We start from the raw sequence: 288,358 nt of genomic DNA, 5'->3' as shown, positions 1-288,358 counted from the left end.
CTTCAGGGAAAAGCTGGAAATCGATGACTGGTTTAGAGCCCTGACTGGTGGGGCTCCTGAGGGGTCATGGGGCCCCGTCCAGGATGATGAGGAAGAAGGCGAGCTCATCGCATCATACCCACCTGGAGACCTGGTAAGCGATCCCTAGGCACTGCGCAGCAGGGTAGCCCCTGAGCAAGGGGCTCCCCCCACCTGACTCAAGCCTGTGGGAGGATAGTGGGAGCGAAGGGGAGGATGGTGGTAGTGAGAGGGGAGTAGTAGTGGGGGAGGCTGCCTCATCTTGCAGCAGATCCAGTTCCCGGTATATTTTGGTCAACTTACGATCGGGACAAGGTCTGCGCGGATGAGGCAACCAGGAAGGGGAAAAAATGGCGTAGAAAGGTGAAGAAAACGAAAACAACAGGAGAGAAATTTGTCTACGTCGGCCTTCATGGGGCTCTCCAGCCCTGTTATGTGGTACCCACTGTCCAACCTGGCTCGGGCTCTGTTGCCAAAGGGGCAGACAGAGCATGAACTGTTTGGAGCAGGATGCCATCTCTGGTGGTGGTATCATGGTCACAGCAAATATGGTGGACAGGGACATGGAGTGTGGAGCGGAGAGTGCCCCGGCACCGGGCGGTTGTAGTGGTGGTGAAGGTGCTCGGGCTAAGTCCTCTGTGGCAGGGAGGACTGGCCCGGCACCTGGTGCACTCTCTGACATGCAGGGGATGGCAAAAATGGTGGACATGGACATGGAGTGTGGAGCAGCGAGTGGCCCGGCACCGGGCGGTTGTAGTGGTGGCGGAGGTGCGTGGCTGCCGTTGCCTCCTGCACTGCACTACCCATCGGACCGAACCCAAGTCATTTAAATACCACGCCAAAATGAGGTGACAGATTCACTTTAAAATAAGCCCAGTCCGACAGCAGGCTTATATCAGGTCAGAAACCAACTCGGGTAGCGTACAATATAACCAACTGAGCATGTCGACGTGGGGATTCGTGTATCGAGATAAAATAGCAGCCCAAGATTAATTTTATATTTAATCGCCGAAAAGGCACACTAGAAACATACAGGTGTGTATATATATATATATACACAGTAAAATATACAAGTATGTGGTCAAGAGTGTAGTACAAGTATAGAGTATACATAGGTTTCAGTTACCATGTTATGTAGCATGTGACCACAGGGAGGCGCTGATGGATCACAAGTCCAAATCTTAGTTATGTGGTTTTCCTGGCTGTGTCTGGTAATGGATCCTCTTGCCAAAATGAGGGGCTGCCTTATATCTCCTAGGCTGTTCCCTCCCACACTCTGTGCCCACCCCTGGGCTTGTGCAGCCTCTCTCCACCCATCTCTGAGAGTATGGTTTTCTGTCCAGAACCATGGAGGCTCATAACTTTCCACCGAAACTCTGAATGGAATGGCAGTGGTGCCACTGGATTCTGCTGGATTTTATCTGACAAAATTAGTCCAAAAATTTTTTATCTGGCACTTCCAAACAATGTCAAAACAAGACGTTTTCGGATCTATATCACAAGAAGGAACCGAAAAACATGAAGAGATCCAGTACTTAAATATAATATCAAATTTTTATTGAAATGTTATTAAAAGAATTTTAAAATAACAAAATGCCCAGTAGGAGGCGCTCAAAACACCAATTCATAATATAGTCACATAAGTAATGCAATAGCACATCTACAAATAAATCCTGACTCTAACAGATATATATCAATTATAATATAAGGAGTATATCATCTCCATAAATTTACATAATATCTATAGCAGGATGTAAAAAATTACAGGCAATCAAACAAAATATTTACAATTCAACAAATCGCCTAATGTCTCAGAATAAATGTGATTGTCTGAACCTAGTCTCTTGTAATGCTGTTGCAAAAACCAGCCAGACTAAAAATTTAGGACGGACTGTACCTGTGAGGAAAAGACGCTGCTGACTGTGCTGACTAGGAATGGCGCTGCCTCCTCCACTCCAAAGCACGTTTCGCTTTAGCTTCTTCCGGGGATGACCGTGTTGACTATCCGCTGAAAAGTGGCAGGGGCATTCTTCATGCCAAATGGCATCATGGTGGACTCGTACAGTCTAAATGGGGTGATAAAGGCAGACCACTCCCAGGCCTCGTGGGTCAGAGGGATCTGCCAATATCCCCATCTCAGATCCATGATGGTCAGGTACTTAGCCCCGGCCAATTGATCGAGCAGGTCATCAATGCGTGGCATGGGGAACTGTTGTGAGTTCATTCTCTGGTTCACCAGTTGTGAGTTCCCCTTCCAGACTCCCTCTGGTGGTGACAGGAGGTGGTGAGGCTGGTTTGATCGGTGGAGGTCTGCCACCTGAGAATGAGGATGACGATTGGACCTCAGGATTCTCAGATTGGATTTAAGACAGCTGACGCCCTATTCAGTTGCTGGTGATTCCTTCTGGCTTGTCAGCTCTTGGTTTTCAGCTCTGTTCCAGGCATCTAGAGCTAAGTTTTTCTGCTAATGTTCACACTTGATTTTGTTGGTCTATTGATTTTGTTGGTCTATTCAGTTTTTCGTGTGGTCAGCCAGCCCCGGCTGGGGGCTGTGCTGAATTTCCACTCTTATTTATCAGTATTTTGCCAATTGGCTTTTTGTCCCTTACTAGTTCAGTCTCTTTTTGCTCTGTCTCAGAATATTTCAGAGTGCTGATATAGTGGGAGAAGTCTAGTGACTTCAGGGTTAATTTTGCTATCAGAAGTGTTGGACATGATTTTTGTAGGGTTTTTTGCAGGTTGCAGACAGTGTCTTTCCTTTCCTTTCCTGTCTAGTTAGTTCGGGCCCCATCATTTGCTCAGCCTATTTTCCTGCCTGTGTTTGTGCCTTCATCTTGTTTCACCGTCAATACATGTGTGGGGGCTATCTATTCCTTTAGGGTCTGCTCTGGGGCAGTTAGTTTTCCCTTTTCTTGCTTTAGGCTTATTTAGTCCTCCGGCCGTGATGAGGCGTCTAGGAACATCGTAGGCACGCTCCACGGCTACTGCTAGTTGTGTGGTAAGATCAGGGATCTGCAATCTGCATAGTTACCAACCTCTCTGGTTTTCTGTGACTTAGCTTGTTTTGCTTTTTTCTCCTTGGTGACCCATTCATAACAGAATCACCAGCCATACCGCAGATTCTAGGGTACTCAAAAGCAGGAAGGAGTTGTTAAAAAAAAGAAAAAAAGTCAGAATTTTTTTTTTTATATATTCTTTCCTCTTTTTTCTCTGGGGCCGTAGGAGGATTTTTTTTTCCTATGAAATTAAGCAATTGTCTGATCATGTGGAGCAGCTGGCTGCTGAAGTGCAGGGAATTTCCACCTACCTCATTCAGTCACATGCTGCTGAACCTAAGATCCCTACTCCTGATTTGTTTTCTGGGGATCGGTCTAAATTTCTGAATTTTAAGAATAATTGTAAATTATTTCTGGCCTTGAAGGAGAGCTCAGTGCAGCAGGTTAAAATTGTCATCTCCTTGCTGCGCGGCGATCCCCAGGATTGGGCTTTTTCTCTGACACCTGAAAATCCTATTCTGACTAATGTGGATGCATTTTTTCAAGCCTTGGGGTTGTTGTATGATGAACCTAATGCTGTCTATCAAGCTGAGAAAACCCTGTTGGCATTAAACCAGGGTCAGGATTCTGCAGAGTTATACTGTCAAAAATTCCGAAAGTGGGCGGTCCTTGCTACATGGAATGATAGTGCATTGGCAGCTCTCTTTCGGAAGGGTTTATCAGAGACCGTAAAAGATGTTATGATGGGATTTCCTGTTCCCTCTGGTCTGGATGATTCTATGTCATTAGCCATTCAAGTTGATCGGCGTTTACGTGAACGTAAAACTACACGGGAGGCGCTGCCTTTTGAACAAATGTCTGAACCTATGCAATGTTATGGGGTTTTGTCTAGGGTGCAACGTCAGGAGTTTGGAAGGCGTAATAAGCTGTGTTTTTTCTGTGGAGATGCCTCTCATACTATTTCTGTCTGCCCAAAATGAGAGAAACGTTTTGCACACACATTTGCTGTGGGCAGTATACAACCTAAGTTTCTTTTGGCAATTACTCTGATCTGCTTCTTATCCACATTTTCCACGAAGGCTTTTGTGGATTCAGGAGCAGCGTTGAATCTGATGGATTTGGACTTTGCTAAACGTTGTGGCTTTTCCATGATGTCTCTGCAGACGCCTATTCCTTTGAGGGGTATTGATGCTACTCCTTTGGCGGAGAATAAACCTCAGTTTTGGACCCAGGTGACAATTCGAGTTGCCCCAGACCACCAAGAAAATTGTAAATTTTTGGTGCTGCATAATTTGCATGATACTATTGTTCTGGGTTTTCCTTGGTTGCAAACACATAATCTAGTTTTGGATTGGAAATCTGGGTCTGTGGTGAGTTGGGGTTGTCAGTGTGTTCTTATGGATGCTCCTGTTTTCTCCACCTCTCCTCAGTCTCATGATATTCCTGATTATCTAGCCGATTTTTCTGATGTATTTAGTGAGAGCAAGTCTGCGTCTTTGCCTCCTCATAGGAGTTATGACTGTGCAATTGAGTTGATGCCTGGGTGTAAATTTCCCAAGGGTCAGCTTTTCAACTTATCAGTACCCGAACGTGATGCTATACGATCCTATATTAAGGAGTCATTGGAGAAGGGTCATATTAGACCATCCTCGTCACCTTTAGGTGCTGGGTTTTTTTTGTGGCCAAGAAAGATGGTTCATTAAGACCGTGTATTGATTTTCGTTCCCTTAACAAGATGACGGTAAAATATCAGTACCCGTTACTTCTGATGTCTGATTTAGTCTCCAGAGTTAAGAGTGCCTGCTGGTCTACTAAGCTTGACCTCAGGGGGGTGCATAATCTTATTCGCATCAAGCACGGGGATGAATGGAAGACTGCGTTTAATACTCCGGAGGGACATTTTGAGTACCTGGTGATGCCTTTTGGGCTCACTAATGCCCCTTCTGTCTTCCAGTCCTTTATGAATGATATTTTCCGTGACTTTGTGGATAAGTTTTTGATCATCTATCTGGATGATATTTTGATCTTTTCTAGTGATTGGGATTCTCATGTGGAACACGTCCGGACTGTGTTCCGGATTTTGAGGGAGAATTCCCTGTTTGTTAAGGGATCGAAATGCCTCTTTGGTGTACAGAGGATTTCATTTTTGGGATTTATCTTATCTCCATTGACTATTGAAATGGACCCGGCCAAGGTACAGGCCATTTATGATTGAGTTCAGCCTACTTCTTTGAAGGCCATCCAGAAGTTTTTGAGTTTTGCTAATTTCTATCGTAAATTTATAGGTAATTTTTCTGGTATTGTCAAACCACTGACTGATCTGACCAAGAAGGGTGCTGATGTGCTGAATTGGTCTCCTGAGGCTATCTCAGCATTTCAGGAGCTTAAGCAGAGATTTACTTCAGCTCCAGTTTTACGGCAACATGATATCTCACTTCCATTTCAGGTGGAGGTAGATGCTTCTGAGATTGGTGCAGGAGCTGTTTTGTCCCAAAAAGACCCTGTGACTTCTAAGATGAATCCCTGTGCCTTCTTTTCTCGAAAATTCTCCCCATCTGAACGCAACTATGACGTGGGGAATCGGGAATTGTTGGCCATGAAGTGGGCATTTGAGGAGTGGAGACATTGGTTGGAGGGAGCTAGACATCAAGTTGTGGTCCTCACCGATCACAAGAATTTGATTTATCTGGAGTCGGCCAAACAGTTGAATCCTAGACAGGCTAGATGGGCCTTGCTTTTCACGCGTTTTAATTTTGTGGTCTCTTTTCTTCCGGGCACTAAGAATGTTAAGGCAGACGCCCTTTCTAGGAGTTTCTTTGCCGATTCTCTTAGTGTGACCGAGCCTACTACCATCCTAGGTGAGGGGGTAGTTCTTTCTGCAATTTCGCCCAATTTGAGACGCGCCCTGGAGGAATTTCAGGAGGATAAACCTGAGCGTTGCCCTATGGGAAAATTGTATGTTCCTGCACTACCCCTCCTGGTGACATCGGCAATGACCACTGTAACCCTGGGTAGTGCCTGCCTCCCCTCGGCTTCCACACAAGTCGTCGAGTCAGGTGGACCGACCTGGTCTCCTGGCATCCTGGGTGTGGGAACCTTCTGCCCCGGGGCCTTACCTTGAAGCTCCACCTCTCCTGTGACAGCCCCAACCCCATTGGCATGTTCCCCTTCCTGCAACTGTGCAGAACGCAGCAGTTTGGACTCATCTAGGACACCTACAATCCCTGCGGCAGCCCCTCCCACCAACTCTGGTTCTGGCCTTGCAGCTACCTGCCCCCTACCTCTCCCTCCAGAGCACACTGTCTCATCACTCCTGGGGGAATTCTCACACCTTCCTTTGTCTTCTGACTCCATCTTATCTGTGCGGACAGCATGTGTCCTATAAGTGCAGGAGTGACTCTCAGCTCCCACCTTCCCCCTTGACGCAGAAAGAACAGGCAACACACTAACAACATTACTAGCATTAGACAAATCAAAACACAGTGGGGAACCAGGACTTGGGGTCTCAGTTGCCACATGATGTGACACTAGCCGCCCCAGATCTGTCCCAAGTAAAACATTCGCGGGAATATTCGCCGACCTTCCCACATCCCTCATTCCCCTCCCATTGCCCCAGTCCAGCTGAACCCTGGCGACGGGCAGCGACAGTTTGATGCCTCCAATCCCGGAGACGGCAAGGGTTTTTCCTTGTACCAAGTCCTGGGGGGACACCATCTCAGGCTGCACGAAGGTCTTCACAGTGCCGGTGTCCCGCAGTCCCATAGCAGAAGTGTGGTTTACGGTGATGGGCTGGTAATTGTTACGGGTCCTCCCACCACCCCCACCCATGCACATGACAGGGGACAGTTTTGGGGATGAGGATGGGGCCTTGGGGCACTGCGGACACACGGCCCTGAAGTGTCTGGGTTGGTTGCAGAGGTGACACTCTCCTGGGTTCTACCCCTGGCTTGGAGAGGGAAGCAAAGGGGAGCGCTAGGGGCTGGGAAAACTGGGACAGTATGAGTCTTACCCTCTTTCCAGGTGCTGCGGGCAGCCCGCTTGGCTTCAGGGGCCTGGTTGTTGGCATAGCCATCTACCAGGTCGGCTGTAGCAGTGGCCCCTGTGGTTTCCGGTCATGGAGGTACTGCTAGAGGTCCTCTGGGCAGTTCCACAAGTACTGCTCCATGACAAATGCCTCCCTGATCTCCTTGCCAGTGTTGAGCTCCAGAACCTTGGTCCTGTGCTCTGCAGCTCTCATAAGGGCCCGTATGTGGTCGGCCCACATGTTCGTGGGGCCTTTTTGCAGGCACCAGAACTTCCTGCGGTAAGACTCCGGAGTGAGGTTGAACTGCTGGATCAGGGCCTGTTTGATGCTCTCATAATCCTGTTCCACCCTGCCAGGTAAGTCCCCCAAAACTTCCAGAGACTTACCTCTCAAACAGGGGGGTCAGGTACGTGGCCCACTGATCTGAGACCAGATGGTGCTGTCGGCTGGTCCATTCAAAGGCCCGCAGAAAGGAGTCCAGGTCTCCGTCCTTCTCCAGCAAGGGGAAGTCCTTGGCTTGGACCTTGGCTGTCTTGAGTTCCTGAGCTGCTGTGGTGGGTGGTAGGAGACCCTGTCGGGCCAACTACAGCTGATGCTGTCGCTCTGCAGCTTCACAGCTTTCCACTGCCTCGAGCTCCAGCTCTGCTTGTGCCGGCTCTCGCCCTGCCTGGCGTTCTGCCGCTTTCAGGAGGGCTACGGAGGCTTACTCGCTCCCCGTCTCGAGACTCGCCAGGGCAGATTGAAAGAGGGCCTCCGATCTGACCTGTCCGGGGAGAAGGGCAGTAGGAGGGCGTTCTCCCATGGTAGGGTAATGCAGTGGCGGCGAGATGCTTGAGGAGCCTAGGCCGGAACCCCCCAGTTCGCCCCTTCGTCGGAACCAGTACAGTCATTCTCCACATTACGTGCTAGTTCCGCGGCCATCATCCTTGTCCGGCTTCGAGTGCTTGCAGTCATTTTTTTCAACCCTCGGTCACGGACACAGCGGCAACCCGAGCACCCACACATCTACAGTATTCGCACTCAGACTGTCTAGTGCTGAGCTGACCTTAGGACCCCAGCAGCCAAAACAGGCCCGGATTGATAATGTGCCCAACCGGATATTTTCCCGCTGGGCTGCTGTCATGTGGGCCGCGGGCTGGCCTCTTGCCAACTGATGCGGCCCTGGCCTGGCTGTTCTTCATGCCGCCGGCCCTCTGTGGGCACGGCGGTTATAGCTCCCAACCCTTCTGGGATTTTTGCACTACAGGGAGATAAGCCGCCACGCACCCCATCCTCGCCCTCCAGAGACCTCCCCCCTCCGCAGCCATCCATAGCGTCACTTGGCTGCTCTCTTCTCTGCGAACAGGACCTGTGATGAGGTCAAAGGAGGGGAGGAGTCAGGGGGTCACATGATCAGGGTCCTCTGTCCAGAACCCTGCTCATGTGACCCCTGACTCCTCCCCTCCTGTGACCTCATCACAGGTCCTTTGCGCACATCCCTGCCTCTTGGTGTCTGCAGGAGTCTGCTGTGCTGTCATAGTGCTGGATGAGGGAAGTTTGTGTGGGGTCAGGAGGGGTTTACAGGGTGGATGTAGCAGAGCTGTGTGTGTGTATGAGGTGTACGTAGCGGAGCTGCATTTGTACGAGATGTACAGAGCGGAGCCGCGTGTGTACGAGGTGTAAGGAGCAGAGCCGCGTGTGTACGAGGTGTACGGAGTGGAGCCGCGTGTGTACGAGGTGTACGGAGTGGAGCCGCATGAGAACGAGGTAAAACAAAAGAGAGAAACCAGTGCATGAATATCCAAAATAGATAGAAACATCACAGATCTTTATTAGAAACACAGGTAAAAAATGGCTTAATGGCATAACAAGAGTGACACAAAAAAAGCACAAAGGTGAACAGTATCCCTGAAATATGTGCAAGTAGCTGTCTTGAGTTCCTGAGCTGCTGTGGTGGGTGGTAGGAGACCCTGTCGGGCCAACTACAGCTGATGCTGTCGCTCTGCAATAGGGACATCTGACAATAGGGAGATAATATTCAAATCAGTAAAAATCACCCATCCTAACATATATATAAGAATGAAATAGGGTGCCGGCCAGTCATTGCAACATAAGGGGAAAAGTCCCCAGACGATCAGCTACCCAATGAAGGGTTAAATGGTCAGTACTAGAGTTGAGCGAAACGGGTCGAAAAATTTCAAAAGTCGCCGACTTTTGGTAAAGTCGGGTTTCATGAAACGAAACCTGACCCTAGGGTGAGGTCGGCCACGAGCTCGGCGACTTTAGCGCCAAAGTCGCTTTTCAAAAGTTTGTTTTCCGCCCTTTTTCAGCCAATCAGGATCCACGGACACTGTGGGCAACGTGATGACATAGGCAGGGGTCAGGTCACCACCATCTTTGAGAAGGGCATGCAAGTGATTGGCTTGCATTGGGGGCCGTCACAGGGGGTATAAAAGGGCGTGCACACCGACCGCCATGTTACTCATGCTGATCTCAGAATAGGGAGAGCTGCTGCTGCTGCTGATTCTGTAGGGAGAGCGTTAGGCAGGTAAGAAGACACCAAAAACTGCTTCTGCTGCTAGCGATTTTGCCTGTACAACACACCAGTCACTGTGTGTGCAGTGCAAGTGGAGGCTATATTTTGCTGGATCAGCTGTGTTGGTTGTTAGGCTGCCTTATAAGGCTTCCTGATAGCTGCATTGCTGTTTTCCCACTGCTCTGCAAACTGCTTTTTTAAAAGCAATCCAAATTTTTTTTTTGTCCTAGTGAGGTACTGAGCGTGCATTTTTACACACCATACAGCGGTGTACGAGCCTCACACAGTACCGTGTAACGGCTGTTATCACGGCCACAGTGAAGCTATCTGTGTGTGACTCTGTAAGAATAAGTCGAGGACATGTTCCGTTCTTACAGACCTCCACCTTCTAGTTTTGTCTGTTTTTCAAACAGTTAAGTATATTTGCTGTTTGATCACATTCAAAACTATAGAGAGACAGCGTGTGTCAGTCCGTATACTTAAAAAACATGGAGCTTGACAATTTTACGGACACCGGACAGCGGTGTACGTGCACGCTCCTCTCTCAGTACCGTGTAACGGCTATTATCACGGCCACAGTGAAGCTATCTGTGTGTGACTCTGTAAGAATAAGTCGAGGACATGTTCCGTTCTTACAGACCTCCACCTTCTAGTTTTGTCTGCTTTTCAAACAGTTAAGTATATTTGCTGTTTGATCACATTCAAAACTATAGAGAGACAGCGTGTGTCAGTCCGTATACTTAAAAAACACGGAGCTTGACAATTTTACGGACACCGGACAGCCGTGTACGTGCACGCTCCTCTCAGTACCGTGTAACGGCTGTTATCACGGCCACAGTGAAGCTATCTGTGTGTGACTCTGTAAGAATAAGTCGAGGACATGTTCCGTTCTTACAGACCTCCACCTTCTAGTTTTGTCTGCTTTTCAAATAGTTAAGTATATTTGCTGTTTGATCACATTCAAAACTATAGAGAGACAGCGTGTGTCAGTCCGTATACTTAAAAAACACGGAGCTTGACAATTTTACGGACACCGGACAGCGGTGTACGTGCACGCTCCTCTCTCAGTACCGTGTAACGGCTGTTATCACGGCCACAGCGAAGCTATCTGTGTGTCACTCTGTAATAATAAGTCGAGGACATGTTCCGTTCTTACAGACCTACACTCTAGGGAGATTCCTATTCTGCCCAATTCTATATACACCTTGTAGTTTGTCATACACTAGCCAATTTCTGCCTGTGACATAGCGGTGTGATATTCACTGGGCCTCACACAATCTAACAGTGTCCACAAGTGTGTTCAGAAATTCTACATCTCCCCTGTCCTATAGTGACATTTTTCACACCTGCGACATTGAGCCTGTGACATAGCGGTGTGATATTAACTGGGCCTCACACAACAGTGTCCACAAGTGTGTTCAGAAATTCTACATCTCCCCTGTCCTATAGTGACATTTTTCACACCTGCGACATTGAGCCTGTGACATAGCGGTGTGATATTAACTGGGCCTCACACAATCCAACAGTGTCCACAAGTGTGTTCAGAAATTTGATGTCTCCCCTGTCCTATATACACCTTGTACCTTGTTTTACATTACTATATAGTTTGTGGGATTTTGTGTACATTTTTACCAAAAATGAGGAAGGCTGGTGGAAGAGGCCGTGGAATTGGGCGGGGGTTGCCAGCTGGTAATGATGGTGTTGGTGGTGGATCTGATGGTAGTGGCAAAAGCAAAATAGGACCGAATGCAGGAGGTGTTGAGCCTGCGTCATCGTCTGGCTCCACAAGGCCTCGAAGGCTTAGTTTTCTAGGAGTTGGCAAACCGCTTTTAAAGCCAGAGCATCAGGAAAAAGTTTTGGCTTACATTGCTGACTCAGCCTACAGCTCTATCGCCTCCTCTTCTGAAGTTGTAAAAAATAAAAGCACTGAGTCGTCATTGGAGGGTCATGTTCATGAACCACACCTTTCCTTGAGTCCTTCACCCCAACCAAGATTGAAGGATGACGCAGGCCATACAACTGATTACTCCATGGAGCTGTTTTCACATACCATGCCTGGGTTATCAAGTGAAATGGTGAATTATCCAGGCCAAGATGAATCTGACATGGAGTGCACTGATGCACAACCACTGATAGATGATTCTGCTGGTAAATTCAGTCAGAGCACTACATTGTCCTCGCAGTATAATGAGCCAGATTCTGACCCTGATGAGACTCAGGTGCCCCTTCCCGCATACTATACCACCATACACGGTGACACAGAGGAAGGTGCACATGACATTGAAGAGGAGGTGATGGATGACCCAGTTGTTGACCCAGATTGGCATCCATTGGGGGAAGAGGGTGCTGCTTCCAATAGCTCAGATGAGGAGGAGGAGCATCCACAGCAGACATCGACATCGCAACAGCTGTTATCTGGCAGGCCCGGAGCACTCCAAAGACAGGTTCCAAAAATCAAAAGCGTTGCTGGACAGCTTGTCCAGACGGTCAAAATAGCACAGCGTGCTAGGCCGCAAAATGTCTTCCAAAGTAGGAAGAGTGCAGTGTGGCACTTTTTTGAACAAAATCCTCATGATCAGGCCAAGGTTATCTGTAAGAAGTGCGCAAAGACCTTTAGCCGAGGGAAAAATCTGAAAAATTTGAATACCAGTTGCATGCTTAGACATTTAACCAGCATGCACTTGCAAGCGTGGACACAACACCAAACCTCAAGTACCACATGTGCAACTGATCACAAAGAAGGTAGTCAGCAACGCTACAGTGTTTCCCCCACTGTAAGCCCACCGGTTAGCACAGCAGCAAATGTTGAGGTGTCGTTGCAAGGCCAAAGCAGTCAGGGAATCCCACTGTTATATCAATGAAAGACTGAATCTAGGCCATCAGAAAGAACACCAACTCCATCACCATCATCAACCCTCTCTCAGTCCGCCCTGTCCACCGCTAGTTCCACCATATGCAGTTCTCAAGTCCAGCTCACCCTCCCAGAGACTATGAGTAGGTCAAGAAAGTACTCAGTCTCTCATCCGCGTACACTGGGTTTGAACGCCCACATTGCCAAACTAATCTCGTTAGAGATGATGCCCTATCGGTTGGTGGAAAGCGCAGCTTTCCGCGAACTCATGGCCTATGCAGTACCACGCTATGACCTACCCAGTCGCCACTTCTTCTCTCGCAAAGCCATCCCAGCCCTCCACCATCATGTGAAAGACCGCATTGTCCATGCACTCAAGCAGTCAATGAGTGGAAAGGTGCACCTCACAACAGATGCATGGTCCAGTCGACGTGTCCATCACTGCGCACTGGGTTAATGTGGTGGATGCAGGGTCCACAGGGGACAGCGGTGGTGGGACAGTGCTGCCTAGCCCACGGTATAGGAAACAGTTGGCTGTAGGCGTTCGACCCTCCTCCTCCTCCTCCAGAAACGAAAGCTCGTCCACAGAGCGCAGTCGTACGAGCACTCCATCTGCAGCTGCCACTGTTGCACACGAGGTGTCCCCCTATCGAGCAGCTAGTGGAAAGAGTCAGCAGGCTGTGTTGCAGATTATGTGTTTGGGCGACAGACACACCGCGGAGGTGCTGGCCGAGTACTTTCAGCGACAAACTGAGTCATGGCTGGGCAGTATACATCTTGAGGCAGGCAAGGTAGTTAGTGATAACGGCCGTAATTTTGTGGCAGCCATAGCATTTGTGGTAGGATACACGGCCAGGCACTTTGAGAGCAGACATGGAGTTGACAGGTGTGCAGTGGTCGAAGCTGAAAGACCTCTGTAAAGTCCTTCAGTGTTTTGAGGAATGCACATGGCTGGTAAGCGCAGACGACGCCATCCTAAGCATGAGCATCCCACTTATGCGTCTGCTCATGCAAACTTTGACGCACCTTAAGGAGCAGGCGTCTGCAGCCAATGTTGATGAGGAGGAAGAGGAGGAGGGAATCCTTGATGACATTCAGCCATTGTCTGCTCAGGGACCTCTCCTGGACGAGGTGGAGGAAGAATAGGAGGAGGAGGAGGATGATGGGGATGATTACTTAGGGGAGGAGGATGCATCTCGTGGGGCAAGTGAAAATGTTGGCGTGGCAAGGTCTGGTACAGGGTTTGTGCGTGACTGGAGGGATGTGGATTTGCCAGAAAGTGCTCCTCCAACCAGCACTCGCAGTGCATCATTGACACCGGGAACATTGGCCCACATGTCAGATTATGCCTTGCAGATCCTAAAAAGGGACCCCCGCATTGCCAAAATGATGAACGATGACGACTACTGGTTGGCCAGCATCCTGGATTCACGCTATAAAGGCAAATTACAAAACATCATGCCACACGAGAACCTTGACCTAATATTGGCTAATAAACAAGCAACTCTGGTAAACCGGTTGGTTGAGGCATTCCCAGCACACAGCAGCGGTGATGGTTCTCACACGAGCCGTACGGGCCGGGGGCAGCTTGGCAGAGGTGTTCGTGGTGCACACAGCAGAAGTGGCGTTGGAGACAGAGGTTTCATGACAATGTTGTGGACTGATTTTTCAAGTACCGCTCACACAAGTGGTAATACTGCATCGATGGAAAGTGACAGGAGACAGCAGTTGTCAACTATGGTTACAAACTACTTTTCCTCCCATATCGATGTTCTCCCGCACAGGTCATTCCCCTTTGACTATTGGGCCGCTAAACTGGACACCTGGCCTGAATTGGCACAATATGCCTTACTGGAGCTCGCTTGCCCAGCTGCAAGTGTGCTATCGGAAAGAGTCTTCAGTGCAGCTGGATCAAATCTGACAGAAAAAAGGACCCGTCTGTCAACCCAAAATGTGGATGATCTAACCTTCATTAAAATGAACCATGCATGGGTTTCCAAGGATTTTGTCCCACCTTCCCCTGATGACATATAGGATGACAGAAAAATGGCTTGCTTTGGTCCTCCTCTTCCTGGGACTTGAACAATTTCACCTTTTGCATCAGCTGAATGTCCAACATCAACATATGCCACTTTCTAAAACTCCCTAACTGTGCTGCCTCCCCCCCCATAGCTGGGGTCACCACCTAGCACACAAAAACGTGCGAGTGCCGTTGCCCTGGACAGGTGGGTAGGCCGACTCTTCGGCGCGGGCACTGGCACAGGGTCCCTCATAGTGCAATCAAGTGTCTCTGACGGTGGTGGTGCACACCCGCCGTCAGACACACCGCCGTACTATGAGGGGCCCAGTGCCAGTACCGACGCCCACGAGTGGGCCCCCCTTGCTTGGGCAGGGCCCCAGCATTTGCAATCTTTACCTCTCCCTGCTCCTCCGCTGTGTAGTCTGGGCCGTCAAATCCATACTGGGCCTGACACCGTCTGAGCCTGCCTCCTGATCTATAGACATATATTTTGAATGTGTACACTATGCTATCCATACATGTTATCCGGGGATACGGTACCCTTTCTCACCTTTGTGCAATCACGTGTAATCCATACTAGGCCTGACACCGTTTGAGCCTGCCTCCTGATCTATAGACATGACTGTTGTGACTCAGGGCTAAAACCCCCCATAGCATTTCCTCTACCCCACTTAACCATTAATAAATCAAACTCGGAAAACAAATGATGGGTGAAGGTCGGTCACAGCTTTATTGAATGTATTTCAAACAACCATTTTAGAGGCACTTAGCTTCTCTTAACACGCGCTCGCCGCAAATGCCCTGCTCTGTATTCGCAGGCAAGTCAGCCAGCGAGCCGTAGCTTTGTGCCATTCCTTCTTACACCGCTGTGACTTGAAACTACAAAAAAACAGAACAGAATGAACATTAGTAAACAATCATAACAAAAGGGAGGGAGGGTGGGACAAGCACTTCCAGGATCAGCTGCCATGAGAAAGAGGGGGGGCGGCCTGGTGACTGGTGCTATATAACTACAGGAAGGGGCTGTACTAACCCCTTCCTGATCCCCATTGGCCCTACAACACTAAACCTGCCCCAAAACAATGTGGGTGGGCCAGCTCAATTAACCCTAAGGGGAGGGGAGGAAAGGCACCCCAGTCAGGGGCACTTTCCTTAAGCAGCACAGTGCCCTCCAGACTGTTGTGACTCAGGGCTAAAACCCCCCATAGCATTTCCTCTACCACACTTAACCATTAATAAATCAAACTCGGAAAACAAATGATGGGTGAAGGTCGGTCACAGCTTTATTGAATGTATTTCAAACAACCATTTTAGAGGCACTTAGCTTCTCTTAACACGCGCTCGCCGCAAATGCCCTGCTCTGTATTCGCAGGCAAGTCAGCCAGCGAGCCGTAGCTTTGTGCCATTCCTTCTTACACCGCCACGGAGGATCCTGTTTTCTAAACAGGACTCCGACCCCCACCCATCAATAGCAAAGCTTGCTCTACCCCATCCTGCAAACCGGATAAGAAGATATCGAGCCCGATGTCGTTCAAATGCACCCCGTCAGGCCTTAGCAGGGCACTGTTATTTCCTTCCAGTTGTCTATGACGAACAACCACACCGAACCTCTCACGCACAAACTTAGAGATACGGGCATTGATAGACCTCCTCGAGTGTTCAACTGCCATACCATCTCGAGCCCCTTGCCACACCGCCCTCGGGACGATTTCTGACCAAACTAGCACCAGTTCCTGGAAAAAACTATGAAAGCGTTCCATATCAGCCCGCATCATAGTCAGGAGCTCCGCCACCTTGTACGAGCAAAGATCGTTACCCCCCGCATGTAGCACCAGGATGCTCGGCCCCCGAGCTCCCCTCGCAATCGAGACCACCTCCGGTAAAACTTGCGGCCACTGCAGGCCCCTAATGCCTCTCCACATGAACACTACGTCCCGAAATCCAAGGTGCCGTCCACCTGGGCGACACTCTGCTCGTTGCGCCGCCCAGAAGATGTAGGAATGTCCCAGCAACCATACAGTCGGTCTGACGGAATCTGCGGGAAAAGAAATTGTTAATATAACAAATCCGGACGAATGTAACGAGCAAAGCATGCTGACTTCCACCTCCCTATCCTTTGAACTTCGGCATCAGGAAGACCCTCCTTTGCCGCCTCCGTAGCCGCCCCAATGCGAAAAGAATGAGTGCCATACTCACCAGCTGGAACTCCTAACCTCTTCAAGCATCTATTAAACACGGCCTGAAATTGATACCTCGTTAAAGGTACACCATCTGCATGCGCAAAGAAAAATTTACCTCTGGTCCTCACAGCTACATACGACCGAAGTAAAGCAACCGGGCATAACGAGAATCTGGAAGCACGCAGCAAAACCCAGGAACCCCTACCCAAAGGATCAGTCTTCGATTTACGTATTCTCACTCGCACGGACTCTTCCAAGAAAACCACATCCTCCAACCGCAACCCACACCCCGAATCAAACTTTGAATGTGGAACCAACTCCCCTACCCTTAAGGCCCCAAAGAATGCCAATCCAAAAGCGGCGGACACCAGGGCCGCTTCGAACGCCGAACTGCACACTTTACCTGCAATACCTATGAGTTGACCAAGGAGGGCAAGGGACACCGGGCGCCTACACTCGTTGCTAGGCTGAACCCTCCTGCAACCCTTCATAGCCTGCCGGACTATGAAACATTTCGTAACATCAGACCAACCCAATAACTGAAAATGAAAAGCAATGCTGGACAAGCGTTGCTGTGCCGACGTACCCGATAAACCCTTACTATGCAACTGACACAAGTACTCAACCGTGACGTGTAATCTCAAAGTCTCACACGACTGAACAGGTCTGCAACCAGCCAACTGACACCATTCCGTCCATGCCTTACCATATGCTCTCCACGTCGACTGGGACACAGAGGAACGGACGAGGGACATCAACTGTTCCCGACCGCATCCCACAGAATCCGCGGGCAGCTGAAAACTGCCAGAAGGGCATTGAGACCAGGGTCCGCGGAAACCTGCAAGTCAGAAGAATCGGAAAAGTTAAGCGACAAAACATCGGGGCCTTGTACCAATTGAGCCCAAAGCCAAATATTGAATTTCAAACAGAGCAATGCCAATCTACGAAGAAGGCCCAAGACCGGAGGAGACCTAGACGACATATGATTGAGACAGCGAGACACCCCTGGAGTAATTGTCTTCCATTGAATCTCCTGATTGCACAGCAAATAGCCCCACAACTCAATCAATACAACAAATGAAAAAATCTCGCACAGGGTCCTGTCATGACCAAAACCCGACCTGGTCCAAAACTCCGGCCAAGTCTCCCGACACCGACGGTTACCAAAGCCTGACGTGAAACCAGCGACACCATCCACTGACGTAAACAAAAGCAAATCCTGTGCCGTCCGGCACGGTAACATAAAGCAAGTATGCCCGTTGAATGTTTGCAAAAAGGAGAGCCACACCTCCAAATCCGCCTTCATGGCCCTCGTCACCCGCACCCTGTGGTGCGGGCTAGAGGCCCCTTTCGTAGCCAACGACAGCCGACGTGAAAATGCCCTACCTACCGGCATGACTCTGCTCGCAAAGACCAACAACCCCAACAGTGATTGCATCTGCAACAGTGTAACCTTCCGAACAGACATGAAACCCTCAATCAACGAGACCAACTTCTGGATCTTGTCGCCTGGCAATCGATACACCATTGCCACCATATCAATTTCAATGCCTAAAAATGACAAGGTTTGAACCGGACCGATGGTCTTCTCTGGTGACAAAGGTACACCAAACGTCCGCGCAATAGACGTGAATGTTGAAAGCAAAGTGCTGCACACCTCCGAGTCCTCGGGGCCGACAAAAAGGAAATCATCCAAGTAATGAGTGACAGACCTCATTCCAGACTCCCACCTCACTACCCACTCCAAAAATGAACTAAAAAGTTCAAAATAATAGCACGAAATAGAGCATCCAATGGGAAGACACATATCAAAATAAAACTCTCCTTCTACCTGACACCCTAACAAATGAAAGCAGTCCGGGTGCACCGGCAGCAAACGAAACGCCGAATCGATATCAGACTTCGCCAACCAGGCTCCTTTACCCGCGTCCCTTACCAAAGCCACAGCCCTGTCAAAAGATGCATACGATACTGATGCATCCTCAGGGGAAATACCATCATTCACCGAGGACCCCTTCGGGTGAGACAAGTGGTGAATCAAACGAAAGGAACCCGGGTCTTTTTTTGGCACCACTCCCAACGGTGATACTCTAAAATCCTGAAAAGGCGGGGATACAAATGGACCAGCCATTCTACCCAACGCTACCTCCTTCTGCACTTTCGCCACCAGAACCTCCGGGTGTTCCCAAGCAGACTTCAAATTTGACGCAAAACCAGGGGACCTATGCAATTTAAAAGGGATGAAAAAACCTTCTGAAAAACCAAAACGCAGCATACCTGCAGCCTCCTTATTATGATAACGATCTAACCATGGCTCCATCGCGACCACGTTCACCGTCGTCTTTCATTTCAGTTTGCTGCAGCTTGACTGGCAGCTTTCCCGCAGGGCGGGAACACCTGGACGCCGGATGGGATCCTCCACAAGCCGAACATTCATGTCGGAATTTGCAGAGGCCATAAAACCGACAATGTCCCTCATTGAACAACCAACAGGTACCCGGTTTCCGCACGACCACTGAACCGGAACCTGTTGATCCTTGTCCAGCAGCCGCTGACGGAAAGGGATACTGCTTCTGCGTCATCATAAGGCGCAGCCACACCTCAGTCGCCTTCACCCCCCAGCCAATTTCCGGGTGAAGGGCTAAACGTCTCCTGAATTCCTCATCATTCTTCCACCAAGCAGAACCCCCATGTGCCTTATATGAATTGTAAATCATATCCTGATAAATAAACAGCTCAGAGCAGCGGCTCGGGTGCTTCAGCCCCATAATGCAACCCAGTACGGCGAAAGCTTGCACCACTTTGGGACGCACTCTCTCTGAAAACCTCTCAACCGGCCTCCTTCCTTTATCCACGGTGTGCTGATCCACCGAGACAGCGACCAAATATCAATATAGTCATTACTCCAAATCTTCTTTTTGGTATCATCATCAATGTGCGACCCTAGCGCACTAACCCCACAGAACATGGTATCCTTATACACCCCCGCTAACGGGAAATCCACCTTTTGACACTCCGTTGCTGTGCCAGCCGTAGGGGGCAATTGCCCTAACAACGTTCGCAAAACAGATATCATAGCTGCATTATCCACACTTGAAGATCCCCACAGGGAAAACTCACCCGGATTCACCGTAGGAGGAGGGACTCCCATAGATGGAGGAACTCCGGCTCCCGGATGACCCGCCAGAACGTTGATGCCGTGAATTGTAGCCTTGGGAGTCACGCCCGTCTCGACCAGGCTGAAAGTCCTTGATCGAGCCCTCGACTCCCGACGCTCGGGAGGAGGGCCACGGATCTGCTCGGGACTCACAGACGCGCTGGACACCTCTGACATTGAAGATGGAGAGCCACGTCTCGAGGACCGGGGACGATGACGACCACGAGAGGACGCTCTGCGGCCAGAGTGCCTAGGTTTCTTATGGCGACGCTGCGATGCGTTGTGCCCATGCCGACGCGGCTGCGGGGATGATGAGTAAGTGGAAGAGGAGGAGGAGGATCCCCGGCATCTACGCCTGCCTCGCCTCCCTTTCGGGGGGTAGTCAGCCATCGGAGCAGCCACGGAAGTCTCCCTGCTATCACCAGCTACGGCAGTAGCCGAAGCCTGGCCCAAACCAACATCCCCTTGAACACCACCCCCCTGCGGCGCAGGAGCAAGCACTGTAGTGCTCGGCACACACAAACCTACAAGAGGAGAGGATGCCTGAACCCCCGCCACAGTAATCTGGGAAACGCTGACCCTCCTCCGTTCCTCTACCCTGTGCGCAATGGGCTGCTCATTAACCTGGTCCTCAGGTGACCCAGAGGAGGACGCACTATGCCTCCCTCTCATTATCGTTCCCACGTCCCCCACTAAATTACTCCCCCGTGCCGACTGGCCCTGATCCCTCCCAATCACCGCCGATATGCCGCTCACGTGCCCGGGACCCTCAGCCTCCCTAACCCTGGACCCGCGCCTCTTTGCCCCACGTGCAGGCGCCGCTGCACAATCCGTGTCCCGGGACCGGAAGTCCGGGGGCGGCGACTTCCGCCTAGCCGCGCCGCCGGGAAACCCCAGCCAGCGCCGGCGAGGCATCGCGCAACCTTAACGGAGGGCGGGATCGACGCTCGGACCGCCTGCCTCCACTCACCCCCACCGCCGCCGGCTGATCCTCCTGTATCACCGTGGCGGCAGCGGGACCCGACCGCGGTGAAGCCGCACCAGGACCAGGCGCCCCCAGAGAAGCCGCAGCCCGTGGGGATGCTAGGTGAGTGTCAATCCCCGCCAGGAAACTCTGCAGCCAGGACTCTCCCTCTTGTAGCACACGCAATCGCAGGGCCTCCATAAGAGGGTCTGCCATAATACCGCCAGACAGTGCTCGACAAGCACTTCCAGGATCAGCTGCCATGAGAAAGAGGGGGGGCGGCCTGGTGACTGGTGCTATATAACTACAGGAAGGGGCTGCACTAACCCCTTCCTGATCCCCATTGGCCCTACAACACTAAACCTGCCCCAAAACAACGTGGGTGGGCCAGCTCAATTAACCCTAAGGGGAGGGGAGGAAAGGCACCCCAGTCAGGGGCACTTTCCTTAAGCAGTACAGTGCCCTCCAATATTTTGAATGTGTACACTATGCTATCCATACATGTTATCCGGGGATACGGTACCCTTTCTCACCTTTGTGCAATCACGTGTAATCCATACTGGGCCTGACACCGTCTGAGCCTGCCTCCTGATCTATAGACATATATTTTGAATGTGTACACTATGCTATCCATACATGTTATCCGGGGATATGGTACCCTTTCTCACCTTTGTGCAATCACGTGTAATCCATACTGGGCCTGAGAACGGCTGGCGAGCTGTTAAGCAAGCTACAGCACCTGTGGTTTGCACACGTAAGTTTTTCAATTTTTCAGGAATGACGGTTAGGCCTAATTCCGGAACTGCGGTTGACCTGCACTTACTGGGAAATCATCATTCGCGGGTAATAATTGTAATCCCAGATCCCCATCACTAACGTTGTTCAGCGGGTTATCTGCACTTGTAAGCGACAAACGCTGGCCTTTTCAGTGTAGCGCACATGCAGCCACGGACATGTAAGGGCATGACACACCAGTTATTGGCCAATCTCACGTGCCAGAGCCTCGCGTGTCCCTCTAGTAAGCCGGACTCAGACCGCGGGGCATGACGGAGTCTCGTTCGTTAACGGAATTAAGCTTGCATTGTGTGCATCTTTTTTGTTGCTGGATGGTTGAGGTTGCCCATGTTGAGTCAAATTACGCCGTAGGCTCCACTCCTGGTGGTGCCCTTCTGGACATTCCTTTAAGGTTCAGCTTTGCAACCATACTGCCCACGTAAAACAAACACTTTGCCTTCATGAAAGCTGTTTGGAGGGTTGTGACTCATGGGAATAACGCCGCCCAATCAGTTAACCTGCTAGAGAGATCCTTCGTTGCTCCCAAGCATGACATCACACTCCCTAGGAGGAAGGTAATGCCACTGTGGTGACTGTACTCCTGGGGGCGACACAAGTGCACTGATGCCCAGCCACTGCTCGATGAATCTGCTGGTACATTGACCCAGACCACTACATTCCCCTCGCACGCTACACGGCCTGAATCTGACCCTGATGAAACTCAGGTTACCCTTCCCATATACAGTTCTATCTTACATGGTGACAAAGAGGAAGCTGCAGATGAAAGTGCAGGTTCGGCCCACCCGCCGTCAGACACACCACCGTACTATAAGGGGCCCTGTGCCAGTGCCGTCGCCAACGAGTGGGCCCCCCTGCTTGCTCAGGATCACAGCACTTGCAAGGTTGAAATACTGTGCAGTGAGATGGAAGATGGGGACGACGAGAAGTAGAGACTAGTACAGGGGTTCCCTAGCGAGGAGACTTATTTCATTGTTTTCAATGATGGGACAGCAATTTTTGGGGAGCACTATACTCTGGAGAATGATAGATGGGGCCCACCATACACTGGAACATCCCAAAGGTGGACATCAGACACTGGAGCAGCATTTACAGGGCCCATTATACACTAGAGCATTAGAAATGGGGCCCATTATGTTTGGAGCATTATTTGGGCCCATAAGACAGTGGAGCTTCATCCATGGGGACCAACATATACTGTAGCATTATGTGGAGCTCATCATATACTGTTTCAAACATTATATGGGACCAATGATTCTGTATGGAGAAATAGATGGGCCTCGTCATGAGATGTAAAAAGTGAAGTATTTTTCATTGTACTATACCGCTATTTCTCTGCCGTATCTGAGCATCATGAGTTGTGGTATGTGTTAAAGGGGCGCTCTTTTGCCCAGGGCACATGAAAACCTGGAGCCAGCCCTACCCCCCCACAGCTTTAGCCAAATAACCCCCATTTTTCAGTGCGTAACTAGTATTATGAAGTTAATTAAGGTTGACAAGCTTAAGTAAGAAGAATTGATGCTTTTGGCATTCAAATGGGCACTGTAGGTGTGTTTCCTGTCCTCCTCTCACTGCCGACTTTAATTCCCCATTGACTTACATTGGGTTTCGTGTTTCGGTCGGACCCCCGACGTTTCCCTATAGTCGGCCGATTTTGCTCGACCCGACTTTTGGAAAAGTCGGGTTTCATGAAATGAAACTCGACCCTAAAAAAGCAAAAGTCGCTCAACTCTAGTCAGGATTCAAGTATAATGCACATACCAAAGGAGAGGACACTGGACACCTAGTGCTGTAAAAGTCCCACTTTTACAGCACTAGGTGTCCAGTGTCCTCTCCTTTGGTATGTGCATTATACTTGAATCCTGACCATTTAACCCTTCATTGGGTGGCTGATCGTCTGGGGACTTTTCCCCTTATGTTGCAATGACTGGCTGGCACCCTATTTCATTCTTATATATATGTTAGGATGGGTGATTTTTACTGATTTGAATATTATCTCCCTATTGTCAGATGTCCCTATTGCAGAGCGACAGCATCAGCTGTAGTTGGCCCGACAGCGTCTCCTACCACCCACCACAGCAGCTCAGGAACTCAAGACAGCTACTTGCACATATTTCAGGGATACTGTTCACCTGTAATTGTCTTCCATTGAATCTCCTGATTGCACAGCAAATAGCCCCACAACTCAATCAATACAACAATTGAAAAAATCTCGCACAGGGTCCTGTCATGACCAAAACACGACCTGGTCCAAAACTCCGGCCAAGTCTCCCGACACCGACGGTTACCAAAGCCTGACGTGAAACCAGCGACACTATCCACTGACGTAAACAAAAGCAAATCCTGTGCCGTCCGGCACGGTAACATAAAGCAAGTATGCCCGTTGAATGTTTGCAAAAAGGAGAGCCACACCTCCAAATCCGCCTTCATGGCCCTCGTCACCCGCACCCTGTGGTGCGGGCTAGAGGCCCCTTTCGTAGCCAACGACAGCCGACGTGAAAATGCCCTACCTACCGGCATGACTCTGCTCGCAAAGACCAACAACCCCAACAATGATTGCATCTGCAACAGTGTAACCTTCCGAACAGACATGAAACCCTCAATCAACGAGACCAACTTCTGGATCTTGTCGCCTGGCAATCGATACACCATTGCCACCATATCAATTTCAATGCCTAAAAATGACAAGGTTTGAACCAGACCGATGGTCTTCTCTGGTGACAAAGGTGCACCAAACGTCCGCGCAATAGACGTGAATGTTGAAAGCAAAGTGCTGCACACCTCCGAGTCCTCGGGGCCGACAAAAAGGAAATCATCCAAGTAATGAGTGACAGACCTCATTCCAGACTCCCACCTCACTACCCACTCCAAAAATGAACTAAAAAGTTCAAAATAATAGCACGAAATAGAACATCCCATGGGAAGACACATATCAAAATAAAACTCTCCTTCTACCTGACACCCTAACAAATGAAAGCAGTCCGGGTGCACCGGCAGCAAACGAAACGCCGAATCGATATCAGACTTCGCCAACCAGGCTCCTTTACCCGCGTCCCTTACCAAAGCCACAGCCCTGTCAAAAGATGCATACGATACTGATGCATCCTCAGGGGAAATACCATCATTCACCGAGGACCCCTTCGGGTGAGACAAGTGGTGAATCAAACGAAAGGAACCCGGGTCTTTTTTTGGCACCACTCCCAATGGTGATACTCTAAAATCCTGAAAAGGCGGGGATACAAATGGACCAGCCATTCTACCCAACGCTACCTCCTTCTGCACTTTCGCCACCAGAACCTCCGGGTGTTCCCAAGCAGACTTCAAATTTGACGCAAAACCGGGGGACCTATGCAATTTAAAAGGGATGAAAAAACCTTCTGAAAAACCAAAACGCAGCATACCTGCAGCCTCCTTATTATGATAACGGTCTAACCATGGCTCCATCGCGACCACGTTCACCGGCGTCTTTCCTTTCAGTTTTCTGCAGCTTGACTGGCAGCTTTCCCGCAGGGCGGGAACACCTGGACGCCGGATGGGATCCTCCACAAGCCGAACATTCATGTCGGAATTTGCAGAGGCCGTAAAACCGACAATGTCCCTCATTGTACAACCAACAGGTACCCGGTTTCCGCACGACCACTGAACCGGAACCTGTTGATCCTTGTCCAGCAGCCGCTGACGGAAAGGGATACTGCTTCTGCGTCATCATAAGGCGCAGCCACACCTCAGTCGCCTTCACCCCCCAGCCAATTTCCGGGTGAAGGGCTAAACGTCTCCTGAATTCCTCATCATTCTTCCACCAAGCAGAACCCCCATGTGCCTTATATGAATTGTAAATCATATCCTGATAAATAAACAGCTCAGAGCAGCGGCTCGGGTGCTTCAGCCCCATAATGCAACCCAGTACGGCGAAAGCTTGCACCACTTTGGGACGCACTCTCTCTGAAAACCTCTCAACCGGCCTCCTTTCTTTATCCACGGTGTGCTGATCCACCGAGACCAGCGACCAAATATCAATATAGTCATTACTCCAAATCTTTTTTTTGGTATCATCATCAATGTGCGACCCTAGCGCACTAACCCCACAGAACATGGTATCCTTATACACCCCCGCTAACGGGGAATCCACCTTTTGACACTCCGTTGCTGTGCCAGCCGTAGGGGGCAATTGCCCTAACAACGTTCGCAAAACAGATATCATAGCTGCATTATCCACACTTGAAGATCCCCACAGGGAAAACTCACCCGGATTCACCGTAGGAGGAGGGACTCCCATAGATGGAGGAACTCCGGCTCCCGGATGACCCGCCAGAACGTTGATGCCGTGAATTGTAGCCTTGGGAGTCACGCCCGTCTCGACCAGGCTGAAAGTCCTTGATCGAGCCCTCGACTCCCGACGCTCGGGAGGAGGGCCACGGATCTGCTCGGGACTCACAGACGCGCTGGACACCTCTGACATTGAAGATGGAGAGCCACGTCTCGAGGACCGGGGACGATGACGACCACGAGAGGACGCTCTGCGGCCAGAGTGCCTAGGTTTCTTATGGCGACGCTGCGATGCGTTGTGCCCATGCCGACGCGGCTGCGGGGATGATGAGTAAGTGGAAGAGGAGGAGGAGGATCCCCGGCATCTACGCCTGCCTCGCCTCCCTTTCGGGGGGTAGTCAGCCATCGGAGCAGCCACGGAAGTCTCCCTGCTATCACCAGCTACGGCAGTAGCCGAAGCCTGGCCCAAACCAACATCCCCTTGAACACCACCCCCCTGCGGCGCAGGAGCAAGCACTGTAGTGCTCGGCACACACAAACCTACAAGAGGAGAGGATGCCTGAACCCCCGCCACAGTAATCTGGGAAACGCTGACCCTCCTCCGTTCCTCTACCCTGTGCGCAATGGGCTGCTCATTAACCTGGTCCTCAGGTGACCCAGAGGAGGACGCACTATGCCTCCCTCTCATTATCGTTCCCACGTCCCCCACTAAATTACTCCCCCGTGCCGACTGGCCCTGATCCCTCCCAATCACCGCCGATATGCCGCTCACGTGCCCGGGACCCTCAGCCTCCCTAACCCTGGACCCGCGCCTCTTTGCCCCACGTGCAGGCGCCGCTGCACAATCCGTGTCCCGGGACCGGAAGTCAGGGGGCGGCGACTTCCGCCTAGCCGCGCGCCGCCGGGAAACCCCAGCCAGCGCCGGCGAGGCATCGCGCAACCTTAACGGAGGGCGGGATCGACGCTCGGACCGCCTGCCTCCACTCACCCCCACCGCCGCCGGCTGATCCTCCTGTATCACCGTGGTGGCAGCGGGACCCGACCGCGGTGAAGCCGCACCAGGACCAGGCGCCCCCAGAGAAGCCGCAGCCCGTGGGGATGCTAGGTGAGTGTCAATCCCCGCCAGGAAACTCTGCAGCCAGGACTCTCCCTCTTGTAGCACACGCAATCGCAGGGCCTCCATAAGAGGGTCTGCCATAATACCGCCAGACAGTGCTCGACAAGCACTTCCAGGATCAGCTGCCATGAGAAAGAGGGGGGGCGGCCTGGTGACTGGTGCTATATAACTACAGGAAGGGGCTGCACTAACCCCTTCCTGATCCCCATTGGCCCTACAACACTAAACCTGCCCCAAAACAACGTGGGTGGGCCAGCTCAATTAACCCTAAGGGGAGGGGAGGAAAGGCACCCCAGTCAGGGGCACTTTCCTTAAGCAGTACAGTGCCCTCCAATATTTTGAATGTGTACACTGTGCTATCCATACATGTTATCCGGGGATACGGTACCCTTTCTCACCTTTGTGCAATCACGTGTAATCCATACTGGGCCTGACACCGTCTGAGCCTGCCTCCTGATCTATAGACATATATTTTGAATGTGTACACTATGCTATCCATACATGTTATCCGGGGATATGGTACCCTTTCTCACCTTTGTGCAATCATGTGTAATCCATACTGGGCCTGACACCGTTTGAGCCTGCCTCCTGATCTATAGACATATATTTTGAATGTGTACACTATGCTATCCATACATGTTATCCGGGGATACGGTACCCTTTCTCACCTTTGTGCAATCACGTGTAATCCATACTGGGCCTGAGAACGGCTGGCGAGCTGTTAAGCAAGCTACAGCACCTGTGGTTTGCACACGTAAGTTTTTCAATTTTTCAGGAATGACGGTTAGGCCTAATTCCGGAACTGCGGTTGACCTGCACTTACTGGGAAATCATCGTTCGCGGGTAATAATTGTAATCCCAGATCCCCATCACCTAACGTTGTTCAGCGGGTTATCTGCACTTGTAAGGGACAAACGCTGGCCTTTTCAGTGTAGCGCACATGCAGCCACGGACATGTAAGGGCATGACACACCAGTTATTGGCCAATCTCACGTGCCAGAGCCTCGCGTGTCCCTCTAGTAAGCCGTGCATCTTTTTTGTTGCTGGATGGTTGAGGTTGCCCATGTTGAGTCAAATTACGCCGTAGGCTCCACTCCTGGTGGTGCCCTTCTGGACATTCCTTTAAGGTTCAGCTTTGCAACCATACTGCCCACGTAAAACAAACACTTTGCCTTCATGAACGCTGTTTGGAGGGTTGTGACTCATGGGAATAACGCCGCCCAATCAGTTAACCTGCTAGAGAGATCCTTCGTTGCTCCCAAGCATGACATCACACTCCCTAGGAGGAAGGTAATGCCACTGTGGTGACTGTACTCCTGGGGGCGACACAAGTGCACTGATGCCCAGCCACTGCTCGATGAATCTGCTGGTACATTGACCCAGACCACTACATTCCCCTCGCACGCTACACGGCCTGAATCTGACCCTGATGAAACTCAGGTTACCCTTCCCATATACAGTTCCATCTTACATGGTGACAAAGAGGAAGCTGCAGATGAAAGTGCAGGTTCGGCCCACCCGCCGTCAGACACACCACCGTACTATAAGGGGCCCTGTGCCAGTGCCGTCGCCAACGAGTGGGCCCCCCTGCTTGCTCAGGATCACAGCACTTGCAAGGTTGAAATACTGTGCAGTGAGATGGAAGATGGGGACGACGAGAAGTCCAGACTAGTACAGGGGTTCCCTAGCGAGGAGACTTATTTCATTGTTTTCAATGATGGGACAGCAATTTTTGGGGAGCACTATACTCTGGAGAATGATAGATGGGGCCCACCATACACTGGAACATTCCAAAGGTGGACATCAGACACTGGAGCAGCATTTACAGGGCCCATTATACACTAGAGCATTAGAAATGGGGCCCATTATGTTTGGAGCATTATTTGGGCCCATAAGACAGTGGAGCTTCATCCATGGGGACCAACATATACTGTAGCATTATGTGGAGCTCATCATATACTGTTTCAAACATTATATGGGACCAATGATCCTGTATGGAGAAATAGATGGGCCTCGTCATGAGATGGAAAAAGTGAAGTATTTTTCATTGTACTATACCGCTATTTCTCTGCCGTATCGGAGCATCATGAGTTGTGGTATGTGTTAAAGGGGCGCTCTTTTGCCCAGGGCACATGAAAACCTGGAGCCAGCCCTACCCCCCCACAGCTTTAGCCAAATAACCCCCATTTTTCAGTGCGTAACTAGTATTATGAAGTTAATTAAGGTTGACAAGCTTAAGTAAGAAGAATTGATGCTTTTGGCATTCAAATGGGCACTGTAGGTGTGTTTCCTGTCCTCCTCTCACTGCCGACTTTAATTCCCCATTGACTTACATTGGGTTTCGTGTTTCGGTCGGACCCCCGACGTTTCCCTATAGTCGGCCGATTTTGCTCGACCCGACTTTTGGAAAAGTCGGGTTTCATGAAATGAAACTCGACCCTAAAAAAGCAAAAGTCGCTCAACTCTAGTCAGGATTCAAGTATAATGCACATACCAAAGGAGAGGACACTGGACACCTAGTGCTGTAAAAGTCCCACTTTTACAGCACTAGGTGTCCAGTGTCCTCTCCTTTGGTATGTGCATTATACTTGAATCCTGACCATTTAACCCTTCATTGGGTGGCTGATCGTCTGGGGACTTTTCCCCTTATGTTGCAATGACTGGCCGGCACCCTATTTCATTCTTATATATATGTTAGGATGGGTGATTTTTACTGATTTGAATATTATCTCCCTATTGTCAGATGTCCCTATTGCAGAGCGACAGCATCAGCTGTAGTTGGCCCGACAGCGTCTCCTACCACCCACCACAGCAGCTCAGGAACTCAAGACAGCTACTTGCACATATTTCAGGGATACTGTTCATCTTTGTACTTTTTTTGTGTCACTCTTGTTATGCCATTATGCCATTTTTTACCTGTGTTTCTAATAAAGATCTGTGATGTTTCTATCTATTTTGGATATTCATGCACTGGTTTCTCTCTTTTGTTTTACCTCGTTCTCATGCGGCTCCACTCCGTACACCTCGTACACATGCGGCTCCACTCCGTACACCTCGTACACACGCGGCTCTGCTCCTTACACCTCGTACACACGCGGCTCCGCTCTGTACATCTTGTACAAACGCAGCTCCGCTACGTACACCTCATACACACACAGCTCTGCTACATCCACCCTGTAAACCCCTCCTGACCCCACACAAACGTCCCTCATCCAGCACTATGACAGCACAGCAGACTCCTGCAGAAACCAAGAGGCAGGGATGTGCGCAAAGGACCTGTGATGAGGTCACAGGAGGGGAGGAGTCAGGGGTCACATGAGCAGGGTTCTGGACAGAGGACCCTGATCATGTGACCCCCTGACTCCTCCCCTCCTGTGACCTCATCACAGGTCCTGTTCGCAGAGAAGAGAGCAGCCAAGTGACGCTATGGATGGCTGCAGAGGGGGGAGGTCTCTGGAGGGCGAGGATGGGGTGCGTGGCGGCTTATCTCCCTGTAGTGCAAAAATCCCAGAAGGGTTGGGAGCTATAACTGCCGTGCCCACAGAGGGCCGGCGGCATGAAGAACAGCCAGGCCAGGGCCGCATCAGTTGGCAAGAGGCCAGCCCGTGGCCCACATGACAGCAGCCCAGCGGGAAAATATCCGGTTGGGCACATTATCAAGCCGGGCCTGTTTTGGCTGCTGGGGTCCTAAGGTCAGCTCAGCACTAGACAGTCTGAGTGCGAATACTGTTGATGTGTGGGTGCTCGGGTTGCCGCTGTGTCCGTGACCGAGGGCTGAAAAAAATGACTGCAAGCACTCGAAGCTGGACAAGGATGATGGCCGCGGAACTAGCACGTAATGTGGAGAATGACTGTACTGGTTCTGACGAAGGGGCGAACTGGGGGGTTCCGGCCTAGGCTCCTCAAGCATCTCACCGCCACTGCATTACCCTACCATGGGAGAACTCCCTCCTACTGCCCTTCTCCCCGGACAGGTCAGATCGGAGGCCCTCTTTCAATCTGCCCTGGCGAGTCTCGAGACGGGGAGCGAGTAAGCCTCCGTAGCCCTCCTGAAAGCGGCAGAACGCCAGGCAGGGTGAGAGCCGGCACAAGCAGAGCTGGAGCTCGAGGCAGTGGAAAGCTGTGAAGCTGCAGAGCGACAGCATCAGCTGTAGTTGGCCCGACAGGGTCTCCTACCACCCACCACAGCAGCTCAGGAACTCAAGACAGCCAAGGTCCAAGCCAAGGACTTCCCCTTGCTGGAGAAGGACGGAGACCTGGACTCCTTTCTGCGGGCCTTTGAATGGACCAGCCGACAGCACCATCTGGTCTCAGATCAGTGGGCCACGTACCTGACCCCCCTGTTTGAGGGGTAAGTCTCTGGAAGTTTTGGGGGACTTACCTGGCAGGGTGGAACAGGATTATGAGAGCATCAAACAGGCCCTGATCCAGCAGTTCAACCTCACTCCGGAGTCTTACCGCAGGAAGTTCTGGTGCCTGCAAAAAGGCCCCACGAACATGTGGGCCGACCACATACGGGCCCTTATGAGAGCTGCAGAGCACAGGACCAAGGTTCTGGAGCTCAACACTGGCAAGGAGATCAGGGAGGCATTTGTCATGGAGCAGTACTTGTGGAACTGCCCAGAGGACCTCTAGCAGTACCTCCATGACCGGAAACCACAGGGGCCACTGCTACAGCCGACCTGGTAGATGGCTATGCCAACAACCAGGCCCCTGAAGCCAAGTGGGCTGCCCGCAGCACCTGGAAAGAGGGTAAGAAGAATTTATGCTTTTGGCATTCAAATGGGCACTGTAGGTGTGTTTCCTGTCCTCCTCTCACTGCCGACTTTAATTACCCATTGACTTACATTGGGTTTCGAGTTTCGGTCGGACCCCCGACTTTTCCCTATAGTCGGCCGATTTTGCTCGACCCGACTTTTGGAAAAGTCGGGTTTCATGAAACGAAACTCGACCCTAAAAAAGCAAAAGTCGCTCAACTCTAGTCAGGATTCAAGTATAAGCACTAGGTGTCCAGTGTCCTCTCCTTTGGTATGTGCATTATACTTGAATCCTGACCATTTAACCCTTCATTGGGTAGCTGATCGTCTGGGGACTTTTCTCCTTATGTTGCAATGACTGGCCGGCACCCTATTTCATTCTTATATATATGTTAGGATGGGTGATTTTTACTGATTTGAATATTATCTCCCTATTGTCAGATGTTATGTTGTACTACTTGCACATATTTCAGGGATACTGTTCACCTTTGTGCTTTTTTTGTGTCACTCTTGTTATGCCATTATGCCATTTTTTACCTGTGTTTCTAATAAAGATCTGTGATGTTTCTATCTATTTTGGATATTCATGCACTGGTTTCTCTCTTTTGTTTTTCTATGTATACATATTCAGTGTGTCCTAAACTGATAAGTGTTTGGGCTTATTACTCTTTATATTTTTTAAAAAATTTTTTTGGTTTAAATATTTTTAAACCTATTATACAAATCTATTCTAGCCCTATGCACTGTCATTTCTGTTGTTTATGTGAACGAGGTGTACGGAGCGGAGCCGTGTGTACGAGTTGTATGGAGCGGAGCCATGTGTGTATGAGATGTACAGAGCGGAGCCGTGTGTGTATGAGGTGTACGGAGCAGAGCCTATATGAGGTGGACGGAGCGGAGCCGTGTGTGTAAGAAGTGTACGTAGTGGAGCCATGTGTGTACGAGGTGTACGGAGCGGAGTCGTGTGTGTATGAGGTGTACGGAGCAGAGCCTATACGAGGTGGATGGAGCGGAGCCGTGTGTGTAAGAAGTGTACGTAGTGGAGCCATGTATGTACGAGGTGTACGGAGCGGAGTCGTGTGTGTACGAGGTATATGGAGCAGAGCCGTGTGTGTACCACATGTACGGAGTGGAGCAGAGCCGGGTGTGTACGGGGTGTGCGGAGCGGAGCCGTGTGTGTAAGAGGTGTACGGAGCGGTGCCGGAGGTGCACGAGGTGTACGGAGTGGAGCAGAACTGGGTGTGTACGGAGCAGAGCCGCGTGTGTACGAGATGTACGGAGCGGAGCCGGAGGTGTACGAGGTGTGCGGAGCGGAGGTGTACGAGGTGTATGGAGTGGAGGTGTGTACAAGGTCTATGGAGCAGAGCCGTGTGTGTACAAAGTGTACGGAGCGGAGCCGTGTGTGTATGAGGACTATGTGGTGCCCATAATACTCTATGGAGGACTATATGGTGCCCATAATACTGTATGGAGGTCTATGAGGTGCCTATAATACTATATGGAGGACTATGTGGAGCCCATAATACTGTATGGAGGACTATATGGTGCCTATACTACTGTATAGAGGACTATATGGTACCCATAATACTGTAAAGAGGACTATGTGGTACCAATAACAATGTATGGAGGACTAAGTGGTGCACATATTACTGTATGGAGGACTATGTGGTGCAAATAGAATCATAGAATCGTAGAGTTGGAAGGGACCTCCTGGGCCATCTGGTCCAACCCCCTGCTCAAAGCATGATTCGCTAAATCATCCCAGTCAGATGTCTGTTCAGCCTCTGTTTGAAGACTTCCATTGAAGGAGAACTCACCACTTCTCGTGGCAGCTTGTTCCACTCATTGATCACTCTAACTGTCAAAAAGTTTTTTCTAATATCTAATCTGTGTCTTCTTCCATTCAGTTTCATCCCATTGCTTCTAGTCTTTCCTTGTGCAAATGAGAATAAAGTTGATCCTTCTACAATGTGACAGCCCTTTAGATATTTGTAGACAGCTATTAAGTCTCCTCTCAGTCTTCTCTTTTGCAAACTAAACTGTTATGAGTTCATTTTCCCCTTCACCATTGAGGTCTGATGAACTCCCTCTTCTGGTGAAGGAAGGTAGTGAGGCTGATTACCAAGCATCTGAGCTGGGAGAGGATGACTGGGCGACGGGGATCTCTGACTGGATATAAGGCAGCCGACGCCCTTCTGCCTCGCTGGTGATTTCTCTGTGGAATTCTAGGAAACCAGTCTGATTCCTGCTCCTCAAAAGCTAATTTTTCTGCTTTGCCTTTTTGCATTTGTGTTTTGGTTTTAGTTTGCCTTGCTTTTCTGGATTCTGCCATTCCCTGCTGGGGTGAGCTGAATTTCTTTTTTGTCGGTTTGCTCTGTCTTCAGAAAATACCTGAGTACTGACATAGTCTTTTTGAAGCCTAGCGTCTTCAGGGCCTTTTTCCCTGTCAGTCTGTTGGCTCTTATGTTGATAGGGTTTTTCGCGGATTGCAGACAGCAGCCTTCCTATCCTGTCCTATCTAGTTAGCTTGGGCCCCATCATTTGCTCAGTCTATCTTTCTATCTGTGTTAGTGTTTTTTCTTCTTGCTTCACCGTCATTATATGTTGGGGGCTGCCTATTGCTTTGGGGTCTGCTCTGGGGCAGTTTAGATTTCCCTTTCTGTCTTTAGGCTAGGCAGTTCTCCGGCTGTGATCGAGGGGTCTAGGGCATCGTAGGAACCCCCCACGGCTACTGCTAGTTGTTGCTGATAGGTTCAGTGGTCTGCAATCCGATAGCTGCCAACTTCTCTGGTTTTCTGGACTCAGCTAGCATTTCTGTTTTTGCCTCCTATGGTGACTCATTCATAACACTAAATATTCCCAAATCCTGCAACCTTTCCTCATAAGACAGGGTTTACAGACCGGTCACCATTCTGGTCGCTCTTTTCTGAACTTGCTCCAGTTTGTTGATGTCTTTTTTAAAATGTGGTGCCCAAAACTGGACACAGTATTCCAGATGAGGTCTGACCAAAGAAGAGTAGAGAGAAATAATGACTTCACGTGATCTAGACTGTATGCTTCTGTTAATACATCCTAGAATTGCATTTGCCTTTTTTGCTGCTGCATCACACTGTTGACTCATATTCAGTCTGTGATCTATTAGTATACCCAAGTCTTTTTCACATGTGCTGTTGCTTAGCCCTATTCCTCCCATTCTGTATATGCTTTTTTCATTTTTATTGCCCAGATGTACTACTTTGCATTTTTCCCTGTTAAAAACCATTCTGTTAGTTGCTGCCCACTTCTCCAGTTTATTTATATTTTTTTGAATCTCCTCTCTCTCTTCTCTAGTATTAGCTATCCCTCCTAGCTTTGTGTCATCAGCAAATTTAATCAGTTTACCCTCAATTCCTTCATCTAAATCTTTGATAAAGATGTTGAACAATACAGGGCCCAGGACAGAGCCCTGTGGTACCCCACTTGAGACATTCTTCCAACTGAATGTGCAGCCATATACGACCACTCTTTGGGTCCTATCACTAAGCCAGTTATGAATCCACCTAACAGTTGCCTTGTCCATTCCACACTTAGTCATTTTTTCAATAAGGATTGTATGAGATACTTTGTCAAATGCTTTGCTGAAGTCAAGATATACTATATCTACAGCATTTCCTTGATCCACCCAATCAGTGATTCCGTCATAGAAGGAAATTAAGTTAGTCTGACATGACTTATTAGTTACAAACCCATGCTGACTCTGTTTAATCACTTCATTCTTATCCAGGTATTGACATACATGTTGTTTAATAATTTGTTCAAAGATCTTTCCTGGTATAGAAGTCAGACTCACCGGCCTATAGTTGCCTGGGTCCACCTTCCTCCCCTTTTTGAAGATAGGAACAACATTTGCTCTTCTCCAGTCTTCTGGGACTTCTCCTGTTCTCCAAGAATTTTCAAAGATTATGGCGAGGGGTTCAAAAATTTGTTCTGCTGTCTCCTTCAGTACTCTGGGGTGTAATTTATCCGGACCTGGAGACTTGAATTCATTTAGGTTAGCTAAGTGTTTCCTCACTATCTTTCTGTTTATAGATATCCTGGATTCTTCTATTCCCTTAATAGGACAGTGAAGAACAGTTGATGTTACATTTCCTTTCTGAGGGAAAACAGATGCAAAATAGGAATTTAAAAGTTCCGACTTCTCAACATCCTGTCTTACCATTACATCATTTTCATCCTGTAAAAATCCTATAGCATCTTTGACTTTTCTTTTACTTTTGACATATCCCCAAAATCCTTTATTATTGCTTTTGACATCTCTTGCAAGCCTCAATTCATTGTCAGCTTTAGTAATCTGATTTGTGCCCTGCAGGTTCTGCAGACAGCATTATATTCTTCTTTAGATATGCCTCCCTCTTTCCATTTTATAAACATTTTTTCTTCCTTTTTAGCATGTGCTTAAGTTCTGTGTTCATCCATCCTGGTTTCCTTAAATGCTTCCTATTCTTCCCTCTTTTCGGAATTGTTAACAATTGTGCTTTGAGAATTTCATTTTTTCAAGATTTCCCATCCTTCCTGGACATTTTTGTCTTTAAGGAAATCCAGCCATTGGATCCCTCCAATTCTCTTTCTGAATCCCTTAAAATCTGCCTTTCTCAAATCTAACCTTGACGTCTGAGTCTTCACAGATGTCAATACTACTACTACTACTACTAATAATAATACTACTAATACTAATAATACTAATAATAATACTGTATGGAGGACTATGTGGTGCCCATAATACTGTATGGAGGGTTATCCAAATTCGGATATTCTCCCCTATCTTTTGGATAGGGGATGACTTTCTGTTTGTTGTGGATCTGACCGCTGGGACCCCCATGATCCTCGGAAACGTAGCTTTGAAGAGCACCATGTAAATGGAGCTGTAGTCCAATCATACGCACTGTGACGCCATTAACATGTGGCTCTTTAAATAACTCCTGAAAAAATTCACTGATCAGGGTGAGGAGTCTTATAGTTAGTGGGCAGGTGGGGTTTGTGTGGCAGGGCTGCTTTTTTGTCCAAGTCCAGCCCTGAGCCAAAAGCTACTGCTGTTAGTCCTTAGTGTCTGAGAGTAGGGATCCCACGCACACTATTATCTCGATCTCACTGCTCTGCCACCAATCTGTGACGGATCACACAGGGGAAGGGGGTGTCACCTTGGGGGGAGGGGACAGAAGGACCCAGCAGGGATCGGCTCTCTGGCGCCACCACTTGCCCCAGGTCAGTCAGGGAACTGCACCGAGGACAAATAGTTGCCAGAAAGGCTTCCCTTATAGGTATGAGTTAATAAGGCGCTCCAAGTGAGGGGGGATATATATCACCAATCCAGGCTGTGTTTTCACATGGCCTAGATTCATGCACATGTGCTGCTGTATTCTTTTTGTCTATATTGTGCAGTTTTTGCAGTTTGCACTTGATCACATTAGAAGGTGCTGGTCATTTTTTTTTCTCTCTCTCTCTCTCTATATATAAACCTCTCGCCCGTCACTGCCAGAGGTTCTCACTAAAGCAGTACGGTATGCTGTTACCAGTTCCTCATTGGAAATAAGCCCAGTCCGACGACAGGCTTATATCAGTTAAGAAACCAACCCGGGTAGCGTATAATATAACCAACCGAGAGTGCGGACGTGGGGATTCGTGCAACGAGATAAAAGAGCAGGCCAAGATTAATTTTATATTTAATCGCCAAAAGGCGCACTAGAAATATACAGGTGTGTATATAAATATATATATATATATGTATATATATATATACACACACACAGAACAATATACAAGTATGCAGTCAAGAGTGTAGTACAAGGATAAGGTATAGATAGGTTGCAATTACCGTGTTATGTAGCATGTGACCACAGTGAGTTGCTGATGGATCACAGGTCCAAATCTTAGTTACGTAGTTTTCCTGGCTGCGTCTGGTAATGGATCCTCCTGCCAGTAGAAAAAACTAAGTCCAAAATGAGGGGCTGCCTTATATCTCCTAGGCGGTTCCCTCCCACACTCTGTGCCCACCCCTGGGCTTGTGCAGCCTCTCTCCTCCCATCTCTGAGAGCATGATTTACTGTCCAGAACAGTGGAGGCTCACAACTTTCTGCCCGAAACTCTGAATGGATGGCATTGGTGCCACTGGATTCTGCTGGATTTTATCTGTGCATAGAGACTAAATATGCCTACCGTATGTAATTCCTGGTAGCTATGCTTCATAACTCAATAACGTAGAGTGCTACAGGTGGCTGCTGGGCACGGGCGCGTGGGGGAAGGAATGCCAATTTCGATTATGTGCTCGGCTAGTCTCAGAGATATTGCATTTTGTTATTATAGGTCATTTTCCAGAATCAATACCTCAGAACATTGCTGTGTCCTGTTGTGCTCCTATGTTTCCATGTGCTTGAGTCAGACAAAAGAATCTAGTTTGGCTGCAACTGCACTAGAACTCACACCCTTGTGCTAATTGCTAGTCACCCGAGCTTCAAAGAGCTTGTTCCTTGAGTTTTACTTAAAGAAAAACATTGTATTGCTTTTTATGGCCTTGGGGATTGCATGCCAAGGGAGGGGGGCTGAGTGGTCTGAAGCACGTATTTTTGGGCCAAACTTTATCTTGATGGGGAATTCCATCAGAAATCAAAATTATATCATTTTCCTATATCTCACAGTTCCCTCTTGGAAACTAGGTCCCAGGTTCATCGGTCCTTATAAGATTGTGGTCGTCGTCAATCCTGTAGCATTTCGCTTGTTTTTCCATCCACCTTTAGGATCTATAATGTGTTTCAGCGATTTCTTCTCAAAAAACATGTTTACATCCTCTGTACCATCACCGCTACTGCCATCTCCAGTCATTGTGGAGGGAAATTCATAATTTCAGATAGCAAAGATTGTTGATTGTCACTTAGTTAGTCGGTCGCTTCAGTATCTGGTACACTGGAAGGGATACGGTCCTGAAGAGAGCATGTGGGTACCAGCATCTGAAATCCATGATGCCAGGCTCATCCAGTCATTTCACGTGGCACACCCTGATAAATCTGGTTCTGAGGTTCCGGAGGACCCTCTCAGAAGTGGGGGTACTGTCATGGAGTTACCGCGACAGAGAGGAGCCTGAAGACCGCGGCATATGTTTTCTCCTACTCCTGCACTGAATAGGACTTCATCTTCTTATTAAATTATGTTAATTTCTTTGGGCAGTGCAGGGGTTAATCTGCTCTGTTGAGAGCTCCTGAACTAAGGTAAGGCTCACAGCTGTGCACTGTTAGCCAATCCCATCCCCTATATAATCTGGGCCCTGGCTAGCACTCATTGTCAGAACAAGCTTATGCTGCATGGCTTGGAGGGTCCCGAGACACCTGGCAACAGAGTTGTGACACTTACAGTTCCAGGATAAAAACCATATGAAAAGCCCCACTTGGTGAGCTTTGCAGTCGGCGTGAGATATGCACTTCCTCCATTATATTCTCCAGGCAGAATATAGATATCTTTTCTGAGGCCCTCAGCCCTGCTCCACATTGCTCCATCTTATTATTTCTCAACACTTACAAGTATATAAATATGACCCATCATTAACCCTTTTTAGAGAAGCTTGCTGAGGGAAGGATTGAGAAATACGGCTCTAATTGACTCCAGTTGTCCTGTCTGCTGTGTGCAGGGATGTGCTGATATAACACAAAGGATGGAACCGCTGGAGTGTTTCTGATTGACACTTGACCCCTCATTTTCTCACATTGGCTCGCAGATTATATTATTTTTGTTTAAAACTTTACTGATTTAAATGAGAAAAAAATGACTTTACAGCATAAGAATCAGCTCGCACACGCTCCCAATGATGAGCTCGAACACATGAGGATGAGCTTGTACATGCCCTCTGAATAATGAGTTTGCACACACTCTCAATATCAAGCTCACACACAATATGTCCTCAGAAATAAGAATACAGAAAATAAAAGGGAAATGATTAAGATCATCCTAAATAGGCACTGTAAGCGGTTTATACCTTGTGGGCATAAAAGGGCAAGATATAGGAAAAATCCAATGTGGCTAAACAAAGAAGTAAGAGGGGCAATAAACAGGAAGCATTTAAACTACTAAAGCAGGATGGCACCATTGAAGCGCTAAAAAAGATATAGGGAGAAAAATTCTTTATCTAAAAAACTAATTCAAGCTGCCAAAAAGGAAACAGAGAAGTGACGCGCCCCAGAGGCCGTGGGATACTCGGTACCGAGCTCGTTAACTTCAATGGGAAATGTCACAGTGGCAGTGACCCGGTCCGTGACCTCAGGCGGTCATGTAAAAGGGGAGTATTGATTAGGGATAAAGTTTATGTATTGATTTGTGATGCCAGTTGGAGTGTTCGACTGTAGTATAGCCGGCACTCAGGGGCGGGCTGGGCCGGGTGGCAGAGAGGCAAATGCCCTCCAGGCCGCTCCCCCAGCCCCTGTACAGGGCCGGCTGCATAGCAAATTGTGCGCGGCCGTGCCCTCTGTACTGTGACATGGCCGTCAGCACCTTGCCGCCCGCGTCACAGTCTATCACGTCGGGGCCGGGTGCTGTGCACGGCGGTCACCTTGACGGCTGCACAGCTCACGAGTCCCACTCCCTCCGGCTGTACTTCCAGGTCAGGTGTCGGGCGTGCGCGATGACATCATCGCGCACGCGCCGATATGTCCCGGCCGATGCTGAAAGCAGAGGCGCTGCTGGGGAGCGGCTGTGAGGTAAGTATGGGAAACCTTTTTTTTCTTTATAAAATGAATTCAATGGGTGAGGGGGTGCGGGGGCTGTACAGGATGAAGGGGGGGCTACACATGATGAAGGCAGGGTGAGTGGGGGCTACACATGATGAAGGGGGGGTGTAGGGGCTGTACATGATGAAGGCAGTGTGAGAGGGGGCTGTACATGATGAAGGGGGGTGAGTGGGGGCTGTACATGATGAAGGGGGGTGAGTGGGGGCTACACATGATGAAGGCAGGGTGAGTGGGGGGCTGTACATGATGAAGTGGGGTGAGTGGGGGCTGTACATGATGAAGTGGGGGTGAGTGGGGGCTGTACAGGATGAAAGGGGGGCGAGTGGGGGCTACACATGATGAAGGCAGGGCGAGTGGGGGCTACACATGATGAAGGGGGGGTGTGGGGGCTGTACATGATGAAGGCAGGGTGAGTGGGGGCTGTACATGATAAGGGGGTGAGTGGGGGCTGTACATGATGAAGGGGGGTGAGTGGGGGCTGTACATGATGAAGGGGGGTGAGTGGGGGCTGTACATGATGAAGGGGGTGAATAGGGGCTGTACAGGATGAAGGGGGGTCGAGTGGGGGCTACACATGATGAAGGCAGGGCGAGTGGGGGCTACACATGATGACGGCAGGGTGAGTGGGGGCTGTACATGATGAAGGGGGTGAGTGGGGGCGATACAGGATGAAGGGGGGCAAGTGGGGGCTACACATGATGAAGGCAGGGTGAGTGGGGGCTGTACATGATGAAGGGGGTGAGTGGGGGCTGTACATGATGAAGGGGGTGAGTGGGGGCTACACATGATGAAGGGGGGTGAGTGGGGGCTGTACATGATGAAGGGGGGTGAGTGGGGGCTGTACATGATTAAGGGGGTTGAGTGGGGGCTGTACAGGATGATGAGGGGTGAGTGGGGGCTACACATGATGAAGGCAGGGTGAGTGGGGGCTGTACATGATGAAGAGGGGTGAGTGGGGGCTGTACATGATGAAGGGGGTGAGTGGGGGCTGTACAGGATGAAGGGGGGGCGAGTGGGGGCTACACATGACGAAGGCAGGGCGAGTGGGGGCTACACATGATGAAGGGGGGTGAGTGGGGGCTACACATGATGAAGGCAGGGTGAGTGGGGGCTGTACATGATGAAGGGGGGTGTGTGGGGGCTGTACATGATGAAGGGGGTGAGTGGGGGCTACACATGATGAAGGCAGGGTGAGTGGGGGCTGTACATGATAAGGGGGGTGAGTGGGGGCTGTACATGATGAAGGGGGGTGAGTGGGGGCTGTACATGATGAAGGGGGGTGAGTGGGGGCTGTACAGGATGAAGGGGGGTGAATGGGGGCTGTACAGGATGAAGGGGGGTCGAGTGGGAGCTATACATGATGAAGGCAGGGCGAGTGGGGGCTACACATGATGAAGGGGGGGTGAGTGGGGGCTACAAATGATGAAGGGGGGTGAGTGGGGGCTGTACATGATGAAGGGGGGTGAATGGGGGCTGTACAGGATGAAGGGGGGTCAAGTGGGGGCTACACATGATGAAGGCAGGGCGAGTGGGGGCTACACATGATGACTAGAGTTGAGCGACTTTTGGTTTTTTAGGGTCGAGTTTCGTTTCGTGAAACCCGACTTTTCCAAAAGTCGGGTCGAGCAAGATCGGCCGATTATAGGGAAAAGTCGGGGTCGTCCCGAAACACGAAACCCAATGTAAGTCAATGGGGAATAAAAGTTGGCAGTGAGAGGAGGACAGGAAACACACCTACAGTGCCCATTTGAATGCCAAAAGCATCAATTCTTCTTACTTAAGCTTGTCAACCTTAATTAACTTCATAATACAAGTTACGCACTGAAAAATGGGGGTTATTTGGCTAAAGTTGTGGGGGGGTAGGGCTGGCTCCAGGTTTTCATGTGCACTGGGCGAAAGAGCACCCCTTTAACACATACCACAACTCATCATGCTCCGATACGGCAGAGAAATAGCGGTATAGTACAATGAAAAATACTTCACTTTTTACATCTCATGACGAGGCCCATCTATTTCTCCATACAGAATCATTGGTCCCATATAATGTTTGAAACAGTATATGATGAGCTCCACATAATGCTACAGTATATGTTGGTCCCCATGGATGAAGCTCCACTGTCTTATGGGCCCAAATAATGCTCCAAACATAATGGGCCCCATTTCTAATGCTCTAGTGTATAATGGGCCCTGTAAATGCTGCTCCAGTGTCTGATGTCCACCTTTGGAATGTTCCAGTGTATGGTGGGCCCCATCTATCATTCTCCAGAGTATAGTGCTCCCCAAAAATTGCTGTCCCAACATTGAAAACAATCAAATAAGTCTCCTCGCTAGGGAATCCCTGTACTAGTCTGGACTCCTCGTCGTCCCCATCTTCCATCTCACTGCACAGTATTTCAACCTTGCAAGTGCTGTGATCCTGAGCAAGCAAGGGGGGCCCACTCGTTGGCGACGGCACTGGCACAGGGCCCCTGATAGTACGGTGGTGTGTCTGATGGCGGGTGGGCCGAACCTGCACTTTCATCTGCAGCTTCCTCTTTGTCACCGTGTAAGATGGAACTGTATATGGGAAAGGTAACCTGAGTTTCATCAGGGTCAGATTCAGGCCGTGTAGCGTGCGAGGGGAATGTAGTGGTCTGGGTCAATGTACCAGCAGATTCATCGAGCAGTGGCTGGGCATCAGTGCACTTGTGTCGCCCCCAGGAGTACGGTCGCCACAGTGGCATTACCTTCCTCCTAGGGAGTGTGATGTCATGCTTGGGAGCAACGAAGGATCTCTCTAGCAGGTTAACTGATTGGGCGGCGTTATTCCCACGAGTCATGACCCTCCAAACAGCGTTCATGAAGGCAAAGTGTTTGTTTTACGTGGGCAGTATGGTTGCAAAGCTGAACCTTAAAGGAATGTCCAGAAGGGCACCACCAGGAGTGGAGCCTACAGTTAAATTCGACTCCACCTGGGAAACCTCAACCATGCCAGCTACAGAAAAGATGCACACATTTCAAGCTTAATTCCGTTAACGAACGAGACTCCGTCATGCTCCGCGGTCCGAGTCCGGCTTACTAGAGGGACACATGAGGCTCTGGCACATGAGATTGGCCAATAACTGGTGTGTCATGCCCTTACATGTCCGTGGCTGCATGTGCGCTACACTGAAAAGGCCAGCGTTTGTCGCTTACAGGTGCAGATAACCCGCTGAACAACGTTAGTGATGGGGATCACTGATTACAATTATTACGCGCGAACGATGATTTCCCAGTAAGTGCAGGTCAACCGCAGTTCCAGAATTAGGCCTAACCGTCATTCCTGAAAAAATGAAAAACTTACGTGTGCAAACCACAGGTGCTGTAGTTTGCTTAACGGCTCGCCAGCCATTCTCACGCCCAGTATGGATTACTGAGAAAGGGTACCGTATCCCCGGATAACATGTATGGATAGCGTACACATTCAAAATATATGTCAATACATCAGGAGGCAGGCTCAGACGGTGTCAGGCACAGTATGGATTTGAAGGCCCAGACTACACAGCGGAGGAGCAGGGAGAGGTAAAGATTGCAAATGCTGGGGCCCTACCCAAGCAAGGGGGGCCCACTCGTGGGCATCGGTACTGGCACTGGGCCCCTCATAGTACGGCGGTGTGTCTGACGGCGGGTGTGCACCACCACCGTCAGAGACACTTGACTGCACTATGAGGGACCCTGTGCCAGTGCCCGCGCCCAAGAGTCGGCCTACCCACCTGTCCAGGGCAACGGCACTCGCACGGTGTCGTGCGCTAGGTGGTGACCCCGGCCATGGGGGGGGGAGGCAGCACAGTTAGGGAGTTTTAGAAAGTGGCATATGTTGATGTTGGACATTCAGCTGATGCAAAAGGCGAAATAGGTCAAGTCCCAGGAAGAGGTGGACCAAAGCAAGCCATTTTTCTGTCACCCTATGTGTCATCAGGTAAAGGTGGGACTAAATCATTGGAAACCCATGCATGGTTCATTTTAATGAAGGTTAGATCATCCACTTTTGGGTTGACAGACGGTCCTTTTTTCTGTCAGGATTGATCCAGCTGCACTGAAGACTCTTTCCGATAGCACACTTGCAGCTGGGCAAGCGAGCTCCTGTAAGGCATATTGTGCCAATTCAGGCCAATATGGTGTCCAGTTTAGCGGCCCAATAGTCAAAGGGGAATGACCTGTGTGGGAGAACATCGATATGGGAGGAAAAGTAGTTTGTAACCATAGTTGACAACTGCTGTCTCCTGTCATTTTCCATCGATGCAGTATTACCAGTTGTGTGAGCGGTACTTGAAAAATCAGTCCACAACATTGTCATGAAACCCCTGTCTCCAACGCCACTTCTGCTGTGTGCACCATGAACACCTCTGCCAAGCTGCCCCCGGCCCGTACGGCTCGTGTGAGAACCATCACCGCTGCTGTGTGCTGGGAATGCCTCAAGCAACCGATTTACCAGAGTTGCTTGTTTATTAGCCAATATTAGGTCAAGGTTCTCTTGTGGCATGATGTTTTGTAATTTGCCTTTATAGCGTGGATCCAGGATGCTGGCCAACCAGTAGTCGTCATCGTTCATCATTTTAGCAATGCGGGGGTCCCTTTTTAGGATCTGCAAGGCATAATCTGACATGTGGGCCAATGTTCCCGGTGTCAATGATGCACTGCGAGTGCTGGTTGGAGGAGCACTTTCTGGCAAATCCACATCCCTCCAGTCACGCACAAACCCTGTACCAGACCTTGCCACGCCAACATTTTCACTTGCCCCACGAGATGCATCCTCCTCCCCTAAGTAATCATCCCCATCATCATCCTCCTCCTCCTCTTCTTCCTCCACCTCGTCCAGGAGAGGTCCCTGAGCAGACAATGGCTGAATGTCATCAAGGATTCCCTCCTCCTCTTCCTCCTTATCAACATTGGCTGCAGACGCCTGCTCCTTAAGGTGCGTCAAAGTTTGCATGAGCAGACGCATAAGTGGGATGCTCATGCTTAGGATGGCGTCGTCTGCGCTTACCAGCCGTGTGCATTCCTCAAAACACTGAAGGACCTTACAGAGGTCTTTCAGCTTCGACCACTGCACACCTGTCAACTCCATGTCTGCTCTCAAAGTGCCTGGCCGTGTATCCTCCCACAAATGCATTATGGCCTGCCTCTGCTCGCACAGCCGCTCCACCATGTGCAGGGTGGAGTTCTACCTTGTTGCAATGTCGATAATGAGGCGGTGGTTGGGAAGGTGGAGCAATCGCTGCAGCTTCTGCATACGAACGGAGTGTACAGGCGACCGGCGGATGTGGGCGCACAGTCTTCGCACCTTCCGGAGCAGGGCTGTTAACTCCGGATAATTTTTGAGGAAGCACTGCACCACCAGGTTCAAGGTGTGAGCCAAGCAAGGTATGTGGCTGAGTTTTGAAAGGGCTATGGCTGCCACAAAATTACGGCCGTTATCACTAACTACCTTGCCTCCCTCAAGATGTACACTGCCCAGCCATGACTCAGTTTGTCGCTTCAAGTACTCGGCCAGCACCTCGGCGGTGTGTCTGTCGCACAAACACATCATCTGCAACACAGCCTGCTGACGCTTTCCACTAGCTGCTCTATAGGGGGACACCTCGTGTGCAACAGTGGCAGCTGCAGATGGAGTGCTCGTACGACTGCGCTCTGTGGACGAGCTTTCGCTTCTGGAGTAGGAGGAGGGTCGAACGCCTACAGCCAACTGTTTCCTATACATTGGGCTAGGCAGCACTGTCCCACTACCGCTGTCCCCTGTGGACCCTGCATCCACCACATTAACCCAGTGCGCAGTGATGGACACGTAACGGCCCTGGCCATGCCGACTGGACCATGCATCAGTTGTGAGGTGCACCTTTCCACTCACTGACTGCTTGAGTGCATGGACAATGCGGTCTTTTACATGATGGTGGAGGGCTGGGATGGCTTTGCGAGAGAAGAAGTGGCGACTGGGTAGGTCATAGCGTGGTACTGCATAGGCCATGAGTTCGCGGAAAGCTGCGCTTTCCACCAACCGATAGGGCATCATCTCAAACGAGATTAGTTTGGCAATGTGGGCGTTCAAACCCAGTGTACGCGAATGAGAGACTGAGTACTTTCTTGACCTACTCATAGTGTCTGGGAGGGTGAGCTGGACTTGAGAGCTGCATATGGTGGAAGTAGCGGTGGACAGGGCGGACTGAGAGAGGGTTGATGATGGTGATGGAGTTGGTGTTCTTTCTGATGGCCTAGATTCAGTATTTCGTTGATATAACAGTGGGATTCCCTGACTGCTGTGGCCTTGCAACGACACCTCAACATTTGCTGCTGTGCTAACCGGTGGGCTTACAGTGGGGGAAACAATGTAGCGTTGCTGACTACCTTCTTTGTGATCAGTTGCACATGTGGCACTTGAGGTTTGGTGTTGTGTCCACGCTTGCAAGTGCATGGTGGTTAAATGTCTAAGCATGCAACTGGTATTCAAATTTTTCAGATTTTTCCCTCGGCTAAAGGTCTTTGCGCACTTCTTACAGATAACCTTGGCCTGATCATGAGGATTTTGTTCAAAAAAGTGCCACACTGCACTCTTCCTACTTTGGCAGACATTTTGCGGCCTAGCACGCTGTGATCTTTTGACCCTCTGGACAAGCTGTCCAGCAACTCTTTTGATTTTTGGAACCTGTCTTTGGAGTGCTCCGGGCCTGCCAGATAACAGCTGTTGCGATGTCGATGTCTGCTGTGGATGCTCCTCATCTGAGCTATTGGAAGCAGCACCCTCTTCCCCCAATTGATGCCAATCTGGGTCAACAACTGGGTCATCCATCACCTCCTCTTCAATGTCATGTGCACCTTCCTCTGTGTCACCGTGTATGGTGGTATAGTGTGCGGGAAGGGGCACCTGAGTCTCATCAGGGTCAGAATCTGGCTCTGTACACTGCGAGGACAATGTAGTGCTCTGAGTGAATGTACCAGCAGAATCATCTATCAGCGGCTGTGCATCAGTGCACTCCATGTCAGATTCATCTTGGCCTGGGTAATTCACCATTTCACTTGATAATCCAGGCATGGTATGTGAAAACAGCTCCATGGAGTAATCAGTAGTATGGCCTGCGTCATCCTTCAATCTTGGTTGGGGTGAAGGACACAAGAAAAGGTGTGGTTCATGAACATGAGCCTCCAATGACGACTCAGTGCTTTTACTTTTTACAACTTCAGAAGAGGAGGCGATAGAGCTGGAGGCTGAGTCAGCAATGTAAGACAAAACTTTTTCCTGATGCTCTGGCTTTAAAAGCGGTTTGCCAACTCCTAGAAAACTAAGCCTTCGAAGCCTTATGGAGCCAGACGATGACGCAGGCTCAACACCTCCTGCATTCGGTCCTATTTTGCTCTTGCCACTACCATCAGATCCACCACCAACACCATCATAACCAGCTGCCAACCCCCGCCCAATTCCACGGCCTCTTCCACCAGCCTTCCTCATTTTTTGTAGAAATGTAGACAAAATCCAACAAACTATATAGTAATGTAAAACAAGGTACAAGGTGTCTATAGGACAGGGGAGATTTTGAATTTCTGCACACACTTGTGGACACTGGACACTTATGGATTGTGTGAGGCCCACTGAATATCACAGCGCTATGTCACAGGCTCGATGGCACAGGTGTGAAAAAAGTGACTACAGGATAAGGGAGATTTTGAATTTCTGCACACACTAGTGGACACTGGACACTTTTGGATTGTGTGAGGCCCACTGAATATCAGAGCGCTATATCACAGGCTCGATGGCACAGGTGTGAAAAAAGTGACTACAGGATAAGGCTGGTTTCACATTAGCGCTTTTTAAGCGCACGCACGGCCGGGGGTAGCTCCGCCCCCGAGCTGGCTCTCTGCCCGGCGTGCCCGCCCCTTGCTTGTAGCGCCGCCTCCTAGCGCACAGCGGCGCCTGCGATCGGCGCACCCTATCTTTAGCATAGGGTGCGCAGATCGTGCGCAGGCCGTGCGCTAGTTGCGCTTTGACCTGCGCTGCGCACTTTTGACGGTGCGCTGTGCGCGCCAAAATCAAACTTTTCGGATTTCGGCGTGCTCGGCGCACCGTCAAAAGTGCGCAGCGCAGGTCAAAGCGCAACTAGCGCACGGCCTGCGCACGATCTGCGCACCCTATGCTAAAGATAGGGTGCGCCGATCGCAGGTGCCGCTGTGCGCTAGGAGGCGGCGCTACAAGCAAGGGGCGGGCACGCCGGGCAGAGAGCCGGCTCGGGGGCGGAGATACCCCCGGCCGTGCGTGCGCTTAAAAAGCGCTAATGTGAAACCAGCCTAAGGGAGATTTTGAATTTCTGCACACACTAGTGGACACTGGACACTTATGGATTGTGTGAGGCCACTGAATATCAGAGCGCTATGTCACAGGCTCGATGGCACAGGTTTGAAAAAAGTGACTACAGGATCACAGAGATTTTGAATTTCTGCACACACTAGTGGACACTGGACACTTTTGGATTGTGTGAGGCCCACTGAATATCAGAGAGCTATGTCACAGGCTCGATGGCACAGGTGTGAAAAAAGTGACTACAGGATCACAGAGATTTTGAATTTCTGCACACACTTGTGGACACTGGACACTTTTGGATTGTGTGAGGCCCACTGAATATCAGAGCGCTATGTCACAGGCTCGATGGCACAGGTGTGAAAAAAGTGACTACAGGATCACAGAGATTTTGAATTTCTGCACACACTAGTGGACACTGGACACTTTTGGATTGTGTGAGGCCCACTGAATATCAGAGCGCTATGTCACAGGCTCGATGGCACAGGTGTGAAAAAAGTGACTACAGGATCACAGAGATTTTGAATTTCTGCACACACTAGTGGACACTGGACACTTTTGGATTGTGTGAGGCCCACTGAATATCAGAGAGCTATGTCACAGGCTCGATGGCACAGGTGTGAAAAAAGTGACTACAGGATCACAGAGATTTTGAATTTCTGCACACACTTGGGGACACTGGACTCTTTTGGATTGTGTGAGGCCCACTGAATATCAGAGCGCTATGTCACAGGCTCGATGGCACAGGTGTGAAAAAAGTGACTACAGGATAAGGGAGATTTTGAATTTCTGCACACACTAGTGGACACTGGACACTTTTGGATTGTGTGAGGCCCACTGAATATCAGAGCGCTATGTCACAGGCTCGATGGCACAGGTGTGAAAAAAGTGACTACAGGATCACAGAGATTTTGAATTTCTGCACACACTTGTGGACACTGGACACTTATGGATTGTGTGAGGCCCACTGAATATCACAGCGCTATGTCACAGGCTCGATGGCACAGGTGTGAAAAAAGTGACTACAGGATAAGGGAGATTTTGAATTTCTGCACACACTTGTGGACACTGGACACTTTTGGATTGTGTGAGGCCCACTGAATATCAGAGCGCTATGTCACAGGCAGTAATTGGCTAGTGTATCACAAACTACAAGGTGTATGTAGAATTGGGCAGAATAGGAATCTCCCTAGAGTGTAGGTCTGTAAGAACGGAACAAGTCCTCCATTTATCCTTCCACAGTGACACACAGATAGCTTCACTGTGGCCGTGATAACAGCCGTTACACGGTACTGAGAGGAGCGTGCACGTACACGGCTGTCCGGTGTACGTAAAATTGTCAAGCTCTGTGTTTTTTAAGTATACGGACTGACACACGCTGTCTCTCTATAGTTTTGAATGTGATCAAACAGCAAATATATTTAACTGTTTGAAAGCTAGACAAAACTAGTAGGTGCAGGTCTGTAAGAACGGAACATGTCCTCGACTTATTCTCACAGAGTGACACACAGATAGCTTCACTGTGGCCGTGATAACAGCCGTTACACGGTACTGAGAGGAGCGTGCACGTACACAGCTGTCCGGTGTACGTAAAATTGTCAAGCTCCGTGTTTTTTAAGTATACGGACTGACACACGCTGTCTCTCTATAGTTTTGAATGTGATCAAACAGCAAATATATTTAACTGTTTGAAAGCTAGCCAAACTAGTAGGTGCAGGTCTGTAAGAACGGAACATGTCCTCGACTTATTCTCACAGAGTGACACACAGATAGCTTCACTGTGGCTGTGATAACAGCCGTTACACGGTACTGTGTGAGGAGCGTACACCGCTGTATGGTGTGAAAAAATGCACGCTCAGTACATCAGCAGGACAAAAAAAAAAATTGGGATTGCTTTTAAAAAAGCAGTTTGCAGAGCAGTGGGTAAACAGCAATGCAGCTGTCAGGAAGCCTTAGAAGGCAGCCTAACAACCAACACCGCTGATCCACCACAATATAGCCTCCCCTTGCACTGCACACACAGTGACTGGTGTGTTGTACAGGCAAAATCGCTAGCAGCAGAAGCAGTTTTTTTTTCTTCTTCCCTGCCTAACGCTCTCCCTACAGACTCAGCAGCAGCAACCTCTCCCTATGCTAAGATCGGCAGAAGTAAGATGGCGGTTGGCGTGCACGCCCTTTTATAACCCCTGTGACGCCCACCAAAGCAAGCCAATCACTTGCATGCCCTTCTGAAAGATGGTGGTGACCCCTGCCTATGTCATCACGTTGCCCACAGTGTCCGTGGATCCTGATTGGCTGAAAAAGAGCGCAAAACAAACTTTTGAAACGCGACTTTGGCGCCTAAGTCGCCGACCTCGTGGCCGACCTCATCCTAGGGTCGGGTTTCGTTTCATGAAACCCGACTTTGCCAAAAGTCGGCGACTTTTGAAATTTTTCGACCCATTTTGCTCAACTCTAATGATGACGGCAGGGTGAGTGGGGGCTGTACATGATGAAGGGGGGTGAGTGGGGGCGATACAGGATGAAGGGGGGGTGAGTGGGGGCTACACATGATGAAGGCAGGGTGAGTGGGGGCTACACACGATGAAGGGGGGGTGTGGGGGCTGTACATGATGAAGGCAGGGTGAGTGGGGGCTGTACATGATGAAGGGGGTGAGTGGGGGCTGTACATGATAAAGGGGGGTGAGTGGGGGCTACACATGATAAAGGTAGGGTGAGTGGGGGCTGTACATGATGAAGGGGGGGTGAGTGGGGGCTGTACATGATTAAGGGGGTTGAGTGGGGGCTGTTCAGGATGATGAGGGGCGAGTGGGGGCTACACATGATGAAGGCAGGGTGAGTGGGGGCTGTACATGATGAAGGGGGGTGAGTGGGGGCTGTACAGGATGAAGGGGGGGCAAGTGGGGGCTACACATGACGAAGGCATGGCGAGTGGGGGCTACACATGATGAAGGGGGGTGAGTGGGGGCTACACATGATGAAGGCAGGGTGAGTGGGGGCTGTACATGATGAAGGGGGGTGTGTGGGGGCTGTACATGATGAAGGGGGGTGAGTGGGGGCTGTACAGGATGAAGGGGGGGCGAGTGGGGGCTACACATGATGAAGGCAGGGCGAGTGGGGGCTACACATGATGAAGGGGGAGTGTGGGGGCTACACATGATGAAGGCAGGGTGAGTGGGGACTGTACAAGATGAAGGGGGGTGAGTGGGGGCTACACAGGATGAAGGGGGAGCGAGTGGGGGCTACACATGATGAAGGCAGGGCGAGTGGGGGCTACACATGATGAAGGGGGGTGTGGGGGCTGTACATGATGAAGGCAGGGTGAGTGGGGGCTGTACATGATGAAGGGGGTGAGTGGGGGCTGTACATGATTAAGGGGGTGAGTGGGGGCTGTGCAGGATGATGGGGGGCGAGTGGGGGCTACACATGATGAAGGCAGGGCAAGTGGGGGCTACACATGATGAAGGGGGAGTGTGGGGGCTACACATGATGAAGGCAGGGTGAGTGGGATCTGTACATGATGAAGGGGGGTGAGTGGGGGCTATACAGGATGAAGGGGGGGCGAGTGGGGGCTACACATGATGAAGGCAGGGTGAGTGGGGGCTACACATGATGAAGGGGGGGTGTGGGGGCTGTAAATGATGAAGGCAGGGTGAGTGGGGGCTGTACATGATGAAGGGGGGTGAGTGGGGGCTGTACATGATGATGGGGGGTGAGTGGGGTCTACACATGATGAAGGCAGGGTGAGTGGGGGCTGTACATGATGAAGGGGGGGTGAGTGGGGGCTGTACATGATGAAGGGGGTGAGTGGGGGCTGTACAGGATGATGGGGGGCGAGTGGGGGCTACACATAATGAAGGCAGGGCGAGTGGGGACTACACATGATGAAGGGGGAGTGTGGGGGCTGTGCATGATGAAGGCAGGGTGAGGGTGAGTGGGGGCTGTACATGATGAAGGGGGGGTGAGTGGGGGCTGTACATGATGAAGGGGGGGTGAGTGGGGGTTACACATGATGAAGGCAGGGTGAGTGGGAACTGTACATGATGAAGGGGGGGCGACTGGGGTCTACACATGATGAAGGCAGGGCGAGTGGGGGCTACACATGATGAAGGGGGGTGTGGGGGCTGTACATGATGAAGGCAGGGTGAGAGGGGGCTGTACATGATGAAGGGGGGTGAGTGTGGGCTGTACATGATGAAGGGGGGTGAGTGGGGGCTACACATGATGAAGGCAGGGTGAGTGGGGGCTGTACATGATGAAGAGGGGTGAGTGGGGGCTGTACATGATGAAGCGGGGTGAGTGGGGGCTGTACAGGATGATGGGGGGCGAGTGGGGGCTACACATGATGAAGGCAGGGCGAGTGGGGGCTACACATGATGAAGTGGGAGTGTGGGGGCTGTGCATGATGAAGGCAGCGTGAGGGTGAGTGGGGGCTGTACATGATGAAGGTGGGGTGAGTGGGGGCTGTACATGATGAAGGGGGGTGAGTGGGGGTTACACATGATGAAGGCAGGGTGAGGGAACTGTACATGATGAAGGGGGGGTGAGTGGGGGCTACACAGGATGAAGGGGGGCGAGTGGGGGCTACACATGATGAAGGCAGGGCGAGTGGGAGCTACACATGATGAAGGGGTGTGTGGGGGCTGTACATGATGAAGGCAGGGTGAGTGGGGGCTGTACATGATGAAGGGGGGTGAGTGTGGGCTGTACATGATGAAGGGGGTGAGTGGGGGCTACACATGATGAAGGCAGGGTGAGTGGGGGCTGTACATGATGAAAGGGGGTGAGTGGGGGCTGTACATGATGAAGGGGGGTGAGTGGGGGCTGTACAGGATGATGGGGGGCAAGTGGGGGCTACACATGATGAAGGGGGAGTGTGGGGGCTGTGCATGATGAAGGCAGGGTGAGGGTGAGTGGGGGCTGTACATGATGAAGGGGGGGTGAGTGGGGGCTGTACATGATGAAGGGGGGGTGAGTGGGGGTTACACATGATGAAGGCAGGGTGAGTGGAAACTGTACATGATGAAGGGGGGGCGACTGGGGTCTACACATGATGAAGGCAGGGCGAGTGGGGGCTACACATGATGAAGGGGGGTGTGGGGGCGGTACATGATGAAGGCAGGGTGAGAGGGGGCTGTACATGATGAAGGGGGGTGAGTGTGGGCTGTACATGATGAAGGGGGGTGAGTGGGGGCTACACATGATGAAGGCAGGGTGAGTGGGGGCTGTACATGATGAAGAGGGGTGAGTGGGGGCTGTACATGATGAAGGGGGGTGAGTGGGGGCTGTACAGGATGATGGGGGGCGAGTGGGGGCTACACATGATGAAGGCAGGGCGAGTGGGGGCTACACATGATGAAGTGGGAGTGTGGGGGCTGTGCATGATGAAGGCAGCGTGAGGGTGAGTGGGGGCTGTACATGATGAAGGTGGGGTGAGTGGGGGCTGTACATGATGAAGGGGGGTGAGTGGGGGTTACACATGATGAAGGCAGGGTGAGTGGGAACTGTACATGATGAAGGGGGGGTGAGTGGGGGCTACACAGGATGAAGGGGGGCGAGTGGGGGCTACACATGATGAAGGCAGGGCGAGTGGGAGCTACACATGATGAAGGGGTGTGTGGGGGCTGTACATGATGAAGGCAGGGTGAGTGGGGGCTGTACATGATGAAGGGGGGTGAGTGTGGGCTGTACATGATGAAGGGGGTGAGTGGGGGCTACACATGATGAAGGCAGGGTGAGTGGGGGCTGTACATGATGAAAGGGGGTGAGTGGGGGCTGTACATGATGAAGGGGGGTGAGTGGGGGCTGTACAGGATGATGGGGGGCAAGTGGGGGCTACACATGATGAAGGGGGAGTGTGGGGGCTGTGCATGATGAAGGCAGAGTGAGGGTGAGTGGGGGCTGTATATGATGAAGGGGGGTGAGTGGGGGCTGTACATGATGAAGGGGGGGTGAGTGGGGGTTACACATGATGAAGGCAGGGTGAGTGAGGGCTGTACATGATGAAGGGGGTGAGTGGGGGCTGTACATGATGAAGGGGGGTGAGTGGGAGCTGTACATGATGAAGGGGGGTGAGTGGGGGCTACACATGATGAAGGCAGGGTGAGTGGGGGCTGTGCATGATGAAGGGGGGTGAGTGGGGGCTATATATGATGAAGGGGGGTGAGTGGGGATGTACATGATGGAGTGGGGTGAGTGGGGCTGTACATGATGAAGAGGGGGGATAAGGTGGATTGCACATGATGAATTGATGGTAAGGGGGACTGCACATGATGAATTAGTGGGTAAGGGGGACTGCACATGAAGTGGAGGTAAGGGGGACTGCACATGATGATGGGGGGCTGCACATGAAGTGGGGGTAAGAGGGACTGCACATGATGAAGTTGGGGGTAAGGGGGACTGCACATGATGAAAGGGCACTGCAGATGAAGTGAGGGGGGTGATAGGGGACTGCAATGGATGAAGTAAGGGGACTTCAAATTAAAGTGGGGGGACTGCAAATGATGAAGTGGAGGAGAGGATGGGGGCTGCAAATGATGACTTCAGTGTGAGTGATGGGGCACAGCAATTTAATTGAAAGTGGGGGGTGAGGAGAGCAAATTGTGAATTGAAGGTGGGGCTGGGGAGAGCAAATGATCTATGGGGAGAACAAATAATGAATTTTGAGAGTGGGGGAGTAAATGATGTATTGATTGTGGGGTACAGCAGTTGATAATGAATAGAAGGTGGGAGATAAAGACATGACAATTAGAGTTGAGCGAAACGGGTCGAAAAATTTCAAAAGTCGCCGACTGTGCGCGCACATCCGCCGGTCGCCTGTACACTCCGTTCGTATGCAGAAGCTGCAGCGATTGCTCCACCTTCCCAACCACCGCCTCATTATCGACATTGCAACAAGGCGGAACTCCACCCTGCACATGGTGGAGCGGCTGTGCGAGCAGAGGCAGGCCATAATGCATTTGTGGGAGGATACACGGCCAGGCACTTTGAGAGCAGACATGGAGTTGACAGGTGTGCAGTGGTCGAAGCTGAAAGACCTCTGTAAAGTCCTTCAGTGTTTTGAGGAATGCACATGGCTGGTAAGCGCAGACGACGCCATCCTAAGCATGAGCATCCCACTTATGCGTCTGCTCATGCAAACTTTGACGCACCTTAAGGAGCAGGCGTCTGCAGCCAATGTTGATGAGGAGGAAGAGGAGGAGGGAATCCTTGATGACATTCAGCCATCGTCTTATTTCGTCTTATTTCGTCTTATTTTGCTTTAATTATTGTATTGTTAGCGTTGTTACTTATGACTTGTGTTTTGAAACTGTTAAACTGTAAAGCGCTGCGGAATATGTTGGCGCTATATAAATAAAGATTATTATTATTATTATTATTGTCTGCTCAGGGACCTCTCCTGGACGAGGTGGAGGAAGAATAGGAGGAGGAGGAGGATGATGGGGATGATTACTTAGGGGAGGAGGATGCATCTCGTGGGGCAAGTGAAAATGTTGGCGTGGCAAGGTCTGGTACAGGGTTTGTGCGTGACTGGAGGGATGTGGATTTGCCAGAAAGTGCTCCTCCAACCAGCACTCGCAGTGCATCATTGACACCGGGAACATTGGCCCACATGTCAGATTATGCCTTGCAGATCCTAAAATGGGACCCACGCATTGCCAAAATGATGAACGATGACGACTACTGGTTGGCCAGCATCCTGGATCCACGCTATAAAGGCAAATTACAATACATCATGCCACAGGAGAACCTTGACTTAATATTGGCTAATAAACAAGCAACTCTGGTAAATCGGTTGCTTGAGGCATTCCCAGCACACAGCAGCGGTGATGGTTCTCACACGAGCCGTACGGGCCGGGGGCAGCTTGGCAGAGGTGTTCGTGGTGCACACAGCAGAAGTGATGTTGGAGACAGGGGTTTCATGCCAATGTTGTGGACTGATTTTTCAAATACCGCTCACACAACTGGTAATACTGCATCGATGGAAAGTGACAGGAGACAGCAGTTGTCAACTATGGTTACAAACTACTTTTCCTCCCATATCGATGTTCTCCCACACAGGTCATTCCCCTTTGACTATTGGGCCGCTAAACTGGACACCTGGCCTGAATTGGCCCAATATGCCTTACAGGAGCTCGCTTGCCCAGCTGCAAGTGTGCTATCGGAAAGAGTCTTCAGTGCAGCTGGATCAATCCTGACAGAAAAAAGGACCCGTCTGTCAACCCAAAATGTGGATGATCTAACCTTCATTAAAATGAACCATGCATGGGTTTCCAAGTATTTTGTCCCACCTTCCCCTGATGACACATAGGGTGACAGAAAAATGGCTTGCTTTGGTCCACCTCTTCCTGGGACTTCACCTATTTCGCCTTTTGCATCAGCTGAATGTCCAACATCAACATATGCCACTTTCTAAAACTCCCTAACTGTGCTGCCTCCCCCCCCCATGGCCGGGGTCACCACCTAGCGCACGACACCGTGCGAGTGCCGTTGCCCTGGACAGGTGGGTAGGCCGACTCTTGGGTGCGGGCACTGGCACAGGGTCCCTCATAGTGCAATCAAGTGTCTCTGACGGTGGTGGTGCACACCCGCCGTCAGACACACCGCTGTACTATGAGGGGCCCAGTGCCAGTACCGACGCCCACGAGTGGGCCCCCCAGCATTTGCAATCTTTACCTCTCCCTGCTCCTCCGCTGTGTAATCTGGGCCGTCAAATCCATACTGTGCCTGACACCGTCTGAGCCTGCCTCCTGATGTACAGACATATATTTTGAATGTGTACGCTATCCATACATGTTATCCGGGGATACGGTACCCTTTCTAACATTTGTGCAATCACGTGCAATCCATACTGTGCCTGACACTGTCTGAGCCTGCCTCCTGATGTACAGACATATATTTTGAATGTGTACGCTATCCATACATGTTATCCGGGGATACGGTACCCTTTCTAACCTTTGTGCAATCACGTGCAATCCATACTGGGCGTGAGAACGGCTGGCGAGCTGTTAAGCAAGCTACAGCACCTGTGGTTTGCACACGTAAGTTTTTCATTTTTTCAGGAATGACGGTTAGGCCTAAATCCGGAACTGCGGTTGACCTGCACTTACTGGGAAATCATTGTTCGCGGGTAATAATTGTCATCAGTGATCCCCATCACTAACGTTGTTCAGCGGGTTATCTGCACCTGTAAGCGACAAACGCTGGCCTTTTCAGTGTAGCGCACATGCAGCCACGGACATGTAATGGCATGACACACCAGTTATTGGCCAATCTCATGTGCCAGAGCCTCACGTGTCCCTCTAGTAAGCCGGACTCGGACCGCGGGGCATGACGGAGTCTCGTTCGTTAACGGAATTAAGCTTGCAATGTGTGAATCTGTTCTGTAGCTGGCATGGTTGAGGTTTCCCAGGTGGAGTCGAATTTAACCGTAGGCTCCACTCCTGGTGGTGCCCTTCTGGACATTCCTTTAAGGTTCAGCTTTGCAACCATACTGCCCACGTAAAACAAACACTTTGCCTTCATGAACGCTGTTTGGAGGGTCATGACTCGTGGGAATAACGCCGCCCAATCAGTTAACCTGCTAGAGAGATCGTTCGTTGCTCCCAAGCATGACATCACACTCCCTAGGAAGAAGGTAATGCCACTGTGGCGACCGTACTCCTGGGGGCGACACAAGTGCACTGATGCCCAGCCACTGCTCGATGAATCTGCTGGTACATTGACCCAGACCACTACATTCCCCTCGCACGCTACACGGCCTGAATCTGACCCTGATGAAACTCAGGTTACCCTTCCCATATACAGTTCCATCTTACACGGTGATAAAGAGGAAGCTGCAGATGAAAGTGCAGGTTCGGCCCACCCGCCATTAGACACACCACCGTACTATCAGGGGCCCTGTGCCAGTGCCGTCGCCAATGAGTGGGCCCCCCCCTGCTTGCTCAGGATCACAGCACTTGCAAAGTTGAAATACTGTGCAGTGAGATGGAAGATGGGGACGACGAGGAGTCCAGACAAGTACAGGGATTCCCTAGCGAGGAGACTTATTTGATTGTTTTCAATGTTGGGACAGCAATTTTTGGGGAGCACTATACTCTGGAGAATGATAGATGGTGCCCACCATACACTGGAACATTCCAAAGGTGGACATCAGACACTGGAGCAGCATTTACAGGGCCCATTATACACTAGAGCATTAGAAATGGGGCCCATTATGTTTGGAGCATAATTTGGGCCCATAAGACAGTGGAGCTTCATCCATGGGGACCAACATATACTGTAGCATTATGTGGAGCTCATCATATACTGTTTCAAACATTATATGGGAGCAATGATTCTGTATGGAGAAATAGATGGGCCTCGTCATGAGATGTAAAAAGTGAAGTATTTTTCATTGTACTATACCGCTATTTCTCTGCCGTATCGGAGCATGATGAGTTGTGGTATGTGTTAAAGGGGCCATCTTTCGCCCAGGGCACATGAAAACCTGGAGCCAGCCCTACCCCCCCACAACTTTAGCCAAATAACCCCCATTTTTCAGTGCGTAACTTGTATTATGAAGTTAATTAAGGTTGACAAGCTTAAGTAAGAAGAATTGATGCTTTTGGCATTCAAATGGGCACTGTAGGTGTGTTTCCTGTCCTCCTCTCACTGCCGACTTTTATTCCCCATTGACTTACATTGGGTTTCGTGTTTCGGGACGACCCCGACTTTTCCCTATAATCGGCCGATCTTGCTCGACCCGACTTTTGGAAAAGTCGGGTTTCACGAAACGAAACTCGACCCTAAAAAACCAAAAGTCGCTCAACTCTAATGACAATGAATTGAGGCGGAAGGGGCATGTAAATGTAATGAATCGGGATTAGGGTTAGAGCGGGAGGTACATAGTGACGGGTGTTGAGGATGAAGTGTCTGGTAATGAATTGGGGAAAAAAGTACAGGTGCTAACTAATTTATATTATTATAATATTACTGTATATTTTGTATTCAGATGTGTAGTATAGAAGAAAGGGAAAAAGTGGGGAAAGTGCTCTGGAAGACGTGCTCCAGGTAACTGTGTTATTTTATGGCTGGAAGAAGCGATGGCGTTCTGTGCGGGATGAAAAAGAAAAGCAAAAATGAAGGACTTCAGCTAGAGACGTCACTGGTGAGTCATTGTGTTACCTGTGCACTGACACTATACACTGTATACTATATACAGAGCTCCTGTGGGTAATGTCACTGGTGATCCCTGTATTACCTGTACACTGACACTATATACAGAGCTCCTGTGTACAATGGCACTTAGTATTGTGTTTTTTAATTAATGATCAGTATTGTAGTACTTAGTCACTATGGTGGTAATATGTGGTCTGGTCATGATGTGGCGTTATTTGTTCCTTGTATGTGGTATTATTCAGTCACTATGTGGTGGTGATATGTTGTCTGGCCAAGGTGTGGCGGTATTTGTTCCTTGTATGTGGTATTATTTGGTCACTATGTGGTGGTAATATGTGGTCTGGTCATGGTGTGGCGGTATTATTCTGGTGATAATATGTGGTCTGGCCATGGTGTGGCGTTATTTGTTCCTTGTATGTGGTATTATTCAGTCATTATGTGGTTGTAATATGTGGTCTGGTCATGGTGTGACGATATTTGTCCCTTGTATGTGATATTAATGGTTGTTTAAAAAAATGTAAATGTAAATGTATGTGACTCATTCCCTTAAAGAAAAATACATAAAAATATATTTATTTTTAATAGTTTAGAGTAGAGAAGGGCCCGGCCGAAAGAGTCTCCCGTGTGGTGGTATCAGCTTAAAAATTATTTTGGCCAGAACAAAAGCTGCTGGTTATGAATGTGATCTGGGGTTTGATGGGAACTGTTAATATCTGATCGGTGAGGATGTGGTGGTGAGTTTTTCCAAGAGTGGGCGGTGGAGCGGTGGAGGCAGAGCTGGTGTGGAACCTGGGCGGAGTCTCAAGGGAACCCGAAAATTTTGCCAGTATGTGGTCCCGAAATACCTAGTGGAAGCCCTGGTCTCTCTCATGAGCTGCAGACCGCAGCTTCCAGAGACTTCAATGTGCTCACGCAGGCGGCGTGATGACATTATTGTCTCATGTCGCTCTGCGAACCGGAAGAGAAAATGGAGGCTGCAGTGCCGGGAATCAGGATAAGGTGAGTAATAACTTCATTATTTTTAATATGGAGAATTGGAGCCATCCTACTATATATATGGTAGAACTGGGGCTCTTATACTATATATATGGGGATAACTGGGGTCGTCACACTATATATATGGGGAGAACTGGGGCCGTAATAATATATATATGGGGAGAACTGGGGCCATCATACTATATATATGTGAGGAGAACTGGGGCCATCATACTATATGTGATGAGAAATGGGGCCATCAAAATAGATATGTGGGGAGAACTGGGGCCATCATACTATATATATGGGCAACTGGGGCCATCGCACTATATTTATGGTGGGAACTGGGGCCATCGCACTATATATACTATATATATCCCATATCTCTATAGTAAGCTCGGTTCTGCTCCCATATCTCTGGAGTAAGCTCTGTTCAGCTCCCTTATCTCAGGAGTAAGCTCGGTTCAGCTCCCATATCTCTGGAGCAAGCTCTGTTCTGCTTCCATATCTCTGCAGAAAGCTCGGTTCTGCTCCCATATCTCTGCAGTAAGCTCTGTTATGCTCCCATATCCCTGGAGTAAGCTCTGTTCTGCTTCCATATCTTTGAAGTAAGGTCGTTTCTGCTCCCATAGTTCAGGAGTAAGCTCGGTTCTGTTCCCATATCTCTGGAGTAAGCTCTGTTCTGCTCCCATATCTCTGGAGTAAGCTCCGTTCTGCTCCCATATCTCTGGAGCAAGCTTGGTTCTGCTCCCATATCTCTGGAGTAAGCTCTGTTCTGCTCCCATATCTCTGGAGTAAGCTCGGTTCTGCTCTCATGTCTCTGGAGTAAGCTTGGTTCTGCTCCCATATTTCTGGAGTAAGCTCAGTTTTGCTCCCATATCTCTGCATTAAGCTCAGTTCTGCTCCCATATCTCTGGGGAAAGCTCTGTTCTGCTCCCATATCGCTGGAGTAAGCTCTGTTCTGATCCCATAGCTCTGTAGTAAGCTTGGTTCTGCTCCCATTTCTCTGTAGTAAGCTCGTTTCTGCTCCCATATTTCTGGAGTAAGCTTGGTTCTGCTCCCATAGCTCTGTAGTAAGCTCGGTTCTGCTCCGATATCTCTGGAGTAAGCTCGGTTCTGCTCCCATATCGATGCAGCAAGCTCCTTACTGTTCCCATATCTACGTACCAGCCTATTTGTAAAGCCTGTTATCTCTGCTGCTTTAATGCAATGGCCAGAGATAAGCAGGGAAAGGGAGGGCCACCGCAACACGAGGGCCACTGCCTTGTGATTGCCCCCCAGGCTGAAAAGTGCCAGCCAGCCCCTGCCGGCACTGCAGATGATCCCTGGGGGAATAGATGGTGATGGCAGTGCAGATGTTAAACCCTCTCCAACCAGGGCCGACCCCCAGAGATTGTGATGGAAGTAGAAGGCACGGAGTAATAAGGCAGGAGACAAGAAAAGTCACTTTATCATTTACTGTAGTTCAGATGCAGTTCAGAGGAGCTATTACAACTCTCACCAGGTTACTATCTGTCTGCTCTAGAGAATGGGAGTTATCCTTCCTCTGCCATGACTCAGTGTAAGCTTCCTGCTATTCTAATCCCTTCAGGGACCAAGGCTTCCCAGAGTTTGGAACTAGAGTTGAGCGAAACGGGTCGGTCATATTCAAAAGTCGCCGACTTTCACTGAAGTTGGGTTTCATGAAACGAAACCCGACCATAGCGTGAGGTCGGCCACGAGGTCGGCGACCAGAGCGTCAAAGTCGCGTTTCAAAAGATGCTTCCAGCGCCCTTTTTCAGCCAATGATGGAGGACGCACACTGTGGGCAACGTGATGACATAGGCATCGGTCAGCACCATCTTTGAGAAGGCCATGCAAGTGATTGGCTGGCTTTGTGTGGCGTCACAGGGGCTATAAAAGGTTGTAAACGCCGACCGCCATCTTACTTATGCCGATCTTAGCATAGGGAGAGCTGCTGCTGCTGCTGATTCTGTAGGGAGAGCGTTAGGCAAGGAAGAAGAACCAAAAAACTGCTTCTGCTGTTAGCAATTTCCACTTACAACACAACACTTTGTGTGCAGTGACAGGGGAGGCTCTATTTTTGTGCATCAGCTCTGTTGGTTATTAGGCTGCCTTATAAGGCTCCCTGATAGCTGCATTGCTGTTTGCACACTGCTGTGCAAACTGCTTTTTTAAAAGCAAAAATACTTTTCATCCTCTTTTCTGCACAGTTACCAAGCGTTCATTTTTCCACCCTTTTGTGCGTGCACTGTGCAGCAGTCCTGCTTATTAGGCTGCGTGCGTCCATACTTGGACTGAGAGCATCGTTGTCAGCGTCCTCAAATCTCTAGTGAGATCCAAAATCTCACCAATCCTATAGACACCCTCCACCTTGTTATACACCATCCAATTTCAGCCTGTTACATTGAGGTGTAATCTCTCCTGGGCCAGAGACAATAGTTCTGCGTCCTCAAATCTATAGTGAGATTCAAAATCTCACCAATCCTATAGACACCCTCCACCTTGTCATTCACCATCCACTTTAAGCCTGTTACATTGAGGTGTAATCTCTACTGGGCCAGAGACAATAGTTCTGCATCCTCAAATCTATAGTGAGATTCAAAATCTCACCAATTCTATAGACACCCTACACCTTGTCAATCACCATCCAATTTCAGCCTGTTACATTGAGGTGTAATCTCTACTGGGCCAGAGACAATAGTTCTGCATCCTCAAATCTATAGTGAGATTCAAAATCTCACCAATCCTATAGACACCCTCCACCTTGTCATTCACCATCCAATTTCAGCCTGTTACATTGAGGTGTAATCTCTACTGGACCAGAGACAATAGTTCTGCGTCCTCAAATCTATAGTGAGATTCAATATCTCACCAATCCTATAGACACCCTACACCTTGTCATTCACCATCCAATTTCAGCCTGTTAAATTGAGGTGTAATCTCTACTGGGCCAGAGACAATAGTTCTGCGTCCTCAAATTTATAGTGAGATTCAAAATCTCACCAATTCTATAGACACCCTCCACCTTGTCATTCACCATCCAATTTCAGCCTGTCACATTGAGGTGTAATCTCTACTGGGCCAGAGACAATAGTTCTGCGTCCTCAAATCTATAGTGAGATTCAAATTCTCACCAATCCTATAGACACCGTCCACCTTGTCATACACCATCCAATTTCAGCCTGTTACATTGAGGTGTAATCTCTACTGGGCCTGAGACAATAGTTCAGCGTCCTCAAATCTCTAGTGAGATTCAAATACACCTTCTACCTTGTTTTACAGTACCATATAGCTGGTGGTATTTTGGGTACATTTTCACAAAAATGAGCAAGTATGGTGGAAGACGCCATGGAAGTGGGCGGGGGTTGCCAGTTGGTCCCGATGGTGGTGGTGGTGGTGTTGCATCTGTTGGTAGTGGCAAAAGCACAATAGCACCTAAAGCAGGAGGTGTTGAGCCTGCGTCATCATCTGGATCTACAAGGCCTCGAAGGCTCTCTTTTCTGGGAGTTGGTAAACCACTTTTAAAGCCGGAGCTTCAGGAACAAGTTTTGGATTACATTGCTGACACAGCCTCCAGCTCTCTCTCCTCCTCTTCTGAAGTTTCAAAATATAAAAGCACTGAGTCGTCATTGGAAGCTCCTGGTCAGGAACAACACCTTTCCTTGTGTCCTTCACCCTACCAAAAGTGAAGGATGTGGCAGGCCACACTACCGATTACTCCATGGAGCTCTTTTCACATACCATGCCTGGATTAGCAAGTCAAATCGTGAATTCCCCAGTCCAAGATGAATCTGACATGGAGTGCACTGATGCACAGCCACTGCTAGAGTTTTCTGCTGGTACATTCACTCAGAGCACTACATTGTCCTCACAGTGTACTGAGGCAGAATCAGACCCTGATGAAACTCAGGTGCCCCTTCCCGCATACTATACCATCTTACACGGTGACACATAGGAAGGTGCACATGAATTTGAAGAGGAGGTGATGGATGACCCAGTTGTTGACCCAGATTGGCATCCATTGGGGGAAAAGGGTGCCGCTGCCAATAGCTCAGAAGAGGAGGAGGATCCGCAGCAGGCAACGACATCGCAACAGCTGTTATCTGGCAGGACCGTAGCAGTCCAAAAACGTGTTACAAAAACCAAAAGAGTTGGAGGACAGCTTGGCCAGACAGTCAAATTAGCACAGCGTGCAAGGTCTCAAAATGTCTTCCATAGTAGGAAGAGTGCAGTGTGGCACTTTTATGAACAAAATCCTAATGATCAGGCAAAAGTTATCTGTAAGAAGTGCGCAAAGACCTTTAGCCGAGGGAAAAATCTGAGAAATTTGAATACCAGTTGCATGCTTAGACATTTAACCACCATGCACTTGCAAGCGTGGACGGACTACCAAATCTCACGTACCACATGTGCACCTGCTCCGAATGATGGTAGTCAGCAACGCTACATCGCTTCCCCCACTGTAAGCCCACCGGTTAGCACACCACTAGCAGCAAATGTCGAGGTGTCGTTGCAAGGGCAAAGCAGTCATGGAATCACAATGTTATTGCTACGAAAGACTGAATTTAGGCCATCAGCAACACCACCATCACCATCACCAACCCTCTCTCAGTCCGCCATGTCCACCGCTAGTTCCACCATATGCAGCTCTCAAGTCCAGCTCACCCTACCAGAGACTCTGAGTAGGACAAGAAAGTACTCATCCTCTCATTCGCGTACACTGGCTTTGAATGCCCACATTGCCAAACTAATCTCGTTAGAGATGATGCCCTACCGGTTGGTTGAAAGCAAAGTTTTCCGTGAGCTCATGGCACTTCTCTTCGCGAAAAGCCATCCCAGCCCTCCACATGCATGTGAAAGACGGCATTGTCCATGCACTCAAGCAATTAGTGTGTGGAAATGTGCACCTCACAACAGATGCATGGTCCAGTAGGCATGGCCAGGGCCGTTACGTGTCCATCACTGCGCACTGGGTTAATGTGGTGGATGCAGGGTCCACAGGGGACAGCGGTGGTGGGACAGTGCTGCCTAGCCCACGGTTTAGGAAACAGTTGGCTGTAGGCATTCGACTCTCCTCCTCCGCCAGAAGCGAAAGCTCGTCCACAGAGCGCAGTCGCACGAGCACTCCATCCGCAGCTGCAAGTGTTGCACACGAGGTGTCCCACTATCGAACAGCTAGTGGTAAGCGTCAGCAGGCTGTGTTGAAGATGATGTGTTTGGGAGACAACCGACACACCGCGGAGGTACTGGCCGACTACTTTCAGCGACAAACTGAGTCATGGCTGGGCAGTCTACATCTTGAGGCAGGCAAGGTAGTTAGTGATAACGGCCGGAATTTTGTGGCAGCCATAGCCCTTTCAAAACTCAGACACATACCTTGCCTGGTTCACACCTTGAACCTGGTGGTGCAGTGCTTCCTCAATAATTATCCGGAGTTAACACCCCTGCTCCATAAGGTGCGAAGACTGTGCTCGCACATCCGCCGGTCGCCCGTACACTCCAGTCGTATGCAGACGCTGCAGTGATTGCTCCACCTTCCCAAGCACTGCCTAATTTTCGACTTTGCAACAAGGTGGAACTCCACCCTGCACATGGTTCAGAGGCTGTGCGAACAGAGGCAGGCTGTAATGCATTTGTGGGAGGATACACGGGCAGGTAGTTTGCAGGCAGACATGGAGTTGTCTGGTGTGCAGTGGTCGAAGCTGAAAGACCTCTGTAAAGTCCTTCAGTGTTTTGAGGAATGCACATGGCTGTTAAACGCAGACGACGCCATCATAAGCATGAGCATCCCACTTATGCGTCTGCTCATGCAAACTTTGATGCACATTAAGGAGCAGGCGTCTGCAGCCGAGGAGGAAGAGGAGGAGGGAAGCCTTGATGACAGTCAGCCATTGTCTGGTCAGGGAAGTCTCGTGGACGAGGTGGAAGAAGAAGAGGAAGAGGAGGAGGATGATGGGGATGATTATTTTGGGGAGGAGGATGCTTCTCAGGGGGCAAGAAAAAATGTTGGAGTGGCAAGGTCAGGTACAGGGTTTGTACGTGACTGGAGGGATGTGGATTTGCCAGAAAGTGCTCCTCCACCCAGCACTCGCAGTGCATCATTGACACCTGGAACATTGGCCCACAAGTCTGATTATGCCTTGCAGATCCTAAAAAGGGACCCCCGCATTGCCAAAATGATGAACAATGACGACTACTGGTAGGCCAGCATCCTGGATCCACGCTATAAAGGCAAATTCCAAAACATCATGCCACAGGAGAACCTAGAGCTAATATTGGCTAACAAACTAGCAACTCTGGTAAACCGTTTGTTTGAGGCATTCCCAGCACACAGCGGCGGTGATGTTTTTCCAACAAGCCGTAAGGGGCAACATGGAAGAGGTGTTCGTGGTGCACACAGCAGAAGTGGCGTTGGACACAGGGGTTTCATGACCATGTTGTGGACTGATTTTTCAAGTACCGCTCACACGACTGGTAATACTGCATCGATCGAAAGTGACAGGAGACAGCAGTTGTCAACTATGGTAACAAACTACTTCTCCTCCCATATCGATGTTCTCCCTCACCGGTCATTCCACTTTGACTATTGGGCCAGTAAACTTGACACCTGGCCTGAATTGGCACAATATACTTTACAGGAGCTCGCTTGAACTGCTGCTAGTGTGTTATCTGAACGAGTCTTCAGTGCTGCTGGATCAATCCTGACAGAAAAAAAGACCCGTCTGTCGACCCAAAATGTTGATGATCTAACCTTCATTAAAATGAACCATGCATGAGTTTCAAAGGATTTTGTCCCACCCTCCCCTGCTGACACGTAGGTTGCCAGAAAAATGGCTTGCTGTTGTCCTCCTCTTCCGCGGACTTCTCCAATTAATCCATTTGCAGCTGCTGAATGTCCAACATCAACATATGCCAATTTTTCCACCTCCCTAACTGCGCTGCCTCCCCCCCACAGGGCCGGGGTCACCAACTGGCGCACGCACCTGTGCGATTGCCGTTGCCCTGGACAGGTGGGTGGGCATACTGTTTGGCAACGGCACTGGCACAAGGTCCCTCATAGTAGAATCAAGTGTCTCTGACGGTGGGAGTGCACACCCGCCGTCAGACACACCGGCGTACTATGAGGGGCCCTGTGCCAGTGCCGTCGCCAATGAGTGGGCCCCCCTGCTTGCTCAGGATCACAGCACTTGCAAAGTTGAAATACTTACCTCTCCCTCCTCCACCGCCGTGACGTCTTCCGCGTTTCCTGACAGTGACATTCTAGTCAGAGAGCGCGATGACATCACATCTGTACACCCTCTGCCTAAACAGTCCAAGTGCAGTGAGATGGAAGATGGGGATGAGGAGTCCAGACTAGTACAGAGATTCCCTAGCGAGGAGACTTATTTAATTGTTTTCAATGTTGAGACAGCTATTTTTGGGGAGCACTATACTCTGGAGAATGATATATATGAGGCCCACCATACACTGGAGCATTCCAAAGGTGGACATCAGACACTGGAGCAGCATTTACAGGGCCCATTATGCACTGGAGCATTAGAAATGGGGCCCATTATATATGGAGCATTATTTGGGCCCATAACACAGTGGAGCTTTATCCATGGGGACCAACATATACTGTAGCATTATGTGGAGCTCATCATATACTGTTTCAAACATTATATGGGACCAATGATTCTGTATGGAGAAATATATGGGCCTCATTACTCTGTATAGCGCACTATGCGGTGGCCATAATACTGTATGGAGTAATATACTGTCCGTTTTTGGAGCTTTTGGAGAATTTAAAATGGATATCAGTCATGAGATGTAAGAAGTGAAGTATTTTTCATTGTACTATACCGCTATTTCTCTGCCGTATCAGAGGATCATGAATTGTAGCATGTGTTAAAGGAGCCCATTGACACTCTTTGGCCCTGGGCCCACGAAAATCTGGAGCCAGCCCTACCCCCCCACAACTTTAGCCAAATAACCCCCAGTTTTCAATGCATAACTTTTATTATAAAGTAAATTAAGGTTGACAAGCTTAAGTAATAAGAATTGATGTTTTTGGCATTAAAATGGGCACTGTAAGTGTGTTTCCTATCCTCTACTCACTGCCGACTTTTCTTCCCCATTGACTTGCATTGGGTTTCGTGTTTCAGTCGGCCATCGACTTTTCACGATAATTGGCTGATTTCATGAAACCCGACTCGAACCGAAAAAAGACAAAGTCGCTCATCTCTATTTGGAACTTCTAGTATAGCTGCTACTCACTGTATATTTCTCCGCTGGCAGCTTGCAGCTTGGATCCTTTGTGAAGCTCACGTTCCGTCTTGTACAATCCTCACTGATCCTAGTTTGCTGCTGTAATCCTAGGGAAAACACTGCGCTGTTGGTTGTATATGCAGGTCACATGCAGTGGAGCTGACCGGAGGAGATGCGGCCATGGGCGGAGCTTCACTGCGGCCGTGCGCATCCCTCCGCAGCTCCAGGAAACACTAGTGTGAAACTAGCCTAAGGAGAGTAAAACTAAACCCAAACTTTCTACAACTATATCAATTTAAAAGAGTCAAAAGTGAAAGGGTAGACCCCTTAAAAAAATTGTGAGGAAAGAATGGTTGTAGATTACAAGAAAAAAGCTAATACAGTATATTAAACACCTTCTTCTCGACGGTATTTACAATGGAAAATGAAATGCTAGGTGAAATGCCGAGAGACAAAGAAAATCCTATATTTAGTGTCACCAGTCTAACCCAAGAAGAGGTGCAAAAACGGCTAAAAAAGATTAAAATAGATAAATCTCTGGGTCCAGATGTCATACACCCATGACTAAGAGAACTAAGTAATGTAATAGACAAACCATTATTTTTTATATTTAGGGACTCTATTGCGACGGAGCCTGTTCCACAGGAATGGGGCATAGCAAATGTGGTACCAATATTCAAAAAGGACTCTAAAAGTAAACCTGGAAATTATAGGCCAGTAAGTCTAACCTCTATTGTTGGTAAAATATTTGAAGGGTTTCTGAGGGATGTTACTCTGGATTATCTCAATGAGAATAACTGTTTAACTCCATATCAGCATGGGTTTATGAGGAATCGCTCCTGTCAAACCAATCTAATCAGTTTTTATGAAGAGGTAAGCTATAGACTGGACCAAGGTGAGTCATTGGACGTGGTATATCTTGATTTTTCCAAAGCTCTTGATATCGTGCCAGACAAGGGGTTGGTGCACAAAATGGAAATGCTGGGTCTGGGGGAAAATGTGTATAAATGGGTAAGTAACTGGCTTAGTGATAGAAAGCAGAGGGTGGTTATAAACGGTATATTCTCTGTCTGGGTCGTTGTGACCAGTGGGGTTCTGCAGGGGTCAGTGTTGGGACCTATTCTCTTCAACATATTTATTAACAATCTGGTAGAAGGTTTACACAGTAAAATATCGATATTTGCAGATGATACAAAACTAAGCAAAGCAGTCAATACAAGAGAAGATAGTATTCTTGTCACGGGGTGGATCTATAGAACCACCACCCAGGTTGCAGGGACACAGACAAAGCGTATATGGAGGACTCTAAGGCCTCTTTCACACATCAGTTTTTTGCCTTCAGGCGCAATCCGGCTTTTTTTTGTAAAACCGGATCCGGCAAAATGCAATGCCGGATCCAGTTTTTCCCCATTGACTTGCATTAGCGCCGGATCGTGCCGGATGGCATTGCGTTTCATCCGTTTTTTGCCGGATCCGGCAACTTGTCTCATTCCGGCGTCTGGAAAAAACGGCTACTGTAACGTTTTTTGTCTCCGGCGAAAAAGCCGGAAGCGCCGGATCCGGCGCTTCCAGCTTTTTGCTACAATGAAAGTCTATGGGCGCCGGAATGCGCCGGATCCAGAAAAAGACGGATCCAGCCACCGGATCCGTTTTTTTTAAGTCTGCGCATGCTCAGATCCAATTGGCCAGCCCCCAGGAACAGATATAACCTGCTAGACGGATCCAGCAAAAAAACTGATCCGTTTTTACTGTTCTCCAAAATTTATGCCGGATCCGTTTTTTCTAAAAATAGCCGGATCCTGCCTGACGGCAAAAAACTGATGTGTGAAAGTAGCCTTAGGCTACTTTCACACATCAGGTTTTCGGCGTCAGGCGCAATCCGGCGTCGTGCCGGAACGCCGGATCCGGCAAATGTTTTGTAAAACCTGATGTGCCGGATCCGTTTTTCTGCCGGATCCGTCTTGTTCTTGACAGAAAAAACCGGATCCGTCTCATCCGGTTCATCCGTTTTTCTATCCGTTTTTCGACGGATTACGCCGGATCCGGTTTTTAAAATTGACCCTTGTGGCCTTCCGAACGGGATTGGCTACTGGAAAACTATATATAGCGTGTTCTTACAGCCCTTCTTTGACAGGTTGGAGAGGAGAAAGTGCAGGTTGGAGAGAAGAGCAAGTTACTGGCGAAGATGGATGTTGTGATTGGAAATATTTTGAAGAATTTGGCGGATTTTATAGCGGAGGCGAATCGTTTGAGGGTGATTGTTCTGGAGAAGGAGAGAGCGAGACAGCAGCGCATCAGGCATCGTAGACGACGTTTGTGGATCCACCCCATCACAGCCAAGAGAATGACGCGTGGGGTCTATTCTACACTCTGCATGGACCTTCGACGAAACCCAGATAAATTTTTTGGATATGTTCGGATGAAAATGGAGAATTTTGATTACTTGGTGGAGCGCATTGCACACCTCATAAGAAAAGCGGACACCTATTGCCGCTTCTCTGTTTCACCCGCAGAGCGTCTGATGGTGACTTTAAGGTAAGCCACATTTATTGGATATGCTCGCATCAGAGCACATTTTCACTGCAATCTTGTTGGTGGTAGTTTGTATCTCCAAGTGTTATAGCTGAGTTTTGGTATGTAATGCTGTGATTTAAAACTAATTTATTGTTTTTTAATTCCCCACAGATTTCTTGCAACTGGAGAATCCCTTTCGTCACTGCATTTCCAGTACAGACTCGGGATTTCCACCATATCTGGAATAGTGAAGTAAACATGCCGTGCACTGTGGGACTCCTTAGCTGAAGAGTTTTTACCAGAGCCCACAACAGAGAGGTGGATTGAAATTGCTGACAAGTTTCAACAGATATGTCAGTTTCCCAACTGCTTGGGCGCTGTGGACGGGAAACATATCCGCATTGTAAAGCCAGCCGGATCGGGATCGGAATATTTCAATTACAAGAAATATTTTTCAATTGTCCTCATGGCCATCGCTGACGCGGAATACAAATTTATTGCTGTTGATATTGGGGCCTATGGCCGCTCCAATGACTCTCAAGTTTTCAAACTGTCTGCCATGGGGCGTAAACTGCATGGAAACACCTTCCAGTTCCCACCCCCTAGACCGCTGCCGCAAACATCTGGTCCACCTATGCCATTTGTCTGTGTAGGGGATGAAGCCTTCCAGCTGTCAGAACACCTTTTGAAACCGTACTCTAGCAGAGGATTGACAAGACCAAAACGCATTTTTAATTACCGCCTCACAAGAGCAAGAAGAATGGTTGAATGTACCTTTGGTATTCTGACAGCCAAATGGCGGGTCCTATTGACTGCGATCAACCTCAAGACAGAAACTGTGGACGAGGTGATCAAAGCGTGCGTGGTACTCCACAATTTTGTTATCTGCAAGGAACCCATTTCCATTGAGGACACCTCTGAAGAAACCACCTTGCAAGATTACCATGACATTACCACTAGAAGTTCTGTGTCAGTTTCAGTAATGAGGGACAATTTTGCACTATACTTTATGTCACCTCAAGGCAGAGTACACTGGCAGGTTGACAGAGTGTGAAAGATTTGTGCCCTTAACCAAACTTGTGTACCTTCTGTACCAACAGTATATACCTTTGCCAACCAAAGTTGGCTATCTTGTCATGGTCTCTATTTTTAGCTTTAGGCCACAGGTGTGTACCTGGTTGTGTTTTATGCAAAGTATTTCACCTTTTAACAAAAGTTGTGTATATTGTTAGGAAATCACCAACAATAAACACAACTTTTTAGGTGAAATATTTTGCTTCAAACACAACCAGGAACACAACTGTGGCAAAAAGCTAAAATTTACCCACAGTTATATACCTGGTTTTGAATACCTTTTTACCTTTTAAATACCCTGTATTTAACCTTTTTTTTTAAACATATTTCGCCGCAGAAAGAAATGACAGACAACCAGTGTAAACAATAATTTAACTTTTATTTAAAATATTTTTTTTTTGTAAACTGTTTTTAAAGTTAAAAAAAACTTTTTTAACCCCTTCACCCCCAAGGGTGGTTTGCACGTTCATGACCGGGCCAATTTTTACAATTCTGACCACTGTACCTTTATGAGGTCATAACTCTGGAACGCTTCCATGGATCCCGGTGATTCTGACATTGTTTTCTCGTGACATATTGTACTTCATGTTAGTGGTAAAATTTCATTCAAATAACTTGCGTTTATTTGTGAGAAAAACGGAAATTTGGCGAAAATTTTGAAAATTTCGCAATTTTCCAACTTTGAATTTTTATGCCCTTAAATCACAGAGATACGGCACACAAAAAACTTGATAACTAACATTTCCCACATGTTTACTTTACATCAGCACAATTTTGGAACCAAAATTTTTTTTTGTTAGGAAGTTATAAGGGTTAAAAGTTGACCAGCGATTTCTCATTTTTACAACACCATTTTATTTTTACGGACCACATCACATTTGAAGCCACTTTGAGGGGTCTATATGATAGAAAATACCCAAAAGTGACACCATTCTAAAAACTGCACCCCTTAAGGTGCTCAAAACCACATTCAAGAAGTTTATTAACCCTTTAGGTGCGTCACAGGAATTTTTTTGAATATTTAAAAAAAAATGAACATCTAACTTTTTTTCATAAAAAAAATACTTCAGGTTCAAATTTTTTTATTTTACCAAGGGTAACAGGAGAAATTGAACTGCAAAAGTTATTGTGCAATTTGTCCTGAGTACGCAGATACCTGATATGTGGGGGGGAACCACTGTTTCGGCGCATGGCAGAGCTCAGAATGGAAGGAGCGCCGTTTGACTTTTTCAATGCAAAATTGGCTGGAATTCAGATTGGACGCCATGTCACGTTTGGAGAGTCCCTGATGTACCTAAACAGTGGAAACCCCCTACAAGTGACCCCATTTTGGAAACTAGACCCCCCAAGGAACTTATCTAGATATGTGGTGAGAACTTTGAACCCACAAGGGCTTTACAGAAGTTTATAACATACAGCGGTACAATTAAAAAATCATATTTTTTCAACAAAAATGATCTTTTCACCCCAATTTTTACTTTCCCAAGGGTAACAGGACCCTAAAAGTTATTGTGCAATTTGTCCTGAGTACGCTGATACCCCACATGTGGGGGTAAACCACTATTTGGGCGCATGGCAGAGCTCGGAAGGGAAGCAGCGCCATTTGACGTTTTTGGCTGGAATTGAGATCGGACACGATGTCGCGTTTGGAAAACCCCTGATGTACCAAAACAGTGGAAACCCCCCACAATTGACACCATTTTGGAAACTAGACCCCCTAAGGAACTTATCTAGATGTGTGGTGAGAACTTTGAACCCCCATGGGCTTCACAGAAGTTTATAACATAAAGCAATTCAATTAAAAAATCATATTTTTTCCACAAAAATGATCTTTTCACCCTCAATTCTTATTTTTCCAAGGGTAACAGGACCCTAAAAGTTATTGTGCAATTTGTCCTGAGTACGCTGATCTCCCACATGTGGGGGTAAACCACTATTTGGGCGCATGGCAGAGCTCGGAAGGGAAGCAGCGCCATTTGACTATTTGGCTGGAATTGAGATCGGACACCATGTCGCGTTTGGAAAACTCCTGATGTACCAAAACAGTGGAACCCCCCCACAAATGACACCATTTTGGAAACTAGACCCCCTAAGGAACTTATATAGATGTGTGGTGAGAACTTTGAACCCCCATGGGCTTCACAGAAGTTTATAACATAAAGCCATACAATTAAAAAATCATATTTTTTCCACTAAAATGATCTTTTCACCCTCAATTCTTATTTTTCCAAGGGTAACAGGACCCTAAAAGTTATTGTGCAATTTGTCCTGAGTACGCTGATACCCCACATGTGGGGGTAAACCACTATTTGGGCGCATGGCAGAGCTCGGAAGGGAAGCAGCGCCATTTGACGTTTTTGGCTGGAATTGAGATCGGACACCATGTCGCGTTTGGAAAACCCCTGATGTACCAAAACAGTGGAAACCCCCCACAAATGACACCATTTTGGAAACTAGACCCCCTAAGGAACTTATCTAGATGTGTGGTGAGCACTTTGACCCCCCCAGTGCTTCACAGAAGTTTATAACACCCGGGCGTGAAAATAAAAAATTCGTATTTTTTCCACAAACATGATCTTTTAGTCACCATTTTTTTATTTCCCAAGGGTACCAGGAGAAATTGGACCCCAAAAGTTGTTGTCCAATTTGTCCTGAGTATGCTGATACCCGATATGTGGGAGAAAACTACTGTATGGACACACGTCAGGGCTCGGAAGGGAAGTAGTGATGTTTTGGAATGCAGACTTTGATGGAATGGTCTGCGGGTGTCATGTTGCCTTTGGAGAGCCCCTAATGTACCTAAACAGTGGAAACCCCCACAAGTGACCCCATTTTGGAAACGAGAGCCCCTAAGGGACTTATCTAGATGTGTGGTGAGCGCTTTGAACCCCCAAGGGCTTCACAGAAGTTTATAATGCCCGGGCATGAAAATAAAAAAATCGTATTTTTTCCAGAAACATGATCAATTAGTCCCCAATTTTTTCATTTTCCCAAGGGTAACAGGAGAAATTGGACCCCAAAAGTTGTTGTCCAATTTGTCCTGAGTACGCTGACACCCCATATGTGGGAGAAAACTACTGTATGGACACATGTCGGGGCTCGGAAGGGAAGCAGTGACGTTTTGGAATGCAGACTTTGATGGAATGGTCTGCGGGTGTCATGTGCGTTTGGAGAGCCCCTGATGTACCTAAACTATTATAACTCCCCACAAGTGACCCCATTTTGGACACTAGACCCCCCACGGAACTTATCTAGATGTGTGGTGAGCACTTTGAACCCCCAAGTGCTTCACAGTAGTTTATAACACTCGGACGTGAAAATAAAAAAATCATTTTTTTCCACAAAATGATATTTTTGCCCCCAATTTTTTATTTTCCTAAGGGTAACAGGAGAAATTGGACCCCAAAAATTGTTTTGCAATTTGTCCTGAGTAGGCTGATACCCTACATGTGGGGGTAAAACACTGTTTGGGCGCATAGCAGAGCTTGGAAGGGAAGGAGCACCATTTGACTTTTTCAACTCAGAATTGGCTGAGATCAGACGCCATGTTGCATTTGGAGAGCCCCTGATGTGCCCAAACAGTGGAAACCCCCAATTCTAACTCCAACCCGAACCCCAACACGCCCCTAACCCTAGCCCTAACCCTAACCCTAGCCCTAACCCTAACCCTAGCCCTAGCCCTAACCCTAACCCTAGCCCTAGCCCTAACCCTAACCTAACCCTAGCCCTAACCCTACCCCAACACACCCCTAGCCCTAACCCTAGCCCTAACCCTAATGGAAAAATGGAAATAAATACATTTTTTTTATTTTATTATTTTTCCCTAACTAAGGGGGTGATAACGGGGGGTTTGATTTACTATTTATGGCGGTTTTTATGTTTGGCGGCTGTCGCACGCTAAAAGACGCTTTTTATTGTAAAAATAGTTTTTGCATCACCACATATTGAGAGCTATAATTTTTCCGTATTTTGACCCACCGAGTCATGTGAGGTCTTATTTTTTGCGGGACGAGTTGACGTTTTTATTGGTACCATTTTCGGGCACGTGAAATTTTTTGATCGCTTTTTATTCCGATTTTTGGGACGCAGAATGAACAAAAACCAGCGTTTCATGAATTTCTTTTGGGGGGGGGTGCGTTTACACCGTTCCGCGTGCGGTAAAATTGATAAAGCGGTTTTATTCTTCGGGTCAGTACGGTTACAGCGATACCTCATTTAGGTCGTTTTTTATGTTTTTGTCGGTTTTATGCAATGAAAACTATTTTATATAAAAAATAATTATTTTTGCATCGCTTTATTCAGCGAGCTATAACTTTTTTATTTTTTCGCTGATGATGCTGTGTGGTGGCTCGTTTTTTGCGGGACAAGATGACGTTTTCAGCGGTACCATGGATATTTATATGCGTCTTTTTGATCGCTCGTTATTACACTTTTTGTTTGGCGGTATGATAATAAATCATTATTTTTTGCTTCGTTTTTTATTTTTATTTTTTAAGGGGTTCGCTAAAGGGGTTAACTAATGGGACAGTTTTATAGGGCGGGTCGTTACGGACGCGGCGATACCTAATATGTGTACTTTTATTGTTTTTTTATTATTATTTCAAAAAAATGGATTTATTGGGGGAATATTTTTTTTTTTTTCTAATTTATTTGGCGATTTTTTTTTTAATTATTTTTACACTTTTTTTTATTTTTTATTTTTACTTTATTAAATAGTCCCAGGTGGGACATCACTGTCCTGTGACAGATCGCTGATCTGTCACATCACAGATCACTGTGACAGATCAGCAATCTGTCACAGGCAGTGCACAAGGCTTCCTCATGCCTGCGCTTTGCAGGCACTGAGGAAGCCAGCTTCCGCAGGCCCCCGAAGGCCCCCGTCGCCATCTTGGATTCGGGGGCCTGGAGGAAGGGAGTCCCCCGCAGCAGCGCTGCACATTGCGCTGCCGTGGGGGGCTCAGGGAAGCACGGAGGGAGCCCCCTCCCTGCCGATGCTTCCCTTTAACCCCCGGTACACCGCGATCGTGTTTGATCGCGGTGTGCAAGGGGTTAACGTGTCGGGGGCGGTCCGTGACCGCCCCTGACACATTGTGCCGGGTGTCAGCTATGATAATTAGCTGACACTCGGCCGCGATCAGCGGCGCTCACCACGTGGGCGCCGCTGATCGCGCCGACGTACTATCCCGTCCCCGGTCATACGGGCCCGGGTACTGTGGACGGGATAGTACGTCGGATGGCAGAAAGGGGTTAATAAAGGTTTGAAAAAAAACTGGGCATTTTTATTACAAAACACACATTACAAATCTGTGTAGTGTGGGGTGGAAATACTGCTGGAGGGGCTGCGGGACACTTCGACACTGGGAGTGTGGAGAGAGGACTGGGATCGTGGTGGGGAAGGAACAGTTAGAGGTGATGGTGTGGAAAAAGCTACAGAATGGGTGGACATGTGGGAGGCAGAAGAGGTGGTGGGCGGTGGAGTGGAGGGTTGGGCAGGGACTGTAGGAGCAGATGATGTTGATGGAAAGTTGTATGGGGAAGGAGTTTGGTACGGGGAAGGAGTTTGGTACGGGGAAGGAGTTTGGTACGGGGCAGGTTGCTGGAAGTGGGGAGATGTCTGGTACTGGGGAGGTTGCTGGTACTGGGGAGGTTGCTGGTACTGGGGAGGTTGCTGGTATGTAATAGGAGGGGGAGGATGGAAAGTGGCTGGAGGGGGTGCAGATGTAATAGGAGGGGGAGGATGGAAAGTGGCTGGAGGGGGTGCAGATGTAATAGGAGGGGGAGGATGGAAAGTGACTGGAGGGGGTGCAGGTGGAGGAACTACAGTGGTGGGAGGTGGAGGTTGGGAGGTAACCTGCTGTAGAGCACCGTGGCACGAATGCATTACATGCATCTGCTGGGTAGGAGATAGTGTTACCATGCGCTCCACAACAGACCTGAAAAAGGTGTGGTTTGGCGAAGATCTTGCTTCTGAATGCATGGTTTGCAGAAGTGTCTTCACCTCCAGAATGATGGAGTTGATCTGCTGAAAGCCTGCGGAGATTTGCTCTGACAAGACTTTTAGACAGTTCTGGAAAGATGCATTCAGATGCAAGAACTCTGGCGCATAAGTCTTTTCCTGACCCCTCTGCCGCTGCCACCCAGTACCCGCAGGTGTACTAGAGGTGGCAGGGGCAGAAGGGTGGGGTAAAGGGAAAGCGATCTCCTCACCAGCAGCTTCATGTAATGTAGGCGGCCACGATGCTCCTGTGCTGGTGGATGGGACAGATGGGTCGAATGTGTGGGAAGGCTGGGAAGGTGCAGATGTACCGGGGCGGTCGAAGTGTCCCTCGGTGACGGTCTCCTCAGGGATCGCCTCAGAAGGGTCCAATCGTGCAGGCTCCCGAGTGCTGCTCACCGTGCTGTGGAATAAAGAGAAAAAAACCCAATTAAAATAGTGACATGGTATGGCCCTGGCTGAAAAAAAAAAAGTTACATCTAAACATTTTTTTGTCACATGTGGTGTGTAATATTTACCTTCTGGTGAGCATTGTCTCCCGGAGGAACGACAGGGCTCGTGCGTACTTGTACTTGCTCCTGCGTCCTCCAGATCCACTCGGGGCCCGCATCTCTTTATTGAACTCCTTCTTGAAACGATCCCTCACAGACCGCCACCGCTTCACAATTCTCTCCCCTGAAACGAGAAAGGACAAAGTGGTTAGTATACAACATCAGTGTTTCCCAAACTCCAGTCCTCATGGTCCCCAGGGGTCATGTTTTCAGGATTTCCAAAGTAAATAGAAATCCTGAACACATGATCCGTGGGGACCACGAGGACTGGAGTTCGGGAAACACTGGTTTAAATCAAGCAACCAGTACTGTATATACTTACGCTCTTTAATCTGGGCCCGAGCTTCGAGGTCCTCCCAGCGGTCCACAAGGAGCGAACAGATTTCCTCCCAGAGTCGTCGGGTAACGATAAGGTCAGCGTGGCGGCGGTCAGCCATATTCCAGAGCGGCTCCCTTTCTCTGACGAGATCGATGAGGCGGTCCACATCAATCCCTCCATCCTCACCGTCAGAGTCGGGAGCACGCTGTGAAGGCTGTTAAAGAAAAAGACAAAAATAACATAATTAGCCTCCACAAAAGAAATGAAATAAAAAGTGCAAAAAAAACAAAGCAAAAATATTTATACTTACACGCTGGTGACCGCCGCGTTGCTGTCGCCGACGACCCCGGGAGGCACTGCGAGGACCTCTTGGCCGAGCACCAGATTGGGAAGACTAGAGAAGAAAACAAAAAATGTTATGTCTTTGGATGTAGGCATTTGTTTGCTGTGTGTGGTCTGCAGAACATTGTTTTCTATGTGTTGTGTGTAGTGTGATGTTGTGTTTCTGCGTTTGATGCAAAAAACTTACCAATTGTGAGCCCACTCCAAGTGTCTGTCCACCCCTTCCTTCTTCTTCTGGGAGCTCCTCTTCATCTTGTGATTCCTGTTTTGAAATAAAAGGCAATGAATAGACATATATTCCAGAGATGATGGATTTTGGAAATAAAAACTTACCGTCAAACGCTGACGATGCGAGGGAGGGCTCCCAGAAGAAGATGTGCTGTCTTCCTCATGGCCAGACTCCATGGCTGTGGGTGGTGTTCCTGCTGCTGCCATTGCTGCTGCTGCTGCTGCATTTATTGGGCGGCTGTTGAATAAAGAGAAACAAAGGGCCAATGAATATTTTGATATTCCATAGCCCTAGTTTGGAGGAATGGGGGATTTGATAATTACCGTCTCTCATCTGCTGCTGGACTCCCCTCCCGTTGTTCAGCATGCTGCTCCATTTGGGGTGGTGCTGATGGTGCTGCTGCTGCAGATGTCTGCTGCCTTCTCCTGCTCCTGGTTCTTGGCTTGGGTGGCATGTTGGGTGTGGCTGAGGGTCACACTGTCTTGCTTTTATATATGTCTTGTGGGCAGAGCTACTGAGCATGCTCAGACCAAAAAAACCTGATCCGGCCACCGGATCCGGCTGTCGCCGGATCAGGCGCATTGCGGCGCTCATAGGCTTTCATTGTATGAAAAAGCCGGACACGCCGGATCCGGCGTCCGGCTTTTTCGCCGGAGACAAAAAACGTTACAGTAGCCGTTTTTTCCAGACGCCGGATCGCGTCACATTGCCGGATCCGGCGAAAATCGGATGAAACGCATGGCCATCCAGCTCGATCCGGCTCTAATGCAAGTCAATGGGGGGGAAACCGGATCCGGCATTGCATTTCGCCGGATCCGGTTTTTGTCAAAAGCGCCGGATCGCGCCTGACGGCGAAAACCTGATGTGTGAAAGAGGCCTTACCCGCAGCTGCGAGGGTCCAGTGTATAACGTGGGTATGAGCAGACAAACTCCAGGACCTGCGGGAGGCGGTGCAGTTGTGAAGCGCTTGGTACTCACAGGACCTATGGGCATGTGACCGCATGTCAGGGGAGCGGGGCGGGGTTACAACAGAGCCCCTCCGGGGGCCGACAGCAATACTTGCAAAACAGCTGTGCAGAGGAGAAAACCGTAGCCAGGTCAGACAAGCAATGGAGTCATACACAGGGCGGGCGGCGAGGTACAGGCGGGATGATCAAAGGGAGGTCAGAAAGTAGCCAAAGGTGATACACAGAGCGGGCAGCGAAGTACAGAGTCAGTAGACAAGAGACGTTAACCGTGACAGGATCGGATCAAGCACCAAGCAGACATACAACAATAGGTATGAAGCGCAGACAGAACATGGTCAGGCACCCTCAGCTAAGAGTATAAACGACAGGGAACGGCTCCACCATGAGGCTATAAGAACTCTCCCCAAATCCATAGAGAGGCTTTCTGTCATGCCCCCTGCCTGCCATACCTACCAGCGTGGTCCCGCTGCTCTTCTGCGCACCTCCCGGCGCCTCCGGTAGCTTCTCTGCTCCGTGTCCTCCTGCCTTGCCCGGTGTCTCTGCCTTGTCCTTTGTGCCTCTCTGGTTCGTTACCCTCTGCTATCTGTCCGGCCGCTCTGTGTGTTGTCCGTACCATGCTCACCTTCCTCTCTCGCCCGCAGTCACCAGCCTCCATCTGCCTCTAGTGCCCCCGGTCCTGCTTGCCTCTATTTTCCTTAGTTCCTACAGTCCCTCCGTACATCTGGGCTCTGTATCTCCTCGCCACTTACTCTCTTATTCCTAGCCCTGGTCGTCCCTTTGGCTCCGGCTGTTACGGATCCATCCCTCGTGGGCCTGCTCCTAATGCTCCCTGTATAGGGGGTGGTTCCACCTGGTCAGCTCACCCCCCGGGGGCTCTGGAGCCGTGACCCAGAGGGTCCACTTCCAGGTTCCTCCATTTTTTCCCACACCGTAACACTTTCCATATTAACTCTTACACCACCTAGCCTGAAACTTTAGTAAACCATGACAATTCTGCTACATGACAATTCTGCTACAGATGGTTCTGGATAAGTTGGAAACTTGGGCCGAAAGGTGGCAGATGCAGTTTAACCATGATAAATGTAAGGTTATACACATGGGAAGAAGGAATCAATATCACTATTACACACTGAATGGGAAACCACTGGGTAAATCTGACATGGAGATGGACTTGGGGATCCTAGTTGATGATAAACTTACCTGGAGCAGCCAGTACCAGGCAGCGGCTGCCAAGGCAAACAGGATCAAGGGGTGCATTAAAAGAGGTCTGCATACACATGAGAGCATTATACTGCCTCTGTACAAATCCCTGGTTTGACCGCACATGGAGTACTGTGTACAGTTTTGGGCACCGGTGCTCAGGAAGGATATAATGGAACTAGAGTGAGTACAAAGGAGGTCAACCAAATTAATCAATGGGACGGGGGAACTACAATACCCAGAGAGATTAGCAAAATTTCAGGATTGCTTAGTCTAGAAAAAAGACGACTGAGGGGCGACCTATAAGACCCACACAAGTACTGAGACCTCTCTATTTGATTTCATCCTGATTTTGTCTAGAAGGATCTATGATTATGTTTTAACATTTGTATTTAATATTGTCTGTTCACATACGGTATTTTTAATGTATTTAAAATAAAGATAATGTTTTAAGGGGAATTTATGTTAACTACTTTTGATGTCCTCTTATTGAATCAACACTGTAAGAACAATAATGAGCTCACTCACATGAGGATGAGCTCTCATAAACTCTCAACAATGAGCTTGCTCACTTGATGAGCTCACATGCATACGTTTAAGGCTGTGTGCACATGCTGCGGATTTTGCTGCGGTTCCGCAGCAGTTTTGGCCGCTGCGGACCCGCAGCAGTTTTTGCTGCGGTGTACAGTACCATGATTCCCTATGGGAATCAAAAACCGCAATGCAGATGGTGCGGAATTTTCCACGCGGATTATCTGCGGTTTTCAATCCGCAGAAAGAATTGACGTGTCAATTCTTTCTGCGGATTCTGCTGCGGTTTGCCATCTCCTCCATTGAGGAGATGAAAAACCGCAGGGCAAAACCGCAGAGCAATCCGCAGGTATTTTGACCTGCGGTTTCACCTGCGGATTTTACAAAATCCGCGAGGATGAATCCGCACCTAATCCACAGCGTGTGCACACAGCCTAATAATGAGCTGGCTCACATGTTGAGCTTGAACACCCTCTCAATAATGAGCTCACATGAGGATGAGCTTGCAAACACACTCCTCTCGATGAGCTGTCTCACTTGAAGATGAACTAATGGGTCAGCTCGCACACATGCTCTCAATAATGAGCTCACTCACATGAGGATGACCTCTCACACTCTCAATAACGAGCTTGCTCACTTGAGAATGAGGTCACATACACACATTCAATAATGAGCTGGCTCACATGATGAGTTTGCACACCATCTCAGTAAAGAGCTCACTCACACACACTCTGAATGAGCTTGCTCACATGAGAATGAGCTTGTACACACCCTCTGAACAATGAGCTTGCTCACACAAGGATGAGCTCCCACACACCCTCTTAATAATGAGCTTGCTCACTTGACGATGAGCACACTTTTAATAATGTGGTCGCTCACATGAGGAAGAGCTCATACACATTAATAATCTTTATTTTTATATAGCGCTAACATATTCCGCAGCGCTTTACAGTTTGCCCGCATTATCATCGCTGTCCCCAATGGGGCTCACAATCTAGATTCCCTATCAGTATATCTTTGGAGTGTGGGAGGAAACCGGAGAACCCGGAGGAAACCCACACAAACACGGGGAGAACATACAAACTCCTTGCAGATGTTGTCCTTGGTGGGATTTGAACCCAGGTCCCCAGGGCTACAGTGCTAACCACTGAGCCACCGTGCTCCCCGTACACATTAGGATCAGCTGGCACACACCCTCTCAATAATGAGCTTGCTCACATGAGGATGAGCTCGAACACAAATCCTCAATAAAGAGCTTGCTCACACAAGGATGTGCTCACACAAACACTCAATAATGAGCTCACTCACTTGAGGATGAGCTCACATACACACTTTCAGAAATGAGCTCTCATACACACTCAATAATGAGATTGCTCACATGAGGATGAGCTCACATACATTATGATCAGCTCACGTGAGGATGAGCTCACACACATAAGGATGCGCTCATACACAATAATTAGTTTGCTTACTTGATGACGAGCTCACTTAGATACTTTCAGTAATGAGCTAACTGACTTGAGGATGAGCTCACATACACACTTTCAATAATGAGATCACTCACGAGGATGAGCTCACACACATTAGGATCAGCTCGCGCACCCTCTCAATAATGAGCAGCTCACATGAGGATGAGCTCACACACATAAGGATGGGCTCATAAACAAACTCTACTATGAGCTTGCTCACACAAGAATGAGCTCACACACTCTCAATAATGAGCTCACAAACATCCTCTCAGTAATTAGCTCGCTCACTTGAGGATGATCTCACATACACACTTTTAGTAATGAGCTTACTGACTTGAGGATGAGCTCACACACACACTCTCAATAATGAAATCGCTCACGAGGATGAGCTCACACACATTAGGATCAGCTCACACACACCCTCTCAATAATGAGCTAGTTCATATGAGGATGAGCTCACATACACACTTTTAAGAAAGAGATCAGTCACATGAGGATGAGCTCAGACACATGAGGATGAGCTTGTACACAAAATCTCAATAATGAGCTTGCTCACACAAGGATGAGCTTACAGAAACACTAAATGATGATCTCACAAACATCCTCTCAATATTTTAGCTCGCTCACGTGAGGATAAGCTCACATACATACTTTCAATAATGAGGTCGCTCAACTGAGGATGAGTTCACACACGAGGATGAGCTCGTACACAAACTCTCAATAATGAGCTTGCTCACACAAGGATGAACTCACACAAACACTCTCAATAATGAGCTCACAAACACCCTCTCAATAATTAGATTGCTCACTTGAGGATGAGCTCACATACATACATTCAGTAATGAGCTCACATAAACACTTTCAATAATGAGATCACTCAAATAAGGATGAGGTCACACACATTAGGATCAGCTTGCACACACCCTCTCAATGAGCTTGCTCACATGAAGAGCTCACATACACGTGTGAGAGAGGGTCCCCATCGAGTGTCTGGGTCGGAACCAAGGGGACCGTCACCTGGGTTCCGGGGGAAACTGTTTCCGGGGGACAGAGTTCAGGGACGGACCGTGGAAACTGAGAGGTGGACTGGGGGAGGAGCCAATATAAAAGGGGCGGGGAACGCTAGTCACAGTGAGTCAGCAGAACGAGACAGAAGGAGCAGGAGATCGTGGGAGCGACTGAGAGCCAGAGCGACTCACCTGAGCCAGGAAGGAGGCCAGAGACAGAGATACTTCCCCTGGATATCAGTGGGATGGCGTCAAGATGACCATCCGAGAACCGCTGCCCCGCGACGACCAGCGGCTGCCGCCGCCTTCCTACTGCCCGCGGCTGCAGCCTGCCCGCGGTCACCAGCGGCCGTTGCCACCTCGCTCCAGCCCGCGGCTGCGGCCTGTCTCCCACCGCCCACAGCCGCTCTGCCCTCACCCGTTGTTGCGGCAAGTCCAGTGCCGTCGGCGGCCACCACTGTCCCGCTCCGGTCAGCGGCAGGGGCCGAGCCTCTGCTTGCCATGGATTCCCCGTCGCAGCTGTTAGCTGCGCAGGTGGCCTGCCCCTCACCACCCCACATCGCTGCCGCTTGCCCCAGTCCGGGGGCTGCGGCCCATCCGTCCAAGGACTCCACCAGGGCCTGTGGTGCTCCAGTGTCATCAGAGCGCCGGAGCACTCGAAGACTTTGTCAACACTTCAGCAACTGGGCCCAGCGACTGCTACGCTGAAAGACCACCATCCCGAATGGCGAGGGACGTCTGGAAGGCTAAGTTGACTATATAATTAAGGACCCATAGTCGGCCATACCGCGACCCTATAGTGACCGGCTATTGACGGACATAGTCGTGTTCTACCCCATTTGTGTTTGCTTGTATAGAGCCCCTGCGAGGACAACCCTTGTTACCCCTTTTTGCTGGTCAGGCTGTGACTGAGGATAGTTACCTCTAGGCCTATAAACGTTATTATAAAAAGCACCAAACCGTCTCACGACTCGTCACTGCATCCTGCGTACCTGCAAGTACCACACACACTTATAATAATGTGATCGCTCACATGAGGATGAGCTTACAAATGAAGATGCGCTCGTGCACAAACTCTAAATAATGAGCTTGCTCACCAAAGGATGAGCTCACACACTCTTAAGAATGAGCTCACAAACACCCTTCTCAATAATTAGCTCCCTCACTTGAGGATGAGCTCACATACACACTTTCAATAATGAGATCGCTCACACGAGGATCAGTTTACACACGAGAATCAGCTAGCACATACCCTCTCAATAATGAGCTCAGTCACACGAGGATGAGCTCACACAAATGATTACTTTGCAATTATATCGATGATGAACCCTGAGCTGAAGATTGTGGGCAAAACAAGACAAATCATTTTTCTCAGTTAAGTTTTGTACACAGCGTTAGGTTCATAATGCTTGTGGATCAAGCTAAAAGCCCTGACATATTTGAGAAAATTGTTGTAACTCTTTGAGCTTCAGGTTCTTCTCAAACCAGCTGTCATGATGGGCCCTGACGCACATCAACATCATGAAATTGTAATCAGCAAGCAGATATAGCCAAATCCCCTGTGCTGCAGAGCTCATTAGTATCACGTGGCCCACATATATGTGTGATCTCAACTTTGTGTCATCAACAAGCAAATGGTGGAGGAGCAGGTTGTCAAGATCTTTTTATGTGGCCTCTTTCAGATTTGGACACCATCCATGTTGAGTGCATGCTCCCATTCTCTTTCCTTACAAGGGCTGGCTAAAGCATAAGGAATATACATATAAAGGGAGTAAGAATGGCAAGTTTCCCCGTAGCAGAAGGTTATGAAACTGCACCCCTGATGTATGACTGTGCAGTATCACACACTATGACACATAACTCTATTATGTCATAGTCATAAATCCTGGATCTGCTATTATTTTAGTACTACAGCCCCCCAACATGACAGGACCAGACAGAATCCATATGTGCTACCAGCAGGGAGTGTTATTCTCTAACCTATCAGCATCTTCACAATAATTCAGTCCCTTTGTATTTAAACCTTGCTTCTGGGTCGCCCCTCACACTCAGGGCAGCGGGGTACTCGGTACCGGGCCGGTGTCAGGGGGATGTGTCACAGCAGCGGCGACCCGGTCCATGGCCCTGGGCGCCCAATATCCATGGCAGTGATGTCAATGGTGTTAAAGTTTATTTGAATAGTTCGTGACGCCACCCGTGGTGTTTGGCAAGTGAGATGTTGAGCCAACGCTGCATGCAGATCCACTGGGACTGATGGTGTGGTGCAGCAAAGATGGTGTAGCTCCCCACAGGTGGAGCTGTAGTCCCAGGGCAGTGTGGGTGCAATGGATGAGGACAGGCGCAGAATGGTATAGATGCTGGTACCCAGATGTAGCGGTGCTGAAGGTGTTAGCGACGAATGAATGGAGGACACCAGGGCTTGTAGTTTCAAAGCTTTACTCACAGTTCGTGGTACCCACTGGTGCCCGCCTCCATGCCATGTCCTCCGGGGTAGAGACTCAATCAACCTCCCGGGCAAGTCAGGGTTCTCTCCAACACTCCGCCAACATGTGCCTTTCCTGAACGACTCCTCTATTGCGCCTTTTAATGTGAAGAGCTCCAGTACCGTAGTTCTCTGGAATTCCTCCTGTCAGATGTTCCTAGAACCTTACTTGTATGACATCTGTAGCCTCTATCGGGGACTCCTCTCAGAGTCCTGGCTCGCAAATCGGTTGCTGTTGTGTCCCAAGTCTTGGATGGGAGTAGTGCATTTACAGCCAACTACTCCACCGGTGTCTGCTGCAGAACCATAGGTGTTATGAGCTCATTTTCTCCTTTTGATGTCCGATGAACTCCCTCTGCTGGTGAAAGGAGGTAGTGAAATTGATTTGGATGGGAAAAACCTGTCATCTGAACAGGTGGAGTGTGATTGGACATCCGGAATCTCTGAGTGGATATAAGGCCGCCGACGCCCTGCTGGGTTGCTGGTGATCCTCTCTGCTCTGAGCTCTGGCCTCCAGTTTAGTCCTGTCTATTAAAGCTAAGTTTTTGCTCTGCTATTGTTCCATGAGATTTTGTCTGGTTCCATTTTTGTCTCTGATCAGTTGATCTCTTTGCTCTGTTTTCAGAATATACCTGAGTGCTGATATAGTGATTTTGAAGTCTAGTGACTTCAGGGCCTTTTCTATCAGACATGTTGGACATTATTTTTGGCAGGGTTTTTGCGTGATTGCAGACAGTTGCTTTTCTTTCCAGTCCTATCTAGTTAGTGAGGGCCCCATCGCTTGCTCAGCCTGTCTTTCTGTCTGTGTTTGTGTTTTCATCTGTTTTCACCGTCAATACATGTTGGGGGCTGTCTATTGCTTTGGGGCCTGCTCTGGGGCAGTTTAGATGTCCCCTTTCTTTCTTTAGGTTTATTTAGTTCTCCGGCTGTGAACGAGGAGTCTAGGACCACCGTAGGAACACCCCACGGCTACTGTTAGTTGTTGTGAATAGGATCACGGGTCTGCAATCCGCTAGCTACCAACCTCTCTGGTTTTCTGGACTTAGCTTGTATTTTTGTTTTTTCCTCCTCCGGTGACTCATTCATAACAGAATCACCAGCCATACCGCAGATTCTAGGGTACTCAATAGCAGGAAAGAATTGTAAAAAAAAATTTTTTTTTTTATGTATATTTTTTCCTCTTTTTCTCTGGGGCCGTAGCAGGAATTTTCTTAATGGAGATTAAGCAATTGTCTGATTGTGTGGAGCAGCTGGCTGCTGAAGTGCGGGGACTTTCTGCCTATCTTGCTCATTCACATGCTGCGGAACCAAAGATTCCTACTCCTGATGTGTTTTTTGGTGATCGGTCTAAATTTTTGAATTTTAAGAATAATTGCAAATTATTTCTTGCCTTGAAGCCTAACTCATCGGGGAGCTCTGCGCAGCAGGTTAAAATTGTCATCTCTTTGCTGCACAGCGATCCCCAGAATTGGGCGTTTTCTTTGACACCTGATGATCCTATTCTAACTAATGTGGACGCATTTTTTCAAGCCTTGGGGTTGTTGTATGATGAACCTAAAGCTATTGATCAAGCTGAGAAAGCCCTATTGGCATTGAGCCAGGGTCAGGATTCTGCAGAGTTATACTGTCAAAAATTCTGAAAGTGGGCGGTCCTTACAACCTGGAATGATGGTGCCTTGGCAGCTCTCTTTCGGAAGGGTTTGTCAGAAACCGTAAAAGATACTATGGTGGGATTTCCTGTTCCCTCTGGTCTTGACGATTCTATGTCATTAGCCATTCAGGTTGATCGGCGTTTACGTGAACGTAAAAGTACACGAGAAATGTTGCCACCTGTTGAACAAATGTCTGAACCTATGCAATGTGATAGAGTTTTGTCTAGGGCGCAACGTCAGGAGTTCAGAAGGCATAATAAGCTGTGTTTTTTCTGTGGAGATGCCTCTCATATGATTTCTGTCTGCCCTAAACGAGAGAATCGATTTGCACACACATTTGCTGTGAGTGGTGTTCAACCTAAGTTTCTTCTGGCAATTACTCTGATCTGCTCCCTGTCCACATTTTCCGCTAAGGCTTTTGTGGATTCGGGAGCGGCTCTGAACCTGATGGACTTGGATTTTGCTAAACGTTGTGGGTTTCCTATGACACCTCTGCAGACACCTATCCCTATGAGGGGTATTGATGCTATTCCTTTGGCGAAGAATAAACCTCAGTTTTGGACCCAGGTGGTAATGCGGGTCGCCCCACCATCAAGAAAATTGCAGGTTTTTGGTGTTGCATAATTTGCATGATACCATTGTTCTGGGATTTCCCTGATTGCAAATCCATAATCCAGTTTTGGATTGGAAATCTGTGTCTGTGGTGAGTTGGGGTTGTCGGTGTGCTCTTGGTGACGCTCCTGTTTTCTCCACCTCTCCCCAGTCGCATGATGTTCCTGACTATTTGGCTGATTTTTATGATGTATTTAGTGAGAATAAGTCTGCGTCTTTGCCTCCTCATAGGAGTTATGACTGTGCAATTGAGTTGAGCCCTGGGTGTAAATTTCCCAAGGGTCGACTTTTCAATTTATCTGTACGCGAGCACGAGGCTATGTGATCTTATATTAAGGAGTCATTGGAGAAGGGTCATATTAGACCATCCTCTTCACCCTTGGGTGCTGGTTTTTTTTTCGTGGCCAAGAAAGATGGTTCATTAAGGCCTTGTATTGACTATCGTTCCCTCAACAAAATTACTGTTAAATATCCTTATCCATTACCCCTGATTTCTGATCTATTCTCCAGAGTTAAAGATGCTTGCTGGTGTACCAAGCTTGACCTCAGGGGGGCGTATAATCTTATTCGCATTAAGCATGGGGATGAATGGAAGACGGCGTTTAATACTCCGGAGGGACATTTTGAGTACCTGGTGATGCCTTTTGGGCTCACTAATGCCCCTTCTGTCTTCCAGTGCTTCATGAATGATATTTTCCGGGACTTTGTGGATACATTTTTGATCATCTATCTGGATGATATTTTGATCTTTTCCAGGGATTGGGACTCTCATGTGGAACATGTTCGGACTGTGTTCCGGATTTTGAGGGAGAATTCCCTGTATGTTAAGGGATCGAAATGCCTTTTTGGTGTACAGAGGATTTCATTTTTGGGATTTATTTTTCCTCCGTCAACTATTGAAATGGACCCGGCCAAGGTACAGGCCATTTATGATTGGGTTCAGCCCACTTCTTTGAAGGCCCTCCAGAAGTTTTTGGGTTTTGCTAATTTTTATCGTAAATTTATAGCTAATTTTTCTGGTATTGCCAAACCATTGACTGATTTGACTAAGAAGGATGCTGATGTGCTGAATTGGTCTCCAGAGGCTGTTTATTCCTTTCAGGAGCTGAAGCGGAGGTTCACTTCTGCTCCGGTTTTGAGGCAGCCTGATGTCTCACTCCCGTTTCAGGTAGAGGTGGACGCTTCTGAGATTGGTGCAGGAGCTGTTTTGTCCCAAAAAGATCTGGTAACATCTAAAATGAATCCCTGTGCTTTCTTTTCCCAAAAGTTCTCCCCATCCGAACGCAACTATGATGTGGGGACTTGGGAACTGTTAGCCATGAAATGGGCATTTGAGGAGTGGAGACATTGGTTGGAGGGAGCTAAACATCAAGTCGTGGTCCTTACTGACCACAAGAATTTGATTTACCTTGAGTCGGCCAAACACGTTTTGATTTTGTGGTCTCTTTTCTTCCGGGCACTAAGAATGTCAAGGCAGACGCCCTCTCTAGGAGTTTCTTTGCTGATTCTCCTATTGTGACCAAGCCTGCTACCATCTTAGGTGAGGGGGTAGTTCTTTCTGCCATCTCGCCCGATTTGAGACGTGCTCTGGAAGAGTTTCAGGAGGACATACCTGAGCGTTGTCCCATTGGAAAATTGTATGTTCCTGACCAGTGGAGGAAGAGAGTAATGTCTGAAGTTCATTGCTCCACATTGGCTGGTCATCCAGGTATTTTTGGTACTAGAGATTTGGTGAGTCGCTCTTTTTGGTGGCCCGCCTTGTCTCGTGATGTCAGGAATTTTGTGCAGTCCTGTGGGACTTGCTCCCGGTCTAAACCTTGTTCTCGCTCTAGTGGGTTGTTGATGCCTTTGCCGGTGCCCAGGAGGCCATGGACCCATATTTTAATGGATTTTATTTCTGATATGCCTGTCTCTCAGAGAATGACTGTTATTTGGGTGATTTGTGATAGATTCTCTAAGATGGTCCATCTTGTACCACTCCCTGTTGTGAGTTCATTTTCCCCTTCACTACTGAGGCCCGAGGAACTCCCTCTTCTGGTGAAGAAAGGTAGTGAGCCTGATTGTCAAACACCTGGGGCTGATGATGATGACTGGCTGAGTGGAGTTAATGACTGGATATAAGGCTGCCGACGCCCTTCTGGCCTGGGGGTGATTTCTCTGTGGACTTCTAGGAAACCAGTCTGATTCCTGCTCATCTAAAGCTAAGATTCCTGCTTTGCCTTTTTGCATTAGTGTTTTGTTTTCCTTGCTTTTCTGGATTCTGCCATTCCCTGCTGGGGTGAGCTGAATCTCCTTTTGCCTGTTGCTCTGTCTTCAGAATATTCCTGAGTACTGACATAGCTTTTTTGAAGCCTAGCGTCTTCAGGGCCTTTTTTACTGTCAGTTTGTTGGCTCTTCTTTTCATAGGGTTTTTCACGGATTGCAGACAGCAGCCTTCCTGTCCTTTCCTATCTAAGCTAGCGTGGGCCCCATCTTTGCTCAGTCTATCTTTCTTTCTGTGTTTTGTTCTTTCTTCTTGCTTCACCGTCATTATATGTGGTGGGCTGCCTTTTGCTTTGGGGTCTGCTCTGGGGCAGTTTAGATTTCCCTTTCTGTCTTTAGGCTATGTAGTCCTCCGGCTGTGATCGAGGGGCCTAGGGCATCGTAGGAACCCCCCACGGCTACTGCTAGTTGTGTTGATAGGTTCAGGGTCTGCAATCCGATAGCTGCCAACTTCTCTGGTTTTCTGGACTTAGCTTGCATTTCTATTTTTGCCTCCTACGGTGACTCAATCATAACAGAATCACCCGCCATACCGCAGATTCTAGGGTACTCAATAGCAGGAAAGAATTGTATAAAAAAAAAAAAAAAGTGTGTATATTTTTTCCTCTATATCTCTGAGGCCGTAGGAGGAATTTTTTTTCTCTCAATGGAGATAAAGCAATTGTCTGATCGTGTGGAGCAGCTCGCTGTGGAAGTGCGGGGAATTTCCGCCTACCTTGCTCATTCACATGCTGCTGAACCAAAGATTCCTACACCTGATGTATTTTTTTTTTTTTTGGGGATCGGTCTAAATTTTTGAATTTCAAAAATAATTGTAAATTATTTTTTGCCTTGAAGCCTAACTCGTCAGGGAGCTCCACGCAGCAGGTTAAAATTGTCATCTCTTTGCTGCGTGGCGATCCCCAGGATTGGGCGTTTTCTTTGAAACCAGATGATCCTATTCTGACTAATGTGAATGCATTTTTTCGGGCCTTGGGGTTGTTGTATGACGAACCTAATGCCATTGATCAGGCTGAAAAGACCCTGCTGGCATTGAACCAGGGTCGTGATTCTGCAGAATTGTACTGTCAAAAATTCCGAAAGTGGGCAGTACTTACTACCTGGAATGATAATGCCTTGGCTGCTCTCTTTCGGAAGGGGTTGTCAGAAGCCATAAAAGATACTATGGTGGGATTTCCTGTTCCCTCTGGTCTTGACGATTCTATGTCTTTAGCCATTCAGGTTGATCGGCGTTTACGCGAACGCAGAGCTGCACGAGAGGTGTTGCCACCTGTTGAACAGATGCCTGAACCTATGCAATGTGATAGAGTTTTTTCCAGAGAGCAGCGTCAGGAGTTCAGAAGGCGTAATAAGTTGTGTTTTTTCTGTGGAGATGCCTCGCATATTATTTCTGTCTGTCCTAAACGCGAGAAATGCTTTGCACTCACGTTTTCTGTTGGTGGTGTTCAACCTAAGTTTCTTCTGGCTATTACTCTGATCTGCTCCCTGTCCACATTTTCCGCCAAGGCTTTTGTGGATTCGGGAGCAGCTCTAAACCTAATGGACTTGGATTTTGCTAAACGTTGTGGGTTTCCGATGACACCTCTGCAGACGCCTATCCCTTTGAGGGGGATTGATGCTACTCCTTTGGCTAAAAATAAACCTCAGTTTTGGACCCAGGTGGTAATGCGGGTCGCCCCAGACCATCAAGAAAATTGCAGGTTTTTGGTGTTACATAATCTGCATGATACTATTGTTCTGGGGTTTCCCTGGTTACAAATTCATAATCCAGTTTTGGATTGGAAATCTGTGTCTGTGGTGAGTTGGGGTTGTTGTTGTGCCTTTAGTGAGGCTCCGGTGTTTTCCACCTCTCCTCAGTCGCATGATGTTCCTGATTATTTGGCGGACTTTTATGATGTATTTAGTGAGAATGAGTCTGCGTCTCTGCCTCCTCATAGGAGTTATGACTGTGCTATTGAACTGAGCCCGGGGTGTAAATTTCCCAAGGGTCGTCTCTTCAATTTATCTGTACCCGAGCACGAGGCTATGTGATCCTATATTAAGGAGGCGTTGGAGAAGGGTCATATTAGACCATCCTCGTCACCCTTAGGTGCCGGTTTTTTTTTTGTAGCCAAAAAGGATGGATCATTAAGACCTTGTATTGATTATCGTGCTCTCAACAAAATTACTGTTAAATATCAGTATCCGTTACCCCTGATTTCTGATCTATTCTCCAGAGTTAAAGGTGCTTGCTGGTTTACCAAGCTTGACCTTAGGGGGCGTATAATCTTATTCGCATTAAGCATGGGGATGAATGGAAGACGACGTTTAATACTCCGGAGGGACATTTTGAGTACCTGGTGATGCCTTTTGGGCTCACTAATGCCCCTTCTGTCTTCCAGTGCTTCATGAACGATATTTTCCAAGATTTTGTCGATAAATTTTTGATTATCTATCTGGATGATATTTTGATCTTCTCCAAGGATTGGGATTCTCATGTGGAACATATTCGGACTGTGTTCCGGATCTTGAGGGAGAATTCCCTGTATGTCAAAGGATCTAAATGCCTTTTTGGAGTACAGAGGATTTCTTTTTTGTGATTTATTTTGTCCCCGTCAACTATTGAAATGGACCCGGCCAAGGTACAGGCCATTTACGATTGGGTTCAGCCCACTTCTTTGAAGGCCCTCCAGAAGTTTTTGGGTTTTGCTAATTTTTATCGGAAATTTATAGCAAAATTTTCTAGTATTGCCAAACCATTGACTGATTTGACTAAGAAGGGTGCTGATGTGATAAATTGGTCTCCGGAGGCTGTTTCTTCCTTTCAGGAGCTGAAGCGAAGATTCACCTCCGCCCCGGTTTTGCGGCAACCTGATGTCTCACTTCTGTTCCAGGTAGAGGTGGATGCTTCTGAGATTGTGCAGGAGCTGTTTTGTCCCAAAAGGATCCTGTAACATCTAAAATGAATCCCTGTGCTTTCTTTTCCCGAAAGTTCTCTCCATCTGAACGTAACTATGATGTGGGGAATCGGGAACTGTTAGCCATTAAATGGGCATTTGAGGAGTGGAGACATTGGTTGGAGGGAGCTAAGCATCAAGTCGTGGTCCTCACTGACCACAAGAATTTGATTTACCTAGAGTCGGCTAAGCGCTTGAACCCTAGACAGGCTAGGTGGGCCTTGTTTTTTATACGTTTTGATTTTGTGGTTTCTTTTCTTCCTGGAACTAAGAATGTCAAGGCTGACGCCCTCTCTAGGAGCTTCTTTGCTGATTCTCCTGTGGTGACCAAGCCTGCTACCATCTTAGGCGAAGGGGTAGTTCTTTCTGCCATCTCGCCCGATTTGAGACGTGCTCTGGAAGAGTTCCAGGAGGACAAACCTGAGCGTTGTCCCAGTGGAAAGTTGTATGTTCCTGACCAGTGGAAGAAGAGAGTGATGTCTGAAGTTCATTGCTCTGCTTTGGCTGGTCATCCAGGTATTTTTGGTACTAGAGATCTGGTGAGTCGGTCTTTTTGGTGGCCCTCCTTGTCTCGTGATGTCAGGAATTTTGTGCAGTCCTGTGGGACGTGCTCCCGGTCTAAATCGTGTTTTCGCTCTAGTGGGTTGTTGATGCCTTTGCCTGTCCCCAAGAGGCCATGGACCCATATTTCAATGGATTTCATCTCTGATATGCCTGTCTCTCAAAGGATGACTGTTATTTGGGTGATTTGTGATAGGTTCTCTAAGATGGTTCATCTTGTACCACTCCCTAAGTTGCTGTCTTCCTCTGAATTGGTGCCCCTGTTTTTACAACAGGTGGTTCGCTTGCACGGGATTCCTGAGAACATTGTATCTGACAGAGGAGTCCAGTTTGTGTCTAGATTTTGGAGAACTTTCTGTTCCAAGCTGGGAATTCAGTTGTCCTTCTCCTCTGCTTTTCACCCTCAGACCAATGGGCAGACAGAGAGAACAAACCAGACCTTGGAGTCATATTTGAGATGTTTTATTTCTGCTCATCAGGATGATTGGGTTTCATTTTTGCCCTTGGCCGAATTTGCTTTAAATAATAGAGCTAGTTCTGCCACTTTGATGTCACCTTTTTTTTGTAACTTTGGGTTTCATCCTCGATTTTCTTCAGGGCAGGTGGAGTCTTCTGCCTGCCCAGGGGTTGACACTGTGGTGGAGAGAATGCACCTGATCTGGGACCAAGTGGTGGATAAGTTATCTCTCTCCCAGGAAAAGGCCCAGCGGTTTTCCAACCGACATAGGACCATTGGTCCCTGGTTTAAGGTGGGTGATATGGTTTGGTTGTCATCAAAGAATATCTCTATGAAGGTGGCTTCTCCAAAGTTTAATCCTAGATTTATTGGACCTTACAAGATTTTGGAGATTCTTAATCCGGTCTCTTTTCGATTGGCTCTTCCTGTTACATTCAAGATCCATAACGTGTTTCATAAGTCTCTGTTAAAGAGGTTTGTTGAGCCAGTAGTTCCTGTGGTGGCACCTCCTGACCCTGTATTGGTTGAAGGTAATGTGGAATATGAGGTTGAGAAGATACTGGATTCTCGTCTGGCTAGACGGAGACTCCAGGATTTGGTTTAGTGGAAGGGTTATGGCCAGGAGGATAATTCTTGGGTCTCTGCATCCGATATTCATGCCGAAAGATTGGTTCGTGCTTTTCATCGGGCCCATCCTGATCACCCTGGTGGCGTGGATGAGGGTTCGGTGACCCCTCCTCAAGGGGGAGGTACTGTTATGAGCTCATTTTCTCCTTCACCTTTGATGTCCGATGAACTCCCTCTACTGGTGAAAGGAGGTAGTGAAATTGATTTGGATGGGAAAAACCTGTCATCTGAATAGGTGGAGTGTGATTGGACATCCGGAATCTCTGAGTGGATATAAGGCCGCCGACGCCCTGCTGGGTTGCTGGTGATACTCTCTGCTCTGAGCTCTGGCCTCCAGTTTAGTCCTGTCTACTAAAGCTAAGTTTTTGCTCTGCTATTGTTCCATGAGATTTTGTCTGGTTTACTTAGTGTTTGTGTTCAGCCAGCCCTGGTTGGGACTGGCAGAACTCCATTTTTGTCTCTGATCAGTTGATCTCTTTGCTCTGTTTTCAGAATATACCTGAGTGCTGATATAGTGATTTTGAAGTCTAGTGACTTCAGGGCCTTTTCTATCAGACGTGTTGGCCATTATTTTTGGCAGGGTTTTTGCGTGATTGCAGACAGTTGCTTTCCTTTCCTGTCCTATCTAGTTAGTGAGGGCCCAATCGCTTGCTCAGCCTTTCTGTCTGTGTTTGTGTTTTCATCTGTTTTCATCATCAATACATGTTGGGGGCTGTATATGGCTTTGGGGTCTGGTCTGGGGCAGTTTAGATTTCCCCTTTCTTTCTTTAGGTTTATTTAGTTCTCCGGCTGTGAGCGAGGTGTCTAGGACCACCGTAGGAACACCCCACGGCTACTGTTAGTTGTTGTGAATAGGATCACGGGGCTGCAATCCGCTAGCTACCAACCTCTCCAGTTTTCTGGACTTAGCTTGTATTTTTGTTTTTTCCTCCTCCGGTGACTCATTCATAACACATAGGTGTCCATACAACCTCGGGGACCGGGCCCTGGCCTTGCGCTGAGAACCTATAGGCAGGGTTCCTCTTCCAACCCACAACTCCTCTCTGTTCTCCTACTCCTTCGTTCCGCGCTGTTCCTTCTCTCTCTTATGGAAGCTTAGGTTGCAGTTCTACGTCTTTCTCCTTCTCTTCTCTTTCCCGTGCCAGCTGGCTCAGATCACAGAGACAGCTGCAGCACTCCTTCCTCTCTTCCTCTCCTAGGGAGCGCGTTCCACTAAGACCAGACCTCAGCCTCTCCTGACTGACTGCCTTCCGCCGCCTTGAGCTCCTCTCAGGCTGACCTGCTGTCAGCCTGCTCTCCCTCCCAGACCCTCATCTGACTGACCTCCTATCCTCAACTTTCCCTCTCTTTTATACTAACTCCACCCACCTCCCAGCACATCTCGTGTTACGAAGCAGGGTTCCACTAATGGTGCTCTGCTACCCCCAGCCTGAAGCTGCTAGGCGGACCTACTGAACTTTCCTGTGTGTGGGATGCAGGTGTTGGAGTGTGGAAAGGAGTTCCCAACTTACCTAGTTGGTGGGGCACTACACCTTAGGAGAAGGTGCAGTACCTCTGTGGTGACTGAGCCTCAGGGGCACCACACTTCATTTATCACACACATTTATAGTATAGACAGGAGCTCGGATGTGACCTGGCCACAGGCGCCCAGGATGGCAGCAGAGACGGTGAGATTGTGGGGCGTTTCATGTCCATCTGTGGCCCAGACTGAAGAGTGACAACAGCTTCCCTCTCTAATCATTTATCAGCAAATGGAAGGAGCTGCTTCTACTGGAGATGTAGAAAAGAGAGTTGCCAAACACGACTAATTCAGAAAATGATTCCGGCAAGAAGCTGACCTTCATTAAGGATGTTTTCTCTATAAAGTAAGCCAGGTAATTACGGCTGGGATCACACATGCAGGACTTCTCCTTGATGCTTCTGGCTTAAAAACTACAAGTAAAACTTCTTCAAAAACTATATTGTGAGATGAATTGTTGTAACTTATGATTGAACAGGAAGAATGTCATACGGATCCCCCCCATACCGAGGACAACACTATTTTTCCCAAAACTATAAATCCACAACTGCCCCCCATGGGCTATCCTTCTGCAGGTTTATCCAGGTAGATACTTCACTCTAGTGGAGAGACAGAGATTATCCTGGGTGGCTGTATTTTGTAATGTAGACATCCAGCTGGACAATACCATGATGTACCTATGGGACGGCTTCACAGGGACCTCCCTATGGCCAGGTCTTGGTGGGGGCAGGGGGACCCAGGACACATTCAAACTATCTAGCATTAAATCCCATCTCTATCTTAACTAACCCCAAGTCCACCTCAGGATTGTATCATAGCCCACCCTAATTTTTCTATTTACCCTATTATGAGATCATGCTCAGATTGTCCTCAGTACATTGCTGCTCATCTTCTACAGGCTCTTTTGTTCATGCCAACTTCGCTATCCCCTGTAGACTTCTTTATTCCTCTTGACTCCGCTATCCCCTGCAATCTGCTCTGCCGCCTCCAGACTCCTTTACCTCCTGCAGACTCTTCCTTCTAAAAGTCCATCTCTTCCCGACTCCTGTGTCCTCCTGACTCTTCTGTATCCTCAACACTCCTCTGTCTCCTGCAGACTCTACTGCTCAAGATTGCTACTTGAAATATGTTATAATTTGTTTCCCCTGAAATCTGCCGTTTGAAGAGAGTCGAGAGGCCTCAATAAATATTAGCTGATGGGCCAAACCTACAGAAATTGCCAATTTAGCCAACATTAATCTAATGTCAAGGGCGAAAATACCATTAAGAGGACAGTGACAATCGCCTAGCTTGTAAGATACACGCAGAGGTAGCCCCAGGTTACAGGTCTCATCATGCTTTAATGCTCCAGTGTCCAGCTGTTCTGCCTTGACCAGATCTCCTGACAATTATTCCCACGCTTGGCAGCCTGTTTTGGAAATTTGCACACAAATCCCCACATGTTTACCAGCTGTTGAAAAGCAGAACCTCCCCACTTCCCTTTAATCAGAGGATAACTTATTTCAAATTAACCTTTTATTATCCACAAACTCTATGACCCTGAAATTGTTGCCTTGATACTACATGTAAGACTGGCATCCCTGGAGCTGCTGCCTTTGTACTGAGCATTAGGTTGGCATCCCTGGAGCTGCTGCCTTTGTACTGAGCATTAGGTTGTCATCCCTGGAGCTGCTGCCTTGGAATACAGCATAAGGTCAGAAGAAATCACATTGCAGCTCTGCACCAAATCTGCCCTATCTAACTGAGTCATGGACTGAGAATGCGCAGCTCTGTGTTATGGTGATGATGGATTGCAGCAATTCAGGAGTCACTGTAACTGTAACACATACTTGGCAGCCACAGAACACAATTCTTGCACAACAAATCAAGAGCTGCTGCTTTAGTAGTGAGCATTAGGTTGGCATCCCTGGAGCTGCTACCTTAGTAGTGAGCATTAGGATGGCAGCCCTGTGAAGCTGCTGCCTTTGTACTGAGCATTAGTTGACATCCCTGAAGTTGCTGCCATGGTACTGAGTAGAGTTGAGCGACTTTTGTTTTTTTAGGGTCGAGTTTCGTTTCATGAAACCCGACTTTTCCAAAAGTCGGGTCGAGAAAAATCGGCCGACTATAGGGAAAAGTCGGGGGTCCGACCGAAACACGAAACCCAATGTAAGTCAATGGGGAATTAAAGTCGGCAGTGAGAGGAGGACAGGAAACACACCTACAGTGCCCATTTGAATGCCAAAAGCATCAATTCTTATTACTTAAGCTTGTCAACCTTAATTTACTTCATAATACTAGTTACGTACTGAAAAATGGGGGTTATTTGGCTACAGTTGTGGGGGGGTAGGGCTGGCTCCAGGTTTTCGTGGGCCCAGGGCCAAAGAGCGCCCCTTTAACACATACCACAACTCATGATGCTCCGATACGGCAGAGAAATAGCAGTATAGTACAATGAAAAATACTTCACTTCTTACATCTCATGACTGATATCCATTTTAAATTCTCCAATACCTCCAAAAACGGACAGTATATAACTCCATACAGTATTATAGCCAGCGCTTAGTGCGCTATACAGAGTAATGAGGCCCATATATTTCTCCATATGGAATCATTGATCCCATATAATGTTTCAAACCGTATATGATGAGCTCCACATAATGCTATAGTTTATGTTGGTCCCAATGGATGAAGCTCCACTGTCTTAAGGGCCCAAATAATGCTCCATATATAATGGGCCCCATTTCTACTGCTCTAGTGTATAATGGGCCCTGTAAATGCTGCTCCAGTGTCTGATGTCCACCTTTGGAATGCTCCAGTGTATGGTGGGCCCCATATATCATTCACCAGAGTATAGTGCTCCCCAAAAATTGCTGTCCCAACATTGAAAACAATTACATAAGTCTCCTTGCTAGGGAATCCCTGCACTACTCTGAACTCCTTGTCGTCCCCATCTTCCATCTCACTGCCTGTTTAGGCCCTCCCACTTCCATCTCCCTGGCTGTTTAGGCCCTCCCACTGGCAGAGACACTTTTGCATACTATGCGGTGCCCTGTGCCAGTGCCATCGCCCATGAGTATGCCACCCCCACCTGCTCAAGGAACCTGCATTTCATCTGCACCTTCCTCTTTGTCACCGTGTAAGGTGGTATACTGTGTGGCAAGGGGAACCTGAGTTTCCTCTGGGTCAGATTCTGACAGTGTAGAGTGCGAGGGGAATGTAGTGGTCTGGGTCAATGTAGCAGCAGCATCATCCAGCAGTGGCTGGGCCTCAGTGCACTTGTGGCATCCCAAAGAGTACGGTCGCCACTGTGGCATTACCTTCCTCCTAGGGAGTGTGTTGTCATGCATGAGAGCAACGAAGGATCTCTCTAGCAGTGAAACCAACACAAAACACATTTCCCACTCCAGGCTAGCAGGGAGACCTCTGAACCTGACTGCTGAGGAGCTGCTCTCTGTGGTCGGGAGGAGGTAAGTTAGGGCACTCTGTGCAGGGAAGGGGAAGTGTGTGGACATGAGAAGGGGAGCTGGAGGATGAGCAGAGTTAAGGCTCACTCCTAGCTGGAGCGCATGGTCCCGATTCCGGTCTCCGAGTTTGTAGGGACACTGACGTTCCTGCAGCAGAAACCAGGGGAAGTAGCAGCTATAAATGCTCTGTAACCAACTAAGGCTCGGAGGCCCCAGCATCGACGTGTGGGAGCCAGAAGGAAAAGGCTACAGCTGTCTGCCATACAAGTAAAGTCTGAGGAACATCTGTTAGACAGGAGGCGCTTCAGTGAACCACGGTCCTGTGAGTGCTTCCCTCACAAGCACTAGAAAGGAGACGTTCAGGAAGGTACATGTTGGCGGAGTGTTGGAAGGGAGCTTTCCATTTTGGTCCCGGAGGTTGGCTGAGGTCCTGACCCGGAGGACACTGCACGGAGGCAGGCATCTGTGTAACCTGCAGACTGTGAGTAAAGCTTTGGAACTGCACGCTCTGGTGTCCTACAGTTATTCCAGCACAGCTTCATCTGGGTACCAGCACCTACACCGCCTGTGCCTTTCCCCCATCACTACATCTACACTTCCCTGGGACTCCAGCTCCACCTGTGGGGAGCTTCACCATCTTTGCTGCACAACACCATCAGTGCCAGAGGATCTGCATGCAGCGTCGTCCTAACATCTATGTTGCCGAACCCCACAGGTGGCGTCAAACTATCTATATAAACTCTTTACCATTATACCACTCCATTTCCATGGGCGCCCAGGGCCACCGTCCGGGTCACCGCTGCTGTGACACATCCCACTGACACCGGCCCGGTACCGAGTACCCCACAGCCCTGGGAGGGCGACCCATATGCCGACTGCTGATCGGGCGGCGTTATTCCCACGAACCTCCAAACAGCGTCCATGAAGGCAAAGTTTTTGGTTTCCGGGGGCAGTATGATTGCAAAGCTGAACCTTAAAGGAATGTCCAAAAGGGCACCACCAGGAGTGGAGCCTGTGGCTTAATTGGACTCCACCCGGGAAACTACAACCATGCCACCTAAAGAAAAGATGCACACTTTGAAAGCTTTGTCGATTCTGTGTGTGGTGTGGTATGTGTGTTTGTAGTTGTGCTAGCGATTTCTCAGCTTTATTCCGTTATCAACCCAGACTCCGGCATGCCCCCGCAGTACGCGTCAAGCTTACTAGAGGGATAAGCAAGGCTCTGGCACGTGAGATCGAGTAATAACAGTAAGTTCAGGTCAACCGCAATTCCGGAGTTAGGCCTAACCGTCATTCCTGAAAAAATTACGTGTCCAAACCACAGGTGCTGTAGCTTGCTTAACAGCTCGGCAGCCGTTCTCAGGCCCAGTATGGATTCAACAACATTGTAGAAAGTTGATAAAGGGTACAGTTTCACCGGATAACACGTATATATGTAGCCTAGTTTACACATTAAAAATATATGTCTATAGATCAGGAGGCAGACTCAGATGTTCTCAGGCCCAGTATGGATTTGACCAGATTGTACAAAGTTGAGAAAGGGTACTTTATCACTGGATAGCAGGTATATATAGCATAGTTTAAACATGTAATATCTCCGTGTTCTCAGTATGGATTACACAGCAATCTAAAAAGTGGAAAAAAGGAAATGCATTTGAGGTGTACACAACAATATACTTTTGGTGTTATTTTTAAATCTTCATATATATTTCTGTCTCAGTAATACAGTCCAGCCTCTCCGCAATAGGAAATGAGATGCATACAATTACTGACATAAAGGCTAGTGATTGCAGAAATCTAGGAATTACAATTCACGGGAAAAACTTCTGTCACAATTCTCATAGGCGATGCTGACCCTCAATTAATTTGTGTGTTGAGACAGTGAAAACATTTTTTTGTGAATAAAGTCTTGCTGTATTGCACTTCCATTGATTCCATCACTGTTACTCATCTCAATCAAATTTTTATCACAGGGAGCGATGTAAACATGGTGCTCACTGGCTATCATGATCTGTCACGTAACTTTGGAGTGCAAAAGACAGAAGCCACAGGCCGTAGGCGATTCTATTTGATTGGCATGAGAGGGCACATTTTAAAATGTGCGCCGGAATGTCACAGGTTTGTGAGTAGGAAAACTGTGAAAGCTGATGATAAACCACCACTGCATGTCATTGTGAGTTGACGTCCATAAGAAATGGAAGCCATGGATCATCTGGAGCTAGAGCCCGGCCAGCAGGACAGGGCATAGCTATATCTTAACCATCATCTTTCAGTTCAATCAATTTGTAGTGGCACTCCCAGTGAAGGATTTGACAGCCCAGACTACACAGCGGAGGAGCAGGGAGAGGTAAACATTGCAAATGCTGGGGCCCTGCCCAAGCAAGGGGGGCACACTTGTGGGCGTCGGTACTGGCACTGGGCCCCTCATAGTACGGCGGTGTGTCTGACGGCGGGTGTGCACCACCACCGTCAGAGACACTTGATTGCACTATGAGGAACCCTGTGCCAGTGCCCGCGCCCAAGTGTCGGCCTACCCACCTGTCCAGGGCAACGGAACTCGCATGGTTTCGTGCACTAGGTGGTGACCCCGGCCATGGGGGGGGGCAGCCCAGTTAGGGCAGTTTACAAAGTGGCATATGTTGATGTGGGACATTCAGCTGCTGCAAAAGGCAAAATAGGTCAAGTTCGCGGAATAGGAGGAGGACCAAAGCAAGCCATTTTTCTGGCAACCTATGTGTCATCAAGGGAAGGTGGGACAAAATCCTTGGAAACCCATGCATGGTTCATTTTAATGAAGGTTAGATCATCCACATTTTGGGTTGACAGACGGGTCCTTTTTTCTGTCAGGATTGATCCAGCTGCACTGAAGACTCTTTCCGATAGCACACTTGCAGCTGGGCAAGCGAGCTCCTGTAAGGCATATTGTGCCAATTCAGGCCAGGTGTCCAGTTTAGCGGCCCAATAGTCAAAGGGGAATGACCTGTGCGGGAGAACATCGATATGGGAGGAAAAGTAGTTTGTAACCATAGTTGACAACTACTGTCTCCTGTCACTTTCCATCGATGCAGTATTACCAGTTGTGTGAGCGGTACTTGAAAAATCAGTCCACAACATTGTCATGAAACCCCTGTCTCCAACGCCACTTCTGCTGTGTGCACCACGAACACCTCTGCCAAGCTGCCCCCGGCCCGTACGGCTCGTGTGAGAACCATCACCGGCACCGCTGCTGTGTGCTGGGAATGCCTCAAGCAACCGATTTACCAGAGTTGCTTGTTTATTAGCCAATATTAGGTCAAGGTTCTCGTGTGGCATGATGTTATGTAATTTGCCTTTATAGCGTGGATCCAGGATGCTGGCCAACCAGTAGTCGTCATCATTCATCATCATTTAGCGAATCCTGCTTTGCGCAGGGGGTTGGACCAGATGGCCCAGGAGGTCCCTTCCAACTCTACGATTCTATGATTCTATGATTCTATGATTTTGGCAATGCGGGGGGTCCCTTTTTAGGATCTGCAAGGCATAATCTGACGTGTGGGCCAATGTTCCCGGTGTCAATGATGCACTGCGAGTGCTGGTTGGAGGAGCACTTTCTGGCAAATCCACATCCCTCCAGTCACGCACAAACCCTGTACCAGACCTTGCCACGCCAACATTTTCACTTGCCCCACGAGATGCATCTCCTCCCCTAAGTAATCATCCCCATCATCAGCCTCCTCCTCCTCTTCTTCCTCCACCTCGTCCAGGAGAGGTCCCTGAGCAGACAATGGCTGAATGTCATCAAGGATTCCCTCCTCCTCTTTCTCCTCGTCAACATTGGCTGCAGACGCCTGCTCCTTAAGGTGCATCAAAGTTTGCATGAGCAGATGCATAAGTGGGATGCTCATGCTTAGGATGGCATCGTCTGCGCTTACCAGCCATGTGCATTCCTCAAAACACTGAAGGACTTTACAGAGGTCTTTCAGCTTCGACCACTGCACACCTGTCAACTCCATGTCTGCTCTCAAAGTGCCTGGCCGTGTATCCTCCCACAAATGCATTATGGCCTGCCTCTGTTCGCACAGCTGCTCAACCATGTGCAGGGTGGAGTTCCACCTTGTTGCAATGTCGATAATGAGGCGGTGGTTGGGAAGGTGGAGCAATCGCTGCAGCTTCTGCATACGTATGGAGTGTACAGGCGACCGGCGGATGTGCGCGCACAGTCTTCGCACCTTCTGGAGCAGGGCTGTTAACTCCGGATAATTGTTGAGGAAGCACTGCACCACCAGGTTCAAGGTGTGAGCCAAGCAAGGTATGTGGCTGAGTTTTGAAAGGGCTATGGCTGCCACAAAATTACGGCCTTTATCACTAACTACCTTGCCTGCCTCAAGATGTATACTGCCCAGCCATGGCTCAGTTTGTCGCTGAAAGTACTCGGCCAGCACCTCCGCGGTGTGTCTGTCGCCCAAACACATCATCTGCAACACAGCCTGCTGACGCTTTCCACTAGCTGCTCGATAGGGGGACACCTCATGTGCAACAGTGGCAGCTGCAGATGGAGTGTTCGTACGACTGCGCTCTGTGGACGAGCTTTCGCTTCTGGAGGAGGAGGAGGAGTAGGGTCGAACGCCTACAGCCAACTGTTTCCTATACCGTGGGCTAGGCAGCACTGTCCCACCACCGCTGTCCCCTGTGGACCCTGCATCCACCACATTAACCCAGTGCACAGTGATGGACACGTAACGGCCCTGGCCATGCCGACTGGACCATGCATCTGTTGTGAGGTGCACCTTTCCACTCACTGACTGCTTGAGTGCATGGACAATGCGGTCTTTCACATGATGGTGGAGGGCTGGGATGGCTTTGCGAGAGAAGAAGTGGCGACTGGGTAGGTCATAGCGTGGTACTGCATAGGCCATGAGTTCGCGGAAAGCTGCGCTTTCCACCAACCGATAGGGCATCATCTCTAACGAGATTAGTTTGGCAATGTGGGCGTTCAAACCCAGTGTACGCGGATGAGAGACTGAGTACTTTCTTGACCTACTCATAGTCTCTGGGAGGGTGAGCTGGACTTGAGAGCTGCATATGGTGGAACTAGCGGTGGACAGGGCGGACAGAGAGAGGGTTGATGATGGTGATGGAGTTGGTGTTCTTTCTGATGGCCTAGATTCAGTCTTTCGTTGATATAACAGTGGGATTCCCTGACTGCTTTCGCCTTGCAATGACACCTCAACATTTGCTGCTGTGCTAACCGGTGGGCTTACAGTGGGGGAAACAATGTAGCGTTGCTGACTACCTTCTTTGTGATCAGTTGCACATGTGGTACTTGAGGTTTGGTGTTGTGTCCACGCTTGCAAGTGCATGCTGGTTAAATGTCTAAGCATGCAACTGGTATTCAAATTTTTCAGATTTTTCCCTCGGCTAAAGGTCTTTGCGCACTTCTTACAGATAACCTTGGCCTGATCATGAGGATTTTGCTCAAAAAAGTGCCACACTGCACTCTTCCTACTTTGGAAGACATTTTGCAGCCTAGCACGCTGTGCTATTTTGACCGTCTGGACAAGCTGTCCAGCAACTCTTTTGATTTTTGGAACCTGTCTTTGGAGTGCTCCGGGCCTGCCAGATAACAGCTGTTGCGATGTCGATGTCTGCTGTGGATGCTCCTCCTCCTCATCTGAGCTATTGGAAGCAGCGCCCTCTTCCCCCAATGGATGCCAATCTGGGTCAACAACTTGGTCATCCATCACCTCCTCTTCAATGTCATGTGCACCTTCCTCTGTGTCACCGTGTATGGTGGTATAGTATGCGGGAAGGGGCACCTGAGTCTCATCAGGGTCAGAATCTGGCTCATTACACTGTGAGGACAATGTAGTGCTCTGACTGAATGTACCAGCAGAATCATCTATCAGTGGCTGTGCATCAGTGCACTCCATGTCAGATTCATCTTGGCCTGGGTAATTCACCATTTCACTTGATAACCCAGGCATGGTATGTGAAAACAGCTCCATGGAGTAATCAGTTGTATGGCCTGCGTCATCCTTCAATCTTGGTTGGGGTGAAGAACACAAGGAAAGGTGTGGTTCATGAACATGACCCTCCAATGACGACTCAGTGCTTTTATTTTTTACAACTTCAGAAGAGGAGGCGATAGAGCTGTAGGCTGAGTCAGCAATGTAAGCCAAAACTTTTTCCTGATGCTCTGGCTTTAAAAGCGGTTTGCCAACTCCTAGAAAACTAAGCCTTCGAGGCCTTGTGTAGCCAGACGATGACGCAGGCTCAACACCTCCTGCATTCGGTCCTATTTTGCTTTTGCCACTACCATGAGATCCACCACCAACACCATCATTACCAGCTGGCAACCCCCGCCCAATTCCATGGCCTCTTCCACCAGCCTTCCTCATTTTTGGTAAAAATGTACACAAAATCCCACAAACTATATAGCAATGTAAAACAAGGTACAAGGTGTATATAGGACAGGGGAGATGTAGAATTTCTGGAGACACTTGTGGACACTGTTGGATTGTGTGAGGCCCAGTGAATATCACGCCGCTATGTCACAGGCTCAATGTCGCAGATGTGAAAAATGTCACTATAGGACAGGGGAGATGTAGAATTTCTGAATACACTTGTGGACACTGTTGGATTGTGTGAGGCCCAGTGAATATCACACCGCTATGTCACAGTCTCAATGTCGCAGGTGTGAAAAATGTCACTATAGGACTGGGGAGATGTAGAATTTCTGAACACACTTGTGGACACTGTTGGATTGTGTGAGGCCCAGTGAATATCACACCGCTATGTCACAGTCTCAATGTCGCAGGTGTGAAAAATGTCACTATAGGACAGGGGAGATGTAGAATTTCTGAACACACTTGTGGACACTGTTGGATTGTGTGAGGCCCAGTGAATATCACACCGCTATGTCACAGGCTCAATGTCGCAGGTGTGAAAAATGTCACTATAGGACAGGGGAGATGTAGAATTTCTGAACACACTTGTGGACACTGTTGGATTGTGTGAGGCCCAGTGAATATCACACCGCTATGTCACAGGCTCAATGTCGCAGGTGTGAAAAATGTCACTATAGGACAGGGGAGATGTAGAATTTCTGAACACACTTGTGGACACTGTTGGATTGTGTGAGGCCCAGTGAATATCACACCGCTATGTCACAGGCTCAATGTCGCAGGTGTGAAAAATGTCACTATAGGACTGGGGAGATGTAGAATTTCTGAACACACTTGTGGACACTGTTGGATTGTGTGAGGCCCAGTGAATATCACACCGCTATGTCACAGTCTCAATGTCGCAGGTGTGAAAAATGTCACTATAGGACAGGGGAGATGTAGAATTTCTGAACACACTTGTGGACACTGTTGGATTGTGTGAGGCCCAGTGAATATCACACCGCTATGTCACAGGCAGAAATTGGCTAGTGTATGACAAACTACAAGGTGTATATAGAATTGGGCAGAATAGGAATCTCCCTAGAGTGTACGTCTGTAAGAACGGAACATGTCCTCGACTTATTCTTACAGAGTCACACACAGATAGCTTCACTGTGGCCGTGATAACAGCCGTTACACGGTACTGAGAGAGGAGCGTGCACGTACACCGCTGTCCGATGTCCGTAAAATTGTCAAGCTCTGTGTTTTTTAAGTATACGGACTGACACACGCTGTCTCTCTATAGTTTTGAATGTGATCAAACAGTAAATATACTTAACTGTTTGAAAAACAGACAAAACTAGAACGTGGAGGTCTGTAAGAACGGAACATGTCCTCGACTTATTCTTACAGAGTCACACACAGATAGCTTCACTGTGGCCGTGATAACAGCCGTTACATGGTACTGAGGGAGGAGCGTGCACGTACACCGCTGTCCGGTGTCCGTAAATTTGTCAAGCTCCGTGTTTTTTAAGTATACGGACTGACACACGCTGTCTCTCTATAGTTTTGAATGTGATCAAACAGCAAATATACTTAACTGTTTGAAAAACAGACAAAACTAGAAGGTGGAGGTCTGTAAGAACGGAACATGTCCTCGACTTATTCTTACAGAGTCACACACAGATAGCTTCACTGTGGCCGTGATAACAGCCGTTACACGGTACTGTGTGAGGAGCGTACACCGCTGTATGGTGTGAAAAAATGCACGCTCAGTACCTCACCAGGACAAGAAAAAAAAATTTGGATTGCTTTTAAAAAAGCAGTTTGCAGAGCAGTGGGAAAACAGCAATGCAGCTATCAGGAAGCATTATAAGGCAGCCTAACAACCAACACAGCTGATCCAGCAAAATATAGCCTCCACTTGCACTGCACACACAGTGACTGGTGTGTTGTACAGGCAAAATCGCTAGCAGCAGAAGCAGTTGTTGGTGTCTTCTTCCCTGCCTAACGCTCTCCCTACAGAATCAGCAGCAGCAGCTCTCCCTATTCTGAGATCAGCATGAGTAACATGGCGATCGGCGTGCACGCCCTTTTATACCCCATGTGACGCCCCCCAAAGCAAGCCAATCACTTGCATGCCCTTCTCAAAGATGGTGGTGACCCCTGCCTATGTCATCACGTTGCCCAGTGTCCGTGGATCCTGATTGGCTGAAAAAGGGCGGAAAACAAACTTTTGAAACGCGACTTTGGCACTAAAGTCGCCGAGCTCGTGGCCGACCTCACCCTAGGGTGGGTTTCGTTTCATGAAACCCGACTTTACCAAAAGTCGGCGACTTTTGAAATTTTTCGACCCGTTTCGCTCAACTCTAGTACTAAGCATTAGGTTCACATCCAGGGAGCTGCTGTCTTGATACTGACTTTTATATTAGCAGTCCTGGAGCTGTTGCCTTAGTACTGAGTATTAGGCTGGCATCGGTGGAGCTGCTGCCTTGGTACTGAGCACTGGTTGGCATCGGTGGAGCTGCTGCCTTCATACTGAGCATTAGGTTGGCATCCATGGAACTGCTGCCTTGATACTGATCCTTAGGTTGGCATCCCTGGAGCTGTTGGCTTGGTAATGAGGCTTAGGTTGGCAGTCCTGGAGCTGCTGCCTTTGTACTGAGCATTAGGTTGGTATATCTGGAACTGCTGCCTTGGTACTGAGCATTTGATTGGCATCCCTGCAGCTGCTGCCTTGGAACACAGCATAAGGTCTGCAGAAACCACATTGCAGATCTGCACCAAATCTGCCCTATCTAACTGAGTCCTAGACAAGGAATCCGCAGCTCTGTGTTATAGTGATGGTGGAGGGCAGCAATGCAAGAGGCACTGTAACTGTAACACATACTTGGCAACCGCAGATCACAATTCTTGCACAACAAATCTATTTTTGTGTTCTCAGTAAATTTGCAACAGCAGCGCCTGGAAGTGAGGTACCGGGAGGGAGAGCATGGCCAGCTGCCGCAAATCAAGATGTCTCCTCTCCTGGATACGGTAAACACATTATTAGACTTTAGAAGTTTCCAGTAAGTACAAAACTTAAAGGAAAGTCCTCTGCCAGTCTCCTCTACTGTAACTCTGCAAGAAAAGACCATCTACTGCTCCATGTTACCAGTCATTCCAGGAAGAGGCTGATTGTAGGTGCAGAATGCTGCCCATGATACCTGCTTTATAGCAGATATTTCCAGAACCTTCTATATGTGACTGATATCAGCCTCTCCTCTTATAATGCTACAGTACTATATATATATATGTATACATGATGTATGTACTGTATATATGGACAGTGGCTCTCCTTTTTGAGTGAATGGCATGAGTGAATCCAGTACAAACTTATTACCCTCACCCACAAAGCACTCCATGGCTCAGCCCCACCCTACATCTCCTCCCTCATCTCAGTCTACCACCCTACCCGTGCTCTCTGTTCTGCTAATTACCTGAGGTTAACATCCTCAATAATCAGAACCTCCCACTCCCATCTCCAAGACTTTTCACGTGCTGCGCCAATTCTTTGGAATGCACTACCCAGGTTAATACGATTAATCCCCAATCCCCACAGTTTTAAGTGTGCCCTAAAAACGCATTTGTTCAGACTGGCCTACTGCCTCAACGCACTGTTACATACTTAGGCCGATAACTGGTTCATACAGCATTACATGAACACCCGATTCTTACACTATGGCTGGTCCAAAAACGGAAGCAATTGTTACCATCCACCTTTCGTGTCTCCCCTTTTTCCTCATATATTGTAAGCTTGCGAGCAGGGCCCTCATTCCTCTTGGTATCTGTTTTGATCTGTATTTGCTATGTTTGTAATGTCTATTGTCTGTACAAGTCCTCTCTATAATGTAAAGTGCTGCGGAATATGTTGGTGCTACAGAAATAAAATTATTATTATTATTACCTGAAACACCAGATACGGCCGGCCGCCTGTTTGGATGAGCTGGTGGACCTGTATATGTGGCGCCCCTGAGGCTCAGTCACCACAGAGGTACTGCACCTCCTCCTGAGGTGTGGTATCCCACCATCCAGGTAAGGTGGAGACTCCTGACCACACTCCAACACCCGCAACCCACACCACAAAGTAGTGTAGCAAAGCACCTTCGGCAGCTCCCTGCTTGGAGTGTAGCATAGCACCCCTTGGTGGCTCCCTGCTTGGAACACGAAACGTGCTGGGAGGTGGGTGGAGTTTAGTTTACTCTAAAAGAGAGGGAAGAGTTGAGCAGAGAGGTCAGTTGTGGAGGAAGTGAGTGGTTGAGGGAAGAGGGAGAAGAAGATCCCCGGAGAGAGGGATAGATGGATGGAAGTGCTGCAGCAGATCCCAGTGACCTGGGTCTGCTGGCACGGGAAAGGAAGAGAGAGCAACATAGACTGAAAGCCTGATTTTCCATAGAAAGAAAGATTAGTACGGAACGTGGAGTAAAAGGGAACACAGGACGTGGGTTAGAAGAGAACCCTTCCTAGAAGTTCCAAGCGCAAGGCCGGGGCCCGGTCCCCGAGGTTGTATGGATACTGATGGCCCTGCAGCAGACACCGGAGGAATAGAAGTAGAGACCGCTTCATTCCCACACAAGACTTGGGGGCACAACAGCAACTGGATAGTGAGCCGGGACTTAGTAGCAAGGAGTCCCCGAAGCAGGCTACAGCTGTCTGCCGTACAAGTAGAGTTCATAAGAACATCGGACGGGAGGAACTCCAGTGTAACTCAGTACTAGGAGTACTTCATTTAAAGGCGCTATAAGAGGAGACGTTCAGAAAGGCACATGTTGGCGGAGTGCTGGGAAGAAGTATTCCATCTGGCCTGGAGGTTGACTGAGTCCCTGACCCGGAGGACACGGCACGGAGGCAGGCACCTGTTTGTACAACAGACTGTGAGTAAAGCTTTGGAACTACATGCCCTGGTGTCCTCCACTTATTCCCTGCGCCAGCCTGCCCAGCACTGCTACCCCCTCCACGCCTGACACTACACCATCTACGTGTCACTTCACCTACACTGCCCTGGGACTACAGCCCTGCCTGTGGAGGGATATAACATCATTGCTGCACCACACCATCTGTCCCAGAGGATCTGTCTCAGCGTCGGCTCACATCTCCATTGCCAAACACCACAGGTGGCGTCACGAATCACTTATAAACTTTCACAACCACAAGCACACTGAAACAACTCCCCTTTACAATGGGCTCCCAGGGCCACGGGCCGGGTCCCAGCTGCTGTGACATCTCCCATTGAAGCTCATCGGGCCCAGTACCGAGTACCCCACAGCCCTGGGAGGGCGACCCATATACACTAGAGTGTGGTGGCTCTTTCACTGCTGAATGACAGGGGTCATGGCCTATCCTAAGGTTCTCAGTGGTACAGGGACAGTGGCTTTATCATTGTACAGTACTAGCTGAAGAGCCCGGCATTGCCTGGGCATAGTAACAAACTGTGGCTAGTTATAACAAATTATAGTGATTATATTGCACATAAAAACCGTGCATCTAATCCTATCCTGTGTGATACTGACTGCTGAGCCGTGTATCTAATCCTATTCTGTGTGATACTGTCTGCAGAGCCGTGTATCTAATACTATTCTGTGTGATACTGTGTGCTGAGCTGCGTATCTATTCCTATCCTGTGTGTTACTGACTGCTGAGCTGTGTATCTAATCCTATCCTGTGTGATACTGCCTTCTGAGCCATGTGTCTAATCCTATCCTGTGTGATACTGACTGCTGAGCCGTGTATCTAATCCTATCCTGTGTGATACTGACTTCTGAGCCATGTATCTAATCCTATCCTGTGTGATACTGACTGCTGAGCTGCGTATCTATTCCTATTCTGTGTGATACTGACTGCTGAGCCGTGTATCTAATACTATCCTGTGTGATACTGACTGCTGAGCGGTGTATCTAATCCTATCCTGTCTGATACTGACTGCTGAGCCGTGTATCTAATCCTATCCTGTGTGATACTGACTGCTGAGCCGTGTATCTAATCCTATCCTGTGTGATACTGACTGCTGAGCCGTGTATCTAATCCTATCCTGTGTGATACTGTGCTCCCCCTGCAGTCTGTGTCAGAGGGTGGTCTGTGTTGGCACGGTAATAAATTGTGTTATTTCCAGCTTTACAGAAGGATGATAACACCATAGAAATGATAAGAATAATAGGCCTCAGTTACCACAACTGTCTGCAAAGAAAACTGTTGCTGATAGCAACCAATCACAGCTCATTTTTCATCTTTTACACAGCTCTGGGACAGCGTGGCGAGTTTTGAGTGGCGACTTTTATGTGGCGCGGTTGGTGTATGTGTGGTGAAATGTGTGCTGAGGGTGGTATACGTGGTGAAGCACGTGGTAGTATGTGGTGCATTTTGTGTGTGTGTTCATATCCCCGTGTGTGGTGAGTATCCCATGTCAGGGCCCCACCTTAGCAACTGTACGGTATATACTCTTTGGCTCCATCGCTCTCATTCTTTAAGTCCCCCTTGTTCACATCTGGCAGCTGTCATTTTGCCTCCAACACTTTTCCTTTCACTTTTTCCCCATTATGTAGATAGGAGCAAAATTGTTTGGTGAATTGTAACGCGCGGGGTTAAAATTTTGCCTCACAACATAGCCTATGACGCTCTCTGGGTCCAAACTTGTGACTGTGCAAAATTTTGTGGCTGTAGCTACGACGGTGCAGATGCCAATACATACATACACTTTTTCCCCATTATGTAGATAGGGGCAAAATTGTTTGGTGGATTGGAACGGGCAGGGTTAAAATTTCGCCTCACAACATAGCCTATGACGCTCTCGGGGTTCAGACAAGTGACTGTGCAAAATTTTGTGGCTGTAGCTACGACGGTGCAGATGCCAATCCCGGACATACAAACATACATACATACATACATACACACACACATTGAGCTTTATATATTAGATTACCAGTCACTGTGGCCATTCAGGAGACTGGAAAAACTTGGAGACAATCACAATGGGAGCATCATGAAGGAGAACAACTTAAGAATTTTGTGAAATTCTTTGATTTTAGAAGGAACTATAACTGGAATAGCTTCAAGAAGAACCAACTATTTCTGAAGCTGCAGACATGGGAGCTGAGTCTTGTACCTCAGGTCGGTCTATATAGGCCCAAGAGAGCATCGTCTGTGACCTCCCACCTGTAATAAGAATGGAAAAGTAACAATATGGCTGTAGTATCTCCCGTGCTTGCTGAGCTCCAGGAATAGTCAGCGTAAGGTGATTTAATGTTTTCTAAGAAACCTTCTTTCAAGCCCCTGTTTGCCAGATTCCTAAATCTCCTCCGCCCTCTTTCTCCCCGAGGATGTTCAGATTTAGCAGATATCTTGTCTGAGAATCTGGAGCCTAAAAAGGGGAATGAATCAACAAAACCGGATGGATCACTTCCTGAGGCCACACACCGAGCAGGTTCCTCTGTTGCTGACATCTGCTATACCCATGTGCCTTAATATTATAGCATGTAAATGTGTACTCCCCACCCACTGGTGGGTTTTGCTGCCACCCCTCCATCACCCTGGTACCTACGATAGGTAAAGTAACACCAACATCAATAGGCACAGCCCTGGATAGCGATATCTGCACTCAGGAATAAATATTTTGTTACTATTAATGAAAAGCATCTGTTTAATCATCACGCTGTCAGTTCGCTTCACACGAGGGTATAAATGTGTATCTCTGGACTGGTAAAATTCCACATCTCAGATGTGTCCTATCAAGATAAACACATGGTTATGTAAGTCCCAACAATGATGAAACGCACTTTACAAACACTTTCCCGTCAGAGCGTGCTGGTCTGAAGAGAACATTGAAATCATTATGAAAGGTGCTTTCCACACACTACCACTGAGTGTTACCTCCCTGGTGTATGGAGAGGGCCTGGCCATGAGCTGCGTGCTGCCTAGTGAGGTAGAGATCCAGGCTATGTGCGACACAAGGTGTGTCTATAGAGCAGGCTCATCTCCCGCTCTCGTCATATAGTGCTGCCAACAAGACCTGATCGGTCATCACCAGGTCATCCCCGAATCGTATCACAGTAAGAAACCAGCAAAGGCTCATAGATCAAAGAGTAAGATGTTGAGTCTCCCCCTACAGATGTGGGGTCCATGTTTGTAGCTGCCTGTATGACATGAGTCTCACTGTCCTCAGCAATCTTCCAACTTACAAGGCACCATGGCCCCTGAAGGGCGTTTTTGTGAGTCACATGTTGCCTCCTCCGTCTCTTTGCCCATATAGTCCAGACAGTACACCCTCTGTGTCCTTATTCCTTCCCCACAAGTCTGAGAACAATGTGACCAGCTCCCTACTCTCCACATGGGGCATGGCAGGTCCTCACACACTCGAATGTCCTCTGGCTTCAGTTCTTGAGGACACTGATCTGAGGGCCCGCCGTCTACATCCAGACAATCCACTGTCCTCCTCTTCCATCCAGAACCACAAGTCTTGGAGCACTGAGACCAGTCTCCTAGGACCCATTGAGATGATACGAAAGGCCTGAGGAAATTATGGGATAATTTGTCCTTGGCTCTCTTTTGGCTGTATGGGATACTCTTAGGAATATAGAAGGTATACTTGATTTTCGGAGGGATGGACTCTCGGACTACTCGTAGGAGTTGTATAGTCAGTGCTTCCGGAAGGGGTTGAAAGCTTTGTATCCTCTCCAGTGTAGTATTAGAGCCGCTATATAGGAGGACAGATCCTCTTAAATGCACATCTTGTTCAATGGAAGACACGGCATAATCCCCATTAAGGAGATAGCTTCCATCTGCTCTCCTGATGGCTAAGTAGATGCCATCATAGACGACACTTCGGTGACTGCGCTGCTTCACATCTATACTGGTGGCTCTGGCCGGGATGGTGACAACATCCGTGTATCCGTACCTGCGGACACCCAAATAATTAGCTGATAGGTGGCGCAATCTTTCATTGCTATTCTATGCAGTGCTCCCCAACTCCAGTCCTCAAGAGCCACCAACAGGTCATGTTTTCAGGATTTCATTAGTATTGTCCAGGTGATAGAATTATGGCCTGTGCAGGTACTGCAATTATCACCTGGGCCATACTAAGGAAATCCTGAAAACATGAACCGTTGGTGACTCTTGAGGACTGGAGTTGGGGAACACTGCTATACTGTATTCTCTCATCTATGATTACAATATCATTACATATAAGTGATATATGACAAACAATAATATCAGACAGTAGCCATAGCGTGGCATTTACTATCGTGATATCATAGGTGGCCTTGGTGACCACTTGCTTCTGTTTTGCCATCTTGGTGGCATTTATTCTGCAGTTATGACAGCTGAGCTGCCCCAACTAACTGTTAATTATATTTTTTAGCTAAGCATCATTTTTCCTGAATGTATTTATTTCATTGGTATTGTGTATGGTGACCTGTCTTCCTTTGTTCATTGTGTGTGACTTTTCATGATATGTGTATCATTATTTGTAATGTATTATGTGTTGAATGCCACAATGTGACTCCACTTTTGACCACACTGTCCATTTTTTGGGGTTTTATGGGGAGTTTTTATTCTTCTGTTTTTGCATTTTTTTTAATTAAGAAAATTCTGGATTAAATATGTTTTGGTATTTTTGTACTTTTCTTTACCTTGATAGGTTATTTATAGGTCATAATAATTGTTTATGGAGATTAACTATTAAAAAAAAATTCAATGTGCCACTTAATTCTAGGACAAAAAAAGAGTCAGCGGCCCCAGATGTTGGTCGGTGCAAACACACAGAAATAATACTGAGCATCATACTTGCACTTGCTGAGCGATCCAGTTATTTTCCGGCAGCTCGAGCCATCTCCTCCACAGACTCCACATTTATCCAATTTCTTGGTGGAGTTTAATATGTGATCACATCCAGCTTTGAAGCACTGACCCTGCACACACACGGAGAGGCTGTCCGGCCCGCACAGCGTGCCATCCACTACCTAGAGGAACAAAGACCAGATATGATCGAGGTAATGTACCCACCTCATCACACATCACCTGCAGTCAGTGCTCAGGCATTAACAGAACAGAAAGAAGAATAATGCGCCGGGCAGAAGACAGCGGTGCTATCGAGGAGATGTTCTGCATCGGACACAAAGCTGACGTGAGCCGTACCAAATCCACTCCGAGTTAAACACTATGGTCACCTTGCATGTTTCCCCATGTGTCTGCAGACTTTGCACTGGAAAGGTGGTGTGGGCATCTGCAGTTTGAGGGTTTGTGCCAGGTCACAAACCTCCGCTCCACTCAGAAGGAAACTTGGCTGACCCCTCTTTGGGATCAGTGGGGAAGCCCTTCAGTCGGACCTCAGCAATCACTAAAGGTACCCCTGTGCTATAGATACTGCAGATAGTTGGGGAAAGAAGAATTGGGCGCTTTGGATTTTAACATGCCTGATTCCTTGTTCTCTAGGGAAATCAGCTGCCAACAGAGATGGAATATCTTGCTCCTACCTCTTGAGAATACATGCACGCTTGTGCAAATGGAGCATGCATTTGAATGGAAGGGGATCTTGAAAGTTATGATTTTATGTATCAAAACCGCCAGATGTGAACACATTATCAATCAAGGCTCTGATCATTTACACTTCTTGTTATCATTTAATTCTCTGAGATTATTCATTATAAGTGAGAACTGACCTTGGACTGGAATACTTTAAATTCGCTTCCTCCTCGTTCTTGGCACATGAGCTTGCATCGATCCCGTGGCGAGACACCAGAGTATTTAGGGATCCACACTTTGAGATTCCCAAGACGATCCCTGAAATTGTGTATTTCACACTGAAGATCCCGGAAACTTTTCTCTAAAGATGAGAATTGGAAGATTTTGGGACGTTGGACGGCAGAGAACACAGATCAGCTCAATTCTGCTCTCATAGGGACAGTAAAACTACAGTGGGTTTGGGCTGGGGCATTGGTGGTCCTTACCTCCCGGGAGACACTCCTGTGTGCTGCATGACTCATACTTGGCTCTAAGACCTTGACAGTATTTCCCTCCATTGTGGGGCTGGGGGTCATTACACTCTCTATAGGAAAAACGGACACCTCCTCCGCAGCTCCGGGAACATTCCCCCCATGGGCTCCAGCTGCCCCAGTTCCCATCCACAGGCACCTAAAACACAAGACACAATATAAATTGGATCTGGTGTGCTCTATGTTTCACATAACAAAGTCTCTGGCACCACAAGGCACATACGGGACAATTCTTTATTCTTTTTTATATAGCGCTAACATATTCCGCAGCGCTTTACAGTTTGACACATTATCATCGCTGTCCCCAATGGGGCTCACAATCTAAATTCCCTATCAGTATGTCTTTGGAATGTGGGAGGAAACCCACGCAAACACGGGAAGAACATACAAACTCCTTGCAGATGTTGTCCTTGGTGGGATTCGAACCCAGGACTCCAGCGCTGCAAGGCTAACCACTGAGCCACCGTGCTGCCCTCACAATTAGCAGGTATGTCAGAGAAAAGACTACTAATACGCAATGTGGAGGACATCATTAATCTCTAACTGCAGCACTTCCTTCAGGAATCTGTGCACGGTGGGTGACAGCTCCTGTGGAAAATGTAATGGCCGCCATATTGTTTTGAACCATTCCACTGGACTAATTTAAATGAAAATGTTTTCCATGAAATCTGATACTGTGCTGAGACTCTGGAGGATGAGTGACATGATGGCGGAGAGGCCTTATGGGCTCCACTATTACTGAGAATCAGCTAAATTTGTGTAGTTAGAACATTACCTGAGGCGGTAGGAACTCATCTTCCACCTGGCATACCCCATCCCAGCAGATTTTTCGCTCCCCACACGGTGTGCCATCGGCCCAGGGCAGGCTTCCGTTCTTAGTGTGACACAGTGTCTCATCCCTCACTTTGCACCACAGCTGAGAGCAGACATCATCCTGCCGGGTGTTAGCACAATGAGAGAACTCTTCCCCGAACACCTGACGACACTGGTTGTCCAAGTCGTAGCGAGCTGACCTCCCGGGGAGCTCTAGAGGGAGGACGAGAGACATCCCGGGAGTGTCCAGCAGGCAGTTGCCTAAAGTGGCGAAGAAAAGGATTTAGTCTGTGTGCTTTAGCCATTGCTACAATCACTATGTCATAAAAGAAACAGCGGAAAACTCTGAGATGAGCCAACCTCACCAGGAGAAGGCTCAGAGCAAGCACAACTTCCATCCAGCCACAAAAGCAGCAAAATGTCAACCTAAGCGAACATTGTGTGTGACCTGTTGAAGTGCATTGTGCACGAAACGGCTGTTGTCCATCTTTTTACATTTCTCCCGTGCCGGTGCCTATGCTTTGTCGATATGAAATAAAGTGAATCATTCCAAGAGAACGGTGAGTGCCATCCTACTGTCCTTTTTACTAGAACGTTGTGTGTACTTATACTGTGGGGCAAGGACTACACTGTGGGCAAAATTATCAGCTTCATATATCACTGATGATCATGGTATTACTGATCGGCCAACCAGAAGGTGAATAAATCAGAATATAAGAAGTCACAGCACGGTTCTGTCTCCGGAGAATTTATCTGTACAGAAATATAGACAACTAATGAGAAATGGGAAATTTCCATCATTTGTTTCTTTCCATCTATTACAGTCTTAAGACGGAAACATCAACATACGAAATCCATTTCTAATATTCCCACAGATCTTAGTAATATATAGTAATATGGCTGCCCTTCTCCTCAGTGAGATATAGTAATATATATAGTAATATGGCCGCCCTTCTCCTCAGTGTGATATAATAATATACAGCTCAGGCAAAAATTAAGAGGCCACTGCACAATTTTATAAAAATCAGCTTCTCTACATGTCTGACAGCCATTTCATTCCAGTGTCAGTTGAATTCCAACCAGAGTACACCTCATTCTACTTAATGTGCTTCTGATTTGGTGATGACCTGAACCAAATCTTATTTAACAAAGGAAAGTATAAAAAACCCTGCTGTGGTGTTCACAATCCTCTTGCAATGGGGCAAGCTGGATGGCAAAACAAGTGCTAGTAATATCCCAAAAGTAGTAGGAAGGAAAGGATAACTTTAACCATGCCAAAGGAGTTGAAAAGAAAAGTCTTGAGTGAATAAAAGAAGGACTCAATTCTGGCTTTACTAGCAGAAGGATACAGTGAGCGTCATGTTGCGTCCATCCTTAAAATTTCTAAGACTGCAGTCCATTACAACAAAGTCAAGCAGCAGACATAGGGGACAACAAAGCTACAGACCAGCACAGGGCAAAAACGACTCTCCACTGACTGGGATGACCGTCATATTATTCGAATGTCACTCAGCAACCACAGGATGACATCAAGTGACCTACAAAAGGAATGGCAAGTGGCAGCTAGGGTGAAGTGCACGGCAAGAACAGTTTGTAACAGACTCCTAGAGGCAGGGCTCAAGTCATGTAAAGGTAGAAAAAAGTCTTTCATCAATGGGAAGCAAAGGAGAGCCAGGCATAAGTTTGGCAAAGATCATAAGGATTGGACCATAGAGGACTGGAGTAAGGTAATCTTATATATATAGTAATATATATGTAATCACAGGAATTGCCCAACAATTGCACATTCTCAATTCTGGGTAATACACCACCAACAGATAATAATCACTCTATGGTAACCAAAAAGGTAGAAAAAGGAATTTGGCACCACACAATGGCATATAATTAATAAAACCACATTTTATTTATACAAAACATAAAAAAACAAGGTGTAATAAGAAAGGTGTCAAACAATTGACAAAGGGACTGAAAAAGTCCATGGAAAGTCCTACCACAGCAATTTGTTTAAAACATTTTAGTGCACCCAAAGATATAATGAAAAAGGGACAAAAACGCACACCAAATGGTGTATATATAATGGATATCCTTGTCTATGACCAACAGATACAGATCAATAATAGTACCAATCCCTTCTCATATAGATGCCCTGACGGTGCTAACAGCAGGCCGGGTGAACAAATAAAGGGTTAAATACCTATGAGTGTAAGCTGGAGGAGAACCCTGGATGTCCCTTGAGCCCCGACGCGCGTTTCGCACTGCTTCTTCCGGAAGCGTGTCAGGGCAGGAGGCATAACCTGGTTTAAATACCTGACCTATCGTCACCATTGGTCAGTGATAATGTGTCATCTACGTTAAATAATAATGAAGCGCCAGGAACAGAGCCTGCACCATGCATCCTAGAAGGTCCTGTATGTTACTGTATATGTGGCGGCATAGAGCGGTGCATGGACTTTTTCAGTCCCTTTGTCAATTGTTTGACACCTTTCTCATTACACCTTGTTTTTTTATGTTTTGTATAAATAAAATGTGGTTTTATTCATTATATGCCATTGTGTGGTGCCAAACTCCTTTTTCTACCTTTTTGGTTACCATAGAGTGATTATTATCTGTTGGTGGAGTATTACCCAGAATTGGGAATGTGCAATTATTGGGCAATTCCTGTGATTACATTGTTATTTGCTGTTGTTTGAACAGAGCTTGAGAAGGTATGGACTTTAAAGCCAAAGAGAGTTCTTGGCAGGCTAAGGCTTCAAATATTTTTCAGAAAGGTGTTGGACATCATCCTACTTTCACTTCTAATGGCAACAATGGGAATATAAAAAAATATAAAAATGCGTTACACAAAAAGATAAAGATCTGGTGGACTAAAATTACTTTGGAAAATTATGTGGTCCAAAAAATTATTCCAAGAGGATTAAGAATTAACATTTTTCCTACTTTTGATTTGGGTGATGAAAATTTGATCAATAGGTGGATGAAAGCGGCAAATACATGTTCATTGGAGTTTATTGCCATTATTATTGGGAAAAATGTTTCATCATTGAAGGTCATTGAGATGGAAATTAATGCCCTTCAAAAATCCCTTCAACAAGAACTTGGTGCTGATAAATTTCAAGAGTTGATCCAAAGTTTGGATAAAGATGTTGAGAAATGGGAGAATAATATAATCAGGGTAAACAAAAGAAATACGAAAGGGATTTGGGAGATTTTTAATCCAATAAAATATTTCGCTGGCAAATTAAAAAGGAATCTGTGAAAAGAAACTTCTCTAGAAGTTCGTCTGTGGTATCCATTTCATCCATGAGTGAAAGTGGGGGATCCAATTTTGAAGGAAGGTATGGCCCTAGAACAAGACAAGCTTACAAGAAAAATGCACCGACTAGGAAAACTGAAAAAGATGGTGTCAAGGTAATTAATTTATCCTCACATTTGTTGACTGAGGCACAGGAGAAATTATTGTTTAAGGGATTAACCTTCTCACCTTCAATTGATTTAGACCCATTCACGGTCATAAAAGACCTTCACCTTTTTTCAAGAAAATTGGTGTTGAAGAGGATGCATTATAGAGGAGAAAGTGATGATGGCCTTTCAAGTAGAGAGGAACAACAGGCCTTAGAAATTTTGGAATCAGTGATGGAGGAAAATAATTCTACAGTAAGTACTGATTTTCCCACAATGATGTTTAATAGGTCTAAGAAATTTCCCCCTTTGACTACAGTACCCGCGGTTGATACTTTCACTAAAATGGTATAATTGGAGATTGAGGAGTTGAGAAAATCTAAAAATATGTCATTCAATAATCTTACTAGGATTGAAAGGGAGACCTTACAGCAGTTGAGAGAGTGGGATGATGTTGTCTTCAAAATGGCCGATAAAGGGGGAAACATTGTTATTTGGCCAAATACAATGTATGAGGCTCAGGCATATAAAATCCTTAATAATTCTGTTGAGTATAAGCCACTCACTTATAATCCCATGACCAAATTCCAGATGGAATTGGTTGACATCTTGAGGAGGGCATATGAAGACAACATCACCCCTAGAAAACTTCTTTGGGTTTATGAGAAACTTAGTCCAAGATTGACTACTTTTTACCTTATTCCTAAGGTGCATAAGGACCCCCTTAATCCTCCTGGTAGACCTATAATTGCTGCCAATGAAGGCCTTTGTGAGATTATTTGTGACGTGGTGGAATATTTTCTGAAACCCTTAGTGGTACAACTTCCATCATATATAAAGGACACCACTGCGGCTTTGGGCCATTTGGAAAATTTGCAATTGACGGAGGATATGCTGTTAGTCACCGCTGATGTTGAGGCGTTGTATTCCTCTATTGAACATACTGATGGCTTTAGAGCTGTGGAGAAATATCTACGGCAATGCAATTTAAGTGGCGAGATGGCATCATTTATCTTAGTACTGTTGAGATTTATTTTGACTCATAATGCCTTTATTTTTAATGGAAAAATATTCTTGCAACAGAGGGGTACTGCAATGGGGGCTTCCTGTGCCCCCTCTTATGCAAATTTGTTTATGGGGGGCATGGGAGTGGTCAATCTTTCAAGAGGAAGACACTGTTAACATTGACCGGGTCCACAACTGGATCCGTTATATTGATGACATTTTGATCATCTGGGAGGGCCAAGTTGTGGACCTGGAGATATTCATGAGTCACTTGAATGTCAACAATCAAAACATTAAATTGACTTATAAATTTGGATGCCAAGTAGATTTCTTGGATTTATCCATTTCAGTGCTACCAAATGGCCGTTTGTCTACATCCATCTACCGGAAACCTACTTCAAATAATTATTTTTTGCACGCTTCATCCGCTCACCCTAAATCCACAATACCTGGCATTCCGATTGGCCAATTTTTACGTGCCAAAAGGATTTGTTCTGAGTCACAATTTGAGGCACAGTCAAAAATTCTAAAAAAATGTTTTCAAGATCGCGGTTATGGTCATCGCATGATCTACAAAGGGTATAAGAGAGCTAAAAATACGCCAAGGGATCAACTCCTACACAAAAATTTGCCTATTTCATCTCTGGAAGATGGTGACAATCAGGTAAGGTTCATAACGAACTATAATAGTAGGTGGTCTGATCTCAAAAAGATCTTTGATAAACATTGGAGAATTCTTCTTACTGATCCGGCCCTAAAGCGATGCTTGCCGTCTACCCCACAATTTGTAGAGAGAAGGGCTCCTAACCTACGAGACATGTTGATTCATAGCTCTTATGTTGCCAAGAACAGAGAAAGAGCTAAAAGAAACCCGGAACGTATAGGGTTTTTTCCTTGTGGCCTCTGTAAGGGCTGTGCCAACATGAGGAAGGCACTTACCTTTTTTAATTTCAATAGGTCAAGGAAATTTGACATCAGAGCACATATTACTTGCTCAACTAAAGGCGTAGTGTACCATGCAGAGTGCCCGTGTGGGAAAATCTATATAGGCATGACAAGTCGCGAACTTAGGGTCAGAGTTCGTGAACATTGCCTTGATATTGATAAAGCGAAAACTGTTTTAGATGTCACAACTTTAAAAACCTTGCCCAGACACTTTAGGAAATACCATGAATGTAATTCGAGGCTTCTCTCCATCAGGGGAATTGATGTCATTGATCTGGGCCCGAGAGGGGGTGATTTGTCTATAAGATTGGCCAAGAGGGAATGTCAGTGGATTTATAGACTAGGGACCTTAACTCCCCAAGGACTGAATGAAAATTCAGGGTTTAGCGCATATCTTTAGTAGCCTTAGGAGTAGTGTTGAGTAGAGTTGAGCGAAACGGGTCGAAAAATTTCAAAAGTCGCCGACTTTTGGTAAAGTCAGGTTTCATGAAACGAAACCCGACGCTAGGGTGAGGTCGGCCACGAGCTCGGCGACTTTAGCGCCAAAGTCGCGTTTCAAAAGTTTGTTTCCGCCCTTTTCAGCCAATCAGGATCCACGGACACTGTGGGCAACGTGATGACATAGGCAGGGGTCACCACCATCTTTGAGAAGGGCATGCAAGTGATTGGCTTGCTTTGGGGGGCATCACAGGGGGTATAAAAGGGCGTGCACGCCGACCGCCATGTTACTCATGCTGATCTCAGAATAGGGAGAGCTGCTGCTGCGGCTGATTCTGTAGGGAGAGCGTTAGGCAGGGAAGAAGACACCAAAAACTGCTTCTGCTGCTAGCGATTTTGCCTGTACAACACACCAGTCACTGTGTGTGCAGTGCAAGTGGAGGCTATATTTTGCTGGATCAGCTGTGTTGGTTGTTAGGCTGCCTTATAAGGCTTCCTGATAGCTGCATTGCTGTTTTCCCACTGCTCTGCAAACTGCTTTTTTAAAAGAAATACAAATTTTTTTTTTGTCATGGTGAGGTACTGAGCGTGCATTTTTTCACACCATACAGCGGTGTACGCTCCTCACACAGTACCGTGTAACGGCTGTTATCATGGCCACAGTGAAGCTATCTGTGTGTGACTCTGTAAGGATAAGTCGAGGACATGTTCCGTTCTTACAGACCTCCACCTTCTAGTTTTGTCTGGTTTTCAAACAGTTAAGTATATTTGCTGTTTGATCACATTCAAAACTATAGAGAGACAGCGTGTGTCAGTCCGTATACTTAAAAAACACGGAGCTTGACAATTTTACGGACACCGTACAGCGGTGTACGCGCACGCTCCTCTCTCACTACCGTGTAATGGCTGTTATCCCGGCCACAGTGAAGCTATCTGTGTGTGACTCTGTAAGGATAAGTCGAGGACATGTTCCGTTCTTACAGACCTTCACCTTCTAGTTTTGTCTGGTTTTCAAACAGTTAAGTATATTTGCTGTTCGATCACATTCAAAACTATAGAGAGACAGCGTGTGTCAGTCCGTATACTTAAAAAACACGGAACTTGACAATTTTATGGACACGCTCCTCTCTCAGTACCATGTAACGGCTGTTATCACGGCCACAGTGAACCTATCTGTGTGTGACTCTGTAAGGATAAGTCGAGGACTTGTTCCGTTCTTACACACCTACACTCTAGGGAGATTCCTATTCTGCCCAATTCTATATACACCTTGTAGTTTGTCATACACTAGCCAATTTCTGCCTGTGACATAGCGGTGTGATATTCACTGGGCCTCACACAATCCAACAGTGTCCACAGGTGTGTTCAGAAATTCTACATCTCCCCTGTCCATTTTTCACACCTACAACATTGAGCCTGTGACATAGCGGTGTGATATTCACTGGGCCTCACACAATCCAACAGTGTCCACAAGTGTGGTCAGAAATTCTACATCTCCCCTGTCCTATAGTGACATTTTTCACACCTGCGACATTGAGCCTGTGACATAGCGGTGTGATATTCACTGGGCCTCACACAATCCAACAGTGTCCACAAGTGTGTTCAGAAATTCTACATCTCCCCTGTCCTATAGTGACATTTTTCACACCTGCGACATTGAGCCTGTGACATAGCGGTGTGATATTCACTGGGCCTCACACAATCCAACAGTGTCCACAAGTGTGTTCAGAATTTCTACATCTCCCCTGTCCATTTTTCACACCTACAACATTGAGCCTGTGACATAGCGGTGTGATATTCACTGGGCCTCACACAATCCAACAGTGTCCACAAGTGTGGTCAGAAATTCTACATCTCCCCTGTCCTATAGTGACATTTTTCACACCTGCGACATTGAGCCTGTGACATAGCGGTGTGATATTCACTGGGTCTCACACAATCCAACAGTGTCCACAAGTGTGTTCAGAAATTCTACATCTCCCCTGTCCTATAGTGACATTTTTCACACCTGCGACATTGAGCCTGTGACATAGCGGTGTGATATTCACTGGGCCTCACACAATCCAACAGTGTCCACAAGTGTGGTCAGAAATTCTACATCTCCCCTGTCCTATAGTGACATTTTTCACACCTGCGACATTGAGCCTGTGACATAGCGGTGTGATATTCACTGGGCCTCACACAATCCAACAGTGTCCACAAGTGTGTTCAGAAATTCTACATCTCCCCTGTCCTATAGTGACATTTTTCACACCTGTGACATTGAGCCTGTGACATAGCGGTGTGATATTCACTGGGCCTCACACAATCCAACAGTGTCCACAAGTGTGGTCAGAAATTCTACATCTCCCCTGTCCTATATACACCTTGTACCTTGTTTTACATTACTATATAGTTTGTGGGATTTTGTGTACATTTTTACCAAAAATGAGGAAGGCTGGAGGAAGAGGCCGTGGAATTGGGCGGGGGTTGCCAGCTGGTAATGATGGTGTTGGTGGTGGATCTGATGGTAGTGGCAAAACCAAATAGGACCGAATGCAGGAGGTGTTGAGCCTGCGTCATCGTCTGGCTCCACAAGGCCTCGAAGGCTTAGTTTTCTAGGAGTTGGCAAACCGCTCTTAAAGCCAGAGCTTCAGGAAAAAGTTTTGGCTTACATTGCTGACTCAGCCTCCAGCTCTATCGCCTCCTCTTCTGAAGTTGTAAAAAATAAAAGCACTGAGTCGTCGTTGGAGGCTCATGTTCATGAACCACACCTTTCCTTGTGTCCTTCACCCCAACCAAGATTGAAGGATGACGCAGGCCATACAACTGATTACTCCATGGAGCTGTTTTCACATACCATGCCTGGGTTATCAAGTGAAATGGTGAATTACCCAGGCCAAGATGAATCTGACATGGAGTGCACTGATGCACAGCCACTGATAGATGATTCTGCTGGTACATTCACTCAGAGCACTGCATTGTCCTCGCAGTGTAATGAGCCAGATTCTGACCCTGATGAGTCTCAGGTGCCCCTTCCCGCATACTATACCACCATACATGGTGACACAGAGGAAGGTGCACATGACATTGAAGAGGAGGTTATGGATGACCCAGTTGTTGACCCAGATTGGCATCCATTGGGGGAAGAGGGTGCTGCTTCCAATAGCTCACATGAGGAGGAGGAGCATCCACAGCAGACATCGACATCGCAACAGCTGTTATCTGGGAGGCCCGGAGCACTCCAAAGACAGGTTCCAAAAATCGAAAGAGTTGCTTGTCCAGACGGTCAAAATAGCACAGCGTGCTAGGCCGCAAAATGTCTTCCAAAGTAGGAAGAGTGCAGTGTGGCACTTTTTTGAACAAAATCCTCATGATCAGGCCAAGGTTATCTGTAAGAAGTGCGCAAAGACCTTTAGCCGAGGGAAAAATCTGAAAAATTTGAATACCAGTTGCATGCTTAGACATTTAACCAGCATGCACTTGCAAGCGTGGACACAACACCAAACCTCAAGTACCACATGTGCAACTGATCACAAAGAAGGTAGTCAGCAACGCTACATTGTTTCCCCCACTGTAAGCCCACTGGTTAGCACAGCAGCAAATGTTGAGGTGTCGTTGCAAGGCCAAAGCAGTCAGGGAATCCCACTGTTATATCAACGAAAGACTGAATCTAGGCCATCAGAAAGAACATCAACTCCATCACCATCAACCCTCTCTCAGTCCGCCCTGTCCACCGCTAGTTCCACCATATGCAGCTCTCAAGTCCAGCTCACCCTCCCAGAGACTATGAATAGGTCAAGAAAGTACTCAGTCTCTCATCCGCGTACACTGGGTTTGAACGCCCACATTGCCAAACTAATCTCGTTAGAGATGATGCCCTATCGGTTGGTGGAAAGCGCAGCTTTCCGCGAACTCATGGCCTATGCAGTACCACGCTATGACCTACCCAGTCGCCACTTCTTCTCTCACAAAGCCATCCCAGCCCTCCACCATCATGTGAAAGACCGCATTGTCCATGCACTCAAGCAGTCAGTGAGTGGAAAGGTGCACCTCACAACAGATGCATGGTCCAGTCGGCATGGCCAGGGCCGTTACGTGTCCATCACTGCGCACTGGGTTAATGTGGTGGATGCAGGGTCCACAGGGGACAGCGGTGGTGGGACAGTGCTGCCTAGCCCACGGTATAGGAAACAGTTGGCTGTAGGCGTTCGACCCTCCTCCTCCAGAAGCGAAAGCTCGTCCACAGAGCGCAGTCGTACGAGCACTTCATCTGCAGCTGCCACTGTTGCACATGAGGTGTCCCCCTATCGAGCAGCTAGTGGAAAGCGTCAGCAGGCTGTGTTGCAGATGATGTGTTTGGGCGACAGACACACCGCGGAGGTGCTGGCCGAGTACTTTCAGCGACAAACTGAGTCATGGCTGGGCAGTATACATCTTGAGGCAGGCAAGGTAGTTAGTGATAACAACTGTAATTTTGTGGCAGCCATAGCCCTTTCAAAACTCAGCCACATACCTTGCTTGGCTCACACCTTGAACCTGGTGGTGCAGTGCTTCCTCAACAATTATCCGGAGTTAACAGCCCTGCTCCAGAAGGTGCAAAGACTGTGCGCGCACATCCGCCGGTCGCCTGTACACTCTATTCGTATGCAGAAGCTGCAGCGATTGCTCCACCTTCCCAACAACCGCCTCTTTATCGACATTGCAACAAGGTGGAACTCCACCCTGCACATGGTTGAGCGGCTGTGCAAACAGAGGCAGGCCATAATGCATTTGTGGGAGGATACACGGCCAGGCACTTTGAGAGCAGACATGGAGTTGACAGGTGTGCAGTGGTCGAAGCTGAAAGACCTCTGTAAAGTCCTTCAGTGTTTTGAGGAATGCACACGGCTGGTAAGCGCAGACGACGCCATCCTAAGCATGAGCATCCCACTTATGCGTCTGCTCATGCAAACTTTGACGCACCTTAAGGAGCAGGCATCTGCAGCCAATGTTGACGAGGAGGAAGAGGAGGAGGGAATCCTTGATGACATTCAGCCATTGTCTGCTCAGGGACCTCTCCTGGACGAGGTGGAGGAAGAAGAGGAGGAGGAGGATGATGATGGGGATGATTACTTAGGGGAGGAGGATGCATCTCGTGGGGCAAGTGAAAATGTTGGCATGGCAAGGTCTGGTACAGGGTTTGTGCGTGACTGGAGGGATGTGGATTTGCCAGAAAGTGCTCCTCCAACCAGCACTCGCAGTGCATCATTGACACCGGGAACATGTCAGATTATGCCTTGCAGATCCTAAAAAGGGACCCCCGCATTGCCAAAATGATGAACGATGACGACTACTGGTTGGCCAGCATCCTGGATCCACGCTATAAAGGCAAATTACAAAACATCATGCCACAGGAGAACCTTGACCTAATATTGGCTAATAAACAAGCAACTCTGGTTACCGGTTGGTTGAGGCATTCCCAGCACACAGCAGCGGTGATGGTTCTCACACAAGCCGTACGGGCCGGGGGCAGCTTGGCAGAGGTGTTCATGGTGCACACAACAGAAGTGGCGTTGGAGACAGGGGTTTCATGACAATGTTGTGGAATGATTTTTCAAGTACCGCTCACACAAGTGTTAATACTGCATCGATGGAAAGTGACAGGAGACAGCAGTTGTCAACTATGGTTACAAACTACTTTTCCTCCCATATCGATGTTCTCCCGCACAGGTCATTCCCCTTTGACTATTGGGTCGCTAAACTGGACACCTGGCCTGAATTGGCACAATATGCCTTACAGGAGCTCGCTTGCCCAGCTGCAAGTGTGCTATCGGAAAGAGTCTTCAGTGCAGCTGGATCAATCCTGACAGAAAAAAGGACCCGTCTGTCAACCCAAAATGTGGATGATCTAACCTTCATTAAAATGAACCATGCATGGATTTCCAAGGACTTTGTCCCACCTTCCCTTGATGACACACAGGTTGCCAGAAAAATGGCTTGCTTTGGTCCTCCTCCTATTCCGCGAACTTGACCTATTTCGCCTTTTGCAGCAGCTGAAAGTCTCTCATCAACATATGCCACGTTGTAAACCGCCCTAACTGGGCTGCCCCCCCCATGGCCGAGGTCACCACCTAGCGCACGAAACCGTGCGAGTGCCGTTGCCCTGGACAGGTGGGTAGGCCGACTCTTGGGCACAGGCACTGGCACAGGGTCCCTCATAGTGCAATCAAGTGTCTCTGACGGTGGTGGTGCACACCCGCCGTCAGACACACCGCCATACTATGAGGGGCCCAGTGCCAGTACCGACGCCCACGAGTGTGCCCCCCTTGCTTGGGCAGGGCCCCAGCATTTGCAATGTTTACCTCTCCCTGCTCCTCCGCTGTGTAGTCTGGGCTGTCAAATCCTTCACTGGGAGTGCCACTACAAATTGATTGAACTGAAAGATGATGGTTAAGATGTAGCTATGCCCTGTCCTGCTGGCCGGGCTCTAGCTCCAGATGATCAATGGCTTCCATTTCTTATGGACGTCGACTCACAATGACATGCAGTGGTGGTTTATCATCAGCTTTCACAGTTTTCCTACTCACAAACGTGTGACATTCCGGCGCACATTTTAAAATGTGCCCTCTCATGCCAATCAAATAGAATCGCCTACAGCCTGTGGCTTCTGTCTTTTGCACTCCAAAGTTACGTGACAGATCATGATAGCCAGTGAGCACCATGTTTACATCGCACCCTGTGATAAAAATTTGATTGAGATGAGTAACAGTGATGGAATCAACGGAAGTGCGCTACAGCAAGACTTTATTCACAAAAAAATGTTTCACTGTCTCAACACACAAATTAATTGAGGGTCAGCATCGCCTATGAGAATTGTGACGGAAGTTTTTCCCGTGAATAGTAATTCCTAGATTTCTGCAATCACTAACCTTTATGTCAGTAATTGTATGCATCTCATTTACTATTGCGGAGAGGCTGGACTTTATTACTGAGACAGATATATATATGAAGATTTAAAAATAACACCAAAAGTATATAGTTGTGTACGCCTCAAATGCATTTCCTTTTTTCCACTTTTTAGATTGCTGTGTAATCCATACTGAGAACACGGAGATTTTACATGTTTAAACTATGCTATATATACCTGCTATCCAGTGATAAAGTACCCTTTCTCAACTTTGTACAATCTGGTCAAATCCATACTGGGCCTGAGAACATCTGAGTCTGCCTCCTGATCTATAGACATATATTTTTAATGTGTAAACTAGGCTACATATATACGTGTTATCCGGTGAAACTGTACCCTTTATCAACTTTATACAATGTTGTTGAATCCATACTGGGCCTGAGAACGGCTGCCGAGCTGTTAAGCAAGCTACAGCACCTGTGGTTTGGACACGTAATTTTTTCAGGAATGACGGTTAGGCCTAACTCTGGAATTGCGGTTGACCTGAACTTACTGGGAAATCATCGTTCGTGGGGAATAATCTGAATCCCAGATCCCCATCACTAATGGAGTTCAGCAGGTTATCTGCACCTGTAAGCGACAAAAGCTGGTCCTTTCAGTGTAGCGTGCATGCAGCCCTGGACATGTACGGGAATGCTAGACCTGTTATTGCTCGATCTCACGTGCCAGAGCCTCGCTTATCCCTCTAGTAAGCTTGGCGCGTACTGCGGGGGCATGCCGGAGTCTCGGTTGTTAACGGAATAAAGCTGAGAAATCGCTAGCACAACTACAAACACACATACCACACCACACACAGAATCGACAAAGCTTTCAAAGTGTGCATCTTTTCTTTAGGTGGCATGGTTGTGGTTTCCCGGGTGGAGTCCAATTAAGCCACAGGCTCCACTCCTGGTGGTGCCCTTTTGGACATTCCTTTAAGGTTCAGCTTTGCAATCATACTGCCCATGGAAACCAAAAACTTTGCCTTCATGGACGCTGTTTGGTGGTTCGTGGGAATAACGCCGCCCCATCAGCAGTCGGCATATGGGTCGCCCTCCCAGGGCTGTGGGGTACTCGGTACCGGGCCGGTGTCAGTGGGATGTGTCACAGCAGCGGTGACCCGGACGGTGGCCCTGGGCGCCCATGTAAATGGCGTGGTCAGGACCTCAGCCAACCTCCGGGACCAAAATGGAAAGCTCCCTTCCAACACTCCGCCAACATGTACCTTCCTGAACGTCTCCTTTCTAGCGCTTGTGGGGGAAGCACTCACAGGACCGTGGTTCACTGAAGCGCCTCCTGTCTAACAGATGTTCCTCAGACTTTACTTGTATGGCAGACAGCTGTAGCCTTTTCCTTCTGGCTCCCACACATTGATGCTGGGGCCTCCGAGCCTTAGTTGGGTACAGAGCATTTATAGCTGCTACTTCCCCAGGTTTCTGCTGCAGGAACGTCAGTGTCCCTACAAACTCGGAGACCGGAATCCGGACCATGCGCTCCAGCTAGGAGTGAGCCTTAACTCTGCTCATCCTCCAGCTCCCCTTCTCACATCCACACACTTCCCCTTCCCTGCAGTGCCCTAACTTACCTCCTCCCGACCACAGAGAGCAGCTCCTCAGCAGTCAGGTTCAGAGGTCTCCCTGCTAGCCTGGAGTGAGAAATGTGTTGTGTGTTGGTTTCACTGCTAGAGAGATCCTTCGTTGCTCCCAAGCTTGACAACACACTCCCTAGGAGGAAGGTAATGTCACAGTGGCGACCGTACTCTTGGGGATGCCACAAGTGCACTGAGGCCCAGCCACTGCTGGATGATGCTGCTGGTACACTGACCCAGACCACTACATTCCCCTCGCACTCTACACTGCCAGAATCTGACCCAGAGGAAACTTAGGTTCCCCTTCCCACATACTATACCACCTTACACGGTGACAAAGAGGAAGGTGCAGATGAAAGTGCAGGTTCCTTGAGCAGGTGGGGGGGCATACTCATGGGCGATGGCACTGGCACAGGGCACCGCATAGTACGCAAAAGTGTCTCTGCCGGTGGGAGGGCCTAAACAGCCAAGTGCAGTGAGATGGAAGATGGGGACGACAAGGAGTTCAGAGTAGTGCAGGGATTCCCTAGCAAGGAGACTTTTGTAATTGTTTTCAATGTTGGGACAGCAATTTTTGGGGAGCACTATACTCTGGTGAATGATATATGGGGCCCACCATACACTGGAGCATTCCAAAGGTAGACATCAGACACTGGAGCAGCATTTACAGGGCCCATTATACACTAGAGCAATAGAAATGGGGCCCATTATATATGAAGCATTATTTGGGCCCATAAGACAGTGGAGCTTCATCCATTGGGACCAACATATACTATAGCATTATGTGGAGCTCATCATATACGGTTTGAAACATTATATGGGATCAATGATTCCATATGGAGAAATATATGGGCCTCATTACTCTGTATAGCGCACTAAGCGCTAGCCATAATACTGTATGGAGTTATATACTGTCCGTTTTTGGAGGTATTGGAGAATTTAAAATGGATATCAGTCATGAGATGTAAGAAGTGAGGTATTTTTCATTGTACTATACCGCTATTTCTCTGCCGTATCGGAGCATCATGAGTTGTGGTATGTGTTAAAGGGGCGCTCTTTGGCCCTGGGCCCACGAAAACCTGGAGCCAGCCCTACCCCCCCACAACTGTAGCCAAATAACCCCCATTTTTCAGTGCGTAACTAGTATTATGAAGTAAATTAAGGTTGACAAGCTTAAGTAATAAGAATTGATGCTTTTGGCATTCAAATGGGCACTGTAAGTGTGTTTCCTGTCCTCCCCTCACTGCCGACTTTAATTCCCCATTGACTTACATTGGGTTTCGTGTTTCGGTCGGACCCCCGACTTTTCCCTATAGTCGGCCGATTTTGCTCGGCCCGACTTTTAGAAAAGTCGGGTTTCATGAAGCGAAACTCGACCCTAAAAAAACAAAAGTTGCTCAACTCTAGTGTTGAGCATTCCGATAACGCAAATATCGGTTATCGGCCGATATTCGAGGTATCAGAATTCCGATACTGAGTTCTGATACTTTTTGCATATCGAATACCGGAATCGGAAGTTCCCATAATGCTATGAGCCAGTTTAATTTGATTCAGCCAATGAGGAATCCTCAGAAGTGTGGGCACATCCTGTTAGGCATGTAGACATGTTAAATAATGGCATGGCTGCTGAAATGATGTCATGATGCACTATAAAAGCCGCCGCCGCCATTTAGGGTTCACTCTGCTGTGAATTCAGTTAGGGACAGGCTGCTGTTCAAGACTCTGAGGGACAGTTAGAGATAGCGATTTGCTATATAATATTGTGCTTTACCCAGGCTATATTATCAATCACTGTAGCTTTCTTTTGCCTTGCAGCGCTGTTCACAGCTGTCTGCAAGGTCTGTGTGAATGCAGCTCATGCTGTAGTGTGTCACCTCTGGTTGTAGGCTGCTCAGCGTGCGTCACTGCCTCATACATATTTATTTTTGTTTTATTGCTGCTCATTTTTCATTAATTCTCCTATTAGTGTGCATCCATCCGTATCCATCTACATTGGTTGCAAACACTATAGGAGTAGAGAGCGGAGCCTTTCTGCAGCCTTTCAGTGCTAGTGCCCAGTTCTCTGCACTGTTCACGGCTGTCTGTGAGGTCTCTGTGTGTGAGTGCAGCTCACGTTGTAGTGTGTTCTGCAGCCACCTCTGGTTGTAGTCCGCTCAGCGTGCGTCACTGCCTCATACATAGTCCTTTTTTTGTTTTATTGCAGCTCATTTTTCCTGACTTTTTTTCTCCTATTAGTGTGCCTCCATCCGTATCTATCTACATTGGTTGGTTGCAAACACTATATAGGCGTAGATAGAGGAGCCTTTTTGCTGGCTTGTGCCCTGCAGCCGCAGCCAGATTAGTGTTAGCCTATTTTTTGGAGCCTCATCTATTGTATTGTAGGTTACCTTCCTGCATTGTAATAGCTCCAAAAAGTTTGTGATACTATCGCTTTCACTTCTTTGGTCACATCCTTTTTTGAAAAAAAAAACCACGTAAATAAAGTTCACCAAACACTCCACTTGACAGTTGTGTAGGCCACATTAGCTCATATTAAAGTGTAGGCCACACACTTTAGAAAATTACTTTAGTGTTTCTTATACCTGTTAGCAGCTGTTCAGGAATAAGCACACTAAGCCCCCCCCTTTGTACTTTTCTGCCTATCTTTATCAGTCTACCAAGATGAAGAAGGCAGGGAGTAAGGCTCGTGGGCGTGGAGTTTCAGCAGGGGGAGGACGTGGGGATTCTGTGCCTGCTGCGGGCACCAGTGACTCAGCATCCCCCAGTTTTACCAGGCAACAGCCCTTTATGCGCAGCTTTGTAGGACCTCGCCGTACCCCACTGCTGTGGGACGAACAAATTGAAGCCGTTGTCGGATGGATGGCAGCTAACGCATCGACTTCAATTACTTCCACATCCTCTCAGGGCCAGAGCACTGAAAGAGCAACATCTGTCTCTTCACCACCTGCCAAATTGCCCAGTCAGTCGGAGAGCCTTGGACAGGAGCCATCTCTACTTCTGTTCTCTGAATCTCTTGGTTTGGAAAGAGGGGGCCAGCCAAGCAGCATTCAAGAATGTGAAGAAGAGGGAGTATGCAGTGATGCGCAACTGCTTTGTCCCTCTGAATCTGAAGAGGCGGGTGGGCCAGTGCCTATGGTCAGCACACCTCAGTATGCATCAGATGATGAGACTCAGGTGTCACTTTCTGGTGTGTACTGTGCTGGCGAGACTACCCAGGAGAAGCAGGTGTTTGAAGAGGGGAGTGTAGATGATGAGGTCCTTGACCCATCATGGCGTGAGGAACAGGAAGGTGGTGGGAGCAGCTCTGAGGAAGAGATTCCCCAAACGGACAAAACAGGAGGGAGAGGGAGGGGGCAGACTTGGTTGCCTGTAGCCTCCACTTCGGCACCCGTTAGGAGCATTCCTCTTCCAAAACCCAAAACGGGCGCTCCCAGGACTTGCAGTGCGTGGTCCTTTTTTGACACAGTTGCAGATGACATTTGCTTTGTCAAATGCAAGCTGTGTCATCAGAAAGTCAAAAGAGGGAAAAGTGTCAGCAACCTGAATACCACAAATATGTGGAAACATGTGCGGACCAAGCACGTGGTGGAGTTACAAAGACACACTGAAGACGTAGGCCAACCTACAGCACCACCTACCACCTCTTCAACTCGTGTTGTAGCCTCTTCCACCAGCTCACACACAGCTGGTTCGGCTTCCTCACAGGATCGCCATGGAAGAACTTCTGGCACTGTTGTCCAGAGACCCAGTGACATTCCACCCACAGCACCACGTTCTCTGTCATCCTCACACTCCCAGGCCACTCTACAGTCATCGGTAGCACAGGCATGGGAGAAAAGGCGGCCATACTCGGCAAACCGTCCCCAAGCACAGGCTCTGAATGCTGGCATTGCAAAACTACTGGCCCTTGAAATGCTCTCATTCAGGCTGGTGGAGACTGACACCTTCTGTAACTTCATGGCATTGGCAGTCCCACAGTATACCGTGCCCAGCCGCTTTTATTTCAGCAGGCAAGCCGTCCCTGCCCTGCAAAAGAATGTGGGGGGAAAAATTAAACATGCGCTACTAAATGCCATCAGTAGCATGCTCCACCTGACCACCGATGCGTGGACCAGTAACCATGGACAGGGACGATACCTTTCCCTAACTGCCCATTGGGTCAATGTTGTGGAGCTGGGTACAGATCTTGAGAGTGGCGCTGTACGTGTTCTGCCAACTCCAACGATTGCAGGAATCCAGTCTGTACACATTGACTCCTCCTCATACTCCAGTTCCTCTGAATCAGCGCTGCAGGAGCCTACTACGACCGATATGAGCACAGCCGTGGCCAAACGTCAACAGGCCGTACTGAAATTAATTTCTTTGGGGAATCGAAGCCACACAGCGCAGGAGCTCTGGAATGCCATCAAGCAGGAGAGCGACGTGTGGTTTGTGCCAGCGAATCTCCAGCCAGGCTTGGTAGTGTGTGACAATGGCAGAAATCTGGTGGCAGCTCTGGGCCTAGGCAACCTCACTCACACCCCATGTCTGGCATATGTGCTCAACTTGGTCATGCAGAGCTTTCTGAGGGACTATCCGGATCTTGATGCACTGCTGCACAAGGTCCGCATAGAGTGCGCTCACTTGCGGCGTTCCAGCATGGCAAGATCGCGCATTGCAGCTCTGCAGCGCCGATTCTGCCTTCCGGAACATCGCATCATATGTGACCTACCCACCAGGTGGAATTCAACGTTACATATGTTGGAGCAGTTGTGTGAGCAGCAGGCAGCAATCATGGAGTACCAGCTGCATCAGGCGCAAACAAGTCGCACTGTGCGCCGGTCACACTTCAGCACCACTGAGTGGGCCTCTATGAAGGACATCTGCCACGTTTTGCGTGCCTTCGATGATTCCACGCGGATGGCGAGTGCAGATGATGCACTAGTCAGCATGACTGTCCCCCTTATCTGCCTGCTTCAAAAAACACTGCAAGCACCAAGGGAGGAGGTTTTGGAAGAGGTGGAGGATGAGGAGTCACAAATGCCATCTGCTTCTGGACAGTCTGCGCAATGTGGTTCCTCACAAAGGCCTAGGCAGGGGACACTTTGTGAGGAGGATGAGGAGGAGTCAATGGAGGAGGAAGACATCTCTCCAGAGGAGGGAGGTACACAATGCTCTAGCAGTTAGTATGTAAAGTGAGGGTGGGGTGATGCAGAGCAGGCAGAGATGACGCCTCAAGCAGAGGACAGCGTTTCTTGGGCAGTTGGGAGTCTGCAGCACATGGTTGATTTCATGCTGCAGTGCCTGAGAAACGACCGCCACATCGCCCACATTCTCATCACGGCTGATTATTGGGTGTACACCCTCCTAGATCCTCGCTACCGGGACAACTTACAAAGCCTCATAACACCGTTGAAACGGGAGCGTAAAATGCGGGAGTACCAAGACACACTGGTGCATTCCATCATGTTCTCCATTCCACCCGAGAGAAGTGCTGCTAGTGCTTTACAAAGCAGCTCTGTGCGTCGAGGCAGTGGAGGAAGCTCTGCACAAAGAGGAAGCAGAGGCAGTGCCTCAGCACAAGGCAAGACCAGTATGGCCCAAATGTGGCAAAGTTTTGTGTGCCCGCCACAAATGTCTACACCATCACAGACGGCTCCAGTCAGCAGGAGGCAACGTTTCCGTCAGATGGTAACAGACTACATGTCTTGCCCTGTCAGTGTACTCCCAGACGGCTCTTCCCCCTTCAAGTTTTGGATTTCTCAGCTGGATACATGGCCAGAGCTTAGCCAGTATGCATTGGAGGTGCTGGCTTGCCCTGCTGCTAGTGTATTATCGGAACGCGTCTTTAGTGCCGCAGGTGGTGTACTAACAGACCGTCGCACGCGACTATCCTCCGATAACGTTCACCGGCTTACTTTTCTGAAAATGAACAAGGCCTGGATCTCGCCGGAATTTGCCAGTCCTCTTCCAGAATACATAATTGGTTGGCAACAGTATCCAGGTCTCCTGTTGTGTTCATGTTTCTACCACCTGAACTGTAATCCCTGGGCTCCAACACCGCCAGTTGTCCGGCAAAGTCTCCTGCTGCCTCCACATTCAAACTACATCAGATTTTACACTTGCTCCAAGTAGGCCTCAGCCTACTCCATGAATAACCCTGGGCTCCAACACTGCCAGTTGTTGCTCAGAAGTGCCATCTACACAGAGAAAAACACTAGCTCCTGTGTTAGTGGGGTTCAGTAACGCCAGCTGCTCCCCTGCTGTGTGTCCGGCAAAGTCTCCTGCTGTCTCCACATTCAAACTACATCAGATTTTACACTTCCTCCAAGTAGGCCTCAGCCTACTCCATGATTGACCCTGGGCTCCAACACTGCCAGTTGCTGCTCAGAAGTGCCGTCTGCACAGAGAAAAACACTAGCTCCTGTGTTAGTGGGGTTCAGTAACGCCAGCTGCTCCCCTGCTGTGTGTCCGGCAAAGTCTCCTGCTGCCTCCACATTCAAACTACATCAGATATAAAACTTGCTCCAATTAGGCCTCAGCCTAAACCCTGATTGAACCTGGGCTCCAACACCGCCAGTTGCTGCTCAGACATGCCGTCTGCACAGAGAAAAACACAAGCTCCAGTGTTAGTGGGGTTCAGTAACGCCAGCTGCTCCCCTGCTGTGTGTCCGGCAATGTCTACTGCTGCCTCCACATTCACACTACTACTGATTTTAAACTTGCTCCAATTAGGCCTCTGTCTCCACTCTGTTTGTAGTATTTTCCCTGGGTTCCAGCACCGCCAGCTGTTTCCCGGCATTGTCTTTGGCACAGATACTCCCTCCTGCCCAGCCTGGTTCCAGCACGCCTGCTGTTTCCGGATAGTGTCAATGTCACTTTGCCACCAATACGTTGTCCTGTCGTGTTGCGGTCGGGTTAGCCGAGTCTATGGTGCCTGCAGTTTATGGGCTTCCTATGTGGGCTTCGGGATCTGGCAACAAAGGCTGGTTCCGTAGTGCAATAGGACAAGCACCCCCTGTAGGACTGTGGGTTTCGGTAACTGCAGCCGGCTCGCGCCTTGCAACTTTGTTTTTCATGGGTACCTTCTGCTATCCATCTGGGTTCCAGCACCGTCAGCTGGTCCTCGCTAGTTCCATTGGCTCTTGCAGCTTCTGCTACCCATCCGGGTTCCAGCACCATCAGCTGGTTCTCGGCAGTGCCTTTGCCTTAGGTGCCTCCTTCTCGGTATCTGAGTTCCAGCAACGTCTGCTGGTCCTTGGTAGTGCTTTCTAGCACAGGTAACTCCTGCTTAGTAACCGGGTTCCAGCACCGTCAGCTGGTCCTCGCAGCTTCTGCTACCCCTCCGGGTTCCAGCACCGTCAGCTGGTTCTCGGCAGTGTCTTTGGCACGGGTACTCCCTCCTGTCTAGCCTGGTTCCAGCACGCCTGCTGTTTCCGGGTAGTGTCAACGTCACTTTGCCACCAATACGTTGTCCTGTCGTGTTGCGGTCGTGTTAGCAGAGTCTATGGTGCCTGCAGTTTATGGGCTTCATATGTGGGCTTTCTGGATCTGGCAAAAAAAGGCTGGTTCCGTAGTGCCAACAGGACAAGCACCCCCTGTAGGACTGTGGGTTTCGGTAACCGCGGCCGGCTCGCGGCCTTGCAACTTTGTTTTTCATGGGTACCTTCTGCTACCCATCCGGGTTCCAGTACCGTCAGCTGGTTCTTGGCAGTGCCTTTGGCTTAGGTGCCTCCTTCTCGGTATCCGAGTTCCAGCAACGTCTGCTGGTCCTTGGTAGTGCTTTCTAGCACAGGTACCTCCTGCTTAGTAACCAGGTTCCAGCACCGTCAGCTGGTCCTCGGTAGTGCAATTGGCTCTTCTTCCTTCTGCTGCCCCTCCGGGTTCCAGCACCATCAGCTGGTTCTCAGCAGTGTCTTTGGCACAGGTACTCCCTCCTGCCCAGCCTGGTTCCAGCACGCCTGCTGTTTCCGGATAGTGTCAATGTCACTTTGCCACCAATACGTTGTCCTGTCGTGTTGTGGACAGGTTAGCTGAGTCTATGGTGCCCGCAGTTTATGGGCTTCCTATGTGGGCTGCGGGATCTGGCAACAAAGACTGGTTCCGTAGTGCCAATAGGACAAGCACCCCCTGTAGGACTGTGGGTTTCGGTAACTGTGGCCGGCTCGCGACCTTGCAACTTTGTTTTTCATGGGTACCTTCTGGTACTCATCCGGATTCCAGTACCGTCAGCTGGTTCTCGGCAGTGCCTTTGGCTTAGGTGCCTCCTTCTCAGTATCCGAGTTTCAGCAACATCTGCTGGTCCTTGGTAGTGCTTTCTAGCACAGGTACCTCCTGCTTAGTAACCAGGTTCCAGCACCGTCAGCTGGTCCTCGGTAGTGCCATTGGCTCTTGTTCCTTCTGCTGCCCCTCCGGGTTCCAGCACCATCAGCTGGTTCTCAGCAGTGTCTTTGGCACAGGTACTCCCTCCTGCCCAGCCTGGTTCCAGCACGCCTGCTGTTTCCGAGTAGTGTCAATGTCACTTTGCCACCAATACGTTGTCCTGTCGTGTTGTGGACAGGTTAGCTGAGTCTATGGTGCCCGCAGTTTATGGGCTTCCTATGTGGGCTGCGGGATCTGGCAACAAAGACTGGTTCCGTAGTGCCAATAGGACAAGCACCCCCTGTAGGACTGTGGGTTTCGGTAACTGTGGCCGGCTCGCGACCTTGCAACTTTGTTTTTCATGGGTACCTTCTGGTACTCATCCGGATTCCAGTACCGTCAGCTGGTTCTCGGCAGTGCTTTTGGCTTAGGTGCCTCCTTCTCAGTATCCGAGTTTCAGCAACATCTGCTGGTCCTTGGTAGTGCTTTCTAGCACAGGTACCTCCTGCTTAGTAACCAGGTTCCAGCACCGTCAGCTGGTCCTCGGTAGTGCCATTGGCTCTTGTTCCTTCTGCTGCCCCTCCGGGTTCCAGCACCATCAGCTGGTCCTCGCTAGTTCCATTGGCTCTTGCAGCTTCTGCTACCCATCCGGGTTCTTGCACCTTCAGTTGGTTCTCGGCAGTGCCTTTGGCTTAGGTGCTTCCTTCTTGGTATCTGAGTTCCAGCAACGTCTGCTGGTCCTTGGTAGTGCTTTCTAGCACAGGTACCTCCTGCTTAGTAACCAGGTTCCAGCACCGTCAGCTGGTCCTCGGTAGTGCCATTGGCTCTTGTTCCTTCTGCTGGCCCTCCGGGTTCCAGCACCGTCAGCTGGTCCTCGGTAGTGCCATTGGCTCTTGCTCCTTCTGCTACCCATCCGGGTTCCAGTACTGTCAGCTGGTTCTCGTCAGTTCCTCAGCCTTCTTGTACCTTCTGCTACATTTCCAAGTTCAAGCTTTTAGAAATGGTTTTTGGTTATCACTCTGGATCTCCCTGACGATGACCCTGAAGACCACCCCGAAGAAGACGACGATCACGAAAACGATGACCCTGAAGACGACGACCCGGAAGACCACCCTGAAGAAGACCAAAAAGATGACCCTGAAGAAGATGACCAAGAGGACAAAGAACATGAAGACAACCACCAAGATACAGAACAATAAGAAACAGAAGACCAAGAAGCAGAAGAACAAGAAGCAGAAGAACAAAAAGCAGAAGAACATTAAGCATAAGACTAAAGATCAGAGCAAAAGATATTATCTAAATTATAAGAAGAAGACTAAGCAGTGTATGGGGGTGAGTCCGTTCTTCCTCGTGGTGCCCCTGGAAAATGCCTGCTGCTGCAGGCCAAACTGAACGCGGACAAATCCTGTTGTAAATCTTTTGTGACAGGCAGAATGGAAGGTGTAATCTTCAAACTTTTATAGATAACAACTACAGGAATGACTGTCACAAATAAGAATATGATGAAGAAGAAGAATAGGAAAAAAATGAAGAAGTAGAATATGAAGAAGAATAATAGTTGAATAAGAAGAATATGAAGAAAGTAAAACAAAAGAATAATAGGAAGAAGGTGAAGAAGAAGAAGATGAATAAGGTGAAGAAGAAGTTGATGAAAAAGATGCTGCTGCTGCTGCTGAGGATCATGAAGGAGAAAGTGTGGGAGAAGTAAAAAAGAAGGTGAAGAGCATGGAAGTAGTGAAACATACATATCTGACAAAATATAAAAAAGGTTAACATAGTCAATATCTTTATAACTCCGAAAGTCTTTAAAAAAAAAATTTATTCCTGCTATACCATTTGATTGGGCTAAACCTCTATGCCTATAATGTCTCCTCCACCTCCCCCAATACATTCTTACATTCTACATTATTAGTTGTTTTTCTTCATGTATAATTAACCTACAAGGAAAGAAAGGGTTTTTTTTAATTCCGACATTTCTGTCCCATTGACTTGCATTGATTTCCGGTATCGGCGATATCCGATACTTTTTGGTATCGGTCCGATCCAATCCGATACGATATTTCACGATATCTCATCGTATCGCTCAACACTACGTAGGAGTGGTGGGTGGGGGTTTTCATTTATTTACATTTTCTTGTTTTTAATTGTTTTTAATTTTTGTTCTAGTTACATCTCGATGTGATCATGTGATTATCTGCTATATTCTATTCTCGTGAGGATAAAGGAATTGGTTTCATACTAAAGAATTGGTCCGGTTATTGTCTATTATCCATCACCTGTTCCTGGGAGGACAAAAAAATTGATTCTGCTTTGGGAGAAAATAACTGTCCGGCTATCAGTCACTATTCTTTGTTTTTCATTGTATTTTATTTTTTTTCTATATTTCTCCCTTTTTTTCATATATTTTGTCTTTTTTGTCATATTTGTAGTTACTGTAATTGATACATATCCTTCATTAATGATGGATTATAATTATTATGGGGTAAAAAAATTGTTTTCACTTTATTTGGTATATATGTATCATGAATATTGTCACTGAATAGGTGTTTATAATATTATTATTGGCGCTATGCACTTTAACATTATTATAATGATTATTGTGTCATTATTATACATATGTTGTTAGTATGATGTTCATCAATATGATCTTAATGCACGTTTGCACTTTATTTTTACTTTCACTGGTATCCATTTTAAGTGGCTATTTACATTGCACTTATATATTGGTGCATAATTCTTTTTCATGTCCATATGATTTAGGTTTTTTTGCAAGTGATTTGTTCATTGCTACTTGTTAATTAGTAGATTAACTTGTTCTAAGGCTGAGCACATACCGGTATACAGAGCCGCCGGGGTTTACTCCGTGGTCTGCCGCGGTTACGGTCTCTACACGTCCCTTACAGGACCTGTGGTTTCTGAGCCACGTGACCGCCCAGTATTCCCCTCATTGCGTGGTGAGTCTCATGTGACCCGGGTGTGCGCTGCTCTATGCCTCCACATATATAGTAACAAAGAAGGACCTTCTAGGATGCATGGCGCAGGCGCTGTTCCTTGCGCTTCATTATTATTTAACGCAGATGACACATTATCACTGACCAATGGTGACGATAGGAATAAGGTCGCCCTTCTCCTCGGTGTGATATTATATTCAGTAATATGGCCACCCTTCTTCTCAGTGCAATATAATAACATACAGTATATAGCAATATAGCTGCTCTTCTCCTCAGTGTGATATAGTAATATATCATATATAGTAATATGGCCGCCCTTCTCCACAGTGTGATATAGTAATATATATAGTAATATGGCAGCTCTGTCAAAAATTAAGAGACCACCTACATCAAAATCCTGCCATGGACAGCCCATTCTACAGACGTGAACTCCATTGAAAACCTCTGGAATGTAATCAAGAGGATGATGGATAGTCACAAGCCATCAAGCAAAGAAGAAATGCTTAAATTTTTGCGCCAGAAGCAGTGAGAAAGGCTGGTGGAAAGCATGCCAAGACGCATGAAAACTGTTGTTAAAAATCATGGTTATTCCACAAAATATTGATTTCAGAACTCTTCCTGAGTTAAAACATTAGTATTGTTGTTTCTGAATGATTATGAACTTGTTTTCTTTGCATTATTTGAGGTCTGAAAGCACTGGGGTTTTTTAATTTTGACCATGTTTCTTTGTCAGAAAAAAAATACAAAATGTATTACTTGGAAATTTGGAGACATGTTGTCAGACGTTTATAGACTAAAAGAACAATTTATATTTTGCTCAAAAATATACCTATAAAGAGAAAAATCAGACAAACTGAACATTTGAAAGTGGTCTCTTAATTTTTGCCAGAGCTGTACATAGGAATATGGCCGCTTTTCTCCACATTGTGATATAGCATTTTCTCCACATTGTGATATAGCAATACATAGAGTGATATGCCACTCTTCTCCTCAGTATGATATATTTATATATATATATATATATATATATATATATGTATAGTAATATGGCTGCTCTTCTCCTCAGTGCGATGTAGAAATATATATAGTAATATGGCCTCCCTTCTCCTCAGTGTGATATACAGTTAGGTCCATATATATTTGGACCGAGACAACATTTTTCTAATTTGGGTTCTAGACATTACCACAATGAATTTTAAACAAAACAATTCAGATGCAGTTGAAGTTCAGACTTTCAGCTTTCATTTTAGGGTATCCACTTTAAAATTGGATGAAGGGTTTAGGAGTTTCAGCTCCTTAACATGTGCCACCCTGTCCATGAAATAGCCTTGGAGTCAATTGTCCAATTACTTTTGGTCCCTTTAAAAACAGGGTGGCACATGTTAAGGAGCTGAAACTCCTAAACCCTTCATCCAATTTTAATGTGGATACCCTCAAATGAAAGCTGAAAGTCTGATCTTCAACTGCATCTGAATTGTTTTGTATAAAATTCATTGTGGTAATGTCTAGAACCAAAATTAGAAAATTGCTGTCTCTGTCCAAATATATATGGACCTAACTGTAGTAATATATATAGTAATATGGCTGCCCTTCTCCTCAGCGTGATATAGTAATATATATAGTAATATGGCCGCCCTTCTCCTCAGTGTGATATAGTAATATATATAGTAATATGGCCACCCTTCTCCTCAGTGTGATATAGTAATATATATAGTAATATGGCCGCCCTTCTCCTCAGTGTGATATAGTAATATATATAGTAATATGGCCGCCCTTCTCCTCAGTGTGATATAGTAATATGGCCTCCCTTCTCCTCAGTGTGATATAGTAATATATATATAGTAATATGGCCGCCCTTCTCCTCAGTGTGATATAGTAATATATATAGTAATATGGCCGCCCTTCTCCTCAGTGTGATATAGTAATATATATAGTAATATGGCCACCCTTCTCCTCAGTGTGATATAGTAATATATATAGTAATATGACCGCACTTCTCCTCAGTGTGATATAGTAATATATAGTAATATGGCCGCCCTTCTCCTCAGTGTGATATAGTAATATGGCCTCCCTTCTCCTCAGTGTGATATAGTAATATATATATAGTAATATGGCCGCCCTTCTCCTCAGTGTGATATAGTAATATATATAGTAATATGGCCGCCCTTCTCCTCAGTGTGATATAGTAATATATATAGTAATATGGCCACCCTTCTCCTCAGTGTGATATAGTAATATATATAGTAATATGACCGCCCTTCTCCTCAGTGTGATATAGTAATATATATAGTAATATGGCCACCCTTCTCCTCAGTGTGATATAGTAATATATATAGTAATATGGCCGCCCTTCTCCTCAGTGTGATATAGTAATATATATAGTAATATGGCCACTCTTCTCCACATTGTGATATAGTAATATATATATAGTAATATGGCCACTCTTCTCCTCAGTGTGATATAGAAATATATATAGTAATATGGCCACTCTTCACCTCAGTGTGATATAGTAATATATATAGTAATGTGGCCGCCCTTCTCCTCAGTGCAATATAGCAATATATATAGTAATATGGCCACCCTTCACCTCAGTGTGATATAGTAATATATATAGCAATATGGCCTCCCTTCTCCTCAGTTTGATATAGTAATAGATATAGTAATATGGACTCCCTTCTCCTCAGTGTGATATAGTAATATATATAGTAATATGACCGCCCTTCTCCTCAGTGTGATATAGTAATATATATAGTAATATGGCCACCCTTCTCCTCAGTGTGATATAGTAATATATATAGTAATATGGCCGCCCTTCTCCTCAGTGTGATATAGTAATATATATAGTAATATGGCCACTCTTCTCCACATTGTGATATAGTAATATATATATAGTAATATGGCCACTCTTCTCCTCAGTGTGATATAGAAATATATATAGTAATATGGCCACTCTTCACCTCAGTGTGATATAGTAATATATATAGTAATGTGGCCGCCCTTCTCCTCAGTGCAATATAGCAATATATATAGTAATATGGCCACCCTTCACCTCAGTGTGATATAGTAATATATATAGCAATATGGCCTCCCTTCTCCTCAGTTTGATATAGTAATAGATATAGTAATATGGACTCCCTTCTCCTCAGTGTGATATAGTAATAGTAGATATAGTAATATGGCGACCCTTCTCAGTGTGATATAACTCCGGAGGGACATTTTGAGTACCTGGTGATGCCTTTTGGGCTTTCTAATGCCCCTTCTGTCTTCCAGTCCTTTATGAATGATATTTTCCGAGACTTTGTGGATAAGTTTTTGATCATCTATCTGGATGATATTTTGGTCTTTTCTAGTGATTGGGATTCCCATTTGGAACATGTCCGGACTGTGTTCCGGATTTTGAGGGAGAATTCCCTGTTTGTTAAGGGATCGAAGTGCCTCTTTGGTGTACAGAGGATTTCATTTTTGGGATTTATCTTGTCTCCATCGACTATTGAAATGGACCCGGCCAAGGTACAGGCCATTTATGATTGGGTTCAGCATACTTCTTTGAAGGCTCTCCAGAAGTTTTTGGGTTTTTTTAATTTCTATCGTAAATGTATAAGTAATTTTTCTATTATTGTCAAACCACTGACTGATCTGACCAAGAAGGGAACTGATGTGCTGAATTGGTCTCCTGAAGCTGTCTCAGCATTTCAGGAGCTTAAGCGGAGATTTACTTCAGCTCCAGTTTTACGGCAACCTGATGTCTCACTTCCATTTCAAGTGGAGGTGGACGCTTCTGAGATTGGTGCAGGAGCTGTGTTGTCCCAAAAAGACCCTGTGACTTCTAAGATGAATCCCTGTGCCTTCTTTTCTCGAAAGTTTTCACCATCTGAATGCAACTATGACGTGGGGAATCGGGAATTGTTGGCCATGAAATGGGCATTTGAGGCGTGGAGACATTGGCTGGAGGGAGCTAGACATCAATTTGTGGCCCTCACCGATCACAAGAATCTGATTTATCTGGAGTCGGCCAAATGCTTGAATCCTAGACAGGCTAGATGGGCCTTGTTTTTCACACGTTTTAATTTTGTGGTCTCTTTTCTTCCGGGCACTAAGATTGTTAAGGCAGACGCCCTTTCTAGGAGTTTCTTTGCTGATTCTCTTAATGTGACCGAGCCTACTAATATCCTAGGTGAGGGGGTAGTTCTTTCTGCCATTTCGCCCGATTTGAGACGCGCCCTGGAGGAATTTCAGGAGGATGAACCAGAGCGTTGCTCTATGGGAAGATTGCATGATCCTGAACAGTGGAGAAAGAGAGTGATATCTGAAGTCCATTGCTCCGCATTGGCTGGTCATCCGGGTATTTTTGGTACCAGAGATTTGGTGAGTCGGTCGTTTTGGTGGCCTGCCTTATCTCGTGATGTCAGGAATTTTGTACAGTCCTGTGGGACTTGTTCTCGGTCTAAACCCTGTTCTCGTTCTAGTGGGTTGCTGATGCCCCTGCCGGTGCCCAAGAGGCCATGGACCCATATCTCAATGGATTTTATTTCTGATCTTCCTGTCTCTCAGAGAATGATTGTTATCGGGGTGATTTGTGATAGATTTTCGAAGATGGTCCATCTTGTACCACTCCCAAAGTTGCCATCTTCCGCTGAGTTGGTGCCCTTGTTTTTACAACAGGTGGTTCGGTTACACGGGATTCCTGAAAACATTGTGTCCAATAGAGGGGTCCAGTTTGTTTCCTGATTCTGGAAAGCCTTTTGTTCCAATCTGGGAATTCAGTTATCCTTCTCCTCTGCATTTCATCCCCAGACCAATGGGCAGACTGAGAGAACAAATCAGACCCTGGAGTCTTATTTAAGATGTTTTATATCTGCTGATCAAGATGATTGGGTCTCATTTTTGCCCTTGGCCGAATTTGCGTTGAACAATAGAGCTAGTTCTGCCACTCTGATGTCACCCTTTTTCTGTAATTTTGGGTTTCATCCTCGATTCTCTTCAGGGCAAGTGGAATCTTCGTCCTGCCCAGGTGTGGACACTGTGGTTGTGAGAATGCAGCAGATATGGGACCAAGTGGTGGATAAGTTGTCACTCTCTCAGGAAAAGGCCCAGCGGTTTTCCAACCGGCTTAGGACCATTGGTCCCCTGTTTAAAGTGGGTGATATGGTTTGGTTGTCGTCTAAGAATATTCCTATGAAGGTTGCATCTCCAAAATTTAAGCAAAGATTTATTGGACCTTATAAGATTTTGGAGATTCTTAATCCTGTTTCTTTTCGATTGGCTCTTCCAGTTACGTTCAAAATCCATAACGTATTTCACAAGTCACTGTTGAAGAGGTTTGTTGAGCCAGTAGTTCCTGTGGCGGCACCTCCTGATCCTGTATTGGTTAAAAGCAATGTGGAATATGAGGTCGAGAAAATATTGGATTCTCGTTTGGTTAGACGGAGACTCCAGTATTTGGTCAAATGGAAGGGTTATGGCCAGGAGGATAATTCTTGGGTCTCTGCCTCTGATATTCATGCCAATAAATTGGTTCGTGCTTTTCACCTGGCCCATCCTGATCAGCCTGGTGGCATAGATGAGGGTTTGGTGACCCCTCCTCAAGGTGGGGTACTGTCATGAACTCATTTTCTGCTCCACCAGTTGAGAGTTCCCCTTCCGTTCTCCCTCTGGTGGTGACAGGAGGTAGTGCTGTTGGTTTAAGTGGTAGTGATCTGCCACCTGATGAGGAAGATAACGATTGGATCTCTGGAGTATCAGACTGGATATAAGACAGCCGACACCCTATCCGGGTGCTTGTGATTCAGTCTACTTCTCAGGCCCTGGACTTCAGCTCTCTTCCAGTCTTCTCAAGTTAAGCTTGTTTTTTGCTAATGTTCACACTTGCGCTTGTTGGTCAATTCAGTTTTTTGTGTAATCAGCTTGCCCCTGCTGGGGCTATGCTGAATTTCCACTCCTATTAATCAGCATTTGCCAATCTGCTTTTTGTTAGATTGGTCTCTTTTTTGCTCTGTCTCAGAATATTTCAGAGTGCTGATATAGGTTTAGAAGTCTAGTGACTTCAGGGTTAATTTTGCTATCAGAAGTGTTGGACAATATTTTTGTAGGTTTTTTTTGGCAGATTGCAGACAGTGTCTTTTCTTTCCTGTCCTTTTTAGTTAGCCGGGCCCCATCGTTTGCTCAGCCTATTTTCCTGCCTTTGTTTGTAATTTCATCTTGTTTCAGCGTCAATACATGTGGGGGCTGTCTTTCCTTTGGGGTCTGCTCTGGGGCAGTTAGTTTTCCTCTTTTCCTGCTTTAGGCTTATGTAGCTCTCCGGTTGTGACGAGGCATCTAGGACCATCGTAGGAACGCTCCACGACTGCTGCTAGTTGTGCGGTTAAGTTCAGGGATCTGCAATCTGCATAGTTACCAACTCCTCTGGTTTTCTGAGACTTAGCTTGTTGTTTATTTTTTCCTCCTCGGTGACCCATTCATAACAGCCGCCCTTCTCCTCAGTGTGATATAGTAATATATATAGTAATATGGCCGCCCTTCTCCTCAGTGTGATATAGTAATATATACAGTAATATGGCCGCCCTTCTCCTCAGTGTGATATAGTAATATATATAGTAATATGGCCACTCTTCTCCTCAGTGTGATATAGAAATATATATAGTAATATGGCCGCCCTTCTCCTCAGTGCAATATAGCAATATATATAGTAATATGGCCACCCTTCATCTCAGTGTGATATAGTAATATATATAGTAATATGGCCGCCCTTCTCCTCAGTGTGATATAGTAATATATACAGTAATATGGCCGCCCTTCTCCTCAGTGTGATATAGTAATATATATAGTAATATGGCCACCCTTCTCCTCAGTGTGATATAGTAATATATATAGTAATATGGCCGCCCTTCTCCTCAGTGTGATATAGAAATATATATAGTAATATGGCCGCCCTTCTCCTCAGTGTGATATAGCAATATATATAGTAATATGGCCACCCTTCACCTCAGTGTGATATAGTAATATATATAGTAATATGGCCGCCAGTCTCCTCTGTGATATAGCAATATATATAGTAATATGGCTGCCCTTCTCCTCAGTGTGATATAGTAATATATATAGTAATATGGCCTCCCTTCTCCTCAGTGTGATATAGTAATATATATAGTAATATGGCCGCCCTTCTCCTCAGTGTGATATAGTAATATATACAGTAATATGGCCGCCCTTCTCCTCAGTGTGATATAGCAATATATATAGTAATATGGCCACCCTTCACCTCAGTGTGATATAGTAATATATATAGTAATATGGCCGCCCTTCTCCTCAGTGTGATATAGTAATATATATAGTAATATGGCTGCCCTTCTCCTCAGTGTGATATAGTAATATATATAGTAATATGGCCTCCCTTCTCCTCAGTGTGATATAGTAATAGATATAGTACTATGGCCACCCTTCTCAGTGTGATATTGTAATATATATAGTAGTACGGATGCCTTTTTCTTAAGTGTGATATAATAAATATATTAATTTGGTTGCCCTGCTACTCAGTGTAATATAGTAATATATTTATTAATATGTCCGCCTATTGTCACGAATACTTAAGGGATTTGTGGCAGCTCTGGGTCAGCTGAAAAGTAAATTAATGTCAGTAAGTTAATGTCAGTATCTCGCTGGCAGTTTCTTTTACGCTGGTCAGCTGATTTTGGTTGGTAAGATAACCACTTACACCTCCCTCTAAATAGTCACATGACCCATCAGCTAATCAACGGTTAGTTTTCTTCTGTGCAACCCAACTAGGTGTGTGGCTCGCCTGTGACGGTGATATTGCCGCTGTTGGGAGTCCTGTTATCCTGGTGCTGTTTACGTTGCTGCTGTGGAGCTTAGCAGCATATTCTGAGTTCAGTAGTATCCTTTTTGTCTGACCCGTGTGACAGTTAGGGACTAGGGATGTGACGGCGGCGAGGAGGGACCCGCATAGAGCGTTAGGGGAGCTTCGGGACAGGCACAGGTTTGTGTCAGCAGGTGTCCCATCCCCGGCTCCTGACTGTTAGGGCCTTCCTCTCCTATTTCCATCTCGTTGTATGCTGTGTTGTCCGCCTGACATACTTGAGTTTGAGAGTGACATGTTTCTCCTCAGTGATGATATAATACTATGGCCGCCCTTCTCCTTAGTGATCATATAGTGATCTGGCCGTTTTTCTCCTCAGTGGTGATATAGTATTATATATAGAAATATGGCTGCCCTTCTCCTCAGCGACAGCCATGGAGTCTGTCAGATTATTCCACCACAGCCCCAGACACTGCTCAGAAAGGCGACTGTTCTCCTCACAGATGTCTCCCATATAAGAAGGACAACAGGTTGTCATTAGGGATTAGTTCTGGTGATGACGGGACCTGGTCATTATTCTCCACGTTTGTGGCCTTTCCTGGCCTTAAGCAGTTGAGACTTTGATGCTGCAATGGAGCCTTGTCTTGCAGAACAATCCTGGTTTTCTAGAGAGACGCAGACTTTTTCCTGCTCCTCTGCTGGAAGGAAGTCTCTTCTAATCACTGGCAGGAGTTTTTGGGAGGTGATTCTGATCCATTTTTAACCTGCAAAGGTACAACAAGCTCCTCTGTAATAATCCCACCCATAGCAATTTCCACCTCCATCTTGCTGGCATCTGAGGGGAAGTAGAGGTCTGTGCTCAATACTAATCAGCCACAACGTGTTGATCCGCTCCGTCCAGAGTCTCTCTCATCTCATCCGTTCATAAGTCTTCCTCAGTGGTGGTTGGGCTCGGCCTGTCCAAATGGGCTTTATCTCTGAGCACTGAATTCCTTGTGTTTCTGTGTCTTGCTGAGTGGCAGTTGGGCTCATCCCTGACCTTGGCCGTGTTTCTGAACACATTGTAATTCTGTGTCTTGCTCAGTGGTGATCGGGGTGCAGGCAGCACCTTTCTTCTTATAGTTACCCATAGATGGAGAATGATGGTCAGGGTGCAGATGGCTCCTCTCTTCATATAGTCATCCAATGATGGGGAGTGGTGATTGGGGTGCAGGGTGCTCCTCTCTTTAAATAGTTCACTAATGATAGCGAGCAATACTCAGGGTGCAGGCGGCTCCTCTCTTCTTAAAGTTATCCAGTGATGGAGAGCGATGGTCACAGTGCAGGAGGCTCCTCTCTTCCTGTAGTTACCCAACGATAGAGAATGATGGTTGGGGCACAGGAGGCTCCTCACTTCTTCTAGTTATCCAATGATGGATAATTATGGTCGAGGTGCAGGAGGCTCCTCTCTTATTTTAGTTATCCAATGATGGAGAGAGATGGTCATAGTGCAGGACGCTCCTCTCTTCTTGAAGGTACCTAATGATGGAGAGCGATGGTCGAGGTGCAGGAAGCTCCTCTCTTTTTGCAGTTATCCAGTGATGGAGAGCGATGGTCAGGGTGTAGGAGGCTCCTCTCTTCTTGTAGTTATCTAATGATGGAGAGTGATGGTCCGGGTGCAGGAAGCTCCTCTCTTGTAGTTACCTAATGAAGGAGAGCTATGGTCAGGGTACAGGAGGCTCCTCTCTTCTTGTAGTTACCGAATGATAGAGAGCGATGATAGGGGTGCAGGAGGCTCCTCTCTTCTTGTAGTTACTTAATGTAGGTGGCACCGCTCTTCTTGTAGTTACCCAATGATGGAGAGCCATAGTCTTGGAGTAGGGGACTAGTGATGAGTGAATGTGCTTATATAAGGTGTTGTCGGAACATGTGGCTGTCAAATAGCTGTGAGACATGCAGCCGCGGGGACTCGAAAGCATAATATTCGAACACACCGAAGTCACTCGGTTAGCACCCGAGCATCCTCCAAAAACACCTTATCCGAGCACGTTCATTCATCACTACAGGCGACTCCTCTGTTTGTCACAGAATCTGTGGAAACATTGGGTTTGTTTAGAACAGTGTAATACCTGGTTTAGAATATATGGTGCACACAACTGCATTTATCCTGGACAGTTGCCCTGCTGTAGCCTCCACCTGCGGCTGCTTGTAGTTGGTGTAATAGTCGGTAACATTGCATATTCTGTAATTAAGCTCCCTGAGTTCCTGCTGAACTTCAAGCTGATCATTTTCACAGGTGGCAACTGGATGTTTTGTAGGTTAGATCGAGCGCAGAAATGACGCTATTAACCCTGGGGAGACTGGAAAGAACTGATGCAGGAACACGACGTTCTTGCTCTGACGCTTCATTTACGTCATTGGGGACTGACATATTGGAGCTTTGGATCCATAAAAGAACCTGCTCTGACATTCTCGCTGCCTCACAAATCACACACAGATCTCAGTCTTGGCTGCTCAGCTGCAGTGGAAAGTTAAAATACACAACACGTGACAAATGGACGATGCTTTCAGCAGTTGTCATAAGTACAAGAACAAACGGCAACATTCCCAGAGCTAAAAAATAAACTCTCCCATCATAGTTGACGTCTGCATTCACAGTACAGATTCCAAGATAAGAAGTGACACTACTGATAGGGGCTGTCACCCCACTTCTCATGTACCCTCAATCAGGGGCTTGCTTGCAAATTTTAATCTGGGGCCAAACACGCAGAACAGGCCCAGGAGCATCCATCCTTAGTTTATTTACAAGTGACATAAAGACCCGGGCTACACTGACTTTTTGTAGCTCTAGTGATTGATTTTAACTATTAGGCCGGCATCACACTAGCGAGAAAAACGGATGAGTGCTATGCGATAAAAAAATCGCATAGCACTCGGCCAATGTTAATCTATGGGGCAGCTCCCATCATCCGATTTTTTTCTCGCCCGTTTTAAATGGGCTGAGAAAATCGCAGCATGCTGCAATTGTCAGCGATTCTCGGCCGAGACTCGCCAATGCAAGTCTATGGGTGCGAGAAAAAAACAGATTACACACGGACCACAAGTGTAACTTGCGAGAAATACGCATCAGTGTCCTTTAACAAAAGTCGGAAATTCAGTAAGCGATACAGTAAAATCACACTGACATGATTAATAAAGAATAGAAAGAATAGATATTTACACATAGAATACATATACATATATATATATATATATACACATCTCATTGAGACACATATATATATATATTTATAGTTCATAGAATTCTACATAGCATAAGAGCTGCTAAATCAATTGTTGGCTTCTGGAAAATCATTACAAAACCCAACATGAAATGACACATGGTTTACATACAGCAAACCATTTTTTTTCATTTATTTTTTTATATATGCCTGACTAATAATTAGATTAAGGTATATGTGTAAAATTTTGGACTTGTAGGTGTTAAATTAACGGGTAAATTTGTTGAAAAAAATTGCATGGGCTCCCACGGTATTTTCCCTACCAGAGAGGGAAAGCCAGTGAGTGAGGGCAGATATTAATAGCCTAGAGAGGGACCATTGTTTTTGGCCCCCAGCCACCCCAAAAAAGGCGCATCTATAAGATCGCCCATATGTAGCAGATTTACTGCTGTGCTTTGAGCGCCGACAACCGGGCGGCACTCAAAGCCATCTGCCTGGAACAACCATAGAGGTCTCTATGAGACCTGTGGTTGTCCAGGCAATGTGACGCTGACCCCCGATCACGTGACGGGGGTCGGCGATGAGCTCATTTCCGGCCCGGCGGCCGGAAATGCTATTTAAATGCCCGCTGTCAGCGGGATTTAACTAGTTAATTGGCGCGGGCGGATGGCGATTCCACTCGCGCCTATTGCGGGCACATGTCAGCTGTTCATAACAGCTGAAATGTCGCGGCTTTGAGGTGGGCTCACTGCCGGAGCCCACCTTAAAGCGGGGATCCTTACCGATGACGTACTATTCCATCATCGGTAAGAAAGGGGTTAATGTCACCTTGCTATTGGAAGGTGACATTAAGCCAGGCTAATAATGGAGAGGTGTCAATAAGACACCTATCCATTATTAATCCTATAGTAGTAAAGGGTTAAAAAAGACACACACACACACACATTAATTAAAAATTCTTTTAATGAAATAATCACACAAAGTTTTTGACCAAATTTATTATTCTGCTATTCCAACAGAATTCCTTGTTGTCCTGAAAAAAAATAAAGTAAAAAACCAACAATATACATACCTCTCCGCCGTTCAGTCAGGTCCCCCGCTGCAATCCATCACAAAGGGTTAACTAGTTTATAACGGGGACTGGTGCTAATGCTACCGACCCTGCTGTAAACCACTGCCGAATGAATGACTTCATCTCTGCGCAGCCTCCCCGGCTGAGCGGAGATGAACTAATAAGCCTGGGAAGGTTTCTGAACTTTTTCCCACACTCCTGAGTTCACCTCAGGTCAGCCAGGGACTCTGCGCAGCCTCAGTGACTACCGCTAACATCAATGAGGCTGCACGGAGTCCCTGGCTGACCTGAAGTGAACTTGATAGCGTGGGAAAGTTTCTGAACTTTTTCCCACACTGTCAGATCACCTCCGGTTAGCCAGGTACTCCGCGCAGTCTCAGTGACATCAGCGGTAGTCATGAGGCTGAGCGGAGTTCCCGGCTGACCTGAGGTGAACTGACAGTGTGGGAAAAAATTCAGATACTTTTCCACGCTAATCAGTTCATCTCCAGTCAGCCAGGGTGCCCGCACAGACATGATTTAATTAATTCTGCAGTGGTTTACAGCGGTGCCGGTAGCATTAGCACCGTTTCCCATTGTAAACTAGTTAACCCCTTGTGATGGATTGCAGCAGGGAAAGAGGAAATCCCGGCACTCACATGTGTTGATTTAATTTGCTTTATTCCACATTACAGCAAACAGCAAAACGTTTCAGCTCATCCAGAGCCTTTGTCTATTTTTTTTTGCTTGCTGTGATGTGGAATAAAGCAAGTTAAATCAACACATGTGAGTACCGGGATTTCCTCTTTTCTTGGCTGAATCATTCCCTCCACGTGCACCACGATATCGACTGGAGTGCTGACTATTTTTCATTATCATATGGATTGCAGCGGGGGACCTGACTGAACGGTGGATAGGTATGTATATTGTTTGTTTTTTATTGATTTTTTTACAGAACAAGGGTATTTTTTGGGGATTGGCAGAATAATAAACTTGGTCAAAAACTTTGTGTATTTATTTCATTAAAAGAATTTTTAATCAATGTGTTTTTTTTAACCCTTTACAATTCTAGGGCTAATAATGGATAGGTGTCTTATTGACACCTCTCCATTATTAACCTGGCTTAATGTCACCTTTCAATAGCAAGGTGACATTAACCCATTGTTATTAACCCATAAGCCACCGATAAAGGCCATGGGAATAGAGAGGCTAAGTACCAGAAAAGGCGCATCTTATAGATGCGCCTTTTCTGGGGAGGCTGGGGGCAGATTTTTTTAGCCGGGGAGGGGGGCCAAAAACAATGGTCCCTCTCTAGGCTATTAAAATATGCCCTCACTAACTGGCTTTCCATCTCTGGCGGAGAAATTACACGCGGGATCCCACGCAATTTTTTTCAACAAATTTACCCGTTAGTTTAACACCTACATGTCCAAAATTTTACACATATACCCTAATCTAATTATTAGTCAAAGACATATAAAAAACTAAATGAAATGGTTTACTGTATGTACGGTAAACCATGTGCCATTTCATGTCGGGTTTTGTATTGATTTTACAGAAGCCGGCAATTGATTTAGCGGCTATTATGCTATGTAGAACTCTATGAAATATATATATATATATATATCAATAACATGTATATATACTAGTTGAAGAGCTGGCGCTGCCCGGGCATAGAAACTAACTACGGTTAGTTATAACAAATTATAATGATTATATCTATATATACAGTATATAAAGCTGAGTGTAGAGCCCCGCCCACTCCGCATAGCCACATTCACTATAATATCCCACATCGTCCCGTCACCCAGAGACACCGGACTACTACCCCTAATATCCCACATCATCCTGTCAAAGCCACCCAACTACTACTCTTAATATCCCACATCATCCCGTCAGCCAGAGCCACTGGACAACTACCACTAATATCACACATCATCCCATCACAGCCGCCAGACTACTACCCCTAATATCCCACATTATCCCATCAGAGCCACTGGACTACTACCCCTAATATCCCACATCATCCCATCAGCCAGGGCCACCGGACTACTGCCCCTAATATCGCACATCGTCCCATCAGCCAGAGCCACTGGACTACTACCCCTAATATCCCACATCATCCCATCAGCCAGGGCCACCGGACTACTGCCCCTAATATCGCACATCGTCCCATCAGCCAGAGCCACCGGACTACTACCCCTAATATCCCGCATCATACCGTGCCACCGGACTACTACCCCTAATATCCCACATCATCCCGTCAGCCTGGGGTCAGAACGAGAGCGCTGAGTGGAATGGTCCTAACTTCCATACCGGAGATCCCTTTAAGAAAGCCTGGGATCAGAACCAGAGCGCTAAGTGGATTTGCCCTGACTTCCATACCAATGAGCCCTTTTATAGAAGCCTGTGGTGAGAAACAGAGCACTGAGGGATTTGCCCTATCTTCCATACAGGAGATCCCTTTAAGAGAGCCTGGGGTCAGTACCAAAGTGCAGAGTGGATTTGCCCTCACTTCCATACCGGGGATCCCTTTAAGAGGGGCCTTGGGTCAGAACCAGAGCACTGAGTGGATTTGCCCTAACTTCCATACCGGAGATCCCTTTAAGAAAGTCCTGGGGTCAGTACCAAAACGCTGTAGATTTGCCCTAACTTGCATACCAATGATCCCTTTAAGAGACCCTGGGGTCAGAACCACAGAACTGAGTGGAACGGTCCAAACTTCCATACTGGGGATCCCTTTAAGAGAGGTCTGGGGTCAAAACCAAAGCGCTGGATGGATTTGCCCTTACTTCCATACCGGAGATCCCTTTAAGAGGGAAGACGTGCCTATGGGATGGGAGGATGTGTGCTGTGTATATGGGCACGGAAGGGGGGCTCATTTCTGTCATGTGCTCTGCTTCTTTCTGGGGGGCAGACAATGGCTGGGAGCTTATGTTCTCGGGGATGCTAGATTTCTCCCACCATGTCAGTGTCTGCTGAGGTGTTGTCAAGTGGGAAAACTTGCTCATAGCAACCAATCACAGCTCAGCTTCTTTTAACCAGCTCTGTTGAAATGAGAGATGTTTCGTGATTGGTTGGTGATACACAAACATACATACATTCACACATATATATATATATTTATATTATTATTTATTATTATAGCGCCATTTATTCCATGGCGCTTTACATGTGAGGGGTATACATAATACATACAAGTACAGTAATCTTAAACAATACAAGTCATGAATGGTACAGGATGAGAGAGGACCCTGCCCGCGAGGGCTCACAATCTACAGGGGATGGGTGAGGATATATATACCGTATTTTTCCGACCATAAGACGCACTTTTTTCCCCAAAAATTTGGGGGGAAAGTGGGGGGTGCGTCTTATGGTCGCAATACACGGTACTAACCTGGTGGCTGGTGGCAGCGGGCGGGGCTCTGCGGTGCGGTGGTGGCAGCGGGCTGTGCTCCGGTGCAGGGGCGGCGGCTCCGCCGGCATTTCTTCGCAGCCCGGAGGCCCCCGCAGTTCCCTTGCTGGCCGCCGCCATGTTGCGGTGGCCTCCGGGAGCGTGGCCGCCGGTCCGGGGACGGCACATGCGCAGCTTCAGATCTCGTCCCGAGATCTCGGGGGACGAGATCTCGTTGCCGAGATTTGAATCTCGTCCCCAGAGATCTCGGGACGAGATCTGATCCCGCGATTGCGCCGTCCCCGGACCGGCGGCCATCTTTCCGGCGTCCATGCTCCCGGAGGCCACCGCAACATGGCGGCAGCCAGCAAGGGAACTGCGGGGGCCTCCGGGCTGCGAAGAAATGCTGGTGGAGCCGCGGCCCCTGCACCGGAGCACAGCCCGCTGCCACAACCGCATCACAGAGCGCCGCCCGCGGCCACCACCGCAGAGCCCACCTGCCCCAGCCACAGCACAGCTGCCCCTGCCTCAGCACAGCTGCGCCAGCCCTGCTGCCCCTGCCCCAGCACAGCTTCCCCAGCACTGCTGCCCCTGCCTCAGCACAGCTGCCCCTGCCCCAGCACAGCTGCCCCTGCCTCAGCACAGCTGCCCCTGCCTCAGCACAGCTGCCCCTGCCTCAGCACAGCTGCCCCAGCCCTGCTGTCCCTGTCCCAGCACAGCTGCCCCAGCCCCAGCACTGCTGCCCCTGCCCCAGCGCAGCTGCCCCAGCCCCAGCACTGCTGCCCCAGCCCCAGCACTGCTGCCCCTGCCTCAGCACAGCTGCCCCTGCCCCAGCACAGCTGCCCCTACCCCAGCGCAGCTGCCCCAGCACAACCAACCTGCCCTAGCACAGAGCCACCACCGCACGAGCCTGGACCACTGAATGACCCCTGTGACTACTTCTCCACCTGTGCTGGATCCCTTCCCAGGTAAGCTGACTTCAGACTGTAAGACGGACCCCCATTTGACACATTATTTTTTTTTCCCTATTTTCCTACTGAAAATTGGGGTGCGTCTTATGGTCCGGTGCGTCTTAAATAATACGGTATGTGTCTCACTGACATATATATATATATATACAGTGGGGAAAAAAAGTATTTAGTCAGTCAGCAATAGTGCAAGTTCCACCACTTAAAAAGATGAGAGGCGTCTGTAATTTACATCATAGGTAGACCTCAACTATGGGAGACAAACTGAGAAAAAAAAATCCAGAAAATCACATTGTCTGTTTTTTTTTCATTTTATTTGCATATTATGGTGGAAAATAAGTATTTGGTCAGAAACAAGCAATCAAGATTTCTGGCTCTCACAGACCTGTAACTTCTTCTTTAAGAGTCTCCTCTTTCCTCCACTCATTACCTGTAGTAATGGCACCTGTTTAAACTTGTTATCAGTATAAAAAGACACCTGTGCACACCCTCAAACAGTCTGACTCCAAACTCCACTATGGTGAAGACCAAAGAGCTGTCAAAGGACACCAGAAACAAAATTGTAGCCCTGCACCAGGCTGGGAAGACTGAATCTGCAATAGCCAACCAGCTTGGAGTGAAGAAATCAACTGTGGGAGCAATAATTAGAAAATGGAAGACATACAAGACCACTGATAATCTCCCTCGATCTGGTGCTCCACGCAAAATCCCACCCCGTGGGGTCAGAATGATCACAAGAACGGTGAGCAAAAATCCCAGAACCACGCGGGGAGACCTAGTGAATGAACTGCAGAGAGCTGGGACCAATGTAACAAGGCCTACCATAAGTAACACACTACGCCACCATGGACTCAGATCCTGCAGTGCCAGACGTGTCCCACTGCTTAAGCCTGTACATGTCCGGGCCCGTCTGAAGTTTGCTAGAGAGCATTTGGATGATCTAGAGGAGTTTTGGGAGAATGTCCTATGGTCTGATGAAACCAAACTGGAACTGTTTGGTAGAAACACAACTTGTCGTGTTTGGAGGAAAAAGAATACTGAGTTGCATCCATCAAACACCATACCTACTGTAAAGCATGGTGGTGGAAACATCATGCTTTGGGGCTGTTTCTCTGCAAAGGGGCCAGGACGACTGATCCGGGTACATGAAAGAATGAATGGGGCCATGTATCGTGAGATTTTGAGTGCAAACCTCCTTCCATCAGCAAGGGCATTGAAGATGAAACGTGGCTGGGTCTTTCAACATGACAATGATCCAAAGCACACCGCCAGGGCAATGAAGGAGTGGCTTCGTAAGAAGCATTTCAAGGTCCTGGAGTGGCCTAGCCAGTCTCCAGATCTCAACCCTATAGAAAACCTTTGGAGGGAGTTGAAAGTCCGTGTTGCCAAGCGAAAAGCCAAAAACATCACTGCTCTAGAGGAGATCTGCATGGAGGAATGGGCCAACATACCAACAACAGTGTGTGGCAACCTTGTGAAGACTTACAGAAAACGTTTGACCTCTGTCATTGCCAACAAAGGATATATCACAAAGTATTGAGATGAAATTTTGTTTCTGACCAAATACTTATTTTCCACCATAATATGCAAATAAAATGGAAAAAAAACAGACAATGTGATTTTCTGGATTTTTTTTTCTCAGTTTGTCTCCCATAGTTGAGGTCTACCTATGATGTAAATTACAGACGCCTCTCATCTTTTTAAGTGGTGGAACTTGCACTATTGTTGACTGACTAAATACTTTTTTGCCCCACTGTATATATATATATATATATATATATATATATATATACATTGCTCAAAAAAATAAAGGGAACACTTAAGCAACAGAATATAACTCCAAGTAAATCAAACTTCTGTGAAATCAAAGTGTTCACTTAGGAAGCAACACTGACTGACAATCAACTTCACATGCTGTCATGCAAATGGAATAGACAACAGATGGAAATTATTGGCAATTATCAAGACACACTCAATAAAGTAGTGGTTTTGCAGGTGGGGACCACAGACCACATCTCAGTATCAATGCTTTCTGGCTGAAGTTTTGGTCACTTTTGAATGTTGGTTGTGCTTTCACAATCGTGGTAGCATGAGAGGGACTCTACAACCCACACAAGTGGCTCAGGTAGTGCAGCTCATCCAGGATGGCACATCAATGCGAGCTGTGGAAAGAAGGTTTGCTGTGTTTGTCAGCGTAGTGTTGAGAGGCTGGAGGCACTACCAGGAGACAGGCCAGTACACCAGGAGACGTGGACAACCCAGTAGCAGGACCGCTACCTCAACCTTTGTGCAAGGAGGATCAGGAGGAGCACTGCTAGAGCCCTGCAAAATGACCTCCAGATGGCCACAAATGTGCACGTGTCTGCACAAATGGTTATAAACCGACTCCATGAGGATGGTCTGAGTGCCCAACGTCCACAGATGGGGGTTGTGCTCATAGCCCAACACAGTGCAGGACACTTGGCATTTGCCACAGAACACCAGGATTGGCAAATTCGCCACTGGCACCCTGTGCTTCACAGATGAAAGCAGGTTCACACTGAGCATGTGACAGACGTGACAAAGTCTGGAGATGCCGTAGAGAGCGATTTGCTGCCTGCAACATCCTTCAGCATGACCGGTTTCACAGTGGGTCAGTAATGGTGACCTCACTAAAGTCTCTAATGATCTGCTAACAGCTAAATCAAATGGTCATTACTCCATGCTAATTCTCTTGGATCTCTCTGCAGCATTCGACACTGTGGATCATCAGCTCCTCCTCACTATGCTCCATTCCATTGGCCTCAAGGACACCGTTCTCTCCTGGTTCTCCTCCTATCTCTCCGACCGCTCCTTTACTGTTTCTTTTGCCGGTTCCTCCTCCTCTCACCTTCCCCTTACTGTTGGGGTTCCTCAAGGATCGGTTCTAGGCCCCCTCCTCTTCTCCTTGTACACTGCCCCTATTGGTCAAACAATCAGTAGATTTGGTTTCCAGTACCATCTCTATGCTGATGACACCCAATTATACGCTTCTTCTCCTGACATCACGCCAGCCTTTCTAGAAAACACTGGCGATTGTCTAAACGCTGTGTCTAATATCATGTCCTCACTATATCTGAAACTGAACCTGTCAAAGACTGAACTCCTGGTGTTTCCTCCCGCTACTAATGTACCTATACCCGACATTACTATTTCTGTGTGTGGTTCCACTATTACTCCCCAGCAACATGCCCGCTGTCTTGGGGTCATACTTGATTCCGAGCTTTCCTTTGCCCCCCACATTCGATCACTGGCTCGCTCTTGTCATCTGCACCTCAAAAACATTTCTAGAATTCGACCTTTTCTTACTTTTGACTCTGCAAAAACTCTTACTGTTTCTCTTATTCATTCTCGTCTCGACTATTGTAACTCTCTTCTAATCGGTCTCCCTCTTACCAAACTCTCCCCTCTCCAATCTGTCTTGAATGCTGCAGCCAGGATCATATTCCTCACCAATCGTTACACCGATGCCTCTACCTTGTGCCAGTCATTACACTGGCTACCCATCCACTCCAGAATTCAGTATAAACTTATTACCCTCACCCACAAAGCCCTCCATGGCTCAGCACCACCCTACATCTCCTCCCTTGTTTCAGTATACCACCCTACCCGCGCCCTCCGTTCTGCTGATGACCTGAGGTTAGTATCCTCAATAGTCAGAACCTCCCACTCCCGTCTCCAAGACTTTACACGTGCCGCGCCAATTCTTTGGAATGCACTTCCCAGGTCAATACGATTAGTCCCCAATCCCCACAATTTTAAGCGTGTCCTGAAAACGCATTTATTCAGACTGGCCTATCGCCTCAACACATTAACCTAACCTATCCCTGTGTGGCAGAGCCAAAAGTTTTACCATAACCAGGTTCCCAGCATCATGTTCCCACATGCTTTATGCATCCATTAGCCCTCTGTGTCTGTACTGTTACACACTTAACATTATGGCTGGTCCATACAATCAGAGCAACGGTTACCACCCACCTTTCGTGTCTACCTCTTTCCTCATAGACTGTAAGCTTGCGAGCAGGGCCCTCACTCCTCTTGTTATTTGTTATAATCTACTGTATGTGATTATTGTTATGCTGTAATGTCTATTGTCTGTACAAATCCCCTCTGAAATGTAAAGTGCTGCGGAATATGTCGGCGCTATAAAAATAAAATGTATTATTATTATTATTATTAATGGTGTGGGGTGGCATTTCTCTGGAGGGCCGCACAGTCCTCCATGTGCTCGCCAGAGGTAGCCTGACTGCCATTAGGTACCGAGATGAGATCCTCAGACCCCTTGTGAGACCATATGCTGGTGCGGTTGGCCCTGGGTTACTACTAATGCAGGACAATGCCAGACCTCATGTGGCTGGAGTGTGTCAGCAGTTCCTGCAAGATGAAGGCATTGAAGCTATGGACTGGCCCACCTGTTCCCCAGACCTGAATCCGATTGTGCACATCTGGGACATCATGTCTCGTTCCATCCTCCAACGTCATGTTGCACCACAGACTGTCCAGGGGTTGGTGGATGCTTTAGTCCAGGTCTGGAAGGAGATCCCTCTGGAGCCCATCAGGAGCATGCCCAGGTGTTGTAGGGAGGTCATACAGGCACGTGGAGGCCACACACTACTGAACATCATTTCCTTGTCTTGAGGCAATTCCACTGAACTTGGATTAGCCTGTAATTTGATTTTCCACTTTGATTTTGAATATCTTTCCAAATCCAGACCTCCATGGGATCTTTATTTTGATTTACATTGATCATTTTTACGCTTTCTTGTTCTCAACGCTTGCCACTATATGTAATGAATAAAGATTTGCAGCTGCGATATTTCATTCAGTGATATCTACGATGTGGTATCTTAGTGTTACCTTTATTTTATGAGCAGTATATATATATATATATATTTACACACACTATGTGTATACATGTATTCTATCTATTCTATTTTAACCTGTCAGTGTGATTTTACAGTATAGCGCACTGAATTGCCAGCTTTTCTAAAGGACACCGATGCGTATTTCTCTCAAGTCACACGCATGGGCCGTGTGTAATCCGTGTGTAATCTTGCTTTGGCGAGTCTCGGCCAAAATACAGTGGAAATCGCAGCATGCTGCAATTTCTCTTGCACGTATAATACGGGTGAGAAAGAACGGATGATGGGAGCTGAACCATAAATTAACATTGGTCCGAGTGCTATGCGATTTTTTTTCTCACATAGCACTCGTCCGTATTTCTCTCTAGTGTGACTCCGGCCTTACGCAGGTCTGCCACCTGTGTCTTTGAATGCATAGTTGAGATGGGATTTCATAAAATCCCCTCCACTATGCTGTAACATTTGCACACTGTACGCAGCATCCAATCCGCAGCAAATACTGAACGTGGAAACATACCCTAACAGAATCAAGATCCACGTGATATGTGAGTGCCAGGAGCTCTTCATCTATATGGAATTTACTAGCTGAAGAGCCCGGCGTTGCCCGGGCATAGTAACTAACTACGGTTGGTTATAACAAATTATAATGATTATATCTATATATAAAGCTGAGTGTAGAGCCCCGCCCACTCCGCATAGCCACATTCACTATAATATCCCACAACATCCCGTCAGCCAGAGCCACCGGACAACTACCACTAACATGCCACATCATCCCGTCAGCCAGAACCACCGGACTACTACCCCTAATATCCCACATCGTCCCATCAGCCAGAGCCACCGGGCTACTACCCCTAATATCCCACATCATCCTGTCAGCCAGAGCCACTGGACTATTACCCCTAATATCCCACATCATACTGTCAGAGCCACCAGACTACTACCCCTAATATCCCACATAATCCCGTCAGCCAGAGCCACTGGACTATTACCCCTAATATCCCACATCATACCGTCAGAGCCACCGGACTACTACCCCTAATATCCCACATAATCCCGTCAGCCAGAGCCACCGGACAACTACCACTAATATCCCACATCATCCCGTCACAGCCGCTGGACTACTACCATTAATATCCCACTTCATCCCGTCAGAGCCACCAAATTACTACCCCTAATATCCCACATCATTCCATCAGAGCCACCGGACTACCACCCCTAATATCCCACATCATCCTGTCAGCCAGAGCCACCGGACTACTACCCCTAATATCCCACATCATCTCGTCAGCCAGAGCCACCAGACTACTACCCCTAATATCCCACATCATCCCGTCAGCCAGAGCCACCGGACTACTACCCCTAATATTCCACATCATCTCGTCAGCCTGGGGTCAGAACCAGAGTGCTGAGTGGAACTGTCTTAACTTCCATACCGGGGATCCCTTTAAGTGAGGCCTGGTGTCAGAACCAGAACACTGAGTGGATTTGCCATGACTTCCATACCAATGATCCCTTTAATAGAAGCCTCGGGTGACAATCAGAGCGCTGAGGGATTTACCCTAACTTCCATACCGGAGATCCCATTAAGAGAGGCCTGGGGTCAGTACCAAAGCGCAGTTTGGATTTGCCCTCACTTCCATATAAGGGATCCTTTTATGAGGGGCCTGGGGTCAGAATCAGAGCGCAGAGTGGATTTGCCCTCACTTCTATATCGGGGATCCCTTTATGAGGGGCCTGGGATCAGAACCAGAGCACTGAGTGGATTTGCACTGACTTGCATACCAATGATCCCTTTAATTGAATCCTGGGGTCAGAATCAGAGCGCTGAAGGATTTGCCCTACCTTCCATACCAGAGATACCTTTAAGAGAGGCATGGGGGTCAGTACCAAAGCACAGTGGATTTTCCCTCACTTCTGTACCGGGGATCCTTTTAAGAGGGGCCTGGGGTTAGAACCGGAGGGCTTAGTGGAATTGCCCTGACTTCCATACCAATGATCCCTTTAAGAGGGAGCATGTGCCTCTGGGATTGAGGATGTGTGATGAGTATATTGGCATGGGAGGGGGTGATTAATTTCTGTCATGTGCTCTCTGCTCCTTTCTGGGGGACAGACAATGGCTGGGAGCTTATGTTCCCGGGGATGCTAGATTTATCTCACCCGGTCAGTGTCTGCAGAGGTGTTGTCGTGGAGTGGGAAAACTGTTGCTCATAGCAACCAATCACAGCTCAGCTTCTTTTAAACAGCTCTGTTGAAATGAAAGATGCTTAGTGATTGGTTGCAAGGAAAACTGTAGCTCATAGCAACCAATCACAGCTCAACTTCTTTTAAACAGCTCTGGTGAAATGAAAGATGCTTCGTGATTGATTGGTGATACACACACACACATATATTCAATTTTATATATAGATTTCCACATGCACCACAAGGAGTAGCTTGCCGATCGCTATTTGGATTTTCTAATATGACTGTTCTAAACAAGCACAAGTGTTCGGTGCACTATATTTGGTGTTGCCAAACAGTTCAGTGCACCTTCCCACCTTCTTATGTTCCATCTATCTCCTCCCTTATCTTCTCTATGAAGCCAAAGCTGTCAATCAAAGAAGAGGGGGTGGAGATAGAGGGAAAGCAAGCGGGGGGGGGGGGGGGGGGGGGAGTGCAGATATAGGAGTGACCCTGCTGCGATGCTCCGAGTGCCAGGGCTTGGTTTGAACTCTCATTCTTGGCTAATAGAGGGCCTTTAAAAAGGTGCCAATATTTTGGAAAACTTCCAGGAACACTGTTTTAGTATGAGAGAGAGTTGGAGTTTATCATATTTTTGACCTACTTCGAAAACTACACCACAAGGTTTGACTCCAAACTCATAGGGTTGCAGGGTTAGAGCAGCCTCCATGTCTACTCCACCTTCTCAGGCCTCATTCACACATCCTTGTTGAAACACGTCCATGAAATAAGGGGACCAGTGTCATCAGTGTTTTGGATGAGATCAAAAACAGACACTTGGTGTGCAAATATACAGCCATGTGAACAGGCCCATAAACTAGAATGGGAAGGTGTGCGATCCTTGATAAATATGGGTAGAACGCATACAAGAAAAATGCATGCAATAAGGCCTTGTTCACACATTCAGTATTTGGTAAGTATTTTACATCAGTATTTGTAAACCAAACCCAGGAGTGGAACAATCAGCGGAAAAGTATAACAGAGACACATCACCACTCCTGGTAACAAACACTGATGTAAAATCCTGACCAAATACTGAACATGTGTACATGGCATTAAACCTAAATCTGGATACATAATAGGTATATATAGAGTTGAAATCAGTCCTCAAGATGAAAGCAGCACACCAAAAGAAATCCAGTCAAAGTGCTATTTATTAGCCCATCTGGCTAGTTGCCCATACGGCGACGTTTCAGTCCTGGGAGTTGTGGACCTTTCTCAAGTCCACAACTCCTAGGACCGAAACATCGCTGTATGGGCAAGTAGCCAGAAGGGCTAATAAATAGCACTTTGACTGGATTTCTTTTGGTGTGCTGCTTTCATCTTGAGGACTATTTTTGAGGTTTGGTATATGCCTGGAAGGCTTGCACCCGCATTGTCTGTTTATTTTTTGTGCTGCTTTTTCCTTTTTTCACTTAGAGTTAAAATCAGAAATTTTCATCCACTATATAAAAAGACACATCTGTATGTTTCTCTCAATATCTGATATGAAATCAGAATAAACCTTTCCTGTTTTAGGTCAATTAGGATTACCATAATTATGAATATTTACCAAATGCCAGAATAATGAGAGAGAGAATGTTTAAAGGGGATCTGTCACCCCATTTTTGGACTATCAGCTGTGGCCACTGCCATCAGGGGCTTATCTACAGCATTCTGTAATGCTGTAGATAAGCCCCCGATGTAATCTGAAAGATAAGAAAAAAGAGTTAGATTATACTCACTCTGGCATTCGGTCCGGTCCAATGGGTGTCGCCATCCGATCTGGCACCTCCCAGCTTCATACGATGATGTCCTCCTCCTTGCTGCTCCCTCGGCTCCTGCGCAGGCATACTTTCTTTGCCCTATTGAGGGCAGAGCAGAGTACTGCAGTGTGCAGACGCCGGAGCTCTCTGACCTTTCCCGGCGCCGGCGCACTGTAGTAATTTACTCTGCCCTCAACAGGGCAGAGAAAGTACGCCTGCGCAGGAACCGAGGGAGAAGCAAGAAAGAGGACGTCATCTCTAGAAGATAGGAGGTGCTGGACCGGACCGCGACACCCACCGCATCCGTACCCGCCCCCCGGTGAAAATAATCTAACATGTTTTTCTTCTCTTTCAGGTTTCAGCGGGGGCTTATCTACAGCATTACAGAATGCTGTAGATAAGCCCCTGATGGCTGTGGCCGCAGCTGACAGGCCGAAAATTAGGTGACAGATTCCCTTTAAGGCATTTTTATTACTTACTGCAAAGTCAAAAGTTTACAAACACTAAGATTACTATGCCTTTAAACAATTCTGGACTGCCCACCTGATGATGTCATGTGTTTGGAAGCTTCTGATTTTTTTTGGCAACACCTGAGTTTATTAGAGACACACTTGTGGATGTATTTTAATGCACACCTGAAACACACTGCTTCTTTGTCTAGCATCATGGGAAAGTCTAAAGAAAACAGCCAAGATATTAGGAAGAGAATTGTAGACCTGAACAAGTCTGACTCATCCTTGGGTACAATGTCAAGATACCTGAAGGTGCCTCGTTCATCTGAACAAACAATTATACGCAAGTACAAATGAGATGGGAATGTCCAGCCATCATACCACTCAGGAAGGAGACGGGTTCTGTGTCCTAGAGATTAACATGCTTTGGTCCGACATGTGCATATCAACCCATAGACAAAAGCAAAACACCTTATGAAGATGATGGTGGAAGCCATTACTCATTTTACTCAAAAAAAAAAACATATAGCCAGAACAAAGACCTTAATTTTTGGAGACATGTCAAGTGGACTGAGGAAACTAAAATTTAACTTTTTAGGTATAATGACCATTGTTACACATGGAGGAAAAAGGGAGAAGCTTGGAAGCCTAAGAACACCATCCCAACTGTGAAACACGGTGGAGGCAGCATGATGTTGTGGGATTGTTTTGCTGCAGGAGGGACTTATGCACTTCGCAAAATAGATGGCATCATGAGAAAAGAAGATCAGGTGGCAACACTGAAGCAACATCTCAAGAAATCAACCAGGAAGATAAAACTTGGGGCGGAAATGGGTCTTCCAAATGGACAATGACCCAAAGCATACTGCCAAAATGGTAAAAAAGTGGCTTAAGGATAACAATTATTAAAAATTTATGGGCAAAACTGAAAAGGCCGGTGCGAGCAAGGCGACCTACCAACCGGGATCAGTTACACCAATGTTGTCAGGAGGATTGGGCTCAAATTCCGACCAACTATTGTGAGAAGCTTGTGGAAGGAGATCCCAAACGTCTGACCCAATTCATTCAGTGTAAGGGAAATGGCACCAAATACTAATGAAATGGATGGAAACTTTTGACTTTGCAGTAAGTAATAAAAATGCCTTAAAACATTCTCTCTTTCTCATTATTCTGGCATTTGGCAAATATTAATAATTATGGTAATCCTAATTGACCTAAAAGGAGAATGGTTTATTCTGATTTTATGTCAGATATTGAGAAACACATGTTTTTATATGGTGTATGTAAACTTTTGGTTTCAACTGTAGGTAGTGGGATTTATAAATGGCAGCCATAACTTGTGATATTAACAGTAGAGCAGAGATTTCTTACCGTAACCACTGTCAAAGAAGTCTGTAAGGTGCATGGCGCTGCAAGGGGACCATGGCATGGACTTATTCAGCTGCAGGAGCAGCGGAGCCATCAGGTGGTGCTGATCCAGGTCCCCAAACACCTTCCAACAGTTATTAGAGTTGTCATGGGGGATACTGAGGACGTGAGCTGAGGAAAGACAAGATGCAATATCAGTCATGAATAAATCAGATCCGTACAAAACAATCATGTATTTGTCTATGACGTAATGTCCGTCTCTGATAGACTCTGCCTTGTGTGCATTGCTTGTACCGAGTTCATGAGCCAGGGTGTAGGCGGCCTGCAGTCCATCGTCTTCAATCACAGAGCAGCTCTTACTTGGCTCGCACACTGTCCCAATATCGGCCACCCCCAATGTATCGCAGCTGTTGTGTCCACAAAAGTCCTGCCACACAATAAGAGAAGAGTCAGGGCAGCCACCAGAGATCCTTCCGGAGATGTGACTGGGGGTCATTATGTAACATCCGCTGCCTCAGGTCTTGTCTCCAGAAGGGATGAAGAATACAAGGTATAAACCATGCAGCCATCACCTGATAGGAAATTACTTACCCAAACAACGGGCAATGGTGGCAGCAAGTGGATGTCCTACTGCCAGACCTGTCCTAATTAGTGTTGAGCATTCCGATACTGCAAATATCGGGTATCGACCGATATTCGCTGTATCGGAATTCCGATACCGAGTACCGATATTTTTACAATATCGGATACCAGAATCGGAAGTTCCCATAATGCAATGAGCCAGTGTTGTGGCTGTGATTGGCTGCTGAAATGATGTCACCATGATGCGCGGTCTGTGCGCATCATGATGCGCCGTCTGTGTGGGTCTGCCGGGGGTCTGTGCGGCCTGCCGGGGGTCTGTGCGGGCTGCCGGGGGTCTGTGCGGGCCTGCCGGGGGTCTGTGCGGGCTGCCAGGGGTCTGTACAGGCCTGCCTGGGATCTGTGCGGGCCTGCCGGGGGTCTGTACGTGCCTGGTGGGGGTCTGTACGGGTCTGCCGGGGGTCTGTGCGGGCTGCCGGGGTCTGTGCGGGCTGCCGGGGGTCTGTGCAGGCCTGCCAGGGGTTGTGTGTGTGTGCAGGCATCGTCCGATGGGACTACAAGTCCCATCGGACTATGCCTGCTACAATGACAGTGATTGACACATTAGTCAATGATGGGACAGTAGTAGTCCCATCATCCGGCTAATGTGTTGAATGTAAAAAACAAAAAACAAAAACATACATACTACATACATACATACTACATATATACTACATTCATACAACATACATACATACTACATACATACTACATATATACTACATTCATACAACATACTACATACATACTACATATATACTACATTCATACAACATACATACATACATACTACATACAATATATTCATACATTCATACAATACATACATATAGACATACAGTACATATAACATAGAGTACATACTCACCACCACTTGTCACTTTGATCCCCGAAGCCAGTGTCATCTTTAAAAAATATTAAAATAGCAAACAACCGATATACTTCCTGATCCGCAGAAATCCACTAGTGTCCCACGACGATCTTCTGCAGTGCATCACTGAGAGGTTACTATAGTTCACTGGTCTCACTTTATGGCAAAAGTTGCGTGAGAACTTTCTCACACAGCAATGCCAAAAGTGAGACTAGGGACTATTTTTTTACAGTGGCGGAGGAATACAGTGTGGAAGGATACCTACCTCCCGTCATTGTATTCCTGGGGCCCCTAGAGAGCGTTGGCATCAGCTGATGCTGCTGTTCTCCACGGGAGATCGTCGTGGGACACTCGTGGATTTCTGTGGATCAGGGAGTATATCGGTTGTTTGCTATTTTAATATTTTTTAAAGATGACACTGGCTTCGGGGATCAAAGTGACAAGTGATGGTGAGTATGTACTCTATGTTATATGTACTGTATGTCTATATGTATGTATTGTATGAATATATGAATGTATTGTATGTAGTATGTATGTTGTATGTCTGTAGCATGTTTTATGTATGTTGTATGTATGTAGTATGTACTTTGTATGTATGTTGTATGAATGTAGTATATATGTAGTATGTATGTTGCATGAATGTAGTATATATGTAGTATGCATGTAGCATGTAGTATGTATGTATGTTGTATGAATGTAGTATATATGTAGTATGTATGTAGTAGAAGACTGAGAGAAGACTGAGAAGACTGAGAGGAGACTTAATAGCTGTCTACAAATATCTAAAGGCCTGTCACATTGTAAAAGGATCAACTTTATTCTCATTTGCACAAGGAAAGACTAGAAGCAATGAGATGAAACTGAATGGGAGGAGACACAGATTAGATATTAGAAAAAACTTTTTGACAGTTAGAGTGATCAATGAATGGAACAAGCTGCCATGAGAAGTGGTGAGTTCTCCTTCAATGGATGTCTTCAAACAGAGGCTGGACAGACATCTGACTGGGATGATTTAGCGAATCCTGCTTTGAGCAGGGGGTTGGACCAGATGGCCCAGGAGGTCCCTTCCAACTCTACGATTCTATGATTCTATGTATGTTGTATGAATGTAGTATATATGAAGTATGTATGTAGTATGTATGTATGTTGTTTGAATGTAGTATAAATGTAGTATGTATGTAATATGTATGCATGTTGTATGAATGTAGTATATATGAAGTATGTATGTAGTATGTATGTATGTTGTATGAATGTAGTATATATGTAGTATGTATGTAATATGTATGTTTTTTTTTTTTACATTCAACACTTTAGCCGGATGATGGGACTACTACTGTCCCATCATTGGCTAATGTGTCAATCACTGTCATTGCAGCAGGCATAGCCCTATGGGACTTGTAGTCCCATTGGATGATGCCTGCACACACACACAACCCCCGGCAGGCCCGAACAGACCCCCGGCAGGCCCGTACAGACCCCCAGCAGGCCCGTACAGACCCCCGGCAGGCCTGCACAGACCCCCGGCAGGCCGCACAGACCCCTGGTAGGCCCGCACAGACCCCCGGCAGGCCCGTACAGACCCCCAGCAGCCCGTACAGACCCCCGGCAGCCCGCACAGACCCCCTGCAGGACCGCACAGACCCCCGGCAGGCCCGTACAGACCCCCAGCAGCCCGCACAGACCCCCTGCAGGACCGCACAGACCCCCGGCAGGCCCGCACAGACCCCCGGCAGGCCCGCACAGACCCCCGGCAGCCCGCACAGACCCCCGGCAGGCCCGCACAGACCCCCGGCAGGCCCGCACAGACCTCCGAGAGGCCCGTACAGAACCCGCCCGCACAGTGTCCGCCCACGCACCGCCCACACTCTTCCCCCCTCCCGAACTGGATGTGCAAGTAAAGAAAGGGTTTTTTTTAATTCCGATATTTCTGTCCCATTGACTTAAATGGGATTTCCGGTATCGGAATCGGCGATACCCGATACTTTTTGGGTATCGGTCCGATCCAATCCGATCCGATATTTCTCAATATCGGAAAGTATCGCTCAACACTAGTCCTAACACATGTGTTATATGCAGACCACATTTTGCTGCACCTGCAGCTCCATGTCCTAACACTTGTGTAAGCTAGAGGCGGCATCCTGCCCCACCTGCAGCTCCTTGTCCTAACACTTGTATTGGGTGGAAGACACATCCTGCCCCACCTGCAGCTCCTTGTCCTAACACTTGTGTTGGGTGGAAGACACATCCTGCCCCACCTGCAGCTCCTTGTCCTAACACTTGCATAGGGTGGAGGCCGCATGGTGTGCTGACCTTATTGTGAACCTCCATGTCTATGGACTGTGCCCTCTCTCTGTCATTGTAGCTTCGCGTGTGTCTGTATTCTCCTTCGTTACATTCATGTTGCTAAATGTTACAGTGACCACCCCATTTACTCAGTGTTGGCCAGTGTGTGTATCCTTGGAGGGCATGGACCACAGTTGATCCATTTCTCCCGTGACGTGCTGCACTTGTGGCTGGACAGAGATTGTGAGCAGACAAGCCAAGAATAGCGATCAGAGATATTTACAGGCTGAGGAGTCATACTCTAGAAGCGCAGACTTTAGGAAGTGTCATTTCAAGGGGTCACAGACCTTTCGGGTGAGAAGGATTGCAGTGTCATAGTGCTCCGGATGACGATCACTGGCCACGTTGTAACTCTGCTGCCATTTGCAAAAGTTGCGGAGGATGAGGCCACCATTGTCTGAGACCTCCGGACCAGAGTCTTCATCTTCGACTATCAGCACCTTCACCACTACCAGGTTGACAGAGTTCTTAAGGCTCGGGTGTTTGTAGATCCGAGCAGCAACAGACATCAGTGTGAGCAGGTGAAGCTGAAACATGAGTAACACAAAGTCATCACCATAGCTGCAGGTTTTATCCATCCTTTTCTCTATTTAGCCTGCAGTAATCTAGGCTCACAATTACAGTTCTGAGCTCCTAGCAGCCCCTTCCCCTTTAGTGTCTGCATTCCCCAAAATGCAATGCTGCAAGCAGGGGCGTAACTACCGAGGTTTCAGGGGTCGCAGCTGCAACGGGGCCTGGAGCGCTTAGGGGCCCTCCCAGTCCAGCAAAGACTGGGCGGACCCCTAAGCACTCTGAGCTACAAAATGAGCCGCCGGCCCTTTAAATCTTCTGCACAGACCCTGGTGCGCGCTCGCTCTCTCGCACTGTGAGCTGTGACGTCTTATATAGACAGGTGTGTGTCTTTCCAAATCAAGTCCTATCAGTGTAATTAAACACAGCTGGACTCCAATGAAGGAATAGAACCATCTCAAGGAGGATCACAAGGAAATGGGCAGAATGTGAATTCAATATGAGTGTCTGAGCAAAGGGTCTGAATACTCATGACCATGTGATATTTCAGTTTTTGTTTTTTAATAAATTTGCAAAAATTTCTACATTTCTGTTTTTTTTCAGTCAAGATGAGGTGCAGCGTGTACATTAATGAGAAAAAATGAACTTTTATGAATTTACCAAATGGTTGCAATGAAACAAAGAGTGAAAAATTTAAAGGGGTCTGAATACTTTCCGTACCCACTGTATACACCGCACAGTACCACTTCTCATGTCCTGGCTATATACACTGCACACAGTACCACTTCTCCTGTCCTGTTGTCGGAGAGGCGTCTTTGGGAGGGTTAATATTGGTTTATTATTTTCAGTAATACTATGGGAAAATAACCATGTAAATGGATTATGTCAAGTAATCCATTATCCTAAGTACTTTGTAGTCGCTGGGATCCGACTGCTGGGGGGGACCCCCATGATCCCAAGAACCTGCGCTCTAAAGAAATAGTCGATCATGCGCACTACAGCGGCATTCACACATGGCTCTTCAAATAACGCCTTTAAGAGGAGTGTGCACAACGCAGTATAGCAAAATCCACTGATCGGGTATAGGGGGAGTGTTATAGTATGTGGGCTGGTGGGGTTTGTGTGGCAGGGCTGCTTTTTTGTCCCAGTCTGGCCCTGGACAGCTCTGCAGGGAGGCTGCCATACTTTGTACTGGTTTTACTCGCTGCATATTGTAGGGTAGCTGAAGAATTCAGGTAGCAGTGTCATCACCCTGTGTTGTTCTGCAGCCCACACTTGATTGGTGGTGGACGTCTGGTGGGTAGCCGGGTGTTTGGATGCTGAGTGTGGGTTTCCTCGGGGGGGGCCACAGCCATGCGAGAACAAGGGCAGAAAATGGTTTAAACCCATCTCGTCTGAGTCTCTTTCCTGCGCTCCTAAGACCGCTTTCCATTTTCTCATTGCTCCTATACTCCATTGGAGGTTTTCGGCTGGAGCTGCGGTGGAGACCTGACATCCTTGTCTGCCCCTGAATTGCTTCCTAAGCGCTCCTTTATGACCGCTTATCACTGACTCTTTTACAATTTTATGGCCCAAATGTGAGCTGTGGTAAAACATTGCCAGAAGCTAAGTGGGACCAAGCTTTCTTCTCGCTAGCCTCTGACATTTTAAGACGGCTTGACTTCCCATAATAAACTTTTTCTAATTTTTTTATTCTTCTGGAGTGCTGTCAGTTTTCTTCTTTTGACCTGCTACACTTACTAGCCTGGATGAGCACCCATTCTCTGCATGTGTTCTGGCTCAACTAATTTGGACTCATAGATCGATCTTGTTGCAGCTTCAAGACTCCCCTCCCATGCAGTTTTTCTAATAGTCTTATCACACCTGTCTGCCACAATTCCTTGAGGCGGGATGGGAACCAAAGATGACATGTTCTAGTATTGAACTCCCATTTCCCAGCTCTGGAAATGCACAATTTATGGTTAGAGAATTGGCAGTACTACTTGTCAGGATGTGACTGTCACGGTGTGACTCGACCCCAACGGGTGTTCAGTCAAAACACGGCGCAACTCACACACAATGAGATGGAAAAGGCGAAAGGAAGGCCATAGCGATAGGGAATGAGGGATGGTCACCACTTGAGCTCAGCCTGAGCCTGTCCCTGTACTCCCCTAACACCCTATGCAGGTCCTTCCCCCTGCTGCTGTCAGGAACCTAATCCCTAGTGTCACCTGTCTCTGCCCTGGCTACTGCACTGGCCGGCAAGGAGCACTAGCCTTTGCCACTGCAGATAATACATTCAGGGGAAAGTGACAAACACCAAAAGGGACTAGGAGAAAAAACACCACACTTAGGTTATATGCACCACTACAAAGCTCCACACCGCAGATTTTAACAGCAACTGGACCCTTAACACCAAAATGTGGCAGACACCAGGGAGCTGCTTCTGCTAGGCTGGTCTTCAGAAACGACCTGTATAACCAACAGTCAGCTGATGCATCAGGTGACTCTATAAAGGATGGTGGGAGTGGTCACCACCTACATCAGCTGATTCAGCAGCACTGCAGTAACACCAGGTTGCCAGCGGGGAAATAATGACATTAATCCCCGCTGTCCTGAAAGGAAACAAGTTTCAACCGAGTGGAACTAGAGCTGCCACAAATCCAAAAATGGATTGTGACAGTACCCCCCTTTCAATAAGGGGCCTCTTGACCCTCAATACCGGACCTCACCAGAAAACAACATACGGTGAGGATGCCTTGATCCACCAGAGTTCACCTTGGCAGTCACCTGACCCTCAGGTTTATGGCAAACGCAGCCTGATGGAGATGACAACAACGTAGGCTCCGGAGGAGCCACAAATCTCCAGAGTGCCTACCTGGGGAATGAGTTGTGTACAAGCATAACTGGGAGTAACTCCAACTGGAAGGTCCCTGGGCTGAGAATGGCTGACACATGATACGGCCCGATCATCCCAGAACTCCAGGTGCCAGTAGCACACTTCCACCTGATGTTTTTGGTGGAAACACACACGTACTCATTCACACACAGGTCCGGACCTGAACCTTTATTCCCACGCACACTTTTGCCTCAAGATGGTGAACTCTTAGAAGAACCGACAACAGAGGCGTCCCCCTGTCTCACCACACTCACACCCCCACTATGTACAGAGGGAACAACCACCCTCCCCTGACCCCTACTCCTAAGAAGACTCCGACACAGGGTTAGCTTGTAGTGAGGGTAGAGTCTTGCCCCTACTCCATGGCAGCACCTCTGCTGCCCCCACCAGAGAAGATGGAGTAGTTTGTAGAAAGACGGCAGAGATCATAGCTCCTGGGCAGCAGTCCTTACACGACTGACCCCAGCTGACTACTTCCCTGGACCATCAATCTATGACCGGGTTGTGTTTTTCCAACCAAGGGAGTCCTAAGACCATGGGAGTTGGCATACCCTCCAAGACGTAGCACGACAGGGACTCTGTGTGACGAGACCCTATACGCAGGAGTATATCTTCTGCAACTTGGGTCAGCCTCCCCTGGCTGAGTGGGACAGAGTCAATGGCCTGAACGCTTAAGGGTCTTGCTAGCATTCTACTGATCAGGCCATAAGTCTGGAAAAAGTGAGCATCCACCAGACTAACTTCTGCTCCACTGTCCACAAGCACCGGAAATGTCTCAGTCACCCCTCCTACCTCCACTTCAGCAGGGATGGTGCACTGAGATGAGAAGATGGAGGAAATATACACTTATATGCACCACTGCAAAGCTCCACACTAACATGGCAGGCAGCAGAGAGCTGCTTCTGCTAGGCTGGTCTCCAGAAAGGACCTGTATAACCAACAGTCAGGTGACTCTATAAAGGATAGTGGGAGTGGTCACCACCTACATCAGCTGACCTAGCAGCATTGCAGTATCATCAGGTTGCCAGCAGAGAAAAATGACATTAACCCCCGCTGGCCTGAAAGGAAAAAGGTTTAAACTGAGTGGAACCAAAGCTGCCACAAATCCCAAAATGGATCGTGACAGTGACTTTCCCCACCAGGTGATTGCAGTGTTTAGTGGGGCACAATTCCATTTATAAGGGGGTCGTCCCTGTCAGGCTGGGTTTACAGGCGCATATTGCCATAGGCACACGAGGGTGTGAGTTCGGATCGGGATACCCTCGGCGAGGCTGGAGGTTGTGGTCTGTATACAGACTGTGAACATCACTCTTGTGAACCCTGCCTACAACTAATTCTGTAATGGTACATGTATTACTAATGCATTGATGTTTGTGCGTGTCGCCATTTCTAATTCACCTATATATTTTGGTATGTGGGGACCCCATTTGAAAGTTCGCACAGGGCCCATAACTTTGTAGTTACGCCACTGGCTGCAAGGATGCACTGGATTCAGTGGAGATGAAGCAGGTAAATATCCCCAAATAGAAGAGGATGGCACCCCACATAAAAAGAACAGGACTACTACTAACCAGGAGTGGGAGAGTCTGACATCAATCACAAATACAGCAGGACTGGGTGTTGGCTCATAATCATGCAGCTGTTCTCCTTTGCACTAAATAAACATGGTCAAGTTCTTTCAGGATCATATTCCTTCAGGCATGCTTTCAGATCATTGTGATTGTCAACACGAATAGCCAGGAGATCACGCAGATCCACCGCTGCCACCAATTTGTCAGGGAACAACATTCCGCCGCCTCCATTTGTCAGGACAATTGCGCAATTTGCAATTCGCTGACGAGTGATTGACCAGCCCGCAGCTGTTTTCGCTACTGGTCCAATTATTGGGGGATTCAGTGAGCATATAGTGTGTGTGTGTGTGGGTATACAGTGGGTAGGGAAAGTATTGAGACCCCCTTTTTCACTCTTTGTTTCACTGCAGCCATTTGGTAAGTTCAGAAAAGATCATTTTTCTCATTAATGTACACTCTGCACCCCATCTTGACTGAAAAAAAATAGAAATGTAGAAATTTTTGCAAATATATTAAAAAAGAAACACTGAAATATCACATGGTCATAAGTAACCCTTTGGTTTTGGGTCGTGCATTCTGTCCGATAAGCATACATTTAACTTCACCTGTGCCTGCTTATTATGGCGGCATTGTTTTTTATATGGCATATTGTCATTGCTTCTGCTTACCACCACTCTCCTGTCAGTATGGGTTACTAGCATTATCGATACTATTGCTGACGGTTGAGTGTATGTGTCAGATGCACGTTCACTCCCTTCTTTCCTCCCCCCTCTTGGTCTCTGTCCTGTTGGCCCACTTAGGGCATATTTCACAATTGAAACGCTAAAAGAATTCATCTTGTGTGTTTGAGTTTGTGCACATTATCTGACAGGCCCCTGGAACATTTACGCAATGGTTGCCTATTATGGCTTTATTTTGATATATACTGTATGAGATACTGCCTGCCAGTTTACCCTGAACCACCAATTACCAGTATACTAGTGTTATGGTCATATAGGGGTATATTTCAGGTGCACGATTCATTTTCTCCTTGTGCATGTCCTGTCATTTTTGTAAATTGTATGATCCTTCTATGAAAAATGTTGATATTTATATGACTAATAAAATTCATATACTGTTTTATATCATATTGAATCCTATACTCCGTTTTTTCTCCCGGTTTCAACTGTATACATGGAGTGGAATATTTATTGATATGGCGGTTTATTTTCTATCTACACCGCCTTTTCTCTCTAAGAAAGCGTTGGGCAATTTTTCATTTTTTTTCTTTCCTTATCATAAGTATTCAGACTCTTTGCTTAGACACTCATATTTAAGTCACATGCTGTCCATTTCCTTGTGATCCTCCTTGAGATGGTTCTACTCCTTCATTGGAGTCCAGATGGGTTTAATTAAACTGATAGGACTTGATTTGGAAAGGCACACACCTGTCTATATAAGACCTCACAGCTCACAGTGCACGTCACACCAAAAGAGAATCATGAGGTCAAAGGAACTGGCCAAGGAGCTCAGAGACAGAATTGTGGCAAAGCACAGATCTGGCCAAGGTTGCAAAAGAATTTCTGCAGTACTCAAGGTTCCTAAGAGCACAGTGGCCTCCATAATCCCTAAATGGAAGAAGTTTGGGACCACCAGAAGTCTTCCTAGACCTGGCCGTCCAGCCAAACTGAGCAATCGTGGGAGAAGAGCCTTGGTGAGAGAGGTAAAGAAGAACCCCAAGATCACCGTAGCTGAACTCCACAGGTGCAGTAGGGAGATGGGAGAAAGTTCTACAAAGTCAACTATCATTGCAGCCCTCCACCAGTTGGGCCTTTTTGGCAGAGTGGCCCAACTGACGCCTCTCCTCAGTGCAAGACATATGAAATGAAAAGGGGGAGACAGGGCGCTTCCAATGCGTAGGTCTGTATGGAAAGTAGATGAGTGCACAGCAAGTGTTAGGCTCACCTGATAGGGTTGTGAGAGTCACAACACCTATAATCGCATAAAACAGCTGCAGCAGTCTGCACGAGGTCCAAGGACTTGGTACAAAGAGAAGGCTGGTAGTGCAATAAGAGACTGCGCTGCTGTGGTAGAATTCAAGGTATCTTTATTGCCAACGCGTTTCCTGAGCCAGTCCCAGCTCACTTCATCAGGGCATGTTACAGAAGATCATTTCAGGGGTATATATACACACAAAACAAAAAAGAAAAAAAAAAAAAAAGGGGGAGGAGCCAAGAATAGTGGGGTGACACGTCAGCATGGATACATATACATGAATCATACAGAACAATAAAACTTTATTACAACCATATTAAAAATGATGTTTAAAATGCCATAAAAAGAGTGTTGGTATAAAAAATGTAATTAAAAAATAAAAAGACATGGGGGGGGGATCATGAGGTAAAAGATTAAAAAATGGCTCTTGAGTCCTGGGGTGGATTAGAACTTGCCGCAGAGGATATAACTCATGGTATTAGTCCACTATGCTACATGTGAAACTGGAAAGTAAGGAGAAAATGGTTAAAATCATGTGTAAATAGCTAAAACTAGTTTCAAATATCTTTTTTCTAGGTGGAGAAAAGAGAAGAACAACAAGAAGAAACTCTCTGGAATAGGTGATTATAAAAATGGTTAAAAATTAAGTGTTAAGACTTAATAAAAATAAAAAAAATAAAAAAATAAAAAAAAAAAAATAAATGTAAAAAAAATGTTTTGAAAAAAAAAAAAAAAAAAATTCATGGGTGAAAAAAAAAAATGCATAAAAATTTTTTTTCTTTAAAAACGAAGATGATGATATAAAGGAATTAAAACACAGGGTCAAAATAAAATCAATAAAAAACATCATTGATGATATTAAGACCATTGGGCTCAATAGATTTGAGTTTGTAGATCCAAAAAACTTCCTTTCTGCATAGTGATTGAAACCTATTGGGGATGTGGTCTGGTATGTGATCAATGGGATAAATGGTGGCTTTACTGAAATCTCTGGAATGTGTGGTGTCAAAGTGTCGTGAAAGTCCATGTTTTTGGAAGCCTATATTGATATTGTGACGGTGTGAATTCATGCGACAACGTAGTGCTTGTGTTGTGCGACCTACATACAATCTGGGACAAGGACAGGAAATGACATATATAACATGGGAGGAATGACAAGTGAGGTGGAATTTGAGGGGAAATTTTTCAAGTGTAATGGGGTGGACAAACACAGACGTGCAGTGTGAAATGGTATGACAGCAAACACAATTAGGACGGTGACACTTATAAATCCCTGGAGATGAAATGGTATGGGTAGTAGGCTTCTGGGGTAGAAGTCTACTTGGAGCCAGAGTATTCTTTAATGACCTGGCCTTTCGGAAGGTGATAGCAGGTTTGTCTTTTGTTTACTCTTAAAATGTACATAACTATTAGAATCCACCTCTTTAAAAAACGCTTTAGACATCACATTTTTCATCAGGGATTCCAAGATTTGCAGTAAAGCGTTTTTTAAAGAGGTGGATTCTAATAGTTATGTACATTTTAAGAGTGGACACTACAAAAAATGGCTTTTTAATATTTCTCACAATCAGTTCCAAAGGATAAGAAAGAACTGCACTAATGATGAGGATTTTAACACACAATCCGAGGTCCTGAGGGAAAGGTTTCTTGCTCAGAGGTATCCCAAAAAACTCATTAGTTCTACATGTGATAATGTTTTTCAAAATTTTAACCAGAATATTCTCCTCAGCAAATCTCTGACTAAACAAAAGAAAGATGATGCTGAACGCTTTAGAACAAATTTTATTACAACATTCAGTTCACAACAGAACAGGATAAGAGATGTTCTAAATAATATATGGCCCATCATTAAGAAGGACCCGATACTTAATGGGGTCCTTCCAGACAAACCTGCTATCACCTTCCGAAAGGCCAGATCATTAAAGAATACTCTGGCTCCAAGTAGACTTCTACCCCAGAAGCCTACTACCCATACCATTTCATCACCAGGGATTTATAAGTGTCACCGTCCTAATTGTGTTTGCTGTCATACCATTTCACACTGCACGTCTGTGTTTGTCCACCCCATTACACTTGAAAAATTTCCCCTCAAATTCCACCTCACTTGTCATTCCTCTCATGTTATATATGTCATTTCCTGTCCTTGTCCCAGATTGTATGTAGGTCGCACTACACAAGCACTACATTGTCGCATGAATTCACACCGTCACAATATCAAAATAGGCTTCCAAAAACATGGACTTTCACAACACTTTGACACCACACATTCCAGAGATTTCAGTAAAGCCACCATTTATCCCATTGATCACATACCAGACCACATCCCCAATAGGTTTCAATCACTATGCAGAAAGGAAGTTTTTTGGATCTACAAACTCAAATCTATTGAGCCCAATGGTCTTAATATCATTAATGATGTTTTTTATTGATTTTATTTTGACCCTGTGTTTTAATTCCTTTATATCATAATCTTCATTTTTAAAGAAAAACATTTTTTATGCATTTTTTTTTTCACCCATGAATTTTTTTTTTTTTTTTTCAAAAATTTTTTTTTACATTTATTTTTTTAATTTTTTTAATTTTTTTTATTTTTATTAAGTCTTAACACTTAATTTTTAACCATTTTTATAATCACCTATTCCAGAGAGTTTCTTCTTGTTGTTCTTCTCTTTTCTCCACCTAGAAAAAAAGATATTTGAGACTAGTTTTAGCTATTTACACATGATTTTAACCATTTTCTCCTTACCTTCCAGTTTCACATGTAGCATAGTGGACTAATACCATGAGTTATATCCTCTGAGGCAAGTTCTAATCCACCCCAGGACTCAAGAGCCATTTTTTAATCTTTTACCTCATGATCCCCCCGTGTCTTTTTATTTTTTAATTACATTTTTTATACCAACACTCTTTTTATGGCATTTTAAACATCATTTTTAATATGGTTGTAATAAAGTTTTATTGTTCTGCATGATTCATGTATATGTATCCATGCTGACGTGTCACCCCACTATTCTTGGCTCCTCCCACTTTTTTGTTTTTTTGTTTTGTGTGTATATATACCCCTGAAATGATCTTCTGTAACATGCCCTGATGAAGTGAGCTGGGACTGGCTCAGGAAACGCGTTGGCAATAAAGATACCTTGAATTCTACCACAGCAACGCAGTCTCTTATTGCACTACCAGCCTTCTCTCAGTGCAAGACATATGAAAGCCCGCATAGAGATTGCTTAAAAAAAAACCACATGAAGGATAATTCTAAGCAGTATGTGTGGAGAAAACCAGGCACAGCTCATCACCTGCCTAATACAATCCTAACAGTGAAACATGGTGGTGGCAGCATCATGCTATGGGACAACTGGTTGCAATTGAAGGAAACATGAATGTGGCCAAGTACAGAGATATCCTGGATGAAAACTACTTCCAGAGTGCTCTGGATCTCAGACTTGGCTGAAGGTACACCTTCCAACAAGACAATGACCCTAAGCACACAGTTAAAATAACAAAGGAGCGGCTTCAGAACAACTCTGTGACCATTTTTGACTGAGCTAGCCAGAGCCCTGACCTAAACATAATTGAGCATCTCTGGAGAGACCTGAAAATGGCTATCCACCAATGTTCACCATCCAACCTGACGGAATTGGAGAGGATCTGCAAGGAAGAATGGCAGAGGATCCCCAAATCCAAGTGGGAAAAACTTGTTCCATCATTCACAAGATGATTTATGGCTGTACTAGCTCAAAAGGGTGCTTCTACTTAATACGGAGCGAAGGGTCTGAATACTTATGACCATGTGATATTTCAGTTTTTCTTTTTTAATAAATTTGGAAAAATTTCAACATTTCTGTTTTTTTCCAGTCAAGAGGCGTTTCAGAGTGTACAATTAGGCTATGTGCACACGGTGCGGATTCTGCTGCAGATCCGCAGCGTCTCTGGCCCTGCAGGTCCGCAGCAGGTTCTGCTGCGTTATACAGTACCATTGTTTTCAATGGTAAAACCAAAAAAGCTGTGCACATGCTGCGGATTTTTGCGGGTAACAGTCCGCAGCATGTCAATTCTTTGTGCGGATTCCGCTGCAGTTTCACACCTTTACCATTGTGAGGTGTGAAACCGCAGGGCTAAACCGCAGGCTAATCCGCAGGTAAACCTCAGGTATTTTGACCTGCGGAATTACCGGCGGATTTTTCAAAATCCGCAGCACTTCCAACTACGTGTGCACATAGCCTGAGAAAAAAGGAACTTTTTTGAATTTACCAAATGGCTGCAATGAAACAAAGAGTGAAAAATTTAAAGGGGTCTGAATTCTTTCCGTACCCACTGTACATATATACGGTATGTATTATATATCATCCCCGATACGGAGACTGCCAACTCCATAATAACAAAAGGAACTAGCTGCCACCACCATTTATACAGGTCGATTGGACATCTGTTACAGATAACGTATGGTGTTGTGAACTCTCTTGATCTGACTTCTGAGTTGGGGCTCCCTCTGGTGGTTGATGCAGGTAGTGGAACTGGTCGTGTTGACAGAAGTCTATCACCTGAAGACGATGATTGGAAGTCAGGGGTTACAGACTGGGAGGATTTAACTGAGCAAGCTTCCTTCAGTTGCTGCTGGTGATTTGGTTTCTCTTCCTGTGCATTGTGAAGTCTGCTTTTTCCCCTCCTTGGTCTTGCATCATTCAGATAAGTTATTTGTTTGCTGGAATCTTTCGCATTTGATATAGTTTTTGCCTTTCTCTGCTTTCTGTTTTGCTGTGTGGGTTCAGCATTATTCCCCGCTGGGATTTGTGCTGGACCCCGCTCATATGTCACAGCTTATGTAATTCTGTTCAGTATTGCTAATTCCCTGTTATATTTGTATCTTTTGCTTTGCTTCCAGTTCACACCAGAATGCTGATCTAGTGGGGGGAGAGGTCGTGTGGCATCAGTGTTTTTGTATATCAGATGTGTTAGATTTTTTAGGGTTTTTGCATGATTGCAGACAGTATCTTTTCTGTCCTATCCTATCTAGACAGTTTGGGCCCCATCATTTGCTCACTCTATCTTCTGCCTGCGTTTGTGCCTCATCTTGTCTCACCGATAATATATGTTTGGGGGCTATCTATTCCTTTGGGGTTCTACTCCGGGGCAGTTTAGCTTTCCCCTTTCTTGCTTTAGGCTTAGTTTGGCTGTGCCAAGGCGTCTAGGGCATCGTAGGCACGTCCCTCGGCTAATGCTAGTTGTGTTGTTAGGGTTAGGGGTCTGCAATCCGCTAAGTTGCCAACCTTTGTGGTTTCCTGGTTGCTTAGCTGATTCCCGGTAATCCTCCTCGGTGACCGAATCATAACAGTATGGTTTCAGGCGTGCGGTTTACAGAGTAAGAGGAATAGAGCTGTTAAATTTTATATATTTAATCCAGAATGTCGGATGTGTTTATAAAAATATACAAAGATATTACAAAATGGTCAAAACAATACAGTATATATAACTATATAAAATAAAAAAATAAACAGAAGAAATGTACTAAGCCTGATGTCACAGGGTGGGCTCGGATTCTTATGTAGAAGAGCTCTTTGCTTTTGGGAGGTAATGGTACAGAAAGACAGTGCACTGTGTCTCCCAGGACTGTCACTGATCACAGTTCTGCATTTGCTTTTATTAAACACCAGTCACGCCCATCTACCTCCCCTCTGGTGACTTATAACAAGGTTGGTCATGGGATGTGGCTAGTTCTTCAAAAAATTATGGCATCCTCAACTTCCATATCTTCACCCCAGGAGTTCCCAAGCAGGAGATATCAATGTCATATTTCCTTTGATTATTTTATCTTTCGATAGATAGGAAACATGGCATGGATAGCATCATCCATCTGAATGGAATTCATTTGGAGGTGTTGATGCAACTGTCCAGCGACAAAAGAGAATGCGTCATTGTATGAGCCAAAGTGGACTTCATGGGAGATGATCAAGGAGGACACCATTGTTGAAAAAAAAGCATAAAAAAGCCAGACTGTAATTTGCCAAACTACATGTTGACCAGCCACAAAGCTTCTGGGAGAATGTCCTATGGACAGATGAGACAAAAATGGAACTTTTTGGCAAAGCACATATGTTCACAGATCGAAAAATGAAGCATATCAAGTAAAGAACACTGTCCCTACTGTGAAACATGGAGGAGTTTCTGTTATGTTCTGGGGCTGCTTTGCTGCATCTGGCAAAGGGTGTCTAGAATCTGTGCAGGGTACAATGAAATATCAAGACTATTAAGGGATTCTAGAGAGAAATGTGCTGCCCAGTGTCAGAAATCTTGGTCTCAGTCGCAGGTCATGGATCTTGCAACAGGATAATAACCAAAAACGCACAGCTAAAAACACCCAAGAATGGGTAAGAGGAAAACATTGGACTGAATTGGCCTTCTATGAGCCCTAACCTAAATTCTATTGAGCATCATTGGAAAGCGCTGAAACATGCCGTCTGGAAAAGGCAACCTTCAAACACGAGACAACTGAAGCAGCTTGCTCTTGAGGAGTGGGCCAAAATACCTGTCGAGAGGTGCAGATGTCTTATTGACAGTTACAGGAATTGTTTGATTGCAGTGATTGCCTCAAAAGGTTATGCAACAAAATATAGCAATATCTGACTTTCATTTGTTCATTTTCATAGATATATCACTTATGTCAGATTCAACTTATTTCTGTCACCATTGTGGGCTTTTCTGTCAATAAACTAGGGGCACCAACAATTTTGACCACATGTATGTATATATATATATATATATACACACACAGTATATATATATATATATATATATATATATATATATATATATATCGCAAAAGAACACATAGTCCAGCTAACCTCCGAGCTCTGGATGGTAAATACCTGTTTCCTCTGTGTTGCACGGACCAAGACTGTGAACAAGTCCAACAATGTAGAAATCAAGGCAGAAAAGTCCAGCAAGCGGAAACTTCAGGTGGTATAATAAAATCCAAGAATTTTTATTGCAGATCATTTAAAAAATCCAGAGTTCAGTAACAAGATGCAGACATAATGCTGAACAGACTACGCGTTTCGGCGGTAGCAACTGCCGCCTTCTTCACGGTCTCAAACCATTTGCTTTCATGCGTTTTGGCATGCTTTCCACCAGTCTTTCACACTGCTTTTTGGTGGCCTTATGCCACTCCTGGTACAAAAATGTAAGCAGTTCTTCTTTGTTTGATGGCTTGTGACTATCCATCTTCCTCTTGATTACATTCCAGAGGTTTTCAATGGGGTTCAGGTCTGGAGATTGGTCTGGCCATGACAGGGATTTGATGTGGTGGTCCTTCATTCGCACATTGATTGATCTAGCCGTGTGGCATGGGGCATTATCTTGCTGGAAAAACCAGTCCTCAGAGTTGGGGAACATTGCCTGAGCAGAAGGAATGAACTGTTTTTCCAGGATATCCTTGTATGTGGCTTGATTCATACGTCCTTCGCAAAGATTAACCTGCCCAATTCCAGCTTTGCTGAAGCATCCCCAGATCATCACCAATTCTCCACTATATTTCACAGAGGGTGCAAGACACTGTGGCTTGTACACCTCTCCACGTCTCCGTATAACCAACAGAGGACCATGTGTTGGGCAAAGCTAAAAATTAGACTCATCAGAGAAGATTACCTTACTTCAGTCCTCTATGGTCCAATCCTTATGGTCTTTGGCAAACTTCAGCCTGGCTCTCCTTTGCTTCTCATTGATGAAATGCTATTTTCTAGCTTTAAATGACTTGAGCCCTGCCTCTAGGAACCTGTTACGAACTGTTCTTGCCGTGCACTTCACGCCAGCTGTCATTTACCATTCCTTTTGTAGGTCACTTGATGTCATCCTGCGGTTGCTGAGTGACATCCGAATAAGATGACGGTCATCTCGGTCAGCTTTGTTGTCCTCAATGTCTGCTTCTTGACCTTGATGTAATGGACTGCCATCTTAGGCCTCTTTCACACTTCAGTTTTTTGCATCAGTTATAATCCGCCAAAAAGGCGGACAAGCGGATCCGTTCTAAACTGATGTGAACGGATGGCACAGGATCCGTTTTCAGACGGATCCTGAAAATGAAGAAATTTAAAGGAATCGCTGGCCGGGGAGAGAGAGAGAGAGAGAGAGAGAGAGAGAGAGAGAGAGAGAGAGAGAGAGAGAGAGAGAGAATTTTTTTTTTTTGTCCGGCACCCAGAAAGAAATTCGGGTTAAATCAGTGTTTGCAGGATCCGCCAGAGAAAAAAACGTTACAAGCTCCGTTTTGAAATTTTTGAGGATGGTGACGGACAGCAACTTTTGGCGGATCCTCACAAAAAACGGATGCAATGGACAGCAATCCGTCACAATCCGCCATTAATGCAAGTCAATGGGAAAAAAACGGATCCTCAAAAAAAAATTGAGGATCCGTTTTTTTTCAAAACCTGGCGGATTGTGACTGATTGTAAAAAACGGAAGTGTGAAAGAGGCCTTAGGCATTTTAAGGATGGAGACAACATGATGCTCACAGTATTCCTCTGCTAGTAAAGCCAGAATTGAGCCCTTTTTTACCTCACTCAAGACTTTTCTTTTCAACTCCTTTGGCATGGTTAAAACTTATTTTTTCATTCCTATTACTTTTGGGATATTACTAGCACTTGTTTTGCCATCCACATTATCCTATTGCAAGAGGTTTGTGAACACCACAGCAGGGTTTTTTATACTTTCCTTTGTTAAATAAGATTTTGTTCAGGTGATCTCCTAATCAGAAGCACATTAAGTATAATGAGGTGTACTCTGGTTGGAATTCAACTGACACTGGAATGGAATTTCTGTCAGTCATGTAGGGAAGCTGATTTTTATAAAACTGTGCAGTGGTCTCTTAATTTTTGCCAGAGTTGTATATACCCGTGTATGGACTTGATAAGGACTACTTATTTCATGCATCCTCAAGTGTGAACTGCCCTTTACAGACTGCTCCGCTGTTTGCATTTCCCTCTGAAGTTTCCAACAGAGTCTGTTAAGTTTTTTATTGAGTGTTTATGTACTTTTCTTTGCACTTGTTGTAAAACACTGTGTGTTTATAATATAGACTTTTTCACTTAAAAACTGTGTTCTGTAGTGTCTTGCTCCATGCAAAAAGACTCCTCAGTTATCCGTTATAATTATTACAGGATACTCTAGCCATAAAAGGAGTCTGCTGGAACAATGACTGCAGAAAACAAATTAGAGCAGGTGTTCAGCTTAATTAGATCTTTGCAGAAAGATGTAGAAGGTCTGCAAAAAAACTTGGAGGCATTAAACGCAGTGAACAAATGTATGGAAAAACTTTACAGGACATAAGTACCTGAATGGCAGCCAAGGAAAGCAAACTTGCTGGCTTTGAGTCCCAGTATGGACGGGGGACTTAAGTATGTAAATGGCGGCACAAGTGACTTTACCCTCTGGGGAACCGCCACCAGCTAGCCCACCTAAGTTGCCTCTGTTCAGATTTAATGGCGATCGCGACAAGTTTCGCGGTTTTGTGAATCAAAGTATTCTATATTTTGATGTGCATACTGACCACTTCCTTACTGATAGATCCAAAGTATGTTGTGTAATTATGCTGCTGACCTCATGAGCGTTCACCTGGGCGAATCCGATGATTAAGTCTCGTGACCCACGGTTAAATAATATGGATGATTTCTTGGCCGCTATGGCATGAAAGTTTGATGGCCCTAATGACCGCGCAACTGCTGAGTCTGCTTTACTATTTTTACACCAGGGTAAACGTACTGTTATTGAATATTCTACTGAATATAGGTGATTAGCGGTAGATACTAACTGGGACAGTTATGCACAATTGCTTATTTTTGAGAGGTCTGTCTACCATTGTAAAGGATGAATTAGCCCACTCTGAGTCACCACAAGAGCTAGAAACGTTTATACATCATTGTGTGTGCATAGACATTCGCCTTACTGAGCGTAGGCAGCAGAAATTGGCTGTATTTAACCGTAAGTCTAACTTTTCCCTTCCTCCCAAAGAGCCTGCAGGTAAAACATCTCGGGAGGAAGAGGAGCTGCCCATGCAAATTGATTCTGTGCAGAGGTGTGAAAGTAATGAGCGACGGGAGCACCGTCTTCAGGAAAGTCTATGTTTCTACTGCGGCCAATCTGACCACTTTCTAATCAACTGTCCCAAGTGTCCCAAGCGGCATAACAGGGTGCTAGCAGCGGTAGGGGAGTATGATAACTGTGAGGATAAATTTGACATCTCTGAATGTAGCCTGCCATTAAATGCTGTATTCCAGTCGTTCTCTATGACTTCACCTCCCAGGGAGCTCAAGGATAAGAGCTTTCACTGTTCACACCCTATTAAGATCCTATGTTTAGGACAAAGGATTTCCAGTGCAGCTATGATTTACTCTGGTGCAGGGGGCAATTTTATGGATATCACTTTTGCCAAAGAACATGGTATTGAGATACGTCGAAGAGCCTCTCCGTTTACTATGGAATGGAAACAGTGGATGGGTCGCCATTAACCTCCGGGGGGGTGGATCAGGAGATTGTACCCCTTGAGATTTTGTTGGTGCCTAATCATCAGGAGCGACTTTCTTTCTTGTAAATTTCTTCTCCTCCTTTCCTTGTTATTCTAGGTATCCCTTGATTGCGTTCACAGAACCCGACTATCAACTGGGAGACCAAGGAGATTATCTTTCCGACAAGGAGCAACTCAGTGATAACTGAAGCTGTCCCTGAGTCCACAGATACAGAATCTCCTGCACAGGTATTTACTTTACCTTCAGCGTATAAAGAATTATCTGACATCTGTGACAAGAAGAAAGCAGATCAACTTCCTCCACATATGCCTTATGACTGTCCCATTGAACAGCTTCCTGGGGCAGCTATTCCTTTTAGTAACGTTTATCCTTTAACAGCACATGAGTTTCAAGCCTTGAAGGAGTATATCGATGAGAATTTGGCCAAAGGCTTCATACGTCCTTCTTCCTCACCAGCAGGGGCGCCTATATTTTTTGTAAAAATGAAGGATGGGACCCTGAGACCCTGTATTGACTATCAGGCACTCAATAAGGTAACCATACGGAATCATTATCCTTTGCCTTTGATTCCCGAATTATTGGAAAGAGTCCGCCATGCCAAGGTTTTTTCTAAATTGGATCTTCGTGGGGCTTATAATTTGGTGCATATTCCTTCTGGTGATGAATGGAAGACAGCATTCAGATGTCGGTATGGACACTTTGAATATCTCGTGATGTCCTTCGGGCTTCGTAATGCCCCTGCAATGTTTCAACATCTTGCTAATGACATTTTTAGTGATTTATTGGACCAGTTTGTGGTGATCTATTTGGATGATATTATAATTTTTTCTGACTCTCTATAGCAGTGGTCCCCAACCTTTCTGACCTTGAGAGCCACATTCAGCTTAGAGAGAGGGTCGTGAGCTACATTCAACACTGAAAGAGGGTCACGAGCCACATCCAGCTCCCACCACCTTCAAAGTAGTGTTAACCAAAGCCCCCATTACAGGTATAATGATAACCAAAGCTTTTCCACAGAAATCACTCCAAAGCAGTACACTGAGATCCAGGGGTTCCCACAATATCCCCAATTCAGAATAATTCTCCCGTCAAGGACTCCCAACACACTGTCACATCCAGCTTTGAGCACCCCTCTAACAGGTAGTACCATCCTCCAGCATACCATACCTACAACATTTCTAGTCCCCTAAGACCAGTAAATGTGCATCCAGATCTGCACTTCTGTGCAGCGCTACTCACAAAATTCACCATTTTGATATATGTACTCTTCATTCCTGTTTGCTAGACCGGGACCTAGTGCACCAAGCTGGCAGACAGTCACGAGCCAGAATTCATGGGACCATGAGCCACATGTGGCTCCCGAGCTACAGGTTGGGGAACCCTGCTGTACAGGAACATGAAGAACATGTCAAATCTGTTTTGAAATGTCTGAAAGAGATCCATCTATATATCAAGCCGGAGAAGTGTGAGTTCCATCATTCTGAGATACAGTTTTTAGGTTATGTCATCTCTCCTCAGAGGCTGAACATGGAATCTCGTAAGATTCAGGCAATCTTTGACTGGCCAGCACCCAAGAACATTAAAGAGGTCCAACGTTTTATCGGTTTTGCAAATTTCTATAGGCGTTTTATTTGAAATTGTCTGTCCTATTACTTCCTTGACAAAGAAGGAAAAGCCTTTTAAGTGGTCATCACAGGCTCAAGAAGCTTTTGATTGGCTTAAGACCCGTTTCATCTCAGCACCGCTGTTGATCCACCCAGCACATCCTTTTATTGTGGAGGTGGACACTTCTGATAATGCTTTGGGGGCCATTCTCTCCCAAAGAACTGGAAAGAAGGGTTTGCTACATCTTTGTGCTTTCTTTTCCAGTAGACTTACCACAGCAGAGAAAAACTACAATGTGGGAGAAAAGGAGCTGTTGGCTATTACTGCATCTTTCAAGGAATGGAGGCACCATCTACAAGGGGCCGCTCAAAAGATCATAGTGCTGACTGACCATTGCAATTTAGAGTTCCTCAGATCCGTTAGATGTCTTTCTCCTTGTCAGGCTCGTTGGAATTTATTTTTAAATCAATTTAATTTCGTACCCTCCAGGTTCTCGTAATGGGAAGGCTGATGCTTTATCCCGAATCCACGCTGCGGATTCCGTACCTGGAGCCCGTTCAAGACCATTCTATCTGATGCCAACCTCATCGGAGTTATTCATGATCAGAACCTGTGGAAGGAGCTCAAGGAGGCCTATGATGGTGATGTATTTCTGGCTAATCCACCTGTTGATATCAATCTTGTCTTTAAGGGTGGCATGTGGTTCAGAGATCGATGTATCTATGTCCCTGAGGCCATCCATCTGTAAATTCTCAAGTTGCTCCATGAATCCAAGTTGGCTGGTCACAGGGGGGTACAGAAGGCACAAGAGTTCCTAAGCCGATTTTTCTGGTGGCCAACTTGCCTGAAGGATACTAAGAGGACTATGTTCTCTCTTGCAAGGTATGTGCTCGTTACAAAACTCCTCGATTGTCACCTACGGGTCTCCTTCAACCATTACCTGTTCTGCCCTGCCCATGGGGGTCTATCGCGATGGACTTCATTGTGGAGCTGCCTTCATCGGGTGGCATGAATATGATCCTGGTGGTTCCATGCACCGGCCTCCCCTCAGCTAATGATACAGTGAACTTGGTTGCACAGAATGTTTTTTTGGCTGCATGGGGTTCTGGATAAGATCATCTCTGACCATGGAGTGCAGTTCACCTCAAGATTCTGGAATGGGTTTTGCTCTGCACTCAGTATTAATGTCTGTCTTTCTTCCGCTTATCATCCCCAGACGAATCGTCAGACCGAGCTTACCAACCACACTTTGGAACAATATCTACAATGCTATGTCAGCCATCTTTAGGATGATTTGTTGGAGTTACTTACGCTAGCTGAATTCTCATATAACAATTCTCAGAGTGCCTCCACTAATGTCATACCTTTCTTTGTCAATCTAGGTTACCATCCGAGTATCTTACCTAGGTTCCCGATTAATGCTTCCGTTCCGGCTGTGGATGAAAGGCTGACTGTGATGAGGCAAAATCTGGAGATTCTGAAGGAATCTCTGACCTCAGCTCAAGAACGTTAACAGAGATCAGCTGATAGATTCCGTAAACTGGCACCCATGTTCAAAGAAGGAGATTCCGTGTGGTTACCTACTATAAATCTGAAGTTAAAAGTTCCTTCACAGAAACTTGGACAGAAATTCATTGGTCCTTTCAAGATCAACGGTATTTTGAGCTCTGTGGCCTGCCATTTGAAGCTGCCTAGGACTATGAAGGTACACCCAGTTTTCCATGTTTCCTTATTAAAATCTGTATCTCCTAATATCTTCCAGGGATGTACTGTGCCACGTCCACAGCCTGTGCTGATTGATGGTCAAGAAGAATTTGTAGTAGAAGAAATTATTGATTCTAGGATTTACAGGAATCAGCTACAATATATTTATATATGTATATATATAAATGTGGTTCTACTTCTGCCTCTCTGGGCAGGCGGTGCTATATGTCCAGGTCGGCTGCAGGTAAAGCTTGGAAAGAATCAGATGCAAGCCGAGTGTTGGAAAATAGTGAGAGCACACTTGAGGACCGGATGACGGGGCATTGGTTATTAGTTTATGATTATGATTCTCCAGGTCACTATGATTTCACAGATACTAAACATGTTTAGGTGCTTTTCTTTTATTTAAGTGGTGAAAAAATGCAAAGTTAAAAACAAAACAAAAAAAGCCATTTTCCATGGCTTCTCCATTTTTCGGGATCTGGTGTTGAGTGAAGGTTTATTTTATTGCAATGTTGCGGCAACCAAAGCCATATAATTCTGGCATTTTTCATTTTTTCTCGTCACACCGCTAAGCAATTGGATTAATTCTTCTTATATTTTGATTGGGTGTTTCTGAATGCAGCGATACCAAATATGTGTATTTCTGATTTTTTTTATTGTTTTATTTTGAATGGGGCAAAATGTGGGTGATTCAAATTTTTATATTTAAATTTTTTTCATATTTTTAAAAACATTTAGGCAGTGTGCACACGTCCGGAAATCCTGTGGATTTTATGCGCTTTTGTCACGTTTTTTCGCTGCGAAAACGCAGCAAAAACTCATAAAATAAGCATAATTCAATGGCATTCCGCACATGCTGTGCTAATGCTACGTATTTTTCCGCGGCAGGCAGGCTCATTCTTTGTGCGGAATCGCAGGAATTCTGCACACGTAGGAATACATTGTTACGCTTACTTTCCGCATGCGCGGATGGTACCCACGGTCTGGAGGAGGGGAGACTCTCCTCCAGGCTCTGGGTACCATATCCCTGTAAAAAAAAAGTATTAAAATAAAAAAATGGTGATACTCTCACCTTCCGGCGTCCGATGCAGCATCCCCAGGCCTCAGCGATGCTCCCGGCATCTTCCGGTCCCAGTGATGTCTTGCGACAATGACCTGAGATAACGTAGCGGTCTTGCTAGACCGATACGTCATCAAAGGTCATTGTCGCAAGGCATCACTGGGAACAGGACTTCCCGGGAACATTGTGAGGATCGGGAAGGCTGCCGGAGATGCCAGAAGGTGAGAATATTATGATTTTTTTTTTTTATTATTCTAACCCCTTAGCGACAGAGCCAGTTTGCAGCTTAACCCCTTCACCCCCAAGGGTGGTTTGCACGTTCATGACCGGGCCAATTTTTACAATTCTGACCACTGTACCTTTATGAGGTCATAACTCTGGAACGCTTCCATGGATCCCGGTGATTCTGACATTGTTTTCTCATGACATATTGTACTTCATGATAGTGGTAAAATTTCATTCAAATAACTTGCGTTTATTTGTGAGAAAAACGGAAATTTGGCGAAAATTTTGAAAATTTCGCAATTTTCCAACTTTGAATTTTTTTGCCCTTAAATCACAGAGATACGGCACACAAAAAACTTGATAACTAACATTTCCCACATGTTTACTTTACATCAGCACAATTTTGGAACCAAAATTTTTTTTTGTTAGGCAGTTATAAGGGTTAAAAGTTGACCAGCGATTTCTCATTTTTACAACACCATTTTATTTTTAGGACCACATCACATTTGAAGCCACTTTGAGGGGTCTATATGATAGAAAATACCCAAAAGTGACACCATTCTAAAAACTGCACCCCTTAAGGTGCTCAAAACCACATTCAAGAAGTTTATTAACCCTTTAGGTGCGTCACAGGAATATTTTTGAATATTTAAAAAAAAATGAACATCTAACTTTTTTTCATAAAAAAAATACTTCAGGTTCAATTTTTTTTATTTTACCAAGGGTAACAGGAGAAATTGAACTGCAAAAGTTATTGTGCAATTTGTCCTGAGTACGCAGATACCTGATATGTGGGGGGGGAACGACTGTTTCGGCGCATGGCAGAGCTCAGAATGGAAGGAGCGCCGTTTGACTTTTTCAATGCAAAATTGGCTGGAATTCAGATTGGACGCCATGTCACGTTTGGAGAGTCCCTGATGTACCTAAACAGTGGAAACCCCCTACAAGTGACCCCATTTTGGAAACTAGACCCCCCAAGGAACTTATCTAGATATGTGGTGAGAACTTTGAACCCACAAGGGCTTTACAGAAGTTTATAAAGTACAGCGGTACAATTAAAAAATCATATTTTTTCCACAAAAATGATCTTTTCACCCCAATTTTTATTTTCCCAAGGGTAACAGGACCCTAAAAGTTATTGTGCAATTTGTCCTGAGTACGCTGATACCCCACATGTGGGGGTAAACCACTATTTGGGCGCATGGCAGAGCTCGGAAGGGAAGCAGCGCCATTTGACGTTTTTGGCTGGAATTGAGATCGGACACCATGTCGCGTTTGGAAAACCCCTGATGTACCAAAACAGTGGAAACCCCCCACAAATGACACCATTTTGGAAACTAGACCCCCTAAGGAACTTATCTAGATGAGTGGTGAGAACTTTGAACCCCCATGGGCTTCACAGAAGTTTATAACATAAAGCCATACAATTAAAAAATCATATTTTTTCCAAAAAAATGATCTCTTCACCCTCAATTCTTATTTTTCCAAGGGTAACAGGACCCTAAAAGTTATTGTGCAATTTGTCCTGAGTACGCTGATACCCCACATGTGGGGGTAAACCACTATTTGGGCGCATGGCAGAGCTCGGAAGGGAAGCAGCGCCATTTGACGTTTTTGGCTGGAATTGAGATCGGACACCATGTCGCGTTTGGAAAACTCCTGATGTACCAAAACAGTGGAACCCCCCCACAAATGACACCATTTTGGAAACTAGACCCCCTAAGGAACGTATCTAGATGTGTGGTGAGCACTTTGACCCCCCCAGTGCTTCACAGAAGTTTACAACGCCCGGGCGTGAAAATAAAAAATTCGTATTTTTTCCACAAACATGATCTTTTAGTCACCATTTTTTTATTTTCCCAAGGGTACCAGGAGAAATTGGACCCCAAAAGTTGTTGTCCAATTTGTCCTGAGTACGCTGACACCCCATATGTGGGATAAAACTACTGTATGGACACACGTCAGGGCTCGGAAGGGAAGTAGTGACGTTTTGGAATGCAGACTTTGATGGAATGGTCTGCGGGTGTCATGTTGCCTTTGGAGAGCCCCTAATGTACCTAAACAGTGGAAACCCCCACAAGTGACCCCATTTTGGAAACGAGACCCCCTAAGGAACTTATCTAGATGTGTGGTGAGCGCTTTGAACCCCCAAGGGCTTCACAGAAGTTTATAATGCCCGGGCATGAAAATAAAAAAATCGTATTTTTTTCCACAAACATGATCAATTAGTCCCCAATTTTTTCATTTTCCCAAGGGTAACAGGAAAAATTGGACCCCCAAAAGTTGTCCAATTTGTCCTGAGTACGCTGACACCCCATATGTGGGATAAAACTACTGTATGGACACACGTCGTGGCTCGGAAGGGAAGCAGTGACGTTTTGGAATGCAGACTTTGATGGAATGGTCTGCGGGTGTCATGTGCGTTTGGAGAGCCCCTGATGTACCTAAACTATTGAAACTCCCCACAAGTGACCCCATTTTGGACACTAGACCCCCCACGGAACTTATCTAGATGTGTGGTGAGCACTTTGAACCCCCAAGTGCTTCACAGAAGTTTTTAACACTCGGACGTGAAAATAAAAAAATCATTTTTTTCCACAAAAATGATATTTTTGCCCCCAATTTTTTATTTTCCTAAGGGTAACAGGAGAAATTGGACCCCAAAAATTGTTTTGCAATTTGTCCTGAGTAGGCTGATACCCTACATGTGGGGGTAAAACACTGTTTGGGCGCATAGCAGAGCTTGGAAGGAGCACCATTTGACTTTTTCAACTCAGAATTGGCTGGAATTGAGATCAGACGCCATGTTGCATTTGGAGAGCCCCTGATGTGCCCAAACAGTGGAAACCCCCAATTCTAACTCCAACCTGAACCCCAACACGCCCCTAACCCTAACCCTAGCCCTAACCCTAACCATAGCCCTAACCCTAGCCCTAGCCCTAACCCTAACCCTACCCTAACCCTAGCCCTAACCCTACCCCAACACACCCCTAGCCCTAACCCTAACCCTAACCCTAATGGAAAAATGGAAATAAATACATTTTTTTTATTTTATTATTTTTCCCTAACTAAGGGGGTGATAACGGGGGGTTTGATTTACTATTTATGGCGGTTTTTATGTTTGGCGGCTGTCGCACGCTAAAAGACGCTTTTTATTGTAAAAATAGTTTTTGCATCACCACATATTGAGAGCTATAATTTTTCCGTATTTTGACCCACCGAGTCATGTGAGGTCTTATTTTTTGCGGGACGAGTTGACATTTTTATTGGTACCATTTTCGGGCACGTGGAATTTTTTGATCGCTTTTTATTCCAATTTTTGGGACGCAGAATGAACAAAAACCAGCGTTTCATGAATTTCTTTTGGGGGGGTGCGTTTACACCGTTCCGCGTGCGGTAAAATTGATAAAGAGGTTTTATTCTTCACGTCAGTACGGTTACAGCGATACCTCATTTAGGTCGTTTTTTTATGTTTTTGTTGGTTTTATGCAATGAAAACTATTTTATATAAAAAATAATTATTTTTGCATCGCTTTATTCAGCGAGCTATAACTTTTTTATTTTTTCGCTGATGATGCTGTGTGGCAGGTCGTTTTTTGCGAGACAAGATGACGTTTTCAGCGGTACCATGGATATTTATATGCGTCTTTTTGATCGCGCGTTATTACACTTTTTGTTTGGCGGTATGATAATAAATCATTATTTTTTGCTTCGTTTTTTATTTTTATTTTTTAAGGGGTTCGCTAAAGGGGTTAACTAATGGGACAGTTTTATAGGGCGGGTCGTTACGGACGCGGTGATACCTAATGTGTGTACTTTTATTGTTTTTTTTTTTTTTATTTCCAAAAAATGGATTTATTGGGGGAATATTTTTTTTTTTTCTAATATATTTGGCGATTTTTTTTTAATTATTTTTACACTTTTTTTTATTTTTTTTTTTACTTTATTAAATAGTCCCAGGTGGGACATCACTGTCCTGTGACAGATCGCTGATCTGTCACATCACAGATCACTGTGACAGATCAGCGATCTGACACAGGCACTGCAGAAGGCTTCCTCATGCCTGCGCTTTGCAGGCACTGAGGAAGCCAGCTTCCTCAGGCCCCCGAAGGCCCCCGTCGTCATCTTGGATTCGGGGGCCTGGAGGAAAGGAGCCCCCCGCAGCAGCGCTGCATATTGCGCTGCCGTGGGGGGCTCAGGGAAGCACGGAGGGAGCCCCCTCCCTGCCGATGCTTCCCTTTAACCCCCGGTACACCGCGATCGTGTTTGATCGCGGTGTGCAAGGGGTTAACGTGTCGGGGGCGGTCCGTGACCGCCCCTGACACATTGTGCCGGGTGTCAGCTGTGATAATCAGCTGACACCCGGCCGCGATCAGCGGCGCTCACCACGTGGGCGCCGCTGATCGCGGTAGACGTACTATCCCGTCCACGGTCATACGGGCCCGGGTACCGTGGACGGGATAGTACGTCGGATGTCAGGAAGGGGTTAATGACCAGGCTAATTTTTACAATTCTGACCACTGTCCCTTTATGAGGTTATAACTCTGGAACGCTTTAATGGATCCCGCTGATTCTAAGATTGTTTTTTCGTGACATATTGTACTTCATGTTAGTGGTAAAATTTCTTCGATAAGTCTTGTGTTTATTTATGAAAAAAACGGAAATATGGCGAAAATTTAGAAAATTTTGCAATTTTAAACCGTTAAATTTTTATGCCCTTAAATCAGAGAGATGTGTCACACAAATTTCTTAATAAATAACATTTCCCACATGTCTACTTTACATCAGCACAATTTTGGAAGCAACATTTTTTTTGTTAGGAAGTTAAGGGTTAAAAGTTGACCAGCAATTTCTCATTTTTACAACAAAATTTACAAAACCATTTTTTTTTAGGGACCACATCATATTTAAAGTCATTTTGAGGGGTGTACATGACAGAAAATACCCCAAAGTGGCACCATTCTAAACACTAGACCGCTCAAGGTGCTCAAAACCACATTCAAGAAGTTTATTAACCCTTTAAGTGCTTCACAGGAACTAAAGCAATGTGGAAGGAAAAAATTAACATTTAACTTTTTTTTGCAAAAAATTTACTTCAGAGCCAATTTTTTTTATTTTCACAAGTGTTAAAAGAGAAAATCAACCACAAAATTTGTTGTACAATTTCTCCTGAATACGCCGATACCCCATACGTGGGGGTAAACCACTTTTTCAGCACGCGGCAGAGCTCGCAAGGGATGGAGCGCCGTTTGACTTTTTCAACGCAGAATTGGCTGGAATTGAGATCGGATGCCATGTTGCGTTCGGAGAGCCCTTAATGTGCCTAAACAGTGGAAAACTCCAACAAGTGACCCCATTTTGCAAACTAGACCCATTAAAGAACTTATCTAGATGTGTGGTGAGCACTTTGAACCTTCAAGTGCTTCACAGAAGTTTATAACGTAGAGCCGTGAAAAGAAATCTATTTTTTTCCACAAAAATGATCTTTTCGCCCCCAAATTTTTATTTTTACAAGGGTAACAGGAGAAATCATACCCGCACAGTTGTTGTGCGATTTGTCCTGAGTACGCTGATACCCCATATGTGGGGGGGAACCACTGTTTGGGTGCATGGGAGAGCTTGGAAGGGAAGGAGTGCCATTTTGGAATGCAGACTTTAATGGAATGGTCTGCGGGCATAATGTTGCGTTTGCAGAGCCCCTGATGGGCCTAAACAGTGGAAACCCCCCACAAGTGACCCCATTTTGGAAATTAGACCCCCTAAGGAACTTATCTAGATGTGTGGTGAGCACTTTGAACCCCCAAGCGCTTCACAAAAGTTTATAAACGCAGAGCCATGAAAATAAAAAGTCTTTTTTATTTCCACAAAAGTGATTTTTTAGACCCCAATTTTTAGACCCCCAAAGTTGGTAAATAGTGGAAACCCCTCAATTCTTGCTCCAACCCTAACCCCAACACACCCCTAACCCTAATCCCAACCCTAATCCCTAATCCTAATTCTAACCCTAATCCTAGTTCGCCCTAACCCTAACCCTAGCCGTGACCCGAGCCCTAACCCTAGCCCTAGCCTAACCCTAGCCCTAACCCTAACCCTAGCCCAACCCTAACCCAAACCCTAGCCCAACCCTAACCCTAGCCTAACTCTAGCCCTACCCCAACCCTAACCCTAGCCCAACCCTAACCCTAACCCTAATAGAAAACTGAAAAAAAAAATATTTTCTTTATTTCATTATATTTGCCTATATAAGGGGGTGATAAACGGGGGGGTTATGTACTATTTTTTTTATTTTGATCACTATGATCGTTTATCATAGTGATCAAAATAATGAATGGAATCTGCCAGCCGGAGCCGGCAGATTCCCGGCGGTCGCACTGCGCATGCGCCCGCCATTTTCAAGATGGTGGCGCCCATCGGAGGACGCCGGCGGGACGTGGGACCACCGGGAGGGGACGGAGGGCCACGTAGAGGTACCGGGGGGCGGGATCGGGGACCCTATTTCTCTCTCCTTTGATGTGCGATCACATCAGAGGAGAGAGAAATTAAATGTAAAATCGCGGCTTTTTTTTTTGCGGTCGCCGTTATAGGGTTAATAACGGCGATCGCAAAAACGGGGTCGGTAAAAACTGACCGATTCATGTTCCTTGGGGTCTCGGCTACCCCTGGCAGCCGAGACCCCAGAGAAAATCCGACACTGGTAGGAGCTATTCACTTAAATCACAGCGCCGTGAATTAACGGCGCTGTGGTTTTAGTACCCTTAACTACCGCCTTTAAAAGGCGTATCGGCGGTCGTTAAGGGGTTAAACATATCTTTTTACTACTGATGCTGCATAGGCAGCCTCAATAGTAAAAAGTTGGTCACACTTGTCAAACACTATGTTTAACGAGTGTGACCAACCTGTCAATCAGTTTTACAAGCGATGTTACAGATCGCTTGGAAAACGCTAGCATTCTGCAAGCTAATTACGCTTGCAAAACGCTAGTTTTTCGTGGGAAATACGTGGGAATTACGCATGCGGAATTCTAGCGTATTTCCCGCGGCAGGGAGTTGTGGAATTCCGCGGAAATTTCTGCAGCAATTCCGCAACATGTGCACATAGCCTCAATCTACTTTTTACTTGCTTCAATAGTCTCCTAGGAGACTTGAAGCTGCGATCATCTGATTGCTTGAGTGGCATATAGCAGGAATTCAGCTTCAGCACTGCTATATGTAGTAGAAATGATCATCTCCTATGAACGCTGGCCACGGGACAGTGTTCATAGGAGATCTGCAATAACAACCATGGATATCTCCTGCAGACCCGTGACAGGAAAATGCTCAGTACGGGGTTTAAAGGTTTTGCAATTACTGGACTCATGAGTTTTAGTCATCCTTCGTGATCATTTGCGTCAAACTGCAGTAGGGACAACTTCAGGTCCAGGATCCACACTACCCGGGTTGCATGTGTTACTTGCATCCGTATGTAGGAACCCTGCAGCAGCGCCATCCAGGCCGTGGCTTGCCTCCCTTTCATCAGGGCTTGGGTGATGGAGTTGCTTCACATCCCATTACAACAGCTCAGTGACCATTTACTGCCTTTCTTTATTAGTGGGGTTATCATGCTGTAGAGTAGAAGCAGGACTGCACCTAAACAGAGCTGGGTCTGCAGTGCAGCAGTGAGACTACCACAGGTGGCAGTAGAATAGTCAAACAAGCCGAGTCAAATCCTACACTGTAGCGCAGTACCAAAGGAATAAGCAAACTCATGGTCAGAGACAAGCCAGGGAATCAGCAATGGTAGGAAGCGGATAAGAGAAAAGACAGAAGCAAGTCCGGATACAAGCCAAGTCAAAACCAGGGAGTCAGCACATTAAAGGGAAACACTGACTCAGGAAGGGAACAGGGGAAAACCGAGACACGGGATCAGATAGCAAACGTAGCAGGACCAATCGGAGCAATCAGAGTCAGCTACAGCAGCCCTAGGCAAAAACAATAACTGACATCAAATGCAGAAAGCAGCAGCGATAAATAGCAAACCTGAACCCAGACTGAGGCTGATAAGGGTTAACCCCTACATGACTGGACCAGGAAAAGGAAAAACAGGACTCCAACCCTGGTCTGGATCATGACAGTACCCTCGCCTCAAGGGGGGCAGCGGACCCCCAGGTTTCCCTGGATACATGCCTGAAATGCACGAAGCAATCAATCAGCATGAACAGATCACACCGGGACCCAGGATCGATTCTCAGGACCGTAGCCCCTCCAATGGACCAAATACTGCAGAGAACTGCAGACCATGCACGAATCCACAATCCGTTCAACCTCATACTCCATCTGCCCATCCACAGAAACCAGAGGCAAAGGGGATGGAGACCCATCATAGGAAGGTATCAATGACTTCAGGAGAGACTTATGGAACACAATGGGAATCCGAAGCGACAGAGATTGACTTAGGCGAAAAGCAACTGGATTGACAACCTCAATAACCTCATAAGGACCTATAAACCTCGGACAAAGCTTAGCGGAAGGAACTTTGAGCCGAATGTTCTTGGTAGACAACCATACTTTATCTTCTCCCACCAGGAATATGAGTCCTGTAGATCGTCGCTTATCCGCAAACTGTTTATGTTTGCCCTGAGCTTCCCCAATGTTCCTCTGGACCTCCCTCCATACCTCCCTCAGCCACTGAATGGCCAAATCAGCCCCAGGACAATACGAGTCCATCCTGGAAAAGTCATCAAAATGGGGGTGAAAGCCATAATTACAAAAGAACAGAGAGGTGCCTGTGGACTGATTAATGCGATTATTAAAGGCAAGCTCAGCCACTGGTAACAAAGAACACCAATCATCCTGCTGGGACGTGGCAAGACACCGCAAAATTTGTTCAAGAGACTGATTGGTCCTCTCTGTCTGACCATTAGTTTTGTGATGATAGGCCAGGGAGAAGGCCAAAGTAATTCCTAATCTTTTACAAAAAGCCCCCCAGAATTTGGACACAAATTGTACCCCCCAATATGAAACCACATTCAAAGGCACACCATGCAATCGCACCACGTGCTTAACAAACAACCTAGAAAGTGTTTCAGCATTAGGCAGTCCTGCCCATGGGCGGACATACCACATGTGCAGCCTGTGCGGCTGCACCGGGGCCCGGAGGTGGAGGGGGGCCCCTGCAGGGCGGCTAATAATGAAGGCAATCTGGCCTGTTCATCCAGCCCCAAGGCTCTGGGGGGCCCCTGGCCAGACTGCCCTCATATGCAGCGGGCAGGGAGAGAAGATAGCAGTGGATCTGCAGTGATCCGTCCTGCTTCCTGCCCAGCCCCCATGCTTCCTCTCTCACAGACAGCAGCGCCAATGGATGACGTCATCATTCAGCGGCCGGCTGTGGCAGGGAGAGGAAGCTCGGGCACCGCTGATGCTGTGGAAGTGCCTGCGGTGTGGACAGGTGAGAGATGCTGTATGTGTGTGTTTTTGTATGTACGTGTGTTGTGTGTGTGTAGAGACGAGTGGTGATGTGTGTGGGTGTGTGTGCATGTGTAGCGCTGCGGGGGAATGTGCAGACAGGTGAATGTTGCTGTGTGTGTCTGTGTATGTGTAGGTAGAGGAGAGGGCAATAATGGGGGTGATGGGCTGAAGGAAATGATGGGGATGATGGGGAGAAGGCAATGATGGAGGTGATGGAGAGAAGGCAATAATGGGGGTGATGGAGAGGGCAATGATGGGGGTGATGGGGAGAAGGCAATGATGGGGTGATGGGGAGAAGGCAATGATGGGGTGGTGGGGAGAAGGCAAAGATGGAAGTGGTGGAAAGGGTAATAATGGGGGTGGTGGGGGAGGAGGAAATGATGGAGGTGATGGAATCGGCAATGATGGGGTGGCAGGGGAGAAAGCAATGATAATGGTGGGGGAAGTCAATGATGGAGGTGGTGAAGAGGGCAATGATGGTGGGGGAGAGGATAATAATGGGATGCGGGGGAGGAGGATAATGAGGGGTGGGGGGGATTGGGATGGGAGGAAGGGGGACTTACAATGGACTTAGGAACAGGGGCAGGTGGAGGAAGTCATTGTTACCGCTTATTATGTCTACCACAGTCCCTTAGTATATAGTGTACTCACTAATTCTATAACACCATCCTTAGTTACATAGTTTCCTCTTTTATTATGTATAACACCATCCCTTATTACATACCATCCTCTCTAGTTATACAGTATATGGTGCCGTCCCTTATTACATAGCTTTCTCTGCTGTTATGTACAGTGCTGTCTCTTACATAGTGTATACTTGTTAATTTTGTTATTCACAGTGCTCTCTTTTATTACATAGTCCCCTCTCTATTTAGATATAAAATGACTGCTGATGGAGGAGCCGGTGACCAGACGACCAGTACATCAGCTCCTCCATTAGAAAAGAAGCTTTCCCATACTCCATCAGCCATCAATGCATTATACAGCTAACAAGACAGGATGGTATGTAGTAAAAAAACAGGGCTCTATATAATCCAATATGCCAAGTGGGGGCGCCAAAAATCATTATCTTCTAGGGTGCCAACTTCCACTGTTAGGAAAGGACAGCAGAACAGTGTAGGGTATCAGGCAGGTTATTTTCTATGCTGACTTGTGTTATGGTATACACTGGGTTGGTGACATTTTAATATTTAATAATAAAATAGTTTTTATGGGAATATATGTTCGCACGATTTAAGTTTTTGTTCCCCTAGTCCTTTGAACTTTATTTAGATTGCAAATTACAAACAACCCTTTAGAAGTGAGAAATGCCGTTTTCTACTCATCCCCTTCCCAATTTCGGATTAAATTATATGCTCCCCTGAGGTTTAATTTAGAAAACCATTTGGCCCCAACAATTGGTTGTATAAATCAGGGATGAGCGTGAGGGGGTAGGTATTTCTCACTGTGATATTTTTTTTTTTACAAAAAAAAATCTAGCTGCCACAGGATAGACAGAGGGATGGATGTTGCGTTTACGTAGGCTTTCAGAAATATACTCTTTCATAGCGGTTCGCTCTGGGCCAGAGAGGTTGTACAGATGGGCCTTGGGCAATTTTGCACCCGGAATCAGATTGATAGTACAATCAAAAGGGGGGGTGTGGTGGTAAGACCTCGGTCTCCTTTTCGGAAAAAACATCCTCAAAATCCTTCAGGTACTCCAGAATACTTTCCAGATTAACGGATGACACAAGTACCGTAGTAAGGCAACTTCTACTACAATTAGGACCCCATTTAACAATGTTGTAAGATTCCCAGTCTATCATAGGATTATGTAACTGTAGCCAAGGGAACCCCAACACTAGTTCTGCAGGCATATTCTCCAGAACAAAACATGAAATACATTCCTGGAGCAAGGAACCCACTTTAAGTAGAAACTCCTCTGAGACAAATTTGATGACATTCTTAGCCAGTGGTGTTTTGTCAATGGCAACAACATGAATAGGAGTCTCCAGTCTAACTGTTCCTAACTTACACTTGGTCATCAAGTTTGAGTCAATAAAGTTCAGGGACGACCTGCAGTCCACGAAAGCAGAAGTGGGCGTGAAGCAACTCCTACAACTAAGTTCCACTTCCAACAATACTTTTGAAAATGAGGAAAAAGGTACCTGAGAGTCTGGGTGACCTCCACGGCAATCACCCAGACTCAGCCGCTTGTTAGTTGGTGGGCAGTAGGGGCAGTCCTTTTTCCAATGTCCGGGATCTCAGCAGTAAAAACACAGCTTTTCTTCACATCGCCGTCTCCTCTCCTCCTCCTTGACATTGGTGGCCCCCACCTCCATAGGTTCAGATGGTGGAAAAACAACATGATTAGCAGGGAATAACGGAACATCTCGCTGTGTAACAACTCTCTCCCGTAGCCTCCGATCCATACGGATAGCCTGAGTTATAGCCTCCTCCAATGAGCTGGGTGGTGAATGGAGAGCCAGAGCGTCCTTCCGGAGATCCGACAGTCCTCTCCTGAACTGACATCTCAGCGCAGAGTTATCCCAGGACACCTCAGTGGACCATCGACGGAACTCAGAGCAATACCATTCAGCCGAGAGCTTCCCCTGAAAGAGACTCATAATTGTGTCCTCTGACCCATCAGGCTCGTCAAAAATAAGTCCTAAGGCCTCAAAGAACCTATCTACAGACACACGTTCATGGGGCAGAAGTAGATAAAGAGAAAGCCCACGATTGAGGTCCCTCCAAAAATAAGGAAATGATTATCCCCACCCGCTGACTCTCATATCCAGAAGATCGGGGTCTAAGAGAAAACAATAGCTTGCAACTCTACGTGAATGTACGGAACCTCTCCTTCTCCCCCAAGAAGGTATCTGGGAGCCTGACCGTAGGTTCAGGAGAGTGCAATGAGACATCAACAGTGTTAGTGCTTACAAACCCTGCAAAGATTTTACCGTGTCAGAAAGTTCTCTTTGCACGTGGTTATGAGATGTGGCCAAGGCCCTATGTTCCACAGACAGATCCTGCATCATTTGTGTCAGACAATCCATTTGATCTGCCAAGGTATGGAGCGGATCCATAGAGAGCAGAGCAGAGAAAAGAAAAATAGCTGTTTCTGGTCAGTTATAATATCATGATGCTGCAATGCAGGTAGGTGCAGGCTTCACAAGATGGCAGTAGAGTGGAAGCAGGACTGCCCCTAAACAGAGCTGGCCTGCAGTGCAGCAGTGAGACTACCACAGGTGGCAGTAGAATAGTCAAACAAGCTGGGTTAAATCCTACACTGTAGCGCAGTACCAAAGGAATAAGCAAACTCACGGTCAGAGACAAGCCAGGGAATCAGCAACAGTAGGAAGCAGATAAGACAAAAGACAGAAGCAGGTCCGGATACAAGCCATTTCAAAACCAGGGATTCAGCACACAAAAGGGAAACACTGACTCAGGACGGGAACAGGGGAAAACAGAGACATGGGATCAGATAGCAAACGTAATAAGACCAATCAGAGCAATCAGAGTCAGCTACAGCAGCCTTTGGCAAAAACTATAACTGACATCACCTGCATGAAGCAGGGGTGATAAATAGCAAACCTGAACCCAGACTGAGGCTGAGAAAGGTTAAACCCTACATGACCGGACCGGGAAAAGGAAAAATAGGACTCCAACCCCGATCTGGATCATGACAGGGGTCAGTCAGGCTCATCACACAGATGGCAGCAAGAGCCTTTTCTTTCTGCCATTCGTACCAGGCTGTTATGAGTTCATTTTCCCCTTCACCATTGAGGTCTGATGAACTCCCTCTTCTGGTGAAGGAAGGTAGTGAGGCTGATTACCAAGCACCTGAGCTGGGAGAGGATGACTGGGCGACAGGGATCTCTGACTGGATATAAGGCAGCCGACGCCCTTCTGCCTCGCTGGTGAATTCTCTGTGGAATTCCAGGAGACCAGTCTGGATTCTGCCATTCCCTGCTGGGGTGAGCTGAATTCCTTTTTCCCTTTTTGCTCTGTCTTCAGAAAATACCTGAGTACTGACATAGTCTTTTTGAAGCCTAGCGTCTTCAGGGCCTTTTTCCTTGTCAGTCTGTTGGCGCTTATTTTGATAGGGTTTTTCGCGGATTGCAGACAGCAGCTTTCCTATCCTGTCCTATCTAGTTAGCTTGGGCCCCATCATTTGCTCAGTCTATCTTTCGATCTGTGTTAGTGTTTTTTCTTCTTGCTTTACCGTCATTATATGTTGGGGGCTGCCTATTGCTTTGGGGTCTGCTCTGGGGCAGTTTAGACTTCCCTTTCTGTCTTTAGGCTATTTAGCTCTCCGACTGTGATCGAGGGGTCTAGGGCACCGTAGGAACCCCCCACGGCTACTGCTAGTTGTTGTTGATAGGTTCAGGGGTCTGCAATCCGATAGCTGCCAACTTCTCTGGTTTTCTGGACTTAGCTAGCATTTCTGTTTTTGCCTCCAATGGTGACTCATTCATAACAGAACCACCAGCCATATCGCAGATCCTAGGGTGCTCAATAGCAGGGAAGAATTAAAAAAAAAAAAAAAAAAAGTGTTTATATTTTTTCCTCTATATCTCTGAGGCCGTAGGGGGAATTTTTTTTTTTTTCTCTCTCAATGGAGATAAAGCAATTGTCTGATCGTGTGGAGCAGCTCGCTGCGGAAGTGCGGGGAATTTCCGCCAACCTTGCTCATTCACATGCTGCTGAACCAAAGATCCCTACTCCTGATGTGTTTTTTGGGGATCGGTCTAAATTTTTGAATTTCAAAAATAATTGTAAATTATTTTTTGCCTTGAAGCCTAACTCGTCAGGGAGCTCTGCGCAGCAGGTTAAAATTGTCATCTCTTTGCTGCGTGGCGATCCCCAGGATTGGGCGTTTTCTTTGAAACCTGATGATCCCAGTCTGACTAATGTGAACGCACTTTTTCAAGCCTTGGGGTTGTTGTATGACGAACCTAATGCTATTGATCAGGCTGAAAAGACCCTGTTGGCATTGAGCCAGGGTTGAGATTCTGCAGAATTGTACTGTCAAAAATTCGGAAAGTGGGCGGTCCTTTCTGCCTGGAATGATAATGCCTTGGCAGCTCTCTTTCGGAAGGGTTTGTCAGAAGCCGTAAAAGATACTATGGTGGGATTTCCTGTTCCCTCTGGCCTGGACGATTCTATGTCATTAGCCATTCAGGTTGATCGGCGTTTACGTGAACGCAGGACTGCACGAGAGGTGTTGCCACCTGTTGAACAAGTGTCTGAACCTATGCAATATGACAGAGTTTTGTCCAGGGAGCAACGTCAGGAGTTCAGAAAGCGTAATAAGCTGTGTTGTTTTTGTGGAGATGCCTCGCATATTTTTTCTGTCTGTCCTAAACGAGAGAAACATTTTGCACACACGTTTTCTGTGGGTGGTGTTCAACCTAAGTTTCTTCTGGCAATTACTCTGATCTGCTCCCTGTCCACATTTTCCACCAAGGCTTTTGTGGATTCGGGAGCAGCCCTGAACCTAATGGACTTGGATTTTGCTAAACGTTGTGGATTTCCTATGACACCTCTGCGGACGCCTATCCCTTTGAGGGGGATTGATGCTACTCCTTTGGCGAAAAATAAACCTCAGTTTTGGACCCAGGTGGTAATGCGGGTCGCCCCAAACCATCAAGAAAATTGCAGATTTTTGGTGTTGCATAATTTGCATGATACCATTGTTCTGGGGTTTCCCTGGTTGCAAATTCATAATCCAGTTTTGGACTGGAAATCTGTGTCTGTGGTGAGTTGGGGTTGTCGGTGTGCCCTTAGTGAGGCTCCGGTTTTTTCCACCTCTCCTCAGTCGCATGATGTTCCTGACTATTTGGCGGACTTTTATGATGTATTTAGTGAGAATGAGTCTGCGTCTTTGCCTCCTCATAGGAGTTATGACTGTGCAATTGAACTGAGCCCGGGGTGTAAATTTCCCAAGGGTTGGCTCTTCAATTTATCTGTACCCGAGCACGAGGCTATGCGATCCTATATTAAGGAGGCGTTGGAGAAGGGTCATATTAGACCATCCTCTTCACCATTAGGTGCTGGGTTTTTTTCGTGGCCAAAAAGGATGGTTCATTAAGGCCTTGTATTGATTATCGTGCCCTCAACAAAATTACTATTAAATATCAGTATCCGTTACCCCTGATTTCGGATCTATTCTCCAGAGTTAAAGGTGCTTGCTGGTTTACCAAGCTTGACCTCAGGGGGCGTATAATATTATCCGCATTAAGCATGGGGATGAATGGAAGACGGCGTTTAATACTCCAGAGGGACATTTTGAGTACCTGGTGATGCCTTTTGGGCTCACTAATGCCCCTTCTGTCTTCCAGTGCTTCATGAACGATATTTTCCGAGACTTTGTGGATAAATTTTTGATTATCTATCTGGATGATATTTTGATCTTCTCCAAGGATTGGGATTCTCATGTGGAACATGTTCGGACGGTGTTCCGGATCTTGAGGGAGAATTCCCTGTATGTCAAAGGATCGAAATGCCTTTTTGGGGTACAGAGGATTTCATTTTTGGGATTTATTTTGTCTCCGTCAACTATTGAAATGGATCCGGCCAAGGTACAGGCCATTTATGATTGGGTTCAGCCCACTTCTTTGAAGGCCCTTCAGAAGTTTTTGGGCTTTGCTAATTTTTATTGGAAATTTATGGCAGTCTGTTGGCGCTTATTTTGATAGGGTTTTTCGCGGATTGCAGACAGCAGCTTTCCTATCCTGTCCTATCTAGTTAGCTTGGGCCCCATCATTTGCTCAGTCTATCTCTCTATCTGTGTTAGTGTTTTTTCTTCTTGCTTTACCGTCATTATATGTTGGGGGCTGCCTATTGCTTTGGGGTCTGCTCTGGGGCAGTTTAGATTTCCCTTTCTGTCTTTAGGCTAGGCAGTTCTCCGGCTGTGATCGAGGGGTCTAGGGCATCGTAGGAACCCCCCACGGCTACTGCTAGTTGTTGTTGATAGGTTCAGGGGTCTGCAATCCGATAGCTGCCAACTTCTCTGGTTTTCTGGACTTAGCTAGCATTTCTGTTTTTGCCTCCTTCGGTGACTCATTCATAACAGTCACCACATCAAACCAATACTCCCCCGATCCTATATGCCACAACAGCACCTCTCTCTCATCCTGTGTTACAACCCCACCAAGGACAGCATCTGCAAAGAGTTTGTATGTTCTACCCACGTTTACGAGGGTTTACTCCCAGTAATTATTTTTCTACCCACACTACAAAGACATAGTAAATTAAGATTGTGAGTGCCAATGATGACAGTACCAGTAATGTCTGTAAAGCGAATACTGAATTATTGGCGCTATATAAGTGATAAAACCCCCCCAAAAAAATTGAAAGTGATGCTCAGCCACACTTATATAAGGATAATAACATGGGTAGTTGACTCAAAGACAGTGGAGGACTGATGGTATTGGAGGCCTACTGCTACAAGCAACACACATGAAGGAGACCCAATGCGGAATCTACACACTTACAAAAATTAGTGTCAGACACTAACAAAGTGGCATCAATTTTACCACATTAGAAATAGTATAATAGGGACCGACAGGTTTTCCACTACACCCAACCCAGCAGATGGACACCCAAGCAGGACTGTTCACATTTCCACAAATTATTAACATCTCAAGCAGCAGCAACAGCTGGTACATAAGCCCCACTTAAGATATCAGAGACTGCAATTACGCAAGAAAAATGCAGCACACTAAAAACTACAACATACAGTAACAGAAGTTGTCAGTTGTCTTTGGATAGGACGTCACTTTAGTGGATCACTAGTGCTTTCAGAAACATTAACACCTACCCCACATACACCTCGAACACGAAGCCTAATACCCCTTCCTTCACGGCTTCGCTTTTTCCCAGTCATATTGCTAAGATAGTGTGCTAGGAGCACACTATTAGCAACTAAAAACAGATTTTTTACTCTGCACAACCTCTGCACACAGCTGAATTTCAGCGGCACAAAATTAGAAGGTGAAATATTGCGTGATTAATCACGTTACTCACAGCAGAAAGAATTGCTTCAGTGTCGATGAGGCCTGTATGTCAAAGAAGATCTGCTCCAAAAAATTTTAATGTGAGATGTCCCTTACTGTATGACGATAGTAACAGAAGAATTTTTTTGGCCTGTCAATGAGGCCTGTATAGTGAAGGCTTCATAGCCGAAACACGCTTTGGGGAGAGCGCACTTTGAATCATTCCCTGCCATCTGATCAGGTATTGCATTTATTGATGTACTATGACTCTTTTATGACATATATATTTATAGGATGCCTATTTATAATTTTCTTGAGGCCATTTGGGAATGTGCAATATGGGTAAAGGGTTGCATTATATCTTTTAATTAACCTATACATCGCATACCCTGTTTCTTAGAGCACCCAATTCTCGCATGTGCAATTTTGGTTAATCTACCCCTTCTCTATGTACTTTTGTATGTTTAAATAAAATTGATTTTGCAATTAAGATTAACACTCCTGGGATTATTGATCGTATTTGGTCTTGTGGTGTTATGATGCGGCTGCTGCTGGTAAGGTGCAGGTTTGAAGGAGAAATATGGCTGATGCGTCGTTACATGAACTGATCAGGAAAAGGGCCATGATGATGGCTGGAATGGGAATGTACAACAGGATCAATAACAGGGCGGCTATGGGAAGTACGAGATCCAGGATCCAGCCTACAACTATTACTCATCTACCTAACATAAATTACCAAAGAGCGTTTGATGTTCATCAGAAGATATGTGTAACAGATGCGTGTCTCAAGCTAGGTATAAAAAATGGCTGTGAGAAATTGGATGCCAAAGATGCACATAATCTAGAAGATAGGTTCCAAACAATTGCAAAGTGAGATGTCCCCTACTGTATGACATTAGTAACAGATTATTTTTTTGGTGTAGATGAGGCATGTATAACATTGACTAGATGCTCCAAAACAATTTTAAAGTGAGATGTCCCCTACTGTATGATGTTAGTAACAGAAGAATTTTTGGGGCCTGTTGATGAGACGTGTATAACATTGACTAGATGCTTAAACAAATTTCAACTGAGATCTCCCCTTCTGTGTTCAGTTAGTAACATAAAATGTTATTCTTAGTGTGGATGAGGCCTGTGTAATCTAGAAGATTGTCCGTGGTATTGGAACTCCCTCTTTCCTACACTTGCTGCTGGCAAGGTGCAGGTTGCTGGAGAAATATGGCCGACGTGTCTGATTACATGAACTGATCTGGAAAAGGGCCATGATGAAGGCGGGAATGGGAAGTACGAGATCCAGGATCCAGCTTACAACGATTACTCATTTACCCAACACCAATTACCAGAGAGCGCTTGATGCTTGTCAGAAGATAGGTTATAGAAATGTGCGTCTCAAGCTAGGTATAAAAGAAGCCTGTCAGAAATTGGATTCCAAAGATGCACATAATCTAGAAGATAGGCTTAAAACTATTTCAAACACAAATCTCGGCTGCTGTATCATGTTTGGAAAAAATAAAATTAATTAATTTTATTGTGCAACAGCTCTGCACACAGAACAATTTTAACATCATTAAATGAAAAGGTTGGATATAGTGGGCTGTATCACATTCATGAACAGGAAAACAATTCTTCTTATGTGCTTGAGGTCTGCAGACAGCTTCGTATCACCGCCACAAAATGACAACGTGGGATACTGCGGGCTGTATCACATTCAGCAACAGAAACAATTATATATATTATAATTTTTTTTTAAATGCGCGTTAGGTCTGCGGACAGTTTCATATCACCACAGCACTAAATGACTAGTTGGGATACAGCAGGATGTTTCACATTTAGCTAATGAAAAAATATTAATTAGGATGTTATACTCGTACATGGAGTACAATAGAAGCAGTGCACTTGTAGGGCATGTGCCCTGCTGGCTTTGCCTGTGGACCTCAGCAATGACAAAAAAAATGCTGGAAGGTAAATGTAACAGCCACACTGGACACTAGCTAGTTACACTATCTGACTGATATACAACCACCTAGCTAACTAGCTAAAATGTGGGATACAGCAGGCTTTTTCACATTTAGCTAGTGAAAAAATATTCAGTGCATGGAACACAGTAGAAGCATTGCACAACATGTGCCCTGCTGGCTTTCTTTGGACACCTCAGGAATGTCTGAAAAAGAAAAAAAAAGTGCTGAAAGGTCAATTTAAAAGCACTGGACAGTAGCTGGCTACACTATCTGACTGATATACAACCGCCTAACTAACTAGCTAAATCTTGCTGTTAACAGTGGCAGTGTCAGGAGCAGCCTCTCTGCGCTGTTACAGTTTCAAAATGACGCTAAAACAAGATGTCCACTATTTATATGGAGAGGGACATGTGATTTCAGCAGCCAATGACACAAGGGTTTGTGTCAGGACATTGTGGGTGTTTATGATGCCCTGATTGGCTAGCCGCAATGTGCACACGTAAAGTTAGGGAAAAAGATGACTGTTTACAAGAACGCCACGCCTCTGAGCTCTGAGAACCCCCTCCCCTCATTAAACAGGTGCCAAATGATATACCACTATTATCATTGCTAAAGTGCTGAAAATACTTCTGTGGCAACACAAATATTTTCCCGCACTTTTACCAAATGTTACTGATTTTATAAAATTTTGCTCGTGTGTCCGATCACGAATCCGAATGTGCCATATTCGTATCGAATTTATGCTTGGCGATGGTTTTCCGAACAAATTTGCTCATCACCAGTTACCACATCATCTGAATACTCCTCCAGTCCCATGTGATGTCACCACATTATCCCAATATTCCCTGATCCCATGTGATGCCACCACATCATCCCAATACTCCCTGATCCCATGTGATGTCACCACATCATCTGAAAACGTCCCCGATCCCATGTGATATCACCACATCATCTGAATGCTCCCCCGATCCCATGTGACATCACACCACCTGAATATTCCCTTGTTTCCATGTGATGTCACCACATGATCCGAACACTACTCAGATCCCATGTGAGGTCACAACATCACCTGAATACTCCCCCAATCCCATGTGATGTTACCACATCATTCAAATAATACCCTGATCCCATGTGATGTCACCACACCACCTGAATACTTCCCTGATCCTATATGCTACAACAGCACTTAAATATTGCCATGGTCCAATGTGATGGTGACACCATCCAAATATTCTGCTGGTCTCATTTTAAATCACCATACAACCTGAATATTCCCCCGATCCCATAAGTCACTACACCTCCTGAATACTCCCAGATCACATGTGATGTCACCACACCACATAAATAATCTCCTGATCACGTTAGGTCACTACTCCACCGGCTGGCTCAGGGATAGGAAACAAAGGGTGGTTATTAATGGAGCACACTCGGACTGGGTCACGGTTAGCAGTGGGGTACCACAGGGGTCAGTTTTGGGCTCGCTTCTTTTTAACATATTTATTAATGACCTTGTAGGGGGCATAGAGAGTAGAATATCAATATTTGCAGATGACACTAAACTCTGCAGGGTAATTAATACAGAGGAGGACAATTTTATATTACAGGAGGATTTATGTAAACTAGAAGCTTGGGCTGATAAATGGCAAATGAGCTTTAATGGGGATAAATGTAAGGTCATGCACTTGGGTAGAACGAACAAGTTGTATAATTATGTGCTTAATTGTAAAACACTGGGCAAAACAGTCACTGAAAAAGACCTGGGTGTATGGGTGGACGACAAACTCACATTTAGTGGCCAGAGTCAAGCAGCTGCTGCAAAGGCAAATAAAATAATGGGATGCATTAAAAGAGGCATAGATGCTCATGAGGAGAACATAATTTTATCTCTATATAAGTCACTAGTGCGACCACACTTAGAATACTGTGTACAGTTCTGGTCTCCGGTGTATAAGAAAGACATAGCTGAACTGGAGCGGGTGCAGAGAAGAGCGACCAAGGTTATTAGGGAACTAGGGGGTCTGCAATACCAAGACAGGTTATTACACTTGGGGTTATTTAGTTTGGAGAATCGAAGGCTTAGGGGTGATCTTATTACAATGTATAAATATATGTGGGGACAATACAAAGACCTTTCTAATGATCTTTTTACTCTTAGACCTGTGACGGGGACAAGGGGGCATCCTCTACGTCTGGAGGAAAGAAGGTTTAAGCATACTCACAGATGCGGATTCTTTACTGTAAGAGCAGTGAGACTATGGAACTCTCTGCCATATGATGTTGTAATGAGTGATTCACTACTAAAATTTAAGAAGGGACTGGATGCCTTTCTTGAAAAGTATAATATTACAGGGTATATACACTAGTCTCCTTAATATTGCGTTGATCCAGGGAGCTAGTCTGATTGCCGTATGTGGAGTCGGGAAGGAATTTTTTTCCCCAATGTGAAGCTTACTGTTGCCACATGGGGTTTTTTTGCCTTCCTCTGGATCAACATGTTAGGGCAAGTTAGGATAGGATATGGGTTGAACTAGATGGACTTAAAGTCTCCCTTCAACCTTAATTACTATGTTACTATGTTACTATGTTACCTGAATACTCCCCCGATCACATGTGATGTCAGGATACCACTTCAATATTCCCCCGATCACATGTTTAGTCACCACATCATCTGAATACTTCCTCGATCACATATGTCACCAGACCACCTGTATATTCCCCGATCACATGTGATGTCACCACACCACCTGAATACTCTCCTGATCACATGTTAGGTGACTACACCACCTGAATACTCACCCGATCACATGGGATGTCACCATACCACCTGAACACTCCCCCGATCACATAATAAGAATACTACCAATATCCAATGTGATGTCACAACATAATCTGAATATTCCCCGATCTCATGTGATGTCACCACATCATCCAAATACTACCCTCATCCCATGTGATGTCACCACATCATCCAAATACTCCCTGATCCCATGTGATGTCACCACATCATCTGAATACTCCCTGAATCCCATGTATTGTCACCACATCAAACCAATACTCCCCCGATCCTATATGCCACAACAGCACCTAAATATTGTCATGTGCAAATGGTATGGTGACACAATCCAAATATTCTGCTGGTCTCATTTTAAATCACCATACAACCTGAACAATCCCCCGATCCCATATGTCACAACACCACCTCAATACTCCCCCGATCACATGTAATGTCAGCACATCATCCGAATACTACCCAGATCCCATGTGATGTCACCATATCATCTTGATACTCTCCCGATCCCATGTGACATCACATCATCTCAATACTCCCTCAATCCCATGTGATGTCACATTACCTGACTATTCCCTTCATTCCATGTGATGTCACCACAATATGCGAATACTACTCACATCCCATGTGAGGTCACCACATCATCTGAATACTTTCTGATCCCATGTGATGTCGCTACATCATCGCAATACTCCCTCAATCCCATGTGATGTCACACCACCTGAATATTCCCATCATTCCATGTGATGTCACATGATCCGAATACTACTCACATCTCATGTGAGATCAGCATATCTTCTGATTACTACCTCGATCCCATGTGATGTCACCACATCATACAAATACAACCCTGATCCCATGTGATGTCATCACACCACCCGAAAACTTCCCTGATTCTGTTTGCCACAACAGCTCCTAAATATTGCCATAGTCCAATGTGATGATGACAGAATCCAAATATTCTGCTGGTGTCATTTTAAATCACCATACAACCTGACTATTTTCCCAGTCCCATATGATATCACCACACCACCTGAATACTCTTCTGATCATTTTAGGTCACCACACCACCTGAATACTCCCTTGATCACAAGTGATATCACCACACCATCTGAATACTCACCCGATCACATGAGATGTCACCACATCACGTGAATACTCCCCCAATCATATGGGATGTCACCACAGCTCGTGAATTCTCCTCTCGATCACATGGAATGTCACCACAGCACATGAATATTCTTTGGATCACATGGGAATGTCATCACAACACCTGAATACTCCCCCAATCACATGGGATGTCACCACATCAACTGAATACTCCACCGATCCCATGTGATGTGACCACATTAATGGGATACTTACAATATCCCATGTTATGTCACCACATCATCTGAATACTCCCTTGATCCCATGTGATGTCACCACATCATCTGAATACTCCCTTGATCTCATGTGATGTCACCACATCATCTGATTACTACCTGGATCCCATGTAATGTCACTACATCATCCCAATACTCCCCTGATGCTATATGCCACAACAGCACCTAAATATTGCCATGGCCCAATGTGATGGTGACACCATCCAAATATTCTGCTGGTCTCATATTAAATCAATATACAGCTTGAACATTACCCTGATCCCATATTATGTCACCACGCTACCTGAATACTTCCCCTATCACATGTGATGTCATCACATCATCTGAATACTCCCTCAATCCCATGTGATGTTACCACATCTTCTGAATACTCCCCCGATCACGTGATGTCACCACATCATCTGAACACTTCCCCGATCACATGGGATGCCACCACACCACCTGAATACTCCCCCAATCCCATGTGATGTCATACCAGCTGAACACTCCCCCGATCCCAAGTGATGTCACCACATCATCCAAATACTACCCTGATCCCATGTGATGTCACTACATCATCCAAACACAACCCCAATCCCATGTGATGTGTAACTACACCACCTAAATATAAATATTACCCCGATCCCATGTGCTGTCATTAAATCATCCAAATACTCCCTCGATCCAATGTGATGTCACCACATCATCTCAATACTTCCCCGATCACATGTGAAGTCACCACACCACCTGAATATTCCCCCGATCACATGGAATGTCACCACGTTATCTGAATATTCCCCCGGACCCATGTGATGTCACACCACCTGAATACTCCCCCGATCCCATGTGATTCTCCACATCATCCCAATACTCCCTTGATTCCATGTGATGTAACCACATCATCTGAATACTCCCCCCGATCACGTGATGTCACCACATCATCTGAACAGTTCCCCGATCACATGTGATGTCACCACATCATCTGAATACTCCCTCGATCCCATGTGATGTAACTACATCATCTGAATACTCCCCCTGATCACGTGATGTCACCACATCATCTGAACACTTCCCCGATCACATGGGATGTCACCACACCACTTGAATACTCCCCCGATCCCATTCGATGTCATACCAGCTGACTACTCCCCCGATCCCATGTGATGTCACCACATCATCCAAATACTACCCTCATCCCATGTGATGTCACCACATCATCCAAACACAACCCCGATCCCATGTGTTGTAACTACACCAGCTGAATATTCCCCCGATCCCATGTGCTGTCATCACTTCATCCAAATACTCCCTCGATCCAATGTGATGTCACCACATCATCTCAATACTTCCCCGATCACATGGGATGTCACCACGTTATATGAATTCTCCACTGTGCCCATGTGACGTCACGACATCATCTGATTACTTCCTTGATCCCATGTAATGACACCACATCATCCAAATACTTCCCTGATCCCATGTGATTCTCCACATCATCCCAATACTCCCCGGATTCTATGTGATGTCACCACATCATCCCAATACTCTCCGAATCCCATGTTATGCACCACATCATCTGAATACTCCCTTGATCCCATGTGATGTCATAATCACATAATCTAATTACTACCTCGATCCTATGTTATGTCACCGCATCTTCCCAATACCCACCAATCCTAAGTGCCACAACAGCACCTAAATATTTTCCATGGTCCAATGTGATGGTGACACCATCTAAATATTCTGCTGGTCTCATGTTAGCTCATCATTCCACCTGAACATTTCCACGTTCCCACCTGAATACTCCCCCACTCATGTATGATGTCACCACACCAACTGAATGCTCCCCCGATCACATGTGATGTCAGCACACCACTTCGACATTCTCCTAATCACATGTTATGTCACCACATCATCTGAATACTTCCTCAATCACATATGTGACCCGAGACCAGGAGCTCTTTCCCTGTCCCTAAGGCTAGGAGTGCCCTAGCTCGCCCTGTTCCCTGGATTACTTTGGATGGTGAAAATGCTGGGGCCACGTACCTTGCCTTAGCTCCTAAATCCACTATCAGTCTGTTCCCTTCCCCCACCCAGGGAAGAGGGGAGTAGTAGTGTATCGTAATACACCAACCAGACTAATATGGTAATACGAACAGGGAAAAAGGAAAATACCAATCATACAAATATACTCACATAAATAACAGAGTTAAACACCAGGGAGTGCAAGATGGGGTCAAACCAAAGTAAGAGAAGAAAGGGAATTATCACACACTCAAAACCAAGCAACCGTTACAGATAAATCCAGACGCCTTCTCCAATAATAACCACTAACAATATCCAGCCATGCAGCATAAACTAGCTCTGACAATGAGTGCTAGCCAAGGCCCAGATTATATAGAAGATGGGAGTGGCTAACAGTGCACAACTGAGAGCCTTAATGAAGAAAAGCTTCCAGGAGCTCTCAACTGAGCAGATTAACCCCTGCACTGCTAAAATAAATTTACATAGTTTAATATTAAGGTGAAGTTCTTCTAATCAGTGCAGGAGTAGAAGAAATCAGACGATGAGGTCTTCTGGTTCCTCTCTGTCACAGTAAACTCATGACACCACCTGAATACTCCCCTTATCACGTGTGATGTGTCACACTGTGATGGTCTGAGGTAGGGGGGCCCAAAATTGTCCCTGGAACTATGATACTAACTATTCCTGTCCAGGTGGTATTCTTGATGGTAGAAAGGCCAGAGTCTCCGACCTCACTATGCTCCTGATCTGGTCTGTCCCCTACCGCACCACATGGAGCCTGGGACAGAAATGTACTGTGAACAAGACACACAAGACAAAACAGGGAAAACAGAAGCCCTCTAACATACAAAAGCACCAACCAACAATAGGAAGGAGGAATAAACTAAATGGGAACAGGGACCAGGAGATAAACACACAGGTACAACAGAACACCTCTGCAATAACATCTCTCCAAAACACTTAGCTTATCCACACCGTTCGGGAAGACGAATCTCCAATAGTAACAACAAACTCTTATTCAGCACATCATCTGCTAAGAGTAAGAAAGCAGAGCTTTCACTGACAAGACAGAAAGGGTCTGGTCAGGTTTTATAGGGAGTGTTAAGACAAGATCAGAAGCAGCTGAAATGGAGCTGCATGTTTCTAACCAGCAGAGAAATGGTCGTTAACCTTTTCAGTACCAAGAAAACTAAATTAATTTCTTATGGAATGCAAACTCATGGAATATCTGCGATTAACAACACACAGTGATCTTCTACCCCCAGATCTCCCAAGTTGGCGTGACACATTCGTGACATGATGTCACCACAGCACCTGAATACTCCCCCGATCATGTGATGTCACCACAGCACGTGAACACTCCCCCAATCACGTGATGTCATTACACCACCTAAATACTCCCCCGATCACATGTGATGTCATCACACCATCTGATACACCATTTGATGACTCTGATGTGCACACAGCCGCCGGTCAAGACAATGACTGGACATGATGACATCACTAGAGACGACCGCATTATAATTGCAAATAAAATTATACACATTTAATATGCAGCAAAAATTATAATTTATTCCAATCAGTCATTGGCTTCATTCTATAAAAGCTGCTCGGTTCTGAGGGCTGATTCTATGCCAGACACTTCTACCCACTCGGTTTGCGCTGTCTCGGATGAAGAAATGTGAGAGGGAAATAATCCTTCCTTCCTAACTGCCAGATACGATGCATCAGAGACCACAGAATATGAGTATTGACCACATGAATGAGGCAGCGCCAGCTCCATCCACCCACAAGCAATTATGTCAGAGATGCAGCAATGTGTTACAGGTGTCTGGAGCACATGACTCCCATAGAGGCTGACAGTTTCCGTAATGATTCCTAGTACAATAAAAAGAGACATCCAATTCATTCTGTGGTGGATAATAGCAGCTATAATTTCGTAAAATGGCCCTGAAATTAAAGATGTATACAAAGAACTTGGTACTTCACGACAGATGCAGCGCATCAATCTTTTAATTTGGAAAGCAATGTTCTGTATGAAAATGAAGTTTCAGCCTGTAAGGCTGGAGCCACACTAGAGAGAAATATGGATGAGTGCTAAGCGAGAAAAAATCGCATACCACTCAGACCAATGTTAACCTATGGGGCAGCTCCCATCAGCCGTTTTGTTCTCACCCGTATTATACGTGCGGATGAAATCGCAGCATGCTGCGATTTACATCGTATTACGCCTGAGACTCGCCAATGCAAGTCTATGGGTGTGAAAAAAAAACGGATTACACACGGACCATTCGTGTGACTTGCGAGAAATAAGCACCGGTGTCCTTTAGAAAAGCCGGCAATTCAGTGCGCTATACTGTAAAATCACACTGATAGGTTAAAATAGACTAGAGAGAATACACGTGTACACATAGTATAGGTACATTTTCCCGCTGGGCCGCTGTCATGTGGGCCGCGGGCGGCAGCACCCGCTCATCTGGCTGCTTGCCAGCTGATGCGGCCACTGGCCTGGCTGTTGTTCCTGCCGCCGATGGTGGTTATTGTTTCCAACCCTCCTGAGATTTTTCTCTCCTGCGCTGCAGGGAGATAAGCCGCCACGCCCCCACCCCATCCTCGCCCTAGCATGAGACTAACCCCCCCCGCAGCCACTCACAGCGTCACTTGGCTGCTCTCTTCTCTGTACACAGGCCCTGTGATGAGGTCACAGGAGGGGAGTAGTCAGGGGAGCCTTTGTCCAGACCCCTGATTATGTGAACCCTGACTCTGCCCCTCCTGTTGACCTCATCACAGGTCCTGTGCACACAGCCCTGCCTCTTGGTGTCTGCAGGACTCTGCTGTGCTGGTTGTCATGGTGCTGGATGAGGGAAGTATGTGTGGGGTCAGGAGGGGTTTACAGGGTAGATGTAGCAGAGCTTTGTGTGTATGAGGTGTACAGAGCGGAGCCATGTGTACGAGGTGTACGGACCGGAGCCGTGTGTGTACTTGGTGTATGGAGCGGAGCCGCGTGTGTATGGGGTATGCGGAGCGGAGCCGCGTGTGTACGGAGTGGAGCCATGTGTGTACGGAATGTACAGAGCGGAGCCATATGTGTACGGGATGTACGGAGCGGAGCCAAGTGTGTACGAAGCATACAAAGCGGGCTTTTCCCACGGACACAGGAGTACATGGCGGAGCCCCGAGGAGCATTTTAAAACTCACACATGACGTTCCACCTGAAGTGATGTGCTGGAAGCTGACCGGAAATGAGATAATTTCATGAGGAGATTGTGACGGAGCCAGGATTGCTTCAGATCCATCACAATGTCCTCCTCTGACAGCGCAGACAGCAGGATCGCCTTGGAATCAGGGATGCCGGTCATGTGAGCGGATCATGATATGTCCTGCACCAGGAGGCTCAGGTGGGCACTACAATGGGAGCCGGGCTGCTATAGTATCTTTATAGAATCTTTCTTTATTTCTTTCTCTCTTTTTCTTTCTTTCTCTGTTCTTTCTTTCTCATTCTCTGTTCTATCTTTCCCGCATTTTCTTTCTCTCTCTCTGTTCTTTCTTTCTCTCTCTAATATTTCTTTTTTCTTTCTCTCTCTCTCTGTTCTTTCTTTCCCCTCTTTCTTTTTTTTTCTTTCCTCTCTTTCTTTCTCTCTGTTCTTTCTTTCTTTTCTTTACTTCTTTCTCTCTCTCTGTTCTTTATTTCTTTCCCCTCTTTCTTTCTCTCTCTATTCTTTTTTCTCTCCGTTCTTTCTGTCTCTCTCAGTTTTCTTTTTTCTCTCTCTCTGTTTTCTCTCTTCCTTAGTGCCAGTCAGTGTGCCCATAATGCCAGCCACTGTGCCCTCAGTACCAGTCAGTGTGATCAGCAGTGATAAATGGGTGCGGTTGGGCGTGGACATGGGTGTGACTATTTGAGAAATGGATGTGGCTGGGGCGTGGCCTAAAATTTGCAGCGGCGCGCTGCGCACGCCGCAATCTTTGTCCCTCTTTCCCTTCTTCAAAACTTGGGAGGTATGAAAGGGGCGGCTATAACCAGGGGGTCTGGTTGCCCAATGTATAGCAGTTCTGCCAGGAATTCTGTCACCGTACGTACAAAAGGGGACAGAGCTTTGGGAGGAGTACTGTACCTAAAAGCAATAAATAGGACTGAGCTGAAATACTGGGCACAGCTCTGACTACATCTACTATATAATTGTCTAATTTTGTCTGTCTGTAATGGAAATCCCGCCTCACTGATTGGTCGCGGCCTAACTGCCGCAAACAATCAGCGACAGTTGCTTAGTCGTCGCGGCAACACGGCCGCATCGCTTATTGTACAGCACATTACAGCCATTAAAGGCATCACTGCTGTGTCGCTCATTACACAGGCACAGTCCTGTACATATTCTGGAGTACAATACATTAAGTAACAGCAGAACAGTGACTGCAGCTCTGGGTGTAACTTGCGTACAATACATTAGGTAACAGCAGAAAAGTGACTGCAGCTCTGGTTGTAACTGGAGTACAATACATTAGGTAAGATCTGAACAGTGACTGCAGCTCTGGCTGTAACAGAAGTAAAATACATTAGATAAGAGCAGAACGGTGACTGCAGCTCTGGGTGTAACTGGACTACAATACATTAGGTAACAGCAGAAAAGTGACTGCAGCTCTGGGTGTAACTGGAGTACAATACATTAGGTAAGATCTGAACAGTGACTACAGCTCTGGCTGTAACAGGAGTATAATACATTAGGTAAGAGCAGAACGGTGACTGCAGCTCTGGGTGTAACTGGAGTACAATACATTAGGTAACAGCAGAACAGTGACTGCAGCTCTGGGTGTAACTTGCATACAATACATTAGGTAACAGCAGAAAAGTGACTGCAGCTCTGGGTGTAACTGGAGTACAATACATTAGGTAAGATCTGAACAGTGACTGCAGCTCTGGCTGTAACAGGAGTATAATACAGTAGGTAAGAGCAGAACGGTGACTGCAGCTCTGGGTGTAACTGGACTACAATACATTAGGTAAAAGCAGAACAGTGACTGCAGCTCTGGGAGTAACAGGAGTACAATACATTAGATAACAGCAGAACAGTGGAAGCAGCTCTGGGTGTAACTGGAGTGCAATACATGAGGTAACAGCAGAACAGTGACTGCAGCTCTGGGTGTAACTGGACTACAATACATTAGGTAAAAGCAGAACAGTGACTGCAGCTCTGGGTGTAACATGAGTACATTAGGTAACAGCAGAACAGTGACTGCAGCTCTGGGTGTAACTTGGGTACAATACATTAGGTAACAGCAGAACAGTGACTGCAGCTCAGGGTGTAACTTGCATACAATACATTAGGTAACAGCAGAAAAGTGACTACATCTCTGGGTGTAACTTGCGTACAATACATTAGGTAAGATCTGAACAGTGACTGCAGCTCTGGCTGTAACAGGAGTATAATGCATTAGGTAAGAGCAGAACGGTGACTGCAGCTCTGGGTGTAACTGGGCTACAATACATTAGGTAACAGCAGAAAAGTGACTGCAGCTCTGGGTGTAACTGGAGTACAATACATTAGGTAAGATCTGAACAGTGACTGCAGCTCTGGCTGTAACAGGAGTATAATACATTAAGTAAGAGCAGAATGGTGACTGCAGCTCTGGGTGTAACTGGAGTACAATACATTAGGTAACAGCAGAACAGTGACTGCAGCTCTGGGTGTAACTTGTGTACAATACATTAGGTAACAACAAAAAAGTGACTGCAGCTCTGGGTGTAACAGGAGTACATTAGGTAACAGCAGAACAGTGACTGCAGCTCTGGGTGTAACTTGCGTACAATACATTAGGTAACAGCAGAACAGTGACTGCAGCTCTGGGTGTAACTTGCGTACAATACATAAGGTAACAGCAGAAAAGTGACTGCAGCTCTGGGTGCAACTTGCGTACAATACATTAGGTAAGATCTGAACAGTGACTGCAGCTCTGGCTTCAACAGGAGTATAATACATTATGTAACAGCAGAACAGTGACTGCAGCTCTGCCTGTAACTGGAGTACAATACAATAGGTAACAGCAGAACAGTGACAGCAGCTCTGGGTGTAACAGGAGTATAATACACTATATGGTGGCCCGATTCTATCACATCGGGTATTCTAGAGTCTCTGTTAAAATAAAAAATAGTTATAAAAATAGTTATATATATATATCTTTTGGTCCCAGTAATGCTTAGCGAGAAGGGCCGGAGATGACGTCACTCTCGCGAGAGCACGACGTCATCAGCGGTGTTTCACGCCAAGCATTACTGGGACCGGAAGATGCCAGGCGCTTGGTGAGAGGAGAGAAAGAGTCCGGGAGCCATCGGGAGGTGAGTATATCACTATTTTTTATTTTAACAGAGACTCTAGAATACCCGATGCGATAGAATCGGGCCACCATCTAGTGTTATATAGTCGTGTTAATCTCCTCTCACTTCTTGTAACCTACAAGTGTACAAAGATATTATATAGTCACCATGTGACTAGTGGGCCTGTGTAACTTCAAATGCCAGGGCTGAATTTTAGTCCCAGTCCGGCCCTGTATATATATATGTATATATATGTCATTGACACACACACACACACACACATTATATATATATATATAGATATAGATATATATATATATATCTATATAGATATATATATACTGCTCAAAAAAAAGGGAACACTTAAATAACAAAATGTAACTCCAAGTCAGTCACACTTCTGTGCAATCAACAGTGATTGTGATTTAATTTCGCCTGCTGTTGTGCCAATGGAATGAACAACAGGTAGAAATGATAGGAAGGTCACTAACATCCATGTGTCAGCTCAGTAACAGTGTCTAGTGTTCCCTTTATTTTTATATATTTATATATATTTATATTTCATAGAGGTATAGATAAGAGAATAGGTGAAAAATCAATTGTGGGCATCTGTAAAATCATTATAGAACCCCACAGAATATAAGACATGTTTTATATACAGTAAACCATTGCATATCCTTTAGATTTATATATGTCCCTCACTAATAATTTAAATAGTGTATGCGTGTAAAATTTTGGAGCTTGTAGTTGTTAAATTAAAGGATTAATTCACGGAAAAAACGGGCGTGGGCTCACGCACAATTTTCTCCGCTAGAGAGGGCAAGCCAGTGACTGAGGGTGATTATATTAAACTAGCTGAAGAGCCCGACGCTGCCTGGGCATAGTAACTAACTGCGGTTACTTATAATAAATTATAATGATTATATCTATATATATAAAGCTGAGTGTAGAGCCCCGCCCACTCCGCATAGCCACATTCACAATAATATCCCACATCATCCCGTCAGCCAGAGCTACCGGACTACTACCCCTAATATCCCACATCGTCCTGTCAGCCAGAGCCATCGGACTACTACCCCTAATATTCCACATCATCCCATCAGAGCCACCAAACTACTACCTCTAATATCCCACATCATCCCATCAGCCAGGGCCACCAGACAACTACCACTAATATCCCACATCATCCTGTCAGCCAGAGCCACTGGACTACTCCCCCTAATATCCCACATCATCCCATCAGCCAGGGCCACCAGACAACTACCACTAATATCCCACATCATCCTGTCAGCCAGAGCCACTGGACTACTCCCCCCAATATCCCACATCATCCCGTCAGCCAGAGCCACCGGACAACTACCACTAATATCCCACATCATCCCATCAGCCAGAGCCACCGGACTACTACCACTAATATCCCACATCATCCCGTCAGCCAGAGCCACTGGACCACTCCTTCTAATATCCCACATCATCCCGTCAGCCAAAGCTACCGGACTACTACCACTAATATCCCACATCATCCCATCAGCCAGAGCCACCGGACTACTACCACTAATATCCCACATCATCCCGTCAGCCAGAGCCACTGGACCACTCCTTCTAATATCCCACATCATCCCGTCAGCCAAAGCTACCGGACTACTACCCCTAATATCCCACATCATCCCATCAGCCAGAGCCACCGGACTACTACCCCTAATATCCCACATCATCCCATCAGCCTGGGGTCAGAACCAGAGCGCTGAGTGGAACGGTCCTAACTTCCATACCGCGGATCCCTTTAAGAGAGGCCTGGGGTCAGAACCAGAGCGCTGAGTGGATTTGTCCTGACTTCCATACCAATGATCCCTTTAATAGAACCCTGGGGTCAGAATCAGAGCGCTGAGGGATTTACCCTAACTTCCATACCGGAGATCCCTTTAAGAGAGACTGGGATCAGAACCAGAGTGCTGAGTGGATTTACCGTGACTTGCATACCAATGATCCCTTTAATAGAACCCTGGGGTCAGAATTAGAGCGTTGAGGGATTTGCCCTAACTTCCATACAGGAGATCCCTTTAAGAGAGCCTGGGGTGAGAACCAAAGAGCGGGATGGATTTGCCCTGACTTCCATAACGGAGATCCCTTTAAGAAAGACCTGGGGTCAGTACCAAAGCGCAGTGTGGATTTGCCCTAACTTCCATACCAGTGATCCTTTTAAGAGACCCTGAGGTCAGAACCACAGAGCTGAGTGGAACGGTCCTAACTTCCATACCAGGGATCCCTTTAAGAGAGGCCTGGGGTCAAAACCAAAGCCCTGGATGGATTTGCTCTGACTTCCATACCAATGATCCCTTTAAGAGGGAAGATGTGCCTACGGGATGGAGGATGTGTGATGTGTGATGTGTATATGGACAGGGAGGGGGATTCATTTCTGTCATGTGCTCTCTGCTCCTTTCGGGGGGCAGACAATGGCTGGGAGCTTATGTTCCCGGGGATGCTACATTTCTCCCACCATGTCAGTGTCTGCTGAGGTGTTGTAAAGTGGGAAAACTTGCTCATAGCAACCAATCACAGCTCAGCTACTTTTAACCAACTCTGGTGAAATGAAAGATGCGTTGTGATTGGTTGGTGATACATACACACACATGCATACATACATTCACTTTTATATATAGAGATATTGGCAGCTTGTTGTGGATATATCGTAACGACGGTTGTTGTGACTAGCATACTGTGTTTGGGACAGTGTGAGGAGTGGTTACAGTTTGATCAGGGCAGCGTGGTGAGCAGTATGGTGACAGTGCACAGAATGGATATGGAGAGGGAACAATGTGAAATGGAGGCACAATGTGAAGAAGGGTTAGCATGTTGTGGAGATATAGAAAGTGTAAAATGAAAATTATATATTAATTTAAGAATTAAAACCAGAAGGATGTATACAGACTGTGCCCTGCTACCTGCCACCATCGCACTCTAACAAGCATCTCTATTCTTCCGACAGGTATGTCCATCCACCCAGCTCTCCTGCTCTCCTGCTGTCTGTCTATGAAGGGCACACAGTACATCACCCAGCTTTGCACATAGACTTGCCTCTGCACCTAGCATTCACATGGTATGTCCATCCACCTAGCTCTCCTGCTCTCCTGCTGTCTGTCTATGAAGGGCACACAGTGCATCACCCAGCTTTGCACATAGACTTGCCTCTGCACCTAGCATTCACATGGTATGCCTTTCAGCTAACCCCAGCTTACCCCAGTGTTATTTATGACCTTGTTTACTCTGGCTTGATCATATACATCTGGTCCACTCTTAATTGTCTGGCCAAGATGAGCAGAGACCACTCCTCTCTGCTTCACACCTGACTGCACTTAGTTGTACATATATTGCAGAGCACAAGTCTGCATAAAGACTTCAGTCTGCAGTGTGATTTCCTATAAGTGTGTTCTAGAAGTGTGAAGATTAATTTAAGAATTAAAACCAGAATGGAACCAGAAGGGAACTGAAGGTAACTGTACAGTCACTGTAAACAATGTTTCTGTTTGTTTTCATTTTCACCCCAATAATCCTTCACTTTCTGCTAATTCCCCTAATCCCTACTCCTAGTAAGGAACTGTTCATCTCTTCTTCAATCCTCCCCATCCACCTCACCTCCGCTTCAAAACTGTTCCTTAACATACAATCCTCTGTCTCCAAACACAGACAGCCCCGTCATGCCCTCTCCTGCTCCCACCTGCTAACACTTTCTCTGCTCCTTCTCACTGCTGGTGATATCTCTCCAAATCATGGTCCTCCTCACCACATTCCCACAGTCATTTCTACCTCCCATCCACGCTCTATCACAACCTTCCGTAACCTCTCCAACCTTATACCCATTCACCCAGCCCCCGCTTCCCCAGTCCCACTAACAGGAGCTCTGTGGAACGCTTGCTCTGTCTGCAACAAGCTTTCCTACATCCATGATCTTTTTGTCACTACCAAACTTTCCTTCCTCGCCATCACCGAAACCTGGCTCACCCCTTCTGACACAGCCTCTCCTGCTGCACTTTCGTATGGCGGCTTCCACCTTTCTCACACCCCCCGCCCCAGCAGCAAACATGGCGGAGGAGTTGGTTTTCTCCTGTCAGATACCTGCTCCTTCACCCCAATCCCACTGCCACCCTCTGTTACCCTCCCTTCCTTTGAGGTGCACTCTGTGCGCATCTACTCCCCCTCCAACCTCCAACTGGCTGTCATTTACCGCCCCCCAGGGCCAGCCACCACCTTCTTTGACCACTTCACCACCTGGTTACTTCATTTCCTTTCCGCGGACATCCCTACTATCATCATGGGCGACTTCAACATCCCCATTGACACTTCCCTCTCAGCTGCCACTAAACTTCTATCTCTCACTTCCTCCTTCAGCCTCACTCAATGGTCTTCTACATCCACCCATAAAGATGGCCACACACTGGACCTCATCTTCACCCGCCTCTGCTCCCTATCTAACCTCTCTAACTCACCTCTCCCTCTCTCTGACCACAACCTGCTCACATTCTCTTCCCTCTTCACTCCATGTCTACAATCCCCACCCCACAAACTTTCACACCCTCGCAGGAATCTTAAACACCTTGACCTACACTCATTCTCTGAATCCCTCCTCCCTCTCACAGATATAAGTTCCTTATACAATGCAGATGACGCTGCTGCTCTATGTAACACCACAATAGCTGTAGCTTTGGAATCCGCTGCCCCACTTACACATACCAAAACTCGCAAAATCAACAGACAGCCCTGGCACACCAGCCTGACCAAAGAGCTGAGGCGAGCTTCCAGGGCTGCTGAGCTCAGATGGAAAAGATCCCACTCCAACGAGCACTTCATCGCATTCAAACAGTCCCTCACTACTTTCAAGACCACACTCGCCACAGCTAAACAAACCTACTTCTCATCTCTCATATCCTCCCTGTCTCACAACCCTAAACAGTTATTCAACACCTTCAATTCTCTCCTCCGCCCCCCAGCACCTCCTCCCTCCCCACTCATCTCAGCTGAAGACTTTGCCTCATTTTTCAAGCAGAAAATTGATAACATCAGGGACAGTTTTGGTCAACAACCCCCAGAGCCCTTCCTCCTGACTTCCCAGCCCTCCACCTTCAAAACCAACTTCTCCACCATTACAGAAGATCGACTCTCCACTCTACTCTCAAGATCACATCTCACCACCTGTGCACTCGACCCAATCCCATCCCACTTCATACCAAACCTCACCACAGTCTTCATCCCAACCCTAACCCATCTCTTCAACCTATCACTAACAACTGGTGTTTTCCCCTCAAGCTTTAAACATGCCTCCATCACACCTATCCTCAAAAAGCCCTCTCTTGACCCATCCTCTGTATCTAGCTATCGCCCTATATCACTTCTCCCCTACGCCTCCAAGCTACTGGAACAACACGTCTACCTTGAACTGTCCTCCCATCTCTCTTCTTGCTCCCTCTTCGACCGCTTACAATCTGGCTTCCGGTCACACCACTCCACTGAAACTGCCCTTACTAAGGTCACCAATGACCTCTTAACCGCCAAGAGCAAGCGACACTACTCTGTCCTCCTCCTCCTGGACCTGTCGGCTGCCTTTGACACAGTGGACCATTCCCTATTATTACAGACCCTCTCATCCCTCGGCATCACAGACTTGGCCCTATCCTGGATCTCATCATACCTAACAGACCGGACATTCAGCGTCTCCCACTCACACACCACCTCCTCACCTCGCCCCCTATCTGTCGGAGTCCCACAAGGTTCAGTCCTTGGGCCCCTGCTGTTCTCTATTTACACCTTTGGCCTGGGACAGCTCATAGAATCTCATGGCTTTCAGTATCATCTTTACGCTGATGACACACAGATCTACATCTCTGGACCAGATATCACCTCCCTACTAAACAGAATCCCTCAATGTCTGTCCACTATTTCATCCTTCTTCTCCGCTAGATTTCTGAAACTCAACATGGACAAAACAGAATTCATCATCTTTCCCCCATCTCACGTGACCCCCCCACGAACCTATCAATTACAGTAAATGACTGCCCACTCTCCCCAGTCCCACAAGCTCGCTGCCTCGGAGTAATCCTTGACGCTGATCTCTCCTTCAAACCACATATCCAAGCCCTTTCCACTTCCTGCCGACTTCAACTCAAAAATATTTCACGAATCCATTCATTCCTCACCCAAGAATCTGCAAAAACCCTAGTCCATGCCCTCATCATCTCTCGCCTTGACTACTGCAACCTCATGCTCTGTGGCCTCCCCTCAAACACTCTCGCACCCCTCCAATCTATTCTAAACTCTGCTGCCCGACTAATCCACCTGTCCCCCCGCTATTCCCCAGCTTCTCCCCTCTGTCAATCCCTTCACTGGCTCCCAATTGCCCAGAGACTCCATTACAAAACCCTAACCATGACATACAAAGCCATCCACAACCTGTCTCCTCCATACATCTGTGACCTCGTCTCCCGGTACTTTCCCGCACGCAACCTCCGATCCTCACAAGATCTCCTTCTCTACTCCCCTCTTATCTCCTCTTCCCACAATCGCATACAAGATTTCTCTCGCGCATCACCCCTACTCTGGAACTCTCTACCACAACATATCAGACTCTCACCTACCATCGAAACCTTCAAAAAGAGCCTGAAGACCCACCTCTTCCGACAAGCCTACAACCTGCAGTAACCACCGATCGACCAAACCGCTGCACGACCAGCTCTACCCTCGCCTACTGTATTATCACCCATCCCTTGAAGATTGTGAGCCCTCGCGGGCAGGGTCCTCTCTCCTCCTGTACCAGTTATGACTTGTATTTTTTAAGATTATTGTACTTGTTTTTATGTATACTCCTCCTTACATGTAAAGCGCCATGGAATAAATGGCGCTATAACAATAAATAATAATAATAATAATAATAGAGGGGATAGCCATGGTATAGGCCATGGTTCATAAGGGTGGATGGTGTGGCGGTTATAGCTGATAATGGTAGACGGTGTTGAGGCCATATACCAAAGGAGGCTTATTTAGGGTCATATTATGGACAGATATTTTTATGCAGAGGGCAATTAATAAGACTCTTATTTTGAAGGGAACTGTGTCGCGACGTGTTGCAAAAGACCGGAGGAGAGGTCTGCAAAAAACATCTGTGGATGTAAAAAGTCATCATTGCATTTAGACAAGATTAGTGATGAAAAGAAAGAGATGTCATGTATGAAAATGTTTATTTGTGATGCTGACTAATTCTCACCAGTACTGTGGATCCTGTATGGTCCGTAGTTTGATGATGGCTGATAAAGGCAACTCCCACTTAAGGTACTGTCACACTTAGCGATGCACCAGCGATCCCGACCAGCGATATGACGCGGGCAGGATCGCTGGTGCATCGCTAAGTGGTCGCTAGTGAGCTATCACACAGGCAGATCTCACTAGCGACATCGCTGGGGACGGGGGTCGCTACTTACCTGTCACACCAGGCGATCCTACGTCCTCCCGCCCGGCTCCAAGCGTCGCTCGTCGTCACAGCAGGAAGCGCCGCAGGAAGCTGATGACGAGAAACGGTCCTGGACGTTCTCGCGCGATCAGCGATAACCAGCGGGGGAGCGGGTTGTAGGTAAGTATCAGACACAGCGATATCGCTAGCAATATCGTTATAACGTCACAAGTTATAGCGATATTGCTGGTGATATCTCTTAGTGTGACAGGCCCTTAACTGTATCATTGTTAAGGACATACTGGGAGTTGTAGGGTTGTAGGTTCATGAGATACAATTGTTTATGGGTTTGGCTTGATATTACAATTGATTGTTGTACTTAGCATGTTCTTGTATTCAATTACTCTTGGTTCTGATCATGTACTAAAGTACTTAGGGTGGTTCTGGTGACGTATTCACGTACTGATGGAGGTTCTGGTAACATATTAATTTTCAAAGTTCAAAAGAAAAACACCGGCACCAGACAGCATATAAAAAATTCCCTGGTAGGCTAAATAGGCATCCCATGTAGAGCTACAGTGGCTGATAAAACGGTGTTTAGTCTCTGCATAAAGTCCTGAAATGTGTAATATTGAAGAAAAAAGATGCGGTACTCACCGGTTCGAATGAATGTGAAAAAGTACTTTATTCCATACCTTGGAATTAGGACTGAAACATAATGTGCTGGTTACAGAGGCATGCAGGGAGAGGCAAAGTGTCATTTTGTGTCTTCATTTCACATTGTTCCCTCTCTATATCCATTCTGTGTATCTTTTTTCTTCAGTATAACATATTGATTTACTGATGGTGGGTCTGTTGATTTATTCATGTACTGATGGTGATGCATTCATTTACCAATGGTGGTTCTGCTGACATATTCATGTACTGATGGAGGTTCTTATGACATTCATGTACTGATTGTGGTTTCCGTAATGTATTCATTTACTGATGATGTCTCTGGTGTCATATTCATGTATTATTGGTGCTTCTGGTACAGAGGATGACTTTGGCTTCGTATTCATGCACTGATGATGGTACTGGTGATGAATATATCACAAGAATCATTACACTACATGAATACAGCACCAGAACAACAATCACAACATGAATGTCACCAGAGGCAGAAAACATCACCAGAACCACCAACAGTTTTGGGCAAGCTGTATTTGTCACATGACGGATGCCAAAATGATTAGACGTATCCCTTTATTTATAATGGGGATCTGTTTATTTTCTATTAGGGTATCTCCCAAATGCTGGATACCTTAATTGAAACCAAACAGCCCAAATTATCTTTAAGCTTTATTAGTTTCCATAACTATCCTTGGGTTCTAAATTTAATATATAGGACAACAGGGATGAATATCGAGATTTTTTCTCCTGTATTGTGTAAATACTTAGAAAAAAAAGATTGATTTTGTATCCAACTTTAAAATTGTACTCTGTTAACTCACATCCCTAAACGACACCACTTTTTTTTTACTCTTGATAACATTTTTTAATGAAAGAGGTAACAATTCTAACAGAAGTGGTCATCAGAGTTTGCTATCTAACCCATCGGAGAGGAAGGGGGGATGTGCATTAGGGGTCCTGTTACCTTAATCTCTGAGCCATTCCTTTGCTTTTGGGGTGAGGGTGCACCTTTGGCTTCATCTGCCTACGGCACCAAAATACTTTTATCCTGTCCCTGTGTAACCTGCTCACTTATGTAAGATACTATGTAATGTAGCCTGTGATGTCATACTTTCTCCTCAGGCACCGCTTATCTCCTAATCACAAGTAACCAGATGTGAGTACACCCTATATGAAGCACAGAGTCACATCCAATATCACAGCACCTTCCGCGACTCTGGGAATTACGAACAAAGGGATGGGCATGCAGATTATGGCCAATGTAATCCCATGAATTAGGCAGGGGATGGACTTCTTCTCAGAGTATCAATTACGACATTTTATATCTTAGGATATTAATAGGTAATTATAAAGAATATGACATAAGAGGGAAACATCAGTCGAGTCTCCAGATGATATCCTCTTTACATACATGTCTCTGCAGATAGGTGGTCATGCACATTAACACTTTCTGAAGATGTTTGCTCAGCTCGATCCTATGCAGCATATTATATATCCCAACGAAAAGAAAATCTTCCCCAAGGGGTAAACAGATGCTAGTGGCTACGTCCACTACAATGGTATGTGGAATGGACACAGCATGGGGACTATTGACCTGATTCTAGCCCAGGTGGCACCACAAGTCGTCCCGAGCTCTATCAACATTTTACACTGTGAATATAGACAATGGATATCTAGATGCGGGATATGTAGATGGACTATACCCTTTATTTATACCGATCTTGTTAAATCATATTATTCAGCTCTCAACGTGATTGGGGTTTAAACTGAATGACTGGAGATGAAAAACATAACTCTGTAAAAAAAAGATTAAAACTGTAGAGTTTCCCTTAGAGACGAATCAGAAGAGAATATAAGTCTGTACCTTTAAATCCTCCCCGTAAAATCGAACCATGGACACATCCGCCACCAACAAGATTTCCACAAAATGTTCTTCAGACACAAACCTCCTGTTGCGTCTGTGCTGATCTGTGCCGTTGTGCAAAGAACGTTCACTTCTCCAGGTGTGGACAGGTACCTGCAAGATTTTATGCTCTCCATCGTCATCTACCATGTCCTGTCCCTCAGCAGCTCTGTTGACTTGTCTCTTAAATGGACTGTCCCCTGCTCCTCTGTCCTGTCCCCCGGCTGGACCGTCACCTGCTCTTCTGTCCTGTCCTCTGGCTTGACCATTCCCTGTTCTTCTGTCCTGTCCCCCAGCTGGACTATCTCCTGCTCTTCTGTGCTGTACCCCAGCTGCAATATGCCCTGCACTTCTGTCTTGTTGCCCGGCTGGGCTGTCCCCTGCTCTTCTGTCCTGTCCTCTGGCTTGACCATTCCCTGTTCTTCTGTCCTGTCCCCCAGCTGGACCATCTCCTGCTCTTCTGTGCTGTACCCCAGCTGCAATATGCCCTGCACTTCTGTCTTGTTGCCCGGCTGGGCTGTCCCCTGCTCTCCTGTCCTGTCCCCCAGCTGGTCCATCTCCTGCTCTTCTGTCCTGTCCTCTGGCTTGACCATTCCCTGTTCTTCTGTCCTGTCCCCCAGCTGGACTATCTCCTGCTCTTCTGTGCTGTACCCCAGCTGCAATATACCCTGCACTTCTGTCTTGTTGCCCGGCTGGGCTGTCCCCTGCTCTCCTGTCCTGTCCCCCAGCTGGTCCATCTCCTGCTCTTCTGTCCTGTTGTATCTTGTTAGAAGTAATTATTTCTTCTTTGTGGTCATCAGATTTCCTGCCCAGTCTTTGAGCTTTCATTACAAGGTGTGGACCAAGTGTCCCATCATTCGTCTGTTCTTTCATGGGTTGGATAATGAACCTCTTCCAACCTTGTAGGAAAGCTCCCTGAATCCCCTTACATACACTGAAGGCAGCTAATGGCTCCTGACTAGAATAGAAGCAGTTCCTCAGGAAGAATGTCCCTTCATCCTCAACAATTCCCACTCCCAAGTGTCTGATTTGAAGACCGGGGACAAGGAACTCATCATCTGGAGTGAGGTGAAACGACATGAGCTCACCTAGAACAGAGAACATCAGGGTGACCTTCCCATCAGGAGAAGGAAGGAGCTCTGGCGTTGTCACTTCTCCAAGGGGCAATGCATGGCCACCAAGTAACCATAGGATCAAAATCAGCCCAGATACCTGAAGATATAAGACAGCCATGGTGACAGAGTCCTGTGTTATATCAGTCTGACAGGTGTTAATGAGGGGTCTGCAAGATGCCTGAGAAAAGTGCATGAAACAAAACAGACTGTGCGATAGATAGGTGAGCTCGAAATCTGCTGCGACTCCCGGATGTGCCAGCGTCTCCTAAAACATTTGCATTTGTCCGTCATTTACCAATAAATCCTTCTAGATACTGGTGCAGACTCTAAGACTGTGAAGCTTGGATCACAAGCTGAAGGTGATGTAATAAAATGGGACATATAGATCCAATAGTTGGAAGCAGCGAGTGCACATTGTCAGAAGGTATCAACCACTGAGGACTCTCAATTCTAAATATTCTTCCATTGTCATCCAGACAGATACATCCCAAGCCAGGCTGGAGAGGTGAGGGGGACTGTACTGCATCCCCAAGACGACGGCAGGGTCTCAGAGGAACTCTCCTAGTCCTGAAAAGACTATTCCCACTCTTCTCCGTTCTTTCTATTCCCAGAAATAGTTGAAGCACCAGAGCTGCTGGGGAGAGATCCCGGTATATATACAGGCACAGAACTCCCTCCACCCCTCCAGAGGTTTATTTTTGATCTTCAACGCCTCTGTCCCTCCCTTCTCTCCCTTCTCTCCTCCTTGTCAAACAGGAGGAGGGGAGACATGGAGGCAAAAATGAGGATCACTGAGCCACTTAAGTCTCTCCCTGCCTGCACTGTCAGGTCCTGATAAGTGTGAATCTGGACTTTCTGTGGAGGAGAGAGATCCTACCTTCTGAATTACACTCTATCTCTCAGCAGCAGAAGGTTAATCCTGGAGTCGAGGGCAGGTGTGCACACAGTCACAGTGATCAATGCGTTCGATGACACATAAAGGGTTAATGTCTGGATGACAGAGCTGCTCTTCATTTACAGGCAAAAAAGAGAGCACACAATAACAATTGTGCAGAAGTATCCTGCAGTAAAACATAACAGTAGTCAGCAAGTGCTGATAAAAAGATGATAACAAATACAGGGTACTTAGTCGATACGTTTTTTTTGCAAAAAAATGTATACCAAGCTGCCTCACCGCGTCAAGATAACCCTACTGAAGCAGGGAATAGATGAGTGCCACATCTAATCACTTAGGCCAGGCTCATACTGCGTTAAGGCAGCCCATTCAACGCATAGCGTTGACGGGCTGCGTTAACGCTATAACATAATGCAATTGCGTTATGCTATACCGCTAGCGCAGATGATTCACCTGTGCTACCGTAGCAGTGACAGAGCCTCAGACGCTGCAGCCTGCGTCCAAGGCTCCATTACAGAATGATGGCACATCGCTAGCGCATGCCGATTATGGCATGCAGGGCTGCCACTAGGAATTTCGGGGCCCCATACAGGCAAAATTTTCGGGGCCCCCTTGAGACTCCGCCCAAGCTCCACCCAGCCCCGCCTCCACCCCTCAAACTGTCCATAGTCCCACCGCTCTCTCTTGGAAAAACTCCACTTCTCACCTATCACACATTCCCATCACCAGATCACACATATAGCCAGCAGCTTTTGCTTTGGACAAAAGATTTTTTAAGCCGCCATCACAACACTGTAGACACTTTTGGCCGAGCTCTACTCTAAGCTAACCTATTAAATATTTGTTAAAATATGCAATACAATTTAGGTACAGTATATTTTTATTGTTCATTTTTTAAAATGACCAATAATATCACATACAAGGAGCAAATACTGCTACACCATGTCCAGACCACATATTACCACCACATAGTGACCTATAATACCACATACAAGGAACAAATATTGCCACACCATGACCAGACCACATATTAGTACCATAGTGACCGAATAACATCACATACATGGAACAAATACCACCGCACCATGATCAGACCACATATTACCACCACAAAGTGACCAAATAATACCACATACAAGGGACAAATACCACAACACCATGTACAGACCACATATTACCACCACAAAGTGACCAAATAATAGCACATACAAGGGACAAATACCACCGCACCATGCCCAGACCACATATTACCACCACATGGTGACTGAATACTACAATAGTGATCATTAATAAAAAACATAATACTATCACCATAAGTGGCATTATACACAGGAGATCTGTATTTAGTATGCAGTGTCTGTGTACAGGTAATATAGTGATCAATGACATTATGCACAGGAGCTCTGTATATAATGTACAGGTAACACCATGATCACTGGTGACATTATACACAGGAGCTCTGTATATAGTATACAGTGTATAGTGTCAGTGTACAGGTAACACACTAACTCACCAGTGATGTCTCTAGGTGAAGTCCTTCATCCTTGCTTTTCATTCATCCAGCCAGGGCTCATCTCTGCAGGAAATAACACAGTTACCTAGAGCTCCGGTTGCAGAACACATTACTTATTTTTTCCCAACTTCTACATTACACCACATGAAGAAAAAAAGGCGACATAGTGTCGCTCTGCACAGTAACAGGACCGCCCCCCCATTTAAAACAGTATCCTCAAAAAATTAAATACATCACTGCAGTAATAATATCCCTTAATTAGCCCCTATGGCAATAATATCCCCCATCCTGACCCTTGTGTGTCTCATTCCTGGCCTCAGCCATATGTTCTCCCATCCTGCCCTCATGAGTATCCATTCTGCCCCATATAATATCCATCGTATCCATCCTGCCCCATGATCCTGTGCGATCTGTCTCCAACCCTGCCCCATCTGTCTTCAATCATGCTCCGTATCTCCATTCTGCCCAGTGTCTCCAATCATACCCCGTGTCTCGCATTCTGCCCCCATGTCCAGCATTCTGCCCCAACGTCCAGCATTCTGCCACAGTCTCCAGCATTCTGCCACAGTCTCCAGCATTCTGCCCCATGTCCAGCATTCTGCCCCATGTCCAGCATTCTGCCCCAGTCTCCGGCATTCTGACCCAGTCTCCAGCATTCTGACCCATGTCCAGTATTCTGCCCCACATCCAGCATTCTGCCCCAGTCTCCAGCATTCTAACCCCATGTCCAGCATTCTGCCCCAGTGTCCTGCATTCTGCCCCAGTCTCCAGCATTCTGCCCCAGTCTCTAGCATTCTGCCCTATGTCCAGAAATTGTCTCCAGCATTGTGCCCCAGTCTCCAGCATTCTGCCCCATGTCCAGCATTCTGCCCCATGTCCAGCATTGTGCCCCAGTCTCCAGCATTCTGCCCCATGTCCAATATTCTGCCCCATGTCCAGCATTCTGCTCCAGTCTCCAGCATTCTGCCCCATGTCCAGCATTCTGCCCCAGTCTCCAGAATTCTGCCAGTCTCCAGCATTCTGCATCATGTCCAGCATTCTGCTCCAATCTCCAGCATTCTGCCCCAGTCTCCAGCATTCTGCCCCATGTCCAGCATTCTGCCCCAGTCTCCAGCATTCTGCCCCATGTCCAGCATTCTGCCCCAGTCTCCAGTATTCTGCCCCATGTCCAAAATTAAATACATCACTGCAGTAATAATATCCCTTAATTAGCCCCTATGGCAATAATATCCCCCATCCTGACCCCTGTGTGTCTCATTCCTGGCCTCAGCCATATGTTCTCCCATCCTGCCCTCATGAGTATCCATTCTGCCCCATATAATATCCATCGTATCCATCCTGCCCCATGATCCTGTGCGATCTGTCTCCAACCCTGCCCCATCTGTCTTCAATCATGCTCCGTATCTCCATTCTGCCCAGTGTCTCCAATCATACCCCGTGTCTCGCATTCTGCCCCCATGTCCAGCATTCTGCCCCCATGTCCAGCATTCTGCCCCAATGTCCAGCATTCTGCCACAGTCTCCAGCATTCTGCCACAGTCTCCAGCATTCTGCCCCATGTCCAGCATTCTGCCCCAGTCTCCGGCATTCTGACCCAGTCTCCAGCATTCTGACCCATGTCCAGTATTCTGCCCCACATCCACCATTCTGCCCCAGTCTCCAGCATTCTAACCCCATGTCCAACATTCTGCCCCAGTGTCCAACATTCTGCCCCAGTGTCCAGCATTCTGCCCCAGTGTCCAGCATTCTGCCACAGTCTCCAGCATTCTGCCCCAGTCTCTAGCATTCTGCCCTATGTCCAGAAATTCTGCCCCAGTCTCCAGCATTCTGCCCCAGTCTCCAGCATTCTGCCCCAGTCTCCAGCATTCTGCCCCATGTCTCCAGAATTCTGCCCCATGTCTCCAGCATTCTGCCCCATGTCTCCAGCATTCTGCCCCATGTCTCCAGCATTCTGCCCCATGTCTCCAGCATTCTGCCCCAGTCTCCAGCATTCTGCCCCAGTCTCCAGCATTCTGCCCCAGTCTCCAGCATTCTGCCCCATGTCCAGCATTCTGCCCCATGTCCAGCACTGTGCCCCATGTCCAGCACTGTGCCCCATGTCCAGCACTGTGCCCCAGTCTGCAGCATTCTGCCCCATGTCCAGAATTCTACCCCATGCCCAGCATTCTGCCCCATGTCCAGCATTCTGCCCCAGTCTCCAGTATTCTGCCCCATGTCCAGCATTCTGCTCGATGTCCAGCATTCTTCCCCACTGTCCAGCATTCTTCCCCACTGTCCAGCATTGTGCCCCATGTCCAGCATTGTGCCCCATGTCCAGCATTGTGCCCCATGTCCAGCATTCTGCCCCAGTCTCCAGCACTCTGCCCCAGTCTCCAGCACTCTGCCTCAGTCTCCAGCATTCTGCCCCAGTCCAGCATTCTGCCCCAGTCTACAGCATTCTGCCCCAGTCTCCAGCATTCTGCCCAATGTCAAGCATTCTGCCCCAATCTCCAGCATTCTGCCCCAGTCTCCAGCATTCTGCCCCAGTCTCCAGCATTCTGCCCCAGTCTCCAGCATTCTGCCCCATGTCCAGCATTCTGCCCAGTCTCCAGCATTCTGCCCCAGTCTCTAGCATTCTGCCCCAGTCTCTAGCATTCTGCCCAATGTCAAGCATTCTGCCCCAATCTCCAGCATTCTGCCCCAGTCTCCAGCATTCTGCCCCATGTCCAGCATTCTGCCCAGTCTCTAGCATTCTGCCCCAGTCTCTAGCATTCTGCCCCAGTCTCTAGCATTCTGCCCCCAGCGTCCAGCATTCTGCCCCCAGCGTCCAGCATTCTGCCCCATGTCCAGCATTCTGCCCCAGTCTCCAGCATTCTGCCCCTTGTCCAGCATTCTGCCCCTTGTCCAGCATTCTGCCACAGTCTCCAGTATTCTGCCCCATGTCCAGCATTCTGCCCCATGTCCAGCATTCTGCCCCAGTCTCCAGCATTCTGCCCCAGTCTCCAGCATTCTGCCCCATGTCCAGCATTCTGCCCCATGTCCAGCATTCTGCCCCAGTCTCCAGCATTCTGCCCCATGTCCAGCATTCTGCCCCAGTCTCCAGCATTCTGCCCCAGTCTCCAGCATTCTGCCCCAGTCTCCAGCATTCTGCCCCATGTCCAGCATTCTGCCCCAGTCTCCAGCATTCTGCCCCATGTCCAGCACTCTGCCCCAGTCCAGCACTCTGCCCCAGTCTGCAGCATTCTGCCCCATGTCCAGCATTCTGCCCCATGTCCAGCACTCTGCCCCATGTCCAGCACTCTGCCCCAGTCTCCAGCACTCTGCCCCAGTCTCCAGCATTCTGCCCCAGTCTCCAGCATTCTGCCCCAGTCTCCAGCATTCTGCCCCAGTCCAGCATTCTGCCCCAGTCTCCAGCATTCTGCCCCAGTCTCCAGCATTCTGCCCCAGTCTCCAGCATTCTGCCCCAGTCTCCAGCATTCTGCCCCATGTCTAGAATTCTGCCCCATGTCCAGAAATCTGCCCCAGTGCAGCATTCTGCCCCATGTCCAGCATTCTGCCCCAGTCTCCAGCATTCTGCCCCTTGTCCAGCATTCTGCCCCTTGTCCAGCATTCTGCCACAGTCTCCAGCATTCTGCCCCATGTCCAGCATTCTGCCCCATGTCCAGCACTCTGCCCCAGTCTCCAGCATTCTGCCCCATGTCCAGCATTCTGCCCCATGTCCAGCATTCTGCCCCAGTCTCCAGCATTCTGCCCCATGTCCAGCATTCTGCCCCAGTCTCCAGCATTCTGCCCCAGTCTCCAGCATTCTGCCCCAGTCTCCAGCATTCTTCCCCATGTCCAGCATTCTGCCCCAGTCTCCAGCATTCTGCCCCATGTCCAGCATTCTGCCCCATGTCCAGCACTCTGCCCCAGTCCAGCACTCTGCCCCAGTCTGCAGCATTCTGCCCCATGTCCAGCATTCTGCCCCAGTCTCCAGCATTCTGCCCCAGTCTCCAGCATTCTGCCCCAGTCTCCAGCATTCTGCCCCAGTCTAGCATTCTGCCCCAGTCTCCAGCATTCTGCCCCATGTCAGCATTCTGCCCCAGTCCAGCATTCTGCCCCAGTCTCCAGCATTCTGCCCCAGTCTCCAGCATTCTGCCCCAGTCTCCAGCACTCTGCCCCATGTCTAGAATTCTGCCCCAGTGCAGCATTCTGCCCCATGTCCAGCATTCTGCCCCAGTCTCCAGCATTCTGCCCCAGTCTCCAGCATTCTGCCCCATGTCCAGCATTTTGCCCCAGTCTCCAGCATTTTGCCCCAGTCTCCAGCATTTTGCCCCAGTCTCCAGCATTCTGCCCCAGTCTCCAGCATTCTGTCCCAGTGTCAAGCATTCTGTCCCAGTGTCCAGCATTCTGCCCCAGTCTCCAGCATTCTGCCCCAGTCTCCAGCATTCTGCCCCGGGCCCCCCGGATCGCCGCTGTCAAAAACAAGCAAACAAAAAAAAACAAGTTCTCCTTACCTGGCAGCGCTCCAGCGGCGGGCGAGGCTCCGTCCCTCCAAGCTGCTGAAGCGCGCTCTTGCTGGTGACTGACACTGATGTCAGACGCCGGCGGGGTGCGCGCTGCGGCTGACGTCAGCTGCCAGCCTCCGATTGACTGGTGGCTGTTAACTATTGATGTGCGGGCCCGAATATCAATAGCGTTTAGCTGCCGCCCGCAGCGCCGCGCTAAGGGCCCGGTTTACCTGCCGGTAGGGGCCCGGTGAGCAGAGGAGACCGGGCCCGATGCGGGCCCCCTCTGCCCCCCGGACCCCATACGCCAGTCAGGGCAGTATTGCCCAGATGGCGGCCCTGATGTCATGCGTAAGCGATGCGCCCAATAATAGGGGTTAATGGCAGCATTAACGGACTGCGTTACACCGCGTTATGCCGCGGTGTAACACAGTCCAACTTATGGACTGCCATAACGCAATATGAACCCAGCCTTATCTTCCCGAGACTGAAGAGCGGGGTCCGCCAAAGTCGCGTCCATTAGAAAGAACAACGATGGAGGACAGAGGTTTTTGAGTAGGACATTGAATCATTGCAGGGTCTGGAGTCTCAATTCTGTGCTGCTGTTTCACAGTAACTCCTTTACATTGGGCTAGTCAATTATTTATCTTGACGATCACGGTGTGCTCTCTGCTCGGCTGGTTCATGGTCCGGCTCTCAGTAATGGCCGGAGCCCTGAGCCCTGATGGGTATACTACGTGTAATATCCTACATATGCCACTACGTTGAGATATCTTGTGTCCCTAGTGAGATCCTAAGTCGCCAGTGATATATCTTACTTCGCCTGTCGTGCCCTTAGTCGCCAGTGTCATATCTTACATCACCTATGGTTCCCTACATGTCTTGTGATACCCTGCGTCGCCAGTAATATATCTTGTGTCTCCTGTGGTACCCTACGCTTCCTGTGGTACCAAATGTCATCACTGATATATCTTACGTTTCCTGTGGTACCCTACATCGCCAGTGATATATCTTATGTTGTCTATGGTACCCTAAATCGCCAGTGATATATCTTACATTGCCTGGGGTACCCTAAGTCGCCAGTGACATATCTTACATTGTTTGTGATTTCTTACACCGACTGTGGTACCCTACATTGCCAGTGATATATCTTACGTCGCCTGTGGTACCCTCAGTCGCCAGTGACATTCTACGACACCAGTGATATATCTTACATCGCCTTTAGTACCCTATATCTCCTGTGGTACCCTACATCGCCATTGATACATCTTACATCTCCTGTGGTACCCTAAGTCACCAGTGACATCCTACATCGCCAGTGATATATCTTGCATCGCTTGTGGTACCCTAAGTCACCTGTAGTGCCATACATTTCCAGTGATTTATATTACGCCGCCCATAAAGTACCACAGGAGACATAAGAAATATCACTGGCGACGACGGGTACCAGAGAAGACGTAGGGTACGTCTTCTCTGGTACCCGTCGTCGCCAGTGATATATCTTATGTCTCCTGTGGTACCTTACGTCTCCTGGGGTTCCCTACCTCTCCTGTGGTACCCTAAGTCACCAGTGACATTCTATGATGCCAGTTATGTCCTATGTCACCACTGATATATCATGCGTTGCCTGTGGTACTTTACATCTCCTGTGGTACCCTACATCGCCTGTGGTACCCAAGTCGCAAGTGACATCCTAAATCGCCAGTGATGTCCTTTGTCGCCAGTGATATATCTTGCGTCGCCTGTGGCACCCTACGTCACCAGTTATATATCTTACTTCGTCTTTCGTACCATACATTTTCTGTGGTACTCATGTCTCTTGTGGTATCCTACGTCACCAGTGATATATCTTACGTTGCCTGGAGTCCCCTAAGTCGCCAGTGGCATCCTACGTCACCAGTAATATATATTACGTCACCTGTGGTACCCTACGTGTCCTTTGGTACCCTACATCTCCAGTGATATAGGGTATTTTACATCGCTTGTGGTACCTTATGTCTCCTGTGGTACCCTACATCGCCAGTGATATATCTTAGATCGTCTGTGGTACCCTACGTCTCTTGTGGTACACTACGTTGCTAGTGATATACTGTATATTATGTTGCCTGTGGTACCCTACATCGCCAGTGATATATCTTACGTCGCCTGTGGTACTCTGACGCGAGTCACTATATGTCTTATGTCTTGCAAGTGATATATCTTACGTCACCTGTGGTACACTACGTCTCCTGTGGTACCCTATGTGAAGGACAAAGTAAATGTCTCTCCACTCCTGAAATGGGCCCCCACCCTTGGCATTCATTCCCCAGGATCATTGTTTACCTTTAATTAAATCAAGCCCTTTGAAGCTCTTAACACAAGGGTGTGAACTCTGTGCAGTAACAGCCAAACTGGATTCTTTTGTCTGACTCAAGCACATGGAGACAGTGTGATACTATAGGTCACAGCAAGGCTCTGAGATATTGAATCTGGAAAATGACCTATAATAACAGAATGCAATATCTCTGAGCCTAGCCAAGCACATTCTCAGAACCGGCATTCCTTTCCCCACATGCCTGTGTCCAGCAGCCACCTGTAGCACTCTGCGTTATGGAGTTATGAAGCATAGGTACCAGGAATTACATACGGTAGGCATATTCAGTCTCTATGCGCAGATAAAATCCAGCAGAATCCGGGTGGCATTGCTGCCATTTCATTCAGAGCTTTGGACGGAAAGCTATGAGCCTCCACGGTTCTGAACAGAAAATCATACTTTCAGATATGGGAGGAGAGAGGCTGCATAAGCTCAGGGGTGGGCACAGTGTGTGGGAGGGGACAGCCTAGGAGATAAGAGACAGATGCTCATTTTGAGCTTAATTTATTCTACTGGCAGGAGGATAGGTTAGTTGACACAGCCAGGAAAACTACATAACTAAGATTTGGACCTGTGAGCTATCAGCGCCTCCCTGTGGTCACATGCTACATAATACGGTAATTGCAACCATTTTATACCCTAACTTTGTAGTACACTCTTGACTGTATACCTGTATATTGTTCTTGTAAATATGTAGCTGTATATTTCTAGTGCGCCTTTTTGGCGATTAAGTATAAAATTAATCTTGGGCTGCTCTATTATTTCAATACACGAATCCTCACATCCACACATTCCGATGGTTATTATACGCTACCCGGGTTGGTTTCTGACCTGATATAAGCCTGCTGTTGGACGGGGCTTACAGTATGTTGAACGAGGAACTAGTGTCATCATATGATACTGTGTTAGTGAGGAGCCCTGACAGTGACGGCCGAGAGGTTTTTATATATACAGTTATGGCCAAAAGTATTGACACCCCTGCAATTCTGTCAGATAATACTCCGTTTCTTCCTGAAAATGATTGCAAACACAAATTCTTTGGTATTATTATCTTCATTTAATTTGTCTTAAATGAAAAAAACCTAAAAGAGAATGAAGCAAAAAGCAAAACATTGATCATTTCACACAAAACTCCAAAAATGGGCCAGACAAAAGTATTGGCACCCTCAGCCTAATACTTGGTTGCACAACCTTTAGCCAAAATAACTGCGACCAACCGCTTCCGGTAACCATCAATGAGTTTCTTACAATGCTCTGCTGGAATTTTAGACCATTCTTCTTTGGCAAACTGCTCCAGGTCCCTGATATTTGAAGGGTGCCTTTTCCAAACTGCCATTTTTAGATCTCTCCACAGGTGTTCTATGGGATTCAGGTCTGGACTCATTGCTGGCCACCTTAGAAGTCTCCAGTGCTTTCTCTCAAACCATTTTCTAGTGCTTTTTGAAGTGTGTTTTGGGTCATTGTCCTGCTGGAAGACCCATGACCTCTGAGGGAGACCCAGCTTTCTCACACTGGGCCCTACATTATGCAAAATTTGTTGGTAGTCTTCTGACTTCATAATGCCATGCACACGGTCAAGCAGTCCAGTGCCAGAGGCAGCAAAGCAACCCCAAAACATCAGGGAACCTCCGCCATGTTTGACTGTAGGGACCTTGTTCTTTTCTTTGAATGCCTCTTTTTTTCTCCTGTAAACTCTATGTTGATGCCTTTGCCCAAAAAGCTCTACTTTTGTCTCATCTGACCAGAGAACATTCTTCCAAAACGTTTTAGGCTTTTTCAGGTAAGTTTTGGCAAACTCCAGCCTGGCTTTTTTATGTCTTGGGGTAAGAAGTGGAGTCTTCCTGGGTCTCCTACCATACAGTCCCTTTTCATTCAGATGCCGACGGATAGTACGGGTTGACACTGTTGTACCCTCGGACTGCAGGGCAGCTTGAACTTGTTTGGATGTTAGTCGAGGTTCTTTATCCAACATCTGCACAATGTTGCGATGAAATCTCTTGTCAATTTTTCTTTTCCATCCTCATCTAGGGAGGTTAGCCACAGTGCCATGGGCTTTAAACTTCTTGATGACACTGCGCACGGTAGACACAGGAACATTCTGGTCTTTGGAGATGGACTTGTAGCCTTGAGATTGCTCATGCTTCCTCACAATTTGGTTTCTCAAGTCCTCAGACAGTTCTTTGGTCTTCTTTCTTTTCTCCATGCTCAATGTGGTACACACAAGGACACAGGACAGAGGTTGAGTCAACGTTAATCCATGTCAACTGGCTGCAAGTGTGATTTAGTTATTGCCAACACCTGTTAGGTGCCACAGGTAAGTTACAGGTGCTATTAATTACACAAATTAGAGAAGCATCACATGATTTTTCGAACAGTGCCAATACTTTTGTCCACCCTCTTTTATGTTTGGTGTGGAATTATATCCAATTTGGCTTTAGGACAATTCTTTTTGTGTTTTTTCATTTAAGACAAATTAAATGAAGATAATAATAACAAAGAATTTGTGTTTGCAATCATTTTCAGGAAGAAACTGAGCATTATTTGACAGAATTGCAGGGGTGTCAATACTTTTGTCCACAACTGTATATATATATATATATATCGCCAGCCTAGACTGGTGATGTATATCCCCCCTCACTGGGAGCGCCTCAATAACTCGTACCTATAAGGGAAGCCTTTCCGGCGACTATTTGCCCTTGGTGCAGTTCCCTGACTGACCTGGGGCAAGTGGTGACACCAAAGAGCCGATCCCTGCTGGATCCTTCTCTCCCCTCCTCCGAGGTGAGCAAAGTCGTCAACTTCTTTCCCTGGGCAATTCATCACACCCTACATCGCCAGTGATATATCTTACGCTTGCTGTGGTACCATATGTCGCCAGTGATATATCTTTCGTCTCCTGTGATATCTTACATCTCCTGTGGTACCCTAAGTCACCAGTGACATCATATGTTGCCAGTGATATGTCGTGCATCGCCCATGATAACCTACATCGCCTGTGGCACCCTACATCACCAGTGATATATCTTACTTCTTCTGTGGTACCCTAAGTCACCAGTGACATTCTACATCATAAGTGATATATCTTGCTTCACCTCTGGCACCTTACATCACCTGTGGTTCCCTACATCTCCTGTGGTACCATAAGTCACCAGTGACATAATAATAAATAATAATAATAATCTTTATTTATATAGCGCCAACATATTCCGCAGCGCTTTACAATTTAACAGTTTCAAACACAACAGTCAAAAATAACAACTTTAACAATAATACAATGATTAAAGCAAAATAAGACGGCCCTGCTCAAGAGAGCTTACATTCTACATTGAGGTGGGGGAGATACAAAGTACAGGTGTGTATTTACAGTGATGCATTTACAATGATGGTCCAGCCATCATCAGGAAGTAGGGGATAGATAGAGATAGTGAATGGGCTACTCACGCACACTTACACATAAAATGACTGATTAGGGAACGTGATAGGCTGCTTTGAACAAATGTGTTTTGAGGGAGCGCCTAAAACTGTGCAAGTTGTGACTGGTCCTAATTTATAGGGGTAGAGCATTCCAGAGGATTGGCACTGCTCGGGAGAAGTCTTGGAGTCGGGAGTGGTGTTGGCATATGCAACAGAAATGGACTTATTGTTCATGTAGAGGAGGACTTTACACTAGCCTGACAGCAGATGGCAATGGTGTGAAGTTATATGTTTGCTGTACTGTGGGGATGGAAGTTCTCTATTGTTGTTGTTGTACTTTTACTTTCGCTTTTGGGTGTATTATACCAGCAGCACTGGCTGTGTGATTCTGAATTCTCTTATCTCATGTTTACCCATATGAAATAAGTACTGTTTACTCAAGATAACTTGATCAGTGAAGTTCTCGGTGGTCATTCTCAGAAGACACACTCTGCTACAGGTTATGGGCCCAGAATACAGAATCCCAGATGCATTGATAAGCCCAGGCAATAGAATCCCAAGCAATAACCTCAGACACGGAGTAGCATATAAGCTCTGTTAACAGAAGGAGATAAAACCCAGTGAATAGAGGCTGAAAAAAAATCCAGATACAGAGGGACAAAGGAATTTATGATCCAGGAACTGGAGGACCTCACACTGGAGATAATTACAGAGAATCACCACACACAGGATATACAGGAACTCTCAAGAAGGAAGAAGAATATCTTCACTATAACTCTAAAACAAGTAAGGCTATATAAAAATGATGTGCAGCACTGAGCTGAAACTCACAGTAGCTAAGTTCAACAGTGAAAATTATCAGTTATGGAAATTCAAAGTAGAGATGTTGTTATCTAAGGACAATTTATGGGAAGTAATTACTACAGATAGACCTGATGAAGATAATCAGACATGGGATAGAAAAAATAGAGAAGCGAGAGCCACCATTAGCTTATTAGTGGATGATGCTCAATTAACACACATAAGGAATGAAGAAACAGCGAAAGGAATGTGGGACGCATTAAGAAAATTACATGAAAGATCCAGTTTAAATCACAAGTTATTTCTATTAAGAAATCTTTACAGTATGAGATTGAGTGCAAATGACGATATGCAGAAGCACATATTCTCAATGATGGAAGTAATATCACAGCTAAGGTCTATTGGCGAATACATTAAAGAAAGTCATGTAGCAGCAATATTATTGTGCAGTTTACCTGATTCATATACTGTCATGATCCATGCTGGATCATGACAGATAAAAAGCACTAGTAACCTTTTCTTTTTCCTTAAGCTGTGTGCTTAATGATAGTTTTGCCCCCGTGGCCATTAGGGTCATTGCACTGTGGTGGTTTCAGTTCTAGTTTTGCCCCCGGTGGCCGTTAGGGTCATTGCACTTGATGTTTTCTTTGCTTTGCCTTTTGCCCCCGGTGGTCATTGGGGTTATAGCAGCTTTTTGCCTCTGATCATTTGACCATCCCCTTTTCCTATATAAGGTCACATGGTCTATGAGCAGGTGTGGGTGATATTGCTCTTTCCCAACCAAGTCTGGTGGAGAAAGGAACTACAGAGAAGAGTTCCTGGCAGCTCAGGGGAGCTCTTGTGTATAGCTTCTGGTGGAAGCTGAACTCAGGTGTCGAGCTTCAGGGGAAAGCTGCATTCTGGTGGTGGACTCTGTTGCTGGGAGCAATAGCAACAGAGCAAAGCTAAGTGGTGTTTCCCTGTTTGTATTTTTCCCTGTTGTGTATTAGTACAGCGGTGGGGCCAGTGCCTGCACCACCCAGCTCCCTAGCAAGGGATAGGTGTAGGGTGTGCTAGGGTGACAGGTATCCTGATCAGCGCCCAGTGTAGAACCGGCCTAGGGAACGTTAGGAGTGTGAGGGACACTGACTCAGGGGAGTGCAGGAGGTCTCCACATCCCCGTTCCCTATCACAGGGCCCACCGTTGTAACTGTTTCCCTTCCCCTTGTCTTGTTGTTTTAGTTACCGGCCTGCGGGTCGTGTCACACAGGACAGTTACACGTGCCATGTCTTGTTGTTTTAGTTACCGGCCTGCGGGTCGTGTCACACAGGACGGGTCCACGTGACATATACTGCTTTAATAAATGCACTAGAGACAAGACATCACATTAGAATTTGTGAAGACCAGACTCATAGATGAATATCAGAGAAGAAAAGAACAAACAAATGATTCTTCTACTGAAAAGGACAGTGGAAACGCTCTTAAAGCTACAGAATTTAAAAAACCCTATAATAAAGAGACAAGAGAATGTTTCAAATGTAAGAAAAAAGGTCACTTAAAGAAAGACTGTACCGTATGGAAAACAGAACAACAAAAATTACAACATAGAGAGCATACACAGAAAATGAAAAACACAATTTCCGATTCTTTTGATAATAATTGGAATGGCACATTTAAAGTAACAGACCAGAAATCATCACTTGGTTGGTTTATTGATTCAGGAGCAGCCAGTCATATGACAAGTGACAAGAATTTCTTCACTGATCTTGATTTAGATAAGAAAGAAGCCATTTATCTTGCAGATAGAAGCAAAATAACTGCAGAAGGTATTGGACAAGCTATGCTAAACTGTTCAAACAAGTTCGGACAAGATTCAAAGATACTTGTACAGAATGTGTTGTATGTTCCAAAATTGAAAGGCGGATTGTTATCTGTGAAGCGTTTAACAGCAAATGGACTCACTGTAAAATTCAAAGACAATCAGTGTGCAATTCTAGCAGGAAACAAGGTGATAACCAATGTCAAGGCAGATGAACAATTATATCATCTTGACACACCAAAGGAACAGATGAAGGTATGTACAAATGATCACAAGAACTGTATTCATGTGTGGCATAGATGTCTAGGACACAGACACCCTGACAGTATAAGGGAACTACAAAGAAAAGAATTGACAAAAGATCTAAAGATATCAGATTGCTCAATTACCGTAAGATGTAAATGTTGTATAAAATCTAAAGCCACAAGAACATCTATTCCAAAAGAAAGTGAGATGAAAAGCAAAAGACCACTTCATTTGGTGCATATGACGTATGTGGACCCATGAAAGTGACTACATCAGGAGGAAATAGATACATGGTGACTTTCATAGATGACTACTCAAGATACACAGTCACATACTTAATTAAGAACAACAGTGAAGTTTTTGATAAACTTGTAGACTACGTAACAAGGTCGAGTAACAAATTTCAAAGGAAGCCAATTGTCATCAGAAGTGATAATGGAGGTGAATTTACAGGTCACAAAATAGAAAACTACTTAAGACAAAACGGTATAGAACACCAGAAAACTGTTCCGTACACACCTGAACAAAATGGAGTAGCAGAAATGAAAAACAGAACTCTTACAGAAATGATGAGATGTATGCTGACAGATTCCAAACTACCAGAGAAATATTGGGGTGAGGCAGCAATGACAGCTACATATCTACAGAACAGACTTTTTTCCAGAAAACTGAAGAAAACTCCATATGAACTGTGGCAAGGTATGAAACCAAATGTCAATCATTTAAAAGTTTTTGGATGTAAAGTTTTTATATTCATTCCAAAAGAAAAACATTCCAAACTTCAAAATAGATCCATGGAGGGAATATTTGTTGGATATAGTGAAAATTGCAAGGGATACAGAATCCTAGATCCCAAAACAGACAGAGTCACGGTAAGTGTGACATTCATTGAGGATCTAAATGAAGACACTATGATTTCAATTTACACAAAAAATGAGAAAAACAGCAGTGACATAGCTAAAGAGGTATCTGATGAGAAAGTAGTTGAAATTGATGAAGAACAGAATACTGAAATTGAAGAAATACAACTACAAACAGACACAGAACCAAGACGTTCAATGAGAGAGAAAAAAGGTAAACCACCAAAACGTCTCTCATACAAGACAAGCACAAGTAAAATTTATGAACCTACTTCTTGGGAAGACATATCTAAACTCCCTGAAGAAGAAGCTAATAAATGGATAGAAGCAACAGAAATGAAATCCATGCATGACTCAAATACATGGACACTGACAGATTTACCAGAAGGAAGAAAAGCCATAGGATATAAATGGATTTTTAAAGTAAAATACCAAACAGATGGCACACCTGAAAGATACCGAGCAAGACTCGTAGCTAAAGGATATTCTCAAAAATATGGAGAAGACTATGATGAGACATTTGCTCCAGTTGTCAAGCATACTACAATAAGAACTTTACTTACAGTTGCAGCAATGAAACAGATGGAACTGATACATCTGGATGTAAAGACAGCATTTTTGAATTGAGATTTAACAAGACATTTACATGGAACAACCTCCAGGATTCAAAGGTGAAAGAGACCCAAACAAAGTTTGCAAACTACAGAAAAGCATATATGGTTTAAAGCAAGCAGCTAAAGTGTGGAATGACAAAATCATGGAAGTGCTTACAAATGAAAAATTTCAAAGAAGCAAAGCTGATCCATGCTTGTACACAAAAAGGCTGATGAATAGATGGATTTATGTACTCATATATGTAGACGACAGTTTGATTTGTTCTGAACAAGAAAGGGATAAAGAAAAAATTCTAAAAATCCTGAAGCAACATTTCAAAATCAAAGACTTGGGAAATGTGAAACAGTACCTAGGAATACAGATAGAAAGAGAAGAAGACGGAAGTTTCCTACTGAATCAAAACCACATTCAAGACATAACAGAAAAATTTGGATTGAAGTATGCAAAAACAGTAAAGTCTCCAATGGAAACTAATTATCTTAGAGAGATGAATAGTGAGAAAAATGTGTTACCAAATAATGAAGAGTACAGAACAGCAATAGGATACTACTGTATCAAGGCCAGACATCGCAGCAGCAGTAGGAATCATGAGTAAAAAGGCGGCAAAACCAAATAAAGCTGACTGAAATGCTGTAAAGAGAGTAATGCGTTATTTGAAAGGAACCAGCAACGTTAAGCTCAAATTACCCACAAGTGATAATTGCATTTTAACAGGATATGTTGATGCAGATTGGGCTGGAGATCCAATTGACAGAAGATCTACCAGTGGACATATTTTTTTCCTCTCAGGTGGACCAATAAGTTGGACAAGTAAGAAACAGTCAATTGTGACACTGTCTTCAACAGAAGCAGAGTATGTTGCTGCAGCACATGCAAGTCATGAAGTTCTGTGGTTAAGACAATTGTTGACAGACTTAGGACAACCACAGATGGAACCGACAAAATTGAAAAAGGACAATCATGGATGTCTTGTTCTTGTTCAGATGGAAAGAGTCAATCCTAGAACCAAGCATATTGATGTGAAGTATCATTTCTTGAGAGATCATCAGGAACAAGGAATCTTGAAGTTAGAATATTGTCCTACTGAAGAAATGATAGCAGACATCTTCACGAAGGCGTTGAATGCTGATAAACAGCAGAGACTAATAAAAAAGTTGGGTTTGATTGAATAAGTCCTTACTGTTGAGAAAGGGTGTTGGCATATGCAACAAAAATGGACTTATTGTTTATGTAAAGGAGAACTTTACACTAGCCTGACAGCAGATGGCGATGGTGTGAAGTTATATGTTTGCTGTACTGTGGGGAGGGAAGTTCTCTATTGTTGTTGTTGTACTTTTACTTTTCCTTTTGAGTGTATTATACCAGCAGCACTGGCTGTGTGCTTCTGAATTCTCTTATCTCATGTTTACCCATATGAAGTAAATACTGTTTACTCAAGATAACTTGCTCAGTGAAGTTCTCAGTGGTCATTCTCAGAAGATACACACTGCTACAAGTGGGAGGTACAGATTAGTGCAGAGGTTAGTCGAAAGTCGTTTGCAGAGTGCAGCGGTCGGTTAGGCCGATAGACAGAAATGAGGGAGGAGATGTAATGGGGTGCTGCACCGTGGAGAGCTTTCTGGGTGACAAGTACTTTGAATTGGATCCTATAATGAATGGCGAAGAGTGGACACGTCCGAGTACCGAATAGCCAGATGGATGACCCTGGCTGCTGCATTAAGGATGGACTGGAAATAGGAAAGTCGAGTGATGGGGAGGCCAATTAATAGAGCATTACAGTAGTCCAGGCCGGAGTAGATAAGGGCGACAGTGAGGGTTTTCGTTGATTCCATGGTGAGAAAAGGGTGGATTCTAGAGATGCTCTTTAGGGGTAAGTGACAAGAGCAGGAAAGAGATTGTATATGGGAGGTGAAGGAGAGATTAGTGTCAAACATAACACCCAGACAGTGCGCCTGCTGCCGAGGTGTTATTATGGTGTCACCCACGGAGAGGGAAATGTCAGATTTATGTAGGCTGGTAGATGGCAGGAGTAGAACAAGTTCAGTTTTGGAAAGACTGAGTTTCAGATAGAGATCGGACATGATGTTGGAGACTGCGGACAGACAGTCACTGGTGTTCTGTAGTACAGGGGGTGTAAGGTCAGGGGATGACGTATATAGATGTGTGCCATCAGCATAAAGATGGTACTGAAAGCCAAATTTGCTGATGGTCTGTCGAATTGGGGCCGTGTAGAGAGAGAAGAGAAGGGGGTCAAGGAGTGAGCTCTGAGGTACCCAACAGTGAGAGAAAGAGGAGATGAAGTGGAGCCTGCGAACAGAACAATGAAGGAGCGGTCAGAAAGATAAGAAGAGAACCAGAAGAGAGCAGTGTCCTTAATGCCTAGTGACTGAAGCCTAGAGAGTAGGAGATGGTGGTCAACAGTGTCAAAAGCTGCAGAAAGGTCGAGTAGAATGAGCAGAGAATGGTCACCATTACATTTTGCAGTCAGAAAGTCATGGGTCACTTTGATGAGTGCAGTTCCTGTTGAATGTAGGGGGCGGAAACCAGACTGTGATGGGTCTAGGAGGGAGTGAGTGGAGAGGTAACAGGTAAGGCAGGAGTAAGCCAAGAGTTTAGAGATGAAGGGGAGATTGGAGACTGGTCTGTAGTTGTTTGTGCAGGATAGGTCGAGAGTAGGTTTCTTTAATAATGTAGTAACGATAGAGTGTTTGAAGGAGGAGAGGAAAATGCCCAAGGAGAGGGAGAGATTAAAGATTGTAGTTAGGTGAGTTGTGACGACTGGAGAGAGAGACTGGAGGAGATGTGAAGGAATGGGGTCATTAGTGCATGTAGTCGGACGAGAAGAAGAGAGGAGCCTGGAGACATCTTCTTCTGTGATGGGATCAAATGTGGAGATTGAGCTAGGGGAGATGCAGGGAGGGATGGGAGTCACGGCGCCTGGTGGCTGGGAGCGGTTTTCCTGATGGATGTTATCAATTTTCTCTATAAAGTGGGAGGCCAGGTCATCAGCACAAATGTCTGTGATAGGGGGTGGGCTTTCGGCCTGAGGAGAAAAGGTGAAGGGCAGAATTATAGGTTCTTAACATGAATTTGAAGTAGATGAAGTCTTCTGGTGTGGGAGTTTTCCTCGATAAGCGTTCAGCACTCCTAGAGCATTGCTGGAGAAGTCGAGTTTGTGATGCGAGCCAGGGCTGTTTTGTGCTTGGAGGTTTGTTGGGTGAGTGGAGCTGCTTGGTCAAGGGTGCTTCTAAGAGTGTTGATGTAGTGATGTACAGCAAGATCAAGACAGGAAAAAGAGGAGATTGGGGACAATGATGAGTGTAGGGAGTCTGAAGGTGTATGAGGGTTAATGGCTTGTAGATTTCTTAATGTGTGGTAGGTAGGAGAGTGCTGGGGTGGGCCAGGATTTGTGAGCATGAAGGAGAGAATGTTGTGGTCAGAGAGGGGAAGTGGTGAGTTATCTAGGTAGGAGATTGAACAGAGCTGGACAAAGATCAGGTGAAGGGTGTTACCATCTTTGTGTGTTTCAGAGGTTGACAGTTGTGAGAGGCCGAGAGAAGTGGTTAACCCTCCGTCAGGAACAATGGATCTGACAGGCGCAGCTCTTCTACTTTCATTTCTCCCTTCTCACCAGATTTTCAGGAAACCCCCTCCCTCTAGAAAGTCTCCTGGCTCTAGCTGCTGTGTGAAACCTGATACCACAGTTGGTCTGCAGAGCTTCAGGAAGGAAGATATAGCTGTGCTGGCTTCTCAGGCTCATTGGTCCCGAACACATCACACTTTATAAGGTTGGTATGTAATGTTTTTAGTCATTACTATTGTTTATTTAGCTTGTTTTATGAATGGATAGAGAAAGGTTTGTGGATATTTCATATAAATAAGGCAGATTTTCTTACAAATGAAAGTGTGCTTCTCAGGCACATAGTTCCCTAATGCATATTCTCTCTCTTGCTTCAGATTATCTTCTGAAATGGAGAAGAAAATGTATGATCTTTCAAAACCCCATTATGTTGAGGAAGTGGGAAACATGCTGTTAGATGATGATGATGATGATGATGCAGACCCCACAATGAATGAAGATTTTGAAGAAAGTGAGATTGATTCTCATGATGAGGTGGAAGTCTGTGAACTAAATTCTGAAACAGAACAAGATGGTGACAGTGATGAGGAGGAAGAAGATATAGAATCTTATTATATGGGAAAAGATAAAAAAAAACAAATGGAACAAGAATCCACCCATAAAAAAACGTATGGAACCTCATAACATTATCACTCACCTTCCTGCAGTTATGGGAACAGCACGTAATGCAAAAAATGCAGCTGAATGCTGGAATACTTTTTTCACAGATGACATTCTGGACTCTATTGTCATATACACTAATCAATATATAGACATTATAAAGCACAAGTTCATCTGTGACAGAATCCTGAAGCCCACGGATGAAATCGAACTGCGTGCATTTTTTGGATTATTATACCTTGCAGGAGCTTATAGGGCAAATCGGCAAAGTTTGGAGGAACTTTGGGGTATAGAAAGTGATGGAATTGAAAAATATAGCCTTGTTATGTCTCTAAAAAGATTCAACATTCTAATTCGTTGCCTTCGGTTTGATGACAGAACTACCCGAACCGAGCGTAAAACATATGACCGGCTTGCTCCAATTCGCGATGTATTCCAAAAATTTGTGGAAAACTGTAAGATAAACTATCGCCCTGGGGCAAATGTCACAATTGACGAAATGCTCCCTGGTTTTCGAGGTAGATGTGCATTTCGTCAATACATACCATCAAAACCTAGCAAATACGGAATAAAAATGTATGCCCTTGTTGATGCCAGTAAGACCTACACATACAACATTGAAATTTATGCTGGAAAACAACCAGAAGGTCCTTACTGTGTCAGCAACAAGCCCACTGATGTTGTGAAAAGAATGTCTGAGCCCTTATTTGGATCAGGTTGCAATATAACTGCTGATAATTGGTTTTCAAATTGTGATCTTATTGATTATCTAAAAACGCAGAAGCTTTCATATGTCGGAACTGTAAGAAAAAATAAAAAAGAATTGCCGTCACAGCTTGTTACTGTGACAGGGAGAAAACAGTACAGCAGTATGTTTGCATTCCATGATGGAAAGGTTTTGGTTTCCTATGTACCACGCGAAAAAAAAAGTACTTCTTCTCTCAACGCTTCATAATGATGATGCCATCGATCCTAAATCTGAAGCACAACAAAAACCAGAGATTATTACATTTTATAATAAAACCAAAGGGGGTGTTGATAAAGCTGATCAGATGTGCTCAACTTTCAGCGTCAGCAGAAACACCAAGCGCTGGCCAATGGTCATATTTTTCGCTATGCTAAATTTGGGTGGTATAAATTCACAAATCATTTACCTTGAAAACCAGCTTGAACCACTCAGTAGACGATTGTACCTGAAAAAATTGGCCCATGAACTAATGCTTGGAGAGCTACGCAGGAGAAGTATGAAAACCATCGGTATCCCCTCTGGCCTTCAAGTTAGGCTCAAAAGATTCCGCCCAGATATTGATACTGAAAATCCAACACCTGTACCACCTCCCAAAAGTAGGAGATGCACCACCTGCACCATGGAAAGCGGGAACAGAAGGCTTTCTAATTATGAATGTCTCAAATGTCATCATGCAATCTGCCTGACACATGCAAAAATGTATTGCAATTCTTGCTCTTTGCTTTGCAAATGTGTTTTTTCTGGGGAACCTTCAGGATCTAATTCAGATTAATTCTGTGTGTAATATTATTCTAGGTGCCTAGAAAATGTTTTTGTGCCAAAATATTATCTTTTTAATAACCGTTACTTGATATCATTGGGGGCTATTTGGTGGGAGTTTTGAAATTTGTGTATATCAAAGTTATTACTTTTATGTTGAGTAAATGGGTTTGTTTTGCACCTGATAATGTGTAGTCTCTTTTACTACATCCCTATGAAGGTCTCTGATCACTTTTAGATCACTGAAATTGAGAAAATTAGATATTCTAGGCATTTTTCTAGCCTGTGCTTGACAGGCACATTGTTCCATTACGAGTTAGTGCGAATATTGTTCCTGACGGAGGGTTAATGATATAAGCTAGGATGCAGCTGTGGAAGTGGGGCTGTTAATGGGGATGTTGAAGTCTCCCAGGATAAGGGTTGGGAGTTCTGAGGACATGGCTGAGAAGTGGTCAAAGAATTGGGTGGGTGAGCCTGGAGTCCGGTATATGACCGCTACTCTGAGGTAGAGGGGACAGAAGAGCCTGATGGTGTGGACCTCAAAAGAAGGGAATAATAGTGATGGAGCTGGGGGGATGACCTGGAAAGTGCATTGTGGGGACAGGAGAATTGTAAGCCACCATGGGAGATGGCAGCAGGGGAGACAGTGTCAGAATCCTGAATTTCAGTGATGTTTCAGTGAGGGCCAACAGATTAAAAGATTTGTTCTGAAAGTAGTTGTGCAGAAAAGGAAGCTTGTTACATACAGACCGCGGATTCCAGAGGGCACAATTAAAAGAAGGAGATGAAGGAGTGCAACTAATAGAAGAAGTAGAAGAAGAAGAAGAAGTAAGAAGTAAATAGAAGAAGAAGTAAGCAGGCTCCTTGCATCTTCTCGCCCAACTACTTGCACCAGTGACCCATTTCCGTCACATCTCCTCCAGTCCCTTTCCCCTGCTGTCACCCCTCACCTAACTAAAATATTTAACCTCTCTCTCTCTTCTGGTATTTTTCCCTCCTCATTTAAACATGCTATCATACATCCACTACTTAAAAAACCATCCCTCGACCAAAACTGTGCCGCTAACTATAGACCTGTCTCTAATCTTCCCTTCATCTCTAAACTCCTGGAACGCCTGGTCCACTCCCGTCTTATCCGCTATCTCTCAGAAAACTCTGTTCTCGACCCTCTCCAATCCGGTTTCCGCTCTTTACACTCCACTGAAACTGCCCTCACTAAAGTCTCTAATGATCTGCTAACAGCTAAATCAAATGGTCATTACTCCATGCTAATTCTCTTGGATCTCTCTGCAGCATTCGACACTGTGGATCATCAGCTCCTCCTCACTATGCTCCATTCCATTGGCCTCAAGGACACCGTTCTCTCCTGGTTCTCCTCCTATCTCTCCGACCGCTCCTTTACTGTTTCTTTTGCCGGTTCCTCCTCCTCTCACCTTCCCCTTACTGTTGGGGTTCCTCAAGGATCGGTTCTAGGCCCCATCCTCTTCTCCTTGTACACTGCCCCTATTGGTCAAACAATCAGTAGATTTGGTTTCCAGTACCATCTCTATGCTGATGACACCCAATTATACGCTTCTTCTCCTGACATCACGCCAGCCTTTCTAGAAAACACTGGCGATTGTCTAAACGCTGTGTCTAATATCATGTCCTCACTATATCTGAAACTGAACCTGTCAAAGACTGAACTCCTGGTGTTTCCTCCCGCTACTAATGTACCTACACCCGACATTGCCATTTCCGTGTGTGGTTCCACTATTACTCCCCAGCAACATGCCCGCTGTCTTGGGGTCATACTTGATTCCGAGCTTTCCTTTGCCCCCCACATTCGATCACTGGCTCGCTCTTGTCATCTGCACCTCAAAAACATTTCTAGAATTCGACCTTTTCTTACTTTTGACTCTGCAAAAACTCTTACTGTTTCTCTTATTCATTCTCGTCTCGACTATTGTAACTCTCTTCTAATCGGTCTCCCTCTTACCAAACTCTCCCCTCTCCAATCTGTCTTGAATGCTGCAGCCAGGATCATATTCCTCACCAATCGTTACACCGATGCCTCTACCTTGTGCCAGTCATTACACTGGCTACCCATCCACTCCAGAATTCAGTATAAACTTATTACCCTCACCCACAAAGCCCTCCATGGCTCAGCACCACCCTACATCTCCTCCCTTGTTTCAGTATACCACCCTACCCGCGCCCTCCGTTCTGCTGTTGACCTGAGGTTAGTATCCTCAATAGTCAGAACCTCCCACTCCCGTCTCCAAGACTTTACACGTGCCGCGCCAATTCTTTGGAATGCACTTCCCAGGTCAATACGATTAGTCCCCAATCCCCACAATTTTAAGCGTGTCCTGAAAACGCATTTATTCAGACTGGCCTATCGCCTCAACACATTAACCTAACCTATCCCTGTGTGGCAGAGCCAAAAGTTTTACCATAACCAGGTTCCCAGCATCATGTTCCCACATGCTTTATGCATCCATTAGCCCTCTGTGTCTGTACTGTTACACACTTAACATTATGGCTGGTCCATACAATCAGGGCAACTGTTACCACCCACCTTTCGTGTCTACCTCTTTCCTCATAGACTGTAAGCTTGCGAGCAGGGCCCTCACTCCTCTTGGTATTTGTTATAATCTACTGTATGTGATGCTGTAATGTCTATTGTCTGTACAAATCCCCTCTGAAATGTAAAGTGCTGCGGAATATGTCGGCGCTATAAAAATAAAATTTATTATTATTATTATTATAACTAATATTAATAAGGTTAATATCAGGAACCCCAACTGATTTCACTCTGGTCAGTTCACGGGTCTTGCTGGGTGCAAGACAAGCGGCACTTGCAGCTCACGGAGGGATGGCCGGATCGGGGCGTGACCGCCAGCGTGCAGGACCTGCAGCACGTGACCGCAGAAGGAGGGACCGGGGTGGAGCCAGCCACTGCACTCCTGAAGGAGGTAGCAGAGAGTGGCGTGGACTGGCAGGACAGAAGATAGGTCAGGAGAGCCGAGGTCAATACCGGAAGGACAGCAAGGTACAAGTGCGAGATACAGAAGAGAGGTCAGGTACAAGAAAAATGTGTCAGAAACCGTGGAGGGCAACAGAGGTACCAGGGGAACAGGCAAAACGGGCAGTCAAGGTGGAGCAGGAGTCAGAAACCTGACAAACAGACAGTACAGAATCAACAGACAAATGCTGAACGGGGAGACAGACCGGTGTAACAGGCCAGATTAACCCCCTGCCCAGAATATACCCGGGGTTAAAGTGGCCTAGGCCAGATTATACCCGAGGTATATTCTGGCCTAGTCCGAACTATACCCCGGGGTATAAATTGGCCTAGGCTAGTTTATACCCCTCTGGGCCAGAATATACCCCGAGTATATTATGGCTTAGGCCAAACTATACCCTGGTGTATAAATTGGCCTAGGTCAAATTATATCCTAGCTGCTGTAGATCAGATTTTTCAAGCTTTTGCGAACCATGAAAAACGGGGTCCCAGGCATCACACAGGGCCCCAGGCAGTACACGGGGGGCAGAGACAGCGAACGGGGTCCCAGGCAGCACACGAGGGCCCCAGGCAGCGCACAGGGTCTCAGGCAGCACACAGGGGCCCCAGGCAGCACACAGGGGGCAGAGACAGCGAATGGGGTTCCATGCAGTACACGGGGGCCCCAGGCAGCACACAGGGCCCCAGGAAGCGCACAGGGGCCATGGCAGTACACAGGGCCCAGGACAGCACACTGGGCCATAGGCAGCACACAGAGGCCCCTGGTAGTGCACAAGGCCACAGACAGCGCACAGGGGGGCAGAGACAGCACGCAAGTGGCGGGAGAGACAGCGCACAAGGGGAGGAAGAGACAGCGCACAGGGACCCTGTGCGCTGTCTCTTCCCCCCTTTGCGCTGTTTCTGCCCCCTGTACGCTGTCTGGGACCCCTTGTGCGCTGTTTGGGACCCCCTGTGCGATGTCCGGGGCTCCTTTCTTGAGTATATCACTCAATTCTGTGCGATGTCTAGGGCCCCGTGCGCTGTCTCTGCCACCCTGTGCACTGCCTGGGGCCCCTGTGCGCTGCCTGGGGCCCCCGTGTGCTACCTGGGGCCCTGTGAGCTACCTAGGGCCCCTGTGTGCTACCTGTGGCCCTGTGCGCTGCCTGGGGCCCCGTGTGCTGCCTGGGACCCCGTTCGCTGTCTCTGCCCCCTGTGTGCTGCCTGGGACCCCTGTGTGCTGCCTGGAACCCTGTGCACTGCCTGGGGCCCCCGTGTGCTGTCTGGGACCCCCTTCGCTGTCTCTGCCCCCCCCCGTGTGCTGTCTGGGGCCCTGTGTACTGCCTGTGACCCCGTTTTTGATGGTTCTCAAAAGTGTGAAAAATCTGATCTACAGCAGCTTGGGCACATTCTGACCCGGAGGGGTATAATCTGGTCTAGGTCAATTTATACCCCGGGGTATAGTTTGGCCAAGGCCATAATATACCTGGGGTTTATTCTGGCCCAGTGGGGTATAAAATGGCCTAGGTCAATTTATACCCCGGGGTATAGTTTGGCCTAGGCCAGAATATACCTGGGGGATAATTTGGCCTAGGCCACTTTAACCCCGGGTATATTCTGGGTGGGGGGTTAATCTGACCTGTTACACCTGGGCTCCTGGATCACAGCTATGGGTAATGTGAGACCTGAATTACTGAAGTGCCTGTTGTGTGTTGACCTGGGGCTCCTGGATCACAGCTATGGGTAATGTGAAGCCCTGAGCTACTGAAGTGCCTGTTGTGTGGTGACCCGGGGTGGCAGTGCTCCAAGTATCGGCACATTTGCACAACTCCAGTTAAGCACGTTCACTTTTTTTTTCACCACTTAAATAAAAAACAAAAAAACAAAATAAAAGTTTGGCATCACCATAATGGCACGTGGAGAATCAGGTTTTCAGGTCATTTTTATACAGAGAACATCGTAAATCCCATCCCCCCCACAAATAAAAATTGTAGTTTTTACACAATGTCACCGCACTTGGAATTTCTTGCCCAGTTTTCCATTACATTGAATGATGAAATGAATGGGGTCATTCAAAGCTATAACTCATCCTGCAAAATACAGCCCTCATACGGCTATGGGATTGAAAATTCAAAAAAGTTATGGTTCTTGCTAGAATAGGAGGGACAAAAATGTGCAAACATGAAAAATGACGCTGCCCCCAAGAGGTTAAAGTATTATGGTTACTTACAGTAGAAATCTATCTTTGTGCTGAGTCCTCAGGGGTGGAGACCTCTTAATGGCTAAAATGTATCATTAGGTATCAGCCACTGAGGACTCTCAAAGGTTAATGGTTATCTTAGGCAATTGTCACATAACTGCATCTGGAAATACCAAAGCAGTGAGTGGAGAGAGCCGCCGATACATGGCCACCACTCAATACTACGTATGACCAAGGAGGAGGGGCCTCAGGGGCCCGCTGATGGGAGCGCCGTCGTGCGCAGCTGTCCGTATAGAGGTTTTTATGTAAATGAATGGAAGTCTCACTGGCATGTGAAGAGTTAATCCGCATCCTGGGTGTAATGTCACAGAGTAGATCCAGTGATAACGCACCAGGCCCATACTGAGAACCTGTTTCCCAGTCAGTAATGATAAAAATTGACAAGCAGCTCACAATGGTGTAAGGCTGTGTGCACATGCTGCGGACTCTGCTGCGGTTCCGCAGCGGATTTGGCCGCTGCGGGTCCGCAGCAGTTTTTGCTGCGGTGTACAGTACCATTATTCCCTATGGGAATAAAAAACCACACTCCAGACGGTGCAGATTTTTCCGCACGGTTTTCCTGTAGTTTTGAAACTGCAGAAAGAATTAACATGTCAATTCTTTCTGCGGATTCCGCTCCGGTTTGCCATCTCCTCCATTGTGGAGATGAAAAACCGCAGGGCAAAACGCAGGTAAAACCGCAGGTCTTTTGACCTGCAGATTTACCTGCGGATTTTACAAAATCCGCGCTGCCAAATCCGCACCCCAATCCGCAGCGTGTGCACGTAGCCTAAGAGATTGGCATAAGGAATTGATGTTTTCTATGGAGCTGTGCAGAAATGCCCTGATATGTTAGAGGTCCCTGACCCCGAATGTGGAGGGGCAGTCCGAGGAGAGAACAGAGGGAACCCAGAATCAGGAGCCCTGTGTATAGTCAGGTCTACAGTATATATGCTGGATGTGCCGCCACTCACGGCGGTTCAGATCCTCACATTTTGTGCTACTGGGCAGACATCATCACATCTTCTCATTCCTGCAAGGTAAAAGGAAACCCATGAAAACATAATTCCTTTGTAAAACATAAGTGCTGATTCTAAAGATTAGGAACACAACAATGACGGGCACCATGGAGCCAAGAGCAGGCGTAAGGGGCAGGAGCACAGCCTGCTGACAATGTGCAGGGGGCAGGAGCACAGCCTGTTGACAATGCACGGGTGGCAGGACTAAAGAAGACCCAATAAATCGGCATAATTCACTTAGAGCATGTAGTTTGGATCATTTGCTTTGATCACAGACACACACACCACTGTGTCCTATACACACACAAACACACACATATCCATTTCTAAAAAGCCTTGCAATGAAGGAAACAGCAGCAGTGCCACCCTGTGTCTGAAAGATGGAACAACAAATAGGAAACCACAGTGAAGGCAGTAAGAGCACCTGAACACTGCACAGAAGTAGAATCTGGATGGTGTACAGGTGCTTCTCACAAAATTAGAATATCATCAAAAAGTTAATTTATTTCCGTTCTTCAATACAAAAAGTGAAACTCATGTATTATATAGAGTCATTAGAAACAGAGAGATCTATTTCAAGAGTTTATTTCAATTAATGTTGAAGATTATGGCTTACATCCAATGAAAACTCAAAAGTCATTATCTCAGTAAATTAGAATAATTAACAAAAAAACACCTGCAAAGACTTCCTAAGCATTTAAAAAAGTCCCTTAGTCTTTTTCAGTAGCTCCACAATCATGGGGAAGACTGCTGGCTTGACAGATATTCAGATGACAGTCATCAGAGGTGGATCTAGGCTTTCTGGCACCCGGGGCAAGAATTCAGTTCGGCGCCCCCCCCCCCCCAAGCACACTTGCGTTTTCCACACTTTGTCATGTACCGACGAGCTGCTCTCCCTAATGCTCTCAATGTTCAGTGAAAAACAGAGAAGTAGGAAAAGAAGCTCATTGTCACAAGACCATGAGTATGAAAATCGCATATGAGTGAGGTGTCCATGTGATGACTACTGGAACCAGCAGAGCTGAATATTGAGATTGCAGGCTTCTGAATTCTCACAATGAATGCACTGCACACTTATGGTTTCTCTCGTACCGGTGGAAAGAGCACACAGTCATGTCAGCACAAGCATGTGATTTATATATTTCTGGCCACATTCCGACTAGACGTGCCCGGCCTCACTCCATTCATTTTCATAGAGTGAGGCCACACATGTCTAGTCAGCACGTGACCACATGTATGTAAATTAAATAAAAAGTTCCAGAAAAGAAGGGCTTAAATTTTACAATAAAAGCCATAAGCAGGTATACTCCAATAATATTTGCAAAGAAAAAAGAAACTCAGGAGTATCAAACACCATATAGAAATCGTATTAAATGTATTTATTGAATATATTCATGAATATTGATTACATAATGCATTATAAAAAGTTATATAAACAAATTAGTGATGTCTTATGACACAAGACATAAAGTCCAACACAGTTACAATAGTTATGGATCGGGAATAATGAGATCATATAAAATATCTTATAGCAACACTTGCTATTATAATATTCCACTAGTATCAGACATACAGTATGATAAAAGCATCTATATGCCACTCTGGGTACACATATTCAGCATAATACCACTCTAATAATAAAACTCAAAAGAGCCTAGCAATAAAAATCCAATACTAGGAGGAGTCTCACCCGAATAGATCTTTCGCGTGGGCTTCCTCAGGGGGCTGAGTATACTCGTTGCTCAGGTTTTCCCGAGAATGCTCGGGTGTCCTCGGAGTATTTTGGCGCGCTCGGAGATTTAGTTTCTGTCGACACAGCTGCATGATTTGTGGCTGCTGGAAAGCCTGAATACATGTGGGGATTGCCTGTTTATTAGGGAATTTCCATATGTATTCAGGCTGTCCAGCAGCCACAAATCATGCAGCTGAAGAGACGAAAAATACATCTCAGAGCACGCCAAAATACTCGGAGGACACCCGAGTTTGCTCGGGAAAACCGGAGCAACGAGTATAATCGCTCATCTCTAGCCACAATCCAAGCTTCCAAGCTGCTTGAGGTCTAGTGAGAAGTTCCCACAATCAGTGATGGTTTGGGGAGCTATGTCATCTGCTGTGTTTTAACAAAACCAAAGTCAGCACAGCCATCTACAAGGAAATTTTAGAGCTCTTCATGCTTCCCTCTGCCAACCTTTTTGGAGATGGAAATTTTATTTTCCAGCAGGAATTGGCACTGTCCACACTGCCAAAAGTACCAATACCTGGTTTACAAACAACAGTATCACTGCTTGATTGGCCAGCAAACTCGTTTGAGCTTAACCACATAGAGAATCTATGGGGTATTGTCAAGAGGAAGATGAGAGACACCAGACCCAACAATGTAGACAAGCTGAAGGCTACTATCAAAGCAACCTGGGCTTCCATAACACCTCAGCAGTGCCACAGGCTGATCGCCTCCATGCCACACCGCATTGATGCAGTAATTAATGGCCAAAGGAGCCCTGATCAAGTATTGAGGGCATTTACTGAACATACCAGTAGGCCAACATTTTGGATTTTAAAATCATTTTTTAAGCTGATGCTATAATGTATTCTAATTTACTGAGATAATGACTTTTGGGTTTTCATTGGCTGTAAGCCATAATCATCAACATTAGCAGAAATAAACACTTGAAATAGATCACTCTGTTTGTAATGACTCTATATCAGGCCTGGGCAAACTGTGGGGCCCCGCGGGCCACATCCGGGCCCCCTGAGTGTTCCTGTGCGCCCCCCGCTGACACTCACAGCCAGAGGGCTGGAGTCCTCACCTTTGTACAGTACAGACCAAAAGTTTGGACACACCTTCTCATTCAAAGAGTTTTCTTTATTCTCATGACTATGAAAATTGTAGATTCACTCTGAAGGCATCAAAACTTTGAATTAACACATGTGGAATTATATAATTAACAAAAAAGTGTGAAACAACTGAAAATATGTCTTATATTCTAGGTTCTTCAAAGTAGCCACCTTTAGCTTTGATCACTGCTTTGCACACTCTTGGCATTCTCTTGATGAGCTTCAAGAGGTTGTCACCGGAAATGGTTTTCACTTTACAGGTGTGCCCTGTCAGGTTTAATAAGTGGGATTTCTTGCCTTATAAATGGGGTTGGGACCATCAGTTGTGTTGTGCAGAAGTCTGGTGGATACACAGCTGATAGTCCTACTGAATAGACTGTTAGAATTTGTATTATGGCAAGAAAAAAGCAGCTAAGTGAAGAAAAACGAGTGGCCATCATTACTTTAAGAAATGAAGGTCAGTCAGTCCGAAAAATTGGGAAAACTTTGAAAGTGTCCCCAAGTGCAGTGGCAAAAACCATCAAGTGCTACAAATAAACTGGCTCACATGAGGACCGCCCCAGGAAAGGAAGACCAAGAGTCACATCTGCTGCGGAGGATAAGTTCATCCGAGTCACCAACCTCAGAAATCGCAGGTTAACAGCAGCTCAGATTAGAGACCAGGTCAATGCCACACAGAGTTCTAGCAGCAGACACTTCTCTCCAACAACTGTTAGAGGAGACTTTCTGCAGCAGGCCTTCATGGTAAAATAGCTGCTAGGAAGCCACTGCTAAGGACAGGCAACAAGCAGAAGAGACTTGTTTAGGCTAAAGAACACAAGGAATCGACATTAGACCAGTGGAAATCTGTGCTTTGGTATGATGAGTTCAAATTTGAGATCTTTGGGTCCAATGACCGTGTCTTTGTGCGACGCAGAAAAGGTGAACAGATGGACTCTACATGCCTGGTTCCCACCGTAAAGCATGGAGGAGGAGGTGTGATGGTGTAGAGGTGCTTTGCTGGTGACACTGTTGGGGATTTTTTCAAAGTTGAAGGCATACTGAACCAGCATGGCTACCACAGCATCTTGCAGCGGCATGCTATTCCATCTGGTTTGCGTTTAGTTGGACCATCATTTATTTTTCAACAGGACAATGACCCCAAGTGCACCTCCAGGCTGTGTAAGGGCTATTTGACCGAAAAGGAGAGTGATGGGGGTGCTACAGCAGATGACCTGGCTTCCACAGCCACCAGACCTGAACCCAATCGCGATGGTTTGGGGTGAGCTGGACCGCAGAGTGAAGGCAAAAGGGCCAACAAGTGCTAAGCATCTCTGGGAACTCCTTCAAGACTGTTGGAAGACCATTTCCGATGACAACCTCTTGAAGGTCATCAAGAGAATGCAAAGAGTGTGCAAAGCAGTAATCAAAGCAAAAGGTTGCTACTTTGAAGAACCTAGAATATAAGACATATTTTCAGTTGTGTTACACTTTTTTTGTTAATTATATAATTCCACATGTGTTAATTCATAGTTTTGATGCCTTCAGAGTGAATCTACAATTTTCATAATCATGAAAATAAAGAAAACTCTTTGAATTAGAAGGTGTGTCCAAACTTTTGGCCTGTACTGTATGTGAGAGTTATCCCTTACCTCCCTCTTTGCTTCCAGCTTGTACTGTTGTATGTCCTGTGCAGGAGAGGTAAGGGATAAGTCACCCATAGTGCTCCCCCTGTGATCTGTGGCTTATCACATCCACTCCATAGACTGCAGTAAGGATTCCCACCCCCTCCTGTCAGCTCCTGCCCATATGTGATGTGGATCTCTGCATGTCGAGTAGAGGTGGGAGAAAAACTTTTTTCCAATGTTCCCAATTTATTGCTTGATCAACTGCTATTCGTGTTACGATAAGCTTCATTGCAACAGTATTGTCAGTGTCATGATCCAGGTTGGATTATGACAGATTTTGCACAAGTAACCTTTTTTTCCTTTAAGCTGTTGGCTTAAAGTTAATTTTGCCCCCGGTGGTCGTTAGGGTCATTACACTGTGGTTGTTTTAGTTCTAGTTTTGCCCCCGGTGGCCGCTAGGGTCATTGCACTCTGGTTACTTTGGTTCAGTTGCCCCCGGTGGCCGCTGGTGTTATTGCACGTGATAATGAAGCAGGTGTGATTCCCTGGCTGCTACCTATAAACATGCACATACACAACTCTTTCCCCAGGTCAGCGCTTTGGAGAAGTGGGGTGCCTCCGGAACATACGTTGCCAATACCAGCGGTGCTCGTTTGTCATAAACCTGAAGTTCAGATAGTTGTTGGGGTGAACTCTGGATCTGGGCGTCCCCACTGTAGGTGGTTGTTTGTTTTTTTTGGTGAAGAGCGGTCTTGAGGGTCCAGAGGCCCCTCATTGAGGGAGGGTACTGTCATGATCCAGGTTGGATTATGACAGATTTTGCACAAGTAACTTTTTTTTACTTTAAGCTGTTGGCTTAAAGTTAGTTTTGCTCCCAGTGGCTGTTACGGTCATTACACTGTGGTTGTTTTAGTTCTAGTTTTGCCCCCTGCACTCTGGTTACTTTGGTTCAGTTGCCCCCGGTGGCCGCTGGTGTTATTGCACGTGATAATGAAGCAGGTGTGATTCCCTGGCTGCTACCTATAAACATGCACATACACAACTCTTTCCCCAGGTCAGCGCTTTGGAGAAGTGTGGTGCCTCCGGAACATACGTTGCCAACACCAGCAGTGCTCGTTTGTCATAAACCTGAAGTTCAGATAGTTGTTGGGGTGAACTCTGGATCTGGGCGTCCCCACTGTAGGTGGTTGTTTGTTTTTTTTTGGTGAAGAGCGGTCTTGAGGGTCCAGAGGCCCCTCATTGAGGGAGGGTACTGTCATGATCCAGGTTGGATTATGACAGATTTTGCACAAGTAACTTTTTTTTACTTTAAGCTGTTGGCTTAAAGTTAGTTTTGCTCCCAGTGGCTGTTACGGTAATTACACTGTGGTTGTTTTAGTTCTAGTTTTGCCCCCTGCACTCTGGTTACTTTGGTTCAGTTGCCCCCGGTGGCCGCTGGTGTTATTGCACGTGATAATGGAGCAGGTGTGATTCCCTGGCTGCTACCTATAAAGGAGTAGCAGGTGGTCTCACTCACTATTGGAGATATTGCTAATTTCCAACCAAGTTTGGTGAAGGAAGGAACAACAGAGAGGAGTTCCTTGCAGCTCAGGGGAACTCTGGTGTAATAGCTTCGGGCGGAAGCTGAATTCAAGTGTCGAGCTTCAGGGGTGGGAGCAATAGCAACAGAGCACAGCTAAGTGGTGTTTTTCCCTGTTTGTGACTTTCCTTTTGTGTGTATTAGTGCAGTGGTGGGATTAGTTTCTGCACCGTCCAATTCACTAGAAGGGGATAGGTGCAGGGCGAGCTAGGGATTTGAGGTATCCAGCTCGTCGCCAGGTGCGGAACCTGCCTAGGGATCGTCAGGAGTGTAGGGACACTGGCTCAGGGGAGTGCAGGAGGTCTCCACGTCCCCGTTCCCTATTGCAGGGCCCTCCATTGTAGCAGTTTCCCCGGTGTTTCCCTTAACTCTGTTTAAATTCGCCCTGCTGGAGGCGGTGTATCCAGTCACACGTGACATTACAATCAGGCTATGTTCACACAACTGTAATATTTATCCAAGTGCTGTCTATAAAATAAAAGAAACCCGACCTCAGACAGAGCACTAGGAGCAATGTTATTGACCCACCAGTCTCTTCTGTATTTCGGATGAGACTCGCCTGTTGAAGTCTCTGTGTGTGTGGAAAAATAAAACATTTGGATGCCATAAGAATCATCTGTATAGCATCCGATTTTTACGAATACATTTCCATTTCTAACACAGGACACTATTTCTTCTTTAAAATTTTATTCACTTCTGATGTATAAAAATGGATGCCATACAAATGGAAAATCATCTTTTTCTGGATGAAAATAACGATTTTTTTTTATGCGCTCATGTAAACTTTATCACATAAGCAACTGCTTTTTATAAAGTGATGAAATTAATATTATGCAGAATTAAAGGTTATCCGAAATCAAAGGTGACTTTCATACTAAAAATAATCTATTCACTTTTCTAATATATTTCAATTAAAAAATTAAATTTCTACCTTTCCCTCCCTACTCTAACTTCCTGTCTGCGTGTGTTTTTTTTTTTTTACTTCCAATGACATTTGTTTGAGAATCCTAGTGCATTTTAGGGTGCTCACACAGGACATCATCAGGGAGCAGAAATAAATAAAGCATCATCTGTTTCAGAGACTGGACTGGTCTCTGCCGGGTCATCTCATCTCGTTAGAGCCAGCAAGGGAGCGCACTGTCACTGTGCATTCAAAGAAATATAGCATAAGAAACTCATACTGAGTATACGTCACAATTTACAACTGACACATTATCAGATGAGCAGGACTAGCTGAGCCTCCAAAACATACATCACTGATGGCGCCTAATTTCAGAAAGGGCACAGAGGCTGTGGCAGTGTCCGCAGAGTCTTCCCCCTGATGACGGCTCATTCAAGTATTCCAGCATGCACTGGTGAATCTCAAACAAAATGTCATGGGACGTTAAAAACAAAACAAAACAGGAAGTCAGAATGTAGAGGCTGCGTTAGGGAATTTTTCATTGAAGTATATTAGAAAACAAGGTTAGATTACACTGAATAGATATACATTTAATATGAAATTCACCTTTGGTTTCGGACCACCCATTTAAGTTCAGCTGATTGGTTCGGCCCTCCACAGTAGTGCCAGTTTCTCATGTGTCCCCTTGGAAAAATTAATTGCCCACCCTGCTCTATATAATATATGAGTTTCACTTTTTGTATTGAAGAACTGAAATAATTTAACTTTTTGATGATATTCTAATTTTGTGAGATGCTCCTGTACTACAGGATACAGCACAGGATAAAGGAGGAGGCACCACAGGTTATATACTGATATACTACAGGATACAGCCAGGATAAAGGAGGAGGCACCACAGGTTATATACCATACCTCCCAACTTTTGAAGAAGGGAAAGAGGGACAAAGGCTGTGGTGCACGCAGCGCGCCGCTGCTAATCTTAGACCAAGCCCCCGACCACACCCATTTCACAAGTAGTCACACCCATATCCATGCTCAACCGCACCTATTTAGCACTGCTGATCAAACTGACTGGTACTGAGGGCATAGTGGCTGGCTGTCAGGACTCAAAAGTCAGGACCCTGTCAGCGTCGGCAAACTGCCACGCCAAGCAGGGTGACTTACCCCCACTGTGGGAGAGCGCGGGGTCCAATACAGTAGTGACGGTTCAAGCAGACAGGACCTGCGGCAATGAAAATAGTAAAGAGTCCCAGGACCTAGATCATGTGACTGCAGGGGGCAGGGCTTAGCGTCCTACTGCTGCAGATGATATAATGTATCTACTGCAGGGAAACTGTAGTAGAGGAAAACGCAGGTCAGACAAGCCAGGAGGCCATACACAGAGCGGGCAGCGAGGTACAGGAGGGATAATCACAGAAAGGTCAATACATAGCCAGGGGTCATACACAGAGCGGTAGCACAGTACAAGAGGGACAGGCAGAACTCGTAACAGGGACAGAACCGGATCAAAACCAAACAAGCAAGCAAGATATCAGGCACAAGGCACATGTACGCACGAGGTCAACTAACTCAGCCGAGGGCAGGAGTATAACTGACACCGGACCTAGGTCAAGTGAGCATTAAATAGCCACCCTCTGCCAGAGAGAGGCAGAAACAATTAACCCCTGTCTGACCAGCATGGGCCAAAGACAAAGCCCATCCTGGATCATGACAGTACCCTCCTCTCAATGGGGTGCCACTGGACCCCCGGGTCTCTCAGGATACATGGCGTGAAAGGCCCGGACCAACCGATCTGCATGAACCGATCGAGCAGGAACCCACGACCAGTCTTCAGGACCGTGGCCTTTCCAATGTACAAGATATTGAAGGGCACGACGGACCAACCTAGAGTCAACAATTCGTTCCACCTCGCACTCAGACTGCCCGTCTACCAAAACCGGTGGTGGGGAAGACGATGATCCCTCCCTACAGGACCTCACAGGTTTCAAAAGGGCCATATGGAAAACATTGGGGATCCGTAGAGATGGCTGGAGACGCAACCGAAAAGCCACCGGGTTATCCGCTTCGGTAATTTCATAGGGACCAATAAACTTAGGTCCAAGCTTCACAGAGGGGACCTTGAGCCTTATATTCTTGGTAGATAACCATACCTTATCCCCAATCTGGAACACCGGCCCCGCTGACCGTTTTTTGTCTGCAAAAAACTTATATTTATCCTGGGCCTTCGTAATGTTACTCTGGACCTCCCGCCATACCTCCCCCAACCGCTGGATAGTCTCATCTGCCCCAGGACACCCAGAGTCCAAACGGGAAAACTTTCCGAAATGAGGATGAAACCCATAGTTGCAGAAAAAGGGAGATGTGCCCGTAGACTGGTTAATGCGGTTGTTAAACACAAACTCAGCCAAAGGTAATGCAGTACACCAATCATCCTGTCGGACTGAGGTCAAGCAACGCAGAATTTGCTCTAGAGACTGATTGGTGCGCTCGGTCTGCCCATTAGTCTCTGTATGGTAAGCGGATGAAAAGGACAGACCTATACCCAACCTTTTACAAAATGCCCTCCAAAATCTGGAAACAAATTGTACTCCTCTATCAGACACCACATTCAAGGGTACCCCATGCAACCACACCACATGCTCAACAAACAATCTGGACGTTTCCGCATTAGGTAGAGCTCCCAAAGGTACAAAATGTGCCTGCTTACTAAACCTGTCCACCACAACCCAAACGACGGTATTACCCTTGGAGGGGGGAAGGTTGGTGATGAAATCCATGGACAAATGAGTCCATGGTCTCTCAGGAATTGGCAGTGGTACCAATTCCCCGGCCGGCCGGTTAGGGGGGGTTTTCGCACGGACAGAAACATCACACGCAGACACATATTCCCCAACATCAGAGGCTAAAGAAGACCACCAGAATATTCTAGCAATGGCCTTCCGGGTAGCCGAGATCCCTGGATGTCCACCCAGAACTGAGTCATGGAACTCCCTGAGGACCTTGAGACGAAACTGAGCTGGTACGGGCTGAAGAATGGAGGTTCGTGGGGGGAAGCCGGATCTAAACTGCGTGACAAGGCATCAGCTCTGACATTTTTGGATCCTGGCCGAAAAGTGATAGAGAAGTTGAATCAGGAAAAAAAAAGTGACAATCTAGCCTGTCTAGGAGTCAACCTTTTAGCTGACTCAATGTAAGCTAGGTTTTTGTGGTCTGTAATTACGGTTATAGGATGCACAGCCCCCTCCAAAAAATGCCTCCATTCTTCAAAGGCCAACTTCACGGCCAGAAGTTCTCGATTCCCAACATCATAGTTTCTCTCCGTAGGGGAGAATTTATTCGAGAAAAAGGCGCAAGGTCTCAAATTAGTCAAAGTGGCAGGTCCCTGGGACAATACCGCCCCAACCCCACCTCTGAGGCATCCATCTCAATAAAAAATGGTTCAGACGGGTTTGGTTGAATAAGAACCGGAGTGGACATGAAACATTTTTTTAAACACTGAAATGCTGCTATCGCTGCGGATGACCAATTCTTGATATCGTCCCCTTTTGAGTCATGTCTGTGAGGGGTTTAACCACCTGTGAGAACCCCCTTATACATTTGAGATAATAATTGGCGAATCCTAGGAAACGCTGCAGAGCTTTTAAATCAAAAGGTTGGACCCAATCGACAATGGCCTGCATCTTATTAGGTTCCATGCGATACCCCTCAGCAGACACAATGAACCCCAGAAAAGACAGTTCCTGTACAAAAAATAAACATTTCTCTAATTTAGCAAAGAGACAGTTCTCCCGAAGCCTTTGGAGGACTGCTCGAATATGAGCAATGTGAGCCTGTTTATCAGGAGAGTAGATCAATATGTCATCCAAATACACCACCATAAAACATCCAATAAAATCAGAGAACACGTGAATCATGAAATTTTGGAAGACCGCTGGAGCATTGGTCAGACCGAAAGGCATGACCAAATTTTCAAACAACCCTTCAGTAGTGAGAAAAGCAGTTTTCCACTCATCTCCTTCCCGGACTCGGATAAGGTTATATGCTCACCGTAGATCTAATTTCGAAAACCACTTAGCTCTGAACAACTGGTTGTACAAATCAGGAATAAGTGGGAGGGGATACGTATTTCTCACAGTTATCTTATTTAACTCTCAAAAATCGAGGCATGGGCGTAAACCACCATCTTTTTTCTTTATGAAAAAGAACCCTGCCGCCACGGGAGAGACAGAAGGACGAATGTGTCCCTTACGGAGACTCTCGGAAATGTATTCCTTCATAGCAGCCCGTTCTGGACCCGAAAGGTTATACAAGCGGGCCTTGGGCAATTTAGCACCTGGAACCAGGTCAATGGAACAATCAAATGGGTGGTGTGGTGGTAAAGCCTCAGCCTCTTTTTCGGAGAAAACATCTGTATAGACTTTTAGGTACTCCGGAATACCTTCCAGACCCACTGACGACACAGACACAGTAGCAAGTAGAGTTGAGCGACTTTTGGTTTTTTAGGGTCGCGTTTCGTTTCGTGAAACCCGACTTTTCCAAATGTCGGGTCAAGCAAGATCGTCCGATTATAGGGAAAAGTCGGGGTCGTCCCGAAACACGAAACCCAATGTAAGTCAATGGGGAATAAAAGTCGGCAGTGAGAGGAGGACAGGAAACACACCTACAGTGCCCATTTGAATGCCAAAAGCATCAATTCTTCTTTCTTAAGCTTGTCAACCTTAATTAACTTCATAATACAAGTTACGCACTGAAAAATGGGGGTTATTTGGCTAAAGTTGTGTGGGCGGAGGGCTGGCTGCAGGTTTTCATGTGCCCTGGGCGAAAGAGCGCCCCTTTAACACATACCACAACTCATCATGCTCCGATACGGCAGAGAAATAGCGGTATAGTACAATGAAAAATACCTCACTTTTTACATCTCATGACGAGGCCCATCTATTTCTCCATACAGAATCATTGGTCCCATATAATGTTTGAAACAGTATATGATGAGCTCCACATAATGCTACAGTATATGTTGGTCCCCATGGATGAAGCTCCACTGTCTTATGGGCCCAAATAATGCTCCAAACATAATGGGCCCCATTTCTAATGCTCTAGTGTATAATGGGCCCTGTAAATGCTGCTCCAGTGTCTGATGTCCACCTTTGGAATGTTCCAGTGTATGGTGGGCCCCATCTATCATTCTCCAGAGTATAGTGCTCCCCAAAAATTGCTGTCCCAACATTGAAAACAATCAAATAAGTCTCCTCGCTAGGGAATCCCTGTACTTGTCTGGATTCCTCGTCGTCCCCATCTTCCATCTCACTGCACAGTATTTCAACTTTGCAAGTGCTGTGATCCTGAGCAAGCAGGGGGGGCCCACTCGTTGGCGACGGCACTGGCACAGGGCCCCTGATAGTACGGTGGTGTGTCTGATGGCGGGTGGGCCGAACCTGCACTTTCATCTGCAGCTTCCTCTTTGTCACCGTGTAAGATGGAACTGTATATGGGAAGGGTAACCTGAGTTTCATCAGGGTCAGATTCAGGTCGTGTAGCGTGCGAGGGGAATGTAGTGGTCTGGGTCAATGTACCAGCAGATTCATCGAGCAGTGGCTGGGCATCAGTGCACTTGTGTCGCCCCCAGGAGTACGGTCGCCACAGTGGCATTACCTTCTTCTTAGGGAGTGTGATGTCATGCTTGGGAGCAACGAACAATCTCTCTAGCAGGTTAACTGATTGGGCGGCGTTATTCCCACGAGTCATGACCCTCCAAACAGCGTTCATGAAGGCAAAGTGTTTGTTTTACGTGGGCAGTATGGTTGCAAAGCTGAACCTTAAAGGAATGTCCAGAAGGGCACCACCAGGAGTGGAGCCTACGGTTAAATTCGACTCCACCTGGGAAACCTCAACCATGCCAGCTACAGAACAGATGCACACATTGCAAGCTTAATTCCGTTAACGAACGAGACTCCGTCATGCCCCGCGGTCCGAGTCCGGCTTACTAGAGGGACACGTGAGGCTCTGGCACATGAGATTGGCCAATAACTGGTGTGTCATGCCCTTACATGTCCGTGGCTGCATGTGCGCTACACTGAAAAGGCCAGCGTTTGTCGCTTACAGGTGCAGATAACCCGCTGAACAACGTTAGTGATGGGGATCACTGATTACAATTATTACCTGCGAACAATGATTTCCCAGTAAGTGCAGGTCAACCGCAGTTCCGGAATTAGGCCTAACCGTCATTCCTGAAAAAATGAAAAACTTACGTGTGCAAACCACAGGTGCTGTAGCTTGCTTAACAGCTCGCCAGCTGTTCTCACGCCCGGTATGGATTACACGTGATTGCACAAAGGTGAGAAAGGGTACCGTATCCCCAGATAACATGTATGGATAGCGTACACATTCAAAATATATGTCTATACATCAGGAGGCAGGCTCAGACGGTGTTAGGCCCAGTATGGATTGCACGTGATTGCACAAAGGTTAGAAAGGGTACCGTATCCCCAGATAACATGTATGGATAGCGTACACATTCAAAATATATGTCTATACATCAGGAGGCAGGCTCAGACAGTGTTAGGCCCAGTATGGATTGCATGTGATTGCACAAAGGTTAGAAAGGGTACCGTTTCCCCGGATAACATGTATGGATAGCGTACACATTCAAAATATATGTCTATACATCAGGAGGCAGGCTCAGACGGTGTTAGGCCCAGTATGGATTGCACGTGATTGCACAAAGGTTAGAAAGGGTACCGTATCCCCAGATAACATGTATGGATAGCGTACACATTCAAAATATATGTCTATACATCAGGAGGCAGGCTCAGACGGTGTTAGGCCCAGTATGGATTGCACGTGATTGCACAAAGGTTAGAGAGGGTACCGTATCCCCAGATAACATGTATGGATAGCGTACACATTCAAAATATATGTCTATACATCAGGAGGCAGGCTCAGACGGTGTTAGGCCCAGTATGGATTGCACGTGATTGCACAAAGGTTAGAAAGGGTACCGTATCCCCAGATAACATGTATGGATAGCGTACACATTCAAAATATATGTCAATACATCAGGAGGCAGGCTCAGACGGTGTTAGGCCCAGTATGGATTGCACGTGATTGCAAAAAGGTTAGAAAGGGTACCGTATCCCCAGATAACATGTATGGATAGCGTACACATTCAAAATATATGTCTATACATCAGGAGGCAGGCTCAGACAGTGTTAGGCCCAGTATGGATTGCACGTGATTGCACAAAGGTTAGAAAGGGTACCGTTTCCCCGGTTAACATGTATGGATAGCGTACACATTCAAAATATATGTCTATACATCAGGAGGCAGGCTCAGATGGTGTTAGGCCCAGTATGGATTGCACGTGATTGCACAAAGGTTAGAAAGGGTACCGTATCCCCGGATAACATGTATGGATACGTACACATTCAAAATATATGTCTATACATCAGGAGGCAGGCTCAGACAGTGTTAGGCCCAGTATGGATTGCACGTGATTGCACAAAGGTTAGAAAGGGTACCTTATCCCCAGATAACATGTATTGATAGCGTACACATTCAAAATATATGTCTATACATCAGGAGGCAGGCTCAGACGGTGTCAGGCACAGTATGGATTTGACGGCCCAGACTACACAGCGGAGGAGCAGGGAGAGGTAAAGATTGCAAATGCTGGGGCCCTGCCCAAGCAAGGGGGGCCCACTCGTGGGCGTCGGTACTGGCACTGGGCCCCTCATAGTACGGCGGTGTGTCTGACGGCGGGTGTGCACCACCACCGTCAGAGACACTTGATTGCACTATGAAGGACCCTGTACCAGTGCCCACGCCCAAGAGTCGGCCTACCCACCTGTCCAGGGCAACGGCACTCGCACGGTGTCGTGCGCTAGGTGTGACCCCGGCCATGGGGGGGGGAGGCAGCACAGTTAGGGAGTTTTAGAAAGTGGCATATGTTGATGTTGGACATTCAGCTGATGCAAAAGGTGAAATAGGTCAAGTCCCAGGAAGAGGTGGACCAAAGCAAGCCATTTTTCTGTCACCCTATGTGTCATCAGGGGAAGGTGGGACAAAATCCTTGGAAACCCATGCGTGGTTCATTTTAATGAAGGTTAGATCATCCACATTTTGGGTTGACAGACGGGTCCTTTTTTCTGTCAGGATTGATCCAGCTGCACTGAAGACTCTTTCCGATAGCACACTTGCAGCTGGGCAAGCGAGCTCCTGTAAGGCATATTGTGCCAATTCAGGCCAGGGGTCCAGTTTAGCGGTCCAATAGTCAAAGGGGAATGACCTGTGTGGGAGAACATCGATATGGGAGGAAAAGTAGTTTGTAACCATAGTTGACAACTGCTGTCTCCTGTCACTTTCCATCGATGCAGTATTACTAGTTGTGTGAGCGGTACTTGAAAAATCAGTCCACAACATTGTCATGAAACCCCTGTCTCCAACGCCACTTCTGCTGTGTGCACCATGAACACCTCTGCCAAGCTGCCCCCGGCCCGTATGGCTCGTGTGAGAACCATCACCGCTGCTGTGTGCTGGGAATGCCTCAAGCAACCGATTTACCAGAGTTGCTTGTTTATTAGCCAATATTAGGTCAAGGTTCTCCTGTGGCATGATGTTTTGTAATTTGCCTTTATAGTGTGGATCCAGGATGCTGGCCAACCAGTAGTCATCATTAGAGTTGAGCGAAACGGGTCGAAAAAATTCAAAAGTCGCCGACTTTTGGCAAAGTCGGGTTTCATGAAACGAAACCCGACCCTAGGATGAGGTCGGCCACGAGGTCGGCGACTTACGCGCCAAAGTCGCGTTTCAAAAGTTTGTTTTGCACTCTTTTTCAGCCAATCAGGATCCACGGACACTGTGAGCAACGTGATGACATAGGCACGGGTCACCACCATCTTTCAGAAGGGCATGCAAGTGATTGGCTTGCTTTGGTGGGCGTCACAGGGGGTATAAAAGGGCGTGCACGCCGACCGCCATCTTACTTCTGCCGATCTTAGTATAGGGAGAGGTTGCTGCTGATTCTGTAGGGAGAGCGTTAGGCAGGGAAGAAGACAAAAAAACTGCTTCTGCTGCTAGCGATTTGGCCTGCACAACACACCAGTCACTGTGTGTGCAGTGCAAGGGGAGGCTATATAGTGGTGTATCAGTGGTGTTGGTTGTTGGGCTGCCTTCTAAGGCTTCCTGACATTCCTGCATTGCTGTTTACCCACTGCTCCGCAAACTGCTTTTTTAAAAGCAATCCCAATTTTTTTTTTTTGTCCTGCTGAGAAGAAAAAAAAACTGCTTCTGCTGCTAGCAATTTGGCCTGCACAACACACCAGTCACTGTGTGTGCAGTGCAAGGGGAGGCTATATAGTGGTGTATCAGTGGTGTTGGTTGTTGGGCTGCCTTCTAAGGCTTCCTGACATTCCTGCATTGCTGTTTACCCACTGCTCCGCAAACTGCTTTTTTAAAAGCAATCCAATCTCCCTTATCCTCTAGTCACTTTTGTCACAGCTGTGCCATCGAGCCTGTCACATAGCGCTCAGATATCAGTGGGCCTCACACAATCCAAAAGTGTCCAGTGTCCAAAAGTGTGTGCAGAGATTCAAAATCTCCCTTATCCTCTAGTCACTTTTGTCACAGCTGTGCAATCGAGCCTGTCACATAGCGCTCAGATATTCATTGGGCCTCACACAATCCAAAAGTGTCCAGTGTCCAAAAGTGTGTGCAGAGATTCAAAATCTCCCTTATCCTCTAGTCACTTTTGTCACAGCTGTGCCATCGAGCCTGTCACATAGCGCTCAGATATCAGTGGGCCTCACACAATCCAAAAGTGTCCAGTGTCCAAAAGTGTGTGCAGAGATTCAAAATCTCCCTTATCCTCTAGTCACTTTTGTCACAGCTGTGCCATCGAGCCTGTCACATAGCACTCAGATATCAGTGGGCCTCACACAATCCAAAAGTGTCCAGTGTCCAAAAGTGTGTGCAGAGATTCAAAATCTCCCTTATCCTCTAGTCACTTTTGTCACAGCTGTGCCATCGAGCCTGTCACATAGCGCCCAGATATCAGTGGGCCTCACATAATCCAAAAGTGTCCAGTGTCCAAAAGTGTGTGCAGAGATTCAAAATCTCCCTTATCCTCTAGTCACTTTTGTCACAGCTGTGCCATCGAGCCTGTCACATAGCGCTCAGATATCAGTGGGCCTCACACAATCCAAAAGTGTCCACTGTCCAAAAGTGTGTGCAGAAATTCAAAATCTCCCTTATCCTCTAGTCACTTTTGTCACAGCTGTGCCATCGAGCCTGTCACATAGCGCTCAGATATCAGTGGGCCTCACACAATCCAAAAGTGTCCAGTGTCCACAAGTGTCTGCAGAAATTCAAAATCTCCCTTATCCTCTAGTCACTTTTGTCACAGCTGTGCCATCGAGCCTGTCACATAGCGCTCAGATATCAGTGGGCCTCACACAATCCAAAAGTGTCCACTGTCCACAAGTGTGTGCAGAAATTCAAAATCTCCCTTATCCTCTAGTCACTTTTGTCACAGCTGTGCCATCGAGCCTGTCACATAGCGCTCAGATATCAGTGGGCCTCACACAATCCAAAAGTGTCCAGTGTCCACAAGTGTCTGCAGAAATTCAAAATCTCCCCTGTCCTATAGACACCTTGTACCTTGTTTTACATTACTATATAGTTTGTTGGATTTTGTCTACATTTCTACCAAAAATGAGGAAGGCTGGTGGAAGAGGCCGTGGAATTGGGCGGGGGTTGGCAGCTGGTAATGATGGTGTTGGTGGTGGATCTGATGGTAGTGGCAAGAGCAAAATAGGACCAAATGCAGGAGGTGCTGACCCTGCGTCATCGTATGGCTACATAAGGCCTCGAACGCTTAGTTTTCTAGGAGTTGGCAAACCGCTTTTAAAGCCAGAGCATCAGGAAA

At 46.6% G+C, this 288,358-nt stretch overlaps 1 protein-coding gene across 1 annotated transcript; it reads right to left on the bottom strand.

Annotated features, from left to right (window-relative positions):
* Nucleotides 1-115,860: 115,860 nt before the first annotated feature.
* ADAMTS8 (ADAM metallopeptidase with thrombospondin type 1 motif 8) lies at nt 115,861-242,208 on the bottom strand. The gene is made up of 9 exons (XM_073570055.1): nt 240,413-242,208; nt 176,824-177,063; nt 172,999-173,131; nt 172,708-172,875; nt 120,003-120,301; nt 119,183-119,366; nt 118,895-119,058; nt 118,020-118,195; nt 115,861-117,132 (listed from the first exon to the last, which is right to left on the bottom strand). Exons 1-9 carry the CDS (start codon nt 241,757-241,759, stop codon nt 116,397-116,399), a joined length of 3,447 nt encoding a protein of 1,148 aa, XP_073426156.1. The 5' UTR covers nt 241,760-242,208; the 3' UTR covers nt 115,861-116,396.
* Between the last annotated feature and the right edge of the window lie 46,150 nt (nt 242,209-288,358).

Source organism: Dendrobates tinctorius, unplaced genomic scaffold (genome assembly GCF_039654945.1).
Source record: "Dendrobates tinctorius isolate UK_male_01 unplaced genomic scaffold, ASM3965494v1 ptg000028l, whole genome shotgun sequence".
NCBI classification, from domain to species: Eukaryota; Metazoa; Chordata; class Amphibia; order Anura; family Dendrobatidae; genus Dendrobates; species Dendrobates tinctorius.
The sequence above is the reverse complement of the archived record's forward strand: the minus strand, read 5'-3'. Positions and strand labels throughout refer to the sequence as shown.

Coding starts and splice junctions, on each gene's coding strand:
- ADAMTS8 (XM_073570055.1), bottom strand. CDS start 241,759: ATGCACTTTTCTCAGGCATCTTGCAGACCCCTCATTAACACCTGTCAG. Junction 177,064..240,412: donor TTTACGGGGAGGATTTAAAG/GTACAGACTTAT, acceptor CTCATGTTTCAG/CTTCACCTGCTCACACTGAT. Junction 120,302..172,707: donor CTTCTTTGACAGTGGTTACG/GTAAGAAATCTC, acceptor TCGCCACTTTAG/GCAACTGCCTGCTGGACACT.